At 46.6% G+C, this 287,204-nt stretch overlaps 5 protein-coding genes across 15 annotated transcripts; 2 read left to right on the top strand and 3 right to left on the bottom strand.

Moving 5' to 3' along the window:
* Positions 1–81,953: 81,953 nt before the first annotated feature.
* Positions 81,954–89,013, bottom strand: PAX1 (paired box 1). Its single transcript, XM_052785654.1, has 5 exons — positions 88,701–89,013; positions 86,973–87,602; positions 85,687–85,829; positions 85,201–85,420; positions 81,954–82,671 (listed from the first exon to the last, which is right to left on the bottom strand). The coding sequence occupies exons 1-5, from the start codon at positions 88,702–88,704 to the stop codon at positions 82,580–82,582; spliced, it is 1,089 nt and encodes a 362-aa protein (XP_052641614.1). The 5' UTR covers positions 88,705–89,013; the 3' UTR covers positions 81,954–82,579.
* A 47,257-nt stretch (positions 89,014–136,270) lies between these two features.
* Positions 136,271–138,398, top strand: NKX2-2 (NK2 homeobox 2). The gene is made up of 2 exons (XM_052785653.1): positions 136,271–137,343; positions 137,614–138,398. Exons 1-2 carry the CDS (start codon positions 137,085–137,087, stop codon positions 138,171–138,173), a joined length of 819 nt encoding a protein of 272 aa, XP_052641613.1. The 5' UTR covers positions 136,271–137,084; the 3' UTR covers positions 138,174–138,398.
* A 32,853-nt stretch (positions 138,399–171,251) lies between these two features.
* On the top strand, positions 171,252–172,428 carry NKX2-4 (NK2 homeobox 4). Its single transcript, XM_052785891.1, has 3 exons — positions 171,252–171,630; positions 171,754–172,211; positions 172,288–172,428. The coding sequence occupies exons 1-3, from the start codon at positions 171,252–171,254 to the stop codon at positions 172,426–172,428; spliced, it is 978 nt and encodes a 325-aa protein (XP_052641851.1).
* A 3,037-nt stretch (positions 172,429–175,465) lies between these two features.
* XRN2 (5'-3' exoribonuclease 2) lies at positions 175,466–229,532 on the bottom strand. 3 transcript variants are annotated; one of them, XM_052783875.1, is made up of 30 exons: positions 229,381–229,532; positions 222,358–222,485; positions 222,166–222,277; positions 220,569–220,680; positions 219,375–219,433; positions 219,206–219,295; positions 218,056–218,128; positions 217,899–217,949; positions 217,379–217,536; positions 216,890–216,964; positions 216,654–216,787; positions 216,504–216,561; positions 216,305–216,412; positions 215,191–215,235; positions 213,840–213,971; positions 212,400–212,518; positions 209,150–209,285; positions 205,425–205,532; positions 205,256–205,345; positions 203,518–203,590; positions 199,942–200,025; positions 199,111–199,208; positions 198,941–199,020; positions 197,028–197,084; positions 194,907–194,975; positions 194,674–194,808; positions 193,134–193,261; positions 186,863–186,923; positions 181,085–181,226; positions 175,466–176,291 (listed from the first exon to the last, which is right to left on the bottom strand). In XM_052783875.1, the coding sequence occupies exons 1-30, from the start codon at positions 229,453–229,455 to the stop codon at positions 176,229–176,231; spliced, it is 2,853 nt and encodes a 950-aa protein (XP_052639835.1). In that variant the 5' UTR covers positions 229,456–229,532; the 3' UTR covers positions 175,466–176,228. The 3 variants fall into 3 exon arrangements, with proteins under 3 accessions (XP_052639835.1, XP_052639837.1, XP_052639836.1); XM_052783876.1 differs by lacking the exons at positions 175,466–176,291; positions 181,085–181,226 and adding an exon at positions 182,010–182,651; XM_052783877.1 differs by lacking the exons at positions 220,569–220,680; positions 222,166–222,277; positions 222,358–222,485; positions 229,381–229,532 and adding an exon at positions 219,778–219,871.
* Positions 229,533–234,411: 4,879 nt separating this feature from the next.
* KIZ (kizuna centrosomal protein) lies at positions 234,412–286,592 on the bottom strand. Of its 9 annotated transcripts, none has more exons than XM_052783870.1 (15): positions 286,448–286,555; positions 283,586–283,686; positions 280,866–280,928; positions 279,169–279,325; positions 273,722–273,814; positions 268,874–269,249; positions 266,055–266,304; positions 261,574–261,708; positions 260,247–260,411; positions 258,778–258,928; positions 255,061–255,220; positions 253,975–254,055; positions 244,472–244,571; positions 236,437–236,480; positions 234,412–234,652 (listed from the first exon to the last, which is right to left on the bottom strand). In XM_052783870.1, the coding sequence occupies exons 3-15, from the start codon at positions 280,892–280,894 to the stop codon at positions 234,549–234,551; spliced, it is 1,845 nt and encodes a 614-aa protein (XP_052639830.1). In that variant the 5' UTR covers positions 280,895–280,928; positions 283,586–283,686; positions 286,448–286,555; the 3' UTR covers positions 234,412–234,548. The 9 variants fall into 9 exon arrangements, 8 of the variants coding, with proteins under 8 accessions (XP_052639830.1, XP_052639829.1, XP_052639826.1 ...); XM_052783869.1 differs by having other exon boundaries at positions 283,586–283,673; positions 286,448–286,546; XR_008234691.1 differs by lacking the exon at positions 283,586–283,686 and adding an exon at positions 235,319–235,451 and having other exon boundaries at positions 234,562–234,652; positions 286,448–286,592.
* Positions 286,593–287,204: the final 612 nt, after the last annotated feature.

Here is a 287,204-nt window from a genome sequence, read left to right as displayed (position 1 = left end):
CTGTACACGTTAACAGGACTTATTCCACAGACTCATAATAAATCTTTATAACCACATGTGGCTGAGTTATAAATATCTGCAAAGAGCAGGAGAAAAAAAAACCATAACCAGCATACAGAAAGATATCTTCATGGCTTTAAGGGTTTGATACTATTTTTAAGCATTTGATATTATTTTTGAGATGGTATACCTTTTTTTTTAGTGGGAATGTTATATTTCAGAAAGCTAAGGGGGATTACCTCGGCAACCTAACGAACCAGGAATACTGACTAGCAGCCTAAAGAAACAACAAAACACAATCTGTAAGACTTCAGAAACAAACTCCTTTAATTCTAGTTACATGAGGAAATCTCTCTAATACTTCTAGCCTGAAAGTCACAAAAACCAGAAGTTTAAAACCTTGGTGAAGCACAAGTTTGACAGCCCCAGAGCCTTGTCCTTCTCTAGCCTGGGTTTTTCTGCATCCAGCAACAGGTTGCTGCCACAAGCCCTTGTCCCAGCTTCATCGCTGCAAGAGCAGCTTCTTGAGTCTTTAAATGCTTTGCTTCTAGACAGGGGGAGAGGAACCACCAAAAGCTCAGGGATGTCTAAGCACTTAAAAAAAAAATTAGAATAAAATAAGGAAATACTGAATTTTTTTTTTTGAGGGACTAGCTTTTAGGCTTCCTTTTGCTGGGTTGGGTGACCCTGAGTGTGTGTTGCATTGCAGCTGCATCAGGACTGACAGGGGCAGGCGTGCGGCAGCACCCACCTGCAGAGGAGAAGCAGAGCTAAGTGTTTGAGTGAGCACAAATATGATGCTCTTCACCTTGCAGGAGTCTCCCATCCAGGGGAGATGTCTGACCAAAAGGTTTTGTAGAAGCCTGCCTGGACCCGGACCCTTTCATGGTACAAAACTCACGTAGCTCTGATTATTTTTTTCCTGGTTAAAAATATGCCCCGTTTGCTTTCAGGAGATAGGCTGTCCTTGCAGACACTCTCCTGGATGTGCTGCATCTCCGCTGCTGGATGGCCAGATTGTTGTTTTTCCAGTGACAGCTCATAGTTAATAATAATGAAATGAATGCAACAAAGAGCTCTCCTATGAGAAAAAAGAAACAGTGCAGGCAAATGCTAGACAGGCTAGACAGCTATTCATCTGATGTTCATAATTCATAAAATATAGATCATTTGCAAAGTAAATGATTTATCATAGAAAAATAAAGCATGGTTTCCTATAGGCTCCTTTTCAGAAACCTTGCATTTATTTACCTTCACAGCATGGCTGTTTGGAAAATGTGTATCTCATGAAATATTAAACACACTTTCTATTTTTGAAGAACTGTCAACATTTTGGGGAAATAGAAATAGAATTAACTAAAAAGAAATCTGGAAAACTGCAACTGAGAGAAAAGCTGCAGGTTTTTTCTGTCTTTTAGACGGGGCAAATTTTGCAAGTGTCAGTAAAATGGTTTTGGTTTGGTTTTGTTTTGGTTTTTTGTTGGTGTTCCCTGATCACCCACAGTTTAATAGATGGAAATATGTTTGTGCAGGAAAGCTTCCTCGAGGTCAGATATTAGCACCTTATGCTGGAATACTGTTGTACCAAATTGCCCCTTTTTCTCCCGATATGGCCGGTGGGTCCGCGGGGCAGTTGGGAATGTGCCGTGGGAGGATTTATGGCATGCGCTGCCTGCCAAGACTCAGCTGAGAGTAGCTCTTATTTTAAATGATAGCTGGATTTATTTTATCCGGAGTATTACAATAACAGAACTACAGCGGCGCGTGATATTTTTCATTTTGCAATGGAGGTAATCGGGGCTTTTAAAAGGCAGAAAAAAGTTTTGTTTTGGTGAGTTGGGTATTCCTTTCCAGGTGAACAAAATGCTCTTTTCCAAGGGCCATTTTCAGCAAAACTGCAATTATTTAATTACTGAGAAAAGCAGCACTGCAAGCAGAATACGGTTTAATTTGGGCAAAGACATATATGGTTTATTCCTATTTTTTTCCACGAAGATGTTTCCCTGCACACACTGAGTTTGTATTTGCACAGTGTTACATACCTAATTGACAAGCCGTAAGAAGCTCAGCAGTGTGAAATAAATATCACACGCTATTAATGTTTGCTTTCATGTATGATCTAAAATATCCTTTCTGGGCTGTTCAGATAAGCCCCTCCGATCAGAGCTTAAGACCTCCCCGTCCTTAATAAATGCTTATTATTTTTATAATTTTTTAAGTAACTCTTTTATGTTATGACATCTGGAAATGGCACCTTTTACTACACAAGGCAGTCACCCTCTTTCTGGAGCGTGGGGTCTCTGCCTCACCAAGGCACGAGCAAAGCTGGTGGAGGCAGGAATTTCTTCCAGAACCGGGAATTTCCTGGCAGTGGCTGGTTTAAGCTGTTTTATTCGGTGTATAAATATCGTGGATTTACATAGTAGAGTACAAATTTTTTTCAGTCTCGCAGATACTTGAAAACAGTATCTGATTGCCAAAAGCCTCTGGAAATGTATGGGAGGCTGCTTTTGTCTGAATGGGGTTTGCATTGAGCAATGCAATGCCAGGCTGGTAAAGCAGTTTTAGGACTTCCAGCATAGCCGTTAGCTCCTCTTGTACCCCGTTATATTAAAGTGATGCTAATTGCTGTCAGTGTACCTTTGTTCTGCCAATTGCAGGCTTTCCATGGCAACTGATTTCAGGTTTTTTAAAGACCTTTGACACCCAACTGAATTCAGAATTTCTCAGGGCAATATTTTCCAAAGCACTTACCTGCAGGTCACTGTGCCTGTTTGCCTATGTAGTATTTCTCATGAGCGTTGTAACAGTAGTCTTCTGAAGCCCCAGGTCTTGCAGTCATGTTATTTGAGATTTTTTTCCTTAAAGTAATTTTCTAGTAATTTTGGTTAATAGAAATATGAAAAGTGGGGAGCTCGTTGAAGCTGAGCCTCTTCTATTTGAAGTTGAGCTGAACCTTTTGGGGGATGATGGATGTGCTGCTGTGGCTGGGAGAGTAACACAACTGTGCTGCTCTGCCTGCTTGTCTGAAAAAGGGGGAAAGAAGGGCGTTGGAAGCAGCTGTACCAGCACCCTGGGCGATGGGAACACGTGGAGAAGTTGCACTGGGACAGGAGAGTGGATCTCTCCTGGAGGAAGGCTTGTCCTGTGTAGTTTTTAATGACTTTGTATTGGGAATGCACATCTCCAGTAAGCAAGGGAGTTCAGGCTGGTATTAGGAGCCTGGGTGCCTCTGTCCCCTCAGAAATGGACGTGGGCTCTGAAATTTGGCAGTGGGCTTCTAGATGAAGCTGACGAAATAAGTCTACGGTCTCCCAGTGAATATAACTCCCCGTCAGCCCAGGAATCCCTTGTGCTCTGTGTGTTATCCCCCAGGACATAACTCAAAAGACCAATGTCACATTACACAGTAATCAGTGCTGCCAGTTTATTCCCAGCTGTAACTCTATGTAGGTTTGTGTTTCTAAGAGCGATTAAGGCAGCAGAGACTTTTTTTTTTTCTACTCTATGTTGTTGTATGCTGAGGAAGAAGAGGGACTGCTAACCCACTTTAGGAGGGACCGTTGTTGATATTTTTCCTGTGCTAATCTTGGATCTGGCTTTGCACAGTTTAAAATCTTCAGAATTAGGAAGGGGAAAGATTGACAAGAAAATTAAGTCACTGAAAAGCATTTTTCCCCCTGAATTGCAGAGAGAATGGTCTGTTCCCAGGACCTCAGCTCTGCAGTTTCCTCAGTAGAACATGAATTTTTGCCCAGGTCCTCCGTGGGCTGGTCAGCTGCCTGATGGGTTGGTCTGTACTGCTTGTCTGTGACTTCTCTGTTAATAAATAAAGTCTGCTCCTCGGAGCAAAGCTTCCCTTAAAGCCGCCAGGAGTTTTTCGGTAGCCCGCCCCGCACACCTCCTTGGGGCGAAGCCGTTTCTGAGCTGTCGCAGCTTATAGCTGGTGCATTAAAGTAAACTGGCTCTGATTTCAGTGTATTTTAAAACTCCAGGCTGTAAACCAAAGCAGTTAGTTTAATCTACTAACTGTAGATGTGAATCAACACCCTGGAAGGCTGGGCTCTGCGCTGGGGCAGCTGAGGTACCAGCTCCCCACTTGCAGGACATCCCCTCTGCCCACAGCTGTGAAGGAGCCACCACCCTCCATGCCCTACCGAGCACTGGGCTGCCAAAAGATGTTCTGCTGCCAAATCCTCCCCACAGGCAGGGAAACCTCCCCAGGGGAGCAAGAAGGGCTGATGAGCCTTTAGCCACCCCCATTTATTAGACCTGAATCCCATTGCTCCTGGGATGTGGCTGCTCGAGCCCTGAGTTTTCCATTACTGCACAGGTGGAGGGCTCTTTTTTTTTTTCTTTTTTTAAATTCTGTTATTTGTTGGATATTGATGAGCTCTGAACTGATGCTTTGGAGAGAAGCTGGCTTCTGTAGGAGCAGGCTTAAGTCAAAGCAGTATGCCAGCAGATTCAGTATTGAATGCACCCCCTGGCCCTTCGACATGCAGGTGACTTGCTTACAGTCTGTTATTTACAGACATTGCCATGCGTGTCTTCCTACATAAATTGATTCGCAGTATGAAAAAGCAGAGTCATATGTTTAGCCTTAGAGAGTTACTTGTGTACTTTGTTCAAAGGGATTTGCCGGGTGAGCTTAGACATGCGTTTTGTGCACCTTGCAGTCTTTAGCTGGTTAAAAAAATTAAATGTAATGTTATTGGAAAATAACAAAAAGTATTCCCCCTCTTCTACCAGCAAGCATTCAATCTGGAAGGTTTCAAGTGCGTGCATGTGTGTATGTTTCAGTCACCCTTATTTCATTTGTCAGGCAAAGGCATGAGGAGCGTTTCACAGTCTAGCTACGCCTGGAAAAAGGCACTGCTCGGCAGCCGTTAACACGTGTAAAGCGGAGGAGATGACACATTTATCTGCACACATTTGGATATTTCACGTGTCCATGGAGATAAGCATCAAATGGCTAAATCTCAACTCCGTCGGGTAAAGGCAAGGGGAGCGTGGAGGTTTCTCGGCTGCTGCTGGTTGCACGGGCTGCATCCACGGCTTCGTCTTCACGCCTGGAACGCCAGCACGAGCCAAGGCTTGGGCAGTGTGCCTCTTCGGCTCCCCACTCTGGCAAGTAAGAAAGGGAGCTGTGCTTTATGCAATCTGGAAAGCTGTGCTAATGAAGATCTCTCCGGGCATATGGATCCCATTTGTAAGCAGCGGTGAGAATATCCAGGTCAGCCTGTATATGCTGGGGTGTCTGTCTGTCCATCTGTTTTCACATGACTGGCGAATGATGGAACCCTCCAGACCCGAAGGATCGTAAATCTCCGCGACGAGCGTGGCCGCTTTTCCCATCTGTCATAAAACAATGAATTAAATTCATGCCTGTCAAAATACGCTGCTGTGAGCTCGCCTTCTCCTGCGGCCGGAGGAATACAAAGCCCCATCTCATTGCCGTAATTTATGGCCTCCCGGGGAGATTTGGGTGATTAGGGCTTGGCCCACCAACACGCAGAAAAACAGTAGGAACTCCAATAACTCCAAATGGAAATCTTGGGTCAAATTTATCAAACAAATCAGAGAGAAATCTATTTCTGTTTGGAGAAGGGGGAGATATATTACATGTTTAGTAGACGAGTACAGCTCTGGAACATTTGGCTATTCGGTATTTGTGAGTTTTGGAATTTCTAGCTTAAATAGTATCACCAGAGGACATGTGATGTATTAGACATGAGCACATTTTTAGCCAAATAAAATATACAACTGCAAGCAAAGAGGTTTTTCAATGTTAACAACAACATATTTGTGCAAATGATGTAACCGAAAATTTTCTAGGTAGGACTTAAAAAAAGCAGAGTTTTTTAGTACTGGAAAAATACACTGGGGGGGGAGACAAAATATGTTAGAAGTGGATGACAACAAAATCGGAGCTGGGGGGAGGAGAAGGTGATAAGGTGCTGTTATTTCAGAGATTTATACTGCCAGTTAATATTTGATATTTGGACAGACTCTTTTAGATCAATCTTTTTTTTTTTTCCCCTGAACGAGACCATTAATCCAAAACATGCACCAGCCATCCTGTTTCCTATCAAAAATACTATTTGCTGTTAGAGATGTGGTGAAAAACAAACACAGATAAGTGAGGGCATGTGATGAAAGGCACACGCGCTCCTGCTCCGCTGGGCTGCCTTGGCACCCACCCTGGTGCCAGGGCTCCTTTGCGACTGCCTGGGGCTGTTCCTGGCATGTCGAAGCCCCCCATTTCCCCTCAGATGGGCAGGGCAGTGATGCTCCTGGCTGATAAACTGGTGTGATAGTTGCTGTGCTGCAACCCCGCTTCTCTGCCAGATGGGATGCTGGTTATACGTGTTTTAATAGTGATGGGCATGTGTGTGCTGGCAGCTGGAAGGGTGAAATCTGTTGGTTCCTTCCATGGCAGGAATAAATTATGGGGGAAACAGTGGGGGAAGAGGGAACCGGGGTGCACTGGGGGATACCCCATGTGCATGCACGTATGCTTGCATATTTGCCTTAAAAAATTATTTAGCTGGTGGACCTGCCGGCCACGAGGTGCAAGGTTTTATTGAGGATTTGGTATTCAAACAGGCTGCGAGGACATCCATATCACAAAAAAAGTTAAAAGGGTTCTGGAAAGATGTTTGTTAGAGATTTATTGCTCTCTATTGCCATGTATGTGTGCTGGTCTCTCTGATCTATAATCTGTTAAAAAAGCCCGAGTGGGTTTCTCTTTGAGGTCGATGGGCTTTAGACAGGCTCTGTCGCTTCTGTGCCACCCAGCATCCCCGTTAATGGATTCACTGGAATAGCCCCTTGGTAATGGGAGACAGGGCTTTTCCAGCATCTGCATATATTGCAGGCACATTAAAATAACACTTGAGGACTGGGGTGGGGCGGGTGGAATCTATGTCCTAATTGCACTCCATTAGCCTCTGTAGGAGAAGTAACCCATGTAATCTAAAGGCACTGGTTTACTGGTTCGCACTTCATAAAATAAGTTGCTGTTAGTTTTATTGCAGCCTTGGTTTTTCTGTTTAATGGGGGGAAAAGGTAGTTCTTTACATGATGGCCTCCATTACCTGTCCAAACTGCGCACAGGCGCTGCACTGCAGCCTGCTCAGCTGCTTGCAAGGGTCTGTTAAATAGGAACACATGTTTGGAGGGGGGAAGGCTGCTTTTGCCATTTCTGCAAGGCTGCTGCTTTGCCAAGGCAGGGGTTATACAAGCTACTGTGCTTGCACCTCACCAAAACCACAACAGGGAACCTGGGCAGGGCCCTGGGACTTAAGAAACAGCAGGAAAAAAGCTGGATGCATCACGCAACACTGCCCTAAGGCAGGTGGGAGCGTGGGGTTAGACTATGAACAGTGCAGAAGATGTGCAGGCTCCTACTGAGTTGCTGGGGCTCAGCCCTTTGGGAATATAAGCTGCTTATTTATATTTTATTTATGTAAGGCACAAAATGCATTTTTCACTGTAGAAATAATATTTGACTATTAAAAAGTTATTATTTTCCCAAATGGGATAAAAAGTTGGTGTCAAAATAGCTTGCACACCCAAAAGTTTTGGAGAGTAATGGTTCTGGGTAACTTAAACTGTTCTATTTTGATCAGTTTAAAATGTCTTCTTTTGCCCACCCCACGTTATCATTTTTAGCGTATATAATTACCTTACATCTAAAAAGGAAAATCCTTTGAAAACCAAATTATGTTTTTGGAAAGTAATGAAATAAATAAGGTCAACATTTTTATTTTCAGAAGTTGTTTGGGGGGGGAAGTGTTGAAACTAACTCTTTACCCTGAAAAACGTGGGTTTCAACAAATTGCGGATTCCTTTTGAAATTGTGTCCTGTTCTTTGACTTTCCTCATTCAGGAAGGTGTAACAAAAACTCTCGGGAAGGGAGCAGAAAATCCTACTGAAGAGATGTTGGTAACCCAGGAAGCATCAATCAGCTCTTGGCTGAGATGCTCCAAGTATGTGTGTGTCTGCCAGTCTGTAAAACTCGCCCCAAATTAGATACTGAACCCATCAGTGAAACGTGAGAGAGGCGAGGCTGGGGTATTGTTGAGCAGATGTCAGCAGGTTCTTTCAGGGCCTTTATATACTCCAGAAAAGCTTCCCTGGACCACCCCCCTGCCCCGAGCCCCTGGGTACCACTTCCCAGTGGGGGTGTGTTCCATCACCGGGCTTCTGGCTAGGCTGCGAGGCATCGTTCTGTGCAGCTCGGGGCTCAGTCGGTAAAGTCATCACAAACCAGCTTCGTAGCCGTCATGTCTGCACGTGCACGCTCCCACCTTGTTCTCTCCCTCCCCTCAGGAGAGGAAAAAAGTGTGGGATTTTTTTCTTACAGTGAGATGGAGCTTCACAAGCAAACAGGAGTGATGAAATGCAGTCCTGTATAGTTTCGGGTTATCTGGGAAGGAGTATTTACCTAGGGAGTGCTCCCAGTGCCAGCAAGAAAGTGTACTGAGAGGTGGTTGGGGAGAGAGGTTGCTGCAGAAGACCAATGTAATTAATTTATATGGCAAAAGGAATTATTTGCAGCACTGAGGAGAGGGAGGAACTGATGGAGAGCCGTGCTCCTGACAAAACTGTAGGTATTAATACAGAAAACAATTACAAGCATCATCAGGAAAGCAAACATACCTCTGCACGGCTTGAATTCCTGCTTTGTCTCTCTTGTTTACCCATGAACCAGCGCATCTTGCAGGTCTGCGGCGCACGGGAGCACCTGGCAGGTAACCTGTGAATTACGTTGTAGAAGACATCAGTTATTTACGACAGCCATCTCGGAAAACGAAGGCAAGGGTCCCATGCCTGGCAGTAATTTCAGTATTTCGGAAATAGTTTAAGTGTATGGTAGCCACGTGGAATCAAAGCTGCCACAAATCATTTCCAGCCGCCCGGAGCAGCAGCCTGTGCCGACACCTCCAGCAAAGGTGTCCTGCTGCCGGTGGGTCGGGGAGAGAGTGAGCAGCACTGAGTGCAGTCCCAGGGGCTTCAAGGTTTGGGTGAAACCAAATTCATTTTGATCAAACTCGAAATTTGGTGTGCTTTGATTATCTCCTTGCTTCCCCCCCCCCCCCCCTCAACTAAAGTTCAAGCTGGTGGGAATTGTAGAAGACAATGTTTTGGGACTGTGCAAAATGCCACATGTTCCCTATTTCTACAGAGGAGTTTGGTGTAAATGCCTCTTATTCTTCACAAGAGCCCACATGAGGGAACCAAAAAGCCCTCTTTAAATAGGTGCAGATTTGTTTGTGACCTTTAAGTTAATCCTTTAAGGATTTGGTGGAGTCAAATAAGGAAAAAGAGGTTCACAGCCTTTGAGTACGTTGAGGCAGGTTGTTAGGTGCACATTGGCACGGATCTATAGGAGGCAGTGCTCAGCAAACCACCCTGGTTTATCTCAGTTCAGTGCCTCATCTCCCAATGAGTGAGAGGGGAAAAACATGATTTGAAAATCTTTGTCCTGGATGACAGCTTACAGTATTGTAGTGACTTTGCTTTGCATTCCCTTTGTGTGTAGGTGGTGCAAAATAGGCAAATATTTGCTCGGTACGTGGATGTCTGGAGCTCCCAGGTCCTCCTGGGGTGTGCAAAACCTCCAAGAGGAAGTGCAGGACCCAGTGGTGAAACCTCAGCTTTTGCAGAGTTCGTTTCTTTACCGAGCAGACCGTGTAGTCAGAGGGGCACTGGTGAACCTCTTACCCAACAGACCTCAGGGCATCTTTGCATTCATGTTTTAGATGATTTTGTCTTTTTTCTGCTAATGGTGTGATTTTAGTATTGCTCGTGCTACCACAACACTTGCTAATTGTCCCACAGGCTAATGAAGCCATGGTTGTAAATGGGTTTCTGAGCCTGCCTCCCATTTGATTTTCAGATCCTCACCTGGGAGAAAGAAGCAGCTTTGCATGGCTTCCCTTCATGCTTTTTCTATAAATTCAAATGCATGTATTTAAGGTCTCCCTTGGCAAGGGGTGCAATGTGTGCCTGTGCCTCCTGGACCTTCCCTGCCCACATGGACAACATAGATGCTCTGGAGTATCGAGGATGCTTTATGTTCGGGGTGAAGCCCTCTGAAGTCAAGAGAGATAAAAACAAGGGAGTAAGGCTCCCAGAGTTCATTCCGACAGTTATTTTAAAAAATAACTCTTTATATTTACCTTTCTTATGTTAAACCACAGCAGAAAACACTTGTAACTCAATGTAAGACACTTACACTGTTCAGCTTCAGTCATGCAGCTCAGGCATACAAACGAGCTCCAGGTTTTATATGCAGTTCATTCTTCATACTGCCTTTCTTGGCTTGTTTATGTTAGCTTAGCCTCCATCAAAATGATGTCTTAATTAAATCTGAAAAATGGACATTTGACTTTATTTTAAGTGATGATTTCATTCTGCCATGGGTATAAATTTAAGTTATACATAACAGACATGCACTCTGCACAGCTCATTCCTGGATTATATATATTATTTAAACGATAGCATTTTTTCTCTCCATGTTTTTCAACTATATGTTTAAAAAAAAATGAACAAAACACAACAACAAAATCCAAGCGAACCACTGCACATTCAGCTCACATTGAAATGAAAATCTGTACAAGATTTCCAGCCCTATATCTGAACAATGGGTCTGTAATGTGTGGTGTAAATCAGTATTTCTTTGGGTGAGTAAATCCTGGGAGTCGCAGTACGTGTTCAAGCTGCCTCTGCTTGTGAACCTTGAGTTATCTCATGTGCAGAGCATCTGCACCAAGGTGTCAGGTCTCACAGGTAACGGGGAGCCCCAAAAAACCGAGCCTGAGCTGCCCATTTGGCTGTTGGTCACCGTTACACCCCCCCAGCCATAAGGTTAATCCTGATATTAGGGTATCTTTTGTGTCCTGTAGTGAAGGAGATGTCCATGGACCTCGATGGGTGGCTTGTGGGAGGAGGCATAGCATGGTGCTCAGTCCCAAGCACCCTTACTGAGGGCTACCTTTTAGCCCTGGATTTTGTTTAAAGACCATGCTTTACTGTTCACAGAATTTGGGCATTTATGAGAAAATAAATGACCCAGCTACAAAGTGCCTTCTCTTTCCCCCTGCAACTATCCAAGTCCTGTTTGCGGCCATTCTGGTTTTTACATTTCCAGCAGCTGTGTCTGCCGTGCCTCTTGAATGATCCCTCCTCCACCAAATAGAGAACAGAGGCCTTTAAAATGTGGAAAATTAAGAAAATGCAGAACACATCATTAAATCATATACTCAGGAAGCTGTGGCAATCTTTCCTTCCACTCACAGAAGGTCCACTATAACTGAAATCTATATTTTAATGATTTCCAGTTTGGATGCCCCCAATGTGCAATAGAGAACCTCCACTGTTTGCTGTAGAATAAAAGGGAAAATTGGGTGGTAAAAAGAAGAATGCCGCAGCTAATGCGGAACAGTTGCACGTTTATATTCCACATTGCCCTGAGCAAAACTCTTCCTTTTATTTTGGAGAAAAAGCAATTGCTTTCCTTCCCGGGTACAGCGGCTGTGCTCACGTTGTTTACTCATCGGCTCTGACAGGTTTACCCAGAGCAGCTTTTTGAAGCAGCTGCTCTCCCGGCATCCGCTGGCCTTGTAACTCTCTTGTATCGCGGGGCCACCGCATATAAAGCTCCTCTGGCCTTTCAAGATGCTAGGCAGGCAGGGGGGACTGCTGACATTTTTTGCATAGCATTTCCAATTGCAGAGGGCTGGAATAACTCCAGAGTCGTTTTTGGTGAGGTTCCCCTCTGCCCTGCATCCACTGTGGCATGCAGCAACCCTTAAACCCCGCCAGCCACTCCTCGGGCCAGCTGGGGGCAAAGCTGCCAGCTTATTTCAAGTAAAATATTGGCACATCCTGTGCTGTGTGCTCGGGTTGAGATGTGGGCTACTGCTTCAGTGTATTTGCTTGTCAAGTACAGCAGGTCTGTATTATGGGCTTATTTCTGTCAATACTCCTTTTTTTTTTATGGCTCACTAATAGACTATTTTATTTTCTTCTGGAACTGTTGGAGCTCATCAAAGATTTCCCTTAGAAAATTAAGAGCATAAAAAGCTAATTTTTCTTCTGTTTTCAGACAAAATTTATTAGTCACATAACTATATATTTGTGTATGTATGCATGTACGTACGTGCATTTCTATGCTCCCTTTTCCCAAACAACTGAGCTCACAAACATTCATTTTTTCCTAACTGGAAATTATCAGATATACAAGCATTGCATCTGACAAGGAATGGGTGTCACATTGACACGTGCCACATGCTGAGGAAAGGCTGTCAGCAGGGAAAGAATGTAAATTGGAAAACTGAGCATTAAATACTCTTTCACTAAGTTTTAACACTAAGGTATATTTAATACAAAGAGTAAAAATCAAACTGTGGGCATAGGAGCATGGTTTGTTCTATTTTTCTCACTATTTCAGTGCAAACTGATCTTGATTTGGTGAAATGGCACTTCTGGGATTTAAGAATTAGCCACGCTAAGACTGGAAATGGGGCTCGGGGGCTCGTAGCCTGGGGAACACCTGGTGCATCCATCCCAAAGGGGAATGACCTCTCCTTGTCCCTCGCCTGCTGGCTGGCTGGTGGCAGGAGCCAGAGCTCAGGGTGTTTGTCATCCGCCATGCCGGGCAGGAGCCAGGCTTCCCTGGCTTTGCTCTTTCCTGGGAGAAACGCGCGTAGATGGGACTTGGCCGGTTGTGTCTGCAGAGGCAAGTTTTTGTAACTCCCCTCTTATGGGAGATGCAGTTGCAGTTTTTCTCCGCTGGTTCGGTGCTGACAGGGAAAGGATGTGGAGAGCAGCGGGGCTCCAGCAGTGCTGCCCATGGGGATCTCTGTTGCATCTCAGTGTTCCCAGTGTCTTTGGGGCAAATCCTTCCATTTGGGAAAGTACTGTTAGATTTACGGCTTCCTCATTGCTTTGTGCTCTCCCGGCATCAAGGATGTAGTCTGAATTTCCAGCCGGTTCCATAGAAACAAAATACTCAAAAAAAAAAAAAAAGAAAAAAAAAAAAAAAGGTAATCACATTCTTTTTCTGGTGGCTGTTGTGTCTAAGTTCTTCTCATATAACCATGCTGTGTAATGTGTTTCCAAAGCTTTTGTGGGCATGCACACATCAAATCGTTCTCGGGAAAGTACAATTAGCTATCCTCGTCGCTAGTTCCCTTACTGGAAACCACCATGATTTAACCTCGTCTTTCTGAGCCCATTTCTTTCCAGCCTCTGGTTTGTGATGGAATTGCTCACTTTCATACAACTGCATCATCCTTACGCTCAACCCCTTGGGATTATTCCACACGAGAAGGGGGTGTAAATGCTGCTGCTGTTGTAGGCTGCATGGCACGTTCCTGCCATATTTCTGCAGCTCTGAGCCAGGCTTAGGCATACAGCTTTGTGGGGAAGATGGTCTCGGGCTTTTCCCTGTTAACTGGTCTTGCAAGCAAAATACAGGACTGTGTTGCCGCCCTCCGACAGGGATCCAAGGGGACGGATCCCACCCCGGGGAAGTTACTCCCAGTATTTATTATTTGCATTGCAGTAATGCCTAGAAGCCTCCGTCATGGCACATCGGGCTTTGTTTTTCATTCCAGACAGCTTGGCAAGGGCGAGCACGCTCTGCTGAAAAAGTAAGGGGGGGGGACACACCAAACAATTCAGTGGTTGGATTCTTGACTGGTGGAACTCAGAATAAACTGATTTATATCAGCTGAAGGGCCAGCCCCATGCTTCTGGCACTCAGATGACGGCTTTGGCTTTTTTCTGGGCTTTGGAAATCTCAGGTGCTAGACTGAAACGGGTAAACACACCGCGCTTTGCCTTGCCTTAGGCTGCTGATTTACCGTTCTTCCTGGCCCTTGCTGGCTTTCCTGGCTGCTTGCTGGCACTCAGCAGCAGAGCAGGGAAGATGGGCAGGGAGTATTTTTCTTCACTCTGTGGTTAAGTGCATTGCTTCGGGTCCTGGGTGGGTGTAAATCGGCCCCGTGCCAGCGTCCCCCCTTCTGAAGGCACAGCATGCTCTGTGTTGCATGCGATGGGTCTTTGCCGAGCCCTTGGCTTTCTTCCTTCTCCCTATTTCTGCTCCGTCTGCTCACACGTAAAATCCGGTGGGAAGCTGAAATGTTCAGACTCCAGAAATGTTCAGGAGTAACCTCTTGACGAGCAAAGTACTCCTTAACTCCGTAAAGGAAGAAAAAAAAGTTGGATTTGGGGGATGAGAAGTTACTAAATGGGAAGGAGCATGGATGTCTTCTCAATTCAGAGTTTTGGATTTTTTAATAGTGTTCCTGCTAAAAACCAGTCAAGAAATCCAAGTTCTGTCTCACTGTTTGAAACTTGTTTTCTGTTTTCAGGTCAATTGAATTCTTTCTTGTTGAGTCCCTAACCTTCCTCTAAAGGCCAGATGGAATAAAGACTCTCTCTTCTGCCCGGTGGAAAATTACACAAAACCCAGAAAATTGATTTTCCGGGGTTTGTGCAGTTTTGTGTAAAAGCCAGACAGTTTTCATTTAGCCTGGCCCTGGGCGACTGGAATTTGGTCCTGAACAATGTGATTTAATGATGATTGCTCAGTAGCGTCTCTTACCTGGCCAGTGTAAATCAGCAGTTCCCCACTGGAGTTGATGGGGGTGGGCCAGTTCCCACCAGCTGAAATTTGGCCCTTGGAGGTTTCTGTATGATGTGGGAAAAGACATTGTAGGTGGTGGGTTACGTGTTTGGAGCAGAGGAGAAGACCTTGGCGCTCTCCTGTGATGAACAGTAGTGGTGGCCCATGGTGGGAGCAAAGCTCCTGTGATGATGCTGAGCCCCTCTGGGGTGGTGTGTCCCGCTGATGCTGCTGGTGATCATAATTAGAAGGCTGTATTACTTTATAACAGTAATAAGAAAGAAACTGGGGAAAGCATATAGCTTAAGATCTAGACTCCTACGGTATTTTTCAGCATGTTTTTGGAATTCCACCAAATACTGAAAATTTGTTCTCACACAAGGTGTTTGAGGTAGGGACCTGAATTTGCTAGCGATTCTGAAAGTTGGGCTAGTTATTTCAGCAAATAGCAGGTGTTGCAACAGACAGTGGTTAGGCCAACACTCATTTTTAGACCTAGATTAAAAGCAAAGTGTCAGTTGTCCTAACCCAGAGTCAACAGAATTAGGTTGGATTTTTGGTGTTGGGTTTCTGCATTCAGTTGCAAACAAAAATAGAGATGGCAGCAATGTCTGTACACAAAGATGCTACACTTTGTTCTGTTTAAGGTCTATAAGAGTCATTGTAGGATAAAATAGGGCATAACTTTTTGATCGAGGCAGAGCGTCCTACCTACTGCTTTTTGGCCAGGTAAGATGCTGGACTGTGGTTTAGCTCTGCATGCTAGCATCTGCTTTTTACCAGGTAGCATCTGCTTTTTACCAGGCTTGACCTTGAAAGTTCGTTCCAAAAGCCAGAGAGTTGTGGCTCTAGAAAAAAGTTTGGGATCTTGGCCTGGATGTGATTGAAAAAATTGTGATTATTTTTTTTTTTTAAATGAATTTTAAAAGTGTAAAGACAAAATTATATCAGTGACTTAAACAAGCTTGATATGTTAGACTTATTTGAGTGGTTGCTAGAAAACTTTGGATTTGAAACCAAAACGTTCTCCGTTTAGTGTCATTTCCTCTGCCTTTTTATGACCAAAAAGGGAAACGTTCAAGGGAAAGAGGGACAGGAGGCAACGCAATATAAAAATGATGTAGCTGGTGTCCATAAGAAAACAGATATTTTTTTTTCTTTTAACCCGCTTTTTTTGTAGCTTAAAGACTCCTTGAGCTGTGCTGAAAAGACACTCGCAGTTGTAGTGGTGCACAGCTCCCTTTTCTGCGGCCGCTCGCAGGCGAATCCCCTTAACAGAAAACACAGCAACTAGGCAATAATGGAGAACAGAGCCAAAAATTACCCAATGACAAAATATTTAGTAGCAGATAAAAAAACCCCAAGGAATGGCTCAAAGGAACGCCTCATCTTAAACTTATTTTGGCCCAAATGTCCTCCACTTCACAAAGTCTTTTATGTCGCAGTTGTTTTTTCATGTCGTTCCTTCTGGCAGATGTAAGAATTTCTCTGTTCCATCTCGAACACGTTATCTAGCTGGCAAGCACCGTCTGCAGTCTCTGACACATCCGCCTCTGCCATGAAACTTCATTGGAGTTGAGTGATGCATTAATTTGTTGGCCAGATTTTGTTCTTTCCCTTGTAAACCCACCTCCTCCCGCGTTCGGCACGCGGCACGGTACCTGCTGAATATCTGAGATGCCAGGGATAAATCTAGCCTTTGATCTTTAACTTGTTGGAGGGGTATGGTGTGGTTTCTCTAGATTCAAGACAGATCCCCTTGCTTGGCAAACTGCTGTCCTGCACAGGGTTAAAAAGATTATGGCACAAATGCACAGGCTCGGAAGGAGAGGGAGGGCTGAGTGTTTGCATAACCAGAAGGACAAAATGTTCATGGGAATTAAAAAAGAAAACTAAGTAGTTTATGACTTGAATTTCACAGTGTCTCTAGGATCTGTTCCCAACTTACAGTTTTAATGCAGGAAAAAGCCTCTGCGCCCTGGCTGTGACACAGGGTCTCCCAGATTTGCCTGGGGCAGCTTAATAAGTTCTTTTCCACAGTGCTCAGGGGCTCCTCGGCTGCATGGACTGCTTTCCCTCTGCTCCTGGGGTGCATGGTTCGGCCACGCTGCCTTCAGCAGGAGGAGCTGGTGAGATGCAGAGCAGGGCTGTCCAAGGAGGTGCTGAATTAGCCCGACCTAAACGTGTCCAGATTTGGGTAAAGCAAAGCTGCATGTTTGCCTTACATGAGGATTTTCAAGAGGTTTCATAAGGCAGGGAGTTTACTCCAGCTGATGCCATGGCTGGAGCCGGTGCACATTGCGGTGATGGGGAAAACAGCAACGCCCCTCAGGTGGCAGCTTTGGCTGGGATGCTCCTGTCCTGGCATCCCCCCCCCAAAACTTCAGGATGCTGTTATCATTCTGGATCTGTATGGAGATGGGGGGGTTGTCCCATAGGAGTATCCCACTCCAGTGCTATGACATGGGAGCAGCTGGCAGCAAACTCAGTCCTAGCCTTTTCCACCCACGATGTCTGACTCTCAATGCATGAGGCATCTTCCAGTGCAGGGGGCTGCAGCTGCATCCCCCTTTTTTTGCTAAGAATTAATCTTGGAGCACACAGGCTTGTAAGTGAACCACTGTACGTTGGAGTCTGTAGGAAGCAGAGAAGAGGGAAACCTCTGAATCTCCACCCTGGACTTTTCAGAGCTTGGTGGCATGCTAAAAAGGCATAGGCTAGCATGGGCTAGAGGCAAACTGCTCCCTAATCCAGCCCTGGAAAAGACACTTGGAGTAGGGGTGAGGAAGATGGTGACAAATAAGACTGATGCTCTTGTAGAGATGGTGTAATTTATGCATTGTCCCCGAGGATCTGGTTATCTTGGAGGCATGCAGGATGGTTTATATCCTGCCTCCTGAAGTCCATGGCAGGGCGAAGGGCTCTGGGAGCATCGCTGTTCTGGAAACTTTTCAGCACGACAGCTCGGACAGCGTGGGTGCCGGGAGACACGAGGTGAGCAACTGCTGGAGTTTTTACCTCCCTGCATTTTGCTCCCCAAAGTCCTGTCATCATTTGCAACTCTGCTGCCTCTCCAAGTCATTAAGGGTCTTTTAATGGCATTAAGCCTGAGCTGGAAAGACGTAACCCGGTCCAACAGTAACGCGGTCGGATGAAACCTGGGTGGAAAGCTGCCACCGAGCGCGCAGCTGTGGAATACGAGTGCCAAATGGTACAGAAGGTTTTCACTGGCTACCAGGAGAGCAGCTCTCTGCCTTGATGAATATCTGCTCCAAAACACTGTCGGGAAGGTACGTGCCAAGATATATGCACGTTACTGGGAAGCAGGTGTTGCTTAGAGGAAAGGTGAAACTTCAGAGCCAAGAGCAACAGCAGAGGCAGAGAAGAGCCTGTCCTTCCTTGACGTGTGCCAGTGTGTCAGCGGCAGACGTGGCAGTGTCCCCGCACAGCCCACCAGCACCACCTCACCCCCCGGTGCTCTGCGAGGTCCGGGCACAGACAGACATGGTGCCAAAGAGCTACGTAACAAAAGACGCTCGCAGGGCAATAACTCATTTTCACATTCCTTCCACCTTATTTTTTCGCACCGTCGTGACCAAGAAGTGTGTGATGTGCCACAACACGTGTTTCAAAGGCTCAGGTTTCCGTTTGGTGCTGCAGGTGTAGAAACCAAAGCACTGAAGGGGCTTAAGTTGCTTGTCCCAGAGCAAGCCCGGAGGCGAGAACTGACCCCATGTTTGCTGGGTCCCTGCCTGATGCACCATCCGCGAGACCCCACTGTCACTGCCGTGGAACAGAGACACGAGGACATATTGTAGTGCCCCGTGGAGACACGTAGCCCGTGCCTGCAGTAGCAACGGTAACGCTAGCGGTGCTATTTCAGGCGAGCGGGCTTAACCAAAACAGCGCAAACCATTGCGCTGACCCTATAAAAGTAACCCACGATAAAATACATGCACATAACCATTCCTGTGCCCGAGCACGCTCAGGAATGCTGCAGTCCAAGCTTTTGCAATGGTAGCAAGTGCCTTGACAAAGCTGGGTGTATTCTTTTTAAAGCCCTGGCTTTTGAGTTATGTTATTACACACAACTGTGTTTTTAACAAATGAAAGCCTCTAGGCTTCGTAGCTGTAGAGGAAAGCTTGAAGAGACCCCCAGTCAAAAATGGGAAGGAAAATGAAAAGAGCCCAGGACTTATTATTTTTCTTATTATTATTTGCCTGGATTCTGAGCTTGTCTTCTATTTTCTTTGGATCTAACTCATGATTTTTGAACTCCTGGGGCTGACAGTACTAGAGCTGGGCTCCAGCAAAAGTGCCTGACTGCTGCATTTCTGCTCAAGCAGCTTTTACAGCCTGTAAGCAGGACAAAACAAACACATTTGTATTATTTCTGTTTTACTAGAGGCTATACAAGGGAGTGAGTTTGTTTCCTCAGGGCTTTCTTTCCTGGTTGTAACACCCAGCTTCCATCCCAGTTCCTCCACGTTAAATGCAAGACTTCTCATCCCACTATGACTGAAGTGAGTAAATCCCTTTATAAGCTTTTAACCTTTTTCCTGCAAGGCACTGAACATCAGCAGGTAATGCTCCCAGAGCTGAGAATTAAACTGACAGCCCTTAACCCCAAAAGTGAGCCAGCAAGGCATCTTCTTGGGCTGTCGCTGTGGAACGGAGGGAGCTGTAGCCCAAAGCCCTTCCTGGGGGTACCCAAGCACCCAGTAGCTGGGACATGCCCAGCTTTGCGTCGGCTGGGCAGGGTCCCATGGCATGAGTTGGTAGATGAATCTCATGGCACAGTTCCTTCCCGAGTGGGGACCTGGCTTGCTCCTCTGCCCATCCACACATCTTGAGATGAACCTATATTTTCCTACACTTAAACATGGTTAATCTGGACCTAAGCCCAAAAGTACATAATGTTACAAAACCTGCCAGTAACGTGGGGGAGAAATAAGCAAATTGAGTACTTTCCTCTGGTATTTTTGCTATGAATCATGTTCATTACAGGACTGCTCACTGGAAAGCTTCAGGCTTTTCTTTTTTTTTTTTTTGGCCACTTTGTAGGTTTGGCAAACATCTGTGTCTTTCGGGAGGGTGGAAGGGTCAGAGAGAAGACCAGCTGCTGTCCCTGGAGCTGTGGGAGATAAGACGTGATGGAGAAGTGCAGTGAGAGCTCAGCTCAGAATTGACAAAAGTCTTAAAATCCTAGTTTGTTACCAAAATGACTTTTTGAAGGTCACCTCCCAGCAAGCTGGGAACTGGATGCATTGATTTTCCGGAGGCTGGATAATGGCACCTGGAAATGCAGGGACTTGGCTTGGTTCGAAGACACATTTCTTTTGCAGTTACAGGGCTCAGGCAGTTGGTGCTTTCACAAGGACACCAAATAGTTCGAGACGTTCTGCAGAATTATTTAGTGTTGGATGTGTTCATTTTGGTGCCCTGACTCATGTATTTAGCGTGCGATGCAGGAGACATCGTGGTGTGAGAGCTGGTCTGCAGAGGGGTGCCTGCGCTATAGGTCCAGTGAAGTACTGTGGGGTTTAGAGCAATATTTGGTTTGGCAGCCTCTAGATCCATGTGATCTCCTGGATCCACTTAAGAAACTATTTTAGCTGGCTTCTTGGACCTGTGAGGGGCTGACCCGGGTGAAAGGATCTTCCCTTTTCACGGCAACTGCTTTTGGAGTAGCAAAACCCATCTCTAGTTCAACTTTGTATTATTTCCCTTGTGTGTCGGTATGACAGCTGGCATTTAAATGGGGGAAAAGAACCCAAGTAAAGACTAAATGAGAAGTTCATTGATTTTTCACTTAAATTCTCCAAGAAAAAGCCTGGAGCTCCAGGAGCACTCTGGAGCATTGTGCCAGAATTTCCTATGTCTTTTTACCACCTCCAGACCTAGACACATGCTTGGCCCAGAAAAAGACATATTAAGTGTAATAAAGTTGTCGTCCTCTACGAAAGGCCATTGGAGGTACAGAAGAGGACATGCCCAAGGCAGTTGTACAGGGAGACATAGCAGTGTGGTTTTTTGTGATAGTTTATACTACATGCATGCATTTAAGTGTTAGTGGAGTCTGTAGGAGGCAATTCTGTGCCTATGGATCATATGGTTTGGAGAGTGAACCGAAGCACATGCCGTGGTGGCTTTCTGCGTTGAAGAAGGAATGAAAATTGTTCTTTTCTTAGGAAATTAAGGAAAGAAATTCACTTAAATGTGAGTCGCTAATAGGAGAAAAACAGTGAGCATGTAAGCAGAACTGAGAACAGGAATTTAGATCCCAATAGGTAAACTGGCAAGAGTATAAAAACAGCGCCCACTTGCAAAGCTTGCAACCCGCTTACTCCAGTGCCCGGCTCTCGGATGCATTGGGCTAATTGAGGCATCACGGTTGACAGTGGCACATATGGAATCAGTTCTTGCAGATGCTAAAAATCAATTATTGGGTGTTTTTGCAGCCCTGAGCCAGGCTCGGTGTTGGGATCCTTTCTGTGGACTTTGTCTGCACTAATCATTTTTATTGTCACAGCGAGGGAGGAGGAGGAAGAAAAATGACTCCTTTACTACTGGTGGTGGGGATTTCTTAAAATATTAAGCTGATGCAAAAATGCCAAGCATCACAGCAGTAAAAATGTAAGCCACTAATAAAATAGAGTTAATGTTTCACAGTGCATACGTTTCTCAGGGTTTCCTGCTGATTTCAAGTGACTTTGTTTTGGCCCATAAATTTAGCCTTAAAGCAACATTCAGTGATTGCGTTGTGAGGAAGGTATTGGTCTATAACAATAAGCGATATAATTGCGATAGTAGCTAATATTGATTATTTTATCGATGCCAGGAGCTTTGCCAAAAAACCCAAAACCCATTGCAGAAGACCCTGATCCCAGGTTGGTTTGGGTTGACCTCAGGTGTTGTGAATAGCCCCAGGGAAATCCGCAGGCACTGGCACAGGAGTGGGTCTGCTTGCAATGAGTAGAGGCAAGCTGGCAAAAGACAGAGAAATACAGAAAAAATGAGATATTTGTTTATTTTAGCCATATGGGTACCTTAATCTGCCCCTATTTCAGTATTAAGTGTGACCCTCTCCTTAAGATCATGAGCTGTGTTCTTTTGACAGGTCTTGAGGTGAATAGTTACCTTCAACATCTATTTTTGCTTCCATTACCAAGATCTTTACCCATCACTTCATTTGCAGTAGGCTGCAACCTGGCAGTCCAGATGTATTTCTTCTAATAGGGCAGAAAGTTTCTTTAAAAAAAATTAATCTTAAGCATGTTTCCTTGGACTTCCCACTTCTAATGTTTCTTTTAAGGATTAACAAAACAAGAAACAACAACAAAAAAAGCCTGGTGCCCCTTTCTCATGCAGTAACTGGCTAATTTAATAAATGTGATCCTCCCTTGAGAGGATTATAATTCTGTATTAATTTTAACCAGGCTCTCTGTGCTGCAGCTACTTTTAATAATAGTATTCTGTGAGATGTGCCAGCCCTGTTCATTATGAGCCCTCACTGCTGGGCGGGCAACATCTGAGGAAGTGGGGGGCTGGGTTTGGGCAGCCTGGATGAAAGAGCAACCTGAAATATTATCAAGGGCAGAAAGATGGAGCATCACCGGCCAGGCGTGATGGTGGGTCTCCATGCTGCTCCCTGCCCTGTGGCAGGGGCTGCTCGGAGCATGGAACTTCAAGGCTGAAAGTGATGTCTCCATCTAAGCTAAGAGAGTTGATGGCTTGGGGAGGAGCAGAGTGAAAAATGGAGTTTCCAGCTGATGGGAAATACCAATTTCTTTCTGGTTTTCTTTTTATGTTTGTTTTTTTTGTTGTTTTTCTTCTTGGGGACAAGAAGTCAAACCATCATACCCATTTGCCAAATGGAAAGTCTCTTCCTCCCTAAAAGCAGAATTAATTTCGGAAAGACTGAAATGTTTTACTTCGGCGTTTCTGATCGCTGTAAAACACTCTGACGTTTCCCCGCAGGAGGGGTTTTCTCTCGGATTTTTCCCTGATGGAGTTGGGTGGAATTTTCCATCCAATTCCACAGGAAAACAAATCAACTTTGGAAAAAAGCAAGACTGGCCCCAGGAGCAGCATCTGGCCGAGGTTGGAGACCCACTCCCCTGGGGGGGTCCTGGAGAAGAAGCTGTCCCCGGGAGAGCAGAAAGGTCCCTGAGCCCCACGGGGACCCCTCAGCCTGAGGGAAGCTGTGGTAGCTACCTGCTGTTTTCCAAGCATCCCTTTTGTGTGCGTATCTGGACATGCTTCCTTAAAGTTTTTTGAAGCATCAGGTTTTTTGCAGTGAGCACTGCCAGGCTCTTCCCCTTCTCCCTGGCCTGTCTCTGGGATGGGAGGTGTGAACTGGCACAGCTTCATTTCTCTTTCAGAGACCTTTTTGGTCATCTTGTGAATAAGTATATATGCATCTACGAAACGACTTCATTAAAATCATTGCTAGTCCAACTCATTTGTCGGAAGTAATGTGAACATGTGCTTTGTTTACTAAGGTAAAATTGCAGAGTACTCTTCTCAAAAGGAAAAATAGCTTTTTAAATTTTTCTTAAAAGAATGCATTCAGCAAAGATCATCTGGTAATAAGTTGGGGTTTTTTTCCACTAAGATTGTATTTTCATTTTGTTTTGTGACCAAATGGTTTAGGAATCTCAATCAGCCTGTTTCAAAGCCCTTTCTGCCTCCTTCAGCTGCCCTGGCATATTAATGAACTTGGAGGAAATTGCTAGAGGCTGAGCTTTGTGTATTATTCCTCTAGATCAGTTATGTTTTTGCTTTATTTGCTACCAGCAGAAGAAATAGAAATGCCAAATCATGATCAGACTGTAGTTTTAAAACATAGCAGGGAGGTGAGAAGGTGTTTAGCTTCTCAGTGCAATGCCAAAGTCCATTCATTTTCTTTCCATTGCAGGCCCCGATGGTGAACTCGGGATGCTTTAAAGCAGCAAGAAGTAAACTGTGATGAATTATCTTTGCAAAAAAGCCTGTTGGTGTTGTGAGGGCCACAGGCAGCCTTTCAGCTGTATCAGTCATGCACAGATGGCAGCTGGTGCGTGGAGAGGTCAAGCTGAGGGTCCCTGTCCCATTTAACTGTGCTGGTGTGCCTCTGGAGCTGCTCTCGCCCAGCTCCATGAGCCTCTCGGCAGGTCCAAAGCTGATCTCTCCAGAGCTATTTGCACCACGGGTGCTTCTCCTTCTCCTGCTGGACATTTTCTCTTGAAACACTGGGCTCTTCAAGAGCTGGCTGTGTTCTCGTGAATGCAGCCATTATTTCATATTACTTGGCATCTGATTAAGACAAGCAAAAAAAGTAGGGGAAAAAATTCCCGTTAAGATGCAGGAGAAATGAAAAGGAGAAATATCCTGAGCACATAACTTTATCTGAAATAATGATATGGAGCCTCTTCTGTGAAATCTCAGCTCCTTCTGGACAGGGTTCAGAGAAGAGAGATGAAAATTATTAAAGAACTAGGAAAATGGTCCTCTGCAGAGAGCATGAGACACTTGGCTTTGTTAATCTGCAAAGGGAGGTGAAATGGAAACAAAAGCATGTGAAGAGGATTGGTCAGGAGGAAGCATCTCTCATACTTTTCATGTGCTCTTTCTCCTTCTGGAGCATTGGTCCATCTGCCGTGATAGGGTTTGCATTGGGAGAGGGATATGAAGGAGTACGCAGAGGCTTTGGGAAATATGTACGTGCTCCCAGCATCAGACCCCTCTGCGCTATGCTCTGGTAGCTTCAGCAGCACCATCCCTTCACCTTTGTCATCCCAACCCTACCCCTGGTACACGAGTAAATATGTTCGGTGGTAAACAGGAGGGAATGAAGCCCACGAATGCATGCCTCTGCTTTCTCTGGGTTTAGCTGAAATGGGGAATTTCCAGATAAAAGCATCAGGTTTAGGCTTGTATTACTGGGTAAAAGACCGCATACCTTGGTGGAAATCAGAAAAAGTCCATCATCAGGGCTGGATTTAAACCAGCTGAGAATCTCACCCCCCTCCACCCAAAATCACACTCTCGTGTTCTCCTGTTGCTGCTGCTCTAGCTGCAAAAATTCTAATTATTTGGGGGTTGTGGACCAAATCCGCTAACCTCGAGAGCTGATGTCAAGTCCCAGTTGTCCAAAATGTGCATTACTGGGTTGAGCAACACCTAAAGGCACGTTCTGCTATTCCTTTATCCCTTCTGGCATCTCACATATTTACTTTCCTTTGCCGCTGGGAGGTAGGGAAGCCTCTGGCTGCAGCGAGGAGCAATGAAGTGGAGGAATAGCATGTCTGCGAGCGGTGCATTGCAGCTGGTACCACAGGGTACGGATGTCCAGCACAAACCACTGTTGGCCTGGCCTTTCCCCAGCTGTGCTCCTGTTCCCAATATTGTCTTCTGCACTGGTCAGGCACTGCGGCTCTTTTGTACCTGGAAGGGCTTTGGGAAACACTCTGAGCTTCTGGATGTAAAACTCACGTCACAAATCTGAGCACAACATCACTGTGGTCATGCGTCCATTCATATTATGGTCAAGCTTCATCTAAAAGCTACTCGGAGATAATTTATTTTTTTTCCCTGCAAAATGTTTAAGTGTGCGTTGGCATTTTTAGATAAAATCTTGGCTATGTACTATTTGAAGACATGGGAAAATTCTGCTCGGATACAGTGGTATCACTCTGGAGCGACCTGTCTTTAGCTGAGGACAAAGTTTGGGTGCTCTCTGTAGGTACAAGTTACTATTCTGCACCTTGAAAATGCCCAGCTAGGGCTCACCCCATAGCCTGTGGAATTAGATGAGAAACACAGTCTCAATTTCAACAGAGTTTGGATCAGCCCCCAAAACAGCACATTTCTTGTTTGCATTTCACTTCCTCGTTTAAGATTAATCGATATGGTTCTCTACTCAGCACAGGAATGAGGGTGGAAGGGAGAACTCAACTCAGCTTAACCCCCAGTGTTGAAATCCATGTGAGGAATGCCTCGTTTTATTTTCCTAGCCTTTCTTATCCTGCTTTGCTCCTCCTGGGAGCTGTTTGCATGAGTGTTTTGGTGTCGTTCTATTTTTGCTAGCCTTCTCCTAATCCACCCTGCTCTGTGGGGTATATGAACATTTAACATAGTTTTGTGTCATTTCCGTGTTGATCTTGCACACTGGAATTTTATTTTAATGAATTACATGTATATTTTACTCATGAAAGCAGGCAAAATGCAGCTTAAAAGTGAGAGGAAAAAACCTATCAAAAACTTTAGATAGGCAAAGTGGGCAAAGTTTGAATGTTTTTGAACACACCACCATTGCCATCTATATTTTATCACTTGCGTTATGGTTACGGTTAAAGGCATCTGCTGAGATCAACCTTTGAATGCATTTAATATGTAGTAATTCCCACACCAAAGAAAAGAAAACTACAGAGGGAACTTACTCATACCATGGTATGTGCTGCAGAAGTGTAGGCGTTTTGAGGCGCAGACCAAGACCGGGGCCGATTTATAAGACATTGTAAGAATATGATAGAGAGTCGATAAAGGAAGGAGAAGAATATACATTTTTGTAGTCCCAAATCTGTTTGAATAGTGGAAGTCCTTATGCCGACTCCAAGCTGGCTGTGAATCAGACATACTTGCCGACATCGTCAGGGCATCATTTACTCGCAAGGTTCTCCTGTCCTCATGATGAGCAGAACCTCTTAGCAATTGCCCCTGCGTTTGGCGGTCTATGACTGCATCGGGATCCTACAGTCAGCAGAATGGTCCCCTGGGGTGAGCTGTTTTGAGTGCATTCATCTTCTCTTTCCCTCAGATGAGGAAGAGGAGGCATATGGAAGCGTGGATAATGTAAGCTGCTTGTTTTTATCTCTTGAGTTGAACATGATAGCAAGCCATCTATGCTGCTAGCGGGTTTAGAGAGAACAGTCCCACTCCACGTGGATTTTGAGGTACCATGACAGCGTCCTTTCTTGTGATGCACAGCACCCTTCCTCTGTGACTGAGTGCCCACAATGCCTTGTGGGACTTGCAGATTATAACATGGATAAAAATATTTGGTGGTGGTTTTTATTGGTCATTTTGACTTTTATGGCAAATGCAGGTCCCCCAATGTATTCGAGTCTCCTTAGCCTCTCCTCGCTTTTGCATTGTTCAGAAGGGAGATGGCAATGACAGTGCAGTGATCTGTATTAATCTTAAGTTAATGAGAAAACATCTCCTGTCAAAACTGTTCGCATCCTGTTGTGAAAATCAATTCAACGAGATCACTTAAAGATTTTTTTCAAGCTTGATTGGGGTTTGTCATTCTGCATTCATGCCTCATTTCCTAATAGAAGTCACTGTAAAGACAATTTTCAGGAGCTTGTGCATAGTTTGAGCCAATAAATGCAACTGGCATGAGCAGAATGGGGAAGTGAAATGCAAATCAAATAGGGATCTATGGGAAAGACCATTGTTCTGTCTGCTGGAGAGATGGAAGAGCTACGACGTTCATTAGGAGAGAGGAATGTTTGTAATGATGTTTGATCCTTGCCTGCTTCCCCTTCTCTGAATTTTGAAGTTTTAGCACTCTGTCTTATTCAAATCAGTAACACAGGAGGGGTACGTGGTGCTGTAGCACCCACCGGATGGCATCTGTCGTACATTTGAAGTTATTTCACACATGGCAGCTCTGAGTCTGTGCCCTCTTCATGGCTGATGGCCCCAGGCACCTTTGTCTTTCACACATTTTCCCTCCCAAAATTCTTGTGAGAGGGGGACGTGCTGCCACTCATCTCACAGGCGGGTTGGTACCCAAGCGTAGTACTCCACCCGTGGCACCCCCTTCCCTCCTCCACATGTAAGCAGCAAGCCAGCTGACTAGGCTTATCCCAAATTTCTGCCCTAGAGTCCCTTTTCTGGCCTTAGTAAGAACTCTCTGAACTTGCCTGCTCTGTCACCTTGGCAGTGTTGGAGATGCTCACATTTATCCTTTGCTGCCCTCTTTTGCTTCCCAATAACCTGATACTTCAGCAGATTTATTTGACATGGCTCCTGAAGCACACTTTTCTGGCAGGGTAATAAACAGAATTTTTAAAAAAGACAGATGGACACTGGCAGTGCTTTTAATTTAAAATGGCCTAATTACCTTAATGGAGCTGCCTGGGATACCTGCATTACGTTAAGACCTGGAATAAGAGTATTTTCATTTAGAAATCTGCCCAAACCAATTTAATGCACTGGTGATACCAATATTGAGGCGTTGCAATTTCTGTGACCAAAATTACCCATGGAGCCGGACTGTGTCCGCTCCCTAGTCTCCAGGTACCAAATGCATCCAGGGCTCAGGCTCCTTTGCAAGCTTGAAGCCGCTCGCTTGCCCTGCCGCTGTGCCTTGCCAACACACACAGTGCGGAGATGTTCAGCTGCTTTGCTGGGGAGGCTTTGAAAAGCGTTGCCGGTCCAATTTTTTTTGCAAATCATGAATGGAGATGACATTTTTGGCTTGCAACTTAACTGTAGCCGGGGGAATTTTGGAGGAGACCTCACCCAGCATCTTGCTTGTACTGAGGTGGCTTGCGTGCCTTGGTGTCAAACAGGAAATGTGTTTGAAGTCTTCTAAACCTGCTTCATTTAGTTTCATTTTTTTTAAACAAATTTGATACTTGTACCTCATTGCTTTGTTCTCGGAAATGGTTTGTCCCTTGATTGAACTGTGAAAAAACAAAGTAATCTCAAGAGAAACACAAACAGCCCCAGCGAGGAGAGCTGGGGTTGAAAATTGAGGCGTACGGCAAGGCATTTTCATTGGGTGTAATTACAGTTTCCCCTGGAGCTCTGGAGGGTTGGGTTTGCTGCCAGCCCCTTTGGGTGACCTGGCTCCCAAATTCTCCCTCTGCCACATGGGGACAGCAAGGCTGGAGCACGTAATGACCTCCTGGGTGGCAGCTTCTCATGTTGTACAACCCCAGTGAGGTAACTTTGGGTACCGTCCTGCAGGGATGTAGGCATTTGCTGAAATATCGAAGAAATACTAAAATTATTGTGATTTGGGCCTCCCTCCTGTAGGAAGTTTTGTCTAATGATTGAAAAAAATCATTAAGTGAAATCAAAATGCTGTTCTGATGCTTAAGTGGGCAAGCTGTCGCTTACCCAGTAAGTCGCTGTTATGTTTGCTGCTCCCTGTTTTGCAGGCTGGATGAAGACATTTGGTACCTGTTGGGGTAATTTACTGTCACTGTGTTTGTTTTGGGTTCAGGCTGAAGTGACCCATGAAAGGCTGTGGCTCTCTTGGGGCAGTGCAGTAATAAAGTACAGCCCTTCCTAAAGGTTTTTTTCCCCTGCTTTTTTTTTATCATCCAGTTATTTCTCATCATCCAGCACCATGTTAGAGAAGGCAACGAGCTCTCCTGCATGACATATTGTGTTTCTTTTCCTTTTTTCCATTTTTCCTCCTTTTTTCCCATTTGCCAGATGAGATGGTTCTTCCTCAGGTTTCTCTGACTTTTATTTGCATTTTTGTCCTCCACAGGCCATGCTTTTTCTTTGCAATGTTAAAGGGGGCTTTGCAACATTGAAGATTTGGGCTGGTCTCTTAGTCCTGCAGAAATACACCTGTGCTAAACATAAGTGTATGCTTAACTTTGTGAGTACAGGTGGTTTGCTCTGAGGTTACGGATAAGCAGGTGGGTACGTTTTTGCAGCATAAATGCTCAAAAGTGCAAAACAGAATAAGCAATGCTCATTCTGTTGGTATTTGCTGATGTTGGAGGACATAACAGTGGCTTCTACAGAGCTTTCCAGGGGTTGCAGCCCCAAGGTTGTTAGAAAGCACACTGGGGAGAGGCCAATCTCCCCTTCCAGAGACAGAGTCAAGCCTGTGGCATCCATTTCTGAAAGGCAGCAACACTCCCAGGTGGAATAAAATACTTAAGGGGTTTAAAAAACCCCATTCACCATCCTGGCTGAAAATAAATCAGATTTAAGGAAGAGCCTTTTTTAACCTTGGTCCTCTCCACATTATGGCCCCATGAGCAGCTTTGGAAAAAAAATCAGGGAAGCTGTACCTTCACGTGGATGCAGGTGTCAGGAGAGTCTTCATGGCACTGAATGATGAGATAAGTTGCTTCACAGCACCTGGAAATCGTACAGTTATTTTACCTGTGACCTCATAGAGATAACTGCAAAATGGGTCTGTGACTGGCTTGCAAAGACACGTGCTTGAGTTCTCCCCATAAAGCAAAGAGGGATGTTTCTGTTCCTGGACATAAGACATGAGGTTTTGTCCATTGGTGCTCCAGGGAGAGGGATTTTATGGTGTGAAACACTAAGCAGGGCACAAATAGTATTTTTAAACACTTCCTTATATTTATCGGAACTCCCTTTCCATATATTTCCAAGATTTCCAACAGTAGTTGTGCCTCTGTAGCAGGAAGCATGTCTTCATTTGGCCTTTGCAACTTCTTTTCTCGATGGGGCAGGTTGGATGCTTGTGGGATTTTTGTTGGTTTTGTTTGGTGGGTTTTGTTTTGTTTGTTTGGGTTTTTTTGAAAGATCAGCTAGGGCGATTCAACAAAGTCAGTAAAGTTGCAACAGCATCTGAAAATTATGCATCCATCTTACCAAGAAGACATGGAATAAGCTGCTCTTCTGTTAGCAAGAGAAAATAAAGCTCTTTCTGCACACTTCTGTTATATTTGCGCAGAGTGAAATATAATTTTTTACCCATGTTTAAAAGCATCGTGGTAACAAAGGGTGGAACAAGTTTTGAGGTCATCGTGCAATGCTGCAGACCTTGCAACGGGAGCTAACTGTAACATCTTTCAAAGTGTTCTCCTGGGGTCCATATGTGTAGACTGGTAAAGCTGTTAACGCTCCCAATTAGGTTTTAATTTATCTTAGTTTCCTCAGCGTTGCCATTAAAAGTCACACCATACAGCCATTAAACCTTAACATTACAGTCGCAGAGTTTTGTCAGGTGCTGGCCAGCAAATCTAACTATAGACGAGCGGCAGAAACTGGACTTTAATTCCAGCTTTTAAAAAAAAATACGTTTAAATGGGTCAGGAGAATTTACCCTGGACATCTGTTTGACGTATAACGTGAGGATATTTAAAAGTCTTTTAAGAAAAACAAATAAAGGCTTCCACATTCCCAAGGACAGAAACCATTTAATCTACTTGTACAGTTCTTTCAAGAATTTACCATTTTGGCAGGAGATATATGTCATTAAAGAAACAACCAATAAGATTTATTACGGCTAATTTATGTCTGTAACAGCTAAGACATGTTTTTGGGTAGTAGAGCTCACCACAGGCAGTATTTTCCTTCCTGCACATTCTTATTGTTTTAGTTTATTACAGCAGCACGTCTTGTGAGATCATTTATTGCTTAGCACGATGGTACGATGAAGCCATTTATTACTGGGAGACATCAACACATTGAGTGAGATCACTCCTTTTCCTTGGGGTCAGTGTACTGGAGGTGATGAAATCATGTATTTATCTACAACGTATTAGATGCATTTGATTGACTGGGGATCAATTTTTGTTTAACCAACTGTGCTGATGAGGAAGTTTCTCGGTGTACCACCGCAATGTTTCAAAACAGCCGCTAAAATAATTATCATAATATGGGACCATGGGGCAGCCCTGTAACACGTTTGCCGCAAGAAGAGGACAGTTCTAGCAACTAAAAATATAAGCCAGATGGAAAACTCATCCAGCTCCAAGGGGGAAAAAAGCTCAACCTGTTGTAGGTTTTTTTATAAATTCGGAATGGTACAGTAAATGTTTGGGATAACCCAAGTCACCAGTAGGTCTTTCCTGCCATTGGTGAACTTCTGACCTTATTTCCTTGGAGGGCTGTTAAAATGAAGTCAGAGGGCAAGCAGAGTTATTTGCCAGCACCGTTTTCACTTGTGTGGTCTAGAAAGTTAACAGATTTTTTTTTGCCCGCCCCCCCCCCCCCCCCCCCCCATGAGACAGACACGGTGATGAGGGGAAAGAAGAGATAGCTTAATTAACCTTCCCAAGTTATTCAGGGAATCGGGGGCTGGCTGGGTGACATACATTACTGGAGCGATGCTTCCCAAATGGTGTTTTTGTCCTACTGAGGAAGACCTGTTTACTTTGTTGAGGGTTGGGGACAGCTTTTTATGAGATTTCTGGTCTCCCTAGTGGTGTGATGGTAAATAGTGACAGAGGGAGAGATTTGCTGCTCTGGTGTTTCAAATAGATTGGAAGAAGCCTCTGGTCAGGAGAGAGTTAATTCCCTTTGTGCTCACCCTCAACTTGCAGACTGGCCAGGAGGGTGGTTTGCAGGATGCTGAGCATCTCGAGGCAGGAAAAGAGCATCACGGTGGACGGGGTTCTCAATTCTGGAGTAAGACTAGGGCTGGCAGTATTTTTGACAACTTGGCATTAAAGTGACAGTTTACTTGGTAGCTGGACGACGAGTCAAAGTAGAGCGGAATGAGCAAAAATAAGAAGCTGGAGTACATCTCATAATGATGTCAGAAGATCATCTGAGGGCAAGGTCCTGTGGGCTGGAGCTGGCCTGCAGGCTGTACCAGATGTTGGTGTCTTCATCCCCTTGACCACAGACTGCAGCCTTTCCTTACGTCTCCTTCCTGCTGATGGCATTGCAAAGTCTTTTGTACGATCCTGGAGTTCCTGGAACCTTGTCCTGAAATGAGCCTTGAGTGTTTCCAGAGTGCCACGTTAATAATGATGTCTATCAAACCCTAGCTGATGCTGTTGATGACTCTGCTGGAAGATGACACAGCATGGAGATGGTGTTTCTGCATGGTCCTCTGCAAGGTGACACCTCAATCAAATTCATGACCATCCTGCTCCTTTGCAGGTTGGTGTCTCTGACTCGGCTTTTGGGAAAAATGCAGCCAGCTGCCTTTTTTGCCTTGTTAGTGTTACATGGGGCCTCCCTAGGAAAAGAGAGACCAAAGAGCAAGTGTCTGTAGTTCTTCTGTTTTGCAAGTACTCATTTCTCCAGGCTTCTCTGGAAATAGAGCGCTGTTGATGGCCAAAGGTGAGCTGTGATAATCAGTACTTGGGTATTGTTCAGCGCATCTGCTGCTGGAGAAGGAACGGGACTTTGTTTCTGGAGGCCAGAGACATGGGCAGAAGGAAATGAGGCTGAGCGGGGGGAGATTATCCCACGCTGGGGTAAGCGGATACATTTCCTAGGGGAGACTCGGGCAAAGCAATAAAAGGAAAGCAGATACCTACCAATGTCTCCATTCCCATGGCCAAATCAGTTAAGGAGGACACTTAGTGAAGAAATCATTAGCCATTAGCTTTCCTTATTCCCTTCCTTCTGCCCTCAAAGCCGTGCTCTGGGAACCAGCTTGGGCTTTTATGTCACTTTGAGGGAACCTGCTGGAAATCCTAACCACTGTATGCCACGCCTGGTGTCAGGTTCACCTGAGCTTTTTTTCCTCTTAATTTTCTGACACAGTAGGTTTCCCTGTTACTACTCTGATAGCCTAAATAAACATTATTAGCCTCTCTTACATGTGCATCCTGCAGCTGCGTGGACCTCTCTGCTTAAACCTTTTATAACAGGAAGGCATTGCTTTTCCTTTTTAAGAGGCTTTTTCTTTCCTACTAAAATCGGATCATAATTAAAGAATCCACATATGCATACTATTCTGCTGATTGATTCATGAACTGCTACATTAATTGCTTCCTACTAACATCCGAGTTCATTGTCTTTTCGCTGCATCCCAAGCTTGCTCTGAGCTCGTTCCCCAGGTTACAAGCTTGGGACGACAACATTCCCAGGGCCGAAATTACCATGCCGGCAACATCAGGCATCCAATGCTGGGAGGATGCTCACATCCAGCCAGCCCTTGTGCAGGCTAATATACTGCTCATCTACATCTAATCGCACGCGATGGTGATGAATTAGCATGAAAAGCAGTGGCAGCAGGCAATCTGAAACGGAGCTGAAGGGTAAATAACAAGCAGCATGTTTCATTTTATCGCTGCACTCTGGCAAACAGCAGACATATGTTCCCTGGCATGATACAACTCCACAGCCTGAGGTAGATCATACGAAACACCAACTACTTTCAGCTGTGCCGGTGCGATGAAATGTTTCAGACATATGGTCCCAGGGCTAATCCGTACATAGACAATGCCTGGAAATGGGGAGAAGGCGTTCAGGAATGAGTGGTACATGTAAATGGATTCCCAGAGGCTGTGGCACGTGGGGGGCTCTGGATATTGGATGGAGAGGGAAACCCTGCTGCTAAGATCATGGTTCAGCAATTTGGGGATTTGGTGGCAAGCTTGAGTATTTCCCACAAACAAACAAACAAAAAACCAAACCAAAAAAAACCCCAAAACTAAACCCCTTCCAAAGGATGAATTTTCTTCCCCCCTCCTAATGCTTCAGCTCTGGGTCAATTCCCTTTGGAGCAAAGCAATCGAGTGACAGCTCGATAGGACGTGCAAGAGGTCCAAAGGTATCCCAGTGCCTTGCCTCTGGGTGTCACCAAAACATTGCAGTCCCAGTACCGACACTGTGTATTGCACCTTCTTCATTATGCATCGTTTGCTATCAGTTTGGGGGAAATCCTAATAGTTTGGTGATCCATTGTATAAAAGAGACAGCTTTTCCAAGGATTTGCAGAATTATAATACAAAGTTCTCTCTCTCCATCTGTAGCAAGTGGTGTTTGGGTGATTTGATGCTGCAGGGAAATGAAGCAGAGCCAAGGAGTTGGTCTGGAGCGTGAGCCAGTCCCTGTTGCTTCCTACTGCCCTCCAGTTGGCTTAGGCGGGAGTGGAAGGACCCACAGGAGCAACGTCCAACAGTGTGAAGGCTTAGGGAAGAGTGTGAAAACTGAGCAAGTAAATGGGATTTTTTTCCTCTTATGTTTTTGCAACCTCTAATATGCTAGTGTACCTGTACTTTCTCAGCTGCGTTAGACAGAAGGTCCTACTGTAATGCCCTAACGGTCCCTTATGACCTTAAAGATCATTGAAATTACCTGGTGTGGGGTGGATAGTTACAAACTTGTCTGTGTGCAGACATCTCCTCTTAGCTTTGTAAATCCAAGAGTTTTGTGGCTGAAGGTCTCAGCCATGCTTTGATTAATCTAATTTCTCATCCAGACGCAGTGATGCTCACTGGTCTGAAGGCAAGTTCTTAAATCAGGGTAGCTACATATTCCTGGGGCACACTTAAATCAGCTTTAAGTGACTTAATTCAACTCAGGCTGATTCCTTATCGATTTAAATGACTCATTTAATCTAAACTTTAATGTCAATCAATCTTTCTACCTTGCCGCTCTCATCTTCTGAGGCTGGAGAAATGGGATCCAGCTGTTTGTGTTTAGGTCTGTGAATGGCTGCCAAGGCAGAGAAATGTGGTTTTTTCGGTGTGCAGTTATCCAAACATTCCAGAAGGTTAACTTCCCGCGTGGGGAGACACATGGCGTGGTATCCCTGACAAATAGGACTGGAAGGGGTGTGGAGAGGTCTTCTCATCCAGCCCCACCGCAGAGCGGGCTCAGCCACACCGAGCCCCTTCCTGGCAGTTGCACCCAGGGTCTTCTCCTGTCACAAGTGATGGAGATCGCACTGCCTACCTAGGTGAGCTCTTGCTGAGTTTCTCTAACCATTACAGAAGGTAACTGAGTATGGAATCCATATCTTCCTTGCTACATCTTAAAACCATGACTTCTTTTCTTGTCCACAGTGACATGCAGAACCTTCTTCCTTTCCATTTTGCAGTAGCATTTAATACATAACTGTTATCCTGTCTTATCTTGGTTTTCTCTAAGCTGAACAATACTATTTGCTCCTTCCTTCCTTGGGGGTCGTGTTTTCCAGACTTCTGATCATTCCTGGTGCTCTTCACCAGCTCTCTCCAATGGGTCCCTATCTTTCTTGAAGCACAGGACCTTTGCAAAGCATGCAGTACTAGCCTCGCTTTGTTGATTTGAAAACTGAGCTGTGTCAAAGGGTAAGGACAAAACCACCACAAATACAAATGCAAAGTGAAGCGTTAGGATTTTTAGTGAAGTATGAAAACATATATCTCCAGAAACTCTTCCCTGTGCAGATTCAGCAGGTTCACAATGCTTCACCTCCAAAGCATTGATGTCCATCACTAGACACCCACATCTCAAATGCTTTGGATACATGGACGATGACAGTGGAGTCCCTGGCCGGAGGACGTCAGCGCTCAGCCTAGCAGACTGTACTCCTTTCTTGCTGCCAAAGATCACGGGACAGACAGCGACTCGTTAATTGGGCATAGACAATAGGAAACTTGTTGAGTATTCCCACTGGCATCTTGAATAGCATTACCCACTGGCACAGGTGGGAACTGTTGGAGAATATCCAGAACCCTTCAGGGAAACAGCTGATAAACCCATCCCAAAATGGGGAGTCAGCTATGTATTTCAAATTCCAAGGAAAACAGCAAATGAGGAAATTACCTCCATAACCCATGTAAAGAAAAGCGGCCATATGTATCACAACTCAAAAAAAAACCCCTAGGGATGAATTCATCTAGGGTGTCAGATCAGCCAAGGGCTGAGCCACGATGTTAACCTTGTTCCCGCGAGGGTCTGAGAGTGCGTGCTGAAGACCATGGGATGGCACACATGCCTCCAGCTCTGCACCAGCCTATGTACCTCCCTGAACGGGGCTGTCCCAAAACCTGAGAGCCCCCTTTCTGTTTCTAGGACTTGTGGCAGACCTCCCAAAGCCAGTTTCAATTGTGGTTGCAGCAAGAAGCCCGCCTGAGTTACAGTGCCCTGCCAGCCCGGCTCAGATACTTCTGAGATGGCACTTCTACTATAAATCTTCAACTCCCATCCTCTTTCTCCGGCATCCAAAAATTCCTTCTGAGCTGAAAATTGGCACATATGGTCTTGGCCGGGTAAGAACGTTTTTCCACCAAATTTGAAAGGGAAAAAAAAGTTAGGCTCAGCTGGTTTTAATTTAGGAAATTGGTGGAGGGGGGTCTATGTGGGTATTGAAATATTTGAAATCTCTTGCACACAGACCCCTTTTTGTTTGTTTGTTTGTTTTTGGTTTGCTCTGAGCCATTGAAACATGAAATATTCCTTCATTCAGCCTAAGAAAAGAGCCTGGTAAGGTGAATCCACACCATCTCTCTGCACTGTGACTTTGGCGTAAAGTAAATCCTCCTGCTGCCTATACAGTTGCTGAAGAATCTCAGTGTATTATTTCGTCTTTATTCCAGCAAGGCTGTACAGTTCTCCTTAATGATTATGGGGCATTTGTCTGTTAGTGCTGGCTGACGATGTATTTCTTGGGAAAAAGGACTGAATTTTAGTTTCTTGTGCCCTGTAAGAGCACTTGACTGTGGTATCAACCACTGACCTGGTCTTGGGGTTTGTGGCCTCTTGGAAATTTAATTTTGGCTAAAAACCAGGCTGTGGGAGAGTCATCAAAGCACCCCTGTGAGCCAGGATGGTTGGCATGCTCGCGCAGGATGAGCGATTCCTGGGTTTAGGACTTCGGGTTAAATCAACCACGTCCTGGAGCAATGATCTGGGGGCTATTTCAGGGAATCGGGGCCCTAAGGAGAGGACTGGTGGGTTTTACTGGGGTCAAAGCCCCTTCTTCCCACAGGCTGGATTCCTTCTGGCTGTTCCCAACAGCCTGCTGCTTTCCCAGTCCCGTCTCCTGCTCATTAAACCATGGAGGCTCACCACTTTCCCCAGCCCATGTCTTCCATTGCTTCTCCATCCTTCGCCTGCAGTCTTATCCATGATTTATTGTCCTATCAGCCACGGACCTAAAAATGGAAGGTTGCCTTCCTGTTTGCATCCACCATTCTCATCTCTGAAGGTTTATTGCCATGGTCACACTCAGGCTGCTCTGAAAGAAGCTGGATTCATTTCTTCCGTCAAGCAGGTCAGGGTTTCATGGGCTCGGACTGTTCTCCAGTCCCTTCCTCTTGTTCTCAGTACCATATCTCAGACAGCTCCAGTCTTGGGCAGAGCCACGTGTCTTGTGGCAATGCTCCCAGTGAGGGATGCAAATATGATTGCCTATTTTTTGTGGGGTTTTTTGCTGTTTGTTTTGCTTTGTTTTTAAGCAGTAGCAAGGTATATTCTACCTAGGTTCCATCAGGTCTTGCTTTTGGTTCTTCTGCAGACCTACTGCTCTGCCAGATGCTTCCCCTACTAAACTTCTGCAGATGATCTTGAAAAATTGGAGTAATGGCCTTAGAAAAAATGGCCCTTGGTTGGGTCCTTCAGGCCCAGCTGCTGGGTAACGATGCAGCGTGCAAGCCTGGCCAGCGGCAGGAGTTTGGCCAAGCTGGAGCACAGCCAGCGCAGAGGAGTCTCAGCAATTTTATTTTTGGCAGGGGCAATTAAAATACTCTGTTTAATTCTAATAGTTCTCCAAGCTATATCGTATTTTATTTGTGAGGTCTTAAAATTTTAGACTCTTTTGTCTTCAGTCCATGTGAAAAGTGGACAGTGCTGTATTTTAAGTATAATTATGTGGATTTGAAAGTTTCCTTTTTCATTCTTTTTACTGTCGGAGCCTTAAACGCTGCATGGGCTATAATCAGCTGCAAAACGGATCCATGTGCAATGCACATGGCAAGAGTATTTCTAACTGCATCTCTGTCCTAGCAGCACTGCTGCACTCTGGAGAAGCCGGAACTTGAATTTCCGCTGCAGAAGAAATTCTTGCCTTTCACATGTTGTTTTCATGATCAATCAGAAAACAGCAGAATTTTGTTGATTTCCCCCCCCCCATGAAACAACATTATAAAAATTATCTTGGGTCAGCTAGAGTGTTGTTTAGACAAAAAGTAAATCTTTCACTTTTTGATGTTGGGTTTATTTTATTTAGATATTTCAAAATGGTTTCCAAAGAGACCATCAGGGCATCCTGCTCCGATACGTCCCCTTTGTTTCGGGGTTTTATAACAAACTTTTCAAAGGCAGGCCATTCTAGCAAGTTTCATTTTTAATGGAATGGCAGTCACTAATGGAAAACACTCCATCAAAATCATCTTGACAAACTTCAGCTATATTCTCCCCAATTGCTGCTTCTGGTTTTAGATTACCACTGGTATCATAACTGGTATTTATTTAATACAGTGCTGTGTTTCTGAATAACTAGTGGAAGAAAATGTCTGTTTGGGAGAAGACCATATTAAAATAAGAGGAATATTTGCTTTAAAAAAAAATGAGTTAAAATACAGGCATTGGGGGTATGTCACTCAGGGAATCCTTATGTTCCAGGCACTCATGTATGTGCGCTCGGTCTCCCTTGGAAAGAAGGAAGTTCCCAAACTATTTAAAACCTTCCCAACAGACCTCCCACAAATGATAACTTCTTGAAAGCCCAAACGTCTCCAAAGATGTACGTGGCTTCAAAAGGGAATCCCCTCCAATGATTAGAACCGTACAGCCTCCCATCTGGATTTGAGCTCCAATAATAAGGGTCAGGACCTTGTCCATACGTAGTAAAAAAAAATACTGTAAGAAAGCACTTTTTTAGTATTTCCAGATGTAGGGAGAACATTTTTCTTTTTGAAATACAATGAGAAAGCTTTGTCAAGCTTTTTTGGAAACAAATATATAGGCAAGCCCAGCGAAGAAAAACATTTTGCCAAATAGTAAAGACACGTTAGGGCAGGTGAGTTTAGGAGTTGGCAGCATGACGAGTTACCAAAGGCCAGCATATTTTTGAACTGTACTGTAAATGGGATTTATTTAAATCAAATGGGGAATCACATTTTAAATAGATTCATAGATGTTTCAGGCCAGAAGGGATCATTAAATTTTCTAGGCTTTTCTCCAGTATAACCTAACCCATTGAATTTCCCCCTCAGTTACTCCTGAAGAAAAAATAGATTAAAAAAAAAAAAAAGAAAGAAAAACCCCAATAACTTGCATTTGGATGACATTTTGGAAGACCTGCTTCAATCAAACTTGGTATCACAACTTCAAAAGCTGTAAGGTCCACCACTCCAGCCAGTCGTTCAGATGGACAGTCCCCATGTGCTTTGTTTCACGTTTGGGTTTGCCTGGCTTTAGCCTTCAGCCATTACTTCTTTTTATCCCTTTTTCTTCATGACTTAAAAAAAACAAACAAACCAACAAACTTTGGGCACATGGCATTTTTTATTTCACAAAGGTATTTATGCACCATAATCAAATCGCCTCTTGACCTTCTTTTTGATAAGTGAAGCAGCTTATGCTCCATGAATCCCTCTCTGTTTTAACTCAAGCCCTTGAACAGTTCTTCTGGCTGTCCCCTGAACGACACCATTCAAGCGTGATCTGAAGCTTGGGTATGACTTCCTTTCAAAATGTGCTGTGAGGAACAAAATTAAAAGAAAAGGGTGCTTCCCTAGGAAAAAGGAAGGTATCTGCCTATCTGCAGACAAGATAATATTGCACACATTTGCCAGTTTCAGACATGGATAACTGGATGCATATGGAAAATAATTCAATTTCCCTGAAAAATTAAAATAAGCAAAATATTTTTCAACACATTTGGAATTTGTCCTTGATTTTTTTTTAAAGCAGCTGAAGTCAAAGCATTTTCTTAGTTTCATTTTATAGGGGTTTATATTTCATTATATACCACATGTTTTGCTTGGATTTTTTGGTTCATGGGGTTTCCCTCTGCCTTTTTTTCCTTTATTTCCATTTAAAGAATAGGAAAAAGAAAGGAAAGAAGAGAAATGAAAGATTTTGTGCATTTTTAAGGGGAAGGAAAAGGACTTAATGCCTCTCTCAAAAAAACCCCAAAAGCATTGTTTTCTTTAAAAGCTACTTTGGTTGGTGGAGAAAGAGCATCTTAAGGGATTTTTTTTAATTTCCCCTGTTCTGGCTGCCCTAATTGTGCTGTGAAGCCCAGCAGTAGGACTGTGGGCTTGCCCGGGGTTTGATTATCACACCAGGAGGACAAGAAGACTGCGTCCATATGGAGTTCATCCTTCTCCTTTGGTCACCTTGCCTGGAGCATCTTCTTGCCCTTAATACCAAGCTTGAGCCAGAATACAGGAGATCTTGTCTGATGTGGGCTGGTTAAGGTCTTGGAAAATTTTGTGTGAGCTTAGTTCTACCACTTTTGCTCCCCTGAAGCATAGCTCCGGGGTCGGTCCCTGGGGCTGGTCTGTGTTTGCAGAGTTGGGGTGGGACCAGAATGGCATATCACCAGGAGCACATCCCAGCAGCATCACCCATCTCCTTCCCCTGCTTCATGGGAGGAAACAAGGCTGGGATGCTGCAGCAGCTGGAGCCAGGCAAGCACTATGTTTTGTGCTAATCACACGGTTGGACAGAAGTTATAGGTAGAACTGCGGCAGGTTGAAATATCCCCAGATTTATCCAATTTTGGGGCCTGGGAATTAGGATAGAGGCTTTATGAATGTGATTATGAGTTTATGCATGTCCAGTGCAGTAGTCATTCCTGAAGCAGGGCTATTGGAAAACTCCAATATATACATAACGCAAGGGCACCGAAGCAACCTGGTCTTGTGGAAGGTGTCCCTGCCCATGGCGGGGGGGTGTTGGAACGAGATGATCTTTAAGGTCCCTTCTAACCCAAAACATTCTATGATTCTATGATGACATGTACTCTACAGGCAGATTGAGCACAATTTGCTTAGCTTGGCAATTCATTTGCTTACTTGGATGTCATTGATATGATCAGCTCTGCCTGCTGGCTCTGGCAGTTTTGCACCGTATTGCTGTAGGTGGAGATTTATCGTGATAGCTGATGGGGTGCAGTCGTCAAGGTGAGACAAGAAACTGTTGCTGCGACTGCTGAAGGCAGGTTAAAAATGCTTATTTCACATGAGTCTAGATAGGCTCTCTCTATTTTTAAGGCAAAAGCAACAGGAGTGAAAGGGCCTGCCAGGTCATGGTGTGTTTATGAAAGCTCAATTTCCTGGAAGCGTGGGACCTTATGAGACTTTTGGTTTTCATTTTTAAAAACACCGTCTTGCTAGCCCATGTGACTGCCGAGAAAAACTCGACAATATCATCTCTGTGGGTTGGTGAGGCTCAAAAAGCTTTGGAGAGTGAAAAGAGGAGCCTTTCAAGTGCCTTCACTCTGCAGTTGATTCCATGAATGTTTGGGTCCTGACTCACCATTTTGAACGCGTTTAGACTTGGCAGTGCATGTCTAGCAAAGGCTTTGTGGGATCCAACTCTTTCAGAGAGGGTCTAGATTTTGCTGGTGTTTTGCTTGAGTTTGGGATTTTGTTGGTTGAATTCCCCCCCACCCTTTTTTTTTTTAATTTGAAAGATCCTTGAAGGTTTCATGCTGTCGTCAGCTAAATACTGTCTTGATTACTGACAAGTACTAGCAGAATATCTAAAGGAATATCAAAACTGATGGGTGCCTTTTGCAACCTAGAACGAGTAGTAGTAACCTGTCGTTGATAGTCCAAGAGTTTATTGCGAATGGTTCATTTCTCTTGTCTCTGTCACATTGAATGGTATTCAGGAAAAAACTTTAATTAGTAGTGTATAACTACTTGCATTTAACAGAAAACATGTCTGAAAAATTAATGTGCTGCTTAAAGATACAGTTCCCCTTACCTGAGATCTTCTCTGCCTCCACCCACCCTGGGCTGGGAGAAGAGATGTATTAATTAATCCTGTGGTGTTAATAGCACTGATTCTGCAGCCCCTTCGCTATCCCACATGTCTCCAGCAGGAAGGCAGATGGGGCAGGATGGAGCTGAGCAGTTCTCCGAGCAGCATGTGGAGTCCAGTTTCATCCATCATGTTCTGTGCAGCTGCTAAGTGGAAGCACATTGCAGGACCCCGAGGCTCCCCGCCTGCACCAGGGTGCTGCAGTGACACAAACCCTGCAGCCGCTCGCCGTACAGGGAATTTAAAAAAAAAAAGATATCTGTGCAATATCCTGGCCTTTTTGTTTGTCACAGTCTCACCGATTCTGGTATAATCCGAATGCTACCTTGCTTAGTTTTGCTGTATGTTAGTTATTTGGAACAATTTTGTGCTGATAAAGATAATTAGTTTTTTAATAATTAGCTTCTTTTGAATGTAAGGGGATTACCTTTTCTTAAGTTTTCCATTAACTTGAAGAGGAATTCCGAACTACCAATTCTACAAATATTTTTAAATTTATACCCAGGTGTTGCATATGGTCTATAAAGTCTTTAAAATTTGTACCTTATCCCAGCTCTTAAAATCAATTTTAGTTTAGTTTCCAGAAGGAAAGAAATGCAACCATGTTAACACCATACCAACTCATAATACAAACTATTGCACACCGATTATGTGCGTGCATATGTGTACACGTACGACCATTTAGATCGTACCTCAAAAATGTGATTCGGTGTAGGACCTGGCCCGCGCAAGCAATGCCCCTGGGAGAGGGTGGGATACCGCATCCCCTCAGCCACCCTTTCCATGAGGTAGGGTTCCTTCCACAGTAAGCAGACCCCGAGGAGAGCTCACCCCGCTGTTGGGCTGCAGATGGTAACACAGGCAATGCCATGAGTGCAACAGCCAGTTGCCCCAGTTTGCATCCCTGCCCAGAGCAGCAGAGCTGGGGCCGAGGCAGCCACAGCGCGTAGCCTGGACCACCACCGGCCGTGAAGGGGCAAGAGTCACAGCCCAGGACTTTCCCCACCTTGCGGGGGGGCGCAGCCATTGTCCTTCTCTGTTCTTCTGACATAAAAGGCTCAGGGTGTGAGCCACCACATCTGCCAGAGCTGCAGCTGCTTCGGGCAATGCCCGCTTCTCTCTAGGTCTCCTTAGCTGTGGCTAAACCTTGCATGCCCTGCCCGCGCTGAAGCCAGCCCTTCTTGCTCACCCAGGGAATTCAACCTTCCATCCCAGCTATCCCCACCGTGCATGCCGGTGACTGCAGCATCCTTCCATCTCTGATGAGCATGGGCTTCCCTGCCTGCATCCCTTTCCCAGCCCCATCACTCTGTGCTCCAGCGGCTCCCTTCTCCCTCGCATCCAAGATAGTGGGGGTGGTGAGACTCCCTTTCTGCCCTTTCCTCACCAGCTCCCTCATCTCCCGTTCAGTGTCGGTTCGATTCATGCACCATCACTTCCCAATTACCTTTTGTGCTTTCTCCTCACCCTTGGAGGGGTTGGTCCCTCTAAACGTGCACCAAGCTACCCTGCTACGACCTTCCGAGACCCTCCTTAAAACACACCGTGATACCTGCAGGAGACTTAACCTCTAGCTTTTTAAAATGCAATTAGAGCTAGTCTCAGATGCTCCTTTCTTTCTTTTTATGTTATTTAAGGAGAGGGAAAAAAGGAAACAAAGACCTAGCTGTGTAGATTCTCATTTCACTTGCAGCGCGGCTTGCGAGCTGGGAATTTGGTCTGCTGAGTCCAAAAGGTTAAATACCACACAGAAATAGTTTATAACCGTGTCGATGTATCTAATATTTAATTACAGAGTAGTTATGTTTGCTAAAAGCTCAAACCGTGCATCAGACAAGACCGCAGAGGCTAAGAAATGGAAAGGTATGCTGTCTAGTGATAAATCCACTGAAGAGGCAGCATTTGCCCACCCAGCTGTGGTGGCAACCACCCTGGGAAGAGGTCACCAGTGCCATGGCCCCCACCACTGGCCAGGGAGGGTATCTGCTGCTCTGGTCCGGCACCACAACTGCTTTTTATGAGTATTTGGAGACTGGATTAGTTCAACAGCTCCAGGTTGCCCTAAGACCTCCATGAGTTATGCCTTTGCCAACGAGATCTGCTGGGAGTAACCAGAAGGAGCTACGGTGGTGGATCTCAGGAGGCAGCAGCTAGGTTAGCCATGGATTAGCTTTGACAAAACCACCACAACCCCCCTGATGTAAGTCGACCTAACTTTGCCCTTGTAGGCACAGCCCATCTCCAGCAAGTACTCTTCAAATATACTTCAGTGTATGTCACTCTGTGCAAGGAGTTTCCATCACATTTGCCCCTTCTAGCAGCAGTACCAGCTGCGAGCGTTTGAAATGGTCCTTACCCCGACTCCTTCCAGACTTAAACCAAACACATTCGGTTCAGTGGGAAGCACTCGCCTCTTCTCTTCATGCTTTCTGACCTTTATTGCTGTCGGTCCCTATTACTGGAAATGTCCTTGTCTCTCCAGAAGAAGCTAATTTGACTCAAACTCCTCATCTCAGAGGTAGCTGTAAAGGAGTAGAGGTTTTTTAGCATAGCCATTCACCATGAATACCACAGCTTATTTTTCTCCATGAATCAGCATCTTCGTGGTGCAGAGGGCAAATAATTGCAAAGGAAGCGTGGTTTTTCTGTACACGTGTTGCAGTGTGCATTGAGCTGAGTTTTTAAAGCGAGTAGTGGAGACACAGTTGTTTCATTAACAATGAGTAGCTCGATTCTGCGAGAGTTAAAAGAAGTACCCAGATTTTCTGCATTCCACTTCTTCAACTCGATTTCAGCCTGTCTGGTTGCCTAATCATGGATGCATTTCAAACTTCTGATTGAAATATGGACAGTATGTGATTTAATCGGTACTTGTTTTATCTGCAATGCTCTGTTTGAACTCTTTGTAGCATGCTGTATCTTGGCATGTTCAGACATGCTTCAAATTTGCCATCTGGTTTTGGAACTGAGTACCTGTTTCTTTTACGGTTGCACTCCATATCCCTTGGGGGGTCTGTTTGTTTGCTTTACCGTTTTTTGATTTGGGATTCCGCTAAGGACAGAGCCCTCCTATATCGCACCCAGGGAAGCAGCACAAGGGCAGCAAAGAGCTGCATACAGACTGATGGGCAAACCTCAAAACCTTTTTGAAGCATGGTTCGGATCTGTGTCCAAAAGTTGGGATGCTTTTCTGAAACTCATCCAAACATATCTGAGACTCTTTGGGCTAGGAATTGGGTTAAAACCCAGGAGAATAGTTATTTCTTATTTTTTAATCCCCTCTCCAGCGTTTTCTGTACTTACCAGTTCTTGCAAAGCCCAGACTCCAGTGAAAAATCATAATTCATGGGGGAACTCAATAATTCTCTCTCTGCTCTTGGAAGAGGTTAAGATGACCAGATGTGTGCCATCACTGGGGATGGAAAAATAGGATGAAGTTAGCCCAACACTTTCCCCTGTTGTGTGGACTGTAACTGAGACCTAAAGCACGGCTGTAGGATGCAGAGATGCCCCAGGCATAAGCCCTCATCTCCTCTTTCTCTGCAAGCTCTGTGGGTTTTTTTGGCATTTTATCACCAATAAATCACTCTCCTCTAGTTACTTCATGTACATGCATGTACATGGGCCCTAGGTCTACCCTGATATCTGCAGATCATCCAATCTGGTGATCTGGGGGTCCTTCACCCCCGGGATTGCTCCACCAGACCTTGTTGGAGGAACATGTTTAACAAACACAAGTAGCATCATGCTCCATGGAGGAAACCTGCTGGCCTGCCCCAAGGTCCCTGGTGCCACCGGCAGCCTCAGAGCTCAGCAGGACTGGCACCATCCAATGTGCAAACCTCAAAACCCTTGCCTGCCCTGGCTAAAAAAATGTAACTTGGAGCTGAACCACACAGTCAAACCCAGAAATTAAATCAGGTAGAAAAAACACCATCATTTTCTCTGAGACCATGGCCCAAAGAGCATCTGTGCAATGCTAAAATTTTATACTAAATCCTATGGTACTGATATATTAGCCTACAGTACTGAAATATTAGCCCCAGGCAGTGTAAATCAGAGCTGCGTTGCCAAAGCTCGCGGAGCCCTGCTGATTTACCCCGTTATTGCCCGGCGCGCTGACCTGCCCCAGGGTTTTAATCAGGTCTGAAGCAACTGAAGTATATAGCCAATAAATTACTGTGCGCTCTTTGATAGCACGGCAAAGGTTTCCCGGTTGAAGAGGTAGAATATCTGAAATCAAACCATCAAAATATGGCCTCGACGGTATTTTACCCCTTCAGCCTCAGTTCATCAAAAAGCCAGTAAAAGCCTCTGCGGATACCGCCTGGCTGCTACTTATTCTCCTCCTAATGAATGTGGAAATATCCATGGCAAGTGGAATTTATGGATGAAGGAATTCCAGTTACCATCATTTCATCTCCGCTGTAATAAGGCGGGCTGCGGCTGACAGCCCTGTAAAATACTGCCAGCTCACCAAAAAAAACTCTGAAAAAGGGTCGTCGGAGCCTGTCCAGCCTGCATCCACGGGGGGAAAACCACCTTTAAACCTCCAGAAGATGTTTATAACATAGTGCAGCTCCTGTTCCTTCACAGGCCTCTTCTCGAAGCCAAATGAAGTCGAACCAAATACTTTATTGAGTGGGCTCTGATGACCTTCGCTTATTATTTTTTTTTTAAATGAGCAGATCTGTTTAAGGGGAAAAAGAATCTATATGAAAAACACAAACTAACTTCAGATGGCGAGTTTAACCTCCAGTGGTCTTGTAGATTAAAAAACATTAAATCTTTTTATCTAAATTCTAATAAAAATCATGTCTCCCATGGTTTTAGTGACTGCTCCCAACTCACTTAAAAGCTTATTATTTTCAGGTCAGGTAGTGTGCACTGCAAAAATTTTTGTATTCTTTTTTTTATATTTTAAACTATTAATTTAAGATTTGCTCTTACTATGAAAAAATACTTTGTTAAATATTCTCGCCTGTCACAATTTCACCCAGTATAAGCTTCATGTTTAAAATGAAGCAATATCAAGATTTAACTAATAGAGGAGAGAATTTTAATGGCAAAACAAGTCCATTGCACATTTACTGATCTCCTTTGTACAGTGTTATAAATATACCGTATTTTAATGTATTAGCTGAGAAAAATATGATTTTCTTTTTTTTTTTTTTAATCGTCTAGAATTAATAAAGTATGGAAAGGGTCGAGGCAGCTTGACTTCATCCTCAGGTAGAAGCGTCCCCAGGGCCGATGCTGAGTTGTTGATTTCACTGGCTGGAAAAGCCTCCGGAGCCAAAGGAAAACACACATGTTCTCCAATAAAGGGAAGTTCTGAAGGTTTTAGGGGAATTAATTGCAGATCCTGGCAAAGCTGAGATGGGCACATCTTGCTGGCTGAGTAGGCTATTTGTTGAAAACACTGAAAGTTTCAGGTGACCACAGCTATTCATTAATTTGTCTGGAGTCAGCACTGCCTGCTGGCAGGGGGGTCAAATGAGGAAGGCAGGCAGCTTCGAATTGTCAGTTTGGGGTTGGGGGTGTTGCTATTTTTTGGAATATATTTTGAAATACCTATTGGTATCTTGAATTGTAATCCCAAAATGATGTTTTGGGTGAAAATGTAGTTAAAGTGCATGTTTTTGCTTGCTTGCTTGTTTGCTTTTAGCATGCAAAATGGGGAAAAACAACCCCCAAGACAAAATGACCTTGTTTCATTTGGGGTGAAACAAGGCATTTAGTTCAACCCCAACTCAAACATTGCTTTTCTCCTGTTTTTTTTTTTTCTTTGCTTCTGGTTGATCAAAAATAATATGGGATATGCCAGAGGTTTCATTTGTTATTGCTCTCCTGGTTTACCCATTCGACTGAAAATGCAATTATTCCTGTGGCTTTGCCCAGCACAGGCGGGAGGGAGCAGAGACGAGCAGGGAGCAAGTTTGGTGGGACGAGCACTGCGCTTGAGCCTGCCAGGGTGGGAGTTTGGTGGGGTAAAAAGACCCTAATGCTGCTGGATGGGGGAGAAAATCAACCCAGCTCTCCGTGCCAGCAAAACCAGACACACACACACCCCCCAGCCAGGGTCTCTGATGGGTCCACTTACCCCTTTTGACCTTGTCCTTTCCTCCCCTCAGCTAGAAGCGATGCCCTGGCACTAGGTGGAAATCATCATTAGGAGTTCGCGTGGCTCTTCAGCCGGCTCCTTTCAAACCATTGCACCCCAGTTAGTCTACTGGTTGTGCAACGCTTCATCAGAGCAGCTCCTTTTCAGCATCCCATGCTGGAATGGGAAGCCTTCCATCGCCATCCCATGCTCTGACCGTATTTTCTGGCTATTGCAAAAAGGCAAAAAGAAATGTCTCTTTTCAGCCTCTCCCAGTTCTGCATTATTATTGACAGTTTTCAACTGAATGGACTAGCCCAACCGCTGGAGTCAGGTTCATTCCCCACCTACTTAAAAAAAGCCTTTTTAATGGGCTTATCCTTGCCAGACAGGGAATTTTCCTTGTGTCCTTCTGCTTTCCAGTTTGATTTTGTGCAGTACTGAGATTGCTGATGTACCTTGCTTCCATATATTGCTTCTCCTTTTTTTTTGTGGTAGCTAAAACTGGAACCTAATGAGGGACAGCAACAGTGCAATGCACCAAGCTGTGGTTTTCTTCCATCAAATGTAAGTATGTGATCCCAGTGTGGTTTATATGGAAAATATAGTATTGGATCTGTAATACTAGTGAGTACCATACATTCAGCTGATAAATCTGAAGATATCTTAACATCCCCAGTGTTGTTAATGTAAAAATATTGGGCTATGCCATTCTAAGACGGTGTGGTGCCTCTCAGAGCAGCTGCTGGTCAGGGCAGGAGCAGGACCAGGTCACGGTGACACGGACACCTCCCTTCACAACAGGGTATCCCCAGACCTTTTGAAATATTCTCGGCTGCAGCAAATCTGTGAACCGAGAGCTACATCAGGATGTTTGGAGTCTCCCTTTACTCAAAAGGAAGCAAAAGTTAGCGGGAATAATGAAAATCTTAAAATAATGGGCTAAAACAACCAGCTGATGTCTGGACCCCCTCTTCAGTGCAACTTCTGACCATTTCAGAAACCCATATTTCCCTTTTTAAATGTTGCTATTCCAACAACTAAACAACCCTTGCACTTGATGGAGGCATTTTGCTGCCAGAAATATTGGGGAAAAAATTCTGACTTTCCATTCATGAGAGCATTTAAACAACACTTTACATCAAAGCCCTTTCATTCCCCGGCCAGAAGAGTTATAAATGGGGCTCGGAGCAATCGGTACGGCTCCTGCCTCGGGACGGAGCACTTCAAATGCCTCGTGCTTTCAAATGCCACAACATTAATATCCACCATCCTGGAAGTTAAAAGAATATTTATACACGTACACATCACATTAATAATGCATCGATTGACTGCTCTTATATTTAGAAACTAATATATTAAAACAAATTACCAAGTGACAAAACTTTCTTGACAGGGGATGAAATATGTTGGCCTGCTTTATTGTATGTTATATATATTATTAGAAATCAAGTAAATTCTTCCCATACTGTGACTTTTTAAAATAAAGTCTTCGTGTCTGATTCTCATTTATGCTCCAAGCTCTATATACTCCCTGGCTCGTGTGAAGTGGCAACAGGGTAGATAAGAATGAAGTCTTTCAAAACTGAAGACTTTAAATCTCCTTATTTAGGATGTACTTGATGGGAGAAAATAACCTTCTGCCCTGCCTGTGGCTACGGTGAGGGTTGGATATCAAACGCTAAGATTTCAGGACCCCAATACTAAAATTTTGAAAGGTCTTTAGCGTAATCCTTTAATCTGTTTACCGTTAGATACAAGAGAAAATGCTTATTTACAAGAGTAAACATCTACTTCCATTTCAAATAGGAGTTTAATCTGTTTAGAGAAAGGTTTGGGAGGAAATAATTCAAACTACTTTAAAGATTAAGGTTATCAACTTTTTTTTATTTTCCTTCAAAGGAGATGGCAGGCAACCTTCAGAGGAAGCTGTATTCATTAAAATTAGCCTGAAAGTGTTTAAAATGCTCAATTATTTGACCTTGTGGCAGTAAACCTGAATACAAGATGGGCCAATTTTTGCCTATTTTGGAGTGACTGTGATGGAGGCTGTAAAGCGTGTGGCCCCGCATCGGGTGGGGTTTCCATTCTGCAAATGTCTGCACAGTTCCAGCTGTTCAATTAAGCTTTATGGGTGGCTCTAACAGCCTAATTTTCAGGAGATGGCATGATTATGATATTATATTCCATTTTTACTCCTGTACTTCAGTCATTAGTATGTTCTGCAGCAAACATTAGCGATACTTTCGAAAGGGCTTAGTCCTTAAATGCTTGGTTTTCTTTTGAGTCTTTATTTAAATATACTTTTGATTAAAACCATCCGTCCTACAAGACAGCCGTTCCTCGCGCTGTGCATCGATTTCCATGCAATACCTTCTCCCGAGGACAGAACAAATTGACTCCCCTTTATTGTAAATCTGCTTACCCTGGTGAAAACTGGGTAAAACCTATTTTTAGAAGCAAACGTGGATGCTGACCTCCCAGCAGCTCAGCAGGGGATCAGAATGGGACAAAACGGAGCTTCAGTGCTGGCTGGGTGGAAAGGATCTGGGTTTAACCTACCAGCTTTGCTGCCCAGCCTCCCTCAAAGAGGCAGAGGCAATAAGTGGCCAGCTCCAGAAATTTACCTCCAGTACTCAGACAAGGCTTGGTCTTGCCAGATGTGCCAGCACCTCCTGCCCTTGAGCTGCTGGAGCACTTGAGCATGTGCTTAACGTTTGACTTTGGTGGGTCAGCTCGCATACCTACAGCCAAGCGTGTGCTTTCACCACCTCTGCAAGACCGAATCCTTGCAGAGCCAAACTCAGGCTCTCAAACTACAGGTTGGTGCTTTCTCCTTTCCATCCCCACCAAAGGGAATTTTAACTTCTACTGAAAGGTCCTCCAGACACGATAATTCAAGGCTTAAGGGACGTTGTCCCTTAGGCAGCAGGGCTTGGGCTGGGTGCCGAAGGCCACCCTCTGCATATGACAGGGCTTTTCACTACCCAGCACGGTCTCTGAAATTTTGCAGGAAGAAGGCTTAGCAGCTCTGCGGGACTAAAACACAAACCCTGCTCCTCTTCTCCAAAACACCACCTCGGTAGCATGAAACATCGGCAGTGGGAATGTCACCATCTCCCATAAGAAAGGGTATGGCATCAAGTCGCAAGGATCATGGTTAAATTACCCGTGATGAAGAGTTTAGAGGCTGATATAACATGACTTGTCTCCTGTATTGGCCAGAGTTGCGAACATATTCCAAGAAATTCCCTTTAACCCTACTTGCCGTGGGAGACACAGCAGTTGCGGATGAGTGCCTGTCCACTGAGGTTCCCCAACCTTTTGTTCCTGACCCTTTTTGCATGCAGTTCAGACAACCTCAGACTTCTTAACCCTCTTGAGTCAACAGCAAAACTGCCGGGAGTCTCAACAGAGCCAAGTTTTTTACAGGATCTCAGCAGAAGTAGCCATGTTATGAGCTCACGGACTTACCTTCAGTAGAAGCAGTCATGTCCCTTTACATTATGTCTGAATTTATCCCTCAATTTGTAGTCCTTGAAGAGCAAGTAGTGCTCTCCTGTCTCTTGGGTAGCTCCCTGCCCTCCTTGCTTCACAGAAGTGCCTTGTCCCACAGCAGATCTCAGAGACCTTTAAAGAGGAAATCGCTTTTTTTTTTCCCCACCTCCTTTAGGTCAAAAAATTGATGGTTATAAAAATGAACAGGGAGCGCTGATGCCAACACATCCCAGATATATCGGATATCTCCCAGCTGGCTTCTCTTGGCAAATCCAAAGGTCAGGGCAGTCTTCCTCCAAGAGCCTTCAGGAGGAGGACATCGACAGTTATGCAGATGTGGTGTTCACCGTTAATTCAGAGAGGCTCACCCCGTGTGTTAGTTTTCAGGCTTTTGTGATGGGTGAATACCTGTGTTTTTCTGGGGCAGTCATAAAGCAGAAAGAATCAAACCCAATTTGATCTCCATCCTTTAAAAAGTGATTTCCTTTTCTTTTTTCTTCAGGGGAGGTAAGATAAGCATGGGAAGGCACCAGGAAACATACTTAATAAAACATTCAATAAAGAATGTTTTGATTTGTTTGATTGAGTTTTTATAGGTATGGGAAGTACTAGCTTTGTTTTATTAGGAGTGTGAAATGCCTTTGGATTTCTGCTCTGAATGGACTGTTCTTCTTCCCCCCGCAGAGAGAGTCCATCGAGCACCACCAATGCATAACCACAGCAGAGGATGGGACCATCAGATGGACTTCCCCCCATTCAGGTACACGTGACTTTCTTCTCGATACCTATGTTTCTAGATGTATACGTTGCACCTAAGGATGGCTCACTGGGTGTTTACTTTCCCATGAGCCTTGGATGCGGTAATCCTATGGCTTTCATTATTTTATTCCTGTTGCAGTTACAGTATGCTTGTAACAAGAGTCAGCACCACGCAGAAACGGGAAACCCTGAGGAACGGCGGTAAGTTCTTGGTAGGGGTCAGGCAGTTTTATCTATTCCCACCCTGAAAGTGGCCAACAAAAATAACCAGAGGTAGCAACGTCAAACATAAAAAATGAATCAAACTGACAAAGCTTGAAATTAGTTCTACAAGTTCAAGATTCAAGATACTGCTATCTATAAGGCTGAAATTATAAAAGCATTTTGAAATGCTTTCCCGCTGGTCTGGGCTAAGGAGGTAATTTGGGCTGAGCAGGTAGAGCAGAGGTGTGCCAGATCCAGCAGCTCTGCAGATGCTTCACCCGGGTACTTGTTCCAGCTTCCCCGTATGCCCCGTAACTCTCCCTCAGCTTTTACAAACAAGGCAAAGAAGCATGGTATTTTTAAGCAAGAAATTTTCATTTCATTAAGTTGAAACATCAGAATTAGGTGACCAGTGGAGCAATATCTGAAAAATCCGTCTGGAGTGTAAGAGTTGAGATTTTTCACCATACAAACTTGGGAAATTCAAACAGTACGTGGAAAAAACTTGTGAGATTTTGATGGTAGCATTTTGCAAAAAGCCCTCAATTTTGCTTTCCTTTTTGATGGAAATTTCAATAATTCATGTCCATCTCAAACGAGTGCAGTCCTCACTTTCCAGCTGTGAAGAATTCCCCTGCTGAAGTGTGGTCTAGCTCTTCCAGAATAAGTGATAGAGTCAGCAAGGTGAAAGTTAATTTCTTTGTAACGAGGGTTTAATTTAAAATAATTATTGCTATGTTAAAGAAGCAGCGTCCTCCATTATTTATTTACAACATGCACATTAAAATGCTTAACTACAGCTCAACCCTATTAAACCAATCTGCAGCATCAGCATATTATTCAGTAAGTTTTGCAGCCTCCTCAGAGAGGCTGCAATGATCCTCCTTATATTTTTTTAAATGCAGACCCCAAAGTCACGCTGGTATCAGTAAGGGATTTCTTACAAGGCAACGAGTGAAGCCGTTATTCACACTCTTATCTGGGCCTAAAATCAGAGCAGAGCAGCAACGCACTTTTAAAATGTGCAAATATGGAATATTTGCATGTAAGCAAGCACAGTTAGGATCATGTGCAAGGTTTCTTTTTGGTTTTGGAGTCAAATAAGAGCAATTACAGGGTGTGTGGTATTGTGGAACCTGTCCAGATTTTTTTAAGAGGGACTGCTGATGCTTTTTTAAGACACGATCCTGCCGTGTGAAACGAGTGCCTTTCTTCACCACCTCTCCTGTAAAGCAAAAGGCTTCGTCTCTGAAGACAGAAGCAAAGGAGTGGGTCTGGACTCAGCTCCCTTTATCAGAAGAAATGCAACGTGAGTCTTCATAAGACTTTAAAATCTGGTGGTGGTCTGAATGAACATTAAACATTTGAGATTATAACTTCATGTTGAAGAGCATCCTCATTTTTATGTGGGAAAGTAAAACACCCTGGAACAACCTAACAGTCCCAAAACACAGGATCCTGAAAGAGTGTTCAGCATGCTATTTTTGGCTGATTTGTCCTTTCTGCCCATCACAAACCATGGTCTGTCATATTTATCCCTCCCAGCCTCACGGCAAAAAAATTATGAGATCATGAAACTCATCCTGTGCCCATCCCTAAGCGAGTTCACATGGCTCAGGGTGGGACAAGGTCCCCCCTGTAGGAATCATTGCAGAAAACAGGCCAGGTTTTGTCTTGGAGTTTGGCTTTAATCTCATCGCTCCAAACACAGGGGTTACTTCTAGGCACCCATTTCCCAACATCGCAATGAACGCTACAGGCTAAAGCAGGCAGGCACGTCTCTTATCTGCCTGGGGCATGGATACGCAGGTTTCTATCGCACTTACCCTCCTTTTGCGGTAGCTTAATTAACGTGCAAGGCAAAAAACCTGTACGTCTACTCTGCAGAAATGATTTTTCAGTGAGTGTAAATCGATGGCTGGTGACAACCACGAAGGACAGGTGACTTTGCAGGCAACGAGAAGGGGCACAGGCTGGTTTGTGCATGGTGGGGTATGGGGTCAGCGGTATCCTCAACGTATGGAAAAGTCCATATGGAGCGAGGTCCAGCACTCCTTATTGCAGCTTCCAAACAAAGTCGGGCTGGTGCTGCAGCTTGTCTGGCAGCTGGGCAGAAGCAGGCAGGAGGTGCTGATGCGCAGAAGCCTAACGGCACCCATCCTGCCTGCAGGGACAGGGCTGCCTGGCAGGTACGGGAGTAAGTTTTCCGCAGTGGACAGAAAGAGGAGAAACTGTCTTAAATTACAGCAAGAACAGTTCCTACTGGAAATGGGTAACAGCTTGCCAAGAGCAGCGGAGAGGAGTATGTATGGAAGCGGTGACGTATCCACCTAAACATTTGGTTAGTCCTTAAGAGTTATGAAGCCCTGTCAGGAACAACGAAGGGTAGAGCTAGTCCTGGTTTGCAGCTGAGGGATGAACCCCCTGGTTTCTGGAAGGCCAGCACACCTCGCTCAGTGGCATGTCGCCACTAGACACCCCTGCACGGTGCAGGCAGGGCAGAGCCACCCTGGTCAACATCGACACAAAGGTGGAGCTCAAGCGGTGCGCCTCTTCACTCCTGCAGCTCCTTCTGGTCATGCCTAGGATACTTTGTGATTCTGCATAATATAATGACTCTGTAAAACGTCAGATTCTGCAGAGAGTCCACCTGTCCTGATGGGAACAAGGCATACTGTAAAACAGCAAAATTATCATGAGCCTGCTGCTGTCACTCCAGCTGAGGGGTTAATTTTCTGCGCCCCTTAGACCTTTGTTCCTTCTGCCCAGGCTCACCGCCTGCTTACCAAGGACTAACTCAGAATTTCAGACCTTGCTATCTCAAAAGCGTTTCTTCAGCGGTGGCTGGAACACAGGAAACCCGGGCTTGGTCCACCTGGGCTTTTCCCCAACGTTTGACAAAGTGCATTTGTGGCCTTGCATTAGTCGCAGAATTAATCACGCCTGACAGACCAAGTGCAGCCCCGTGCGAAAGGGCAGAGCTCCAGTGAGGCCAGCAGCTCCTGCCAGCTCTGCCCCGGCCTCGTCCATCTGAAGCCATTCTTTGCAAACACTAATTTATTTTCTAGACGAAGGGGGGGGACTCATTTTTGGTGTGTCCCCTGGGCAGGTTTTCATTTTTTAATGTGGCTGGCAGGGTCAAGTGACAGAAATGCTTTTCTTTGGTGATGGACAGCAGAGAAAGGAAGCCTTTGTCAGCATGGAGCTGCCACTCTTTTTTGGTGACACCTTTCTTCCAGGCCTGCCAGTGAGGGTGAAAATGGCAGTGATTTGTTTGGTAACTCCTTATGGACATGCCTCTACTTCCACCAGGCAGGTCTATTTATAACCTGAATTTGTAACCCTAAGTTTGCCCCCAGCTGTACATAGCCTACCTATGTCATTAGTCTTGGAAAAGGTTGCAGCAATAGTTGTTGGATTTCTTTTTAATTTGGCTGAAATTTTAACAGTGTATGTGTAATGTTGTTATTCTTTCTCTTGTTATTTGAATTGCTTAACTCCCATTCTGTGTGTGTCTGTATCCTGTTGCACTAAGAACCTGTGCAGAAGCCTGCAAGGTGGTCAGACTTCGCTGCAACAACGTCCTGCAGCAAGAGCGACTTGGACTGCACTCTTCTTTCTTCCCTGCTCCCTGAAATGGAGCAGGCTGGTTAGTTCAGACTGCGACTCGTGCAGTCCTGGAGCCTGCGTCCTGCAAAAGCCGTGGCTTCCACAAGCCCCAGCATCCACAAGCCCCAGCATCCACCGGCTGTGTCAGCCTGCGTGCCATCAGTCCTGTCCTCTCGGCTTGACTCTCCAGGGAACCCCTGCATCGAATGCGGGATATCCAAAGACCTAAAACCCTAGCTATAAGCATTACTTCTTACGAGCTTGGTCTTTGATTAGAGCTGGGATGGTGGGGCTGGTGGGTTGGGTTTGCTGAGGAGACATGGAGGACTTCTGCAGGAGCTGGCTTTGGAGTGGTCTACCACACCAGCTCTCCTGGCCACCAGGAACGGCCAGAGGTGTCAGTCCTCAAGTCTAAAGGCTCAGTACACAGTTCTTGTGTTTAACTTGAAATGACAGGGATTTCAGTGCGCACCCCCAGCAAAGCATGTGTTAAGGCTGAGAGGAGCGTGACAGAAGCAATGCCTCGAGTGCATAACCTGTTTCTTCAGCCGAATTTTCCCTGAAATAAAACCTTCTTCAAGAAAAAAAAGGAACCTCTCTCACCTTCTGTGCAACAGGGAGCATGATTTTCTCACATGCCAGACATCAATAAAAACAAAAAGTCCTAGGAAAAACATCCTCCGAGTTCTCTCTCTGTAAATGTCCTCCCTTCAAGCATGCCTTCCTTTTTTAAATGCCTGCTAAACCCACCTCCCTGCTTTTCTTCATCATACTCCCAGTCCCTTTCCTTCTCCAGAAATAAATCTGAATGTCTCTTGAACTCATTTATACTGCTCAGTTGCCTTCCCCAGCCTAACTCGTTCCATATGGCTATTGCTCTTTGCGTAGAGCAGTTCTGCCTGGGTTCCCTCATTTACTTCCAAGATTCTTAATTTTATGAACAATTTCCTAACAATCAGATCAATTAGAATGTGGAAAAGTCCTCCAAGGGAAGCGGTAGGATCCCTGTCACTGGTATAATGCAAATTTGGGCCAGACAAAGCAATTCCGCCCATCCTCTGCGGAACAATTCCTTGGATGGGCTGATCTAATAAAGCAGATATTTTCCGCCTTTGCATTCCTGGGGCCTGATCCTCCTCCCAGTGACACCAGTGGCCACGGTCTCCCGGCTTTCTGGGGGAGAGGCTGGGTTCCCTCTGCCCATCACGCCAGGGTTTTGCCTTCTGCGTGCAGCTCTGCCTTTTTCCAGTGCGAGGGCCACGTGACGTGAAATCACTTTGGGTTGTTTAGGCTTGCTTTCGCAATTAGAGCTGCTGCTGCTTTGCTATTCTTTTTTTTTTTCCCCCTTATTTATTCTGAGTAATGCCTGACACATGCTTATTTCATGCTTCATACTGATATATTTCAACGAAAGGCAAACATAAAGAACAAAACCAATACAGTTTTAATGGATCAAATACCATCCTACTAAAAACCACAATTTTCAAATCAACATTTTTATTGAAACAGACTTTCATTCAGAACAAAGCATCCTACTGAAACCCAACATTTTTTCAAACTCTTGTCCAACAGTCTCTTTTATTTTCCCATCTCAAACAGGTAATTTTCCAATCAGACCTATTATACCAAATCAATTTACGTTTACCAAAAATATATAATTACAAGAATTAGCCCAAACCAACGTATTTTTTTAATCCTTCGCCTGTTAACTCAAACCACATATATCTGCAAGTAAGAATTCTTTTGGAGACCGATGGAAATGTATTCCAAACAATGCATTCTTATTCAAATTCTTATACATTTTAATCAAAAAAATCTTGTATTATCTGCAACCAATATCTTCGAAGTCAGCCCATTTTATTTTGTTTAAGTCAGACCACTTTTACTAACCCCCTCATTTATATGGAATTAATATAGTATGTGTATTGAATGCGATGCCTAATGACTTTGATATAATAACACAAGCAAGTTATTTTCAGTATATATATAACGAATGGCTATATTGCTGATATTTACCAAGCCAAAACATATTTTTATTGAAAACAGGAGGGATACCCAGCAAGGACTAGCTTTTTCCTTGGCCTTGCACGGCTAAAGGGGTTTGGGGTGGAAGGATGGAGGACCAAAGGGCAGTGCTCAGGGGATAGTATTCCCACCCTCTGAACTTCTGCTGCCTCAAGTAGCACACAAGAGCACAGGACGGTGATAGCATCTCCGCACTGGGGACTCCCACGTGGTATTCTACCTTCCATAACCTCCAAAAAACCCACAAATGTGGGAGTTTTTATGGCCACAGCTTGTATGGGAAACTTCTTCGGGACCTTCTCCATGGATGGTTGGGAACCTTCTTCCAGCTGCAGGCCAGCAGAGATCCACCTGCCTGGAGCTGGCACTGGCCTCGCTGGATCTTCTCCATCGCTGGGATGTGGATCTGCTCTTGGCTGTCACTTCTCTTGGCTAAAAGACAGGCTCTCCTTTCTCCAGGGTATCTTGGAGCTCTTCTCTGTGCTGGCGCTAGCTGAACTTCCTTGCATGTGGATGACCGAATTCTTGAATTCACTATTAAAGAAGGTCTCAACAGTCTTATAAAGCGGCAATAAAATTTTCCTGTCCTGGGTAGATTCACACCACATGATATGTCCCCTCAGCTGTCTACCTTTTCCTGCCTGTTGCTGAAATTCCAGCTGTTAGTTCTCATGACCATACTGATCTCTCCTAGCTTTGGAAGCCACGTCAAAGTGAAATATTTGGTCTGAGCTAGCATGGGAAAGAAAGATGCCTCCACGGGGCAGGTCCTCTGATCTTACCATAGCTTGGGTCACCCTTGGGAGATGCTGGTCTTCTTCCAGGACTGCGAGAGGGAGCAGGTAGCAAGAGACGACCTGCAGTTGGGTGGACAACTGTGGACAACAGCACCTGGGGGTGTGCCGGTCCCCGGCTAGCTGGCACACGGGTGGTCCCACCAACGCGGTGCCTGGGAAGGGGGAGAGGGGCAGGTGGGCTTCGCAGCACCTGCAAGTCCCAGTCTCCATCCCTGCCGTGGCTTTTCCCAGTGGCTGATGAGAGGGTTGAGACGGGGCTGGCGTTTCGGTCCCTGCCAGGCAGCAGGAAGGCTGGGAAGCTGGCCTGGCTAAATTCATTTATTCCTCTGCTTGCTCCTTTATTTATTGAGGGGCTGAGCACGCTTGGCAGTATTCTGGTATTTCAGCAAAATTAGATATTAATTTTCTCCTAAATGCTCTATAATTTTATTTTATTAAAACTTTTACAACGGGAGAGAGAGGGTTTTCTTGCACCATCCCAAATGGGTGCCAATAAAATCTTTATACCCTACCGCAGTCTCAGGTACTCCACATTTGCAAAGAAAAATACATTATGTAGAGAAATTATTTTTTTAAAAATATATATTAGAGAAAGGATATAAAACTTTATTGGAACTGTATTTCCTACCCCTCTACTTCAGAAAGCCAACTTTCTCAAGTATTATACGCCAAGCGTACAGTCCTGAAAGGGAGGAAAGAGGGATATAAACCTTTAGGCAAACGTGGGGATCTCTGAAAGCACTTCCAATAATTTTTGCTGTGAAAGTAATACCCTGATTTTAAGGTCTGGTGCCTTAGGAACTGAGATGGGTTTGCAGGAGAGCAGCCCTGGCATCTGCCCCTGGTTGGAGGGGCTGGGAAGATCATGCTGAGAAGGCAGCATCCCTTGGAAGGTGATGGGACTTTCCAAAGTACCCATGCAAGCAGAGGGGTTTTCCTCCTGCTTTTTAATCCCAGAGCTTTTAAAACTGCTTAGGACAAACCGTCCCTTTCCCATCGCCTCTTTCAGACCACGGGGTTTTTGCCACAAAAAGGTTAATCCACGGCTTGGATAAACCAGGGTAGCCCCGCTAGAGCCAGATGATTGCTCTTGATTGAAACTAGCCAAGAATCTGCTCCAGCTTTCTAGTCTTTATTGGGAAAATTTGTTTACAGCTGTATACTGGGCAAAGGAAGCTTGTGCAGCCCTTCTACAGCACTTATTCACACAAAGCTTTAATATTTGATAATGTTATTTAATAAAATCTGTTACAAGGTTCTTAAATAACTCTTTATGACCCTTTTATGATTTATGTCATGACACATAACCTCGGGTGTATATATTTTATGTTATTACAGATGTGTAAACTGATATTAATTGTACACATTTTCCCCTGAAGTATAAGAACTTATTTTTTTCTCTTTTTCCCTTGGCTATATAACTAGACATATAATAATTTCTACAGAAGGTAAAACCAGCACATATAGTAAAAAATGGATGAAAAATGTTTGTGCAGCTCTGCCTTTCATTTTAAATGAATATAAATGTTCGTATATGTCATAAATTTAAGCTGCAAGTAAATTACTGCCAAGTTCTGAGCCCATCTCATGTTTGAATCCTGGAGTGAAATAGAAAACATTTGTTGAATCAGTCTGCTGAAAGCAGCAAGGAAATGATGTAATGTTTATGAAATATGCAGTTTTGATACAATCCAATTAGCACTCTCAGTTGCTCTCTAGCAGGCTTGCAGCAGGTTTTCGGGGCGGGGGGGGACTGGCTGCGGAAAGCAGGGATGTCCCCCACAGCAGCAGGGAGGGATGCCTTTCCTCAGGAGGGTGCCCAGGCAGGTCCCTGCAGCCTTCACATTATTGCTCACGTCCCTGCTAATGATGGCCCCGAATGCTCTTCAAGACCGCCAGCCTAGGACGCGCTACCCAAAGGCTTCCTGGCAGGTCAGGGCAAACGGGTGAGAAACCCCCGGAGCAAATCTGTGTTTCCAAGGGGGCCTTTCAGTGAGAACTGCTAAATCTTCCTTTTTTCTTGAGTAAAACACCCATCAGCAGCCGCCGCGTTCCTGCGCGATAGGGACGGTGAAGCATCCCCTCTCTCCAGGGGCTTTTACGGAGTGGAAGCTCACCTGGTGTGGCCGTGCCCAACAAAACAGGGTCGGGACACGCAATAATGTCCCAAAGTAGAACTACGGCACCAGGAACTGCATCCTGGCTTTCTGAACCTGGAGGATTTTCCACCCCGAAATCCATCTCTGCAAATGATAACTCCAGCTGAGGAAGTCACAGCATCAAAAAGAAGGAAAATAAAGCCAAGATACCTTTCTCTTCAAATGCGATTTACAAAACATTTCAGCATCTGGAACAAGGGACATTAGTTTTGATTATTTCCTTATGATATTTATTCAATTTGTTATACTTAAAACTATTATTGTTTTCTATTCTCTCTCTCCCTCACTCTGTTATTCTCTTTCATCCCAGTATTTCTGTTCATTTGTCAAGCACAGCTAAAGGAAAAAAAAAATCAGTGGCAGGAAAAAAAATTGAAATATGTCATCAATGTGGCCTTTTTTATTTTATGGCATTAAATGAACTGCCTGCCCAGGCAGAAAAAATAAAGCAAGTATTTGAAGTTTGACATTATAATGACCAAAAGCAAAGCATGAAAGTGAGCCAGTAATCAAATACTTGGGTAGCGTATTTACCCAAACCTCTGCTAATGGTGGTGTAATGCCACTGATGGATGCACACACGTCTGCTGTGTCATGGGCTGCAAGCTGACATGAAATTAACTTGAAGTCATGTTAAACATTATATTAAAAGTAGCCATGCTGGGATGACACAGGGACACAAGCCTCACTTGAAGCTTTATAAACCAGTCAAAGCTGTAGACATCAGCCAGGAGATGTTGGCAGATGTTCCCAGCAGCTGGGTCCGGTGGCCCAAAAGTCTTGTTCTCCATCCTGCATGAGGACAACTGTGTTGTCCCATTGGCCAAGAGGGCTCCTCTCGCCCTTCAACATGCCCATCCCAAGAAAGGAGCAGCAGGGATCAATCCCCACCAGGGAGTCTGCGGAGGAGCTCCTCAGCAAACTGGGCCGGTAATGGATTTTCTGGCTCCCTGGCCAAACCAGAAAAAAAAAAAAAAAACAAAAAAACCAGCACATGTTGACTCTCAGCTTTTGGGGGAAAAATATAAAACCCCAAACATGTCATGTTGGGTCAACCTGAAACATCATGTTTGATTCAAATCTGAAGTACTTTGTTTTGCTTTGCTGAGTTATTTAACTCTTTTGTTCTAACTTTTGTCTTTTAATTTAGCTCAATTTAGAAATAAACAAATGCTGTTTGGAAACAAAAGGCTTAAAGGTTTTGCTTGGGAAATGTCAAATGTTTTAGCAAGTCTAAAGTGAAATGTTTTGACATTTTCAAAAAAAAATAAAGAAAAATCTGTGCTTTCTTCTAGCTGAAATCAATAGCTGAATTTGACCTGAAAGTGTGAAGAGTTTCTCTTTTCTTCTAAAACTCCATTTTTAAATGAAATTACTTAAAGTGGCAAAAAAAATCCCTATGCCCAAGTGTAGTTCTTTTCTCCTGTTCCAAGGGAAGCCTCCAGAAACCCTCTGCTCTCCTGCTCAGGTGCCTGAGCTGGACACATGCTTCCCGCAGGACCGGGACACTTACAGATCTTCCTTTTCCAACCAACAGCTATTCGGACGTAATAAAAATACATCTGTGAATAACCACGCGGGAGATGGCTCTTCTTTTTAGAGTAAGGACCTTGGCCAATACATCATCTGCAAATGGCTTCAAATCCCTTCTTTCTCCTCCCGCGTGCCCCTGTTAAGCCCTGCCCTTGTTAGATGGCCAGGGAATAGTCACGGTCTACTAAGGTCGATGCTGATTTTGGTGCTGTTTGCTACTTAAATGGATTTCTGAATGTGGTACTCTCTTTGCTGTTTGCTCCTCTTCAATGCCTGCATTTATGACAAGTTGGCCAATTGCTCCATCCTGAGCGAGGAGAGTTTATTTAAGTGGGTTTACAGTGGCATGGGATACAGCTGGGTGTTACAGCACACACTTAAGAAATTACCAGCTGGTAAGAAATGTGTTTGGACAATGGGTAGAGACAATAGCTGAGATAAAAAAGAGTAAAAGTCATGACTGCTTTGAAGAAAGCAAACACAATGCTGCCAGCAGCCATCCCACGGGGCTCTGAGCTTGCGTTTTCCACATCTCCCACGCCTGGTCCAACCAACCCTTTCTCTGGGCATGACCACGGCAGATCAGGCTGAGAGCATGCGAGAAACCCCCCTCAGGGTCAGGCCAGTCCCTTTTGCTATACAAATGCAGAAGAAAAGTCCAGCCGGGCTGGCACGGGTGGCCATCAGCCTACCTGGTCCCGTGGGACCACACATCTCCTCTCCAACCTCACCTGGTGCAATGCAGCGACCTTTGATTTTATGGGATTTGTAATGAAAGAGCAGCAAAACTGTTGCAAGTTAACCCTGGCACCACGAAATGCAGGTGCCGGTGCTGTGTCTCATCCCCGTCCCCCGGGGTCAGCCTGGGCACTACAGGGGGCTCGGGACCTCCTTCAGCTGCCTGCTGAAGCCATTCACGAGGCTGCTTTGCTCCCCACCCAGGCAGAAGTGCAATTCCTCAGCTCTCGGCCGCTGGGAAAGTTTGCTGTGGAAACCGATACCCTCCTAAAAGTCCTCCTTCGAGCCGGTGTCACTGCAGGTAGGGCTAGGTCAGAGGATTACTCTGAGGCTGCCCGCCGCGCTCATTGTCCTCTGAAGCATGAATGAATGGGGTAATTTAACCCCGAGGAGATAAGGAACCGCCGTCTGTACGGACAGTTGTTATTAGCATTTCCCATGAAGCTGTCGGGTGTTGGTTTAAAGGGTCTTTTAACAAATTATCAGGATATCTGGCTCCTTCCAGGTGCTGAGTGTCTCGTGACTCAGCTGCTCTCTGGTCATCAACTAAGAACAGTCAGGAAAGCTTTAATTACCTCCAACGCTCGTTACACCCCTGTTGGGAATTTGAAGCAGGGCTGGTGGGTGGGGGGGTGCCACATCTTACACTCCAACGCACACGGTCCAGCCCGCAGCAGACATTTTCCTCCTTGGCCAATACCTGCACTCAGGGAGCTTTATGAAGCATTTCTCCACTTTTCTAGTTATGCACCCATATTTTTCCTTCAAAGTGGGAGGTAAACAGGTAATAATTGCACTGGTTTAGACTAATACTGATAATGCTTATACCAACCAATACCAAAAATTATGAAAAATACATCAATTTCCACAGAAATGACAGCCTCTCCTTTTCTGCCTTAATTGCTGTGTCATTTTTGCGTGTGTCCAAGAGAGTCTGGGTGCAACTGGTGGGGTGAAAAGTGCAGGCTGTGACTGCTCTATACGGCCCTGTACCCTAAAGGGCAGCTTCACCTACATCCCAGGGTCCGTGCCCAGGCAAGACACCTGGTAGCAGGCACTGAGCTTTGGATACTTCATTTATGTGCAGGCAGAGGATTCAGCATTTCAGTACCTATCTTCACGAAAGGCTGCAGACCTTAGATCAAAATTTTAATTTCGCTTTGCGTCAGATTCTCCAGCAGATTAAATGCATTCTGCTCTGGGAAGCCATCTACCATTGCAAATGTCCAGCATAAAACAGCGTATCAGTTTTATTAAGCAGGATGTTAGGCAATTTAATAGCCTGGTTTAATTCGGTAGAATTCATCCAGCTTAAGTATTTTTCCATCTTCTACTCAACCTGTTTTATGATTTATCAATTACCTATTTCACATATATCATGGGTTTAACTTTTTCACTCTGTAAATCATATTCCTGGCTGAAGAAATGGGGTTTTTTTACAATTGAAAAAAACCCACAACTCGTCTCTCTGTGTAAGAGTCATAATACTTTCTGTGAAATATTTAAAACATCATTTACAATAGATGCAATTCAGCGATGAGTCAGAAGATTTGAAGGACGTTCACGAGGTTATAGTGACCTTTTGAGGATAAACTGTATTAAGTATTAGTCTTTCCTGCAAATAAACTTGATTTCCATCAATAGGCGGTTCTTTCTTTTTTTTCCGTTGTTAAGTATACCACCCCTTTTGGAGAAAGCCTATTCCCGTAGCATTGCTGGCATCTCAGATGGTTTGAGAGGAGCTGCCCTCCAGTTCAAACGCGGAGATGACTTTTCATTGACAATGGGAGGTTTGTGGGTGTCTCCCCCAGAGCCTTATTTTGTAAAGCACTTACTGAAACGCTGCCTGAAAAAACAAACACGAAGCTGAAGTCCCTCACCCACATCCCGAGGGGACAACTCCATTCACTCCAGCGGGCGCTGGCCCAGACTCCAGCTGTGCAAAGGCACGGCAATATAATTGCAATAGGCCCTGCAACGGCCCTGCCAAATTAAAATTAAAATTTTGTAATTCTTTTCTTTTAATCGTCCATTGTATCTGATCCTGATCAACTCCCAAAGACTTTAAAAAACCAGACCACTGGGTAAAATCCTGGCTTCACTGAGGTCAACGGCAGAAACTTCCAGTGGCTTAATGAGCTCATGGGCTCTCCCCATGTCTGTTACGACTTTATTTATGTTGTGGTTTAATGAATGATTGTCTAACGCGGATGCGTAAATGACTCCAAACGAGACCGAGATCCCTGCGGTGGTTGGTGCTGCATGGAAATGTGATATTAGACTGTCTCTGTCCCAAAGACCAGGCTGTTAAGAGAAAAGATAGGGAGAAAAAACCACTCACCTATGAATTTTAAGCCGGGTGGTAAATTTTGCTGTTTTGCGGTGCCGCTCCTCCAGCTCGAACCCACAATGTCGGCAGGCAAAAGGGAATTATAACTTTGCGAAAATACCCCCAAAAAGCAACAAAGTCATGCAGGAAACCGGCACCAGAAGAGAGTAAAGGCTGAAGCCCACCACAGAACCCTTCTACTTGGTGATTACAGCTCCTTTTTATGGTCAGTAGTGTTATTGATCCATCAGCATCTAATCAATAGGGATCAATTTAATGAACTGATGTGATAATTAAGTGGGGTTTTGCGGATTCAGTCTGGAACATGACCACTGGTGAAAATTGTTTTAATTTGAGGTTTTAACATGGAAAAGAAACCTTTCACAAAAACAGAATCGCCCATTCAAGTTGATGATATTGTGAACAACATTGATCTCATCCTCAGAAATACTCGTCCTTTACATTTTCAAGAAGTATAACAGAAAACATTATCAAGAGCATTAGAGGGTTTTTTCTCTGCCAGAAACCAGCCCGTTGCAAACGCTTTCAAATGGAAACAACTCAGAAATTTCAAAAATGTTTGCAAAAAAGACATTTTCACTTTTCAACCAACTCTGTTATTGATTTTCCAGGCTGAATAAGGAATGCTTGTTGAATTTTATGGAAACTGATAGTGGGACTATATGAAACTGGCCATAAAAGATAACAGATTTTGTTTTAAAGTCAGATAAAAGTTATAGTCCCGTGTTATTTGGCATATGAATTTCCTATGATACCAATAAAAATGTTAGTTATAAAGCATTTCCTGAGGAATGGTTGTAACCCCAAATGATCATGGTTATTTGCTGAGGAAAATAGGTTTTATTCCGAACAATAAACCTATGCAGATTTATTAACCTGGGAAACACACAGCCATTTCATGTACCAATCCGGTTCGAGCTGATGGAATTAATAACACTGATATAATGAAAAATATCTTTTACACTCCAAAACCATTGCCTGCATAATGTCACACATAAAAGAGTTTACTTAGCAGCCCTTTAGCTCTATTTTTCCCATTCTTCGCAGAAGTCTTCATTCACAATGGATTGGTTCTGTTTAAATGGTGATATTTGCTATGTATCATGTTACTGCGGCGCTATTCCCTGTAGATGAATGAAAGCCGAGCATGAACTAACAAGAAAAATACTCGGAAGATGAAAATTCAAAACAACCGAAAAGGCCTTTCGTGCTTTCAAGGTGATGGCAAGCGAGCCCGATGGGTGCTCGTGGTACCTCCAAACCCTCCCCTGGCTCGCTTGGCAGCAAGAGAGCACCTTAGCTCACCTTTGCTGCGCGCGTAAATAGCCTGAGCCCCCCTTGGAAGTCAACTCAGAAAATAAGTGGGGAGAAGAATCAATGAAGAGTTAAGCGGTGGTTGTTCCACAGCCCTCTGAGCTCACCTGGGAACCCGCTGCCTCGGTGGAGGGCTGGGTCAGGGCTGCGATGAGTGTATGGAGGCTGAGCCCTGATGGTAGGTGTCAGGAGCAGCGCAGTGGGTCTCTCCTGCTGAGATCAGTATTTTCTCTCCCCTTTGAGACTGCAGCCCTAACTGCAAAGCATAACTCTATTAATAAAGCGGCATCAGAGGATGCACAGCCATAAAAGCTTCAGTCATCAGCTTTTTCTCTTCTGCTTAGCTGGCAGCAGGACAGTACAGCTCCTGTCCTCTCGTGGCTTTGGGTGGCTGTGCTATGAAGTGCTCCAAAAGTACCTATAAAAGCTTGCCTTGGCCTGCCACCAGCCTGGCTGCCTCCGGCCAGGGGAGCCCAGCATTGCCAGTCCTGGCACAGCCAGCTCCTTTCTCCACAGCAACTTGCAGGTCCCAGGAAGTGGCCAAGCAAACTTCCCGCTATGGCGGGGACGGAGCTCCACGAGTTGTTCTCCTGAGCCAGTGAAGTTTTTCACATTATTGTGCAGTTCTATATTTTTTTTGATGTAGGAATAGCTGTCTTTTTTCTTAAACTAAGAGACACTGCAAATAGGCTCACTTGCTCACCAGATATCAGCTGCTGGGGGGAGCAGATATTTTTGAAGGGCAAAAGTTAAAGCTAGGATGAGGACTCACCTTTGGGAAAGAGACAACAGAGGTAAGTCCTGAAACGGCCAGGTGAACGTAAGGCTTACTTCAATTAGGTATTAAAGCCAGTGCAAAGATAAGATTCAGTTAGAAGAATAAGGCTTTTTTTTCCCCTAACATTGCTTCTTTTAATTTTTTTCTTCATTTTACCCTGAAACCAGCTACCACTGTTTAATTGATTCCACGTTTCCGAAGGTCGAAGACCACCATCTCAAGCAGCAGTGTGCTCCACAAATGTTGATTCTTTTGGAGCACAGAACTATGAGTGTTTTATCCCATCCACTGCCTTCGCATCCTCAAGATGGTTGGAAGTGGTGTTGGTGGGAGAGCAGAGAGCTGTCAGAGAAGACATCCTCTCCGCAGCCTCCTGAGGGCCATAAGACCGGGACAGCCGACTCCTCTCTGTGGGCTCTGCCTTTTCCCATGCAGAGTTTGCTCCCCTGGTAATCTGTCTTTTCAGAATAACTGACCGTAAAAACACCTCTGAAACCATCACTGGAAAATCAGGCGGGAAACTCTATTTTACCCAACTTTGGTACCTCCTTGCAGAAACCATCAACTCTATTGATGGCTGTATTTATAGCCATCATATATTTAGCTGAGCAGCCTTTAAAGCAGGGGTGCCCTGTGTGCAGGCAGAGCCCTGATGCTCTCATCCCATGGACCTGGGATGGGTAGGAGGATGCATGGGGCACAGCTGCCATCTGGTCCCATGGCCCAGCCCGGCTAAGGTCTGGCTGGGCACCTTCGCAGCCCAAAAAAGCACATAGAGTCACGTAATGCCTCCCCCCAACATATTATAGACTCACCTGACACATGAGGCTTGCAAACGGGAGCGAGAGGGTTAACAGAGGAATTTGGGTTTTGTACAAATCAGCACATTCTGCTTTTATAAATGTATGTATCTATATATAGAGAGAGGTGTGGACATGCTGGCTAAATTTTGCATTTTTATAAAGCAGAACCTTAGTCTACAGGCCACGTATTAAGCCAAACAGCATGTTTTCAGGTAATTAGTGTTTATAATCAGTTTGTAAAGCTAAAGTGACTCCAGATCGCAATGCACTCAAGAAAAAAACATGTAGAAAAGATTTTTTTTTCCTTGCATATGCATGCAAATGCCAAATTAACATCTGCATACAATATATGCTCTGGTCAGACCCAAAATATTGTTGTGGTTATGGCCAATTCACTTAAAAGCCTATATGTTTAAAACCTCGCATTAGTATGGATGAAATGTTTTCTGTTTCTTTAACTTTTTTTAGGGTTGGGGTTTTTTTTAAGTTAAAGTTTCACATTAATGGTACTTATAAACCACAGCTGTTTCACTGTACTATATAACAATAGTGTTTTGTATCTGAGCAAGTTTGGAAATCTTCGTGCTTACTCAATTCTTCCAAAACCAAAAGCAACCCCACTTGTTCCTTGAAATGGAAGAGGTATCTGTAGTATTTGCAAAACAATTAGATTCTTGACAACTTTTCATAAAGATGAAGTTTTGTTATTGCTTTGGAGATGAGATGAAATTCAATCTCGGAGTCAGATGAAATTTGACAATTTTGGCTCTGGGACCTTTTTCTGTTATTGCAGCAGAGAAGGGAACACTGAGCGCGCTACTTCACTTGCACTGCTGGCTCTGTCCAGGGATGGAGGCACACCTCGGGTGCTGCGGCAAGGCGAGCGGTACCCCTTTCCTTGCCAGGCAGTGCAGCTGAGCCACAGCCCGTTGGCTCATTATATATTGATTATAGCACCTATGCATGCTTTCACAGTGAAAACATGAGTCCCAGGAGCTCAAGCCAGTTGTGCAGCCTCTGGGTGAAGCCATCGGGTGAAGCGCCTGCAGGTCCCCTCTGAGGAGCTTCAGCAGCAGGAACCAAAGGTCTGCAAACATGCAGTGACTAATGGCTTCATAATGCAAGGCTTTTTCCCACGCGGTCATCCTCACGAACATGGTTTTCAGCTGAGGGCTTGGAAGAGCTCTTTGCCCTCCCAGGCTGTTTCAATTATGCCGTGTTTACTCTTCCTTGTCCTTTTCTGTCCCTGGCTGGCCTGATTGCGTTGCCCAAGCTGGCACGGCAGGGTCTGCACAGTTACCCTGCGTCCCGTGAGGCTGCTGTGCTGCTGCCCTTCTCTGGCAGCTGGAGATGTGCGTGCACACCCACCTGTGACCCTGACCCATCCATCTACTGCATTTATCCTGCAGGTAACCTCCAGCTTGGCTAGTCACCATGGGTAGCCCTCAGTAGAGGCAGGTGGTCCAGCTTTGGCCAGTGAAGGTGGCTCATTCTTCCCTTGCGGTGGCATGTTCATGCTAGGAGCAGAGAAGGGGACATTAGTGAGGTGGGGACGTTGCTGGTGGTGCAAAAACAAATGCCTGGACAAAGGGCCGCAGAAGGATATTGGGAACACCCCAGCAATAAAGTGGCAGATGAAATTCAACAAACCTACAGTAACACCACACTTACACGGACACACAGGTGGCTGCTGTTAGCACAGCAGTTTCCTACCTTCATGTTCAGACTTGCTGGTGATCTCTAGGCCATCCTGTAAGACCCACCCAGGACCCAGGCTGGGAAGCCCTCGTGTACACATTGCTAAACCCTAAGTGCCTTTGCAAGCCCATGCAGCCACGGGACTCTTTGCTGCAGACTCCGAGTGTCGAGCTTGGCTTTGAGAGACGTGGCTTGTGCTCTGTGGTTCGGAGGTCACGGGTCGACTCCGCTGGTGACCACGGAAAGTGAGAGGCATGCGTGAGGATGCACGCAGGCAGGATACGTGCCGCTTTCCTGCCAAAAGCAAGAAGATCGAGTTCCTGACAGAGGGTATTTTATTCTCACTTTCAAGCAGATTATGAAGCAGTTTGTTGGGTTGTTTGAGTGGGTTTTTTTCTCAGCACATTTCATCTCTTTCTTCAAACCTCCAGTTTTCCGGGAGAGGTTTTGAAGTGGCCTCATTTGTAATCTGACCTCGCTTCTTGTCATATTTGCGTCACCAGCTCTGGGGGCCATGCTAGGATGCTGACAAGTATTTTTAACTTTAAAATACAACTCTTTGGCAACCCAAAGAAGAAAAAAGACAAATACCCCGCTGTCTTCAGAGTGTTTCTGCAGAAAAGGGATGAGGGTTCATGGCACAACACAATTGCGACCAAGATTGCCCAAAGTTGCCTGGATCCCACCCTGTTTTACTCTCGCTGGTTATTGTGAGCCCAGTTATTTTCTCCCATGGGCGAGCCCCGAGGGGCCAGCAGAAACTGCAGCCCAAGAAATGTGAGGAGCTGGCGTTGCTGCTTGCTGCGCCAGGAGCTGTGGATCTCCACAAGCCTCCTGTCTTCTTCTGGGGGTCAAGTGGGATCAGAAAAAGGCTACGGCAAACAGTGGTCCTCTCCTGGCGGGTACCACCCCGCAGGGCATGGACACGATCTGACCCTCTGCGTGGCCCCACAGTCCTGCTGGGCTGTGGCTGGCCCTTGGGTGTTGCACAGCCCAGGAGCAGCCCTAGGGCTTTATGTAAATGCATGAGGTTTGGCAGGTCCAGCCAAGGCCACCGCAGCTGGGATCAGCTGGCCAGAACTCCTTTTTGGCAAAGGGAGGTCTTCCCTGTGGGAAGGGGCACAGAAACAGCACTGGGTCAGAGAGGAGGCAATTACAGCTCCTAAGAAATAAGCAGGGACTATTTTAAGGCCACTTCCCAAGGCTTACAAAACCAACCCTGCCCATCAATCCCTCCCACCTCCCCTTCCTCGTGCAAATACCTTCTGGCTATCGCAGCCCCGTGAACCTAAACGAGTGGTCTCAGAGAGGTCTCCTTTTTTACATCTCTCATGAAAACCGACTGCCTGATGGCTGAGACTGACCCGAATTAGCATCACCAAGGACACAGGCAGGCAGGGCTCGGCCACAGCATGCTGCGCTTGGCAATAGCACGCAGCCACGTATCCCTGCCTTGGCTTTACGGGGGGACAGCAGGCAGGGAACAGCACAGCTCCTACAGGCATTTAATAGCAATATCTGATGTACAGGCTAGTCCTTCAACCTTCTCACGCGCTCGTCTGTGAGGACTGCCCAGGCAGAGCTGCTTTCTGACTCGCCAAAGCCATCCTTGGGCTCATAGCAGACCTGCCTTGTCACTTACAGCAACTGTGCAGCCATGTGTTTATCTTCCCCTCAAGACTATATGACATTTTATGTAAGTAACGCTTCCTTGCTGTTTTCCCAAGACCAGCTTTTACCAACTATGAAGGGAAATCTCTTAGAGCTTTGTCAGAAACATTCTTTATAATAAAATTAAAACACTTGACATTAGATCTTGTGCTCGTGAGAAGAGATGCATCCTCACTGACTCAGTGGAGCTACATGGATTTCTGTAATCCTGATGTTTAAAATAAAATCTAGGCCTATGTAGATGTAGAAGTAAACTCTATTAATCCCTCAGTTCTTCAAGAAACTCTTCAAGAGTTTAGGACTTTACATGCGTGTAAGCATCTGCAAGGTTGAAACCAAAAGATGTTTCAGCCAGCCCCAAAATGAAAAACGTAAATATGAAATATTAAAAACAGATATGCTCTAGAGAAGAACTTTGACATTGCGACAAATCTGAAGAAGAAAGGGAAAACTCTGGCATATAAATTCAGGATGACATCACTTTCAGAGAACCTGATGCCAAAACAGTGCTATCTCTGGGAGAGCTTCAGTGAAAGCTTTTGTCATCTTTGCCAGGTTAATATAACTTTGAGATAAAAAGTACTTTCATATTTATGCTGCAGGATGGGGGGGCAGGAGGGAGGGGGTATGTTTTCCCCAAGGGAAATATTACATTCATATCTGTAGTATCAAGTCAAGAAACAGAAGACTTGCCATCTTTGCGCAAGTCATTGATCTCCCTTCCCTAACTTGCTCCAAAATCCATTGACACACGATGCTTCTGAATGGAGACCGAAAACCACAGTGCTCCTCGGTGGCCGAGTAACGCTATACTTTGGGTTCAGGAGTTTTCTTCCTTCAATTTATCGTCACCAGCTGTTTACAGATTATTGAGGGGAGCCTTTGTCAAAACTCTGACACTACTGCTCTCCTTGAGTTCTTCTCCTGCATCAATCAATTTGGGGAGGCCGTAACCAAAAAGAGAGAATGAAATGCAAAATTGGAAACTAACACTTTTCTGGAAAACACCTTCTTATCCAGTGCAATCTTTGCAACTCAATTCCTGCAGCAGTCCTGTCTCAGCCTCGAGGTTGTTCCCTTGCAGCACTCTCCATCCTCAGGAGCAAGTGAGCTGTGTTTCATCAGGAGTCACTGCAGCTCTTTACAGCGCTGCTCAGAGAGCTGGCAGGGCAAGGCAGCCCCGGCTCACCTCTGTGAGCACTTCACTGCTGCAACAACGTCTGAGGCTTACATGTTCGGGGACTCATGAAGGAAAGAGCAGTTGACATCTTTACCCTGGCATCCAGGGAGGAAATCGGGTTTTCTCTAGTTGTCCACAGTGGACAGAGCTCACACGCATGCATGGTCTGTACGTGGTCCCAGAGAACCTGCAGCAAAGGAAAGAGAAGCATCAAAAAGCTTTCCGATCCTGTCACCGCAGCATACAGATAAAGGCTAACACACGTGGCAGGTTCGCAGCCATGCTTGGTTCAAGCCCAGGTGACTGCTGAACTCCACACACCACAGACTGACTCTTGATGCAAGTAGTTGCTTTCCCTTTAAAGCTTCAGATTATAAAAGTCTCTCAGCACCTCCAGGAAATAAAAGCCTGTTCTCCAGCCTCTCACTCTCGGAGCGGACGTCTTGGATACCAAGCAAGCAACATAAATATTGCAGCTGTACTAGGTGCCGGTGTTAGCAGGGGCTTACACAAGCAGAATTACAACTGTGGAGATTATCGTGGTCACCTTTGGGACTCTCTGGGTAACACATCTGGTCCAGCAATACGCTGTGTCTCTCCGTATCGGGGCTATATCAGCAGGGCTGCAGGCTCTGGGGATTTCTGCCCTAGTGCTGTCCCACAGGGAAGGGAAGGGCAGAGCTCAGTAAGCAGACACCAGGCAAAGGCTTTCCTTGGGGTAACCTGCAGTACCATCGTCATCTCTTTCTTGGGAAAACTCTGGTTTTGCTCAAGCTGCCGCCAGTATTCCCATTGGCATCCAAAGGGGCTAGGTTTTCACTCAGAGCTCTCTTCTCTTCTGAGAGCTTGCTCAGGAGTGGTGAGGAGTCTGGGTTTTGGCTGCTCCAGGGAGATGAGGTGATAGGGTGTCGGCCAGCGTATTGCTGCTGTGCAAAGCTCCAGAGGTTCTGGTCCTGCTGCCAAGACCTGGGGTGGCAGGAGCAATGGTAGCAGGGGACAGATGGGAGGTTAAATCCAGTGCACACAGCAGCAGATGCTGCTCCACAGCCAGCCTCTACGTGCACGTGTGGTTGGGGCTTCAAGGGCCAGCAGCAAAACCAGAGAGGACTTTGTAGAGTGGCATTTAAGGGAAGTGCTAAGGAAGCTATAAAGCTTCAGATGGAAAAGCCATCCAAGATATCTGCCCAAGACAAATCCCCCATCAAAAAGAACTACCTTGGGAATGCTGAAGCAGGATGCCAAAGGTGGATTGCCTGAAGTGAGGCAGAGATCCTGCTTGCTATGCGAATGCGTTAGCTTTCTGGCAGAGAGCAGCCGGCACAGGCACGCGGGAGGTGGGTTTGTAACCAGAGCTGCCAGGGAGATAGACAGCCTGAGGAAGAGGGACCCAACAGCGGGGGCCAGGTTTCAGAGGTGTGAGATTTTTACGGGCTGTAACCCAGCCTGGGTAGTGTAAAGCTCATCCCTGACTATCAACGGCTTTAGCAATGCTTGTCTGAGGCACATTTAGGTTTCATCACCTCACAAGTTTGGGTTCTCCCCCATCAAATATATTTGCTGTTAATTAAGGCAGTTCGAATGAGGCCGGGTGACTGTCGGGGTTGGCATAGCCCCTGGTGTGGAAGACGCATCTGCTGAGCCCTGTTACTGTGCAGGGAGATAAAGAAGTGAAAAACCTGACGAGTGGAAAACTCTGGAGGCTGCGAGGCATGGCTACACGTGCCAGCGGGGCTTTACCTGTGGTCTGGCTGCAGTCTAGCTGAGCTCACAAATTACAGGGGTGGGAGAGAGAACTGCCTGGGAGGAGGATGAAAATTGCAGGCACACAGGTTTCTTGGAGAGGAAAAACTGATTTAGTCATTTGGTTCAGGTCTGGAGTGCAGGCTGCCCATGATGCAATACCTTTAGTGTCCATATTATTTTATTTACCCTGCTGAGCTCCCACTCTGGAGCTCCTAGGCCCTGCCCAGGGACCTACCAGATCTGGATGCTTCCCCAGAAAGTGTTGGCAATGTAAGAATTAACCATTACACCAGTGACTCCTAACCTCAGTACCCTCTCAATATATCAATGGCTCTTCTAGAAGACTCATTTATTGGGCATCTCAAGCTGTGAAATAAGGAGCTGAGCTGGGATTTTCTCCTTTGGCCATGGGCTGTGAGCGGCAAGGAAGGGTTACAGGGCAGGTCTCCACAGCAGTCGGCACCAGTGGAAACCTGCTGGTGGGAAAGGCTGGGTCCAGTCCCCTCCTAAACCAAGCGAGCTGAGTGCCCCAAAAGCTATTTATTAAGAGGAAATGTTATGAAGTGCCTGAGTGATTTGGGAATCAAATTCCCATTTTCAAAAGCGACTTAAGCAATTGTGGGCAGGTTTATAAATTCGCAAATGATGGTTTGGTTTGCAGCTTCTCTTGAGAGCCAGTGAGAGCTGGGCACGTATTCTTGCGTGTTCACCTGCAAATGCTCCTCTAGGAGGATGAGGATTTAGTTACAAAGAACCCAAAACATTTGAACCAATCCAATTTTTTTAAATTGTATGTAGGCTGTTTTCAAACTGAACTACCGTTTCCTGAAAACTGACCCCTGCCCGAGGGACCGATCTGTGGCCAGCGTGATCTCCAATGGCACTGCTCAGCCAGGTACCCACGGCCCTCCAAGGTGCGCGATAAACACGGACGGCCACACGAAAAAAAACAGGCTGCTGCAGGGAAGGTGCCTAACAAAACCTCTCGTAAGGAGAAAAGGTTACAGTCTAGAAAAGAACAGTTCTAGCAAATATACATCATCAGTCTAAAGTTTCTCTCCTTCGGTTATTTTCCAAGACCATCTATATTTTCCCACTGGTGCAATAGGAAGACCCTAACTGCATGGAGTCAAACGCAGGGATTGTCACAAGCTAGCATAGGCAGGGCCTGGATCTGTGTGCATATGTGTGTGTATATGTGAGTATACACACACACACACACACATATATATGTATATGTATTTGTAGGTGTATGTGTATGCATATATGTGTGTGTGTATGTATCTATCTATGTATGTCTGCATAAATATTCTTTATACACTTCCCTAAGTACCCACCACTGCTGCAGTCGGAGCCAGAGCAGGGAGGCAGCTGGATCTTTGAGCACATCAGTTCTTGGCTCTTAACAAGGAGCAGAAGTCCGACTGTCACCCGCTGCTGGTGACCTGCACTCCCCAGCCCAGACGTGGGACACCTGGGGTTACGTGGGACGAAGGGGGTCTGTTCTTTCCTGGGCTAACATCAGCATTGCTTGATCTCTGAGGCCACCACCTCTCCTCCAGCCAGTTCCTGTTCTGAGCTGCTCCTTGCACTGACAAATAAACCAGAGCAAGGTGAGACGCGCAGGGACCTTGTCCAGAGCCGGGTGTGCTCGGCATGCTGCATGGCTGCAGAGGACAGCTCGAAGCACCGGGCGATGGGGAGGCAGACCTTGTGAGAGCAGCCACAGCCTGTACTTATGCCAAACATCTGCAAGCCCCACTTCCACAGCATGGTTTGTTTCTAACCAGAGCGATGTTTTTAAATCTTTATGATTCTTAACATGTTAAAAGGAAAATAAATATGTGGTCCACCAGCGAGTCTCCAGTAACAAAGTGCAGGTCTTTGAACGAGGTCTGTAACGTTCTCCATCCTGCTCCGTGGTCTCGAAAGAAACAGTGCTAAAGATATATGGGGCAGGTAGAGCTGATGGAAACAGTTTCAACCTCATTTTTTTCTGTCAGAAAATGCCATTTCATCAAAATTGACATGTTCTGAGGGATGGTATCGATTTTGACAAAACCGTTGCTGAAAAAGTGTCAGAGCGGATTGCTTCCACCCTCTTGCTTTGTTCCGATAAATTCAAAAAGTTCCGCTCCGATCAGGTCCAATTTTCTCTGGATTATGTCAGCCTGCCTGCGCAGAGAGGAATTTGCTGTGAGTCTGGATCACGGAGAGGCAGAGCAGCACTTCACGTCGCCCTGATTAAGAGATGGATTTTAGTTTGGGATTCATTTGGGGTCTTTGCTCCCAGCATTTTTCTGTGATAGGGAATGAATTAGTTGAGGTGCGTGGGGCAGACACTGAGTTCGCTCAGTTCCCCAGGGGATTCTCCACGTGGCCGCTGGCCTCAAGGCAGGATTCCACGAAAAGGCAGAATAACACTTGCTGTTGGCAATCTTGCAGCCAAACTCTGCAGATTAGCTGATAGAGGAGTGATTGCCCTTCGACGCTGGCTCCGGGAGCCAGGCAGCAGCTGGCCAGCAGCAGGCTGCGTGTGTGGCATGTACGCACCAAGTCCAGCATGTCTATGATGCATTAGGCAAGTTGGAGGTTGCGCTTTCACTGGAGAACTGACCCACGTATGCGCAGTAGCTGGTTTCCAGCCTGAAGCCAGGCAGAACTGCTGCAAACGAGTGGCCACAGCCTTCCTTTGCCATTCAAAAATGCCATCTTCTTCCCTTTTCTTTTGATGGAGCAAGTGAGGCATTCTTTCAACTTCAGCAGGTCTTAGTCCTTGCAGGAGGCAAGAAAATCCTTTGTTAGTTACAGTCCTGGGGAGGTATCAAGGTGCGAATTATCCACCTCCCAGCAACTTCCAGTCCCTCCACGCCTCAGATCCCCTGTAAGTTCTGACCAGCCCCTCTAAGTTCCCCTTTCATGCCATCTGCGTTCGGATCAGCCACATTTGCCTCTAGACACAAGAAGGAAAGGCTGAGCACTGGGCAGGGGTGGCTCCTCAGTTCGGATGTTCACACCAGGGTTTGCACCCTGAACATCCTGGACTTCCAACTGGAGAGAGCCATTTCTTGCCCAGCTCCAAGAAATCTTCCATGACAATAATTATTATCATTGCCATTATCAACGTGGGCAAAACAAGGCATTTTTCCTCATTTTCTCAGAACTGAGTGACCTACTGCAGCTGGAGCTCATTTTCCTTCCTCTTCATGCTACTTTTTTCTCTGCTGCTAAAATGTCAGCCTTAGGAAAGTGCTTGTTGTGGCAAATTTCACCCCAAATAATATATCATCCATTACCTTTCCAACTGGAAATGGCTAATTTCTAACTGGGAGTGCCTGGCAGTCTCAGTAGTACCTCTTGCTGCCGGGGCCATCTGCATTTGTGTCCTGCTGCCAGCACCAGCACCAGGACCCCCATTTTGCTCTCATAAATGCATCAGTTATTCAGACCCCTCTGCTCAGACCAAGTCCAGTTGTCCCCTCGGCTGGGCTGGGCTGAGCTGGGTGCCACTGTTTCTATAGCTGACAAGATGCAGCCTGTGCCACAAGGCTCGCCTTCCTGCGGCAGCGCGAGGGGGGAGCATGGGGCTTGCTCCCAGGGGGACACAGGTACCAAGAGTGTTTTCCCACCCAGCAAGGTTTCTCCTTAACCCTCTTCACTGGCGACACCCAGCCGTGGTGTCCTCGCCCTGGCGGGGCGAGGCGACAGCGGATCTGCATGGGGACAGGTCACCGGGTTTTGCTTTTCAGTTGCTCTGCCTGCACCAGAAACGCTGCCGGGCAGGGAAATGGAGGGGACAGGCTTCGAGGGGAGCGGCTGCGGGTCTGTGCGTGTGCATGGGCAGCTGGTCACAGATGGAGCCCATCCAGCAATGGCTCTGCAATAGCATCGGTCAGGATGGATAACTGACCCTCAGCTTCCTTGTGAAAGTTCCTCTCTCACAGCAAAGCACGGGGGGGGGGGGGGGGGGGGCAGGGGGAAAGGAAGCCAGCTACCAGCTTTCAAAGGCCTGAGTTCAATTCAATGGCTGAAACAATCCCCCCAAAAGTGTTTTTTTTTAATGAGAAAGTCCCTTCCCTAATCCTAATTGTTAAAATTGCATTTTTAATAAAGGCTACCGACAGTCAGTCAAGAAAAGAACAGAAACCAGAAGCTTGACTGCACAAAAACCACTACGCTGTTACCCGGCGTGCTTCCCTCTGCTCCTGGTGCCTGCCTGCCTTTGAGCATCATCCCATGGCTTGGCACGTCACCTCTTCATGGCACCTCAGCCCTAAATACCTGCAGAAAAGCAGGTTTCTGCTGTGGCTGGGAATACGCTCTGCATGTCCATCTGTTCCCGGCTGGGAAAGTGGAGGTTTCCTTGCGGGCTGCAGCAGGCTGCTGTTGCGTGTTTGTGGAACAATAGGGTCCCTCTGGTGGCAAATTCCGCCCGAGGTGTGCTGACATCGCGGGCAGGGATGGAGGGGGCTGCAGGACAGCAGAGCTGGCTTCCAGCCGGCTGGCTGCTCATCGCACGGCTGGGCAGCCCCGGCTGTCTGGCTGTGGGGATGAAGGGCTCATGGCCCCACTGACTCTGGCCTCTGCCTTGGCTGGTGGGGGGGGTACCCAGGATGTCCCAGGCAGCACCACTGGCAGAGCTGCAGAAGCTTCTGGAGGACCGGGCACACTATGCACCCCATCACACGATGCACCCCATCACACGATGCGCCCCATCATCACATGGACGGAGCCCAAACGGTCTCAGCCCCGAGGCCGGGTCCCCAGGCTCGTGATGCAGCGCCTTGCCCACGTGCAGCACTCCTCCGGCTGCCTCCACCCAGCAAGCGCTTGCAAAGGGATGTCTTTGCCTTGGGGCTGTGGCAGATGCTAAGCATCGAGTTGTTGTTCGGGGTTTTTGGCAGGTTCATGACAGTCTTGGAAGGGAATAACTCAGGCACTCGCGCACCATCCCAGCAGGACACTAATTAAAAGGATCGGACTCTGTGCTATGTCTCCGTCCGACCCCAGCACTTGTGTCTCGCTCATCCCAGACGTCCGTCAGAGCCCCCAGTCCCATCTCCACGGGGTGCAGGAGCTCTGCCCCACCCTGCATGGGATGGGGGAGATGAGGGCTAACAGCTGGGTCCCCACACAGCAGGGTGCTGTGAACCCAGCTAACAGCAAATACCAACGTGAGCTTGGGGTGCTGGGAGGTGGGGAGTTTGGGGTGCATCCAGCCCTGAAGCACCCCAAGGGCCCAGGCTTTAGGAACCAGAAGGTGCTGCAGGGATAGATGTGGCTAGCAGAACAGAACAGCCACCTATGGGACACAGCATGGCTTTTTCAGGCTATTTCAGCCTTTTTACGATGGGCTGCCATGATGGTGGTGGGCATTCCTACTCACCCAGACCCCTCCACAGCACGGGAGCTCGGCACGGGTAACCGGCTTCTCCCAGCTGCCCAGCAGAAGGGCTTTTTGGCAGCCCTATACAGAGGATAGACAAGTTTCTTCAGGCTCGTGAGCAGTAAGGTTTCAGCATTGTGGATGTGAAGGGCTGCCCTGACCTCCCAGACCAGCAGAGTTCAAGAGAGATGGGGCTTGGGCTGTCCCCATGCTCCCCTCTTCCCTGGGAGGGGTTGTATTTCCCCAGCTGCTGTGGTGTCAGGGTGGACAGAAAGGCCGTGCATCCTGAGGTCCAGCTTTAAGGGTGTTGCTGTCAGTCATCTTTTCCAAAGTTGCTCTGCCACATACTCAAACGTAGCTTTAAATGTATAAATGTGGCAGGGGACTAGCCAGAGCTCTTAGCCATCTGTTTCAGGTGACTCGTCCATCCTCGCATCCTTTAAAATGTAGTCAGTGACAGTTTGGCAGCAGATCTTGCCCTGGGACAGTACCCTCGCCTACTTAAAATTCCCTCCTTTCCCTCCCGTGCTTTGTAGTCAGTTGCAAAGACCAGCTCTAGCTGGAGGCTTTGCAGCAGCAGAGGCAAAACTGAACTTTGCCACCCCGAGGTTGAAGGCAAAATAATTTCCTGGGGTGGGATGTCAAATCTGGCATCCTTCTCGCTCCCTCTCTCCCTCCCTCCCTCCCACAAAGACACACTCTCCGCAAAAAGCCAGGCGTGTATTCTCCTGCCAGGATATTTCCTCCCTGCCCCGCTGTAGGACCTTCCCCTTCTCCAGACAATGAAGGGACCGAAGCCAATGGCAGCGGCTGATGGAGCCAGGGAATGCAAAAGCCCAGTGGAGCCCATCCTGAACGCGTCCCAGCCAGCTGGACAGGAGGGGGATAACGAAGCCCAGTGGGTGGGCTGTGAGGGGCAGCCCTGCCACCGGCCCCCTGTTTGCTTGCGGCCAGGTGAGGGCAGGTGGGAGCCAGGCTGGGGCTGGGGGGGCAGCCACCCACCTCCCTGCTTGTGACCAGAGTTGGCCTGTAGCCCCACAGCATCAGGAGTCACCCAGCGGGGCCATGGCCCCCCACACCGATGCAGGAGAACCCCAAATCTGCACATGCAATTAGACATGGGCAGCAGGGCTGTAATGTGCTCACAGCAACACAGGGCCCCCAGGCAGGTGGGTGCATAAATCCAGACCTGGCACAGAGCGATTCCTCCCAGCCAAGTGCCCCCAAGATCCCACCGGGTCTCTGCCGCTCACAGGCAACCCACAGATGCTGTCTGAGGCTGAGGGACACCGGGAGAGAGGATGGTGCTCAGCCAGACCCTGAAGGAAGAAGGTCAGCGGCATGTGCCCATGGTAGATCACTTTTTATTAAGGTTTGTTACTATAAAAATATATCATAAAACATTGTGGCACGTTTGTCCATTTCCACTCCGGGGCAGAGGCACTGGAAGGCGTGGGCAGAGAGGGCTCCATCCATCGCACCACTGCTCTGGCTGCGGCATGGGGAAGCCAGAAACCGCTCCCTGGAGGAAAAGTCCTCCCTTGCGCTGGGACGGAGCCAGGGACACACCGAGCAATGGCTGGGGACGGAGGCGTTCGCTGCCCTGCATCCAATGGTCTTCAGAGACATGGGAAGGAGAAAGAAAAACTGAAAGCAAGACCAAAAAAAAAAAAAAAGGAAAAAAAAAAGACAAAATAAAGAGGGAAGACTGAGTCTCTTCTGTCACTCCTTTCCAATCCGATGGAGGTAAAGTGTCCCTCCAGGCAGCGTGAGTGAACGTCCTGACCGCGCCGCCCTGCACAGGGATTTGCCGTGGGAGGATGTCACCTCTCATTGCCCGGCTGTCTCCTTGTCCCCACAGGCACCTGCCAGAAGCAGCGGCACTTTGGGTATGGTTTGGTGGCACTTTGGGCTTCAGTTACAGTTTGCAGGTGCTTATTCCAAGAGTCACCGTCCCTAGGCTGCTGCTGCACAGCTCTAGGAAGAGGAGGCTGGGATAGAGAGTCCATGGATGGTATTTAGAGGGTCTGGAGATTTCCCCACAGGTCTGGCAGGTTTTCTGTCCACAACTGCAAGAAGGGTAGAGGGGGAAAAAAAAAATAGACAACAAGGCAGTGGATTGATGGACTCCAAGCACGTCGCTGCAGCCGGGCACATCCCACATCTGCACGCATGCGGACCCTCCTCCCGTAGTCCCCCAAGAGCGGCTCTGCCCCTCTGGGCCCCCCATCCGCCTGCCCCCAGGAAAGCCACCCCTTCAGAAAGGGGCTGCCAGGCTCTGTGTATCAGACCTCTCCCGGGTAAACGGAGAGGAAAGGGGGGACGGACCCCCTGAGTGATAGGGACTGTGATGATGACAGCCACCCCCTGCCATTGCTGGGGATCTGGATCTGCCCGAGGAGGTGACCCAGATCCATCTCAGCCACACAGAGAACACGTCCCACGTACTTTCTTAAAGCCTGAGGTTGGGGTGCCGTGGGAGGGGACTGTGCCACCAGTGCCGGGAAAGGGAAGGGGAAACGCTCTGCCAGTTGTAGGAAAACTCCTCTTGAGCTTGTCCCCAGCCCCAGCTCATCCCAGGCACAGCCCAGCCCCAGGACGCATCACGGTGCAGGGCCCAAGGCTGGACCAGGCCCCCTGTATCCCCCCGCACTGGCCCCGCAGGGGCCTTCGGGGGGGCGGGGGGAGCGGGATACGAAGCATCCCGGGGCTGCTGCGGACATTGGGATAAGCAGGGAGGTTTTTCTGGGAAAATACCGTCTGTGACATCGGAAAAGGTCTGAACTGGAGGGTGAAATTGCCGGGCTGAGATTGTCATTAATTTCCCTCTCTCCTTATTTATTTCTTTCCTTCTCTCCTTCTTTCTTTCCTTCTCTCTCTGTCCCTTTCCCCTCCCACTGCCTCTCCCCCTCACCCCCCCTCGACGCGGGTACCGGGGGCCGCGGGGCCCCGGCCGGCCGCCTTGGGAGCGGTGCGGGGCCGCCAGCCCACCCCGCCGCTCCCCCCCCCCCCGCCGGGCGACCGACCTTCCTCCTCCAGCCCCCCCCCCGCTCGGGGCTGGGGGCGGGGGGGCGTTTTGCCGGATATTTCGATATTTGGGTTGTCCCAGGTACGTAGCGGAACCAGAAAACCGATCGCGATGGAATTAAAAGAGAAAAAAAGCTTTTAAAAGAAAAGGGGGGGGGGGGAAGGAAAGAAAGTAAAAGGAAAGGAAAAATATGTAAAACCAAAAAACCACAAACGTTTCAAGAAAGCCTGTAGGCCTTTCGGCAGAGACAGCTTGAAGATTGGCAAGGCAGAAAACTCAAGCTCCAAGTCACTTACAATACCTCGAAAAATATACTAAATACGCGCAGGTCACCTTTCCTCCTTCGTTCGTTCATTTTCTTTCCTTCCTTTTTTCTTTCCTTCTTTCTCTCTATCTCCTTTTCTTTCTTTTTCTTTCTTTTCCTTTCCTCCCTCTCCCTCGTTTTCTCGCGCTCCGTTTCTCTAATTTTTCAAATAATTGGTTTACAGTCATCTATTTTCACCCATTGATACTCGCAATAACTCATCCCCGGGACAGCTGATGTTATAACTCGCAGCAGGTTGCCATAGTTAGAAGCGGTAAAGGATCGTATAAAAAAAAAAATTAAAAAAAAATTAAAACCCCAGAAAACCAACAATAAAGAAATGGACTAATAAGTGGGAAATTAATTGCAAATGTGAAAAAGAATCGAAAGTCCAATACCACGAAGAAGGAGAAAGATATCGACGGGGTTTTTATACCCAGAACAGATGAGTCGGGATTTTTAAAACGAAACCGCCTACCGAGGAAATAAAGCTTCCATCAATGAACCGAAATAATTAGCGGGAGATAAAAGAAACGTCCCAATTAACCGCCTCGAGTATATACGTTCAGCTCAAGCCCATGTGAGTCTCGGGGGGGTTATCTTTAAATGCTCCCCGCGGCGGGGCATTTATAACGTTAATAATTCCTAGTCGAGATCTCTGCCTTCCGCACTACCTGCACGGCTCCGCGGGAAGAGGGATGCCCTTAGTACCTCTTTTTATCCTCCTTTTCTCCTCTTTTTCTCGTTGTTAATACGCGGAGGAACTGGGGAAAGGCCTCCGACGTGCGGAGGGGCCGCGGGTCCTGACCTGCCCCGCCGCACCCCGCAAATTCCCGGGGCGAGGGGGGGGTTGAAAGCGGAGGATTCGCCCTAAATCCTCCCGCTTCCCGGGCGATTTCCAGCGCAAATGACGAGGAAAACGGATTCCCGGTTTACAATCCCGATGTTCGGGCTGAGGGCGGGCGGGAAGGCGCTGGGCAGGGAGGTGGGGGGGGGCTGGACCGGGACCCATCGAATACTGCGGCGGGGGGCACCGGGGGGGCTCACACCGGCGGGCGGCAGCCGGCGGCCCGGCGGAGCCGGGTTGGGGGGGGGGGGGGGGGAGAAATATTATGGATATTTAAAATACTCAGCGAGGTAACCTCAGCCTGAAGGTGGGGGGACCCGCATCGAGTCCCTTAGCCCCCGCCGTTCCTCTCCCGCCGAGGCCCCGGAGGGGTCCGCCGCCGCGCACCCGCCATTCCCCCCCCCCCGCCCCCGGCTCACCTTCCCTCCCGGGCTGCTTGAACGCCATCGCCGTGGCCAGGTCGCCGCCGTGCACCGCCACGCCGGGCCCGTGGTGGGCCAAGGGGCTACCCTGCGGCTGCCAGGGGTGGCCCGGGGGGATGTAGCCGCCGGCCGGCCCGCCGTAGACGCCGTGCTGGTTGGAGGGGGGGTAGGCGCAGGCCGGGAGGAAGCTGCCCACCGAGGAGAGCCCCGGGGCGGGCTGGGGACAGGCACAAAGAGACACGTAGGGTACGCGGGGAAGCGTGGCTGTGCGGGGAGTGGGCACCGCCGAACGCCAGCGGGGGCTCAAAACAACCCGCCCGGCTCTGGGGGTCGGGGCTGCCCCTTCGGGGACGGGGAGGGGGGGAGCTGGCCGCGGCGGTGCGGAGCCCGGGCGGAGGGGGCATGGGAGCAACGGGAAATCGCCGTCGCCCCCCCCCACCCCCCCGCCTTGTCCCGTCCTGCCCCCCCCCCCCCAGCAGTTACCTGCGGGTATTTGATATCTCCTTCCATGGCAGCCTTGTCGATGCCGTTCACTGCCTGGGCCGGGGGGAAGGCCGTCCTGTTGACGCTGGGCCAGTCTTCCATTTTGGGGGGGTAGGCAGACCCCTCTGTGCCAGCCAGAGCCCCTGGGGAGGAGAGCGCGGCGGCTCCGTTAGCGTTAGCATTCGCCCCTCCATTCCCCCCCTCCCCGGACCCGGCCGCGGCCCGAGCAGGTTTTGTCCCCTGGAGCAGGGATTGGGGTGAAACGGGGGGGAAAGCGCGGGTTTGCAAGTGCCTCTTCTTATAAACCGATGCGGGGGGGGGGGGGGGGCACAGATCAGCCTCGCCTCCCCCTCTCCGCCGGCATCCCGGGGACACAGGGCGGCCCGGGAAAGGCTCGGTCCTGACAGCCGAAATTAGGTGTACCCTGGTTTGGTACCCCACCGCGGGGAGAGGCTGCGCCCCCCCAAAACCCTGTCCCTCGGCTCTTCCCCACCCCCCGTCACTTCCATGCTCCCGATAATTTAGGAGGCCCAATTTCTCTTCTGACGAAGGAGATTTATAAAAGTGACATCGGAATTTTAAAGATAAATGATTGCACGGAGGCAAACGCATGCGGTTGATTTACTCGGGCTTTTGGAAGGATAAAAGGACTCGTACCCCCGCGCCAACACCCCCCCCCCCGCCACGTCCCCGTCCCCCCCAGCCCGGGGCTCGGGGCCAGGCGCTGCCGGCGCTCCCCTCGCCTCCCGCGGCCGCCCGGAGCCCCGGCCACAGCCGCCCCGCCACGCTCCTCGATTCCTCCTCCCCGGCTTGATTTTTAAGAAAACCGGGGCAATTTCTCGGAGGGATCCCCGGGACCGCCGTGCCTCTTTTCCGAGGTTGCTTGCCTTCTTCTTCTCCCCCTTTTTCCTCTCCCCCGGTTTGTTTTCTCCCCTTTTTTACCCCCCTTCCATATATTTTTTTTTTCCTTTGCAAAGGGAAATTCAGGGCTCCGAATTTGCGGTCGGCAATCTATCATCCCTACGAAAATATTTTCCACATTTTTCATAAAAAGTTCAAGATGTCTGAGCCTCGCCGCATCTGGCCCCGCCGCCCCGTCCTGCCGGAACGGGGTGCGGCGATCAAAAAAACACATCCCCCCCCCACCCCCCCAAAAAAAACCCCAAAACCCCACCCCGGGGCGGGGGGGGGACACACACGAAAGAGCTGCTCGCCGGGAGGGGAGGGGGCCGTCCCCCCTGCCCGGGGGCCGGGGTGTCGGCGCGGGGCCGGGGCGCGCTACCCACCCGTCTGCTCCACGAAGGTGCGGATGCCCAGGATGTTGGTGACGGAGTGGGCCGAGGGCCAGGAGCGGGGCAGGCTGACGTGGGCCGCCGCCACGGGGGCGCCGGGGTGACCCCCCATCTTGGCGGCCGGCGATGCCATGGGGCCGGGGTAGGGGTACTGGTAGATGTGGTTGTAGGGCAGGGCGGGCTGCGCGGGGGGCTGCTTGCCGCCGTCGTAGGGGCCGGGCTGGGAGAGGCTGCCGATTTTGTTGCGCAGGATCCTGCTGATGGAGCTGACCGAGGGCACGTTGTACTTGTCGCAGACGCCGTCCGCCAGCAGCCGGTCGCGGATCTCCCAGGCGAAGATGCCGGGGTCGCCCTGCTTGTAGTCTCGGATGTGCTTGACCACGTTGGGGGTGGTGACCCGCGGCTTGCTGCCGCCGATGGCCCCGGGCAGGATGGAGCCGGTCTCGTTGTACCGGGCCAGGATCTTGCTGACGCAGCCGTGCGAGACGCGGAGCTGGCGGCTGATGTCGCAGGGCCGGATGCCGAGCTGCGCCAGCTCCACGATCCGCAGCCGGATGGCGTTGGGCAGCGGCCGCCCGTTCACGAAGACGCCGCCCAGCTGGTTCACCTCCCCGTACGTGTGCTCTGCAGCGGCGGAGCCCGTTACCGGCGGGCACGGTGGCGGAGGGACGGGACGGGACGGGACGGGACGGGACGGGACGGGAGGGTCGCGCCGCCGCCGCCGCCCGGGTTGCGGCCCCCGCCGGCTGCCCAGCCGGAGCACGTCTAGGCGGCAAAGCGGGCGTGGGATGGGGCTGCGGTGGGGAGGGGAAAGGGAAGGGGGGAAGAAAATGGGGTGGCGGGGATGGGGGGGGGGGGAGGAGAAGGGGGGGAAGGGGGAAAAGAGGAGAGGGAGGGAAGGGGAAAAAGGAACCGGGAGCAAAAGGAACCGGGGGAAAGGAAAAGGGGGAAAAGAAGGGAGGGAGGGAAGAAAAGGGGAAGGAGGGGGAAAGGGGGGAAAGGAAAGGAGGGGAAAGAAAAGGGGGGGAAAGAAAAGGGGGAAAGGAAGGAAGGGGGGAAGGGGAAAAGGAAAAGGCGGAAAGGGAAAGGGGGAAAAGGAGAAGGCGGAAAGGGAAAGGGTGAGAAAGAAATGGGGAAAAAGAAGGGAGAAGGGGAAAAAGGAAAGGAAAGGAAAGGAAAGGAAAGGAAAGGAAAGGAAAGGAAAGGAAAGGAAAGGAAAGGAAAGGAAAGGAAAGGAAAGGAAAGGAAAGGAAAGGAAAGGAAAGGAAAGGAAAGGAAAGGAAAGGAAAATGAGAACGAGAGAGAAAGGGAGAAAGAAAGAGAGAAACGGAAAGAAAGGCAAGGAGGAACAAAGAGAGAAAAAGGAGAAATAAAGACACACAAAAAAAGGAGGGAAAAAAAGACAGAAAAAAGGAGAAAAAAAAAAGGAAAAAGGAGAAGCGAGGAGGACGGGAGAAAGAACCGAAAGAAGGGAGCAGAGCGAACGAGAAGGAAGCGGGCAGCCGAGAGCCTTCCCGGCCGGGCACGTCGTGCCGGACCCCCGCCCGCCGCCACGACGGACCGGAGGGCCGCTCCGCAGCCCGGGCCGCAGCGACGGACCCCCTCCCGCCGCCCCCCCCTCCCGCCCGGTGCACCCACCCCCACCCCCGCCCCCGCCCCCCCTCCGCCAAGCGATACGGCGGAGCCCGTCCCGGAGCCCTCCCCGCCGCCGCCCGCGCTTACCCATCGCCCGGCGCCGTGGGAGCTCCGCTCCGCCCGGGGAGGGGGCACCGCCTGCCTGCCGAGCCGCAGCCGCAGCCGCAGCCCCGGCCCCGGCCGCCGCCGCCGGCCCGGCATAGAGGGCCCGGGGAGCGGCGGAGGGCGGGCCGGCTGGGCGGGAGCCGGCGGCGGGGCGGCGGGGGTGTCCTGGCGGCGCCGGGCCGGTTCCCCGCTCGCGGGGAGCCCCCGCCGCTACTTGGGATCAATTTGACGTGGGAAACACGTCAATCTCGGCCGTCACGGTGGAGGCGCCGCCGCCGGCCGCCCATTGGCTCCCGCGCCGCTCCTAAATGGCCGCGGCCGCCGCTCCCCGCCGCGGAGGGGGGGGACGACGGGGGACGGGGGGCGGGGGGGGGGGACGACGACGGGGGGCAGGCACCCTCCGCCCGCCCCCCGCGGGGCCAGCGCCCCGCCACGGCCGGGGCTGCCCGCCCCATCCCCACGGGACGCCCCCCCCCCCCGGGACCGTTTTAGGGCTGCGGGAAGGCGGAGCGGGGTCGACCGTGGGGGTCCCCACGCCCCCCCCCCTTCTTCCTTGAGGCGGCAAGGTCCCCCGCCGGCCCTCTCCCCGCCCTCGTTCCCACGCGCGACGCGGACACGCAGGCCGGGGCGCAGCACCGGCACCTGCCCGGCCTCCAGCCCCGACGGCCGCCGCGGGGCCGGGACCCACGGGCGGGGACATCGCCGGGGGCTCCGGGCGTGGGGGTGGAGGGGGAGGCTTGTGGTTTCGGGGGGAGCCGCCGGTGCCGGTGCGGCCCGGGGGCGAGGGGCTGCGCTCGGCAGCGGGGGGGGAGGCGGTGTTTGCTGCGGGCCGGGGCCGTACACCTTTCCCGCCTGGCTTCCACTGCCACCCACCCCGCATCGAAATCCGCCTTTTTCTTACCCGAATAGTAACGCCCAAAAGCAGCCTCGTACAACGTGGATGGGGCGAGCGTTTGGGGGATTTCCGTGGATTCCCCCCACCCCACTCCAGGAAAGGTCTATCGTGAGTGTTTCCCCGCAAACGACTGAAAGGGCGGGGGGGGGGGGAGTGAGCGGGGAAAGCCGCCTCGCAGCCAGCCGCGGGTATCGCCTTCGCAACCGCATCGAAAATCCGCTCCTCTTCGGGATTTAACGGGGGGGGCGTCGGGGGAAGAGGCGGGCAGCGGCGCCGGGCAGCGGCGGGCGGGCAGCCCCCACCGCCCCGGGGTCCGGCCTCGCCGCCGGCAGCGCGGGCAGCGGCGGGCAGGAGAGGCAAACGGCGTCTCCTGCCAGGGGCACGACATCCGTGGCGGGGGGGGGGTCGGGCGGGCAGGGGGAGAAGCCCCCCGGCGATGCCCACCCGGCCGCCCCCTCCTCCGCCCCGCGCCGGATTAAACCCCTGCGCTCTCGCCGGCGTCGGGGCAGACGGTGCCGCCCGGGCGTTGGAAATCGGTCGTGGGGAAAAGAGAGCGGATCGATTAAACAGCGGCTGAGAATCGCACAGGGCCGGGTGCCCCCTGTTTGCCTTCCCTCTCCCCTCCGCCCCCGGCTACGGCCCCCGGGGGAGCGCCGTGGCGATGAGTTTGCCGTTCTCGGAGCGGGGCCGGAGCGGCTGCCGGCACCCTGCGGGAAGGAGACAATCGAAAGGCGGCCGAGGAAACCAGGTCTCTCTCTCCCTGTCCCGGTAATCCAACGGAACGATTTTTTCGCGGCATGCGGGGGTCCCCTCCCACCCCACGAAGAACCTTTTCCCCCGGGGGACCGTGCCCAGCCCGCAGCCGGGCCCGCGGTGAGGGGCAGAGGGGAGGGGGCAGGAGCCGGGGGGCCGGGGGAGCCGGGGGCCGGGGAAGCTGGGCAGGGACCCCTCGGGAAAAGCCGCGGAGCAGCAGCCTGGGCCGTGCGGGCTCCGGCGCGGAGCTCCCCACCGCGCCCGCGGTAGGAAAGGGAGGCCGGCGGGCTCGGCCCGGCGCGCAGGCGGTGTACGAGCGGGCCCGCGGATTCTGCGCGCTCCTCCTCCTCCCGGAGCTGGGGGGGGGCTCTTACCGTGATGCACACACCCGCGCACACGCGTGACCGCAGCCAGCTTGCAGCCCTGCTCCGCGGGGATGGGGTGCTGGGGGAGGCTTTCAGCAGGTGTTTAAAGAAAAAGAAAAAACAAAATACGCCTGCCCCACAGCAGAAACACACCCCCCCCGGCCCCAGCCAGCCCCTCCGCCGGGCACCTGCTGCGGGAGACCCCCGCGCACGGCCTGCGGCTCCCCGCCGCATCCCCCCGTGGCTCTTCCCCGCTCCCGCCGGGCGCCCGGTGTCCTCTGCCTCCACAGGCTTTGAGCCAGAAAGGACAAGGGGTTGGCATCACTAGAGGGGTCGGACGAGGTGTCCGCGGGGCTGCGCGGCTGCCTTGTACCGGCGGGAGAGGGTCCTCCCAGGCCCGGGCGGGTGCAGGCGTGCGAGTGGGGAAGGAAAGGCAGGAGAAGAAAAGCAGAAGAAAACGAAGAGGGAGAAGGAGAAGAAAACGAAGAGAGAGAAGGAGAAGAAAAAGAAGAAGGAGAAAAAGAATAATAAAAAGAAAACGAAGGAAACAAAGAAGAAGGAGAAAAAGAATAATAAAAAGAAAACGAAGGAAACAAAGAAGAGGGAGAAGGAGAAGAAAAAGAAGAAGGAGGAAAAGAATAATAAAAAGAAAACGAAGAAAGAAAAGAAGGAGGAGGAAAACAAGAATAAAAAGAAAATGAAGAAGTAGAAGGAAAAGAAGTAGAAAGTGAAGAGGGAAAAGAAAGGAAAAAAGAAAAAAGGGAAAAGAAAAATAAAAAAGAAAGAGAGGAAAAGAAAAAGAAAAGAGGAAAATAAAAAGAAGAAAAAGAAAACTAAGAAAAAGAGACGAGGAAAGGCCAGGGGGCTGCGGGGAGCCGGGCAGGGCGGGGACGGCAGGGCAGCCGGCAGGCCGGCGCAGGTAGGGGTGCGGGCGGGAGGGGGGGGGTCTCTTCTCTCCCCCCCCCCCCCCCCCCCCGCCCCGCAGAGGCCGCTAAGAGGGAAGGGCAACGAGCCCCCGGTGCAGCCGGCCCGGGCGAGCCGACCCCAGCCGCGCCGGGCCCGGTGGCAGGGCCCGCAGCCCCGGGGAACCGCTCTCCCGCTGCTGATGCCAACCCGGATCCCTAAACGCTGGATAAAGCGATTAATCACACCACCACCACCACCCCCAATACTCTCCGTGGTGCTCAGCGCCCTACGGACAGCTGGGGACAGCTCCTAGGGGCTGCCCGGCACTCCCAAACCTGCTGCCCCCCCCTGGGCCGAGCCCCTCCCGCCCATTCCCCCCCCCCCGCCCTTGCTCTGAGATGGTTTTAATTTGCTCCGGCTCTCTTTTTCCCTGCCACCCCCCTCTTCCTCCACTCCTCTCTCGGCTTATCCCTGCTCCCTTCCTCCTCCACTTTTGATTTAGTGTCCTGAGCTCATGGTCCGGCATGGAAAATATTAGGCTGGGGCTAAAGCTTTGGGGTGGGGGGGGTCCCTGTGACTCCCCGGAGTGAGGGACAGGCTGGAAAACTCACCCCCGGAGCGGGGGCAGTAGCCCCCCGGGAGCCCTCTGCTCCGGAGGGTGCCCTGCTGCTACCCCTCCACCAGCACTTCACTCCTCGGCCCACAAAGTGATAAATACTTTTTTTTAAATTATTTTTTAAATATTCTTTTCTTTCTACTGCTGTGACGGAAAGCTCAGAAAAATCCCCTTATTCTAACCATATTGGCAAAAGCTGCTGGACATTTGTGGATATTTTTACACCGTGCCTTCCAAGGAGCTGAGCTTCTCGTGAGAGACGCACGATTTTGCATTGTTAGTTTTGCTGAATAAAAATATATATCGGCTGTGAAGCAGGTAGCTCTGAAAGCTTTTTTTTTTTTTAAATAGAAAGATCAAGAATATTGCTCTACTGCGGCAGCCATCAACTAGTATAGTTAAAGGTAGGGGTTCCCTTGTGTTTCCTCATTATTTACTCTATACTCATTAATGATTCAGAAATGCTGGGGCTCTTAGGGGGGATATTTAGTTTAGTCATGGTTATGGAGCTCATTTTCTGTCATGATCAATCAAAATTGGAAAATCCTATTGCAGCGGGTTCAAAACGAGTGCCTGTTCACAAAAGGCACGCTGCAAAGCATAATGTTTCTCCCTTGCAAAGTGGCGTGCAATATTATCTGGGTGCCTGTGCATGTGCTTTTTGTGTCAGAAGGATCACAAAATTACTTCTGACAATTTTTTTTCTTGAGCATTTTGACACTGGCTAAATATAGAGCGTTGAACTATCCCGCTGTCACGACAAAAAAAAATGCTTTCTGTTTTCTGAAGAAAAGGCTTTGAGAGCTCAGAAAATAAAATCATTCTTCAAAGCTTCATGTACTGCCTGAGCCATTTTGTTTAATCATATATTTCAGCTTACTAAAGGCCACAGGTTGAGTAATTAACAATAACTTGGTTTCATTTGTCAAAAGCAATTTAGCTGTATAAAATATACTTCACTGCAAGCCAGCAGGCTCCTCAATTCCACATGGAGAGGAAAAAAAAAATACCAAAACCCCCGGATTTGTAGGTTTGGAATTTTTTTCTAAAGACTGAATTTTGATCACAGTGCTAGTCAGCTTCTTAAAGTGAAAATGATAGCAGGATCCTCGATCCTGAATAAAGTCAGCCCAGTTCTTGTGTAAAACATTGCTGATCTGAGGCCAATGCAGATCATTTAAAATTATTGCCTTTGCTTAAATAAATAGCAGTGGATATATCCTACCTGTCTTTTTACTGACAGTATCATTATTTTCTTCTCCTTTCCTGCCTGTAAACCATTTCAGATGACTTGTAAGTCACGGCGGCTGGATTTGAAATCTCTTTTAATGCCCTGAGAAGCACGTAGGCAGTGGGAGGTTTTTTTTGCTACCGTCTGCATCCATCACCTGCAGAGGTGCACCGTTGCAGGCCGTCACCTTAGCTTACTAGGCACTGAAATTTTAAAAATACAAAGCAGTTTGAGAACAATATTCAACAAGTCTCAATGTTAACAGCACGCAGAGGTCTCGCTGGAGGGGAGGCTTGCGGGCTGTCAGTAGAAGCGGGCGAGCGGGACAGGGACTGCCTGCTCTGGCTGGCTGTGTCTCAAAGGAGGGGGCAAACCGAAGCCTCTTCCCTGCAAAGGCTTAATACTGTGAAAAAGACATCTGTCAGGCGTATGCGAGGGGGACCGGCTCGCAGGAACAGCTTCATTAAACGGCAGGGTCGGTATTGAAATTCAGTTCAGCTGCCTGGGCATGGACGGGGATGGACTGCCCCGCTCCTCGCTGCCGGTGAGGAGGCTGCAGCAGTGGGGGTCTCCGAGGACAGGAGCCTTGGGGAAACACCACCCCACCACAGCATTGCAGCTCCAGGCTCTCTTCCCAGCGGGGGAGTTTGGGGAGGATGAAGGGCATGCACCCATCCTTTAAAAAGCAGGTATGGAACCCTAATTCTGCACAGGACAGCACTGCTCTCCCCACGCTCATGCAGAGTCTCACACCGCTGGCCACAGTGGCATGGCATCAGGAGCAAAAATCCCGAGACCACCAGCTGAGCATCTCTTTTTCTGGCTTTGTTAGGGCTTAGATTCAAACCATGGTGGAAGCCACACTCCGGCATGTAATGTTGTTGCACGGGCTCTGTGCAGGTGCTGTACGGTTTGCAGGCAGTGCGTTTGTCCCTGGGGCGTATGGCAGCGCCTGGTCTGCTTCCACGGGTAGGAAACGAGGTCTTGCGCCACAGCCACACTGGCTGCAGGCCAGGAGGCAGATACCTGTGTCCTTTTGTGTTATACAGCCTTCACGGGGGAAATCAGAGCCAAGAGCTTTTCAATTTCCTCAGTTTGCCAAGCCCATTGCAAAAAGACACCTTTCAGCTTCTGCATTCAGGTCCTTCCTTTCCGTCCTGCCTTTACGACATTGAAGACATCGCCTGCACGGCCCCCTCCCGCGCTCTTCCCAGGGCAAGAGCAAACAGCCATCCCTCTCCTGCAAATGCTCATCCAGCCCCAGTGCCATACCGTGCTGAGAACTGACAATCCTTGTGACTTTGGTGGGAGCTGTAGGTGCCATGAGAGATGGCCAACACCTTCTCAGATTAAGTCCTTGTCTCCTGCCTGGCCAGCTGCCCCAGAGACCACTGGAGTCAGCGTCTGTCTGTTCACTTCGGTGAATATTTCATTGGTCCTGCAGTGCACTGAAAGAGAAACAAAAAAAAAAATCCAGATATTTTCCTTTAGATTAAGGTCTTGCTTAATGTTAAGCCCATATGGAAATCTTTGCCTGAGTGTAAATCTCTGCAAGATCAGCTTATTAGCTTATGCCCAACTTTGCAAACAAACGCCGCACGTGCTCGCCGACAGAAGGGATGAAGGGCTGCTAAACCTATTCCTTTGTTTTCTTATTGAAATGGTTTTCTCATGACCATAATGAAGTGGGAAGGCCGCACACTTGGCAAAGAAACGGATGTTAAGTTGTGCTGGTGGAAAAACACATCGCGTAGGCTGAAATAGCACCGGGTCGGCTTGTTGCATTTGGCACTGCGTGTACGGAGAGCGGCTGCACACTGAACGGCGTGCACACGGCCCCAGGGGAAGAGTGGGGAATCTCCTCCTCGTGGAAAATATTTCGGATGAGGTTCGGATACCTTTACCCATGCTTACAGTCAGCTAGTCTTTATGGCACAGATCCATCCGGCACAGCACCCACCGGCTCTCAGAGATGGTCCTCCATCGGTTTCGTGCGGGATCTTCTCATCCCTGGCGAGTCCTGGAGAAGGACCACAGGGCAAAAGGAGGGGACATGCATCAGGGTGACCTGAGCCAATGGTTTGGAAGAAAGGCCAGATAAATAATCCGCTCAGATCTTACAGAGGAATAACCTGCCCTGCCTATCAGACAGCGATGGGCTCCACAAACCTGAAGACGAGGTCTCACCTGAGGCTGGGCTCTCCTCCTGGTGCGAGAGTCTGCTGCCAGCAGAGGGGCAGCTGATGCAAACACCAGCCGGGGCAGCTTCGGGGGACAAGCCTGGCCCCCACCTCCCATGTCACCTGCTCCGCCGGCTGCAAAAACGTGCCTCACAGGCCGCTTGCTGGCAGCTGTGGCAAAAGAAGGGACCTTCCCCATTAGTTTGCCTCATGCGTTTTGGTCAGTGTCTGGCTTGGCGTTAGGGGTGGGGAAGGATGCAACAGGTTAAATTTTATAGAGCTGGGCTATGAATATAAGGGATCTTCTGCAGCTCTTTACGACCTGGTGCCACACTTCATAGCTCTTAACAAGGGCACTGTATGAGGCATGCGCTCAGCGTGTTGTTCCAGCAAGCCAAGAGCTGTGTTTCACGGTGTTGTACCAAAGCATTTCACAGAGTTCAGAGCCATTTAGTGGCAGGTAAACTCCTTTCAGGGATCATTTCACAGCAGAAACTTGTATCAATATGAAAATGCACTGAAGTAGCAAGGCAAGAGAGAGGTGAGCGGCAGAGAACATTATAACCATCATAAAGACTCTGAATAATCATTGCAAAACTCTGTTTATTTCTCCCTGTATGTGGCACAGGGGATATAAAATAGGATTTACAGCACGTAAAGCTGTGAAGAGCTGCCTTGTCCATTCTAGCCGGCTCCTTTGGCCCTGAAGCATCTCTCCGGGGACCGCCCCGGTGATGCTCCCTTTGCTTCTCATTCCTGCCCACACATGCTGGCAGTGTGCTCCTCTCACAAGGCCCTTAAAATTAAAGATGAGGGGGGAAAAAATATACCTTACCTTCACTGCCCTGGAAACTGAGCAAAGACTGAGAGCAGGCATTGTGAGCAGCAGCCTGCCTTGCATGAAGGCACAGCCCTTCCTCCTTCGCCACCTCCACCTCCTCCTCCTCCTCCTCCTCCCATGAGTGCAGCAGCTAAACCCTGCAGTTCCCCCCACAGAGCTGCGGTGCCAATACGCTCACAGTCCTGTAGTATTTGCTTCATGCATCCCTAATTAAATATTGCCAGCTTCCAGAGCTGATTTGCCAGGTTTGCCCGTATTCTCCCTCCCCGCCTCCTGGCTACAGCAATGTACCGTGACCTGGGCACGAAGCTCTCCGGGCCAGCAGGATTTTTCTCAAGACTTCATCTCAGCCAGGAGTTCTCCATTGGGTCGTTCAGTGCAGCTCTGACACCAAAACAACAGCATGGCCGGAGGGATGAGCTGCAGGTGATGGGAGGGAAACCCAAACCTTCTGATGGGAGGAAGGACCATCAACTCCTCCCATCCCCTTTGCTCGGAGGGATGTGCTGTATATCGTGGTCCTTGGCCAGGCAAAGATGGGGCTGATGGTACAAACGCAGTCCTTTTCCCCTGCCGTAGAAAAAAGGGAAAGCCTGTAACGTGGCTGGCAATGCTGCTTTGGAGGAACTACTTCAAATGTGACTGGCAACAGCTGGAGCCCAATATTAGAAGTGAGCCTGTGTAAGACACTTTCCCATCCTTCTTGGTGAAGGCAGTGTTTGCCCCAGGCTGATACTGGCTTTATGCCCTGCTCCCTTAATAAAAGCACCCATAGATAGTGACGGGTGCTGCACAGCATCAGTACCAAATGGGGTCATGCTTGGGCATGAATTATTTTGGAATGGAAGCTATTGCTCAGTTCCCCTTCTCTCCCTGAATCTACAGGGCTAGCAAGAATGATAAAAATAAACCAAAAAATAGTTATTTATGTCCCTACAAATTGTTTTCATTGAAGTCTTTCTCCAGGGAAAAAAAAGTCTGAGCAAAATGGGTCGGTTTTTTGCAGGGGTGTGAGGTTAAGTAGAAATGTTCTGAGGTGCAAAAGACGGTTTTCTGACTGTTTTTTTTGCCAGATGAGATAAGAGAAAATGACTAGTCCTGTATGGCTGGAAAAGTTTTATTTTCATTTCAGGGGAAAGCCAAAATATTTTTTGATCTCTCTGGTTTGGGTTTGATGGGAAGTGCTCTGTTAGTTTGCTTTGAAAGAGGGGAAAAAACCTCCTAGCTTGTCTAATTTCAATTTTTTCCTGGAAAGCAGACGCAACATTTTGCAGTAAGCTCTTGTAAAAAATATATTCATGGCACTGGTCTGCAGCTGTGAGGGCATATGGAATGGGAGAAGAGCTGCTGAATATCATGATAGTGTTTTCACAGCCACTTCTTCAAACCAGGACCTCACTTTCAATCCTGCCCTGAAACCTTCCATCTCCTCCTGGCCCCTCTTCACCTCTGCCTCAGCGTTCGTCCCTGCTGGGCAGAACCCAAGCCCAGATCTGGTTTCACCGGCATGTGTTGGGATATAGTTCATACAGACATTGTTTGAAATCAGGTGTTGTGTGAGACTTGTTGCAGCAAGTCAGATGAAAGATGCATAGCCCTCTGTCCCCAGAAATGGGCATAGAAAGACCCTTTCTTGCTCTATACCCTCCCAAGCAAGTTCCAGAACAGAGGGACTTGCTGATTTTTTTGCATAACACACCAATGGGTTTAACCTATGTAAATTTGTCTAATCCTATGAACATCGGTGGGCAGGGGGGGAACTGGGAGATGAAAGCAGACCCGACCTGGAGCTGATTGGGACTTGCAGTAATTTCATCGTGCAGGAAGCCAGGCATCCTCCAGGGAGCCTGCACAGACCTGGCAGCTCCTTCTTTCTGTTGAACCTGCGCCCACGATATCAGCTCCTAAAGATTTTAAATAACAAATGAAACGTTGTGCGTTATGTGAATGCTGCCGCTGCTTTCTGGTAGTTTTCCTGGAACAGCAGCAGCGGGAAGGAGCGGCAAGTGTTGGAACAGGAACATCTGCATCGCTGGCTGCCATCGTCGGGATGGGGACCACAGACTGCAAACAAAGAGCGGCTCCTTTCTGGAATTCCCCCTCTAAAACAAATGCCGCTCCTGGAGGGAAAGTGTACAGGTTATTTGAGTTATTGTGTGTTATTGGACATACGCAATGCCAGAAGCAACAGCAGTGTAGCCATTTGCTGTTCCTGAATCTAACCTGAACAGCTCTGCTCTCGATATTAAGATTTATTTGTGCAGTACGTACGGTTCCGTCTTCTGGTACTAACCTTATTTCCCTTTGTGCTCCCTTTGCCTTTGTTCGTTCCTCCTTCTCCAGAAAGGATTTGGGGGGGGGGGGGTAGCAGTGCCCCAGCCTCGCTGCCCTCATCGCCGTTGGGACCGAGAGCCGCTGGCTCGGGGATGGGCAAAGCCAGCACTGGCCCCCATGATGTGCGCCGAGTGCCAAATCCTGCCCTCTCCTCTGCACCCTGAAGAAATTCAGCATTGCCATTACAGAACGGGGTTCCCCCTCAGCCCAAGACCGGGCGAGCAAGATCCTTGTGGATGGACGGGCCAGTAATTCGGATAAAATGTGAAGGAAACAATGTAAGAGGAAAATGGAAGTCCAATTTGTAAAGGCTGCACACAAACAATGCTTCCTGCTATTAATTCAAAGGCATCAATAGCTGAGTGCTTTCAGGGCACAGTATCTATTCTGTTTTCCATTTATATGCTAGAATTGTGGTAGATGTCAGGAGAATTTAATACACATGATGTAGGCATATGAATAAGCTGGATCCTTTTCTGGGAACAAGTATTCATAAGTCTCCATGTGGTTCCACATCTACAAAGACATGGGTATTTATTTCATGAGATCTGGACTCCATTTCAGGCAAGAAAAATCCCACTAAAGCCAATGGGGAATCTTTCTGTTCACGTCAATGGATCTCAGAGCCCCGATTCAGGAATGCACTTAAAACACATGCTTAACTTTAAAGCCAGGCTTAAGTCTCACTGAAGTCCATTAGATATAAGTGTATGCTTTTGCTGAAAGATGAGGAATTTAAGCAAGCATTTATGTGCTTACCTGAATCAGAGCTTGGCTCACACTCACAGCAGAGCAAAGCTGAGGCTCGTAAAAGAAATACTACAGAAATAGCACACATTTGAAGTTTTACAGGTCCAGGTTGTCGGTCTGCGTTGTCCGGCCAGTGCAGCGGGAAAGGTTCTTTCGCAGACGAAGGCAGGGCTCTGATTTCCCACAGTTGTCTGGGTAAACCCCTCCAGTTTGCACAGCCAGCCTCTCGGTGCATGGCCCCATGTGCTAGCCAGCACCCCAGCCGTTTTTTGGGGAAGCTGCCCTTCCCCTCCCGGCCATCATGTCCCCCCATGTAAGTGAAGCTTGGGAGGGTCATTTTCAGCACTCTCGCCACAGCCCCCCGCTGCCCTTCTCTTGCCTTCGGGGTTGGTTTGTGGTTTTTCATCAGAAAAAAGCATTTTGTCCAAATGGGTGCACTCCCCCCCAAAATGACAGGGTGTTTTGGGGGGAAAAGGGCCCGCTGACCCACAGCTGCCTGCCTCCCTGCCGTACGGCCAAGCACCGGCCCACTCCTTGTGCCAGCGCTGCCCCACCACTTCAAGGAGAAAGACATCTCTGTCTTCCCCCAACAAGCACTCGGGTGTCACGGGGTCACCCCTCACCAGCATGAAAGCACCGTTTCCTCCCCAAAAGCCTTCCTCTGAAGCAGCCTGGTTTTGCCTGGGGGGCCAGAGGAAGCCCCAGCAGGTGTCACAGGCCCCCCGGCCCTGGGAAACAGTCTGCACCCGGTTATTGCCCCTGTGTAAGCCATATATTTCTGAGCGAGCAAATCCAAGTCCTACAGGAGCCCAACGGCTTTGCATCCCCCCTAGGGTACAAGCTGCTGCCAGCCAGGTTGCAAGGAAAGGCTGCATTATCGCTGGTAAATAACACTTGCAGGTTAAAAAACGCATCTCCAGCTCAGGCAGGGAGAGGAGGAGGTTCCCTGGGCTGGCTGCGGGGTGGGACGGAGGGACCGGGAGAGCACAGGAGCAGTAAATCCTCCAGAGAGACGGACATCCCCTTGTCCACTTCTGCCGTTTATTTATTTTCCCTCTTCCAAGCCCTCGCTCTGGCTTTTAGCAACCCGCAGCTGAATGAGTGACCTGCTCCAGGCTCCAAGATTCAACATCTGCAGTGATTAATTTCCTCAGGATTAAGTTCCTCTGATTTAAAACAACAGATAATGGCTAATAAGGGGAAACATCCCTATCATAAACACTGCTTTGGCATTTACCATTTGAAATAATTTACATTCTCTGGTCTAGTGGGTTTGTATCACCAGACTTAATGACTGTTTCTGTTTAATTTTCAGATGCTTAATTGCAGTAGAACACTTCAACACCATTAAATTAAAACAAGCTACCAGCTTTTCCTTGCCTATGCTGCTGGCCTGGCTCCAAGTGACATTTAAAGCGATCTCAGATGTTTTATTTCTGCCACACAGGCTGCTCGCTTACGAACAAAAAGCGTGTGTGCATGTCGGGGCAGGGGGGGTACCTAAATCCACTAACATGGGAGCATTAAAGACAACTTCCAGGCAGAAGAGAATTGGGATGAGGCTCGGGATCTGCAACTGCTTTCCCTCCTCCGGAGCAGGTCTGCGGTACCTGGCCATGCCGATGGGCAAGCTGCCACTGGGTGAAGGGTTTTGGGGGCACAGAAGGACCCCAAAATGGGAGCAGAGCCCAGAAAGGAGCTGTCAGCCCCCAGCCTTGGCAAAGCCCCCCTCTTCGGCCCAACACAAGCTCTGCTGGGACTTTGCTGGAAAAGATTCTGTTAAGGGGCTTTATCTTGGGCAATTTCACATCTTTGAGCGAATTTTTCAATGTGGAAGTACTTTGGGTATCAGGTACCTATTAAAAAGGAGTAAGAGGAAATGGAGTTCCTCTATAAGTTAATATTCTTTGGTAATGGATGTTTAGAGTTAGTATGTGTCTTTACAACATCATTCATAGGGGTATTGTTTGCTTCTGACAGTTTTTCTTTTAAGATTAATGTGCTTATGAAAACCTTGTGCACTGCTCTATGAGGCAAGCTTGAAATCCATCAGCAATACCATCGCCATGACACAATGCTGGGAGAGCAAAGCAAATGACAAACAGAATCTGGTTTTTCAGAGACCAGTGTGTGTTGAAGAGAAATGATCTGAAGCGAAATTTGGCCTCTGTCCAGCCACCCTTCCTGTTCTGCTGTTGGCACTACCAGAGAAGAGGGAGAGAGTAAAAATACATGCGAGGGAGTGAAAGAAAACAAAATTAAATGGGGGGAAAAAATAACTCAAACCTGCTAGTGTTTGGTCTCTTTTTAGCAAACAAGCATATGGAAAATTCATATAAAGTTTAAAGACTATTTCAGCCAAACATGCTTGTTATAGATATAAATAATTTCATCAGAGATCAGCGGAAACAATGCAATTAGAGGCGAGTTGCATTTAGCATATTGGGATTGCATCCAGTTGACGTGCATCCTTGTGAAAATTCAAACATCATGGACCAGACCCTGAGCTACACTCAACTGCCAAAACTGTGTTGATTTTTTTTTTTCTCATGGGTTTTTTACTGTTTGCTCGCCCAACCCTGATTAGACGAGACAAGGGTCTGGCCTCACTGCTGCAGGAGACAAACCAGTATGCAGCACGAACACGCCGGGTTAAGTGGTACATGCTGTAGTTGGACGCAGGGGAGCCGAGAGCCTCGCAGGAGGTACGAAACCATTGCTGCTAGGCGGTGGTGGGACTCAGCCTGCCCTAGCAGGGAGCTGCAGAAGGAGGGGGTGCTGATGAGCTGCTCCAGGGGGACCGTGCCCTTCCTGGGGCCACCCAGACCATTCAGAGGCTTTGCAGAAAATTGGGTGACATTTGGTGGAAAAAAAGAAAGTTAAATGTTACTCTTACTTGGGCAAAAGTGGCCTTGTCCTGTGTCCCGGTCTTCTGTAGGAAGCAGGAGACTGTCCGTGTCCCAGACGACCCAGGGGCTGTGGGAAGGCAGCACCCTCCGCTTGCCCTGCTTGGGGCTAGGAGAGACCAAAAAAGCCTTAAAACAACATTTGTGCTGGGTTACCTGATCCCAGCACTGGGATGAATGCAAGAACAGCCTGGATTCAGTCTCTCACACTCCTGTTTTGATCATTATCTCAAGAGGAGACACAATGCCCTATTTTTCTTTCTATTATGGCTATCTGAAAAATAACACTTAAAATTAATTTTGTTCTCCCAAGCTCTTTCACAGAGCAACAAGCAAACACAGGAGGCACAGACCTAGTCCTTTGCATCTCCTTGCAATGAATCTGCTTTCCTGATGAAAACTTGTGATGTTGTATTTAATAAAGCCTCTAATAAACCTGAAAGTGATTCATTTTCCACAGAGACCCCGACAGTTGAGGACACCTGGGATTGCCTTCCCATCTCCTCTCAGAGCCTGAGCAGCTTTTCCAGCTTTCTGAGGGAAGGAGACTGGCAAGGGCCATCCATCCATCCATCCATCCTTTTGACCCCTATTGCCCAGTGCCCACCCACGCACTTTGCAAACATCAACTGCAGCCTCCCTGGCAAACAAAAATATTAATTTTCTACCAGTGAGATGTAGGGATGGGAGGAGAGCCCAAGCTGTGCCCCTACCCCAAGGAAGGGGCTCCCCTGAGCAGCCATGAGGACACAGAAAAAGGGCCCAGAATGGCTTCTTATTACTCTGTCTATAGTAATTTTCATCAGACCAGTTCAGACAACCTCCTGACTGTGGGTACCATCCACAGACCTACCAAAGAGGCCGCTCCATGCCCAAGAGCTTGCCCCAGTCAGCGAAAGAGGGAAGATGAGCAGAGAGCCAGAAGCCCGGGAAGGGTGAGCAAGTGCCTCAGGATAATTTATTAGAGAAAACAAAAAAGACAGAGAGAACACATGTCCCCTCACACAGACAACTCCCTTTCCACCAGCCCATTTTATTTCTCCATGGTCAGCTGTGACTGCCTTGCACGGCACAAACACCATTGTCTCTTATTTAGGATGCTTGAGTCCCAAAATACGATTTGGTGAAGCCACAATGCCCATTTTCCTGGACTGCTTTCCAGGGTGGATCAGGTGCGTGAGGGCTCTGGTTTCTGCTCTTCATCAAATGCTCCGTCGCTTCTCACTGTCACCATCGTCACTTCTAGGATGGATGTTCACAAAGCTGGGCTGGCGCAGGCAGCGGAAGCATGAGGAGATGAGAGCCACCACGTCCACACCTCCAGCTTCTGCCAAAAAATAACAGCAAGCAAATGCCGATTTGGTAGGAAAGGGACTTCTGAAGGGGATATCTTTCACCTCTTTGTGACTTCTTCCACAAATACATCGTCCTTCAACACCTTTTTGTTGACAAAATCTCTGTCAATATAGCCTGAACTTCAAACTTGATACCATCTCTGTACTAAGGGGAACCGGTTGCACCAGAAGTGCTGCTGTAAGAGATGACTGTGTGGAAACCCAGCCTCCTGTCCCCAGCCCCAGCCCCAAGAGTGGGGCTGGGAATGCCTTTGCTTTCTGGAAGGGCATTTCTCATTGCATACCTGCACAAATTCAATCAGCCTGCATGCAGGGTGGCCAAGGCTCTCAGAAGCAGCAGATGATGTTGTGCTGCTCCATGAGGGTATTTCTAACACAAAATGCCTTTAAAGTACCCTGTATCTTTGATACAGCAGAACACAGAGAATAAGCCCACAGCTTTGAAAATCCTGCTGCCATGGAGGTGCTTTGCAGGGCCCTGGGACAGATGCTCAACCTGCCAACAGCACCTGTAGCCTTCCTTTCAAAAAAGCAGAAGCCAGGAGCAAGTTCAAATGCATCCATGTAAAGATAGAGATAGCAGAAATCTTATCAAAGGAAGAGCAGCCCTCAGTACACATTGCAATACACTAAAAAACAGTCTCTAACATGCTGCTTGAGACCGTTCTGGCACAAAGATACCCATACATTACAGCACCTTCATTCTTTGGACAGATCTGGGTAGTTTTAAAGGGAGCCACAACCCAGATGGTACCTACAGGAGCTTGGGAAAGCCACGGCTGACAACACCTATGTACTATGCATCTGAAGTCTTGCGCTGACCTCAGTGTGCACCATGGCCACAAACCCATGGAGAAGGGCTTTTGCCCAGCAAAGCATATCTCTTTGCTGGATCCCAGCCTATTTAGTCCAGTGGTACAGGGGAAACCTCACTAACCACCTAGTGACAAGGTCAGAGTGAAAGAGCCATAGCTTGGTGCCTGGAGCCAAGAAGGAATTTTATGGACTGTCATACCCCAAGTTTCCCATCAAGATTTGCCCAGGAAGCATCTCCAAAGAGCCACGGGTGGTGTAAGAGGGGCTTGCTCTCAGCCTGCCTGAATTTTGTTACAGGCAATCTCAGAGGCAGAGCACAGACTGGAGGCAGCCCCGTGTCAGGGGAACCAGTTCGCAGCGGCTGAACACCACAGCTAGCCCTCGGGGGACAGGAGCAATGCCAAGGGAAAAGTCCACATGAGCAGAAAAAAAATGTTGTTCATGTCTTTAAACACTGACTCACTCAAAAAGTCACTGAAAAAAGTATATATATTTACATTGAAGTTTTTTTCTTTTTGGCAATGTTACCGGATTTAAGGGGAAATGAAAAAGCGGAGATGAAGGAGGTACCTTTATCTTGTCAGCCATCATTTTTAGAAACACAAAGGTCTGAGATAAAGTTCAGCAGGGTTTCTTCAGCAAAAATTAGAAACATGTATGGATTGTCAACACTAGCCCCCACACATGCATTTCCGGCAAAGCTTTAATTTTTTTAAAATAAGGGGGGGAAAGTAATTTTTCTCAAAAAATAATTTCTCAGATGAAAAAAAGCTTGGGGCTGGGGTAGCGGGGTTTGGGGTTTTTTTTTGTTCAGGGGAGAGTCACTGGGCTCTGCGAGCCCGGTTGTCTCCCCACACACACCTCTGGAGCAGGTCAAGGCACGCCGAGCCTGTTGTCAGAATCGACCAGAAAGTCTTCTGAACTGGAAAAAGGGGGTGTGTGGAAGGAATAGGACAAAAAAGTCCGAAGGGGGCTCAGCCCAGCCCCGGGCTGTGCCGGCGGCGGGGCCGGGGCAGCTCCCTCTAGTGCCGCTCCCGAGAGGGGAGGGCCGGACCCGGGGGACCGGGGATGCTCTGACCTGGTACCTTGGAGCAGGAAAACTTTCTTGGGCCGGGGACAGTAAGTGGAGGTCACCCCAAGGTGCGTGTGGACACATTTGCTATTCCCTGCTGCTAACCTGCTTCATCCCTCGAGGCACCGTTTTGATGACCCGTTTGCAAGCCAGTGCAACAAGATCACCTGGACTAGAGTCTGCAGGGCAGCAACTCCTGGCAAGCTCGAGAAGCGATGAGCAGCACGTCTCTTGTCTGGCACATAGTGCCTGCCATGAACTTTCTGTCGTGATTCCAAGAAAGTGTTAAAAACCATAGGAAATGGTCCAAGCCTGGGGTTACATACTTTGTTATATACCTGTGTACTTGCCAACACACACAGAAGGACTATATATCAAATATTTGCCCAGGGAATCCGATTCAGTTCATCTGCAGAGAGGAACTGAAATAAATGAGGGGCTCATGTGTGCAGTCAATATGAACCGAAATCAACGCCTGCACCAAAACGAACGCAGCTCAGCTGATTTACTTCTACGACACTCAAACCCAGCACCCTGCAAAAACAATCCAGGCTGCTTTGCCCTGCTCCACATGCAGCCTCTTCAGTCCCAAGGGAGAATTTTACACCCACCGAGACCATCATCTTGGAGCAAGGGATGGCGTGAGGTACTAAAGCACAAGCCCCCCAGGCCATGGGCATAGCATTCGGCCAGCAGGTCGGAGGCTGCCCCGGACTCTAAATCTCCTTCCCAGTGAGAAGCAGCCTCAGCCCACTGTGCCCTGGCTGATGCTCACGTGCCAAGGGCTGCCCAAAGCCCAGAGCTCCTGGAACATGTGGAGCTGCCTCGTTATGGGGTCGATCTCCCTACACAGTGCCATGTCTACCCTCTCTCTGCGCACACCCCGACAACACGGCTCTCCAGGAGCTGGTCGCAGGTTTAAGTGAGGGATGCCACACTGAAATAGAGAGGTTGCTGTCACGAGCCACCACCCTTTCCTGCTGCAAAAAGCGCTCCTGACCTCTCCTGCTGAGCCCGGGTGGCATTCGTATACACAGGAGCAGAAAAGCTCACGGGCAGAAGATGAAGCCAAGGTGAGAAATGATGGGCATCAAAAGAGCTCCTCGCACCACAGAGAGGAGCCGAGATAAACACAGCTGCAGGTAACGGGTGGCATAAAAAACCCAAAACCACAGGAGAGGGACACCGAGGTGTCCCCAGAGCATGGGGTGGGGAAGGTGGGTGCCCCGGTGGGACCTGGGCCCTGCAAGGGGGCTTTGCCCACCAGCGACGCTGCAGCAGGACCGTGCAGCTTCGCAGCGTGCCGGAAGATGGCAATCTTCATCTTCCCTCTCACTCCGCCTGGGAAGGGAGCTGCAGGCCTGCTACCCAAACACACAGGGAATAAAGCTATTAAACTCAACAGCCTCGCAGATAAGTCCTGCACAGGGAAACCCCTCTTAAACATTTTTAAATGAATAGGGATTTATTTTTGTATTTAAAGCAATAACGTGTATTTGCCCTACAGCGCATTATCTCTCTCTATATTCTCGAATAAACTACAGAAAATTAGAGTGTCTCTGTTATCTGTTTGCTATCTGTGGTAGGATTAGAGGCATCATGAACTAAGCTTTGAATCAACAATGTTTTATTGGTTCATGTCACTGAAGGCTGGTTATGACCGAGCTAAATGAGACATCAAGCCTCCCCCGCTTCCCCCTGCAGCCCAGACTGAAGCACTGCAGATGCTCCCACGGCCGACCACGGCTCCTTGTTTTGGGGAGGGGAGAGGAGAAAGGGGATTGCACCACAATTTCTAGCATTCCCTCCCTTCCCCAGGGGCCAAAAGAGTGAATGGCACTTCGCTTCCTGGGAAAGGAGAAGGGGATGGCAGTGGCACGCTTGCAAATGCCACGGCAGGGCTGGAAAAGCTTTAGTTTAATCACTGCTCCTCTCTCATGTTTCTAGAGATAGACTTAAATACAAAAAAAAAAAAAAAAGCAACCTGGGAATCTGCACCCCACCTTTCAGTGGTCCCCCATCACGCTGGGTCCCTCTAGCCTCTGGAAGATAGAGAGGGATACATTGCAGACACAACCACTCCGCAAGTAAATGCTCAAACCACAGAAAATCAAGAAGGCAAAGGGATGGTGTTTGCAACCTCTGGAGATCTCTGACTGTTGGCAGCCATCAGGACCAGCAGCAGTGGGTCTGCCAAAGCCCAGGGCCACGTGGCAAGCTGGTCTCTTCACCCTGCTCAATTCAGAGCAAGCTTTGGCCATTTTTTAAAAAAGATGGCGAAAGGGTCAACCCTGGGGAGGCACCAGCCCTGACCTACCTTCAGCAAGCACAACTCCTAGGCAGGCTCCTTCTCTCCAAGTAACAGAGTCATGTTTGGTTTTAAATGACCATTTCTAACTGCCCAGAAACACGGAGATGGCCCAAAAAGGGCAGCTAGGTCTGAGGCCAAGATTAATGTCTCAGGCATCGTGGCCCTACTGGTGCCGCACAGACCTCACGGCATGTTTGCTTTATTCAGCCCTGCTTGAGCAGCAGGGAGGCTTGGCTGCCTCTCCCAAGTTTCTAAGGAGAAGAGAAATTTGGAGATTTGATTTTCCATAATTATAAAGCAAAACCACAAGTTTTTAAAAAAGGAAACAACATCTCTACAAGGGAGCCCCAAATTCCACCCCCAGCAGCCCCCAGCTGGGCTGCCGGACGATGCTGATTCCTATGATGCTCTAAAAGAATTCGGATTTGCAGCTGCAACAGACACAGCCCACCTTTACATATGAGAAAACCCAATGACGTGGTTGGTACCAGTTTTACTTTTCAATTCCATTTTTCCTAGTGGCTCCCAGAGCTGATGGCTGCAGCCCAGAGGGAAAAGGGACCAAGGACATTTGGGAAAGGATAATGAATGGATCACAACAAAAAGAAGGGGAAGAGGCAAAATGAAGCATGAGTAAGGAGACATGCCTGACTACCCCAGTAACCTGGCAGAGCTGCCGTCATTTTAGTGCTGATGCCGGCCGGAGGTGCCCTTCCTCCCTCCTGTGTCATGCTGGTCCCGTTTTCAGGCCCAGAGAGGACAAACGATGCTTCATTCACAGCCCAACACCTACCTCGGCGAGACCCCAGCTCTTCCCTGCCCGTCCCCATGTCCAGCCAGGGCAGCCCCTCGCTTTTTCCATGTCCAAGCCCCAGGAGGAGTTTGGTGACCCATTGCCTTGCAGCCAGAGTATCTCCCTCCCGGCAAAGTAAGACTTAGGGTGGTTGCAAATACAAGTTACATCTTTCTTACCTGGCTGGTGAGGGGAAAGGGGACACTTATTCCAAAAACCTGGTCCCAAACATGTTGGTGTGATTCTCCTTTCCTCCCTCCTACTTTTTTTTTTTTTTCTTTTAATTGTATAAATGCCATTTTGTGACCCCATAAGCCACCTGGAGAACAATCAGGCATGAGAACCACAGTATTACTGTTTGGGTATTTGTGCTCAGTGCGCCGCACTAGATGGAGTAGTGAGTTCTACTTCGCACTAAATAACCTTTGGTTCTGTGCATATAAGAAATGCAGCCGGGCTGTTTCCTCAATAAGATGTCCTTACTTAGTTTTTCTATTACTGTTATCAGAGAGGATCAAAACAGGCAGATGCATTTACTGTTTTCCATCAAAAGATAATAAAAAGAAACAGTTTATAAAATCAGATTATATGAAAAATTGCCTAATGATTATAATTTCTAAACCCATTGCTGAATAATGATGTATTCAAGAGTTGTCATCGAATGATGAAAGAACCTAATATGAAAGATTTTCTCCATGAAGAATGACTACAGATGAATTGCACAGAGATACAATCCTCTGATAAAGGACAATAAGAGCCTCTAGAACACTTAATAATAGACTACTCAGGATGAATTGAGTATTGCAATAAAAGCCCATAAATTAAAAAGTTTCAAAATGATTTCTGATAAAAGACATACCAAGGTGAAATAAAAAAAAAAAAAAAATCCTTGAAATCAACAGATATACTGGCTACAGCACATTAGGTAATAGAAAATGCACTCTGTAAACTCAAAATAATTGATTTTAAAAAGAATGTTATCACACCTTATACACGGCAAGCTTTTCCTTGGAAAATCTTTTACATAAGTCAAATCAGTGTATGGACGCACATGCGCTGGCTGCCCGGGGGGGGGTTCGACCACTCCCTGGGTGGGAGCGGATGCATTTCTGCTATGCTGCCAAGTCCCCGGCCCGAGCTGGGAGCTCTGGGGCTCTGCGAGGAAAAGCCCGAGGGTGAAGGTTAGATCTGCAAGCAAGGAGGAAAGTGTGGTTTAGGCATCTACCAGCCCCTTCTCAGCCCAGGACCCCCAACAACCCCTCCCCTCCCCCCCCAGCTCTAACCTACCCTCAAATCACTGAAACCCATTAGGCTTCCCAGGCTTTCAACATCAAAGAGCTTCCCAGCTCCCAAAAGCTTTCCAGCATCATCTCAGGCTGCAGCTGGGCAGGTGGGCACGGCAGGGCTCCCATGGCAGCACCGGGGTGCTCCCAGGCCACGGGGTGCCCCAGCACAGGGAAAAAGCCAAACACAGCCGCATCCGTGACCCCCCCACCAGTGATGGACCCTCCTGGCTGTGACAGCCGGGGAAAGGCCAGCACCGGCGAGTGGGCAGAGCCGGGAAGCCGGGCTCTTCGGTCTCGAAAGCAAAGAAACCCAAAGAATGGGACTGAAGATTTACCCTTCCCTTGGGCATCTCCTGCCAGGCTGATGGGCTGACCCCAGCATGGCGGGTCTGGAGGCACCCGGCTGCAACCTGACTGATGCACCGTGTTCAGAGCCAGTGGGCCTGCTGGGAGGAAGGTAGAAAATGGTTTTACGATGTTAGACGTGGTCTGTAATGCAGATGGCTGTACTTAAAATAGCCCTGCTCACTCGCTGTTGTACAGGGAACCGAGATGATTTATTATAAGCTGTGCCAGCATATATTATTCATGTTGGAAGCAAGGAAAGGGTTTTGATATGTATCTGAAAAAGCTTCAAATCCATAAAAGAGATAAACTTGTATGAATAGTGTCACCCAGCGTATAGATGAAACTCTCAGACACATCTTCATATCATATAATGTAGTGTAGGACTACTATACTTATACAATCTGTGCATTAATTTCACTTAAAAGAGAAATTCATTACCATATCTCTACAGAAGGAAAACTGGCTCAGCCGGGGCTTTCCAGGCACATTAAGGCTTTGTTTGCTTTTGATGCACGCTACAGCCCGTGTTGGTGTGCACACCCTGGGAGCCTTGCTTAGTGCAAACTTCCCTTTCAAACCCACCATTTTTGGCTCAAAATGACATCAATCCACCCCAAAATCCCACGTCATTTAGGCAGCGAGTGAGGGAATGACAGGATCTGCCAAGGAGCCCCTTGCTCCAGACTGAGTAGTTATGTCCCTGCAGGTCTCCTGCCAGCACTGGGATTAGACTGTGACTAATTACGGCTTTATTTCCTTTAATAAAGAGACACCCAAGTGTTCGGCACAATTGCGGCAGAAAACAATAATCATAAAGTCTCCCACTAAATGTCTGCAATTAGAGCATTCACTATTAATTGCGCTAATTAACCTCGCACACAGAGCAGCTGCTGGAGCAGGCTCAGGGAGAAGCGGCTCCAGGGAGTTTCCCCAGCCAGCAGCAACACAGGGGCTGGCGGCACTGCGGAGCAAAGCTCCCTGAAGCATCCTGCTGCCACGCAGGACCATCCCAGCCCACAGAGAGTGATGGCAGCATCTTCCCCAGATTGCACAAACAATAAAGCTGGGGAGAGGGGCAAGGTGAGTGAGGTGGATTTTGATGCTTATTAGAGCCAGGTGATTTTGCCATCACTGAAAAATGATCTCTTGCCCATGACTGTTTGATTAAAAGCAATTATTTGTGGAAACAAACTCAGGCCTATGATACCTGAAAATGGGCCAGAGTCCTTACAGAAACTAAGCCCCAGAGGAAGCAGAGCAGGGCAGTGCATCCCCATCCAGCACACCACACCCCCCATAAGACACCCTACATCTCCAGCTCTCCCTTCCTAGCTTTGCTCTTGTTCAATTTTGGTTGGCTTGGGGTTTGTTTTTTTTTTTTAATTTCTCTGGAACTATTTCTATTTTTAACTTCCTAAACTCCAGGAAAATCCTTTAACTTTCCTGCAGGCTCTCCAACTCTCACAGCTCATTCCCAGAGTATACAACACAATAAAAGGAAGACAAACGAAAGTCAGGGAGCCCAAGAGCCCAAGCATCTCTCTCAGTAAAGTACCCACTGTGCTTCAAGTGAGAGCACAGCCCTGTTTCATCTGGCAGCCAGGGTCAGAATTAGAGAAGAAGGAAGCATTTTCTAATTTTTCCTGTCCCCAGAAGAATCTGTCTTTATGTCACCACACCGCTCCTGCACAAAACTGCTACCAAAACACACCACACTGAGTTGTAGGCAGGCAGCGGAACACCACAGAAAGGGAACAAGAGAGCCTAAAACATTTTCATCTGAAACTTTCTGCCCTTGCTACCAGCCTCGATTCACTCACAGCCACAAGACTTGCTCCAGCCAAACGCTCTTGATCCAGGGGTGCCTGAGACACAGATACCCCCACACCCCCCAGCCCCTAGGGCAAGGCACTCTGCAAACAGTGCTGGGCACAGATTCCAGCTTTCCAGCCTGCGCCAACCCCACCATGTCCCTCCCGAGCCCCTGGTGCTCTACGAGAGGAGCTGTCCCGGTGCTCCAGCTTCAGACCAGTCTCAGAGTCTGGGAGAGGTTCAGTCCCTTTCTGCTTGGCTTTCTTAGCCCAAATATTCATATTTTCCCATCAGTGTCTTATTTTAAAGCCCTGTCTCTCCCTTCCTTCCTTTTTGACAGCTAATGTGATGCTTTTGTTCCCATTCTTTCTCTGGCCCTGATCCTGTGAAGAAAAAAAAAAAAAAAAAAAAAAGAGCCACAGCATCTGAAGTAGCTGCACAGTGGGTAAAATCCTGGCTCCCTTGAAACACCCATTCATTCCTCTCCACTGTGGCGCTCACCCCGTGACTTCAATGGGACAAACTCACAGGGCATAAAGTTGTTTGTTGTCCCCTAAATGGCTCCATTGTCTATTGTTGGGGCTCTTTCCTGAGCTCTAAATCTTCCTTTAGCTCTGCTCTCTGCCTGTCCAAGGGCCCTAAGAGGAGAGACACCCTCCAAACACTGCAAGTGCCTTCACAGGGTCCTGGCGTTGCTCTGAGCAAGAGGATATTTGTCCTCCTAAATACATTTTCTGTCCCGGCTGTGAGGGCCATATGAAGGTCTCCTTCCATTTATCAATGGTTTTGTCTCACAGCAATAATGAGAAACTTCATTTTTTTTTTCCCCCCAGGAAGAATAAGGAGCCTATTTTGGCAGCAGGCTTGGTGACTCTCTACCTGCCTTGCTGCCCCCCAGCCCTGCCATCCACCTGCAAGCCAAGGCAGGCTGGCTGCAGCAGGGCTGGCAGGCAATTGCTCTGCTCCTCAGGCCCCAAACCAGGCAGAGCTGAGCTTTACAGTGCCAAATCCTTGTGACTGGAAGGGGCTAAGGAGAAAGAGCTTTTGCTAAGAATACATGTAGTTGAATACATAAGGCAGGGTTCCTCTCCAGAGCCTCATGCCTGCCGAAATCAGAAATAAAAGGTCCCTGTCCTTCAGAAATCAGCTCGCTTTCAAGAACATGGCACTTGGCGATCGCTGCAAGAAAGAGGAAATAAAAATATCTCGGATCAGATGAGATGATCCAGGCAGGCCTTTCTGGGAAATGCCGGAATCCGCTTCCTTTCGAGGGTCTCGGGCAGCTGGTAGAGCCGTTTTCAGCGCAGCTGCAAGGGGAGCGGGGAGAAAGAGGTCTGCAGCCTGCACCCAGCACCGCACCCTCTGTCCCTCGGCCGAACGGCATTCCTCTGTGCTCCGAAGGCATTTGGAGAGGATTCGGGAGGGGGGTTAAAGCCCCCACCGCCGGGCGGAGATGCGGGGACCCGCCACACGGTGTCAGCGGAGATCGCCGCATCCGCCGGTCCCGCACCGGCTGCCGGCGGAGCCCCGGGGACACGGTCGGCGGGTGCCGGAGGGTTTCGCTTTGTTGCCCTGGTCCCGGTGAGCCTCCCGGCCTTACCTGGCCTGTCCCTTCTCTGGGGGGGTGTCCCTTCGGCTTTGCTCCACCCGCGCTGAAACATCCAGGGGTGCCACCGATGTCCCTTTGCCGGTGTCCGGAGGCAGGTGCTGCCGGCAGCTTCCCGGTGCCTGGTCCTGCCCCGGGCAGTGCCCTGTCCCAGGGACCCCCGAAACAGAAAGGGTGAGGGACCAGCGAGGCTGTCCCAGACAGAGCTTTTCAGCCTCAGCCTGGGCCACCCCAGTGACACAGACAGGGGCCAGCTGGCCCCAAATCAGGTAACAGGCACTTAGCAATGCACAGATAACCTCTGCCAGTATTGCCTCCTCTCTGGTGGGTTCCCCCCCCCCGCCTTTTTCTGCCCTCTTCTTTCTACCCATTTCTTCTCCTCCGTACTCCTTGTTCCACCCATCTTCCGCTGCCAGCATCCCCAGAACATCCCCAGCCCCGGCCTTGCCTTCGTGCACCAAAAGGCCCCTGAGCACGGGGACACAGCCCAGATGGCACAGCACAGCATGGGCTGTGTCCTTGCTGGGCAGTCTTACTTCAGCATTTATATTGTAATTCTTGGGTACTTACATTTTAAACTGGTCGGTTAGATTATTGAGCCTGTTTTAATGGTGCTACACCAGCATGGTCAGTGCTGAAGATGTAGCCCTCCTCTGTTTATATCATTACTGATTTGCTCCAGGACTGCATGGAAATATAGGCTTGAAATATATCTTCCCAGTATTTATCCTTGCCAACCCCACACTGAGAAACCATAAGAGATACCACCAAACGGAGAGAAATTTTCAAGCAAAGTGTTGCTTTATACACTGGCTTTATTCTGGCACCACCAAAGTAGCATTAAGAGAAGAGGTCAAATGGTACGATGATACTTTTTTCTAGGCAGAAGAGACTACAGAGCTGGCAAGGTGGGTTCCAGTGGATATTTTCCTTAAATAAGATTTTTAGTAGCACTGAGCGTTGACTACCACAAGTGCTGACTCACAGCAGCCCATAGGAAAACTCTCCCAATGCCAACATCTGAAAAATCATACCCAAGTTAAGCCTGGCTGTCCTGCCAGCGTGGTCAGACTCCTGCGGTCCAGCAGTGAGGTGGGTCATGCTCACTGCCAAGCACTGGGAACATCCATCTCAGCCAAGGAGATGGTCCTGCTTATGCCAGCGAGGGATTTCCCCTTGGCAGCAAGAAAGGGCTCGTCCCCAGGCTCCTGCTTTGTAACCCACACCATGACTGGGACCACATCGAGGATCAGCCCCACGTATTTCCCTGACCCGCTGAAGTGAACAGAGCCGTTCCCCGTGCGTGGAGAGAGGGAGGCTGGGTGCTGACCCACGCGAGCACCTGGACCTGCCTGTGCTTTCACACCACTCCATCTTCATCCCTCACGAGACACCTAATCCTGCACTGGCCTCCAGTGAGCAGTGACAGCCAGCTCCCCTCCTTCCACGCTCCTCTGCTGTCAGGGGGAGATGTTCAGAGGAACCCCACGCCAGCCTAGGCTGGGCTGCGTTTGCAGCTTCCTTTGGCTTTACACAGCCAGCGCTTGCCATGAGCCAGACAGCGGCTGCCTTTTCCATCCCAGTCCTGTCCAAACAAGTAATAGAAAGCCCTGAAAAATAATGATTTCTGCTTCAAACATAACACAATTTTTAAAATGCAGCAGGTTTCTCTACACTCATCTTCAGGTGTCCATGCCCTTTGAACGCACCTACTTCAGTTTTTCCACTACAGGCAGCAGAGCTAGCAATTTTTCTCCGCCTTTAAATCAGAGCAGAGATCACACAAGAATGTAATAGCAAGAATCCAACAAATGAGGCTCTAAAACTAGATGTGTATTCTGGGGTTTCCAATAAAAGGGATCAATAAGCCCCAAATATGGTTTTATGACCTTCTGGAATATGAAACTGGCTCAGCTGGGGCATCTGAGCAGATGCTTTGCAATCATAGAGAGACAATTACCAAGAATAATTTCAGAGATTAAGTAAAGGCAATCGCTCCCTTTGGCCGGAACAGCACCACTTCCAGCACAGCAAGGTCCCAGTTCATACCTGGGTTCCCAAGTATTGACAAATACAAAAGCCATTAGGGCAAACACGGTGACAAATGGCTACCAGCAGCATAACCCTACACTTTGCTATAGAGAAGCAGCACACATTTACACTAGGTGGGAGTGTTTTGTGAAGTTTTCTTGGTAATTTGGAGTTTTCCTTCCACCCTAACTTCCCTTTCCCTGCCAGCTGCCTTCCCCTGCGCTCCAGTCATTTTTGGAGCCTGGTATTAGCCAAAACACTGTTTTCCTGCAAAAGGGACCTGAACTGCTCCATGGAGGAGCGAAACACTGAGATTTCAGCCCACCCTTCATCATCCTGGAAGAGGCCAGGACACTAAAGGCACTTAAAGAGTGCTGGGCACAAAATGTGCTGTATCACATCAGACTCCATCAGCCATCCCCCTGCACTATTGCTGTCCTAACCATCCCCCGGGGAATGCTGTTACGGACCGAGACCCATCATACAACCGCCAAACACAGAGATGGGCTGTGCCAGGATTTCCCTCCTGCCTATGTTACTGCCAGCTGCTCCACTCTGAGCAGCATTTTAAGGGGATGGCTCCAAGCGGAGGTGGGTTATACAGCACTCCTCCTGCCTCGCCAGTGGGGATGGGACAGCATGGCGACACAGGGCCCAGGGGAGTCACACGGGGCAGCAGCTCCATCCTCCGAGGGCTCCCCACCTAAGGGCAGAAGAAGAGGGGATGAGTTTGCTTTGAAACTTTCGCTAGAAACTGAAAGGAAAAGGTCTGTACATCTTCCCAGAACAAAGAGCAGGTGTTTTGCGGAAAACCAATTCTGTTTCAACAACAACAACAAAAAAAATATATATGTTTTGGTCAGAAAGTTCTCACCACACAAAAATTCAACAGGCTAAATTGGAATTTTCACCTTGGGGCAGACGAGCAGTTGGGACGGTGTGAAATGCTGCAAAGGCAGAGGAGTGGAAAACCAGGCTAAGCCACAGCAGAATAATCTTTTGGTCTATCCACTGGGACTCTCTCCTCCCTGACACCAGCATAAACACACTTCACATAATGCTATTCTCAGCCACAAGATTATCGGTGCACTCGCGCAGGCATAAAGAGGAGGTCTGCTCCACAATGAGACACCTTGAACAAACAGCACCCTGAACCCTAACCTCCGCCGGCGCAGCACGCCGAGGATTGCTGAACACAGGTCAGCGCCACTCCTGCTGTCACCGGTGCTGCTTCAACACAAAAGTTACAGATCTGGCTTACTGCTGAGCCAACCAGGAGGAAAGCATTTACACCAGTGAGCATGAAAACAAGCTGGACCCATACAAGGCAGGCTGGTGTGATTGCAGTTATGTTATTGTGGCCATTTTGGTCCAAAAAAAAAAAAAAAGTGTTCTCCAAATCAAAGTTGTTATAGCACTACAAAAGCAACATCAGAACATATACTTGTTTATAGGGGGCAAGAATTAAATCAAAGTGTGCTGCCTTCACCTTGCAGAAAGCTGTTGAGGTCCTAGAATCAAACCCAATCTCCCAAACAGTAAAAGAGTATCTTTAGTTATTAAGGAAGAATACAGCTTTATAAAGCCTATATAGTACGACAGGGCACTGGGGCTAGAAGATGGTCGGAGCTGATGGCAGGAGATTCATGCCATCTTCATGGACCCTGTACAGCTACTTACAGCGCAGTTACACATGTACTAGAGGGAAAAATTTAAATGTGCAGTAATTAACAGGCAGCAGGACTACTATCGGTTTCCTTCCATCTAAACTAAGGGGTTCCTGGTTGCATGCCATTGGTCCTCTTTCTCCCACCCCCAGCCCAGGTCTGACTCCCCCCCCGGACCCCCCCTCCTTTCCCCACCACCTTTCCAGCGGCTGGGACTTACAGGGAATGTGTCAAAGCACATTTCAGAGTAATATGGCTGGAGAGCCACACTCAGATCGGCGTGTTGTAATGTGTCTGACAACATTATATTCTGATCCAGCTCTTCACGTAACCTTCAATTTATTTCTAAGCCCCTGTGTTTATTTAACCGAATCTGTCTTCCGTCGTTTGGAGCAGTAGCACTCAACCTTTAAACAGCCCAAGAGCCACTTCAGCCTCGAACAGATGCAGAGAGCTCCCGAGTCAGGGAGTCACAAAAGAGCCGGCGCATTGTGCCGCAGGCGCTGAGGCACACCGAGCCCCGTATTATTCATCGTGCCAGCGCCAGCACCTCGGCAGAGGTTGCGAACCGCACGGCTTTGCTCGGCACTTGGGAAGGGAGTGGGTATTTCAAGGCTGGGCCATGCCAGCGGAGCAGCAGGTGAGGAAGGGCTCCAGCACAGCGGGAGCTGGGCAGGGAGGTGCAGGACCTCCGCAGCTGCAGGGCCACAAGACTGGGGCTTTGATGCAGTGCCATGGATCTCTCCTGCAGCCTTGAAGAGCCCAGCCTTAGCGTTTCAGCACGCTAACCCATCTTTCACATGGTTACAGCTCCGGTCCCACCAAGGCACATGTATGGGTGACCATCAGCAGGTGCCAGCCCCGGTGCGGCAGCACCAACCCACAGGCAGCTTTCGCAGAGGTGGGTTGCAGTATCTAACAGCAGTGATCACTGCTTGCTTAATTATTTGTGAGCTTCATTACATCCTTGCGATACACTCATCTCAAGAAAGGCCCCCTTTCCCCAAGCCTCTCCTTCTACTACCCAATACTTCCCAGCTACAAGAGGGAGCGAAGTCACACGCCAGACTGGTCCCAGGTGGGAGCAGCCCCAGCGTGATGCCATGGCCTCAGCGATGCCCCGGCATTGAGCAGTTCCCCCCATCCCACGGAGGCGGCTGGCATGGCACACAGCCTGCCGGCAGCTACCCCCTTGGCAGCAGCAGTGCCCATGTCAGCACCCGGGCCAAATCCATCAGGATTTTGGTCATTTGCTGCTACATCCCCCGAGAGCACAGAGTCACTAAGAGGCCCCAAAAAGCTGGGAACTCTCCCCAGGGGCTTTAGGCACCAGGATCAGCCCTTCCTTTGGCAGGGCCTGGGGAGGGGACAGGAAAACTTTGGCCGTGACAAATCCATCTGCCCGTGTCCACGCACTTGTCACCCAGAGAACAAAACCCCAGTGATTTCCTATTGCTTTCTCTTTCAGTTCACCAGAGTTTTGTGCTGGCTGTGGGTTCACCACGTATCGTTTAGAAACCTGACACAATTTATAGGAAAAAAACCTTGGCTTGCTTTTCTGTTTACTGTTCCCAAGCATAATGAAAATGTTAAAATGCTAAGTCACTTGACACCTGCCACCCCAGTAATGCACTTGCTTTACTTTTTTTGTAGTTACAAGAGTTAGTGAATATATTTAAAGCTCTTCAATTCACTTAAGTCGAGAAAGACATGCTGCATATTCAATGAAATGCCACAGTTGTGACATGTTCCATATCCTCCACTGTGTTAAGTCTCTTCATTTATTCTTTTACAGACAGTCGCGGAATTTATTCTGTTATGAATAAAATTATCTCTGATGTCCTTCAGAAAATAATGCAGGGCTTTTGACTGAATGCAGAAAGTTCAAGGAAAATATTCCAGGTGTCCAGGACATGAAGAACAAGTCATTGAACCTCTTTCATTGAGCTGTCATCTCTTCCTCCAGCTTGCGCGCTGCACCCCCAGTTCCAGACAGGCTTCTGCCTTAGTGAATAATGATTAACAGCACGAAAGCCTTTAGTCTGCTGAATGCCAGCCCCGTGCACTGGAGTGATGTGGGCTGCTGCTTAAAAAGCTAGAACAATGCCTGTGGCCCAAATTCTCCTCTGGTACTGCTGAAGCAAGTTGCTCAGTGAAACCACAGGGATTTGTAACAACGAAGAAACCATCTCTGTTTGTTACCCCACCGCACACGACAGCTAGTGTTTTGTGTGGGTTGGCTCATTTCTTCTTAATCTTTTCAAGAGGAGCCTGAGCTTCCTGGCCACAGGTGGGAGTCAGCCATGTTCCAGCTTTACCCAATGTAGTGTTTACCTTTAGCTTTGGTTTGGTTTTAGCGCTGGTGCAAAATGAAGCACCCCAGAAACCAGAGATGGGAGGGGGGGCATCCTGAGGCTGGGAGCAAACCACCCGGGAAGAAGAGGGAGCAGGGTAGCAAGGGGAAGGCTGCCAGCTCAGCACGCTAATTACTGTTCAGTTGGTCAGGTAGCACACATCAGGCGAGCAATTTGCCATGGACTTGTGCAAGCCTATTTCTCCTGAGGAGGAGAGACAGCACCACATAATGAGGTACCTATCCAGGGAGGCTGGGATGCAGGGATGGGCTGGGAAGCAAACATCCAGGCTTCCCAAGGACTACAGCCCCTGAGCTGTGAGCATGGTCACACAGAATGTAGGTATTGCAAGAGGGAGGAGGCCGATTTTGGGTAGCTGTGCTTCAGTCAGCAGCTCTGAGCCCTGCAAACACAAGCACAAGTGACTCGAGGCAAGCGTTGACTGGTGACTCTGCAGAGGGCAAGGGAAGTGATGCCTTTCCTTGGGTTCCTTGGGGGTTAGGTGGGGGGGTTTGTTTGGCTTTGGGGTTTGGGATTCTTTTTTTAAAGTAAGGATCCTGATCCTCTTTATGAGTTTGGTGACAGCCAGGAGGGTAGAGAAACCCCCCGAACAAGCACCTACACCCCCTAGGGTGTCCCCACCAGAGATGTGCTGGATGAAACAGTGCCTAAATGTCTAAGCTTGGACTAGCTTTATAACCAAGAAAAGCGATGCTTCCAAGTACATTCATGCCAATGCCTACAGACTTCCCTCCACTCACAGCTTCAGTTGAAGCCACCAGCAGCTCCAGCCTCATGGAAGCTGAAGCAAGAGTGACTGGAGAAATGGGAACCAAAAAGCCTGATTTTCAGTCCCAGGCTTTAGAAACACTGACTATTTTTTTTGCTACTGCCTGAAGCATCCCCTTTCCCAGAGAGCCTCTGCTTTATACGCTTGAAATCATGTGCTTTCCTACCTGAGGTCACAAGTCCCACCGTGCTTCCAGTTATTCAATGTGACCATATACTTCTGTCTTCTGTAAAAATCCAAGCAAAAGTAGCCCAAGCGAAAGTTGATCATTGTATTAATTTGGAATACGGATACATAAATGCTCTCTGAACAGCAGAATAAAGATGGGGAAATGGACTCATTTTTCTGTGCCTCACAGTGTAGTTTTTTCCTCTATTGTCTGCATCATTGTTGATCCTGAAATTATAGTGTCTGAGGAGTTATTCAACAGGAGCTGTTCAACATGAAAAAAGAGTCTCAGAAAATAACTGCAACGAGAGCATTTAAATAAACCCAGAGATTACAGAGGCGAAAGACAAAAATGACTCCAAGAAGCTCATTTGGTTTCATTCCACTACATTTGAGTGTTATCTGAGAGTGGGAGAAAAAACTCCCAAGTTGGTTAGGTACGATGAGAAAAAGCCCAGGCGTCTCTCTACCTACATCACAGCCTATTAATTACCCTCAGATTATAATGTGGGTCGGGCATTCGGCATTCAACTAAACCACTAGTCAAAAGCTTTATCGGCTTGCCTGCATCTCTGCTCCATGGAAGAGCTTGGCTTTTGTAGAGGACTAGAGTAGAATCGCTCTTGTATAGCTCTCAGAATGGGGGGGGGGGGTCTCCCCCCTTTTTCAGTTCATCTCCTCATTTTTAAGGCTTGCTTGCTGATTTTCTTTGCACACTTAGCAGTAGAAGTAGGACAAAATTCCCGGTTTCCCCCTACACCCCCAAATGGTTGCAGCAAATGGATTTGGTAAGCACTGGAGATGATGCCAGGCTTGCCAATGCTGCTCTCCTCCCAGCAAAGCCAAGCGACCAGCACCTCTACACACCCAGCAAGGAGCATTTTGAAGGTACTCAATTTTCTGAAGAACCCCCTGAACCAAAGTCCCCAGTCTGGCCAATTTCTACCCAACAGCAGTTTGACTCCTCTCTGCCTCTCACTTGAATCAGGGTTTTTTCTGAGACGGCAGAATACCTTCCAGTCTACCGGAGGGGAGGAAATCAGACTGCTGCTATTGGTGTGAATAATAGTTTGTGATAAGTAAATCTTTTAGGTTTACTTCTAAGTATGTTTTTTAAACATCAGGCTTTTATCTTAAAAAGAATCAACACTCATCTGCAGTAGAACCCTCCTGATATTCGTTACTTGACTCAGCTGTTCACTCAGGTCTTTTCCTTTGATGAAAAACTTTGGTTTACAGACAGTATTTAGCATCCTGATTAATACATAATGTGACCTACTAGTGCTACATACCCCATTTATTCCAATATCTCATAAGCAAGAGAGTTTACTTAGTTGTACTAAGAGGAAAAAAAAACCCCAAACCCTTGAGAATCATTATCTAACATAACTACTTATTTAAAAGAAAGAGGTGGGAAAAATGACTGAAATGGACACTTTCTCCTTCCCATCTTGCTTCAGAGAAAAGGAGGATCACATCACAACTAATCACCTGCTCAAGACCTGCCAGCCAGTGGCTTGTCCTACTTCTTCCTGGGCTTGAACTCCCAGATACTTAAGTCTTAGGGAGGAAAAAGTGCAAATCAATAAAGGCATCTCTACAGCATGAAAAGTCAGAGTTACACCAAGGAGAAGGACCAATCAACATATTTTTTAATTATTACCGTGGCAAGGCTATGATTAGCAATAGCTACAGCAATACTTTTAGTTTCAATGTGCATATAAGCAATAATCACACAGCACCTTAAGCCTGAGCATCCCCAGGAAGCAGCACAAGTTCACCACGCCACTCAACTTCAGCAGCTCAATGTTTGCAGTTGCCCCCCCAAACGTGACCCCACAGACCAGACAGCAGCAACCACAATGTCTAAGGCATCCCAGCCAAGCAAGCAGGGGAAACACTAGTGTCTTATTAGCCAGGTTTTAGCAGGGAAACCAACTCAGTGTAAGCCGACTCTGGTGCAAGAGCTCCCCATGGTTGCTTTATGCCCACAAGGCAGCATTTAGGGGCACTAGAAAAATATTTCTCCATAAAGATCAAGAACATCAAATACTGTCCCTAGAGTACACCATGGGCACAGCCCCCACCTCCCTGAGCCACCTTAGCTACTGGGACATCCTCATGGAAGGGAGCAGCAAATATCTGGGATTACACATTAGCCAGAGCAGCCGCACCAAGGTCCCCGGTAATAGGAACGGTTACGAGACAGAAGGAAAAAGCAGTCGGTCACACTGTTAATGTGTAACATTCATGCCACTTTTACCTTGCCTTCTGCTTGCCTGCTTTTTGGGTGTCAGCATCTGCCAGAAACCCCAGGGAGAGAGCAGCCCAGGCAGCAAGACCTGAGGAAACCCGCAGGGCTTATGTACCGCAGGGGGGGGGGGGGGGGGGGGGCAGAGGGCAGGGCAGGTGGTGAGGGAGGGGTGGGCAGCCTCGTTTGGCACCTGGCCATGCCCCTGCAAGCAAGGAGGACACTTTCCCTGGGCTCAGGAGGGGCCTTGATGAGGGAAACCTGGTGAAGTTTGCTCTCAGGAAAGGTCCCTCCGATGCTCTTCTCCAGATGGTCCTGACTGTGCAAACTCCTGCTGGGGCTGTCATAGACCTCAGAGCCCCCTCTCTCCCCCTTCCCCCTGTTTGCAGACCCTCCTGCTCCCTATCCCCTCCCCAGATCACCCTTCTTCCCCACAAACTCATGTCCGGTTCCCATTCACACTTCCTCACCAGCAGGGATGGCTGTTCTCCTCATCATCATCATCTTCGCATCCCCCTTTTCCTGGCAGAAAGGCTGTGGCAGGTATGTCCACTGTGGCCCCCAGAGCACAGGCGTTAATGTTGGGCTTCAGGTGCAGAGCTGTAGGGAACAGGGTTAGTCGGTCCCCCGGTCGGGGCAGCCCCCACAAGAGCGACACTGTTCCGCTCGACTTTTCTTATCACTAGATTTGTATCCTGTTTCCATGGAAATGAAAGAAACTGGGCAGTAAGCCCCCTCCCAACTCAACTTTGAACAACCCTTACAGTATTCTCTGTCATGCTGTCACTTTGAATGTGTCGCGTTTTTCCCAGGGAAGTCCTTGGAGCACGTGGCACTGTTGACCTGCTCCGGCTGGAGTTTTGCTGCGGCATGCCAGTGTGCCGAATGCCGGACATACCTGGGAAGGTCGGCAGCCGGTGCTTCCACTGTCACTGAGGTTTTGTGCAGGGAAGCCCAGGTAACATCATTAGTGATGGGCAAGTTCAGCTGAAAAGTGGTGAAAACAGTTGAAAAATGAGCTAAGCAGCACTTTATTTCAGCTCCCAGATCTCCTGGAGCAGCCCTGTAGCCAGTGAGTCCCATCTCCATCAGCGTATTGGGGTTGATATTAGGTCAAATCCTCCCTGGGCACTTCCCAAGAAGCCCCTGAAATGGGTGATGCCACCCCCACCTTACCAGCCACTCCCGCAACTTCTCCTTTGATGCCAGCCAGCACCGCAACCTGTGTCAGCAGCATCCCCACCAACAGCCTCGCTGATCCCTACTGACAGTGATGCCGCAGCCACGCTCCCATCCGCTCCTGCCTTGCTGGGGCCTGGGCGCCTGGAGATGGACGAGTGATTGATGGGGCGCCCGCGATACGCCATGATACGCTCCTTATCTGTGGTTTCCCAGTTGGTTCCCATGTCGCTCGCGGGGTTTACAGCATCAATGTCACTTTCTTTCCCTTGGTTTTCTGTTTTTTTTAAACCTGCTTTGGTTCTTTCACACCTATGCGTGTACCCCAGTGAATCTGTTTCATCTTCAGGATTAGTAAAATTGGACAAACAGTCCTGGGCAGACTCATCTTTCCCAGCTGTGCATGGGCGAGACGTGCAATTGAACAGATCGGTCCCTATTTTTCATGGCAGGTCCGCTGAGAGCCAAATCCATCTAAAGCAACTTGCATAGGAATTCTTAGTCAAACGTCGCTATTGCAAATACCATACAAAAACTTGGGTGCACATAGAAAGACCAAGGTTAGCTATGGAGAAAGAGAAGTGGATGGACAGGCTTCATTAAGAAGGGAGAAGAAAATCAGTCTGAGCATCATTGGTACCATCGGGAGATTCCTCCCTTTCCCCCTTCCTGGGCGGACAGCTCCTCTTCCCAAGGACATGGACCTTCACTTGAAAACACTGGGAAACTTCCCCCCCGTATGAACAGCGCTGGCTTTGTCAGGTGGGTGAGAGCAGGACAAGCCCACAGCATCCCCACAGAGTCCCCAGAGCTTGTGTCAAACTGCCAACCTTATGAGACCACTCTGCTCCCCACCAGCCCCCCAGCACACAATCTCCCATGGGCAAGGGCTGGTGTCTGAGCACAGACATCGTGACTGGAGGCTGTTGTTTCCCCATCAGCCCCCCCCCCCAGCACCAGCCTCTGTACCGTGCCAGCTCCCACTGACACTTGCTCCTGCTCCTCCCCATTGCAGTCCCCAGGAAAAAATAAAATAAAATAAAATCACGAAGAGTGGATGCCTACTTCCAAATCAAACCTGGCCAAAAGGGGCAATTCACATCTACCTCTCCATAGGCTTCATCTTTCCCCTCCCCTCTTCCAGCCAGCCAAGACACTATGAACAAGAGCCAGAGCGAACCCCTTTCCCAGCAAGTGGGCTTTGCTGCTGCCAGATTGTGCTGTGTGCTCAAACCCGCAGAGACAACCTGTGGCCATCTGTTAATCCCAGGTGTGTACACGCCACGGCTCTGCTGGCAGAGATAGGCTTCTCCTGGCTCCTCAAACACACCAGTCACCCGACTCAGTGTGCGTGGGGGTTGTTAAAGTGACGTGTGGGTGTGCTCCCCCATCCCCTCTCTCACCTCTTCCATCACTGTCCCCGGCATCAAAGGCTTAGGTGGTCAACAGGTTGTCTTTTTTATTCACTATAAAAAACAGGCTGGAACAAGGGACAACTCAGTCCAGACTTCACGGAAACTGTTCCTGCTCTTCACTGAAACCTGACAGACATGTCTTGACACACAGTGCTGTATGAGCACCTTCCCCGAGCTCTCATCCTCTCCAGGGGAGAAGGTCCTTCTGGTCATTTTGAATTCCTTCACATTTGTGAATGGATTGGGCGTGTGTATATGAAAAGTGGAATTATATGCCTTCGGCCAGGGAAATCTCGGGTTTATTTCACCCTACCTGATCAACTCTGAGCATCCCAAGGCCAGGCACCAGCCCTTAGCATTTCCCTCTGATTTGCAAGAAAAGACTTGTCCCAGGATTTAGGAACTTCTCAGGAATGCTTGGGCTCATGTCTGCCCCAACTTGTGCAGCCAGCCCAGGTTCTGGATCTGGTCTTAACTGGCACAGATGCCCACACTCTCTGGGGACCGCAGCCCAAAGCTCAGCTCCTGAGAAGGGGTCTCCCTGGAGCCCGTGGTTGTATGCCAGCGGTCCATGTGTCTTCAGGTCCCCTTGGCCATACCCAAGGCTTCCCCTCTGTGCACCATTGGGCCAGCCTTTGGACAGGCCAAAGCAGCATGGGCTGGCTCAGAAACACTGGCAACGGGCCCGCAGGAGCACAAGCCCATCCCGCATGTTGTGCCGGTGCCGTGGCCTGACTGCTTCAACCCAGCCTCCAGGCACTGCTTCCCAGGGGCACTGGGGGTGGTGCACGTGAAATGCTGGAAGGGGGCTATTAACGGGACCAAGGCAGCCTGAACTGGCTCAAAATCAGCACCAGCAGTAGCCAAGGGTTGTCACCTTACCCTTGGAGCAATGAGCAGGACGAGGGCAGGCAGCTCCACGACCCCATGCAGCTGGAAGAGCCTGCTGAGAAGCTGGCTAAGCCTTGAAATGGGAAAAGCCCCTTCCCCTCCTCTGGGGCACACGGAGACTCGTAACTCACAGGCCCAGGGCCAGGGGCACAAATCGGTGCCAGTGGATGACTCTGCACAAGAGAAGTTGTGACTGTAGATAATAACCATCCTGTACCAAGGTGGAGCCCACCCCAACCTCTCCAAACTGGGGTCCGGACTGTCCACCTTGCACACCCACTTCTCCGAGAAGCTCTGCGCAGGGTTTTCCACTCTTGCCTGTTTGAGATGGGCAGCGTATGGGGTACTGGGATGGAGTGGGGAAGCAGACATCTGCTGTCCCACAGAGCTGCTGAAGGAGGAGGAGATGGGGAGGGCACTGGACCATGGGGGAGGGCTGAGCAGCAGCTTATCACTGGCTCAGTGTCATTTATTCTCTCCCTGGAGCTGGAAAGGATCTGGCAGCTCTTCCCAATGTATCCTCATGGTTTGAGGGTCCAGCCTTCTCCAACAAAACCATTACAATTATTGGGGTTGTTTAAGGAAGAGAGAACAAACCCGCATAGAAGAAGTATCCTGACCTCTGCTCTTCTGCCTTTTTTCCTGAAGCAACATTTCCCGACGATCCTACAAACAAACAAATATCTGAAAAGCCTCCCCCACCTGTGAAATATACCCTCTGATAAAACCTCCTGGCCTGTTTTCACTCACCAATAAAGACTTAATTTCCATGATTGAGCGAAATGAGGCCGCATGGGGTTGGTGTGGAAATCCACATCGTCAGCTTTACAGTTTGGCTTTCGGCAGTTCTAGGGGATGGTGGGACACCTGCATCAGGTGCCAAAAAGCCCTCCAAAAAGGTTTCCTTTCAGTAATAAATACAAAATGGTTTTATTAATAAAATAGTAACTGCTTGTTTTACAATACAGTCTGAGACACAGCTTGTCACCGTCATGGGGGACATCTGCAGGGCCCAGACCCCTGCGGTCCATCAGGCGCTGCTTTGCCACTGGAACACCGTCAGTAGGCAGGGCCCATGTCACCCAGCATCGGGCTGGGGCTGAGCACCATACCTTGCCCGGAGGTTTGCTGTCAGTGACCGGGCAGGGGCAGCAGCCTGGAGTCCAGGCTCGAATCAGCCCCCTGAAGGCACAGCTTGCTGCTCCGGTAGCTATGGACCATCCTTCTCCTCTCCCCACCTCCAGCCCCATCTCCTCATCCAGCTGCTCCCAGCCTCATTCACCCTCTCTCCTCAGGTCCCGGTTCACTGCCCTCTGACCCTCCCTCACCTGCCCCAAATCCAGCTGTTGCACCCTTGCCTTCCTCCCACGCTCCTCCTCCTCCTCCTGCTGTGCTGTGTGGATGCCGGGGAGGCAGGAGCCACAGCTGAGGAGGTGGTGAGACCCGCTCCCGCAGTCTGGGGCACAGCAGCCTCTGCTGCAGGGGGACCTGCATGCATGGGGCGTCAGCAAGCTCGCACCTCTTATATGGGTTTATAACCAAATGTATAGAAGTGCAAGCTCAGATCCCTCTGCGCAGCTTTACCTGGGGATGTAATAAGACACGTCCTGGACATCCAGACTGAATTTCTTGTTATGAAAGCTGCAGACTTTACAGGTATGTAAATAAAGAGCTAACTATTTACATTTGTATTTTTATGTGGGCAACAGGATATTTTTTTTCCCTCATTTCACTCCCTCAGTCAGCAACCTGGCCACTTCTTTATCCAAACAAAACAAGCTTGGCAAAGTTATTAATTGCTTAGAACAAGATCTTTATTGATTAGCATAAGGATCAATCACTTTATCTGCAGGCAGCTCTATTAGAGCTGCCTGTGACCAGAGTATTTAGCTAAAAGATATCTGTCCTGGTCCCTGGGGAGTTTCACAGAGGAGTCCAAGGTCTCTCCAGTGCTTTTAAAAATACGGCAGGTGGTGGAGAGAATTCAGATGAGGTGAGATGGAGAAGGGCCCCTGTGACCTTCCCTCTAGCCCCAGCAGTCACCAGCGACCCCCTCTTCAAGAGGACTTTGTGCTTCTTCCGGGGGGGCTTTCCTGAAAATGTCTGAACCATGCCTCAAGGGTTACACCGTTTGCAGACCCCTGGGGTTCAAATGAGGCAGCGCAACCTTTGGCTGCGTGGGGCTTGACGCTTCGGCCGGGCCTGGCATCGTGGCCGGCTCCCCGGGGTGGCCAGTAGCCGCAGGGCTCACCTCGCAGCGGGGCTGCGCTGGTGGTGCTTACCTAAGCCACAGCCTTTGGAAGGGAGATGGACTATCAGGCTCGGATGCCCAGAAAGCCCTTCTGGCCAGCTGTAACCTCTTCATACTTCTGCCTGCATTCACAGGGGGTCGTACCTTTTGCAGGAGCCTCTTGCAACCAGGTACCACTTTCCATCCCCAGCTTCAGGAAAGTCGGACAGCACCGCTCCCCACCCCCCTCCCCCCAACGCCATCACCTTTTCTTTGCCTCCCCTTTCAAAAGAAGAAAAAAAAACCCCAACACATAAATAAATAAAATTACCATAAAAAAAAAAAAAAGAAAAGAAAAGACGACCAAAAAGAGGCAGGGGAGGGGGGCTGCAGCTGGAGCCGTCTCTGGCAACCCAGCTCTAATCTCCCGCAAACCCCCGCTATCAAAGCTTGGATCAGCATATCTAATGTAAACGAGCTTTCACACATAAATAACGTGCCACATCTGGCTATTTGGTTTTTATAGCGCCTTAGCTACCGAGCGATTTATAGAGGGCGAGCTTGTTAAAGAGCAGCCCGGGCTCGGCCGGGGGAAGTTGCGGGCTGCCCCGCGGCGGGAGGTGTGAAGAAGCAGCGAGGTGGGAGCGGTGGGCGAGGGAGGGTTTTTTGGGGGGGGGGGCCGGAGTCCCCGCGCCGGCAAGAAAGCAGCTTCTCCGCATCTTTGGGGAAGGGGGGGCCGGGGAGGAGGGCTCTGCCCCCCGGGGGAAGAGGGGCCGGCTCAGCGGCAGGGCCGGGGCAGGCTTAAAAGAGCCATCCAGGAACCGGCGTGTTTGCGCTTATAACCAATTTATTACCGCCGAACATATGGCCAGTATTTCGCCTGGCGTCACCCGCCGGGGAGGAAAGCAAACAGACCGCGCGATGTAAAGCCGGAGGAAGGAGCGCCCGCCCTGCACACGGCGGAGACAATGCGAGAGGCGCGGAGCCGCCGCCGCCGCGCTCAGACCCCCCCCCGCGCCTAGGGACACCCCCACACACACACCACCAGCACCAGCCCCCCCGGCCCCTCAGGTGAGCCCCGTCGCGGTGGGCAGGGGGGCGGCGGGGGCTTACCGACGTGTCCGCGCAGCGGCAGGGATGCGCGCCGGTGACAGCGGGGGGGTGGGGGGGCGGGGAACACCAAAAAAAACCCAAACCGGCGGAGAGCCGGCGCTGGGGCGCAGCAGGTGGGAAGGGGTTGGGGCGGGGGGGGCGCGGCGCAGGTAGAAGTTGATGCTAAGAGGCCGCCGGAGGAGCGGGGGGGGGGGGGGGCGCGTCCCCCTGCCCCGACGGCGGCCCGGCCCGCCCACGCCCCCGCTCCCGGGTGGGCGCCCGGCCGCCCTCCCCCGTGCGCGGCGGGGCCGGGGGTGGAGGGGAAGCGCGGCCCCACCGGGGCGCTCCGCCCGCCTGGCCCGGGGAGGGGGGAGCCGGGGGCGCTTCCCCCCCCAGCCCCGGCGACGGGACACTTCTCGGCTGCGACGGCAGAGTACGCCAGAGGACCGGGAATGGACCCGGCCCCCGCCCGGCCCGCCGGCCCCGGCTCTGCCCGCCGCCCCCCCCCCCGCCCTTCCTTCACTTCTTCCCTTCGTTTCCCCGGTGTTGCCCCCACGCCGCGCGTGTGCGCCCCGACTCGGGCCTGACTACTTGGGTCGGATCCCCTCGCGTGGACCCTTCCCCGCCCTTCTCCCGAAAAGAGCCCGACACACCCCCCCCTTCTTGTGCAGGACGTGCGGGCACCGGAGTCTTCCTCGGAGGCTCAATGTGGATCCCCAGCACCCCCACTCGCGACGCACACCCACCGGCTACCTGCGCGCACAGGCGGGCTCCCCGCCGAGCCCTCCATGTTGTGCTGTGCGGGTGGGAGAAGTAAATTCAGATAAGAAAGTGCTCTCAGCCGTAAATCCCCCGCATTCCCATCGCCCTCGGCCAGACGGGTCGGGTTTTCCTTCCCGAGGAGAAATATTTCTGACAAAGCTTAATCTCATTGGGACACGTTTAATCATTAGAGAGACGGGAACGAATACGGCCGGAGGGCTCGCTGGGGGGGGGCGTGAAACGTTTGCCCGGCAAATAAAACAGTTTATAATAGAGTGGAAGGGGAAGGGAGGCCCCGGGCTGGGCTTACAGCTTTCGCCGGGGCGGGGGAATTAAATAAGACAAACAAATATCTAGGCCGGGCGGCTGCGGGATGCGGGGGGCTGCGGGCTCCCGGCTTTGTGCTCGCACGCATGGCCTTCACGAACTGCCTTCGCCACTATTGGCAATATTTTCAAAGATCTCATTAAAGTGCATTTATCAAAGCCCTAACATGTGCCCTCCGGCTCTGACATAACCCCGTTAGCCCCCAGGGAGGAGGGGGAAAAATCCCAATTTCTATTACAATTCACCGCCTCGGGAGGTTGGTTGGGGGGCAGGCTAGATCTAGATCTACACATTTATAAGTAATATGGGGGAATTGGAAGGATTTCTCCGTCTTTGAAGCTTCGGGGGGAAGGAGATAGAGTAATCGTGAGAATAGGAAAGCTCATTTAGATTCCTATGTCCTGGAGAAGATTTGTCTGCGGGAGAAAGGCAGACCGGCGCCGGGATTTTTGGGAGGCGGCAGGGGCTTTCTCTTGAGCCTCGATAGGGAAGGCCGGTGCCGGCTCCCTTTCTGTGTGCAGGGCAATCTTTCCCCTTCCCCCCCCCCTTTTTTTTCTTTTTTCTTTTCCCCCAAAACGTCCTTAACGCCTGTGCTAATGCCGTTTTTCCAGCCGTGAAAAGCGACGGGAATTTCACCCCGCAGAAACTCCGACCCCCGCACGTTACAATTAAGTTCTTGAAAGCGACGGCGGATTCGGAGGGCTCTGGTTTCCCCTGATGTCAGGAAATACGATTTTTTTACGCTCCCTCCGTCCCCCGGCCAGGGTGCCGGTGCTCAAGGCAATCCGGTGGCGTGGGTTCCCCGTCCCCGCTCCCTTTCCCACGGCCTGGCGTGGCGCGTCCCCTCCGAGCCGGCAGCATCTCCGCAGAGCTGCCGCTTCGCCGCTGGAAAATGCCATTTAAAACCCTCTGTGCGGGGCTCTCGGAGGGTGTATTTAGCAGCGACAGTTTTATTTTTAATTTGGGGGGGTTGGGGTTGGTTTTTTTTATCGCCGACAAAAGATGTCGTCTTTAATGATGCGGCTCTCCTTTCCCCCGCCACACTTTAAAACAAAGAGGGTGTTGCTTACAGGGGATGCTCCTGAGGTGAAGCTCCTAATAACAATTATCAGGAGCGACACGGGCTGCGCTTCCCTCTCTCTATTTATTTCAAGTGTAGCTCGTTCTAAGAGATAAAATAAACCTGTCCCCCCTAACAAAGGCTTTGTGTGGGCTTCGCTAATCCGTACCGAGAGGCAAGGTGCAGTCCTTTTTGTTTGTTTATTTGTGGTCTGGAGTGAAGGAAAACAATAGCTCGCACCTTCGGTCTAATCAAACAATAAACTAATCCACTTGACGGCTGTTGTCGGAGATGCGATGCGGGGATGGGTTAGAGGTCGGTGCGAGCGAACCGCACAGGGAGGGGAGGAATAGCGGCAGACTCCTGCCAAACCCCCTTTCATTCATTTTTTTATATATATATAATATTATTATATATAGTGTACGTATGTGATGTCGCTCGGCAGAGAAGGGAACGAAGTCAGGGGCGTCGGTGGCTTAAAACAGCGGGAGAGAGCCGGCGCTTCGCGGGGAGCGGGAGCCCTCCGGCCGCCGGCGGGAGGAGACACCCGATGCAGCAAGGGAAGGCGCCTCGCCGCTTCGGAACACGACCCACGGGCCGCCCGTGGCGTGGCGTGGCGTGGCGAGACCCGGCTCCGCCGGCCCGCGGCGGGGGGGGCTGCCCTCCGCTGCCCGGGCGGTCTGCTGGCTTTGCGGGTCCAGGGCGGCGGGGTCGGGGCCGGGGCCCGCGGAGATGCTGCCGGTTCGGAGGGGACGCGCCACGCCAGGCCGTGGGAAAGGGAGCGGGGACGGGGAACCCTCCCCCCCGCCTCCCACGCGTGACCGCCCCGCACACACCGCTGCCGCCGAGAACCGCTCAGAAGGGGTCTTTCCCTCTCTTATCCCCCACCCAGTGCCTCTTCCCCTGTCTTAAAAAAAAAACAACAACCAAAAACCAGCTTCAATGCCGCTAAAACCAACACCCGCCGCCCGTGGGGTGGGGGGGCCGCTCCCCACGCAGCTCGGGGCGGGGGGACAAAGAGCGGAGAGGGAGGGGAGGCGAATGGCGGGTGTTTGAGCTACCTGTGAAAGTAAACAGGTAAATATTCCCCCACTTGTCCTGAAGTGCAGCCACTCAGCCTGTGTACACGCACCGCGCCGCCGGCCTCCGCCGGGCTTCTGCAAAGAGCCCTCCCCGGGGCGAGCCCCTCCAGGGCAGCGGGGTGGGAGGGCAGCCCCCCTGGCCCCGGTAGGCTCTGCGGACTCCCCCCCGTCGCCCCCTCACCCTAAGGCTGGAGCATCCCCCCTCCCCACCCGGCTGGTCCCGCCCGCGGGGTGCTGGGAGGGGGACACAGCGGGGAGAAGGGCGTGAAGGGTGGCGGGGAGAGCCTCCCTCCCCCCCCGGCTCTGTCGTGATAGCCGCCGGGCTGCCGTCGGGTTCCCCCCCCGCTCAGCGCAGCGCGGCTCCGGGCACGGGGGCTGCGTCCCGGCCCCGCGACCCCTCCTGACGTCAAAGGGCCCGAGCGGCTCTCACGTCACCTCCCGCTGGTGACGTCACGGTGTCCCGGGCCGCTCGCTCGGTGCGGAGGGAGAGCGGCCTCGGCCCGCAGCGTTGCCTGCTCGTGGGAGCCCCTCCGACCCCCCACCCCCGCTGCCGGGCCGCGGGACTTTGTGTGCCCACGAGGGACCATTGTTCCCCGCGGGTGGACGGGCCGCCGGCGCCGGTCCTCCCTTTACCTCTCAGGCGGTGCCGGGGCCCGGCCAAACACCCCCCACCTTCGGGGGGCTGCGTGGGGGGGCCGGGCCGGGCCGGGCCGGGCCGGGCCAGCCCGCAGCGACCCCCGGGGCCGTGTCCGCCCTCCCGCGGCGGAAGGGCCCGCTCTCCTCCCGTGGGCATCCCCCGCTCCCGCCGCCGTCGGGCCCCACGTCGCGGGGGCTTTGCGGGATGCTCTGCCCGTGTTGTGGCATTTGCGCGTGTGTTTGGGGGTTGGGGGATATTATTATTATTTATTATTATTATTATTAATTATTTAAAGCCCCCCCCGAGGAGCGGAGCTGCCCAAGGAACGGGCCGCCCGCCCCGCTGCCCCGGGAGGACACGGCCCCGGCGATGCTCTGCCCGTCCCTCCCCCGGTTCGCCGGCTTGGCTTCTGCCGGGCTTCTTGAATTCGAGACGTTGTATCGTGGTCCCGTCGCTGTCGCGATTGTCACTGTTATTCCGGCTTTTTTAATTTTTATTATTATTATTATTATTATTTATTCCCCCCCCCCAACTTTGCCGCGGCGGGAAGTAATTCAAACCCCATCCTGCCCCATCCGACCCAAACGCCAACGCCGCCTCCCCCCGCGCCGGGCAGGTCGAGCCGGGAGCGGGGTGGGGGTGGGGGGGAATAAATCAATCGATAAACCCGAGATTTGCTGGAAATTAAAGCGCTCTGCCTGGTGCGTGTCCCAAGCCCCTCCCCCCCGGGGAAAGGGAAGCGGAGCGGGGGAGCGCCCGCCCGAAGGGGTTCCCTCGATATCGAGGAAGGACTCCGAAATGGATGAAGAGATAGCCATTGAGCGCGGTTGAATACCATGACAACTAGGAACAACCTCAGATTTATTCCCAACAGTTAGGACACATTGAAAGAGGGCGTCAATCACGTATTATTTCGCCACTGAAATAAATGCAAAAACTGCGCCGAGACAAAGGGTTCCAACAGAAGCCGGACATTTGTCTACATTGCGGACATTGTTTCCAGCTTAGCCATAGGGTTGTATTTGTGTTTGCGCGGGTCCGACCACCCAGGATGTGCTCAGGGGCTCGCTTAAAAAAAAAAAGGGGGGGGGGGAAATCCCTGGGCATTGTCAGCCACATCACATACTTTATGGGAGGCAGGCTGGGGGCTGGGGGAGGAAAGATGGGGGGAGCGGGGAGGGAGAGGAGGGGAAGGTGAGAATACATTGATCGGCAAATAGGAGGATCGTCGTCTTCCTCTTCCCACCACCGGCAGCCCCATTCCCGCTCCCTCCTCCGGGAAGAGAAACTCGGTCAACTTTTCTTTCCCAGAAATAAAGGTGGTGGTGAGAAGCCCCTTCCCACATTCTAGCCCCCACGCCGCACACCACCATCCTCCCCGCGCACAAACCCGTCCCGGGCCGGGGTCCGGCTGCGGGGCGCTTCGGGGAAGGGAAAAGGGAAAAGGGAAAAGGGAAAAGGGAAAAGGGAAAAGGGAAAAGGGAAGGGAAAGGGGAAGGGAAAGGTCCGGGCCGTGCCCGGCGAGGGTGCGCACGGCCAAGGGTCCTCGGCGGGTGCAGGAAAGGGGAGGAAGAAGGAAAGTGAAAATAAAAGTTGGTGGCAGACAGATAGAGAGGGGAGAAGTTGGGGAGGGGGGCGGTCTGCAGCCCCGCGCCGGGCGCGGGGAGCTTCCGCGGCCGCGCAGCGCTGCTCGGCTCCGCGCCACTCCGCCGGGACCCGCGCCCGGGGACGCTGCGGGGCTCGGCGGCTGCCGGCGCCCCGGGTGTGCGTGTGTGACACCTGGAGGTCCGGCCTTCCAACACGCCCTTTTGGAAAGGAACCCCTTCTTTACCGCCCCACCCCTCCTTCCCCAGATCCTGAAAAAGAAAGAAAAAAAAAGAAAAAGAAAGAAAAAAATGAATTCCAGTCGTATTTGAAAGTCCATTGGCCTCCAGCCCATTAAATTAACCAAACCGGCTGGGTTTTATTCCCCTGGAAGAAGGAGGCAAAATCAATGAGACCTCTTCAAATAAAGCCCCCCCCCCCCCCCCAAGTAATCACCTCCCGGATCTCCCCGGGTCGTGACTGACGATCGCATTTTGCCAGTTCGGTTAATTTCGGAGCAAACTAGAATCAATTACTTGCTGTTTAATTTCCAGCGTTCATCCCTAAGCCTCAACCAAAATATTGACCTAGGCGGTTTAGATAAGTTGGTCTCTTGCCATCTGAGCCGCCTCTCGTTTCGGTCCCGCGCGGAGCTTTGAGCGCGTCCCCGCGCAAAAGAGCTGCCCCCCCCCCGGGGGTGCGTGGGCGCGCAGGCTGCGCGGGAGGGGTGGGAAACCGCGCACGCAGCCTCCCTCGCTCCTTATCACACCCCCCCCCCCAGTCTTTTTTTAATTTTTTTTTCCCCTCTCTGCTTTTCAAGGCAATCGGTGGAAAACACACTTTGGAGTGTGCGGAATATCGGGCTGGTGCGAGGCTCTTTGTATGTAAATACCGTGTTTAAAAAAAAAGGAAAAAATCACACCCTCCCTCTCTCGCTGACACACACGCACACACACGCGGAAGGGCCCTCCCCACGCCGGTAATTAACTGACACGTTATACCACTCATCACCAATGGTGGAAGCTCGGAGCTCGCCCAAAACCCGCAATTTCACATCTGCAAACACTGTCTTCATCCACTTGACTTCCAAGACCCGCCCACACGTGGCCAACCTTTCCCGGGTTTAATGTGTTTTTTTTCTCCCTCCTCTCGGCAGGTTCATGTGTGGGGACCAGCCTTATATGGACTGTTCGCTCCAGCAATGGCTCGTTTTTTTCAAGCGGCAGGCACGGGTTCGGGGTGTTTAAGCAAGATCCAGAAGTGATTTTTTTTTTCTTTTTTTTTCCTTTTTTTTGGCGTGTCTTTTCCCCCTTTCCCCTGGAGTTACAAACTATTTCCGAAGCCAGCTGCTGCTCCCGCTGTCTGAATTTCCCCCGTGGCAGAACAAGCCCGTAGAAACCACCACCGCAGAGATCCACCGCTGCGGCCGGGGCTCCGCTTCTTCTTTTGCACAAAACCCTTCGGTTATTTTTCTATAAATCTAGATTATTCTATCCCCCCCCACGCCCCCCTAACACCCTCCACGCGTGCCGCCGCCCCGCAGCCTCCTCCCCCGGATCCCGCGTGCGGGGCTCTTCGCCGCCGCTCCCCCGTGTTGTGCGTGGGCTCCCGTGACGCGGCGGATCGGCGGAGCTGCTCCACCAACTTTCCTGCCTCGAATTGGCCGGAACATGTCTCTGACCAACACAAAGACGGGCTTTTCGGTGAAGGACATTTTGGACCTCCCCGACACCAACGATGAGGACGGCTCCGCCGCGGAGGGCGGCGAGGAAGAGAGCGAGGCGCCGGAGCCGCCCAAGAAAGCGGGAGTTTTGGGACAAACCCCCTTGGACACTGTTCAGACGCTGCCTTTGAAGAACCCTTTCTATGATAATAGCGATAATCCCTACACGCGCTGGCTGGCGAGCGCCGAGGGCATCCAATACTCCCGTGAGTACCGACCGCGCAGTGCCGCGGGGACCGGGGCAGCGCCCGCGCCCGCGGGGGCATCCCCCGGCGGTGGGGCGGCTGGTGGGGGGGGAACGGGAAGGGGGGGGTTACCGCTCGCCACGGCCGGCTGACCCCCCCCCCCGCCCCTCTCCCCCGGGCGGGGGAGAGCCGCGCTGCCCCGGGGCGGCGGGAGGGATGCGGGGGGGGGGGGCGCGGCGCGGAGCCCCCTGCCCCGGGCTGACGGAGGGCTCTCGGCCGGACTCTCCGCAGTGCACGGGCTGACGGCCGGCGGCGGCGGCCAGGACCCCTCCGCCAAATCGCCGGAGCCGTCGGCCGACGAATCGCCCGACAACGAGAAGGAGGCGGCGGGCGGCGGGGACGCGGGGAAGAAGAGGAAGAGGAGGGTGCTCTTCTCCAAGGCGCAGACCTACGAGCTGGAGCGGCGGTTCCGGCAGCAGCGGTACCTGTCGGCGCCGGAGCGGGAGCACCTGGCCAGCCTGATCCGCCTCACCCCCACCCAGGTGAAGATCTGGTTCCAGAACCACCGCTACAAGATGAAGCGGGCCCGGGCCGAGAAAGGTATGGAAGTGACTCCTCTTCCCTCCCCGCGGCGGGTGGCCGTGCCGGTCTTAGTCAGGGACGGCAAGCCCTGCCACACGCTCAAAGCTCAGGACTTGGCAGCCGCGACTTTCCAGACGGGAATCCCCTTCTCCGCCTATAGCGCCCAGTCTCTACAGCATATGCAATACAACGCCCAGTACAGCGCTACCAGCAACCCCCAGTACCCCACAGCACACCATTTGGTACAAGCTCAGCAATGGACTTGGTGAAGGCTGGAGGGGAGCGCGCCCACACGCACACACTAGCCCCACACACACACAGAAAAAGGAGGAAAAACAAAAATAATAAAGAGAGAGAGAGAGAGAGACTGATGCTCCAAAATTAAAATCAGAACTGCGGGGGAAGGAATGGAGAGGGAAACGCTATTATTATTATTATTATTATCGCTATTATTATTATTATTATTATGGGTTTTTTTTCCCTCTCCCGTTTCTTTTCCCCTCCATTTTTTTGGGGGGGGCTCGGTTTCATTTCTGGGGGAGGCGGGGGGGAAGGGAGGGGAGGTGTTTTTGTGCGTCATTGTTTACAGAAATTTTTGCGCCATTCAGAGTGGTCCTGTCTACCTACAACTAAAATAAAAAAAAAAAAGGGGAGGGGGGGGAAATCGTCAGAATTAAAAAAAAAAATAAAGAATAAAACCCCCCCCGGCTGCTCCTGTGGTTTTGTGCGTGCGCCCGGAGCGCGGCCGCCGTACCGGGGTGCGGGGGACCCCGACAGGGAGATCTCGCTTGCTCCCCCTCCTAGGACAATTTTCGGCAGCGTCTAACCCCCGACAACTGTTAGCGGGCGTATTTTGACATCTCCTTGCGATCACCGCTGCCGTGAGTAGCAGCCAAGGGGTTCATTTTGTTTTATTTTGTTTGGGGTCTGCGCACAACTCTTCCCGAGCAGAGGGAAAAGAACCGCAGCTGAAACCCTGTCTGCTCACCGCCGCGGGAAAGCGGGCTCGTTGTGTACAAACCCGGGCTTTCGATATTTTAATAAGAATTTTAATTTAAAAAAAAAAGGCAAAAAAAAAAGCTGTGTTTCGAGAGAAAAAAAAAAATAAGAGAAGGAACGGATAACAACGACGAACCTGTTTTGTTCGACTTCCCGGTGCGGCCGGCGCCCGCCGCCGCCTCCCCGCATCCCCCGGCGGCGGGCGGCCTTTCGGCCGGGCTCAGCGGGGCCGGGGGGGGGCCCACGGGGAGACACGGCCGAACAGGGCACCCCGGCCCCCCCACCCCGCCCGTCGCCCCCGCAACTTCTTTTTTTTGGGGGGGAAAGCGGCTTTTTTCGGGGCAGTCGTCTCCAGCCCGGCTCCTCCGCAACGCCCGGAGCTGGCGACAACCCGGGCGGGGGCGGGGCGGGGGGAGAATAATTTTATATCTGTGACTGTGCTTTGATACACCCCAGTGCCCCCCGTGGTGCTGGGGCCCTCCGGCTGCGGAGTTGCGGATACCAGCATCACCCCACCGCCCCCCTGCCCGGGCTGGGGGCCGTTTGCACGGGGCGGGTGGGGGTGGAAAACTTCGGGTTCAGCCCTCGGGGATGTGCCGGCGGCTCAGGCAGGTCGGGGGAAAGGGTTAACACCTGGGGCACCCCCCCCCCCAAAAAAAAAAACGGGGGAGGGGGGGTAGTGGGGAAGAGAGAGGCGAGGCGGAGCGGGGGCAGGCCGGGCGGCTCAGCCGGGCCGGAACGGGGACCGAGCCCGGCCCGGGGGAAGCGGCGGTCGGTTTCGGGCAGGGCAGCCCCGGCTCGGAGAGGGTTTAGGCAGTGCCGGGCCAGCTGCGGTTTTTAGGCTGGTAAAGATGCTTAAAAAAAAAAAAAAAATCAAAACCCAAACAAACGGTGGCTTGTCCGGTGTGATGGGGCCGGGGCAGCGCCCGCCCCGTCCTGCCGGGGCCGAGCCGAGCCGGTTCGGTTCAACGCCCGAAGCTGGGTACCGATCGCTACCGGTACCGCAGCACCCCGGCCCCGCCGTGCCCCTGCGCGCCTGTCCGCCCCAGCGCAGCGTCCGCAATTTTTCCTTTTCCTCTCTCTTTTTTTTTTTTCTTTTTCTCTCCCCCCCTCTTTTCTTGTTCCTCCTTCCCGCTCCTCCCCGCCGGGCCAGCCTTTATCCTAAACCACCCGAGGCCGGGCTGCTGCTCGGCTTCGCGGCGGGGACGCAGCCGGCAACCTGCCTGCGCACCGGCGGAGCAGCCCCGCCGGAATCACCGGGGGAGAGCCGGCCGAGCAAGCGGCGGAGCCTGCTTTGCAGCCCGGGGAGGGTCCGCCGGGGTCCCGGACCCCTGCCCCAGCGTACACGGTGGGGGGGGTTACGTGGACACGGGCAGTTTTTCCCCTCGCCAGTCCCAGCGTGCGGGCCAGGAGCGGGAGAGAAGGAAAATTGTCACTTTTTTCTTCTTTTTTTTTTTTTCTTTTTTTTTTTTTTTCCCCCCAGGCTCTGCTAAGTCTATAAAACCAGTTGTGTGGCCCTAACCTCCGTGGCCTTATATCTCCTATGCTGCCGGGCCAGCTCCGGGCAGTCTATCTTTGCACAATATACAGTAGACTTCACAAAACAGCACAATGGGGGAGGCAGGGAGGTGAGCATGTTAGAGGCGTGCATATTAAAGAGATGGAGGCAAAGGCAGGCAGGGCTGGGCCGGGGGGGGAGAAAAAAAGGAGAGACAGTTTGGGGGGGTGGGCCCCCTCCCTGTGCCTTCCCTCCCTTCTTCTCCTCCCCCCCCCCTTCTTTTTTAGGGCCATTCAATTCATTTATGGGAGGCAGTCCATCTCGGAGTCAGGGAGCAGTGTCCTTTGCGTTTTGTTAGGGCTGTCACTCGTGCTCATTGTTAGGCATGTTCTACATGTTGTATCCCATATGGCCAGCTGGGCCGGGGGACCCCTCACAAAACCCAAATTGTGCCCAGCTTTCAAAACCAGCATTGTTGTCTGTGAAAGGAAGACGAATTAAAAATTCGTGCTATATCTATTCTGGACAAAAAAAAAGGGGGGGGGCAAGGAAAAAGAATCCCTCTCTCTTTCTCTCCCTCTCTCTCCCTCTCTCTTTGAAGACTAACAGAGGCCCTCCTCTTCTCCCAGTTCCCGCTGACAAGTTTCTCCCTCATTTCACAGGAAATTAGGCTTCCCCCCCCGCCCAAAGACCCAAGCGCATCTCCCCCGTAAAACACAAGGCGATGCCCGCTCCTGCGCCTCCAGCCCGCCAGCGGAGCTCCGCTGCCCGCGCTGCCCGCACTGCGCGGAGGCTGCGGCGGGCAGCAGAACAAGGCTGCATTCAGGGCCGGTAATGTTATGCAGGCTGCCTCCCTGCCCGGCCCGGCCGTACCGCCCGGCCGGCTGGCACGTCCCGCTTCTCCCCCGGAGAAACGGCTCTTTCTTGTCGTAGCTCCTCGTTGTGCAAGGCAGGCGATCAGAGAGAGAGAGAGAGAGGGAGGGAGGCCAAAATTTAAAAAAAAAAGAAGAAAAAATAATGAAAAAGGAAAAAAAGAAAAAAGAAATAATGAAAAAGAAAAAATAAGAAAAAGAAAAAAGAAAAAAATTAAAAAGAAAGAACGAAAATGAAATAACGAAAAAGAAAAAAGAAAAAAGAAAAGAAAAAGAAAAGAAAAAAAGAAAAGAAAAAAAAGGGGGGACCCCCCCAACCATCCTTGCCAATTTCAGCACCCCCGGCAGAGGCAGGGGGGGCTGCACGGCGCTGCGCGGGGGCGTTGCTGTGCCCCGGAGTTGATCTGCCCTCGGAGCGGGCCCGTGGCGCAGAGACGGGGCTTCACCTGGGGGGGACCGGCACCTCTGCCCCCCCGCCGACACCCCTCCTGCCTGCAGTTTTGGCAGCAGCCCCCCAATTTTCCCCGCTGTCCCCCCCCAACCCGGGTGCACCCCTCTCCTCCGCCCCGGGAGCTGCGTAGGAAGCCACAAGCCTCCAGAGTTGCCCGTCGGGTTTAGATCGCGACACGCTCCGCGGATCGCGATTTGGGGCACAAGCGGGCTGAGCCCGGACTTCAGGCCCCGCTTCGCCCCGCTCCTGCGGCTCCGCTCCCTTTCCTTCCCCCGCCTTTTCTCCTTCCTCCACCCTCTTGTAGGGAAGAAACTATTTAGGCGCCTCCGATAACCTGGTAATGAGCTGGAAGCCCCCTTAAGCCCTGGAAATAACTTACTTTCGTCACCTATTGACTGTTTGGCTTAGTTTGGAACCGGTGTGGATTTTTCGGGTCTTTTCAAGAGAGCCGGTCAATGAAAAGCTAATCCAATATTTACAAAGTATAAGGGCAATTCTCGGCGGTGGTGAGGAAGGGGCCGGTGGGGAAGGGCTGTGGGGGGACACGGGGGGGGGGGAGGTCCGCCCCCCCCCCGCGACGTGCCCGCTGCGGCTGGAGGAGCGAGCTCCGGCCCGGGGCGGCGGGTCAGGAAACCTGCGCTCCTGGCTGCGGGAGCGCCATGCCCCCCCGCCTCCCCTCCTCCCCGCACCTGCAAATAAACCCCCGAAGCCCCCCCCAGCCCAGCGACCCCCCCCCATCTCCCCGAAAAGGGAACAATTTAGGGGTTTATTGCTTTTCTGCAGCGGCGGGGATGGAGTGGATAGTATATATCCCCCCCCGCCCCCCCACCGCAGTGCGGCCGCAGGGAGGCAGCAGAGCCCCGCGCAGCCCCGCTACCCCTCCGCGCTCCCCCGGGGCTGGGGGAACCGGCGGGGGGAAGCGAGGCGGTGGGCACCGGCCTCCGACAGCCCCCCCTCGGGGCGGGACCGCGGGCGGCCGCACGGCGGCGCTGCCGGATAAGGGACGCGCCGTCGGGGCCGCCCCCCCAAAGGGTCCCGATGGCGGCCAGGAGCCTCCTCACGGCGTCATCCCGGAGAGGTGGGAAAGGGACCCTCACAGCCCCCCGCCCAGGGGCAGGGATGGACCAGGGGGATGGGCGGGGAGCACTCCGGGGGGGAATGGGAGGGAGCAGCTTTGGGCCTACACCCGTCTCTTTGAAATACAGCACGGAGCTCAAGGTGTGAAAATATCTGCCCCGTAATCCTTATGTGGGGCAAGACACCATAGGAGGGGGGAGTCCTGCTACCCCTGCCGGTGGTGCGGCTGCCTCTTCTGCCCCCGGCAGCCCCAGGGGTCTGGCAGACCCTCAAGAGCCGGGCACCTGTCTTTTGGGCAAACAGCACACCTCCAAATCCTAGGTGGGGTTTGGTGCGAAGCATTCACCTGTTTCATATCATTATGAGGATCAACCACCCCAGAAGAGCAAACAAAGCAAAGCGGTGAGGTTATCACAGCATTTCGGAGAGCTGACGATGAAGTGACAGCACATAGATGGTCTCTTCCCAGCACTCCGTCTCTTCTCACCCCGGCATGAAGTCGGAGTGTCGGCAGCCACGGGGATGGCTACAGCTGCCTTACTGCTCTCAGAGGTGCTGGGGGCACTTACAGCTCACACGCTCAAAGGTAATGAGGCATCTAAGCAGGGCAGGTAAGTGCTTAAGGACATCCCTTTTTTGAATGATCCAACTCAGAAGCGCTTTGGGAAAGGCCAAATAAATGGCAGCCTCCGGCTGCCCTTGCTGTGCCTTTAGCAAGACTCCCCACCACCCACACCGCAGATAGCCCACTGCACTGTGCCATTGCCACAGGAGCTTTTTTCCTCCCTGTGCTATCTGGCTTCTTGTATTAGCCAAAACAAGCTCTAAAAGAATGTCAGTACTCACGTTTTGCATCAAAAACAAGAGTCCAAGCTGTGGTTTTGTCCCCACTTCTGACATTTGAAAGTATCTGAGCAGCAGGTTAAAGCTCATAGCAAGCAAGTTAGGACACCTTTAACAAAAAAAATTCAATTCTGGGCAAGCATCAGCTCTCATTCCCAAGGGCAGCGTTGCATACTCACCCCTTCTTACAGTGACCTCCCCAGGCTGACCCCATTAGGAAATGCTTCAGGAGAAACAGATACAGCCCTCCCTTAAGTAAACTGTGAGAATAAAGGCCTGGCACTGCTCACCTCCACACTACGGCCCCGCTGGGGCATGGCCAGCATCGGTCTGCCTTTCTCTCTGGGGTACAGCACAACGAGCACACTCCAAACCAGAGATCTCCCTTTCTTCCCCAGGGGACAACCCCTTTCCAACCCCAGAAAAATTTGTTTTTCTTCACAGGCTTATCCATCCTGTGCTTATTTCTCACCAGGTGATGCATCGCTAAATTTTGCATTTAATTCAGTAAACAGCAAGACTTTCATTCAGCAGATTCACCATCCAGTGATGGCGAATGTGCTGGTTCTTGCACAGTGTCATTAATTAACAATACTTTATACATAAAGAGCCAACAATTCTGTCTTTTTTCATTTTTTTTTTGTATGTACATACACACAGACACATATATAAGAGCACCTAGAAACAAACACAATAGTGCCGGATGGCTGGGGTCATGGGGGTGAAGAACTGACTGCCCAGTCCCCCATTGGAGGTGCACCCACCCATGCTCCCTCCCCACACAGCGCTGCTCCCACCTTGTACAGCCGGTGCTGTGGCTTTGCAGACAAGCTGGCCTGGCAGCCGTCACTCACCTGGGGTGACACTCGAGCATTTGTTCTTCTGCCGCTCCTGGGTGCTCAGTCCTTACCTGAGGGGTGCCTGTCACCCCACTTCCCAACACAAAAGGCTTCGGCATCAGCTTCCAACACCAGCTGACCGCCCCAGGTTTCTTTGTGCTGCCCACAGCGGCTGGCCCAAGGGGGTGGGCAGGAGGGACCTCCCCTTCGGCTCCCCCATGGCCCTTTCAGGCAGCAGCCCCCCTCCTCCCTCCCTGGCCATACCCTTGGCTGGGACAGGTTGGTCCCCTGCAAAACATTTGAAAGACCAGCAGGTTCAGAGCACCTGGGATGCTCCAAGGGCAAAGGACAAGCATTTGGTTGGAAAACAAAAGGATTTAAGCCTGAAGAGTGGGTTATACAGTTTGGGTGCAGCATCCTTCCCTCCTGCAGGCTCCCAGGCTGACCACGTGCTCCACGGCACTCTGCAAGTCTGGCCAACTGCAAAAATCAACGTCTGTCCCATGGTTAAGAAAAATGGACAGCAACGTGCAGTTCCCTCGAGGCACCGCAAGAACATACTGGCATGCAAATCTGACAAGTTCTTTAAAACAAGTTTTATGCATCGGGCAAAAATAATTTAAAACATGAGTTATCACATCTCCATTTTAATGTTTAACATATTTTATTGTTTTACACAAATCAGGTTTGAGCACTTCGAGGTAAGTGGGGTGCACATAGTAGGCCCTAGCTCCACTTACATATTTGGGATTTAGCGGCTAGAAATCACGTCAATGCTATCAATAGAAAACATTCAAAATGCAATGTAAAAAGCCGAGAGCTCAGAGAAACTTGCCTTGAATTGTTGCAGATTCACTTAAACAGAGTCCCTTGATTCTGCATAGAGATCTGCTATATTTCATAGGGTTTAGCACCATTTCAGGGAGAAAGTTATCTGTGAGATAAACACTGCAAGCAAAGCTGCTCAGAATAAATTGTGTAAAATCATATTATCACCACCACAGCTTGGGTCTGGTTGAACAGGCTGAACTATTTCAACTATTTAAGGAAAGAACAGTTTTTGAAAGTGTATGTGTGTTCTGATTATTTTTTTTTTTAGTGCAAAGAACACACACAAAAGTATACCAATCTAACTCTTGAGAAACAAACACACAAAGAATTCAAGCATCTTAACGTACCACACCCTACTCTGACCACATGGAGTATATAGGATGGGGGAGGACTTACAGCATAGGATCCTTTTAGCATATGTGGTCATATCTATACTAGTAAACTAAATGGTACTGGTGATCATTCCTGGGAACAGTGTGCCCTACAGCACCACACTGCCAAGAGAGTCCCTGCCTCTTCCCCAGGTTACCGGAGCATAGTTTCAGTGCCACCCCTGAGGCTGTGGCAGGGGCTGTGTCCCCCCAGACCCCTGCCCTGCAGTCACACTACCGACGTGAGCGCTCACCGAGGCTGATGGAGAGGTGTGGGTTGCAAACAGCACATAGGAGAGCTTCTCTCTCCCCATGGCCTGTGGGGTGTGTTGTACACATCTTGCAGGAAAGAGAGACCTTTGCAAGGAAAAGAGTTCATCTCCTGTTGCCCAAGACTGTAAAAAAAAAAAAAAAAAAAAAAATCATCCCTGGAAAACTTCCCCAGTCGTGGATCTTCCCAGCTATTTTCTTATTCAGACATTTTTTCCCCACTCTCCTCAGTTAAATTTGTCCCACAAAAGCCTGAAAGTCACTGACTCCTAAAAAAAGATAAAAACCACACAATTTGTTAGCCAAGATCAGACCAAGTATTTCAGCTTCAAGCTATTTTTGATAAAGGTGGCCTTAAATCCCTCATATTCTCTATCCAAGGCTCATCCTCTGCCACACCATGAAGAAGGACTTGGCACCATATCTCGCAAGGTAAAACAAGTTCCTGATCCTCTCTGGCACCATTAGGACCTGCCCTGCTCCACGTTCAGCAAACCAAAGGGGTACGGTGCGGTGCTGCTCCCAGGGGAGCGCAGAGCCAGATCATGCTGCAAACGAGGGGGTGCGACAGCAATGGTGTGGGACAGGAGAGGCACCTGCAATGTGCGCAACGGGAGAGACGTGTTCTTTAACAATGTCTCACTGCTGCCTGGGCACAGACCTGACCCACTCCCAACAGAACCGTGGTGTCCGGCTGCGTGGTTCCCCACTGCACCTGCAGTGACAACTCCCCCCACCTGTCAGATAAGGAAGCTCATGTCATGCAGCAGCTGTTGGGTTTGCTTATTCCTCTTCCTCCCCTTTACGCTTCTGCTTCCGTAATCGCTGCAGCAGTTGAGAAAGTCCGGTCCATGGTGCAGATTTCTGTCCACAGTCTATGCACAAGCAGAAATATACTTAGTTCAGAACATATGGCGGGAATCAGCCTGAAACATGTGGTTTCGAATAAAGCTGCAGCAAAGCAACCCTTGAGGTTTTTTTCCCTGAGGGATAGCCACAAAAGCCAGCCACAAGAACCTAGTTAAAAGTATATTGTAGCCCCCTTGTCTGAACTGGGTGTAAATCACAGCCCAGGGAGTGATCCTAGAAGACCCATTTACATAAAATACAAGTGACTTCTAACCTGACCTTACTTTGCCCTAGAAGCAAGATGAGACCTTGCGTTTGCCAAGATGTATGCAGAGCTCAGCATGCACCATGTATATCCAAAGGTTTTTGGAATTCCCACACTGCCTTCCTCCCAGGTGGAGGGAGGCAACGGCTACGTGTCAGACCCATCGCTTTCACACTCAGGTACCATGATGATAGGTGAGGAGGGAAAGGGAATTACTGGTGATTTTAGAGGTTACCACAGAGCCCAGATCAAGGGAATATCACCTCAGCCCTTCCCTCTGGTACACTGCTTACACATGCATGCCAGGTAACCACATCTTCAGCATCTTCCAGTAAACCGTTAGAGATGTTTGAGGGAAACCCTGGCTCTGCCAGAAACCAGCCCAAGTTTTGCAGAGCTGAGGTCTCCTCCTTCCTTCAACCCATCTCCCAGGTGCGCGTAACAGCCAGTGGAAAGAGGACGCTGGCTAGCACCGTCACCTCACCCAACTCACATCACCAGCAGTAGCCTGAAGCCCCTGGAGAGCCAAGCACACCTTCCCAGGCAGGAGGTGGGAAAGGGGGTTCTCAAACCCACCAAAAGGGGCTGAGAAAGGGGAAAATGGTGTTGTGCATTCATTGCCATCCATTCCACCCTCACAGGTCCTTTGCTCCACTGATGCTGCCTTCACACGCTCATCCATTGTGACCACCAATAATCAAAATCTATATGCTCTTACATGTGTGACATGCGTGAATTTACATACACGCATAAGAAAGGCAAGGAAAGTGGTGCTGGCAGTGCTAGGCATCTCGTTAATTTACTCCTGCCATAGCAGCATTTTGGCCAGGATGAAAATAAGTTAGGTTCGTGCAATTCTTACCGCTGATTTCCAAAGACAAAGGCTTTAAAGGTTAAAAGAAAAGCTCACTCATGGCTTATGGGATGCTTTTTGAAGTAATGGGTAAATGTGGAACTTGCCTTGACGGTCCCTTTCAGAGTTAGGTAACAGCTGGATGAAAATCCACTACAAAAGAGAATTCAGTGTTATCATTAGCAGTGACTTTGGATAGCAGCTGTTTGCTGCGTTTTTCAGAAGACCACTTGATTTGTCCCTCTCAGGTGAGGCCACTTAAAACTCTGTATTATGGAAAAAACAACAACTGAAACATCCCCAGCTCTTTTGTATTTCAGTTCTCTTAAGGTAAGTGTTTCAGAATGAGGCAAAAATAAAACTCAACCCAGAGTCAACAAAGAACAAATCAAGCTGATTAAGATGAGGAGGGAAGGAGAAGCAAAGAAAGTATGGTCACCCAGTCAGTACATGCAGGCACCTGACCACTCTTTGTGCATTTTGTGCTGGGTACTGCCCATATACAGTAACTATGACACACCCCACCCACCCCCCAGTATAAAGATTTGGGAAAATAGGTCAATGAAGATAGATGGATTACAAAATTAATCTGAAACAACAGAGGAATGGTAATATTGAAAGTAATTTTGCCTTTTTTGCAGCCCAGGACATTCAGGATTATTTTTTTAGTTCTTCTCCATTCTTCCTGAACCAAATACTTTTGTGTTTACAACCTGTAAATAACAACCACCTGATTATTAAACCACAGCCTCAGTGCTGTGTGGTCCAATTTGACAGAAACCTGGTCAAAATTTGGTCTGTCCAATCTCACTCTGGAACAAATTAGTAGCAAATTAGTGACTGCCAGCTAGTACACGTGATCACAAAATCATGACAGTATTGTCTTCAGTGCGAGCATAAATTTTCAGAAGGGATTTAAAGAAGCAAAGGATTATGGCAGCAGCATCTGGGAAAATGTTTCAGCAAAAAGTATATGAACATCAAGCTCCATCTGTACTGATAGGTATGGGTCCATCTCCTGCTGATCCCAAGCACACCAAAGTCTGAAGACACCTATTAACCTCATTAAAGAACGCTTTTGCCTTTGGAAGACTTAGACTTTGGAAAATATTTTTTCTGGACACCCCAGCATCTGTAAAGGAATAAATCAACTCAATGGCATGTTTTAAGCCATCTGGCCTAACATACCATCAGTTTTTTACCACTGTCATAAAAAGCCTGAGTTAGTCTAGACTTTCAGCTAAAACCATTGTGCAAGTATTCAAATAGGAACTTAAAAGTAATCACTGTTAAACTTTATCTCGCTTTCAGCTCAAATGTAAAGCTGAAGCTTGGCCATAAACAAGATAAGACTGTTTTTCCATAACCAAATTTGTTTGGCTTAAACTAAAATTCTAGGGCTGCCTTTTCATTTATAGCCATGCTTTGCCCCTGGGTTAAGGACTTTAAAGTATGCTAAAGATAAGCTTTTGTTCTCCATCTACTTGCTTTTACCTCTCTGTTCCTACCGAGGTCAGGTCTTCAGCTAGTGGAAACCAGCCTCTCTCCATCAGAGCCCATGGGGTGTAACACTTGCTTCAGCTGAGAGCAAACTGCTACGCACATGCTCTCTTCTTCACAAATCACCACAGGTCACAGCTCCGGAGGAGCTCCTGGACAACTTTCTGTGTAATTCATGATTGCTTCCTGCAGTAAATAATGCTTTCTACCCTCCCCATGGTTATTGTGCTCCTTCAAAGGCCCAGACAAATAAAAGTTTGATGTTTATTTTATTTTAAGAATGACTGTTTACCCATCTTCCCTATTCTACCTTTACCTTGTTTACTACCTCTTACAATAGCAAGAAGTCACTGCTAGGTAGCCCCTTGCATTTCAGCCCTCTCCTTGGTAAGTAAGGATGCGTAGCCTTTGGTCGCACTGTTTGATCTGCAGCTGAGCAACACAGTTTCACTGTGAGGTAAATACACCACGCTTTCTTCAATTCTTCAGGTAAAGTGCTGACATCTGACCCTTGTCATGTCTCCAGCTTTCCATTGGGGTTGGTCTGCCTTCTTACCCTTCAATCGTATTCACCGCATACACCAGTCAGGACTCGTTATTAGCCACACACCCTTTGTCAGACAGGGGGAACATGCCTGGCCAGGGGCCAGCTTTGTGCTGGTGGTGGAGGTGGCAACCCCCTGGGACACAGGGCTGGTGGCAGGTGCTGGCTAAGGATCTGGGACCAGCTCAGGCTAAGAACAGTTCATCGGGTGAGTGCAGCTCCACCGTGGCAGCTCTCGCTCACGTGGTCGTTATTTGGGCACGTTTCACACGAGATAAATATTAATATAATTCAGAAACTGAAGCAAGTGGGTCTTTGCATATGTTTGAAACAAAGGTTTTGGAAACGTGGTTTTCAGTAGCACCACCAATAATGTTTAGGTCATTGCATTTTCTGAAGAGGCACTTGGTTATGCAAAGCATGAGAAGTAGTTTAGTCCCAATGCCATCCTCTGCTCACACTCTGGTGACATCAGGTAAATGCAGAAAGCAGCAACTACCTGGGTTTTGGGAGGTTCCTGTTCCACCTCAGCCAAAGAGAAGCTGAAGAACTTTGTTGTTCCTCCTCCAGAGCAATGGCAAAGCAGAGCAGGGCTTGGGTTCACCCTCAAGAGCCGATTTCTTGGCTGTCGCTGTGGTGATGCGGCTGTGGCTCTCACCATGTCTCTTAGCATCACAAGAACAGGATGAGCAGCCATCTCAGGATAAAGGTTATCTGTGTATATTTACCACCCACACCCATATCCACCTTTAAAACATTTTTCTCAAAGCCTGTAGAACATGTTGAAAAGCAATCAGCAAAACCAGCCTTTTCCTTAACAAGAAACATCTTAGTCAATCCCACTGCAGAGCAGAATGGCACTATACAGTAACCCCTTGCCAGAAACGTGAACAAAGCTGGCTTTCCTCCCCCTCTCCAAGAACTGGTAGGGGAAGGGGCTAACCAACTCTGTCAAGTGCCTTTTGTTTGCATTAAATGACTATTCCGAGTTTGCTGGATAGGATGCAAGAGTGCAGCAGTGTTTTGGCACAATGCAGCCCTCCGTGGCTTCCAGACAGGTAACGCTGCAGATGTCAGAGCTGTCGCATCTCCTTAGCTTGACTGCTTACAGCCTACATGAGGGGATGGAGGATCTGGTCAGCGGTCTGTACTGTCTTCTAAAACAGAGGTACTGGGGCTTCATGAGTTACTCAACCTGCAGACATATCCCCACGAGTGTGAGAGGGTCACACAACTTGGCTAGACTGAGTGCAAGTATCCTTACTTAATTTACAATAAACCATTAATGGAGCCAGGCTGGGGGAGATCCCACATATGCTCTTCCATCAGCTCCTGCTACTGGTCACCATCAGGCACAGCGGTAGGCTGTGGGGACCTCTCACATGACCTGTGCGAACAGTAATTATGTTCCTAAATATTCAGTTTCTACTTTCTTCAGCTTGATTTTAAAGGCAAACAACAGCTTTTCTAGTTTTCATCAATTATTCATGGGCCACTTCAGATAGCCATCAAATATATAATCAAATTAAATTAACATATCTTGAGTTTTGTAACCCAAGATTTCCTGCTTCAGCCCACAGGACGCCTGCTTCTGTTTGGGTTGCCACTTAATCATTGCATAATATTTGTTTTGGCTTCGTTGTGTGTAAGAAGAGATTTATACCATTCCATCTGGCTGCAGCATGTTAGTCATCAGAGGATAAAAGCTACCCTTAACTCCTCTATAGGCTGTGTTAGTGTAACACTGTGCTGCTTTATGAAGCTTTGGAAATGAACACCAGAACGGAGTAACTAATAATACATACGACTATCTAGTTTGCCACACTGCTTATCAACCTTATCAGTGTCTACTAAATAATACATGCCACTTGAGTCTTCTCCCACCTCCTAAATTGCCTACACAAAAATACACATGCAGGCACACACTCTAGACAGCTCTCAAAGAGATAACTTGTAGTCATAGTAGTCCTAGTTTTGTCTATGCCCCTCCAAAAACAAAATACAAGATGTGGTGTGATACAAAGGTTTAATCTGAATTTATTTAGGATGATTTCCCTGTCATTGTTAGAATAGCTCTTAGGGGCCCCAAGATGAACAAGGGTCCCATCGTACTAGGTGTACAACACTCAAAGCCGATTCAAAGACAGTGCCTGCCATCTCAGTCTAAAGAAGAGCTTAACATGACATCCACTGGAATCAATGGAAAGACTCACATTGACTTCAGGAGACACTGAATCAGGCTCTCAAAGGAAGATACGCTACAAGAAGTGACTGATGGATATAGGCTTCACATTTATTGGCACTTGGAGATGTAACAAGGAGTTCTGACAAGTCACAGATGTTAAAAAAAAAACAAAACAAAACCAAACCAACAATAAAACTCTACAACATCATCTATAATCAAGTGTAAAGTAAGTGGAAATAGCAGCAGTTGCAACACAAAGTACTTCCAGTGGTACTTGTTGCAGATCTGCTATCAACACATTGGGGTTACAGACGGTAAGAGCAGAGACACTCACACAACAGAGCTGGGTTTGCAATGATTCAGTCATTGCAACAACTCTTCTGGGAGGGGAAAAATAATTAGCCCAGAGGGAACGTGCCTTCCCAGTAAACCTATGTGCCACTCCTGACCAATGCCCTGCAGCCAGCTCCGTGGGTCCCCAGTGTGACTTGCTACCAACACCCAGATGGCCAGCTGGCACTTGTGTTGCAAAACAGAGGCTCTTCCAAAACCATCCTCACAAGGTCCTTCAAACTCAGCGTGACCTGAGGGCGAGGGGTACATGTCCCTGTTTTTAGCAGAGCCATTTTTCCCCGTGTACCCATCATTAGCAGATTCCAGCCATGGCTGTGACACAAGGGAAAGGACAGACACCCAGAAGCCATTTTAGCACGGTGTCCCTTGGTGCCAGTTCTCTTCTGACCGGTGGCAGCACTTACCACATCTCTGATGTTAGCACAGTGCACATGCAGGATGCTTTTCTCCACCACCGTAACACACAGGTGACTGCGACCAACCTACCTGTGACAGCACGCTGGTGCCACTGGAAGGCATCATGTCATCCTCTCCTGTTGTTGGCCAGAGAACCATGGTGTTTGCCATCAGGTCTGGTGCAGCATGAATTCATCTTCTCTCCAACTCCTGCCAAGGTGGGTTTGTAGGCAGGCTCCTCCTGCTGACACCTGCTAGCAGCACGGTTGTGGAGTACTTTGGATAGTATCTTCTTCTGGCATCGGCTCTGCCTTCCACCAAAGAGGCTCCTCAAAGGTGAAGTTGAGCCTGGGACTTGGACTGCAGCCACCCGTAGAGGCTCAGACCCCTCCCCTTCTAGCAGATCTCTGGCAGACTCCTGCAACATAAACGTTTTAGCTTTCCGTGCAGCAAGTCAACACCCTCACATGCCAGAGCAGTGCAACCTTTTCAAAACCACAGGCTGGGAGACACTGTGCACATCTCCACGGGCCACACACAGGCTCCCCTTCCTTTATCATGTTATCTGGGGTGATCTGCAGGGGGTTCAAGGATTGCTGGGCTCCAGTGGTGGGCAATAGCGACCACCCTCCTTTACCTGCACTCCCAGCAGGGGACCATGGGTCAGGAGGCTGCACCCACCCAAGCTTCCCCTCCAACCTCTTAGCACCATACAAATGGGGATTTGGCTTCTTCACGCACCCATGTCACTGGCTTGGACAACTGCATTGGCCATTGCATTGCATGGATGTACACCTGATAAGAGGGGGACAAAGTCAACCCACATCCACCTGTTGGGTGAAGTACAGAGCATGAACCAGCCTCCAAACAGTAAGCGCACAGAAACAGTGGGGCAGGTACCCCAGTACTTTCTCCTGTGGGACCGCCAACACCTTCCTCAGGGGCTTTGCACATCGGCTCTGGGGTAGGCATTGCATCCACATGCAGAGAGGAAAGTTCCTGGAACACCTCTTACACTTGGTATGCTTGCATGGGTCCTTCCAATCAGCAGTTTATTTCCTGGGGGAGGAAAAAGAGTCAATTCAAAATGTTATTTTAAAGAAAGGAGATTAGATACCATCAGAAGCCAATTCGCTGAGCTCTGTAACAGCTGAACAGGAGAAGCTGTTTTACTCATTGAGTTGCATTTTAGGCACAATGGTTTACATTTTAGATAATTCAGTGTATCAACTGTGCAACAAAAGTAATTCAATGATACCATTTTCAGCCTTTGAGCAGAATGGATCTTAATTGCCAAAGAGACATTTTCCTTCATATCTCTGGATCTGTACTTCATGATTTTTGTACTCTGAGCCTCAGAAAATTGCAGCTCTCTCCTGATTAAGTGCTTAATTGTGGTCACTGCTTTTCAAAGTATTTTCAGCAGTTAGCTTAAGTTCCACTTCAGACACACACCGTTATCGACTTCTTTATCAACTCGCACAATTTCCCTGCATCAAATGCTTTCTGAAGTATACTTGGTGGGCCTTGATCACATCCCTGTTTCGCAGGGACTCAAGTGGAGAGCCAGATGCCCAGAGAGCTGGACAGCTCTTGCTAGCTCGGGCTCCAGCAAGATGTTTTCCTACCTTCCTTCAAGGCCCTTTCTCATCTGAAGCAGCAGAGTTGCACTTCACCCTGGGAAGCACGGGCAGAATTGGCAGGCAGCTGCCTGAAATGCTGCCACCTGCCCAGCACCCGGCATTGCACCGTGCACTGACCCCTCGCCTGCCCTCTGCCCTTGGAGGGGCAGCAGCTGAATCCCAACTATTTAAGCTGGATTTGCCACGAAACCAAAGGAATTTAACCATGATTTTAAACCAGGAAATAACAGGCTAGCAGGGGATGTACTGGACAGCAGCTAAAGTCTATGGATGCAGTGCTGAAAGCATTCCCCCTAGTTTTAAGACCTCGCTCTAAATTAGGAAGTATAAGGGCTAAACCCCTTTTTTCCTCTATTCTGAAGCAGGTGACCAGTTAACACTGTCAGTTCCTCGCAGTGTGGGAGCTTTTGCAGATGCCCAGCGCGTCCAGTCACCAGCTGCATGCTCCAGAAAGTCTACGTGGGCTCAGAGTCCCCTTTGGACAAGGGTCCACCCAAGAGCCCCTCCCAAGGTAAGTGGTCATGGTTTTTTTTAGGGATTTCAGTTTCAGACTAAAGGAAGAGAACGGGGAAGGTGGCATTTGCCTCAGTATAAAAAGGTACCTACCCCTTTGGACAGGGTGCTGCTCCCAGGGCCATTTGCCCCCTGCAATACCTAAAAGTCCTGTGGTCCCACCTTTGGTGTGAGGGTCCAGCTGCAGCCGAGAATGATCTAGATCAAACATGCAGGAGAGCTGCCCAAACAGCAAAGCCTGGTTAGCACCAGCCTTTTAGGATGATATCCTAAACACCAGCTGGACCACAATGGACTGGTCACCACTGGGTTGCGGTGATATCGTTCATATGTTTTGGCACTGTGGATGTCCTCCTCCATGGCAAAACCAAGTCACAGCCACTTACCGCACAGCATCCGCTACATGCCAGGCTGCATCAATAAGCACTAACACAGAATCCCTTCGACAGGACCTAATCACTGCTGTGCATCAGCAGGAAGCAACAAGGACTCACAACTTTATCCCTGCCTCTTACAAGGCTGTGGGAACATGCTGATGGAGGGTTTGAATTTCTAAGTTCACAGCTCTAGGAAATCAAACGTGATGTTTGAAGTCTTTACTGGAAATATTGCAATAGGTCTCCACGGATCACTGTCACATTTTAAAACTTCAGTTGTGTATTGTACCACTGTGAACTCTCACATGTAGATTACTGTTGGGGGTGAAACCCTTAAAAGACTTCCACTCTTGTAGTTTTCACAGCTATGTGGTAAAAAAAAAAAAAAAAAACAAAACACAAACACATTAGTTGAAACATGCCAGACCTTAGAAACAAAGAATATTTCAGCACAGTTCAGAAATACTCATGTCTGGGCAAGTGTATTACAAAGCAGCCCAGATCCTTGCCTCCGGACATTACAGTAATCCGCTTGCAACAGAGAAGTGAAAACAGCCGCTCACCTCCCAGTAATTCACAGGCAATGGGACCTCTTGGGCAAGAAATGGTTCAGGTTATTTATCCACCTTGAAAGCCAGTACTTGCATCCATTCCAAACACAGTATAAAGTCTGTCAGCTTTTTGCTTTCAAGCAGCATGAACGCCATCAATGCACAGGAGCGCTCAGGAACACACGACAGGGTCAAGCCTCACATGCCAGAACTTAAACCCTTGTTTAAGCTCAGTCCGGTGCCTCTGGTTTGCACAAGTAACAGCTATGATTGCCAAGGTAAATCAAACTCTTGCCCATGGGAGTGGCCAGCAAGGACCAGTGACAGATTTTCTGCTCATTTAGATGGGCTTTGGCTCAGGAACTAAAATGCTATTAATTTGTGGAAATACAGCCATTACTCACAGCCTGGAGTGAGACACTGGATCTCTGCAGCATAGGGCTCACTCTGTAGCAATGGCCGGACATACCTACCTGAGCTCCACCTTGGCCATGGACAGGCTGCTCCTCGCGTCATCGCGTGAGCAATGCTGTGCAGACAAGCACGCGCTGGGAACAGCTCCAGCCTCGCCACACAATTAATTGCCTTCTCTCCATTTTATGTGAATTTGCAAGCAGCTCTTGAAAGGTTTAATGGCTTCTCTGCATTGTGGTTTTGAATTTAGTGGGTCAAGAAGCAGCCCCAGCTAAGATCAAGTCTCACTCTGGGCACCCTGGGGTGTCTCCAAGAGGCTCAGTTCAGCTGCACAGCGCTGAAAAGTTTTCCATAAATTAGGTGTCAGGAATGGAGCTAACTGGACCTCAGCTACAGGTTCAGCCATGAAGTCTTGAAGAGCCTCTTCATGAACACTTCATTATACTTGAGCCAATTATCACCTGCTAGGAAGAGCTGTGCCTCTCTCATGTCGTGGTTCCTGAACGAGGATCACCCACAGCTCCCAAAAAGTTTCCAGCTGTGGGAAAACTTGTGAGGTTTACGTCTACAGAAGCAGGGGATGGCATTGCAAGTGGTGCCACCAGCCGACATTCAGACAATGGAGCTGCTAATGGTTAATATAATAATATTTTCACTTCGTTGTACACGAGAAAAGATAATTACTTTCAGGATTTAAGAACTGAATGTGTTGATCCAAATGTAATCTCTGTGTTTTGGCATTTGATTATTACATTAGAAATACAAATGTCAATGGGCTGTAGTAACCTAAGTAATCAGAAGAAAAAAAAAAAGAGATGTGTTACTTAAATTACAGTACAGAGGGAAGAGCAGAAGCCAACAAGGGACTTGTAACTTCTGTTAATTAAAAAGATACTACTTCTGAAAAGCATTTCAGGAGCTGAGAGCTTTTGTTTTTCCCAAATCATCCTTTCGCTACACCCGGAACAAGCGAAGGCCAGGGGGATGCAACCAGAAGGGGGAACTGCAGATCATTTCCATTGACATATGAAGACCTGAACGGCTCATCTGCCACAGCAAGAAAGATCCATGTTTTATAGCTATTTAGTGACAGTGTAGCTGTAGCCACCTACTTGGTTGTCATGAGTTAATATGGGAATCCCAAAAGACATGCGGAGATTGAGCTCTGAGCAATGCTTCATCAACACTTCTCCTGGACTCAATGACTGAAGATGCTTTTGTGTTTCCATTCCTTATCTTTTTTTTTGCAATCCAGTTGGCATCCTACTCTGACATCTTCTTTCATCTTTGTAAGCCCAGATGAGCTTGTTTGTCCCTCTTGTCCTAAACCCACTGTAATGAATCTGGCCTGCAAAGAATTTTCTTTCCACTCCAGCCCAATTCAATGCAAAACCGATGCAGAGTCTAACCAACAGCCCAAACAGAGCAAAGCCCATCTATTAACTAGTCTAGAAATGAAGCATTTTCCTCCAGGGAGAGATCCCTATTCTGAACTTCTTGCTAAAAGCATCTAACACAAACTGGAAGCCAAGACTGTGTGTAATAGTTAATAACAAGAGTGTGCTGCCAAGAATTGATTCAAATTGTTATGATTTGCTGTTGAACAAGCTATTGCCTTGATTTCTCAGCAAAGTTCAAGTTTACAGCAGACTGATTAGTCCTGCTAACATTCCTGAAGCACCTACTGTTGTATGAAATTTTATTAAATTGCCAGCATCAACGGCTGTTCAAAGTTTGTGTGCCTTATTGCAATTGATGACAGCAAAATAAGGAAATAAAGAAAGGGGGAGGGAGGGGAACTCTGTTTGTTAAGGTTTTTTCTTTTTCCTTTTCAATAAAATGTCAACTCCATTATATAGATGTCAACTCCATTACTGTAATGCTCCTTCTGTAACCTCAACATGTAACTATCTGCTAATAAAACAAGTTTCTCAAAGGGACTGCTGAGGGCAAGCATACCTGCCGTAGGTTTCAATCTGCTTAAGAAAATGCCTGTTTATCCCTGTAGACACAAATACCATTTTCATTATTCTGTCTTCCTGGTTGTCTTTGTCGCCCCAAAATAGAAACCTGCTCCTTATCCCAAGGAGCCTGCAGTGGTCACAGACCTGTTCTTGTTATAGGAGAAGCCAGAAAATATGAAGAGCAATGCCTGGCATGCCAGTGGGGCCATAAAAACAGCTGCATTAGACAGCAGCGAAGATGGGAGAAATAGAAGAGCACTGCCCCAGGGTCCTGCTCCAGGTAGGAGACCCGCAATGTGCTGCCAGACCCTCTGAGGGTTTTCTGGGGGGCAAATGCCCCTGAAAGCAGCAACATCTGAAAGCCTGGGCAACCCTACAGGCAGGACGCACCGTAACCATCAGCCCACGAGCACTCCCAGCAACGTCACTGAAGCCCTCGATGGGCTTAGACAAGTTTCTGTGTTTGTGAGGTCTGGATACCTGAACTTTGGGAAGAGGAGATGGCTGTATGAAACCAGGGGCTGTTTGTAAGCACCATTCCCCCCCAGCACCTTTTCAAAAAAATTCTATTTGTAAATAAATAAAAACATGACAGGGAAGACCCTCACCCTTTCCCAGGCAATAGCTGCGAGAAGCCTGGAGAAGGACAGATCACCTCCTGCAATCTCAGGTTTGTGGGCTGTACACATCAATACAAAGACAAAGATGAGTACATATTTAGAAAAGAATAAAGAAATCCATTCCAGAACGGGAATTGTTTAGATAATTGATTTCCCTTGGACTTACAAGCACTAAATAACACCCACTGAGCCACATCTCTGCGATAACCTTTTCCTTCAAATCTCTCTTCCAAAGGATTGGCCTTTGACAGAGACATCTTTCAAAGTGCAAATCTAGCAAGCTTTAAGCCAGCTCATAGGTAAGACCTTTCTGAAAGAACACGATGATGATTCCTCAAGCAATTATTTTTCCTTAGTATCCTTTGCATAGAGAGAGCTAATTAACTGCCTGCCAGGTTCTGCAGATTCACAGTGAAAAATGAAGTAGTACAAATGTCATAATTAATTAGCAGTTTAATGCTAGAATGAACATAGCAAAGGTGCTATAAATATTCAAGCGACGGGACCCTCCACACCAGCGCATGCTCGCTGTGCAAGCTGGCCCCGGTGGGGATGTTGTTGGGGATTTCGTATGCCAGGGACCACACAACGGGGCCCCATATCGCCATCCCTTAGCATCGAGCTCAACTGGAATCACAGAGGAATGAGGAATAATCTGTCATCTCCCACCTTCGTGCTGTTGGCCGTCTTCCCCCGAGGAGCTGTGCAGGGAAAGCTCACACCAGGCAGTGTTCTCTGCTGCTTGGACCCCCTACACCACCTCAGGCTCTACCCCGGGGGTTCCCAGGGCTCAGCCTGGTTTGCACAGCCCCAAATCCCGCTGCTTTCCAGAGAGGTAAGGTCAGTCCTACCTTACCCCCCCACCCATCCGGACATTTTGTTTCTGTATTTTTAGTGAGCACAACCACGACAGTGGACATCGGCCAGCTTCCCAGCACCTCTTGCAACACACCTTGCATGGGGTAGATATGAAGACACAGCCATCTTTTGCACATAGACCTGAAGCCTTCAAAAACCTCACATGGGTAGCAATCCCATTCCACAGATAGAAAAGGAGCACATCAGCACGCAGAGTTTCCAGCTTCCCCATGGACCAGTGCAGACCGGGGGTTTTAGACCTGGGTGAAACTCAGTGCCTTACACCAGACATGCAATGTGAATGAAAAAAAAATTAAAAATCATCAAGATTGGCTCTTGGCAAGAGCAAAAACCCAAGAAAAACCCCAAGAAGACACTCAGCCCTACCCTTGCGCCTTGAGCAGATATGCCCAGCGCTTGCAGGCACTGGGCAGCGTACTCACCCCTGCTTGGAGCCCAGCACGGGACAGCTCTGCATGGAACACCTCACACCCTGCTGTGGGCCCTGGACCAGCCCTCATAAGCCTACAAGGGCCCAGGCACAGATCCCACCCTAAAAATAAATGACCCTGGGGCTCAGGCATGGTTCCCACCCTGAATGGCCCAAGGGCTCTGGAGCAGAGCAGGCTCCTGCAGGAAAAAAATAGAAGGGGGAAACTTACAGGTGTCCATGGCTCCTTTCACACGTGGTACCCAGGCACCCACGGCTCCCTCAGCTCCGCTTTCTTCCACATCCACCTGCGGGAGATGTTCAGGGGTAAAGATTAAACAAATAAATGAAGCCACTCTGTCAGGCACCCATTTCCAGAGCATCCCGGTCAGCGGTGCCATCATTGTGGTTATGGAAGGCAATGCTGCTTTTTAATTTTTTTTTTTTTTTTTTTAAATGCCACTATTGCTTTGCAAACTGTAACTCCATGGTGACAAGCACTACCGGGAAACCTGTGACACTCACGGGTCAGAGCCTGCACAGCACGTGCAGCAGCAAGGGAAGAAAACAATGAACTGTAGCAGTAACCCAGGGTATGAAAAAGAGGATAGCCTTGAGGATGAGAAAACACACAGCAGAGAAGAGAAGGTGCTTAACTTAAGTTTCCTCTTTTTTTAACCTAATGAAATCTTTTATTAACACAATCTGGAAGAGGTCAGCACCTCTTAAACATCCGCTTGGATGCTTTGTTCAAGTATCAAACTTCTCTTTCCTTTGCCTCCACTGTTTTAACATGCCTGGCCCATCAATGGCATATTTCAGCACTCAAAAGTGTGACGTTTCCAGGTTTTTTCCCCAAAGTGCTGCCTTCTGCAGGTGAGAGCAGTGAAATAATGGCCAGGTTACGTTCATTGGTCATTAGGGTACCATGCACCGTGGAGCTCAGCCTGTGGACACCGCTGCTTGGGATGCAGCAGCGTATTCCAGTAGCTGGGAAGGCATCAGCAGGGCACTCACCCCTCTACAGCCTTCCATACCCCAAAGGTAATCTCCCTGTGCAACAGCTTTGGATTTAGGCAAAGGTGGCTGGAGCGACAGGGATTTATATGGAGGGAATCTGGGAGATGTCTTTCCAGAATGCCTTTTAATACCACTTCCTCATTTGAGAGCAGAACTAGTCTCCTCTAGGTTCACATCATTCATAAAACCAGTTTAACCAACTCCTCCTGACTCAGTCTTGACCTGGCCTGTTATTTCCAGCTCCAACTGTTCACTGCACTGCTCTGCTCTCCTGGATTCAGATCGCATCCATACCAGGCTGTCCCACAAACTTTCATATGCATTGAGAGCCCTAAGATGCTGAACTACAGACTCGCTGGATATACAAATCAGATTTAAAGAACATCCGTGTGGCCTTTGCCAGCCCCGTGCAAGAGGCTGAGCCTTTACAGGAACACCACGGTGTTGGAATTGAGCTACTAATCCTGGCGGAGCCAGGCAGGGCAGCGCAGCAGAGAACAGTGGGATGGTAACATAGCTGCCCATACCTCGAGCCAGAGCTGGCTTCACCCCTGTGGGCTTTATAAAGTTTTTTCAGTACCTGGAGATGCTGACAGGCACCCGACAAGACAAATATGAGTCGGTGCCCAACTGCAGAGCACACGGATGCTCTGGGTGTTTTGGAGTGGTCCAGCAGCACGAGATGGCAGCCTGAAGTGCCCGATGCCCTTGCAGAATGAATTCCATCGACTTTTTTTCACTAGGTTTTATGGTCCTTCATGAAGTCTGAAAAACCCCACTCACATTGCACAAAGTGCGGGACAGCCTGGACACCCCTGAGCAGGCATGGGGTAACCTAAAGGGAAACCTCCCTCTGCACAAAAGGGCAGAGAAGTGAGGCAACCAGGGCACAGGGACTCCAAAGACTACCTTGCACCCCACCACCAGCCACCCCCTCCCATGCCAGCCCAGCTCTGCTCAGTCCCTGTGCCAGCATTCAGACCCAAGCTTGGTTCAGTTAATTAATTTCAGGTGTTGCCTCTTGATTCCTGATAGCCAATACTGTAAGTTATCTCACATGCACTGACTTCCCTCAGTGTAATTTAATTAAAAGAAAAAGCTCAGACACAATTTCTTCTTTAGAAAACTGTCTTTCTGGTGGCTCCACTATCCTATTCTGATTTCTTGAGAATATTCATTCTTTTATTCTGCATATTGCAGTCCTCACATCACAGGGAGCACCGCCGCTGGTAATTGCCCAACAGCAGCAGCCCCAGGGACCTGCACACAGAAGACACAGGCAGCCGAGTCATAAAAGCTGCCTGGGGTGCCGGGACACCACATGCAAGCTCAGGTGCCCTTTGCAAGGTCCTGACTTGAGGTGATCCAGCAGCAGAGCTAGCTGTTGCATCACAGCTCCAGCAGGTCTACACCAGTGAGAAAGCTCTGCCACCTCTGGTCCCTGCCTTCTTCCACACCAGGGGACAGGGGACCAAGCCCTGATGCTGCCATGGCAGGGGGGGAGGTGTGTCCTGCTCTACTGCATGCAAACCCCACCACCTCCCCCCTCCAGGGTAAAGATGGGCTGAGGGAGAGAAGAGAGAGGACAATATTTCTACCCTTTTACCCACTGCACTTGGCAGCCCCTGATGACCCTATTATAATCCTCATCTCCCAAACCAGCCACATCCCCATTGCCACCAGGCAGACAGCCTCACCTCACGCACCCACGCTACCCCGTGGAAACGGCCATGTCCTCCTCTCCCTCTCCTAGGTGGGATGAGCAGGAGCCACTCCTCAGCTCCCCTCTGCTTCATCCAGCCAGACGAGGTGAGCCCTCCTCCCTTCACAGGCAATTGGCAGGGGGATAAAAGCCCTTAAAGTCCAGCTTCACAGCTGAGTGCCATTTAACACCAGCACCCACACCTGCACAGCTGATGAACAAAGCCCCATGGACCAGCTTCCCTCACTCTCCACATCACTGGGAAACGAATCATTTCCCCATGGCCCAGCCTGCGCCAGGTCTCGCACCCACGCTGCCCATTGGACATGCTCCTACTCCACAGGGCTTGCACAGAAACTCTTCCTCCAAAAGAGGTGTTTTCTCCCCACTCCAGTTGCCACCTTGCTCTGCTCAGCCTCCCGGAGCCAGGGCTCTGAGTAACTATGGTTACTTCTAATTGTACAAGGAATATTATTCTGACTTCAAAGGTAATGGAGAGGATCCTTCAGGAAGTCTCTACTTTGTGATTTCATCACGCTGTATCTAAATCTAACCCAAAGAGTCACCTTGACCATGCACCGACATAAGGATGCCAACAAAAGGAATCGGGAGATGTCACCTTCCCTGTGAGGGTGGTGAGGCACTGGAACAGGTTGCCCAGAGAAGTTGTGGATGCCCCTATGCTGGGAAGTGTTCAAGGCCAGGTTGGATGGGGCTGGGAGCAACCTGGTCCAGTGGAAGGTGTCCCTGCCCTTGGCAGGGGGTTTGGAACTACATGATCTTTAAGGTCCCTTCCAACCCAAACCATTCTGTGATTCTATGATCAAATGAGTATGGAGATTTTTTCACCTTTTTTTTTTTTTACCTTTCCAAAGAAAACCCATGTGTTGCTAAACGCCTGTCTGGGGTTTTACATAGAGCCAACTCTGTGTCTGAAGACTAACTTCTCAACCTACTACCCAGGCTGGATACGGGCAGCCTTTGACTCTTTAATCATCCCTGTTAACATAGAACATTTTGTACAGTTTTCTAAAGAAACTGTTTGCAACATGGACTCCTGAACATGCATAGCGACCAGTGTCTGAGGGTCTTCCTGCAGTCCAGAAGAGTTTGGCTTCCCAAAGGGAAGGCAGCACACAGCCATGAAACCCTCAGGCAGATGAGGACCCAGCAGGTACAGCAAACACCAGTACAAACGGGGGGTCAGAGTTTCGCAAACCAGCAATGATGTCAGACCTGACAAAGAGCTCAGCTCTCTTACCTGGGCACAGGAGAGGATGGATACAGGGAGACAAAAAATTAGTGTTAAATTAGTAAAATACTTGAGTAGGGGGGCTTAGGGGAAACACTGAGCCTTCTTTGACAGAAGGAAGAAGCTACATGGATTTGGATAGCCTCCACATCAGCAGAAAGATCTTTCCTGGATGACAGAGCAAGACAGGAGAAGCATCATTAAAATTCACCCCAGTGCCACAGAAGTGTAACAGAGCCTCCAGCATCCTGCACACACATCTAATCCAGCTGCCAAGGAGCACGAAGAGGTTTGATAATCCCTCTGCCAGCCCTAAGCGCAGCCCAGGCCAGCTACAACGTGTGGACAAACAGGCATGTCCTATGTGAAAGGGCTCCTCTTCCAAAGCCAGAAGCAGTTATGAGCAACATGTATCAGGAGGAAATTTTAAACAGTGACAGAAAATAACCAGAGCGGTAACTCAGGAGCCCAGATTTTACTGGCGTTCCCTCACAGAGAAATCATCGAGCCCCACACCGTGCAGTGACAAGGAAAGCCAGCACCGTTATTCAACCCTACTAGTTAATAAGGAAAGGAAAACAATATGGAATAAAAGAACACTATATCAACAAAGAGAGAAGGGGAAGTTGGCCAGGAGGCTGCGGCACAGCACAAAGGAGCCAACAGCAGCATAAGCCTGCTGCTAGCCAGAAGTGGTGCAGGGTTCAGTGAACCTTGCAGAAAAGGCTGGGATGCCAAATAAATATTTACATTCTGTTATTTGAGGAAAAGCTGGATGAGATGCCACTGTCACACAACATTGGCATATTTTCTACTGCATCAATAATTAGGAAAACATTAAAAGCAACTCTTGGATATTTCACTTAACCAGGAAGACCAACATTCCCTGCATCTGAGAGCCCCCCAGGAGACAGCTCTGTTCACATCACCACACACCACCGCATTTCTCTTGCCAGAAACTTTTCCCAGCCAAATCTGAGAGCACGAGACATTTACCTGGGATCTCGATAGCTGGAAACATCCCCTTCCACAGGCAGGAGGAAAACTGGCTTGTACTCCCACAGCCCGCAGAAGCTGCCACCCAAGCCCTGCTCCAGGCAGGGCAGAAGTAGGGGGGCAGAGCCCACAGCAGCTCCTGGGGAACACCTCGCCTGCCCATGGACCTTCATAAACTTGTGTGTGTCCATGCAAGAGTGAGTCAATCAAGGGTCCCAATAACAGCCCACATCTGTGCGAGCCGCAAGCAGCCGCCTGCCCTGACTGATCGCTGCAGGCTGCCAGCCCAACGGTGCTCCACTGCAGGGCAGGAATGAGCGCCAAGAAATGCAAGGATCGGGAGCTGGCAGCATGGTCAGTGCCTGTTAATGTTCAAAATGCATTGGGGTGAACAATCTTGTCATTATTTCAACGAGAGGAAAACATGCTCAGCGGAGGTAACTGCCGATACCATCTAACCCAGGCCCAAGGGATTCACTGAATACAGAATCAGCACCAGATGAAATCAATATAACCCTCGTTAACAGGATCAGCAGCTGATCTCAGGGGATAGTTGCACCCACTGGCAACCTGCAGGGTGTTTCTAGAGGGGGTCTTGTGCTGCTTAGCATTTTCTGCAGCAGTTCGGAAGAAAATCTGAAAGGACTGCTAGTGTTTTCAGCCACTCCCCAAATTAACAGCACAGTAAATGGCTACAGAACAGTTTACTTCCAAAAGGTGATCGAAGCCACGCAGCACCTAGCTGTGGTCACACAGCGTGGGTTTAATGCACCCAAACGTGGCGTCCATGTGCCTGGGCATCGAGGGCAGAGGAGGGATGAACCCTGGTGGGCTCTCTCAAGGGCACAGCCAGCACCCAGCCCAGGTGATGGGCTAGGCACTGCCCCAAGCCTTCAGCAAGGATGGGGCAGGCACAGATGGCCAGACAAACCTGTCCTTGCTCTGCAAAGCTGCGATTCCCGGGAGCAGCAGGGGATGGGATGGATAGCCGGGGGATCCGGAGGTGATTTCAGCCCAACATGCAGCATCTGTGGGGCACTGCAGACACCCTGCCTGCTGCGGGTGCTGGGCAAAGGGGGGGAAAGGCTCCTCAGGAAAAAAGCCCCAAGGAAAAAAATCCATCTAGCAAGCAGGACTTTCAGGGAGGGAAAAGTCCAATATGTTTAGTGTTGGGGGGGGGGGTTCCCAAAAAATAGCATAAGGAAAACCTACAGTCACAAGGAAAAAAATTGTAAAGGGTAACTCTGATGGTACTCATCATCGCGTAAAGAGAGGCAGGATGAAGGGAACCCTAAGGGTGGATAGATGTCAGGTGCAGTGAGATTAACACCCCCCCCGCCATAAGTCTGCTACTGACTTTAGTATAAGCAAAACCCCCAAATCTGCGACACCGTCTCCTGCAGCACCCATGCCCCCTGTGGTGGCACTGGCAGGTGTTCCCCTGAGCAAACACGCTGGCCATTAATTCCTGCCGACGATGACTCTCTAAGTGCTTGATTTCCCCTGGAAAGAGAGATGCGAACCCATCCAGACGCAGGCGGCGAGACCAACGTCTGCAAGAGGAGCAGAGATCTCTTTATGCCGTATAAATATCTTCCTTTCCCTTTGAACCGACCATTTAGTGACACTCAAAACTACTAAATCTGGGGTTTATGTGGAAATGATTTTAGAGTGCATTGGAAACCCCAGGTTCCTTTTTCAATCTAACAATGTCTTTAGAAAGCAATTCTTTAAGCCTCCATTTCCAAGACCCTTTTAATCTCTGCAAATTATTGGTAAGAGCTGAATCAAGGCAAACTGCCATCAACTGTGATCACAACACTGTAACTGGGCAATGAGCGACTATCGCTGATTATTTAGAAGAAACTATTGCTTTTAGGCAAGCTGCAACAGAAATAAATTAGCATTTATACTGGATTATTGAAAAACACAAAAAAAAAATCAGCCTCTATCTATATGTCAATTGTGTCTTGCCAAGGTCAATATCTTTACGGTAATAGGCACAGTCTCAAATAGCAAGAACAACTTATGTGTGGAAATGAGCACCGGATGGCCAAAATATGTCATTATTATCAGAAAGACAAACTGATCTCTGAAATAACATCTGCACTCCCACAGCTTTAAATAAAGGTGACCTTCTGTGGAAGGTGTGTAATCAAGAAGCTAGGAAAATAATTCAAAAAAATTAAAACCTAATGGTTTGACTTCTCAGTAGGTTCTTTCCTATCACTGTCAGCCTTATTGCATTTGTTATGTCTTTTCTGAAAATCTGCTTTTGAAACTACTTTGCTTGAAATCTGCAGTTTGATCTTCCCAGGCTATAGGAGGACACAGTCCATTTTTCCACGGCACTTCCAGGTAATGACTGATTAAGTTAGAAAAATATACATTCTGTAAATGAGGATGATTTTAAAGGGTTTTTTTTGTGAAACATTTGCCGTATCAATAGGATTTTCTTTACCACCACCAGTCCAGCACATTCTAATGAAATGAAACATTTTCCTCCCCATCAGAAAATCCAGTCACTGAAGTTGAACTGGAACAAAGGATTGTATCGGGTTTCTGCTAAAGTAAAACAGCAAAGGGAAAAAAATCACCTCGATACTTCATTTCAACAAGGACCAAATATTTGATACTGACCCTGCCAAAAGGCTCCATTTCAGGAGGGCTACAATGCCCAGATTAAGAAATTATGAAAGCCTCTGTTGCAATGTTATGCTTTTTATAAAAAAAATCATGCTACTGATGTGGGAAAAATTCTGGGGTGTTTTCAGTGCCAAATAAACGTGAGGAATTTTGTTGCCTGCATTTCTTTCAGGCCCCCCCAGGCTGTGCTTCCCCTTTGGCTTTGTAAGGGGATGCAAGGGGGAGCAGCCTCTGCCCCCAGGGAATCGGGGCAAGGGGTGTTCCCCGGGTCTCTGGGCAGGAGACCTGGGTCAGTCCCTGGGACTGACACCCCGCCCCCCCCCCGGGACCCGCCACAGACCTCGAGAGCCCGTCCCAGCCCCATCACTGGTGAAACACCCTGCATCGCTCCTCATCCCAGCTCCTCTAACAGGAGTTTGGCCGTGGCTGTTGTGTCCAGGGTCATTTTCCTACCGGCTCGCCCTTCCTGGGCTGCTCTCCTGCTAGGCAGACCCGTTGGATTTACAGTCCTTGTGCACAAGGTCCCTGGTTAAACACCTCTGTGCATAAGTGGAGGCCGCAGGGGTTGGAACCATGCCCATTGCTCCAGTCCTTACAGACCACCTCGCTTGTGCCAGATCCCAAAAACCCGGGTCACGCCGGCCAGGCTCACGTCCTGTTCATCCCTTTGCCTTATTTCTGTCTGGTTTGTTACCAAAGCAGCACCGAGGCCTCAGTGAGATCCCAAACCTCTTCCCTGCCCCAGTGGCTTGCAAGTATTCATCCCCAGGGCACCAGGAGCAGCCTCTCCCCTCCCTGGAGAGGAGTAGGACCACTGCTCGCCGCCTCTCCCGGCCGATCTCCATCCATCCACCTCCCGGAGGTCTCACCTGCACAGAGCCGGGGCTCCTGCGGGTGCTCTGTTTGCCAAGCTGCAGGTTAACCCCAGGGCCGTCTCCCCCCAAGGGCTGACCAGTGTCCCCCTCCCTCCTTCCGCCTGGCTGGGGGGGCTCAGGCCCCTGACCCCCCCATCCGCCAGGGTGGTGCCACCTGCTCTGACAACAACAGGGCACCTCTGAATCCGGGGAGGATGGAGTTTTCAGCAGCCCCTTCCTGGAGTGTGACTCTCAGAAAGGAGGGGACGTGCTCCAAAAGGGACAGAAAACACTTTGGGGAAAAAATAAAATACAATATAACTGTCAGCCTTTTGAGGAAGACTCTGGCACACCAAGAGCTGAGCTCAGATGATGCTCAGCAGCACGGAGTGCAGCACAGCTGTACCGCCGGTGACTGGAAATGCACAGGCTGGTGGGCACAGGCACCGGGGGCTCTGCTGCAGGGCCCCGTCCCTCAGGGCCAGTGGGCAGAGCTGTCCCCCCCTCTCCCGGGGCTGCCCTGATGGGCAGGAGGGTCTCACTGGTGGGTCACCTCCAGTCGCAGGGGCAGAGTGCTGCGAGAGGGGTGGCAGCAGGCCCTCGGTGCTGCTCCCATCGGAGGGAGCGATGGAGGAGTTTTTAAAACGGGGTTCTTTTGAAGCAGGGAGGTGGAAAACAGGCACAGGAAAAAATAATGCAGGTGCCAGGAATCCTGCCTGAACTGTGGGAAAATTGCAACTGAGTAAAGTGTTGCAGGTAAAATTGGCGGGGAATGGGAGTTTCGGACAGGTGAGCAGCAAGAGCAGTAGCCCATGCAGAGATCTGAACGCATTTAACTAACTGCCCTGCACCGAGGGTCTTCCGAGTTCAAGGCGGGGAGTCCAAACTTTAAGCAGCAGACCTGTCCTCTCTCTGATTATCTTTTCTTTTTTCTTTGACAATCACCCCAGGGCTGGAGGTGCTTTGCCCAGCACTTCTCACCAAAGGGATCAGGGAAAGGATGGGGTGTGGGAGGGGAAGGATCCGGTCCCGAGGTGCGGGACATCCCCAGCACCCCAAAATGGGGCTCAGCCCCTCCGGGAGAGCGGCCAGTGCCTCCGGGGCCGACAAACACCGGGAGCGGAGGGATGCGCACCCGGGGGGGTGCAGTTCAGGTGCTGCTTCTCGCACCCACCGAGTTTTATCTATTTGTATGGACATCGCAGCTGGGCACCCCGCGGCACCCCGGCCCGCACCCTGCGTGGAGCGGGCAGCGCCAGGGAGTGCAGGCAGCGGGTGCGGGCAGGTCAGGAGCAGCGTGCGGCTCTTGGAGAGGGTGCACCTACCGGCGAGCCAAACCCGCGGGCTCCCGCGGCGCTTGTGCGGGACCAGCCCGCTGCTGCTCCGGCCCGCCCCCGCCCCGCACGGCCCCGAGGCGCGGAGCCCCGGTGCCCCGGCCCCGGGTCGGGGTGGGGAGGCAGGGGGAAAGTTTGGCCGCGGGGTCCGGGTGCGCCCCGTCCTCTCGGCCCGCAAAGGGCCGTCTAGGAGCCCCCTCGGTTCCCTCCTGCCCGCCGGGAGCGGCCAGGAACGGGCAGGAGGCAGCCCCCCCGCCGCTGTCCCCCCGACAAGCGCCGGGCCCCAGCCCGGGGCGGGGGGGGCGCGTCCCGCGTCCGCCTCGGCCCCCAGCCGGGGGCACGGGCAGCCCCGAGGGAGCATTTCGTTGTCGCAAAACCAACGAACGAACGAGCAACGAGCAAAACAAAACCCCCAAACCAAACCGCGAACGAAGGATCATCCCTGGAGGGGCAGCCGGCGCCGCGGGGGTCCCCGCCCGGGCCCGTACCCCGGCGGGAGCGGCTCCGGGGAGCGGCGGCCCGGGGGCTCCGTCCCGCCGCCCCGAGGGGCCGATGCCAGCCCGCTGCTTTGCTGGGGCTCGGAGCCGCGCGCCCCCGGGGAACCGGGCCGGGAGAGGGGTTTCCCCCGCTCCTGCCGTCGGGTCCGCGCCGTCGGGTCCGGATCCGCGCCGCAGCCGTCGCGCTGCCCCCGGGGCGGTTTCGTTTCGGGGACACACACGCACAGAGACAGACGGACAGACGGAGGTGCGGTCCGCGCCCCCCGCCCCTGCCGCGCAGCGCGCCGCGGGGGGAGCGGGCCGGTACTTACGGGCGAGGGCCGCGGGGCTCGGCCCGGGCCGGGGCCGCTCGGAGCCGCTCCGGCGCTGCCCCGGGGCGGCCGGGCTTAAGAGCCGTCCGGCGGGCGCAGGACAATGGCCGGGAGGAGGGGGCCGGGGAGGGCGGCGGGAGGCGGGGAGGGGACGGGGCCGCCCGCCGCCGCTCTCCCCCGCCGGGCTCGCTCGCTCCGCCCCCCCGCGTCTGGCGTAAACCCGGCGCCGGGCTAAAAGAAACGGCGAGCTACCGGCGCCCGGGGCTGGTGGCCGCCGCGCCGCGCCTCGCCCGCGCACGGCTCGCCGGTGCCGGCGGCAGCGCCCGGCCCGGCCCATCCCGTCCCGTCCCGTCCCGTCCCGTCCCGCCATGTCGCTGAGCCCCAAGCACACGACGCCCTTCTCGGTCACCGACATCCTCAGCCCGATGGAGGAGAGCTACAAGAAGTTCGGCGGCATGGACGGGGCGGGCGGGCTGGGCGCGCCCCTCGGGCCCTACCGCCAGCCGCCGGTGCCGGCCGCCGCCGCCGCCGCCGTGCCGCAGCACGTCGTGGCCGGTCCCACCGGGGCCACCGCCTACCACATGCCCCACGGCGTCTCCCAGTTCCCGCACGGCGCCGTCGGGGGCTACTGCAACGGCGGGCTGGGCAACATGGGCGAGCTGCCCGCCTACCCCGAGGGGATGCGGAGCGGCGCGGCGGCGGGCGGCGGCTGGTACGGGGCCGGCGGCGACCCCCGCTACTCCAGCAGTAAGTGCGGGCGCGGGGCGGCGGGGGCGGCGGGCGAGGGGCGGCCGGCGGGCGGGCGGGCGGGGGAGAGCCGCTGCCCCCGACGGGGCGGCCGCCGGCGCTGAGCCGCCTATCCCCGCTCAGTCTCCAGGTTCATGGGCCCGTCGGCGGGGATGAACGTGACCGGGATGGGCGGCCTGAGCGGCATCGCCGAGGGCGCCAAGGCCATCGTGCCGCTCCACGCGGCCCCGCGGAGGAAGAGGAGGGTGCTCTTCTCCCAGGCACAGGTCTACGAGCTGGAGCGGCGCTTCAAGCAGCAGAAGTATCTGTCGGCGCCGGAGCGGGAGCACCTGGCCAGCCTGATCCACCTCACCCCCACCCAGGTGAAGATCTGGTTCCAGAACCACCGCTACAAGATGAAGCGCCAGGCCAAGGACAAGGCGGCCGCCCAGCAGCTGCACCCCGACGGCGGCGGCGGAGGCGGCCTCTGCCAGCAGCACTCGCCCCGCCGCGTCGCCGTGCCCGTGCTGGTGAAGGACGGCAAGCCCTGCCCGCCGCCGGGCAGCGGCACCCCGGCCCCCGGGCAGCCCGCCCCCCCCCCCGCCCCCCGCCGCCTCCGCCGGGGCGCTGCCCGCCGCCGCCCCCGCCGCCCACCCGCACCCCGGCTCGCTGGGGCAGGCGGCCGACCTGGAGGAGCTGTCGTCCAGCCCGCCGGCGCTGCACGGCCAGGTGCCCCCCCTGGCCCCCATGGACTCGGCCGGCGTCGACTACAACGGCGGTATGGTCAGCCCCAACCTGCTCTACGGCAGGACGTGGTAATCCGTGTGTGCGTGTGTGTGCGTGTGCGTGTGTCCCGCCCCGGCGTCGCCCCCGCGCTCCGGCCCCGACGGCCGCCCCGGCCCGGCGAGGCACCTGCGGGGACCCCCCCCGACGGCCGCCCGTCGGCCCCGTCCGGCCCCCTCCCCACCCCGACTCCCCGGCCCTGCGGCCTCGCTTCGGCTTTTTTAGACTCTCCCCGGTTTTGGAAACCTGGACCCGACGGCAGAGCCGCAGTGGTTTGAGGGGGGTGTGTGGGGAGGTTGCGGCCGCGTGCGCGCCCACGCGTGGGCGCAGGGCCGGGGGCTCCCTGCGTGTGGGCGCGCGTTCGCGGGTCCGCGTCCCCTCCGCCTTCGTGCCGGTGTGCGCGGCCGCCGCGGGCCCGCCCGGGAGAACCGCCCCGACGGGGCGCACGGCCGGCGGCGGCGGGGAACGGGCACGGGGGGGCCGCGGGGCTCCGCTCCCGGCCCGGCCCCGTTCTCCTGCGACCGGGCACCGGCAGCCAAACCCGAGCGCAGCCGGGAGCCCGCGCCGGTGCGCGTATACCTTACAGACCCATTGAAGGCGAACAATAAATCTTCTGAAGTGCAACTTATCTCAGCAGAATTAATTTTATAGGGGTGCCCCTGAAGTGCAATTTCATTATTATTTGATTGAAGGTAAATTGAATTGTAACTCAAGGTCGAGGAGGCGGCGAGCGGGGTGAGCGGTGGGCGGCCGCTGCCTTTCGGAGGACGGGGTGCGCCGGATCAAGAAAATAAAACAAAATCCAAGCCCGGCAGCGGCGGAGGGTGTTTTGGCGGAAGAGCTCTCGAACGCCGGTGCTCAGATTTAAGGGGGAAAACCGTTTTTATCGTTGTTGTTATTAAATATGGCTTAGGAAATGAATGTACGCCAGCGGAGACGCTGCTCCGCAGACGGCACCGCAAACCCCGGCCCTTCGCTAAGCTTCCGACGAGCTGCGGAGATCACGGAGACTCCCGGTCATTCCCGGGGCTGGACACCGCCTCCCCGCCGGGAGAGGCGGGGATCGGGCCCCCGCAGCGGCCGGGGCCGCCGGGCTGGAGGAGGAAGGACGGAGAGCGGTGGGACGGATCGGGGCGGCGGGGTTTGTCCCCTCGCCTCTTCCCCGAGGAAATCCAGCACACCGGGAAGCGCTTCTCGGAAGTTTCCGGCAATTTTTCTTTCTTTTATTTTTTTAATTTTTAAATTTTTTTTTTTTTTACAATAAAAGGAAACGTTGTTCTCAAGAGTTGCCTGCTTCGTTCTCGGGCTACCTACGGATGCGGTTTGACCGCCCCTGGACAATCCCCAAAACCCCCGTTTTTCCACCTCCCTCCCAGCCGCTAAGAGGATTTCGTTCCACCACCCCCCCGCCCCGGCTCCGCCATCCTCGGCGGGGGTGTCCGCTGAACCCCAGCCCCTCCGGGGGCTCCCCAGCTTCGGGGACCGCCGCGGCTCCGCGCCGCTCCCGGCTGCGCCGTGAAGGAACGATTCTGGGGTGAAAAAGAGGGATTTCGGCTTCTGCGAGCCCACGGACCGGCTCCCGGCCCCCTTCTCAAGGGCCATCCCGGGGGCCGGGAGGGGAAGGGGGGGACGCCCTGCCCTTCCCCTCCCGGCGGCCGCCGCACCGGGAGCGCTCCCTCGGGGGACAGGGGGACGCGCAAGGACACCCGCGGCTCCCCCCCCCCCCCCCAACGTTTCTCCCCGCCGGCTCCCACGCGGGACGGGGTTGCAGGATGCAGCTCGGAGCGCCCGGCATGGCCCTTTAGGGAAGGGGATGGGTCTGAGCCCTCCAACCCTGCTAAAGCAAAAGGGACAGCACCAGGCTCAGCTCCAGCTTAGAAAACGTAAGGTAGAGCAGCATCAGGAGTGCCACGGGGATCCTGTCCCCACGGGCCAGCCCCGGATACCCCCCAGCAGCTCCGGGTCCCGGAGAGCGCTGGGATGCAGCAGGACCGCACGCCTTGGGCAGAGGGGATGCCCGGGCAGCTGAAGCAAAACAGCCAGAGGAGGGGTGATGCTCCACGCTCAGGCCCTGCATCCCATCCTTGGGTGACAGAGCAGAGGAACCGAAGCCCCCCCCCGGCCAAGCGCGTTGCTCCAAGCCCCGCTCCGAGGGTCTGGGTGGGCACTGCATCTCCCAGCGCCGAGGGCAGGCTCCGGTCGGGAACGCCAGCCAGCTGTCAGCCAACAGCGTGAAGAGCTGGGCAAGGGGGAACCTGAAGGGACAAGCCCTTCCCAGAGAAGCCCCCCAGAATGTTTCTCCAGCCCCATTTTCATACCACCCCCCACCCCTAAACACAGGGAGTGAGGAGCAAAAGCCCACTGGCACCCCGGGTTCATCCTCGGGAGGAGGGGGCACCTTTGGCGGTGCGAGGATGAGCTACCCAGCTCCTTCCTCCAGCCTTGCACTCAACCACCGCATTTGCATGAAAATTCACATTCACTGCTGGTTTTGTTCTGCTCGAAAAGCAAAATTACTTTTTTGAGACCCAAATATTTTCCCGGCAGAGGGAGAAGGCCATTGGTGAGGGCTGATGACGGTTCTCGGCTCCAGGCCGGATAGCAACTCTTTGCATTACAATGAAGGATTCTGCTCCAACCTCAATCACTTGAAAATAATGAATCCAGTTTCATGATTTCTTCCTCCCAAGGTTACACTGGTCTGGTCTTTCTCCTCGTTGCTGGTGATTAACATCTGGGCCCTCAAAGGAAGGGGCTGAAAAACTACTCGCGCCTTGCAACCGTGCGTAGGGGCAACAGCAAAGCTTTGAAGTTTACTGATGTATATGATACATGTGTTTAATGGAAAAGTCCACGCGTGGCACAGCCGAAAGATGGTATATTAGCATTAACGCTACTCATTTAACTGGATGCTCTCGTCATTTCTTTTTGATTAAACAAGGCTTTTAAACACTACGGTAGAGGCCGTGTGGAATTATTTTCCGAGAAATTAATATAAATGTGTGCATGCAGGTATAGATAAAAGATACAAACACATGCCGGAGGGGGTTGGAAATAAACCACTCGATACTGCTCAGAATTTCAAAAGCCACTTTATAAAGCAAATAAAAATATTTACTGATTTGGTACACTCACATGGAAAATCCCTAGAAAGAGTGCTAAAAATGAATGGAAAGTCTGTACTTTGCAGCTATTTTAAATTATATATCAAAACAGACAAATATACCTTCCGTGCTTGTTTATGTTACAATAACAAAGTCAAAACAGGCACAAGTTGTAAAAGTTGAAATGTTTTAATTCAAAGTCCAAAAAAATCTCCTTTCTTTGTGAGAAATTCAAGGAAGCATCTGACAAGGGATACTGACAGACGTGTCTTTAAACACCATGCTCCGCAGGCTGCCTGCTGCGTCTTCCCCAAGAGTTAATAAAATCCGATTTCTATGCATTCTTTAAAACTCCGTGTCTGTTTTCAGGCTCTTATGTGTGAAGTAAAGGATGTTTGGAGTTCAGATTGACAGGCACAGCTAAGCACAGCTTGTATATGTAATAAAGACAAAACAGCACTCCTACCTCATCAAATGTCTCACAGGCAAATTAGCAAGTCTAGTTTACTCGTATTTTACAATACGCTATTTCCAAGCGACATAGCTGCCCACAAAAAAAAAAAAAAATCAGTTTGGTAAGAAATATGCACATTTAAAACAAATACCGTAGTTTAAAAACTACAGGGATGTTTCTTAAGGATTCAGTTTTTTTCCCCCCAAATAATAAAAGAACAAAAACAAAAAAACCCAGACATTTTCTATACGTAAAAAAAAAAAAAAAAAAGTCAAAAGCTAATTCCAGCTGTATCTTCCTGAGGAAGGTGGTAGTGGGTAGGGCCTCCCGGGGCCATATGCCTACAAACAAACAAAAGCAAGCATTTATTTTTTGGATTAACATCACAGTAAACAAGTTAGGCGAGCTTCAGGCGCCACACAAAAATGAAACAATACATCCTTCGCACAGAAAGGTACCGCAGGCAGAGCTGAACGTCTCTTAACCACGTTTACAGATGCTTTCCTGAAAACACAAGCTTTAACTTCCACCAGCGGAGAGTGGTTCTTTGCACAGCACCGGCCTCAGCTTCCAGCTGTACCACAGGAAGAGTCACGCTTCTAAATCAGAAATAAATTTGCCAAAAGACAGCACCAAGGACAAGTTACCTCCAAGCTGTCACACCTCCGCATGTTCTTTGCTTTCAGCAATGCTGGAAGCAAAGGGGTACAAAATGTTAAAGCCACATACACACACACATATTCATTCACACACACACCTGAAGGGCAGATTTGAAATGCAAATTTTTAATTCCTACCAAAAGGCGGGCTTTGCAGTCTGTACGCTTAGGCTTTACACAGAGTAATGATGTAAATGTCCTTTTTGTGGACTAACTAAAGTATCAATTTGAGATGTGCGATGCCTGTATGCTGTTAGTAAGATTAGTCAGGTTTATTTTACTGAGAGGGAAAAAAAAATTTTCCTCAACTATCAGCTTTCTGTTTTAGTTGTAAGCAATCTTATGTTAAAAGCAAGGCAGACATTTTTACAGATAGGTATTTTAAGGGGGTGGTGGTGGTGGTAGAATTTTATTTGTTACAGAAGCAGCCCTTTTCAGCACTCATTCCTTTTAAATAATGGGTGAAAGATGCCTAAATCCCACCTTGGAAATAACTCCAAATTAGATAGATTTTTGTATTTAAATTTAGATGAGGCATTCTGTACATCAACTATCCAGTGAAAAATCTGTCAGAAAATTTCATAAAAAGTCCCTTTGAAACATTTAAAATTATTTCAAAGCCTGATACACTGCAGAGACCAAAAAGTTAATTAAATGTGATGCACTAACGACAGCTATAGGCTTTGTTTGTTTCTTACTTGGAGTTTTTTTTTGGTGGGTAGGGGAAGAGAGGTTTCCTTTCATTTCCTTAAAAGAGAAATCCATCTTTACCCTGTCCTGCAGGGGCTCAGAGATAACAGCTGAAACTGAAGAGACAGTGAGCAAACCTGTGACAGGGGAGGCTCTCCTCAGCCTGCTTGTGTCAGGCAATCAAAAACAACTTTCTGAGCAGAAACCGATTTGTTACACCCTGTTTTTAAAGGGCTCTGAAAGAGACCTGCAGAATACACTGTTTCTACTGTCAGGAACGTTTTACATTTGTTTTTGGTTTTGATTGTAATCAATTAAAAAAGGAAACAAGTTGTCTACATCCCTTGAAAAATCCTTCCAGTTACCTAAATAGCAGCAATCCCTGTACAGAACTACAGTTCAGAGGCCTTGTAAGAGCTGCACAAGACATTTATCTGGACATTCAGTTGTGTATTACTACAGACTAAAAGAAAAATGTCAAACACCTGCACAACACGATCAAGTTTATTCTTTAGTTTTCTGGAACAGCTGGAAGATGCCAACAAATACCCAGTACCACAGAGCAACCCATATCCATGGCAGTTGCATTAATTTTGTAAGTACTTTGTATCAGCGCGTTTATTAACCTCTTCAGACCATGTTCTGTATGCTGTAAAAAAAGAATTCAGAGGTGAAAGGGACCAAAGATAATTATTTATGCTGCTATGTGTCACCACTTCCACTTGTATCCCTTTTCAAGGCTTTAAAGCTTTGAAATTTACAGGCAGCAACGCTAGATTCCATTATTGGTTTTGCACCCTAAACTCTTTAAGGTTCTAATTTTACTCCAGTGCTGTCAGCCCTGAGGAAATAACAACATCTGAAGGTTCATTTAAAAATAACGACCCCCCCCCCCCCAAAAAAAAGAAAAAAAGGCAACCAAAATTTAAAAGGAGCTAAAAACCAGTTGGAAAGCAACACAACTGCCAAGAAAATTTTTTAAGGAAGCAAATTTACTTGAGCTGAAAGATTTGTCCTTAATAACCATCACGTAAGTCAATACAAATAAAACCATAGTCACCACCCAGTTTTAACTTCCTTTCATGATCCAGCAGACACATCCCATGCTAGTGACAGGTGAATTACGTTTTGGGCAAGACTGCAATATTACCAAACAGCAATATGCCTCCTATTTAATCATTCAGGTGGCAAACAGCTGGAAAGCTGTGAGGGCAGAGGTTTTCTGTCACTGCCAGGCTGTAGATGTCCATGGTGCTCTGAGAGCCCACAGTTACAAGACAGCTTTCCAAATGTGAACTAACAGGGGATGCCCTCCCTGAGCCCACACTGCAACCACTTCTGGAAGACAATTCCTGTTCACCTTTGTGATTCCAGCTGCAGCTGTTACACATGAAGATTTAAGGTCAGGAATGAACTAGTTTAAGCACTGATTCCTTTTGCAAATATATGCACCTACGCTACCCAGGATAAAGGGTAGCACAGAGTATGGTGTAACAGACAGACTTTTTTCAAGTATCTGTTTTCCAGGCCTAATTAAATACCACCCAGACTCTACCAGCATCAAAATCCTCCACTGATTTTTCTACGTTATTACAGCAGCCCGTTACAGAGTAGTGCAATTATGCATTTATTTCTTTGTCTCCAGTGTTTTGGGTAAACCTGTGTAACAAAAAATGAAAGATTTTTGAAAACTGATCTTATCAATACACCTCATCCAAATTTGAAATATACTTAAAAAAACTGGGGACTAGCTGGGCAGCACAGCCAGGATTCAAACCCCACTGTTTCCCCATCAAGCCTAATGTGATCATAACCCACGCTGTCTAGTTTTGCTTCTAGCCAAAACCAGTCCTGAAAGGATCTGTACTGGCAATGCCTCCCCACTATAATTGGAGCAAGAGTGTGTGGTGGTATACTTGCCTCTTCTTCCGCTGTTTCTTCCTGCAACACCAATATGACAACTGAATGAGCTAAAGACAATTCTTACAAGCCTCCTCTGCACTAAAAATGCTTCAGGGTAGGAGTCGGGGGGGGGCAGGGAGAAGAGAATCTCACTGCTGCTAACAAGGGTTCAGTCGAACAAGAGTTTTAAGAGTTGGGAGCACTGGGGCAGACTCCTTGCTGGCTATAGATCTTTTCAGCAGCACCATGTAATCCTGCAGTCGGCAGACAATGCTGAGAACGGTAATAGCAGCTCACAGGCTGTTTCTGCTGGGCTTCGGTCCTGACAAGCTGAACCAGACACAGAAGCACGCGGCACTCTGCAAAAAGCCTCCCCAGCAAAGGCCAAAGGCTCTTCTCTTACAAACTTGGTTTGACAGTACATGCTTTTATCGTATTAGCTGCCTCAAAACCCCACACCATAACAATGTCATGGTGCAAAAGTGATTGTGATAGCGCTGCCTGAGTCTCCCAACCAGAATAGAGAAGGAAAACATAAAGCAGACAAAGAATCAGAGAAGTGGTAGAAATGCTATGAGAAGGCTTTCACATATGCTGTATGACATTACAATTTAAATGGATTGTACTTGCAGTCCCTGCTGTTTAAGCAAAGGAGACTGGGATGTTATCCAATACACACACCGCAGGACAGAATTTATACCTACATGAAAATGACTATATGCTGCCAATAGCATGGAGAAACAGTCCCTGAAACTAAACACCAAATTTGACTGTATTGGTGCTGTACTGTGTAACACAAATGTTTGGATACTCGGGAGATGAGCAGACTGGGAAGAAGAAAAGAAAAACTAAGAGCATCCACTAAAAAGTGACTTGTCTTGAGCACATTTATGAGAGGTAGCTGAACCAGGTCCCAACAGAAGGCAAGTTTCAAACAGTTTGTGCCTTAGTTTCCATACAAAGGATTGGGAAATAGTGTTGTTACCAGGCAGCTGAGCGCTCTTCCTCCTCTTTCCCCATTACTGGTCAGTAATCTTCCCACAGCTGAGTAATAGTTCTGACTTACCAAAACCGCAGCGGAACTTGAATTTTAATATAGACACCTGAAATTTATTTTAAACTAGTACATAGCATTGTAAATACTCAAATTTCTAGTACAAGAGTATATGCACTTTACGTTTTTACTGGGAATACACACAGGAAAAAAAAAAATCACATAAGCAAAATCACCTGCTGCTTTCAAGAAGCATTTTCATTTTGTGGCATTTTCATAAACTGATGACAAAGTCACCTATAATTTTGGATGAGGTTCTCCTATCACGTTCACTTGTTTTCATTTAACCACACAAAGCTATTTTCACATGTACCTTCACAGATGTGTTTACTTCTCTGGCTACTAGAATCTAACATTTGCATTTAAGTAGTTTTTCAGCTACGAAAAAGCCAATAAACATTCGAGGGGAAAAATTAATGAAGTCCTAAGAATCTACATTTTAAACACACCGGGGAGAAACCTTTCCATCCCCAGAATGTATAGCTGATAGATTTCCTTACACAAGACAAAGACTCTGGTTGAAACACTTGCCTTCAGATTACGTTTTCTCAGGCTTCAAGTGTGTGACTTGGTAGCATGTTTGATCTACTTTTAATGAAAAGCAGTGTCGGCATAGTCATGGCATAGGCCTCTTGCCCAGGGGACACACAGAGGGGCTGGACAAGGCTGGGAAGCTTACCTGTCAGTGCTTTCACTGGTGACACAGCTACTGGGCTAAAACCAGCTCAGGAATGCCAGCCTATGCTGCATTCACTCTCCACAGGCACACATGAAGGAAGCCTTACTCAGGACGAGAAGAAAACGTGCAAAACGGGGCAACATCTTCATACCTGCCTTCCCCTGTCCAGCCGATCTTCAGGTCTCTGTGGGTAACTCATTGGTCCGCCCAGCCCCTGGTACTGACTTGGCTGGTACTGGTTTTGGGATTGCAGCATGCGGTTCCAGGCAAGAAGAGGAGCAGCCCCAGCAGTTCTGTGTAAAGAAGAAACACACTGCAACATGAACTTAGCTCCTAGAGTTTCACACCACAAAATCCGAATTTCTATAGTCTCGTATGATAAATGATCCCATTTGTCTCAGAGTTAAACACTGTCACATCCAGCTATGCCTGCTGTGGTACTTCAGATGGCCAAGTTGTTAGAGATAAATCGGGGAAGGGGGAATATCTTCCAAGATTCTCCTACCAAAAGGCCGCATTTGCTTACTGCTTCCTTCATCACAGCCTGAAAGCTACAGAACCAGGTACTACCACAAGCAGCAAATTCAATTTTACAAATCAGAGACTTTTCAAATTCCTTGGAAGGATTCTGCCCATCTTTTATTTTAGCGGCAAATTTGCCAATTCATCCACACTGATCTTGAATGTAGATTAAACCCCAGATATCACCAAGTTAGCTAAATGTAACACACCATCCAAAGAGTAAACATGTGCAATACAGGAGAATGAGGCTTTCTTTTCTAAATGTCCAGACTCTTTCTGGGAGTCCATTCTTTCTAGTTAATTGCAGGTTGCAAATGAATTCTTACTGCGAGTATTCTGAATCTAGGGTAGGGGCCTTGGCTGCTTTTTCCCATCCATTATTCTGCTCAATATGTCAGAAGGTCTGATCGGGAAGAAACCTTTTCAAGTTCTATTGATGCCGTTTTCAATTGACCACGGTGACCTAGCAACATAAGCACTAATTGGCATGGACTGACTGACATTTGGTGTACAGTTTATATGGGAACGCAAATTCAACATCCATTATAACCTAGTTTGCCATCCTAGATTACTAACAGCAAGAAATGTTTTAATTGCCTTCAAGTGCCTATTCTAACATTACAATTATAAAGCAACAGGTATTACACATCAAATAATTGTTTGAATAAAAATATTTAGAAAAATGATACAGCCATGATACAGCCTTTAAAGCTGAGCGTAAGGTAAGGGTACAATTCCTTACAGAATTCATAGCAGTTATGTTTTGCAGTACAATGTATTGTTGTAAAGGAAAAACATTGGATAGTCGAGACAGTTAATCTTTTCTGACCCCTGTTTAAGAGAGTCAGCTGAACAGTGTGCGGCCAGCCTGCCGAGAGACAGGAATAGCAGAGAGCATGAGCACTGCATTTCCCATTTACCTGCTGCACTGCTGAACTGAAAGTTACTTTGTGTGTCTTCAAAGAGCCTCTGCCTAGATTTGCTGGATTAAATTGGTGGGACCTCAGCCTCGGAGGAGTAACCCTACCCAGAGGCTGATAGATTCTTTCAAGCGCCCATGCAGTTCAGGGAGGAGGTATGACTTGTGACCAAGGGAGGACTCACAGCCAGCTGTACAATGTTGGGCACACTCTGCTTTGAGCAACTGAGGAAGCGATGCTGAGAGAGGAAGGACTTTTAAACACACATTTCACCAGCTGGAACAGAGGCAAAGTTGGAATCAAGACAGGTAAACATAAGATTAAAATCAATGAAAACAGGCATTTTGGACATGAACGCTTTCTGCTTTTGGATGCAAATTGCTTTTGGTTTCACACTAAAGCCTACAGGAGAGCTGCTCTACCTGGTCAGATTAAGACCTGCCTGAACTTTAGTAAGGCAAGAGAAACTCCTGCCATCTCCAGAAATTAAATAACTTGATTCCTCTTTATAAAAAGTATGAGTCTTACCTGATAAATACACAATTGGTAAATACGATGTGCAATACATGTAGTAAAAACGAGCATGCACAAAAGCAAAGTGGTAACACTGAACTGTGTGGTTTTATTTTTAACTTAAGAAGTATGTCTAGCAATGCACAATGTTATCTGAATCATTCATTAGGAATAGCAATACTGTATTTAAAGTTAACAGTACATTACACTTTCAGGGCATAACACTCAAAATCAGTATTCTGATGTTCCTTTTGATTAAGTGTTGCAAGTACTCACTTTTTTTTCCCCATTATTCCTAAAAAACAGCAGACTCTCCAGGAAAAAATACACTGCTCAGCCTTAAGGAAAACTACCAGGAATTACCTATATAGCCCCAGCACTATGACTTTCATCAACAGTCAGTCTGTCTCTACAACTTTGCTAACCTGCTGGTGATAAATACCCTCAGCAACTGATGATCACAGGCCAACACTTGCTACATGCCTGGAATGGAAAAAGTTTGACACAAATTTCATTTGATGTGAATGTGTATTTGGCACAGAGTTTAAACTTTTTATTTTAATAAAGTGCTGCTTAGTGAAAAGTTGTGATATTTAACAAATGAAACACATTAACACTAATATCATTATTACATTGAGGCATTTTTGCTTTGAGGCCATCTGAAAGAGTGAAATTGGTGATTTTCAGTTAGAACCACTACATGTTCTAAGGATAAACCTAGTAGGAAAAGAAGAAAAAAAAAAAAAAAAAAGCTGCAATGTGTTTTCTGATCTTAAAGTTAGAAAAGCAGCTTACACCTTTTTGCTGCTCTTAACTCACAGAATTATGTAGTATTTTTAAAAACCAAAATTTTAGATTTTCATCTGGTAAACAGAAATCAGGAAGTTATAGTCCCCACAGCACTTGACTTCATGTTCATCTAATGGATGTATTAATTGGTGATTCAAATTACCTGAGGGTGGAGATTTGTATGCAGCAAAGCTGTGCCTCACGGGTAACAAAAAAAGAATTGTGCCACTTGGAATATCACATGAGTTCACATTGGCAGAGTTACTCAAATGCGCAATCCAGAGTTACGTCAACTTACGATTAAACTAAAGCATATACATACAGGATAGCAAAAATACAACTTCAGGAAACTTTATACAGTAAAACATTTCTGTGTTCCAACCTCAGCCTCTTTGGAAATCTATTCTACAAGCAGGTTAAGCAAAAGGATCTACTTAACCAGATTACAAATTTCCATCAGCCAGGAAACCAGGCAGCAAATATATCTATAACCTCTGAAACATATCGGATCACCAGCACTGAAGGCAAGAGCACGAAAACAATTGTCTGCCATCTCCAGTAACGCAGCCCAGTCAGACCAGGGCCTGAACAGGACATGCTGAAAGGTGTCCTGTTCAATGGCAACTCACCAATTTTGTTTTACTTGCTGCACATTGAATTCATCACTAAATTTAAAAGTAAGAAATCTTACACAGGAGACAAGATCATCTGGACTATGAAGAAGCAGCTTTACACTATTGGGTTTTCTTCCACCCAGGCCTGTGAAGCAGGAGCGTGTTTAGCCCCTGCTGCAGTACTCTATCCCTGAAATAGCACAAAGGCTCAAAGCTTTCCTGGCAGGGATAGGGCTCCTTGCTTATCCCTTGCTTGATGTCGCAAATCAAGGATATCGTAGCCTCCTGCCAACCCACTTCATCTGAAAAGGCTGGAGCAGGGGCAGGCCTCCCTCAATTACTTTCTTCCCAGGAGCAGAGGTGATGGAGAACAGAAATTCCTCGCTGCTCTCCCCAGCGGCACCTTGTTGCTCCTGGAACACCTGAAGCTGCAGCAGCAAGCTGGGACAGCCTTGGGGCTAGTGGTACAGGAAACTGGCAGCTCCCGGGGAATTAACTGGGAAACAGAAAAGCTCTGGGCTGGGGGGTGGGGGTGTTCAGTTCAACAGGTTCAGCCACTTTTTCCTACACTAAGCCTACCTATCTTTATGTTTCTGTTTAAACTTTTGCTTAAGTCTCCTTCCTTATCTCTGTATGGCAACTAACTCAACATCAGCCCTAAGCATCTGTTTGACTTGTTTCCCAAATCAAACACCTTCCAAGAACATGGCAAAATTACTTATCCTCAGCACCAAAACTGGCAAGTTAGTGATTTTCATAAATCATCAGAGGTATAACAAAGCACCACCAGAGAGGGAAAGCATTGTAAATACACTGTTGTCACTCAAAAGCTAGCACGGCATTCTCCAAGCTTCTCTAAAGCTTATTTTCTAGGTGAAGATGATACATCTTCAATTTAAAGTCACCTCAGGGGACACCAGTTTCCTCAAGTCTGGGAACTGAACAGTGAAGTCAATACCACAACACTAGAAGCATGCTGGACAGGTTAACAGATTGAATCATGAACACCGTCTATCTGCAAAAATGCTCTGAAGTACCTGGACAGTGTGCAGTCACTTCTAAAAATATTAGCGCAAACCAAGCACAGTAACCTTATGATAGGATTCTGATTAGAAAGACAGTCAATTATTACAATTGCAATAAAAATATGTATTTCAAGTGAGAAACAAACAATTTCTGGCTGAAAGAAGTTATTTATAGGTGAATTAATAAACTCTTGCACTTGGGAAAAAAAAAAAAACCAAAACCAAACACCCCCCCCCCCCCCCCAAAAACCCAATCCACCCAAAAAAACCCCACAGCCTGGTAAAATGATAGGAGTATAGCATTGTAAAAGTAATGACAAGTTACAGACCTGTAGCAATATTTCACAAAATGGTACTATATAAATTGGATTTAATTAAGATGTAGGAATACCAACTCCCATGGACAAAGTAATATTAAAGTTTGTAATGCAAGATTCATTTATAATGCAATATTCCACATTGACGTGGCACAGGACAAGGGAGCTGGACTTATTTCAATAGGGATCAAAATGGTTGCCATGGAAAGCGTGATTGCGGAGAGCTCAATAAATTTTCCCGAAGCTCCTATTTCCAATGGTTAACATTTGCAAATAAAACCATAAAAAAAAAAAAGCGTGCCCCAGAGCAGAAGCTTCAAAGATCTCACATACACTCTCATTCCTCCATAAATATAAATAAATGTCATTTTTCATAGCTTTCACAGGTACGCTGGAGTTTATAAAGTCCATCTGACTTAAGAACATACAACCTATCCATGAAGGAACGCATGTAAAACATCCCTTATTATCAAACCATGTCACATTCCTTCTATTCGATGGCACTTATTGGACTGCAGATTCCATAATCCTTCCCTGAGTCCCTTCTGCATTTAATTCAGTTCAGTCTTAAGTAGTTAAAGAAACTGTTTTCAGTGGCAACTAATAACTACTGACCTACAGTGACACTGCCCTACAATAGGCTTGTCAGGCCTGAAAAACTTGTACCAAAGAAGCTGATTAGGACTTCAAGAGGTTTGTAGCAAGAATCAATGGCTAGTCTGTACTAATGCTGCGGTTGCGGCACAGAAATGATAAAAGTGGAACACCATTAGTTATGCCTCATTAAGCTCCACAGCCCTCCTAAAAAGAAATTTGTTTAGCCTGTCCAAAATCTAATGCAGTTTTAAGCTCTCTGTGTTCAATTTCATAGTATCTCAAAAGCTTCAATAAGATAAAGGCCAAAGAACCAAGAACGGTACCAAAGCACCAACAGTAAAGTTAATTTTGAAGTCTGAGTTTTAACGGAAAGTGGTTTTGCCTTCTTTTTTTTTTTAATACAAAGTACTCAAGCCTTTTAAAGGATGAACACCACATAGTGCACTCACAAAATATAAATAAATCATGGACATTAATTAACTTTAAAAATCCTGCTGTACAGCATGATTTCAACAAATTTAAACAACAAAGTTCAAAACAAAGAGGGGAAAAAAAACCAGTTGTGAAGCCTGGCAGAACCAAGCACATCCTCCTGGCCACATTTTACAAAACTTCAATCCCTCCCGCCTTACCTTTGTGGTGTCTGTTGAAACAAGGGCGTAGGACCTCGCCAAGACTCCTGGGGTCTAAGATCTAGAGGGTAAAATAAAACGTTAAAATAAAAAAGAGCAAGTATACTTAAAGAACTGTGCTCCATTTATTCTTACACATGCTCAAGAATTTGTTTTAAGAAGTCAAACAGAAAAGCTCAAACTGGATATACTACCAAATCTATTTCACCAAGTCGTTGGTTAGTATTGCTGATTTTAATAGAGCCCTTATGTCCATCAGTGGCAAGCTTAGTATTAATTAAGAAAAGGCAACTTTTTTTTTTTATTATGTCCAATAATCTTCAAGTTATGGGAAGACTGAATTTTAATTGCTAGAACTAGCATTGGTTAGTGCTTGGACACTTCACAGGTATCTTCTCTTGAACTTTAAAAAATGCAAAACCATGTCTGTTACCATAACTGAAGACTTAATTTAATGTTTACATTACTTACAAGTATATTCATCACTACACTATCTGAAGAAAAAACTATAGATACACATACACACACACACCGCTGTGCCATCATCATAACACACCATGTTTGTGAGCAACACATATTTAATACTCAAAATATGTGCAAGTTTCCCTCTGATTAGGCTAAGTTATTCTATAAAGCAAACTAGAAGAATGACCAGAGCACGTAATAGAGTGAACAGTTCCACTTTATTCACATTTACATATATATATATAAAAAAAAAATATAGTTATATTTAGGATATATTTAAAGATAGTAAAAATATATAACCTAGACAATGATAATATAATAATAAAAATCTATTAATGATCTCTCAGGTAATGTAATCAGACTGAATTAAAGCTTTTGGGGTAAAAACTTGGCCCGAGACCTAGCACTGCAGTTATAAGAAACTGCAGTGAAAAAGACCACCCACTTCTCAATTGTTTCTTCTACCCAAACTAACTCTTTACAATGACATCGCAGTAACAACATTGCTTTAACAGGACATGCAATTAAACGGTTGTTGTTCTTCTACATAAACTGGTCAGTAAACAGGATAAAAGAAACGGCTAATCAATAGCTCCCTGGTCAGTCCACAACACTCAAATTGTGCATCAATCAAAAACTTCAGTTTCAGTGACACCTTTGATTATTTTCAATAGTGTTTAAGCGTGACCTAATTTCAACAGCTGGTTCCAAAAGCTGTCTAATGGTCGTACTGCGAAGGGACAGTAACACCCTATCAAACTGCCAATATTCAAGTACACTAATGCTTCGCGATAATTTGAAAGAAAAGGGGAAAAAAACCCCAAAAAACAGACAGAGGAAAAATCTGCACTTCTCTCCTAACTCTGGCTGGATTGTCTGCAGGCTGTAATGGTCTGACCCAGACAGAAACCTTTCACGGCAGCACTCGAGCGTGCAGGGGAGAGTGCAGGCAGCCCCCCTTGAAGATAACACCGTTTCATCAGGGGAAATAAATTCTGATCCCCAGCAGCATTGCCCTTCTTGCCTGGGCCTCCTCTGGGCAGAGCTAATCCAGCCCAGCAATGGCCTGAGCTGCACAGGGATACACGCTGTATTTATTTATTAAACATTACATGTATACACACACGCGCGCGCCAAAATATACACCTCTCTCTACATATACACACAGAGACATATATACTGTTACCAACTGATGCTCATAATCAGGTACAATGGACCAAAGATGGATAGTGGCACTTTATACTGATCAGCCTGTGAATTACAAGGAATTTTACATGCATAAACAGCCTGTACCAACACGATGCTTTAGTGATGCTGTGTTTGCTTTTGAATACAAGATTAGCGCAACACAGGAAAACCCAGGTCCATAATGCTGTCTTCAGCTACTTTGGGGGAAATGAGCAATTAAGACTCAACGTTAAACTGAAGCTTAAAAAACCAAAATTACAAAGATGAAATTGCTAAAAAAACCCTGTAAAAAAAAAAAAATTTGGTAAAGCCCAAGAGCATCACTATTTTCAATCAGAAAATATTGTAAGATGACTTTAGTTCTAATAATTTCAAAGTTTCACAGACACCAGCACCACAGAAATACATGCAACACAAAAGAACTGAGTTCTGCTAAAAATGCTTTCAGATGCCCCAAACCCCTCTATCTGCAGTTACTAATACCTGTTGTTCTTCACCCGCAGCCACGAGGATGAGGGCTAGGTTTTGACTCTGTCACCACAACCAGACCTGCAAGTCTCCTAGGCCTGGCTCAGTTTTCCTTTTGCTTGCTCCGAGACACAAACTTCCAGAAACCGCCCCCGCTATATTCCAGGAAGAACAATGGCCATGTTTCCCCCACCTTTCTCCTCTGTGCAGGCTGAGCTAGGCAAGACCCCAAAGTATCTGGACAATTATACAGACTAATAAAGTCTCTCCCTCCCTGACCCTCCCTGGTCAGAACTTCACATTTTAATTGAAGTTTATGAACACATTTTCCATTCCACTGCCAGGGTCAAATGGTGCTGTAGTGAGAAACCCAGTGAGATGATGCTGGTCTCACCCCGGTACAGTACTTCCCATTCATACAGACCTCTGCTTCAGGGCTAGTCAAAAACATCTGTCCTAGTTAATCACTTTCTTCCCATCTGAAAAAGAAAGGACCCAGCTCTCCTGCTGTAACCAGATGTTTTTGCAGCTCTAGGGAACAGTTTAAGGAAGAGTTTAATGAAATCATCATAAAAACATTGAAAGCTACCTTATTACTATTCATTTGTATGGCTCTGACAGAGAACAATCTTTGAGGGAAAAAGCTTGGAGCAGTGAATTGCACTTCAAAAAGGTACAAAATAGGAGAAGAAATGACAATTAATATTTTCTTTAGTCTTCAAAACTTAGGCATTTCCTAGAGCTATAAGGCCAGATAAACTGCCTTCTCTAGCAGCTCCTCAAGTAACAATTTATCTAATCAGTGTGGCAATCAAAGACGAGATTTTGTGTTTACTGATTGCACTAATCAAAATCACTTTTCAAATGCAGCTAATTGACAAGTTTACTGACTGAAATGAAAGTCATAAATCAGGTATCCTGTGCTGCAGAAACCAAATATGCCATTCACAGAGTAGTGCCATACTGCACTTGACTCCCCAAGTTATCAGTACAGACAATTATTCATCAACTGAAAATTGGCACATCAAAGTCAAATCAGAGAACAACAGTAAGAAACACCCACAGCAGGCTCTTGAGGAAGAGATGGCACTTTGGTTGACCGCATTGCCCTTCTAGAGTCTAATTTTACTTCGTCATACATATAAAAACATAATACATAAAATGAAAAGTTATCTGCATCAATCCCACAAAATGTGGGAATTTTAACCACATCAGCTCTAGTTTTTCAGGAACATGTGGGTTCCGGATGCTTCCCAATACAATTATGCCACAGCATACAGCTGTTCTCTCACAATTATATAGCTGATGAACACAATTTTGACACAAGAGATAACCTGCCCCATTAAAAACTCAGCATACGCCTTCCTGTTCCTTCTAATTTGATTTTCTAGTTGAAGGTATCTGTGCCTTGACAGAGACATTTGTGCTTGAACTGAAGGGGCTGACTGCAAAAGGAAGAAGATAGCTGTGCTGTCAGATCTAGGAACACCTTTGGGTACTCCTAGACAGAACACTGTCTGGGTGAAATTGGCCCGCGTGCTCCATTCTGACCACAAATTTCCATCGGAGCAAACGCACTGTCCGTGCAGCCTGTTCCTGTTCAATAAGATGACCACCACCTACTGCAGTGAGGTTCAGAGAGTTGTTGACACACTCGCATCTTGACAGGTTTGCTTCACACTCAGCCCACACAATCCATAATCCAGTATGTGTTATGGTGTCCGGGTGTGGTCCCATTTGCAAAAGCATCCTTCAGTGTGAATGTCAGAAAGACTGATTTCAGCAGAAATTTTGGGCTATGACACTTGGAGGTATTCTTCTAACAAGGGTTTAAGAAAGGGTTTAACCCTTTTACCAGGGTCTCTAACTGGTAAAAGAGGAGTTAAGACACATGCAGCCACTTGGCATCGATTAAGTCAACCGCCACTGTAGTTGGTTGTAAAGAATTCACATTGCAGTCAGTTTAAATCAGAAGTTAATTAGAGTTTAAGACTAATCTCCTGCAACAGCTTGGTATCCTTAGTAGAAGAGGAGGAGAAATACAACAAAATTAACTGACAAAGAATATATTTGCAGCATGTTGCACTGCAGTCTCCCATGAAAACAGAGTGTGCCAGGAACCAGCTTCTCAACTCTGGGATGAAGAGCTCTGGAGAGCAATGGCAGGCGCACAACCCCTGCTTTGTGAAAAAGCCTTTGGACGACAATTGCCGGTGGCGTGCGAAGCAGTGCGCTGCAACGGTGGCTGGAGGGACCAGCAGGTTGACCTGGCACCTCTTTTTGCTGCATGAACAGGAAAGCACGAGATCAACCTCTGCCTAATGGAAAAAGCAGCATTAAGGAAAGTGGCACAACAAGAGGAAGAAAGAAAAAAAAAAAAAGCTCAGCCTTGCCTTCAGATTTGCCAGGCACACCTGCAGAACAGCAACTGGGGCTGCCAGAGGCAATTTGGGGGTGATGCAAGGGCAGGAAATGAGGAGAGGAAGGGACACATGAAAGAAAGCCACCAGACAGTTTTTCTGAGGCCAACAGATGGACTGGGATTTCATATCGATCAGTGGATTCAAGCCTCCTCAATTTGAAAGAATGATGGCATTGGGGCATATTTGCATGTGGAGTGCTTCCTATACAACACAAGGTGCTCAGATGCCATGAGGATGAGAGCTTTCTAAGTACCTAATTGGCAAGATCAGCTCCATGTACGTAAGGCAGAGAAAACTGCTTTGAAATAAGTATTTCCCACAAAGTGTCAAGAGTCAAGCTTCAGAAGACTTGAACAGCAGTATAGGGACTGATGGGCTCACAAATACTTTCTCTCTCCCCCAAACCACACAGACTTTCTCTTTTTGAAGATTAATACAAAAATGTGATGCCTGTCTGGTAATTCTGCTTTCCCATCCCCCACACTCTTCTCTTTAGACTGTATTTCTTGTTTGTTTAAAAAAACCACTCATTTTCCTTTAATCAAAGTTAATAGCTCCAGGCTCTCATATTCAATCTGTCTCTCCACTTAAATTGATCTGATTCCTCACACAAGAAAGCTTCTGCACCCGCTACTCAACTACACTTCATCTACTTTGGGACTGGACGATAAGCTTAGTTCAGAGTGGCCATCAATATTATTTATTCACTGTTTCATACACAGCAAAAATGTAAATCAAGTATAAAAAGGCTGACAGCTTCACTATGCAGTAATCTGGTCTTCTATATGTGACAAAATGTTGGGAGTTCAAACTTCATCTGTGCCAGATGTTTAAACTTCATACACCTGCATAATTTAATATTGCAAGAATTCAGCTTGAACAGTGAGAACTTCTTACTTTAAAGCACCTTTTTAGGCAGTTTAGCCAAGTTTCCTCCTGTCTCAATCCCACCATTACAGAAATGCAGCTCCTAATCACAGGCGAAGAGAAAGGACTCTTAACTAGCACCCTTTTTGGGAGCCGTTTGCACAAGCAATTCCTTCCCAGGATGAAGTAGTCCACTTTAGGTCACACAGGATTTGTCTTAGCACTTCCAGTGACCGACCCACTTGTTCACCAAGCCAACAGCAGTGGCATCCCTGACCTCCTGACCAACTCCTACCACCTCTTTGCCAGAAGTTGCAACACCTACCGCAGGCAGAAGCAGCCAATACAGGACTGTGAATTAGCGATTTTGGTTCCGTCTGGCATCTCAGCACCAACCACAGCTCCTCTGTCAGTCCTACAATCTCTCCTGACCTGCCACCGTGCCTTGTGCATTAATTATTTTCTGTGGCCAGCATCCTCCTCTTGCTGTTCTCTTCAGACACAGAGCACCAAGCTTCTACTAAGTCTGCTGATGCTGGTGATGTTGAGATTCAGCCACATACTGAATATGTTCCAGATAATAGACACTAGGAACCCTTAGGAGACAAAATGCTAGTTTACCTACTGCATTTGAATACTGAGCGCAGTATTCAAAATGGGATCCCGCTTACAGGCACATAATTACATTTTAGTACATTTCACTACAGCATTCCAATAAAGGAAGAACAATAGAGAAGAGCAACACAGGATTAATGAAGATGGATGCCTGAATCCACTTTTTATTTGTAATAGTGTAACAGACCAAAACAAAACGGAAATATTTTTCAAACTCGGAAATGTAGAAAGCAGAATCCACTTACTTGACAACAATTTAGGAATCTGCTGCTGCCCACTCAGAAGTGGCCTGGTGTATGGGCTCCCGTAAGCTCCAAGAGGTACTGCATTGGCATACATTCCTGGCATCCCTCTTTCCCTTGGCATCGTATGGCTATTATGTGTAGGAAATGGAAAGGAAAAAGAATAGGATGTTTTTTTGAACGCCATCTTACAATACAGCTGCTACCCAGCCCATGAAATGCCCCAGCTCTCTTCAGTGGGTCAGTGGAGATCGGCTCAAGCATGATGCAGTGACTTCCTTACAGACCAGGGTCCCAGGCACACCACCAACAAAGCACGTGCTTTGTGAGCTGGTCCCAGCAAAAAATTCTGAAGTTTCTATAGCAAGCCACAATAAGCAGAAGAACATGTATTCCCTGCAGACTGTGTAAGAGTTCAGTAAAACTGAACTGCTGTCACATTTCCTAAGAAGTAAGAGTTGATAGAGGTGCGGGATCTGCAAACATTGGTGTGTCAGTGTTTGCCAGGCCTTTGCTGTTTTTCCTGTACAGAACTACATTCGCATTAAGACTTTGATGCTTGTGGTGTCTGCCACCCTGGACAGCAATTTAATGAGACATCATATGTGATCAATAACACAGCTATACTTTTTTTTTTTTTTTTTTTTTTTATAACTACGACATGGAAGAACAGAAGATGGTTTACAAGCGTAGCACTGGAACGATTATGCTTTCCAACACACGAATGGAGGGAAGGGTGTTGCTTTTTCTTCTTCCAGCTCCTCCAGAGCCATAAGATGAAGAAGAAAGTATTTTCTCTTTCTAAATGGACACTCATGTTCAGCTGCTCACAGAGTTTACTTTTATTTGCTAATAATACAATCTCCTTTAAAACATTATCTTTTCTGGCTCGGATAAATGTATGGCTCCTTGCACTCCCCAGTAAGGAAAAACATTTCATTTTATCTGTAATTCATAACCCCAACTCATTCTCTCATCCTGCGCTCAGAAGCATTCTCGTACTCCACTGAGCACCTGGAAAAGTTACTTGGACTTTGGGAGAACTAATAAAAACTGACTGTGGCAATGCCTTGAAAAGTGACAATCAAACAGAGTGTATAGTGTAACGCACACTTCATACAAGGGTTCTCAAAACTCCTTAATTTTTAAAAGCATAAAAGACATTCCTGTCTTCATAATAGTCTTAATTATCACTTGTGTGCAATATTCTCACTGTACCTTCTGTACTTCAAGCAAGTAACCACCAAACAAGTTGAAAAAAACCAACAGTGGGAAATCTAGTTAGAAATATTTAGTAGAACCTCCCCCCAAATCAAGATGAATGCAAGGCATTACTGCAAAATTATAGTAATATACAGTTTTCATCAATACTTAGTTTAAGTATCACATGCCAAAGTTTCCAGCATGGAATACCAGTACCTAATCTCCGACAGTCCATTCCCACCCCCTTTGCTGCTGCTTTTTTTTTTTTTAATTAAAAAAAAGCAATAAACGAGTACAGTCATCTCAGCAAGGCAGCCAGTAACAATGCCACCACTCTTACCCTAAAGTTCTGAACGCTGACTGGTCCAAATGGACTGGTTTTCTGTCTCTGTTAAAACTAAGCTGCGGTCTCCAAGGCCTGCCATCATTGTTGGTTTTTTCCCAGTCTCCTGGCTTCAGAACTGGAGCAGGTTTCCTTAATATTAAAAATAGTTCCATAAATACTTATCAGAGCAAATACTCAGATTAATGAAAGAAAATGGAATTATTTGAAAACTGACAACTGATACTTACTTTGCACCAGGTAACACTATAGCCTTGAAAACAAAGTCTTCATCAAATTGCGGATCTTTGAAAGAGATACTAGGAGAAAGTATTTGAGGATTAGGTTTACCTGATAATTAAGACAAGCAAGATTAAACAGTAATTGCTGCTTTATTAACAGTGACGTACACAGTAGAAAATATAAGATTCAAGAACCCATGACTTAAACTGCAAAGTGCATTTCTTGCACATGGATATACTGACTGATTGGACTTGGACATCTCAATTATTTTCCACGGGGTGACCTTTTTCCTCCCCTGTATCAATAGCCAGTCCAAAAGAAAGTTTAATGTCTAGAAAACAGTTAGTCCTATGTATGGTAACGAAAGTATCTTCTGTAGACCCTCAAGTACAAATCCTCTAGTCAAAGCACTGATTGTACTTATTAAGTTCAAATGCTGCCACAGTATAGACAGGAAGGATAGCAGCTTGCTATGCAGTCTAGTCAAAAGCGTACAAAACTTAGAAGTGGGATTTCCTTGGCCAGGGATTTTTTATCCCGAAAGGCGGCTTTGCAGTTGCATGCAGTTCCCTTGGAGGGATATACACCTACTTTCAGTGACACCTCTCAGACCCTGCATTTTGAGCTGTCTAGTATTACACAAACTAAATAGTAATAGAGCAAAATGTGGCTGAAAGCTTAACTTCTGCTGGTACAATGCATTATATAGCAGGTTGGGTTTTCTCTAGGAAAATTCATCCACAATCCTAGCAATTCCAATCTCCTGGTGTAAGTATCCGGGTCTCAGGTAGGTCCCACGAGGCACATGTTTGAAGTACATGGCACCAACCTGCTTCCTGTTCTCTCACTACCTACCATTTGATATAGAAGAATGCTTGGGATGCCAAGAAAGATAAAAGGAAACAGCTAAGCAGAATAATCTCACTCTTCCAGGTGAAATACATCTGTTTTCCAGCACAGAGAATGAATGAGACTTGAAGGAAAGAGAATAATGGTCCCTTGGAAAATTCAGCCAAAGTCACAAGAACTGAAGAGCAGAATCATGACTGCTCATACTATCTCAAAAGACAGGAAGAAAAATCCTTGCAACGGAGAAATGGACAGAAGCGTAAAACAATTCAAACCTCCTGACAGTGGCAGATGGAAAGGCAAAAACTACCTTTAACTCATCACTCAAAGTAACTAAATCCCCATTTCAGAACATCCTTTCTACAATATCCTGACAAGCCACAACTTAACATTTCTTACTGCCTGTAGATAGTTGTTCTAGCTGAACCAAGTTATACCTCCTTGGAAGAAAAAATGATGCAGACTGATCACAAGTGATTTTCAGTGTCTCAGGTATCTTATGTGGCTCAAGAAGTGAAAGGTTATAGGCTCAAGCATTACATAGCTATTATACTGTGCCAAATTAAGTGAGAATGACACTAGATCTACAGAAATTTGCTGTCAAGTGCAAGAGTAATTAAAATCTTCTGTGACCACAAAATTTACTCTTGGAAACTCTGCATTGTTTTTTATTCATTATGAAGTCTCTTATTCTCCCAAACATCACATTCAGGCAAAGCTAGTATTATTACTCTTTTACTTCTTAAAGACGTGAAGCTTATATTCTCAGGCATCCTCTGGGAATCGCTAGGAATAAAAATGGATAAAAATCCAAGAGGCAAAAATCAAGAGGTGGAGGGCTTTCAATCAATACCCAATTCTGTCTCAGAGGTTTAAAAGGCTTGATACAGACTATCAAGTTCTGTAGGTGTTGCTCCTTGCTTGCCAAAGACCCAGAAGTCCCAACAGAGAGCAAGCAGAAAAGCAACAGCAGGAAAGATGAGGTGTTTCTGAAGGGATGAAACACACTGGGTTTGATGCACTGAGAAATGACTATTTTGGACATCCCTGTGGGACATGCCACTATGCACACTCTGCTTAACCACCCTAACCCAAGCCCATTGTATTACGTCATCTTGGATTCAATTCTCACAGAAAACCAGAAACGTTTGAAGTAAAAGCTTCAATTTTATTAAGAGATGGGTTCTGTTGCAAACTCAACAACACAAAACACCAGAACAAAATGAGTTTTGATTGCTGTATTTTGTACGCCATTACATTAAAACCCACAGTTTACTTACCTGACTGCAGAATTTTGTGCAAGATCACGCAGCATTGGAACAGGAGACTCCACTGTCCTAGTAAAGAGAAAAACCTCTGTCAAAATGTTGTAACATATTTCTCATCATTTGCTCCACTTTCTCTGTTGTTACCACTCCTGTTCTTCTGTTAACTAAGCCTGTGACACATAAAAGCGATTTCAAAATTAACTCGCCTTTCCCCTAAATCAAATACTTCTATAACCAATGGAATTACTGAATCCTTATTTCTTAATATCATTACTTTTGCAGCTCGTCTGTGTGGATTCTTTAGTGTCTAACAGTGGGTTCACACACTTCCCACTACCCAGCAGCCTGTTTACAAACCTTAGTACTACTCTGCACCTTGGAAATCTCCCTGTACTGCTAGGGTTTGACTATAAGCAGACAACAGGTCCTAAGAGGGCAGGAGAAGACCAGAGAGACAGACACACATGCAGACACCAGGAAGACACAAACCTGCTTCTCTAAGAAGAAGGCAGCTTTGAAGTAAAAAAAAAAAAAAAAAAAAAATTTAGCAGCTGTTTTACACAGCACTTAGAGTCTCCATTCTGAGATTTAATAGCCTGACATGCAGTTGCATCTTAACCCTTTCCTTCTTTCCTCCAGAAAACTTTACCCCTTCAATTCAAGCAGACAAACAACACGCTCGAGAAAATTACTCTTAGCAATCAGACACCAGATTGCTTTGTCCACTCTACTGTGCACAACTGTCACAGACCCATGTTACACATAGAGGTCACAAACTGTACACATGCTGGCTGAATTTGATCCAAATCTTTTTAGCAAAGTAAGACTTACTTTGAAGCGGCAATATAAATGCTTGCTCATCTTCACAGAATTCCTAGCAAAATACTTCTCTAGGTAAAAAAATACCCATTTCTCACACCCTATCTAGTGAAGACAATGCCAGAAGAGTTTTCTTTTTCCTCCATTGCTATTCCCTCCAAGAACAGCTCTGACTTGCTCATATTCTTCACAAGCCATGACAAGAATAGAGAAATGTATATTAGTGAGTGTGACCTAGGATACATTATCTGTCCAACAAAATCAGAGTGTTTGTGCATTTAATGCAAATGAGTTACTAAACACCTGCTTATGCCTCTAAGCAAAGTTAGATAAACGAATGCACATCCTACAATGCGAAGATTACACTGATAATTTCTCAAACTAAATACATTATCTAGAAAACAAAAAATATTAGCATTTCTTGTATGCATAGCTGGTAACAGTCCTGAATTTAGTGCTATAGCCTAAATGGAAAACAGCAAAATATATCTAATATATCTCTATCTGGATTTTTCTTTAATGTAATTAAGATTAGCATATAAAAAGCAGAGTTGTTGGGTTGGTTTTCTTTAAATAGCATGCACTATTGGAAATTACATCAGACTGCACTAAATTAACATTCATACAAAAGCAAAGAGGCCAAAACAACATGACTTTACTGAATAAGGCCACTGATCACTACTACTTTTATTATATAGGCCCTGTTTACCTATTAAAGTTCGAACATCACTAAATACATAAAAAATAGTCTTCCATAGACGAAATGACAAACAAAAAAAGATTCATCAGCAATTAAACACACACATTAGAGTGCTTTAAAGATTTCTGATGCTGCCTTAAAAGCCTTAGTTCTGAAATAAACAAACATAAAATAGGATCGTAGAATGAAAGTTTTACTTGCTTGGTTTTTTACATACGCTGATGATAATTCACACCTACTATGAAACCTAGTGGAAAGCATGTTTAGCCTCAGAACTAAATGCGTTGCCTTGTCAGAGGTTTTAGGTTTCTCATTGTGGGCACAAAGATATTTTTATTTAAATGCAGACATAACTGAAGGAAATGTCCTTTAGCATCAAACAACCCATACTAAAAGACATACTCACTGATCTGGAAGAACAGCATTTTCATTCAGTGTAAGCTTTCCCTGGATTCCATGGCACAGCTCTGGGGGTATATCCACTGGCTATGGGAAAAATAATTTTTCAGCTGAAGCGCTTTATTAGACCTCCATCCTCAACATTTACACAATCCCTTAAGAACAACTACAACCTACCTCCGTATTTTTGGTCTTGTACTGTTCTACAATAAAGTCACAAAGTGGATGGTGTTTTCCAACAAAGAGAACATCACCACCAAGGCTATTTCTTCTGCCTAGAAAAGATAAAGAGAATGGGATAAGAGTTCAGAGCAAATAGGGAAGGAAGGAATACAGCAGACCAGCACACCGCGCTGTTGACATCTCCACAAAAGGAAAGCTTCACTGTGATTTAGGAGAAAGCTTTGAACATTCCTTGAGAGTGTTGGAAAGACAGTGTCTCTGCCCAGAACAGGATGTCTTTGGTCACAAGGGTGGTTGGCAGACAGTAAAACAACGGGAATCTTGTGTTCAATGCAGTTTACCTACGAGAACCAGCTATTATTTTTGTACAGTGGAGAAAATAACATGTACATTTGCCTATATAAGCTGAACATGAAGCTTCACATATCATAACTAGACACAGCCAGCCTACTGGTCAGAACAGCCAATACACCTATGAAGTTTTACCATCAACTCTAACCTTGGAAACAGAGTTTATTCTTTTGATTACAACATAGTCATCTAACAAATACTTTGACAGTGTATACTGGTAGAAGCTTTTCATACAGTTAAGCTACCATCTAATTTTCAGGTTAAGTCTTCTGCAGGTCTACTTGAGTAAAAGAAAAGTAAGTGAAAGCTACAAAAACAAACTCATTGAGGATCATTCTAATTACCAGCACCATCCATGAAGAAGAGGCTATAGCCTGCCATAATTCAATCCAACCAAACGTCTATTATACCTTGGTTATTTAGGGTGAAACACAGTAGTAATAACAAGTTATAACAAAATATCATAATTCTTACTTTCTTCAGGAGTGAGGTCAGGGTAGACTTCTTCCAGGGCAGCTCTAAGGCGTCGCTCATCAACAAATGGCAGTAACGCAACACCTAGTAAAACCAAAACATTATTTTTTCCACACTTGTTGGGGATAAAAACAAACAAACAAAACGAACAACAACAAAAAAAAGACACTAGCATGGAAAGCGCCAATAGATTCTCTATCCAAGAAACAACTGTTGTTTCAGTCACAGAAAAGAAAACCCTACATTTTCAGGAGTTGTGACCCTGCAGGCTGTTTAGAGAAAAATAGTTCAGTGGTAGTGCAGGTTGAAAAGGGAAGTTAATCTCCAAGCACCCCTTCATCCTCCTCCTCCCCTCCAGTCCTGGGTAGGCACTGGGAAGCAGTAACCTCTACCAACACCTGCCTCATTTAGGAGCAAGATGAGCTCAGTAACAGTCATTATTTGTCTCATTTGCTACAGATACTCCCCTGACAGAACTCAAAGCTACTTTATTCAAATTAATTTATTAAGAGACAACAATGGAAGAAATCACTCCAAGTTCAGAGATCAGGTGATACAGATATTATCCATTAGGGACTATTCACACCAGCTATTAATTTTACTCCGAGATAACATGGAGGCTCCTCTCAGGATCAAAATCCCTCACTAAGGAGCACATCTCAGAGCCCACTCAATCACATTGGATGAAACTGGAGAATAGCCTTCCCTGGTGTGCTTCTGTATATGTTTTCTTCTATTACAAAATCAAAAAAAGCACTAAGAAATTTACTATGAAGATTCTTCAAAGATTTACTTCTGTTAACCTTATTATTGGTTGGAATCTAGAGTAATTATTTTAGTTTTTATTTTACTTCCCTTAGCATGAACACTAGAGCTTTTTCTGAACAAGATGACAGCAAAGGTTTTCTACTAAACTGATATTCATAGTTTCATATTTGTGCCCGTACCAGTTCTACTGGTGGGCAGATCTCAAGACATATTTGTCATCACTCCAAGGTACAACATTCACAGAGACTTTGGACTTCCACAGACTTAGATTCCCAATCTAAAACTTGGTCTGCCTGAAACACTTTTGCTTCAGAAGTTAGATCTTTATGTGGCTTTATTAAAACAAATACTATTGTCCTGGAGCTGAAGGAAAGGGGACAACCTAAAAGTGTAATTTCACCAGAAGCTCATACCCTCTCCTAACAAAGCCAGTTTGGAACAAACCATAAATGAAGTGTTAAATATGTTAGAAGTTTAACTGAATCAGAATTTTATTTAGCGTACTGTAAAATAACGAGGAGCAGAGCTGTACAGCCTGCTGTTGCCAACCTCACCAAACAAGAAATCCGCACTGTCCCTACTTATGAAGTATGAGGATAATTTTCATGCAGACTGACTACTGCTTTATCAAAGACAGCACCAGACCTCAGCCAAGTTCCAATTTCAGCTGGAACATAACTACTTGTGAAGGGAAACAGTGATAGGCCTACCCTAGAAAACAAACAATTTATTTTCACCTTCACAACACGCTGGTGGAATGACAACAAAATAGGAAGTGTTCATAACCCAGGATATCACAAAAAGGATCAATGCTGAGCTTTCAGAAGCATAATAACATCTCTAAGAGGAAGATCTTCAAACATTTCATTAAGAGGACAAGGTATACCAGATGCTTTTTAACCAAGATAGTCTGTATTTCCAGCTTGCAAAATATTTCTTGTTTCACAACTGCCTCTTAAACATGAGAATTCTAGATGTTAATCCAGAACAAAGAGTTTACAATGCAATTAAGCATTAAATGAATCAAAAGTAATGTTACAGCCTGCAGAAAGCATGTGGGAGCTACTTAAAACATTACTGCTTTAGACTGTAGATTTGATAACTGGACAAACGGACTAAGGAAAGCTGCCAGAATTACAACAGGGGTAAGAAAGGGCTTCACGTTATAGAGGGAAAACCTGCTATGCAACACATCTCTCAATACCTCGGAATATTCTCTTTGATTTTGGAACACTGTCCCAAGTAAGATACTCGTAGGTCTAACGGCGGCTATTTCAAAACATAGGTGAGCTGCCTTGGGGGAAGATCACAGAACTGTTGATGTCAGCAGGAACCCCTGGACTTCAGGGTATTAGCGGATGAAAAACCGAATGTGAACCAGCAATGTGCGCTTGCAGCCCAGAAAGCCAATGGCATTCTGGGCTGCATCCAAAGAAGCGTGACCAGCAGGTCGAGGGAGGTGATTCTCCCCCTCTGCTCCGCTCTGGTGAGACCCCACCTGCAGTACTGCGTCCAGCTTTGGGGTCCCCAACAAAAGAAGGACATGGACCTGTTGGAGCAAGTCCAGAGGAGGGCCACGAAGATGATCAGAGGGCTGGAGCACCTCCCCTGTGAGGGAAGATAGGCTGAGAGAGTTGGGGTTGTTCAGTCTGGAGAAGAGAAGGCTCTGGGGAGACCTTCTAGCAGCCTTCCAGTACTTAAGGGGGGCCTACAGGAAAGATGGGGAGGGACTCTTTATCAGGGAATGTAGCGATAGGACAAGGGGGAATGTTTTTTTAACTGAAAGAGGGTAGATTTAGATTAGATATTAGGAAAAAAATTCTTTACTGTGAGGGTGGTGAGACACTGGGGCAGGTTGCCCAGAGAAGTTGTGGATGCCCCTATCCTTGGAAATGTTCAAGGTCAGGCTGGATGGGGCTTGGAGCAACCTGGTCTAGTGGAAGGTGTTCCTGCCCATGGCAGGGGGGTTGGAGCTAGATGATCTTTAAGGTCCCTTCCAACCCAAACCATTCTGTGGTCACCTAGTCCACCCCCTCTGCTCCAGCACGGTCATGGGCTGCTCATGTTGCCCCGGACCACGTCTAGCTGGCTTTGGAGTATCTCCAAGGATGGAGACTCCACAACCTCTCTGGGCAACATGTTCCAGTGTCTGACTACCCTCAGAGTAAAAATGTGCTTTCTTATGCTCAGATGGAATTTCGTGTGTTTCATTTTATGCCCAAATAATTATTTATACCTATAATTGAGATGTTACACTATTAGCTGCATAGTGTAACCAGCCACAAAATTTGATGGACCTTTAAAATGAATATTCTCTAAAGAAAGAAGAAGCTGCATTAAACACTGTAGCTGTTTCTTCATTCTTTCTAGGCATCCAAATATTTCTATATTCCCCAAAGCATTTTTTGCAAGGTACTAATGAGCCACTGATTGAACAGAACAACATCCATTAATTAAATGCAAACGAGACAAAAGACAATTACACATTAAGGCTGATAAAAATAGAAAAATGATTAATCTAGTTCAGGACAAATTAACAAATTTAGAATGACTGCTGAAATTAATAATAATCATTGCCAATCCTAAATCAGTTACTGAGCCATAATTTGTTCTTCATACTAATTTCTTTTCAAAAATATACCTGCTGCAAAATACTTCTCCCCCACAAGAAGTAACACAAGTTACGTGTGTGACTTGGTGCATCATTATCTCACTAAGATAATTTTCCATTTTCTTCATATTTTTACATAGATTCTTAAGACTAAGGTCAGTATGCTACGGCTCAAAAAAAGAAAGTTGAAATTTCACCTTGCCAAGCGTATTTCTTCCCATTTAAATCAATAGCAAAATCTTCAGGGTAGAAGTCAATTATGCTTGATTCCTGTATTTGAGGGGAAAAAAAAAAATCATTAAAGCCAATGTATTGGTTTTGTGTGGCAAGGTTTTGGTAGCGGGTAGGGTTACAGGGGTGGCTTCTGTAAGAAGCTGCTGGAAGCTTCCCCTGTGTTCGACAGAGCCCATACCAGCCGGCTCTAAGACAGACCCGCCGCCGGCCAAGGCCGAGCCAATCAGCGATAGTGGTAGCGCCTCTGTGATAACATTTTTAAGAAGGAAAAAAAGTTGGGACGGCGGTATTCGGCAGCCGGAGAGAGGAGTGAGAACATGTAAGAGAAACAACCCTGCGGACACCAAGGTCAGTGAAGAAGGAGGGGGAGGAGATGCTCCAGGTGCCGGAGCAGAGATTCCCCTGCAGCCCGTGGTGAAGACCATGGTGAGGCAGGCTGTCCCCCTGCAGTCCATGGAGGTCCACGGTGGAGCAGATATCCACCTGCAGCCCGTGGAGGACCCCACGCCGGAGCAGGTGGGTTCCCGAAGGAGGCTGTGACCCCGTGGGAACCCCGCGCTGGAGCAGGCTCCTGGCAGGACCTGCGGATCTGTGGAGAGAGGAGCCCACGGAGCAGGTTTTCTGGCAGGACTTGTGACCCCGTGGGGGGCTCACGCTGGAGCAGTCTGTGCCTGAAGGACTGCACACCGTGGAAAGGACCCATGCTGGAGCAGTTCGTGAAGAACTGCAGCCCGTGGGAAGGACCCACGTTGGAGAAGTTCGTGGAGGACTGTCTCCCGTGGGTGGGACCCCACGCTGGAGCAGGGGAAGAGTGTGAGGAGTCCTCCCCCTGAGGAGGATGAAGCGGCAGAAAATAACGTGTGATGAACTGACCGTAAACCCCATCCCCGTCCCCCTGTGCCGCTGGGGGGGTGGTAGAGAATCCGGGAGTGAAGTTGTGCCCGGGAAGAAGGGAGGGGTGGAGGGAAGGTGTTCTGAGATTTGGTTTTATTTCTCATTACCCTACTCCGGTTGATTTGTAATAAATCAAGTTAATTTTTCCCCAAACTGAGTCTGTTTTGCCCGTGACGGTAATTGGTGAGTGATCTCTCCTATCCTTATCTCGACCCACAAGCTCTTTGTTATATTTTCTCTCCCCTGTCCAGTTGAGAAGGAGGGGGAGTGATAGAACAGCTCTGGTGGGCACCTGGCATCCAGCCAGGGTTAACCCATCACAGCCAATTAATTGATTCAGAATGCCATGTAGTACTGTACTTTGCAGAGGGCGAGCAAACACAAAGCTAAGGAGGATGCAAAGAACTTTGACTAATAGAAACATCTTTTACTAAATGCTGTTTAAACATGAAGTGTGGTAGGGCTCTTCCATTACTTAGAGTATCAAAACAAGAAATTAAGCAGGACAGAATAATTCCAGATAACTGAGTTAAGGTATCTGCTCCCCAATTAAGTTCTGCAAGGTTTCTATAAGAAAGTAAAGAATCTTACTAAAGCGTAAGAGAGTCAGGAAATATTTTTTCTCACTGAAACATCTGAATTCAAAGAATCACTTTTAAGGATCTTTGAAGAATCTCTGCAATATACCAAAAACATTCCCTCCTGGCCTCCATTACTTTTCTGCCTGAAGTAAGAAGGAGCAAATCACGCTTACACAACTGCAAGACAACATAACCTTACAGAGAGGAATACAACAAGGATTCTTACCGGATCTGTCATGAGCTTCCTCCACGTTGGCGGCAGAAAATTTCCACTTGCAGCTGGAAATACTCCCATAAGTTGTTCAAGAGGCTTAAACTGTTGAAATTAAACAAGCAGATGTAGGACATTTCTAATGAGCTGTTAAATCATAAATAAATAAATAAAGATGCCCTACCGGTTTTGAGCCTTTCTCAAAATCTGAAGGCATGTCTGTAATACCCTCAAAGTCAGAAGCAAATGGAGCATAGTGAAAAGGGTAATACCAGTTCCAGGATGCACAGCCCTAGGATAAAGAAACAAGAGAAAAAATCAGACAAATCAGAAAAGTAAAATAAAAAAAAATAAAAATCATGGAGCCCAGTCACTAAAGATGACAAAATTTAGCCCAGCATCAACCAGGAGAAAGAGGAGTCCCCATGATTAGAAAAGAAAGAGCTCTTGCCTCTAAAGGTACTCTGGACTTCAGGTTGGGACTTAACTTTTCATAGCCAGACTAGAGCGAGTGAGTTCACTGGACAGTGAATGGAGACCTCGGGCATTTCCTCGGCAGCACAGAACAGCAGATAGACTTCTATGCCAAAGTACTCTTGCTATGTGCTAGGTTTGAGTCACTAAGGGAGACAGCCAAAGAGACAGGACCTAGCACCAGAACGACACAAAAGACCTTACAGCAGAATCTTAACCTTAGCTTCAGGACACTGTAATGTACCTCATGCCTTTTTCCTCCCCCTCGAGAAAAAACACACGAGCATGTGCACAAAGTCCAATAAAACCAAGCACAAAAATTTCTTGCAAAGAGTAGGAAATCACAGTCTATCCATACAGTTAACCAGTCTCTGGGGCTAAGCTGAGGAGCCTGTAACAACTGGACACATTTTCAACTTGTGTAGAGTTGCTACCACATCTCGAACAGGGAAATACACACGGATGACACAGAGGAGGAATTTCCAAGTTCTCTGTAATTGTATAAATGGCAGAATCGTGCCAGTCAGAAAGCCATTACAGAGGTCTCAATAAGAACAGAAGTAGTATTTTTCTGGCAGCACACAGTTTGCGCTACTGTTTATCAGTGCAAAATCCCACCGCTAACTTAGGAATATGGGGGACCAGAGAACCCCGATACTATACACTCTACAAGGTATGAAAATGTGAACAATATTTGTTGCAGGTTGAAAAGTATTCTTAACTGTTACTTTTCTATTCAGTACAAGCACTAATACACACTTCAAGTAACATTTTGCTTTTCCCCTCTTATTCTTTTGTCTTGAATATTGGGAAATATAAAGTGCATTCACTTCAAAGAGGCAAAATAATCCTCAAAAAGGAGAAAAAGTAAACTCAAAACATAGCAGAACACGATGCACTCTGCAAAGGAAATGTGGCTTTAGAAGGTCTAAGTCAAGTTTTCACCTCCTCAGCTATTTTTCTTAGCAGTACCACTTGAAACAAAAGCCTACTATTTTGACTTCCAATTCTGAATAAGTAAATGTCAATGAGACTCCTCCAGTGTTATTTTTGGTATAAAATTACAGAGACTGTAATTATTAGATGTAATTCTTCAGATGGTCTCAGTATGTTTCAAAAGCCAGGTGGATTGTTTCTTTCTTTTTTTATTTTTTCTTTTTTTTTTTTCCCTTTCGGGTTTTTTTTTTTTTCCCTCTCCAAACAGATGTTCCCACTAGTGGAACATGATCTGCATTATTAGCTTTTTATAAGAATAGAAAAGCACATAATATATTCTGTCAGAAGTTTTATGGACAATGAGCAGTAGTTACTGGAAGCAATTCTTATTATGGTAAAAAGAAAAAAAACCAAACAAAAACCATCAAGTGAAGCTGTTTTGAAATTCCCCCAGTCCAACAGCTTCCTAATCTAACTTCCGTATGGGCAGAAAGTGATTTGATTGCTGCTCCATACCGATCCAACAGACTGCCCACGTGTAGCAGGTTACAGTATCTTGCCTACACACAGTTCTGTTATGCAAGTACAAACAGCAGCACATGCAAGTATTTCATTGCTGCACTATTTGAAGTCTGCAATGGAATTTTTATAAGGTCTAGAGAGAGACTTGCCTTCTTTTCGAGTAATCTGAATATGAAGCAAAACGGCAAAAACAAAGCCCTAAACATTTGTGTACTTTCATCAAGTTTTCCTTTGGAACATTTCTAAACCAGAAAATATTTTCTGTACAGTCACTTTTCCTTGATGTCTTATTAGCAATCCTTCTCAATTTTCGTGAGAGCACTATGGTCCTGCCTGAAGTTGCTGTCAACGTCACAGATTTATTTTCTTTGCAACTATAATCATCTGTCACTTCTATATGCATCACTCACTTCAGCCACCACATCTACAAACTCAGAAGGACAAGAAGTCACCTACATAGATCTCAATAACTAAATTCGTTTTACAAGCTAAACTAGCAAGTGTTGCATAGGGACTTGCCCATATTGTTTTAAGTTTGGTATATGTCTGTCTTCCAGCTCCTATACATTTAAAGCCACAAATTTCTCAACTGTGCACATGCAAATGCAACCCTGGTTTGAACAGTTACAAAAGCACACAATGATGTCTGCACAAGGCCATGGCCACTGATCACAAAGCAATGAACGCACACCCCATGCACACTTCTTTGCATAAAACAAACTTAATTTTACAACAAACTGAATTTTACAATCTTCAGATGAGTATAAATATTTTGGTCACCTTGTAAATATTATCTCAGTTTTGCCATATATTCCCTTCCTCTAAGCCCTTCAGTTTCCCTTAAAATCCAGACTTTTGCAGTGGTTTTGTACTACTGCATCACTGAAGGTCACACTGACAGTTTTCCAGCAAGTAGACACCTACAGCTAATCTGAAGATTCATTTATACACTCTGAAGACATACGGACATGTATAGAGTTCTAGGAATATATCTTGCCACGGTTAACAGGAACACTGTTTGCTTTCAGCAGACCTTAACTGTACACAGGATCATGGGAATTTCCACCTATAGGTGGAAACAGGTGTCCAGGTGACATTTGTCCCTTGCAAAAGGAGCTACTCAAGGACATGGAGAGCTCAGCTCCCCTGCAGATCAACTGCAGCAGACTTGCAAACCTTAAACCCTGTGATTTTCACCTACCATAACATGCAAGTCAGAGCCCAAACTCAACTAATGAATACAGTGGAAGGGAAGGGAACATACTCCCGTTTTGTTCTCAAGGGGGGCGGGGGAGGAGTGGGGAAAGGAGTACACATTAAAATAAACTAACTTTAAGACTGCATAGTTTTTTGCAGGCATGCGAGGTATTTGCCCTGCCTGTGCTCTAAGTTGGGCAGGTGTGAGCCACCTATGAAAAATGTGCAGTTTTATCAACATGGCACTGCGCTCAAGCTACAAAGCCCTGCTGAGACAGATAAAACTTCATCGGTTCAAGCACACTGTGTTCCCAGGTCACACACAAAATAGAACTTACTTTGTCTTCAGGGCACGAAGCTAGTTATTAACCATCAGTGCAACAAACCCCAATATGTCTAACTAATCTCTTGCCAATCTGACATCTCAATTATCAAAAGATTTAAATCAGATACAGATTACTTCAATCACAATACACTTCATAGGACATCATTACAATCTACGGAGGAGACTGACAACTCTGTTCCTTTTGAATTCTTACTAGCATTTCACAGGCTTTGTCCTTTGTTCACTCATTTAGTCATCTGCAATTTCACTATGCATGGCTATGCATTGCAAAGGAAAAATATGCATCAGTCCTTAATAAACTAACAAGCGCTGTTACTGTGAGAAACAAAAACAGCATTCAAATCTTGAGTGTCAAATAGATTGGGCACCCTGAAAAGAAATAGGGTGCAGACACAAAAGAAAACTGAAGTTTCAGAGATGAAATTTTTAAGTACCTGATAATAATATCTGAGAACCCAGCAAAGCCCTTCCACATAGGACTGTACAACTTTACGACGGAATTTCTCATCAGATGCATCAACATCAAATTTGTTCTTATAGTAGCGCTGTTTCCAACCAGTTTCCCATAACCTGCATAACAAACACCAAAAGATGTCAATACATGTTAATATATGCACATTTACATATCTGAATTAAAGTATAAGCCAAAGTCACTCGCTACTTCAATTCCCATTTTTATACGATTTAAATGAAAGCATAAAAACTGATACTCAACAGCAAGAGAATAAAACTTGATGGTTGACATCATAGAAAATCCAGATGAAATTCTGAAGCTACCATCCTGATAAACATGTCTTCAAAGTACTTATTAGAAGCAGGGTAGATTTTCAAACATGTGCCTGCTGCTGTCACGATTTTTCAGAACAATATTGTTCCTAGTCAGCAATTTCATCCTTCTTGTCAGGAATCTACTATCAGAACTGCCATTTGAACTTTGTTCTTTAACTCTTCCAACCACTAGAAAGAGAACAAACTCTTCCCCTTCCTTATTTTGTTTAAGCTACCGTAGGCCAAATTTTTATCTTACTGGAATATCTTCTCACATCAAGTTCATTCCTCTATTCTTAATGGCCCTCTCAAGCAGAAAAGTGATATAGTTTCTGTGCTACTCAAAATATAAAGTAAGCAAATAGATAATAAGCAGCAGCAGCTTGATTTCTATATTATATTGCTGTTCAGACAAGCTATGATTACCAGCAGAATTATATGCAACTCAGGAATCCTGTGCTTGCTGGCTCACATCAGACAAGTTCCCTTTTACACAGGGATTTTCAATCTTTCACGCCAGTGATGGATGCTGGAGTCAAAAGAGCCATCTCAGACACCATTTATCCTTACTTCACACAGCTCCCCCTTATGTCTGTCTACAGATGGGGCAGGGGAAAACAACGACTTGCTCATCTTTGACAAGCATCTGAATCCGACAGCTCTACTGTATAACGTTAGGAACAAAGTGAATAATGTGCTATATTGTGCCACATTTCAAGCAAGAACGTTCTGTGAAGATTAACAGTAAGCACAGACCATAGGCTCCTTGCAAAACTGAAAAGGCAGAGGGAATGCAGCTGTGGTGGGCATGGGCAGCAACAGGAATGACTGCCTACAGACTCCAGAACTTTTCCTCCTTGGACATTTTGCCCGCTCACTACATCTGCTGTGCTCCCTGTCATTCAATAGGTGACGTCAATTTTGAGAGAACAGTTGTGCCACAAGCAAGCCATATATTTAAATGCACATGAAACTTCAAGTTGTTAGTCCTAACATACATGACATAATCTTGGGGGAAATTCCAGTCCAATTCAGAGACTGCCATCTAAAAAGGTAGTTTAAGTAATGGAAAGATTAAGATCTACTTAACACTTGTTTCAATCATGACGTCATGCTTCAGAACTGGCCTCCCTCGTAAAACTATATGGGTTGTTTGTTTTGTTAGTCTGTTGGGGTTTTTTTTAAATTTAAACCTATTATTCACCATAGTGCATGCATTTTACACACACATATCTCAAAGTTCACATGAAATTTGGTATTCAAGTGAACTAGAGTAAAGCAAATTACAACTCTGATTTAGAAACTGTTAAATCAGATAATCCCTTAACAATGATTTTTTTTTAAATATAATTTTATTCTCATCAATTCAAAACTTGGCATTAATTATCACATCTGAAAACCACTATGCAAGATCCCTTTCCACAAAGGCTGTGACCACTTTAAATTACATACAGAATCTGAAGCACACAAGTAACCTGCAAGGTCAACTCAAACTTACACTTGTCAGAATCTCATAGAGCAATAAATATAGCATATGAAGCCTTTAAGAGAGAGTAAAGATCGATTTATGCTTTTTTACATGATGCATATCCTTTTGGTTTTGCAAAAAAGATCTTCCCTTGCTTCTGTTTCTGTTGCCCAGTACAGAGATACATTTTAAAATCTGACCTGAACTAGTTCAAAGATGATTCAAACTGATGAGGAGGTAGGGAAACCAAGAGATGTTTTCAAGACTTTAAGAAAGCCAGGTGAGCAAGGACAGAGCTACTTGTGCTGAAGTCTTGAAGGACAGAGTGAAGAATAGCTGCAGTCTATGAGCATCTGACCCTAGGAGCTCCCTGCAGCTAGACACTTGCATAAATTTCAAAAACCTTTCCATAAGATAACAAAAAACAATCTGCTACCTGACTAGAACTATTTGTTCTAGTTTTAAAGTCAATCTAAATACAAAATATATTTTTGCAAACAGCTTTGTTGCATCTAGTACATTTATGCAGTTGTTTAAACATTAAAATTTAGCCTGATTTTAGATAAAAATTCTACTTGATTGAATAAAAAAAAAAAATCAATCAATTCAGATCTGCACATACAGGAAAGAAAATAAGAATGAGAGCTAGAATATCCAATATTGGAAGATCCGATGAGCTAGATATCACAAATATGTCACAACAGTAGTCCCGGACACTAGTGATCAGTACTTCACAATGAAGTAACACTTACTGTTTTCCCATGTCCACCTATGTTCCCTGACTCTACAGAAAACAAAAACCTACTGGTTGCATTTATGAGGGCAGAACCTTTAACAAAAAATTATAAGGCCTTCACCCTCAACTTAAAGGGCAATAGGTTGATTTAAACCTTTGATAAATGCAGACTCACTGGTAATTCACTGTCAGTTAATTCTCATAAAATTCCTATCCCTTAATCATCTAGGGATCAGCTGTCCTAAGACATTTAAAGAACTCATCGTAAAACAAAACAAGGCCTGCTACAAATCAAAGAGAGAGAAAAACTTATTGTGAAAATCAAGATAAATAATGCTGCACACGTGAATATAACTGAATTTTATGGGTTAAATAGCTCAAAAATTCAACTGCAAAACAGCAGCATTCAGCTCACATAATCAAAGCTGAACAGTGAATATCTAGCCAATCTAGTGCTTGGTCTCAAAGGGAGTAGTGGCTTGGAGGACGAAAACCTGCACGCATACTAATCTAGATACTTAGATTTAACAGCTATAGCTTACATATCTCACTGGAATTTACTGAATATTCTAACCCTCCACATTAATTACTGGTGGATAAAAAGATCATAGAAAAGCATCTGAAGGCACTGCTGCACTAAGCTAAATGGCATTAATTAGACTGCATCTATTTCAGCAATTTGCTAACAAAGTGCTACAAAAAATGGCTTCACCTGATATTATCCTCTGGCTCAGGTTCACTGTCACTATCTTCAGCTTTTCGCTTAATTCCTCCTGCCAGGGATGGGCTACCATCAGAAGTGAGGCTGGTATTTGGAGATGATGAAGTTGTCTAGGGTCAGAATTATGAGAGAAAATAGGGGGGGATTTATTAGGCATTTTAAATTCAAGTTAAAATTAACAGCTTTGTGATAATCACATGCATTATTTTTAGTTCCCCAAAAACTCAAGGCAAAAGCCACACAATGCTTAAGCTATTAAGTCAAGTAGCAAAAGAAAAGAACACATCTTTGCATTAAAAGGCTGGCATTGATACACACAGGCAAAAAGTTAATTGTATTTGAGAAAGAAAAAGATGCAATAAACAAGACAGTATAAACTGATAAAACATGCCATTTTTTATATATTCCAATTTTGGAATACAGCTGTTTTCTCTAGTCCTACAGCTTATGGTACAACTTCATTTTACAGCAACAGTGAAAAATGCATATGCAAACTACTGTAAAAATGCTGCTTGTAAGTTTCTTCACAACAGATCTTTTAAACTCCTTTCAAATGTATCTATTTTAATACTACAGAGTCTAAAAGAAACTTCTCCCATTCCATAAAGGAACTGATTTGTTTAACCCATATGCAAAAATTTCAAGATTAAAAGGGAAGAATAGCAGAAATTGTACTTTGAAAAAAGCATATTGTATTTATTCAGACTTAAGAGACAGAACACACATCTTTATGAGGAAAAGGACCTTTAATTTGTTCACTGTTTGGATGAAAACTTATGCTCGGAAAGAAAAAAATTGTCATAATTATTATTTGAAGTTAATAATCAAAACTTCTAACAGAGCACTCAACTTATTTCCACTTTTCCCTCACTTTCTAATACCTTTCCAAAAACCTCATCGAAGTTTCTCCTCTTCCCAGTGAAAAGCAATGCTTTGGAAAGTAAAAGCAGCTGACAAGCACATAGCTATGCAAATCACAAATTTCCAAAATACAGATATTTATGTCTATGTGTGTATACAAATTCCAAAAAGAACATTAAAAGACCTCCAGCTCAGGTATTCAGTTTGTCTCTCTCACAAACCTACTGAGGAAGTTCCTAAACCTGTACTCACAAGGAGGTTTGACTCCACAAGTACTAAACAAGTTTGGGGAGAAGAGCCACCGTATTTGACTCAGATGCATTCACCTCACGCTTGCCCTTCCAGAGCTATTTAACAAGCGGTATCATACCAAACATTAATATGAAGAACACAATTTTATTCAAGTAGTCTCACAAAAATTGGTTATTAAAAGCCGCTTCCTTGAAAAATAAATTTTTTGGTGTCTGCTTTTCAAGAAAGCTTGATAGGGTAGAGAAGAACGTGTCCATAGTAACATAGGATGCAATTATTTCCCCTTCTATGTGTAAATACCTTTGAACATCTACTTACAGAATTCTGTCTGTCATGCATTCTCATCTCAAAGGCGGCTTGTCTAGGGTTACTGATTGCCTGAGGACTAGATCGATTTCCCAGAGCTTGAGGGGAGAACTGTCCACTAGGAATAAAAGAAGGCTGATCCCTCTAAAAGATAAATATATACAAGTGTACTGAAAAAGCTGTGTAATCTCCACAGCAGCATGATGATGCTCTCTCACAATTTTCAGATTAACATGTTATATAAAACAAGCATAATTTACTCACTCACTCAGTTCAGCTTAAATTAGTTAACAATCTCAATCATACATAAGATGACGAAAGTGAGACCCTTATATTCCTATAATTTCTTAAGCTCTTTAAAAAAAAAAACCAAAACAAACAACCAAACCCACAAACACTGCATTTTGTGCCCATGTTCTTTCTAGGTAGGCTGAAAGGCAGTTTTTTGGGGAAGTGAGACTTCATCTAACTTTCTGGGAAGAACATATTCTTTGTAAGGAAAGTGAATAACCTCTTCCACTCTAACAGGGATAGTCAGAAAATATGTAATTTAAAAAATAAACAAAAGATCTAGGTAGTACTCAGAGTGGGGATATCACATGCCCTGAAAGTTTTGGAAGCTACGCTTATCTGAACGTCCTAACCAAGAACAAAGCTATGTTGAAAGGAACATACAAGAGCCCATTTTTAAAACATCACAATATTTTGTGAATAGAAGAAAATTCAACATTGTCCCAATAACATAATTTTAAAGAATTCAGCTTACATGGGTCAGAAAGGGCAAACACGTTCCCACAACAGCTAATGCTTCTCTATTACATTTGAGAGATATTTGGCAACACTGACTTGCTTGCAGGCAGAATGCGAGATAACTATAGTTTGGGGTAAGCCTTCCTTGCTTTTTTAGAAACATGCCTCTAATCAAGCAAATCCATTTAATGCAAACGGGTACACATATTTAAACCTAAACTCTTATGCTAAACTTCATTGCCCTCGGCAATACAATTGCTGAGAAAACTTGTGTCAATGCATGGAAAAGCAATTCCTGTACAGTGACCATGCTGAAGCATCACTAAATAGTCATGAAAGTGCAGATTTGTGTAGATTTGAGGGATACATACGGCTATCATCCAGCACATTCAATACTCTCCCTCCTTTCCCTTTTAAGAAACCTTTAATATGCAATACCTTCTTTCAAAGCTCCAGTCTACAAAGAGCCATGAAAAAACCCTTTAAAATAGTTTAATCACAGGCCAGAAAATACCATGATTACAACTGCAGTTTCAACCAACACATCTGCTGAAAGCTATAGGATACATTTTAATTCTTGCTAGTTTTTGCATTGTGAAAGGAATTAATTTACCTTCATTCTTTTTCTTTTTTCTTTCTGCCGTCTTTTAAAGTTATCCTAAAACGAATAAAAAGAAATAAAGTCAGTCAAGCATACGGATTTCTTGGAAAAATATTTCACTGTAATCCTCTACTGACCAGAAGGCTATAGGGGTTTTAAGGTAATGTTCTGAATAAAACATAGGTCAATTCTTGTGTCTGTAAATCCAATGGAAACGGGATACAATTTTCTACCCTACCCTGAAAACCTATGCGTGAAAAAGTAGCTGTGTATTCAAAGCCCCACAATTTCAGTAATGGCTTATATCATCTAGTAAGTTTAGTTAGAGCCTTACTTCAAGGTCACAGCAGGGTCAAAGGACACAAGCTCCTTGCCTGCACTGGAACAGCCACCCAAAAAAAAAAAAAAAAAAAAAAAAGTAGGAGACACATTAAAGTCCTAGAAACAGGAAAAGAAGAGGCTCAAGGAAAGATATTTCTTATTCTTGGGCCGTGGAAACTGAAAACTTGAACTTCAAATTGGCATTTCCACTTCAAGAGAGGTGCAGGCTGCGGCAATTATAAACAAAACATTTTGCCAGCACCAGCACAGTATTTTTTGAGTGGAAAGTAAAAAGTGTTTTATCCCCTGTACTTAATGAATAAACTGGAATATTTCTGCAAAAAACTGCACAAACGGCAGAGACAGACCAGAAGAACAACAATTTATGGACACATTTCAAATGGCAGGAGGTACTACACAGCAAGAATGCACTTGGAATTCAAATTTAGTATTTCACCCCTGGTCACAGCTTGCACTTCCACAAGTTGCAGCAAATTACAAAACAATTCCTCCTTCAGTTTTCATAGCGGCTATTCAAAAAGCTGCAGGCAGTAACAGAACTCACATACAGTTTTCATTTTGCTGTCACTTGGGATAACAATCAGAAAAACAGGCCTTGCAGTCCAGGAAAAGAAAATCAACTGGAAGCACGCAATTCTTTTTTGAGTATGGAGGAATTCACTAGAGATTATAACAAAAAAATAGAAAGTTTGGTTTTTTCCTTATTCTGTTAAAGGAGTGTCACAGTCTAGCAGTAACGCATGTGATTAAAACCAAACACCAAGAATGTAACAAAAAAAATTACATCATCATCTTTCCTCTTTTTGAAAATACTATCTTCAACTTCTCCAACAGCTAACATGATCATCTGGACCCGCTGTAGGTTGACAAAACCACTTTCTGTGAGGTACCCCTGCAAATCAGAAAATAATATAGTTGAAAAACAAGCCTATTTTTGTAGCAAACACCCAGATATTTTTAAAGAAAAAGCAAAAAAAATTTACCCCAGTTTTGTGCACCACATTTTTATATATGTTAACCAAGCGATCAATTGCTCCCTCCCTAAAAACAAACAAACAAAAGCATGAGATTCTTATCATTTAAAACCACCGTAGGTATACTTGCAGGAAAAAACCCCATATATTCTCATCTACCTGATCTCCAAAGATGGCAGATGAGGAAGAAAGTCATTTCCCACAAAGAAGCACATAAAGACCCAGTCATCAACACTTCTTTCAAAATCAAAAGTGAAAGGCAAACTGGCCATAGTGAGTTCTCTTTCCAAATACTGCAACACACACACAAAAGAAAAAGGACATTAGAAAACACCGTGTATGGAGTTTAAAAGTATTATTTATATAAAGCAGACATAGTCACTGCTTCAACATACCTCTCGCAAAACACATAATCGGATGAAGATAAATTCTTCTTCAGCGATAGGAAGACTGTCTGCAAACTGATCATGCTAAAATAAAAGGAAAGAGTTGCATGACATCCAAGCTCACCTTAAAGTTTCTCAGCTCAATTTTAAAGGCTTACTTTGAGAGGAGTTAAGAGGTATACAAGTACAGTTTGTCAAGTTCTTATGCCAAGCATGCATTTTACTACTTTGCATGTCTTAAGTTACTGATCATTTTCACTCGCCAGTGAAAAAACAAAACAAAACGCCACAAGTGAGGATGTTAGTTTGGCATAATATTTTGGTGCTACAGAAGTACAATTTTTACTCATTAATTTGAGAGGAAAGCTAGGTAATTCCAATAATATAATTTGCATTCTGTTTCAGCCAAAACCAACAGCAAGAACAATTTAAGGATCTCATTAAAACATAAATTAGCTTACAGACAAAAAGAATTTCTAGAAATAGCAAAATTCTTACCTTGCCTTGTTTTTCTCTGGGCAAACCTTGGCAATCCTTAACCTCATGACCCATCTGGTTACAAAGAGCACATGGCTTGGGTTTATTTGGTTTAAACTCTTCCCTAATTATAGTGAAGTTTGGTTCATGTGTAGCTAACCCAAGCATGATCAGATCAGCTACCAATCAAAAGACAATAATAAAATATAATGAAGGACAGATACTATTAAGCTTTTTAAAAAAAAAAAAAAAAGAAAAGAAAAAAGTTTAAAAGCAAAGTACATTCTACCTTAACCAAGTGTGAACACACAGATGTGCTTACCCACAAACTACCCAAACAGCACAACTAAGTGAAAGTTAGCCCTTCAGCTATGGACAGTGCTAGATCTTTCCCCATATATTACACAGAGCTTTCAAAAACTAACAAACACACTGGATTATTTACACAAATACAAGTGAAACCCTAAAAACTACAGCCCAACTCAAACAAAACAGCACAAGAAAGCTTAATAGGACATATTGCTAGCAAAAGAGAACTCACCATCAGCCCCACACAGACAATGATGAGTGTTTGGGTCGTGGTTTGGTTGAGCTATACGAAAGAAAATTACATTTAGTCAACCAAAGTAACGTAAAATAAATTACTACTGACCATACCTTAATTTAAAACAAAATGTTCACATTTATTTGAATTTTACCTCTTTGTCTTCTAATGTAATCCATGATTTTATGTTCACCTTCACCAGGAGCACTAGCATCAGACAAAATAACCTGTGAAACATTTAAATTATGTAAACAATTTATGCCACCATAGTAAAAAACCAACTTATGTAGTTCATATACTGAATCTGACTTATGAATGCTTGAAATTTTAATCTGTAGTTTTAACTAAAATATTATGATTCAAAATGAAATTAATTAATGAGTTTGGAACCAATGAATAGACCTTCATTTCTTCTACTAATTCTAGGATGAAGCTGACATAGTGATTCAAATACCACTGAAATTATCACATCATTAAGTAACGTAATTTATCAGGAAACTTCAAATATCAGGGCAATCGAAATATGCACTAGAGAACTAACAGATAAAGCAGACATATGCCTGCTTCCCTTTAGGTCTTCTAAACGCATAGATACACTGATACATTATCACATTATACACTTCCTTACACTGATGTCCAGATGAGCATTAGCGTTTATAATTCCCTCCATCAGACATGAGTTGTAAGCAGAGTCAACTGCCCTCTAATTAGACCACTCTAACAGTCAACTTATGGAAAATAAAACAGACAGCTGCATCTGAGAAGACTGACTATTCTGCCCTCTTGTACAGAGCAAACACACAGCGTTGTCAGAAACAAAACTCAGTGGGAGTAAAGTGGTTGAGGAACCTGAGGAGAGAATTTCAAAGTCCAGAAAGCTGCCTGTTATCTATTGCCATCCATCATTAGAATAACAGAGAAAATGCAGCCTACCTGAGGTAGCAAATGAGTTAAAAAAGAAACAGTGAAAAGAATACATATACAATGTATCTTGACACTTTTCTCCAAAAGAAGAAAAACTATTCCTAAAACCCTGTCTCCCATTATATCAAATTGTGGCTTCTACTATCAAAGCTTTTCATTGCTCTTAAATGAAATCAAAACAAATGGTGCTGTTAGATTGAGTTATTAGGATGAAATGTATAGCTGAAGTCCCAGCAGAATGTGCAAGTTGGTCCACTATTAGTAACCACACAATGCCAGAAGATGAGACAAATCTTTTAAATTTATATTTTTCAATCATATCTCAACCCAGCCTAATAGATCACCTTAATTTTCCTGAAGTATGAAACTGTGAAACTTACTGTCAAATTCTTCCACCCTGGGTCACTGTTCAAACGGTCAGCAATGTAATAGCGGAGACATTTAGCAAGATTGTCCATAAACTCAGTTCCCTAAAAAGTGACAGAAGAAGATAAATTAAACCTTCATTCAGACACTGGCAATTGCTGGTTAAAGTGCAAGATTACTTACCGGGGTAATACAGTTGCTGTCAAACCTCTCTTTCACTTCTTCTGGAGGAAGAATGCCACCTAGAGCAATAAAAACATTTAACAGAAGTAAAATACATTAGAACATTAAAAACATTTTTGCATGACATAAACCCAGATGGCTCCCCTGATAACAACTAGCACTTATTGAAAATTAGTTTGTTAAAAACAAAACAAAACAAAAAAACAAACCCCAAACCAACAAAACTAAAACAGCTCTTACCATTATATTATCTCCATCTTAATATAAGGTGTTAGTACATTTACAAACATTACTTCAGGAAAGTGATTTCACTACCTATTCTGTCAAAAGACTGTGAAAGAAATCTCAAAGAAACTAAGCTTGCTAAATGAGATAAAACATTAGGAAATAATTATTTTCTTACATATTCTCCCCTATGTTTCCACTATCTATTCACTTGGGCTCAAACACAGGGTTACACCAACTTCTCTCATCTCTGAGCTTCATAAAGGGTCTTCGTAGTCTAGAAATGCTACAGGAAGAAATGTTAAAAAAGTCTTTGTCCTCCCTTTTTAATCCCTAACTAGGTTACACAATGGCTCTCTCACTTGGGCTACAGTATTCATTCCTCCTACACAGTCACCTGAATTAATTGCTCCAGCCCAGACAGCATGCTTCAGCTACACACACTCCTTTCACTTGAGTCATGTCACTGTCACCCTTAGGAAGTTGCACTGACTTTGTGTCCTCACTGAGTTTAGAGTTTCCACTGTCAAGTAACTACCCTTGCTTGCAGTTCATTATTCCTCTGCAGCGTTATTTTCATTTGATCCCTGCTTTTAAGACTCAACTCTTCTTTCAACAAGCCCTACAAATTTGTACTTCCTTCCATAAGAGTTTTGGTTAGTTTCCCAGTACTACATTTATCTCTGCTCTTCTGTTCAATTTTTTTCCCCAAAGGAATTAAGAGTATTCAATACAAATCCATTTCAGGCAGGAGACAGAAGAAGAAAAGAGTGACATTTTGTTTTATCTTAGTTCTTAACTTTGGAAAACACAGATCCATCCTTCTGTAGGCTTGCTATCCGCCTCCTTCTCCTAGTAACACACAGACAAATACCCACTAAGCAAGACATCTCTTTTCTAAACCTCACTGAAGTATTCAAAACAAGTTGACTCTCACTTGAGAAACCTGAGACATGGTCACAGTTCTACCTTTTGCCAGAATTTCTCGTCTTATTTTTTGCTTCTCTTCAGCAGCTTCCATGCCCTCCTTTGATGCTCTGAATCTTCTTGACCGCTGTTGATTCATTTTTGCACGTGGAGCCTAAAAAAGGTATCATAATGCTTGGTTCAGTAATTGCATCTGGACAATCGCTTCCTTTCTGCTAGTTGTTTTTGGTAGCCAAGACAAGTCTTTTGAAATTGGTCAGTCTGTAGTTATCCAAGCATTTAACAAGACATCAGTCTAAACTGTAACTGAAACAAGGATTTGTGGTCCCTCCCTCGTGTCACCACTAGCTCTCATATAGCAGCACTGGGAGCTGGACACGTTTCTGAATAGGTCTCTTAAGCTTCTCCGTGCAGTAGGCCAGCAGCATGCACAGCTGTACCCCCATCTCAGAAATCCACAATGCTCGAGGATTCAAAGTTTCCCTTGCAATATAAATGAAACTTACAGAGACATGTATCTGAAACCATTATTTATTACATACCCTTTCTCCAACAAGAAACTCCTACAATTGTATTTATAACTCTCTTGAAAACAAAAAGACTACAGCAGACAGTAGTTAGCTATTACTTATGGCAGGTATGTTGGGGTTTTTAAAAGGCTACGTCAACATTTAGTTGCAATTGCTTCTATATAAAGTGCTTCTCTCACAATGTAGAATGACTGGCATTGAATCTTGTCCCTCTCTATTCTGTCACGTTCCTCTCTATTCTATTGCATTTTGGGCCATACATATGCTGCATTCACTGAATATTCCCATATTCAGCCTCACCAACTTTTGTTTAGGTGCATGGCTAGGGATACTGGGGGAGGAGTGCGGTGGACAGAGAATTACATCTCTGATATTTATCCATTCAAAAACAACACAATACACACAGAGGTTAGGAATTCCTGCGCTTGAATTCAGGTTAAAAATCTTGTTACTTAATGACACTCATTTTACCTTTGAGAAACTGAAAAGCCTAGAAAAACAGCCAAAGCTTAAGAGACCTACCAGCAGTCTCTGCTAGGCTATTTTGGCATCTCTCAGTGAGACTATGCAATCTGGATAGAAAAATACTCAGTAAAGCAAAGTTATTGAGAAAAGGTGGTATCTTTCACTAGACCAAATGATGTACCAAGGGGAGATGAGGATCAGGTGTGGAGAAAGACAAGCTTTCAGCCTCAAATATCCCTTAAGACTAGCCTGTGAAATATTCTGCAGCACAACTAAGTCATTGCCCATTTTAAGTGCACCTGCTTAAATGGTTTTCTGGTCTTTCCCTGCCTGCGGCATAAATTATTACTGAAGTCACAACACAGAGGAACGTAAGTAGTTTCAGAGTGTTACTGTCTTGCAGAAGCAAAGTTCAGACTGCAGTAGACTACATTAGCCAGCTCATACAACCCTGTGGACAACAAAACCCACGAATACTTTTAATTACCCTCACCAAAACTAAATTAACAGTTTATTTTACCTGTAGTTTCTCATGTTAGAAAACTATTTCCCAAAGGATCTTACGAGAGCAGATGGCATCTACCCTAATTTTACAAACAGCCATTACTGGCTGCATATCAATAAATAAGTATATTAGTACTTACTACTCCGTCTATAGCCATGTAAAGAAGTCGCCTTGGTCTTACAATGTTGAAGATCCTGTCAATATACTCAAAAATTGCAACCATCATTTCATCTTCATTTTTGGGTGCTGGCCTAAAACGCAGAGCATTCAATTTAACATCTGAAATGCTATCAATAAATCCTATTTGTAAAGAGATAAAAAACCACCTTACTTGTCTTCTGGATGCGTACAGGGGTGAATTATACCATTCATATCCAAATATAGGTTATCAAACTCCACCTCGTTAGGGTTAGGTTTGCTTGTATCAATTGGAGCCTTGATGCCATTGCACTCTTTAGCCTGTGAATACAGTTGAAAAATATTTCAGTACTTGATTAGAGAATTATCACAAATAACCAAGAGGTATTAATGTACAGACTCATAAAGTTTTTTTTTTTCAAGGGCAGTAGGAAAAAAAGATAGCAACGAGCTACCCACAGAATTACCTGAAGATGCGTGCTTACACTATTAAAATAGCACTGCCTTTTTTTTTTTTTGAAGGTGTTTATAAACTAGCACAACTAGAAGATATTACGATGCGTTATGGCAGAGTTGGTTCATTTCTGTTGATCAGCATGTATTATAAACAAGATGTTTCCGTATCTCATATTATTCAAGAAAGCAATTCCTTTTACTGCCAAGACTATACTGACTCCCTCAAAATCTAGCAAAGGGACTTCAAAGTTTATAATATGATGCTATAACTTTAGCATGATAACCATGAAGAATCAAAATCTTTCTACTTTAAACACTTAGTGCCCCAGATTAACACATCCAAACAAACTTGCACCTCTGCCTTTTCTCACTGCAATCTGGTATTTAAGTCACACACACAGCTGGGGGAGGCAGGACAGTAAAAGTGATTCACCTATGGCTGATGACATATTGGAGCACGGCTGATGATGTGACAAGCCTCCCCAAAGTATATCAGCACATCCTGCTGAGCAAAGGACAATGAGATTTAACTAGAAAGAGGACTTTTCCCAGATTCCTCTACACAAAGAAAGGAGATCCTTTCAGATCCTACCAGCTGAATCTCCACTTTGGGTACGTCTTACTTTTCCTCATGACTATCAAAATGCACCGAGATGCTCAAACCCCTGAACTTTTCAACTCCTACCTCTGAGTTTGTCTGTGGATATATTTGAAATTCTAAATAAAACCCAGTCCTTACCCTTCCACTTCCAAAAATTAGTAAACTTTTGACCCTAATGCTTCAGTTCTTCTACATCAGTGCTGCTTCTACTGCCAGGCTGCTGCCTAATGAACATGAAACTCAGGCCGTAGTTCAGATGGTAAACTTGAAGCGAATTTATAATCGCCCTAAACCACCTATAGCCATCTGTACTACTACGAGATGCTTGAACACTTACAGCAGGCTATACAAGGTAAACCCAGAAGTACAAAGAAAAAAAAAAATCTCAGCTGAATTAGAAGTAATAAATAATCCCACATTATTTTGCATATGCTGTCACGTCAGTGGCAAGCAACCATCTAGGTGAGGAGAACAGTCCCTCTAATCAGCCCCAGAGCAGACTGGAGTTGGCACTATAACACCTACATGAAAAACCTCAGCCCCTTTTCCCAAGCCGTCAAAGCAAGCCGTTTTGAAACACTCGTGAGTGTTTCAGAGACTGGCTCCTCTGCAAGGTGGATTAGCAACCATGTTCAATTTTGTCTCCTCACCTTATGTTTAGGGTTTGGTTTTTTTGTTTTATTTGGGGTTTTGTTGCTGTTGGTTTTTTGTTTGTTTGGGTTTTTTTTAGTTTGGTCAAAAGGCTATTAGCAACACTCTTACTGCGATTGTGAGCAACTGAGCATTCTTTCTCAGCATTATTTCTCCCTTTAAAAGCAATATCATCAGCCAAACATGTAAACCACTGAATTAAACACCAATAGCATCAGTGATGAAGAGACGTGAGCTGATCAAGAAAAAGTCAAATGATTTTCAGAGAAACTATGACTGGAAAGAGTTATATCGCAAAGTTGGAATGAAGTGTACTCTTGAATAGCTTGGCATAAAGTGAAATTAAACAAATGAATGTCACGTTATTATGTAAAGCTATGATCACAGTATTGCATGAGACATGGGAAAAACGTGATACTGCTGGTTCTCTCATTCACATGAAACTTATCGGCAGCTGATGAACCAACATCAAGCACTTACTCTGAACTTCTATTTGCAGACTTGCTGCCCACTACTCATTTAATGAGTTCCCCACACCTCTCATACAGAGCTCAAACTATCAGATTCAAAAGTTAAAAAAAAAACAACCCTTACAGATTGTACCATCAACATTCTTACAATTTTCCTGCTTAGAGTAGCAGCAGAACTAGCTGAACTTATCCCAGTTTTAAAAGGCAAAAATTAAAACTTCTCAGCAAAATAAGTCTTTATTCAGTATTTACATTTTCCACAGTTATAGGTATATGAAATTCTTTCAGGGCAATTTTGTGAAGTCATTTTGAAATAATTAACATTAAGTCCCTCTATTTCACTTCTTTAAAAGGGGTGAAATTTCTGCTAATTCACATCTATCTTATACTATTCATCCAAACGAGTCAAATCCTGACAGATGAAATCTTGACCACTGTTTGCTTCCTTTACTGAACTTTCTAGAAGACAAGCACAAAAATCACATGGTTTTAGCAGAAACTAATTGTCAGGTGCAAACACTGCACCGTACCTTACAGTTCTAATAAAGTTATTCTGGGCAACCAAGACCTACAATTGTAAAAGAAGAGTATTTATTCTGGTTTACATCAGATAATGGGACGAGAAGCTTGCCTTGTGTTCTACTTGATCTTTCATCAAACCTCTTGCCAGAGCTAACTGTGACTCAGAAGATATCAAAGGCTTACAACTCTGTGATATGGAAAATAAAATTGCCCGTCACAGATCTTATTTTCTGCCTTGAAGGTAAAGCAAAATAAGTATGATCTTTTTCCAGTGGCTTCGAAAGCCATTCAGTTTTCATCTGCATACCACTATGTCAGCAACTTCACCATTACATCCTCATAAACCAAACAGATTTTTAATGTAACAGCCTTGTAAAAGGTTTAAGTATCTGGGAGTGATATCTCTTTTGATATAACTAAACTGTTCACTTTTAATCTACAGCCTCTTTTGAAACCATTGAAAATAGATCTTCAAATATGATACTTTAGGTGCAGCTTTATTAATTCGTAAGAATTTGATTAAGAATATTCTCTCCTGGATTTTATATTATCTTCAAGATCTTCCTCTTATTCTTCCTGCTCAGCTTAAGAAGAAGATTAATCAGATTTAAGGAAAAGAAATAATCTAGCAAGGTAAGAGAACAAGGATCAACTTTTTAATATTTCAAAGAGACAAGCTACCGGGAGATACAAAATTTCTGATTAGAGAGATTTATAGCAATCCTAAAATACACATAGAGCTGATTACATCGTGAGAGAAGTTTAAATTCATCTACAGTAAGACAAACTACAGCTTGTCACTACTGTCCTAGTCCGCTCTCAAATTTATAACCAGATTTGAATATAAAAAATTTTAATGAATATGATTTATCCATGTGCTGTCCTTACTGTAATTGCAACGTGCTCTTAAGCTGGAACAAAGCAATGTGGATGAGGACATCAGGATCTGGCACTTCAGTTATGGTAAGTCTAACTTGGCCCAATGGAATTTGTCATATCTTTCCATTTCTTTTAATAAAGAACATTTGCTGTTATAAGCTCAATTATTAAAGAAAAAAAAAAAGACAATCATAAACTCAGTAAAACCAAGACTATACAAACCTTTACCCAAATATTAGAGCAGTTTTGATTACATAAAGATTAATCTAAATGTTTACAAATGTGATGAAAAAGACAAGTTGTCTGCTCTGAGAGAAAACTGTACTTAATTGTTACAGATTGCAGATATATTTTCTGTTTAAATTGTGACTGCTTTTAAATAGACAGATCTTAAAGCATTATCCAGAAGCAGCTGGACAAGCTTGTAAGACAAAAATGTAAAATACCCATTCATAGTAAAGACAAACCTGTAAAAGAATCTACTTTATGCTGTCAAAACTCTACCTGCATCCTTCTGATCAGAAGAACACTGCTTCAAAACATCACAACTAAACGTCACCTCATAGTTACTGAGCACTGAGGCTATCTTGCCAGCATGGTTACAAATACGACAGGTAACTATTAAAGCTGCTGTCTAAACCGTCTAACTTTACTGCTGAAATGGATGTTCCTTCATGCAAGTGAACTTTTGACGTAATGAAGGAAAGGGGGATTTGGTGAATGAAAGGCTTGGACTGTACAGCCAGCTATGATGCTGACTGGAAGCAAAAAAACAAACTGTTCCTCTTTGTGAGTTCCCCGCTTTGGTGAAAAGGGGATAAAGCAAACCAACCAGCATGAGTTGAGGACAACTAGTAGGATACACACACACATTCAGGTGTTAGTACTCTGAAGACCCACAGCCCCAGCTGGGAGAGAGAGAACGCCACATCAACAGTCATATGCTCAATAGGTGTAGCTGGTAGAGAGACATTCTGTTCTCCAATTCCCACCAAATACCCTTGCCACCCTCTTTTCTCCAGCGGATGCGAACATGACACATGTACCTGACAGCCCTCTAAACTCAGGGTTACCCAGATCCTCAGAATACATCACATCAGAGATGACACAAAACCCAAGAGTTTGGTAGTGACCAGAACAATCCCTGCTAGCTGTCAACAGCTTATTCCAGAGTAAACACTCATACGAGCGGCTATTAAGCTACACTTGTAAACCCACAAACCACCTTTTTCTACAACAGTTCCCCCAGGCAGACAAATCCTCAAAGCTTACCTATTCACTGGAATAAAAAACTCACTTCTTGCAGCTACGGGTAAAATGAACTTTGTGCTGACAGGCTAACTGAAACCACAATTGCAATAAAAACAAAAGAGTAACTCACAGTTTTAACTGTGCAACATTTGATTAATCCAAACCTATGATTCTGTTTCACTGTCTGAATCTGAAACGCAAAAACACTCTGACCGTAACAAGAACTGAACACCAAAGCTGATCTGTCTGCCATTCGCATACACTGAAATCTTGCTGAAGGCGGGCAGGTAATACAAGCAGTCAAAAAACGCCAGTGTCAATACATAATTCAACCACTTTACTCTCTTTTCCCTTATCGTCTCTACCTTGCCCACACATTTCTGTGTCCTTCACAGTAGAGTGTTTCCCAAATGTAAGGCACATCTCTCCCAGGGAAGGACAGGAGGTAGCAAAAAGGCGGCAGCCACAGCACATGCTCAGCTGTAGGGACATGAACTTTCAAAAACAGTACTACAAAGAGCAGCAGAATGCAGCTGGTACAACTTGACAAAAGATGATAAAAATTACTTGGAAAAGCGTACAGGAAAAACAGTTTGGGAACCATGAACTCAAGAGTTCATCTTCTCAGAAAAACTTTGGCTAAGTTAGCCCTGAAGAGAGTAACATGCCATGCTCACTACACTGTAAACCTACCACAGTGCAGTTATTCAAATCCAATGCAAGTCTGTGCTGTCACTGAAGGGAGACAGCCCCATCCTCCTTGTCATCTTCCACCTCCTACCATGTCCCTTAGGACGGCACAAGCATTCACGTAGCTGCAGTGACGCGCGCAAAGGACCCAGCCTATCTAAGAACCTGCCTAGCAAAAACATATAAACAAACATTATTTCAGCTGCGTTACTTCCCAGAAAGGGCTCCCCAGATAACCATACAGACCTCCGCGCTGATGCAAGGGAGAGGATAAATATAAGCCATCAGCCGAAGGCAGTGACCAGCCAGCATAAAGCAATCAACAAACCATACCTACTATGAGTTGCAGGTTAGTGAAAACCACCTGTGGGTCCAGCAGCTAGGTTGGGACTAAGTCTTCACCAAAAAGCATCTTCTGTTGCTATGAAAAGCCAGATTTTAGAGGATGTCTTTGGAAAAATCAGCTCCCTGTTTGGGCAGGAGATATTTCTCCTACACTAGAAAATACCAGCAATGAGACAAAAAAAAGCTGAAGCTGCTCAAGTTTAAAGAGTACAACTACAGACTTGTTTTAAGTCTCGGACGCAAGTGTGACATCCTGTGTTGGTGGACACGTTAAAAAAAATTTAAAAATCAGAGTAAAGTAGGAAGCTGTAGAAAGATGTGAATACGTGAAAGAAAAGACTAACAAAAATAATTAATAAGATCTGAAAATGATACAACTGTAAACTATTCAAATGCTAGGGGAATGTGAGCCCAAGGAAGCATATGACCATATGCACACCCAGATATCGTTTTAATCTTACATAAAACCCGTGCAGCTATAAAGGACAGCCCAGTTCTCAAATGTCTCACTCCTGCACTCACTCTTGTGCTGGCACCAGCTTTCCTGAGCCCACATCACAATCAGGATCATGGAACTGATCCGCTTCACGGAGACAGACGAGTTTCCAGACACACAAGATATTTTTAACCATTTACGCTTGCACTTCCTTACTCTTTTCAATACAAGCAGCTTCACTTTTGTTTTCAACAAGTCCTAAAGCTTGCTGCAGCTTGTAATTTACACAGAAGTTGCTGACAAGCAGGGGCTATGAAGAACGTACACAGAAACAAAACAAGAAACAGCAAAAAGCATCCCCACTAGTCCCTATTCACCATAAGTTTTGACAAACACTTTCATAAAGCCTACTTTTTTTTGCCCGAACCAATACAAAGGCAGAGGCCACCTCGCCGGGCAGGGCTCGCATTTCAATCAACCGGCTGAAAACTAGAAAATCGTAGAAGAAACCCGATTCCCTGACCCCAAACCCCATTCCTCCCAAGCCGCTGAACTGCTCACGCACCCGAGTGAAAATCAAGCAGGTACGTTAACTTCTCCTCGACACCCGCCACTTTCACCGAGATTAAAACTGCCAAGTCCAAAAAAACCCGGCAAACCCTACCCCCCCAATCCCCCGACCCCCCCCCGAAAAGGCACCCGGAGCGCCCGAGACAGCGAAGACGGGGCTGGAGGCAGCACAGTACGGGCAGGCCCTAAGTACCGGCAGGTGACGCTTCCCAAACTGCCCGCCCCCCCCCCCCCCCCGACCCACAGCCCCACGCAGTCACGGGGCGGCCGTCAGAGGGCCCGGCCCCGTCCCGGGACAGGAGGCCGGGGAGGGACGGGACGGGGCGGGGCGGCGGCCCGCCTCACCTTCTCCTCCACGCAGTTGACGATGATGGAGGGGTACTTGCGACTGAGCCAGCGGAAGAAGGCCGGGACTCCCATGGCGGAGCGGGGAACGGGGGCGGCCGGACCGCGGCTCGCGGCGGCGGTGCCGGGCGAGGCAGGGAGCAGCGCTTCCGGGGGCAAAGGGCAGCGCGGGGTACCATGGGGGAGCGCGCGCGCCCGCGGCGGCGCAGGCGGCGCCGGCGGCGGGAGGAGGAGGTGGTCACGTGAGGCGCACGCGGCGGGGCCGCCATCTTAGGGGCGGGCGCGCCCCAGTGCGCAGGCGCGGGGCCGAGGGTGCCATGGCGGCTTGAGGGGAGAGGCGGAGGGGCGTTGTCTGGGCTTGCCCCTGACCTGCCGTGAGGGGCCCGCGGCGTCATCTCGGCCCGGAATCTGTAGGGGAGCTCCTTAGGCACAAAGATGACAGTCGGAAGGGAAAAGCCTGAGGCTAGACTGACGTCTGAGGCAGCACCACATGCCGTCCTTGCTCTCAGACGGGGCTCTGTGTGAAAACTTCCCTCCATTAGCTGCCCTGTTAAACAAAAAAGGTAGCTTGCCGTCGTGGGATGGTTTGAGCAGAAGACACATGACAAAAGTGATTCAGGGCATGGCTGCTTTGTCAGAGCTAAAGCTCTGAGGCTGCTTTCAGTTTCCGTGAGCCTCCCTCCACAGTAAGGAACTCAGACCGAAGGGTGAGGCTCTGGAAGAGGCCTTTTCACCTTCGAAGGAGGGAGGGAGCTGTTGGCAGCGCTGGCAGGGAGGTGGAAGAGCAGCAGAAGCGGAGGGGACGTGGCCAGAAGCAGCGAGCATAAAATCACTTGGTGCGATTCGTGACAGTGGCAAGAGGCAGCGTAAAGAAACCCTGTCCTATTGCTTTGCCTGTTGCATAAGCAAATACTATTAAGTTAGCCGTTTGACGATGTTGAAATGGAATTAAACCTTCAGGCATTAAATGGGATTAACATGAGGAAGATTTTGTGCTCTGCTGTGGCCTGTCGCTATATATCACCTTCATTAGGAGGGCAGTGACGGGGGCGAGGACATGAAAAAGCAGCCTGGGAATCATTAACAAAAATAACAAAATCTCAGCAGTGCTTGTTGAGTCAATGCTGCTGATTTGGGGAGGGGAGAGGAACCTTGCTACCTTGCTAATTTGCTGTAGAACAAATTAACCCAATATTGTATTTCTCATTATTTTTAGCCTCACTTAGCTGTTGTTAAGCCATTTTCTGGTGTCACTCCTCTTAATAAAATCTGTGACTTGAATAAATTTCCCCAGCAACTTTGTATTGGCACCACATCTGTGGTATCAGCTAAAGATTGTCCTTTATCTGTTCCTTACAAAGTGTACCCTGATTGAAGTTTCCTATTGTAGTGCTTCTCCTCCTGGAATTTAGTATCGAGCACGACAGCTTAGTATTAACATTTTGTTTGTATTGATGGGCAATCAGTTGTTTTTCTGATAATGCTAAAGAAAACAGAAGACAGCAGCAGTAGCAAATGCAAATGAAATGTGATCATCTTATCTTATAATTACTTGAGTAAACAAGTGCTGAAAAAATTAATACTGCAACAAACATTTCCTTGAAAAGTCAATCTGCATTTTGCTAAACCCCCCCCCCACCAAACAAAACAAAACCCAAACCCTTACAAATATCCTAAAGCAAAACTCATGCTGCAGGAACTTGTGACCTGGAATCCTCGGTGAAGGAATATGCCCAGTACTTGCTAGATGAAGGCACAGTTTTTTAAGGACAAGATAGGCAAGGCAGAGGCAGCTGAGTGGGAGGGCTGCTGTTGTGCCAGGTGTGCACCAGCGAACTGAAAAAGACGGAGTCTTCTCTTGTGCAAGAAGCAGTAGCAGAGGTCTGCCACTAGAGAAAAACAATCTCGTTCACAAACAGCAGTATCAGTTTCTGCCAAATGTCTGATTTGAAGTGGGGATGAGCTCCTTTCCCAGGGCGACCTTCTTTCCCGGGAAGCGACTGCCAGCTCCGTCGGCTTCCCCATCAGCAACCCAAGGCCCTGCTTCTCTCTGCAAGGTCTCGGAGTCCGGGCTGCATGCCCACACAAGACTCCATTTTGGCTCACCAGGCAACGGCATTCATCTAGCATTTTTTTGTCAGCCCCTATGTGCTAACTTGTTTTTGTCAGCGGATGTACAGGGGCATGAGCCAAAGTTTCACCTAGCAGCTGTGTGCGTGGGACACGTGAAAAAAGACCATAGCACCAAGTCGCTGCACATACACAGCAGGAATACGGGAAGACTTTTCGTTACAGTATTTTCCATAGATGAGTGGCATGCTGATTTAAATCTGTTAAGGCTGTATTGATTACAGTCCCCCTGTCCATCACCATCATCTGTCATCATCTTTGGGCTGCCAGTATGACAGCTGTGAAGGAGCAGAATAAAGTTGACTGGCAGAATGTTTTGCATCTAATGAGTCTGTGCACAATAAGAGTATAATAAATAATGCTCTGGAGGAACTCGGCTATCGCTTGAACACCGAAAAAGAGATATTGCCTTAGCAGAAGCTCCCAAAGCCATCTGTCATCTGTCACGAGTTGCATGTCTGTGGCTGAGCTGGACTGAGGGAATGGAAAGCACCAAAGACTGGTGATGGGCGCCTTGTATCATGCAAGGAGATATAAAGTGGGCTGACATCAAGAACCCGGAATCACTCAGGAAGAGCTTAAAACTACAAAGGTGCTGTGGATTTGATGCAATGTTACTTAGCAGCGCAGGCTGCTAGAGAGACTTTTTCCAGATGAACCTTGGTCTGACATTCACTGAAAAAATCACATAGCAATAGTCTGTCTGTGGTGTGGCATGCTGGTGAGCTTACATTTAGCAGATGGCTAGGACCATCAGGAATGAATTACCACGGCTTAGGGATGATCAGAAAAAAGCAGCAAGGAGTGATGACCCAGCGAGGTACCAGCCCTCGGGATGGTGGGTTCAGACAGTGGTTCTGATACAGGTCTCCTGGGTGACATTGAGCATGCAGTACACGAAGAACAATAAGCCTCCAACACGCTGCTAGGAGAAGCCCCTAAACCTACCTGGTGGTCCACCAAGAGCAGCAGCATGACAACGTGCCAGCCCTTCTGGTCACATTGCCATCACATTGCGGAACTTGTTTTCCAGTGTCACAATTTGCAGGACAGTCCTGCGATTCCCATCCCTTGCACCCCCGAGGCTTTGATAGCCAGGTGTTGACTGAGGCTGGCCATAGCAATGAAGAGCTGGGAGCTGCGCCACCCTCTCCAGCAGCCTGGCACAGCCCACACCATCGCCTGGCACATGGGAATTGCTGCTTTGGGAAGCAGGAGACCTCCTGTGGTCCCCATGGGCTGCCTTCTCCTCCCAGCACACCTCCAATCCCTTGACTAACTTGCCCATCACACAACACAGGGGCTTCTCTGTGGGACAGTGGTCCCACAGGACATGGGGAGCTGGTGTGGCAAAAATTGGGAAGGGCAGAGGGATCTTTGCTGTTTTTGTGGCTGAGGCTGTATCAGCTAGCCAGCCTTTGAAGGGAGGGATCACAGAAGCCTTAATCCAAAATAGCCTGTGGTCAAACAGGCACAGAAACCCCAGCACAGTGGGGGAGGACATTAAAGCCTTCAGTAAAGTCCAGCTTCAGTCCTTTAGTCAAGTCCAGCTGTCCCACATGACATCAGCCCCGGTCATACACCCACCCAGCTCCGTCCTTCGTGCAGCTGATTTTCCCATTGTTGGAACATACAGCACTGCACCATTGCCAATGTTAGACTGAAAACCACGAGATTAGGCAAGCCAGCAGACATCTGTACTAAGGGTTTCTTCTCATTTTCAAGCCTTCTGCAAGCCTTTATTTCATATTCTCAAGCTTGTCTCGGACCACACACTTTTTTTATTAAATTGAATATTGTTACCATTTTAAAATTGTTTTTGATGGACTGGGTCCAGAGATTGGTGCCTGTATTCAAAGATGCAGTACTGCTTTGCAGTGGAGTTTAATTGGGGTGCTGTTTTTTGCTTTTGAACTTATCGTAATTATGAACAGATTTTTTTTTTAATGTGTCCCCTGGTTTCTCCCTTCGAAAGAAAATCTCATGTTTAATGAACTTAATTTTAGATAAAAGGAATTAAAAGGAGAAAATTAAAAATGCATGAAGCTCCTAGAGTCATCCAATTACTGTGATGTCCATACAGCAATGCCAGCACAGATTTTACAAAGCAAGTAAAAGCAGAAAATCACTGGGGCTTGCCACATGTAAATGCCGCTCTATTCCAAAACATGCCGAATTAGAAATGTACATTTTATGCATTTCTTCTTCTTGATCTGTTGCAGAAGATGATAAAGATCAAACATGCCAGCCTGCCCTGAGTAGCATATGTATGCATACCCAGAATGCTCGCTCGCTTTCTTCAAAACCACATCTAGCTCTGTAGTCGAAATACCAGAATACATACAAGCAGCAGCAGAGGATAGTCTTTGCATTCAGAGTGCAACAAAAGTTGGAGGAAGTGGCACTACTGAGCAGTTTCCAGCAAGAGAGGGGCAAGCTGGATTTGGCCAAATAGCACTGTCAATTCCAGATCACTAGCAATTGACTCCTCACCTGACAGCCACCTCACCTCTGCCACACACAGAAGAGTTACCTGTCACACAACTGCATCCTGCACCTGTCCTGCTGGCACCGGGCAGGAGATGCTCACAGTGAGCAGGGGACTGCGGACAAGCAGCGCCCAGCCCCAGCAACGAAGAAACAGGACACTACACAGAGGGACCCTGCTGCCTACCTGAGGAGGAGGTTGTTTTATAGACAGCCCCCACCCTCCGAGGTGATAACGCTCAGAGGTGAGCACTGTGCAAGCATCTCCGAGAAAGCGGGCATCTCAGGACAGATCTTCACTCATCCCCAAAACCAAATACATCACGCAAAGGCTCAGTCTCACAGGGCAGGATTGCCGTCGGATCAGGAAAACACTTAGCAGTTAAGAGAAAGCACGCATACAGGAAGGCCATGTACAGTACCAACTAATATTTATTTTGTATTTAAATTTTATTTGAATATAAAGCAATAAGCTGCACTTTAGACAGTGGCACTCTCAATATGCACAAGACTATATTGCTTATTTCTTCCCAAAAGTGAGCGGGGGAATCTTAATCATAGAAGTCATCAAATTCGTCTGCTTCTGTGGTGTGAGTTTGTGGGCGCAAAGCAGCCTCAATCTCGGAGCTGCTGTCTTCAGATTCGCCCCAGAAGGCTGAGGGTGAGGAGAAAATAAAAAAAAATTATAAGATCTTTTCCATGTTTATGTCATTTATGTCACAGACATGATCATTTTACAGCTCTCCAGGGGCAGCTAGACACCATGGCTTATAGAGAAGGTCAGAGTTTTGAAGACCGCAAGATCTCGGCGTGCATTTCCGATACAGCATGCTGTCAATACGTCGTGGTCTCCAATACCGGAGCTGCTGTGGCCAAACAGTGGGCTCATTCAGAGGTCCCACTTCATTGTTCCTCAAGGTAGCTTGAGAGAACATTTCCACTCCAAGCAATTTACTTGACCAGCTGCTGCCTGAATTACAGCTTTGTCTATTATGTTCCACTTTCTCCCTCTACTTGACCCTGCAGTGAAGTCACAATCGGAGCATGACATCACAGAGTTGGCATAAAAATGGCAATGATGTCACACATGAAAAATGACCACTTTGAGATAGGATCAAATACAGGCAAGATTGACTTCAAAGAACTGCATGGCTTTAACAAATAGCTCTGGGAATTAGCAAACAATTTCACTGAAATAAACAGAACCACATTTAAATTCAGAGCGCTTGGGAGATTCCTCAATACATAAATTCATTTGACCCAAAAAAAAGTAAAAAGCAGGGCACATGGGGAAGCACAAGTCAAGCCCACAGTCACTTACAGAGCTGTGCTGTCTGCTTTCAGAGGGCTGCTGTTTGTCCAAAGTCAGTGCAGTAACCACGATATCCCAAATGAGGCGTAAGACTCAGAAACAGGGATTCAGGCAGCAGGAGGGAGGAAGGCTGTCATACCTCCTACAGAAATTTCAGCTCATGTTTGGTTGAGGCACCGTTAATGCGTTCAGTGCTTTTGATGGCACAAGCTATATAAACATCTTATCTACAAATGGAGCAGCTGCATCTTTCATCCTATATCCCTGGCCCCCTGGTCTGCACTCAGCTGGGAACATCAGAGCGGCGCCGGCTGCACCCTGCGCTTGCTCCCACACTTGACACCTGGGCAGAGGCTGAACATGGCTGAAAGGCTCCAAAAAATGAAACTCCTCAGCAGAGAAGGAAATGGGCTGGGGACGTGAGGGCACCTTTCAAATGGCGCCACAGCAGCCGTCATTTATGGCATCCTTAAACCAGCCCAGACACCACACCTCTAAAATATGTTCTGTACCACTTGGGACTGCATAGTGCCTAAAGCTGGGCTCCAGGCGAAGAGCTGCCTGCTCCCAGCACTGACTTCACTTACAGAAGGCTCCATTAGAGGTGACTTCAGACACCAGTGGTCCTTATGGTGGTTAAAAGAGAAAAATGAAATGCAGGGGAGAATGAAAATGTGCAGGGCCCAAACACCAACTAAAAAAGAAAGCCTGCTTGCTCGTGGAAAACAACTGTTCCAGATTTTTTGTTCCAGGTGCATGGGCACCTTTGTGCGCCTACCTATTGTAACTGTGCAGACAGTCGGGCTGCTGCCCATCCACTTCTGCAACCCATATTTCAAAGGGAAGATCAAGAAAACATCAGGTTTTTCCTTCTCTAGGCTTTCTCCCACCTGCTATTCACTACCATTTGATTTGATTTGAACCCCAAAGCAAAGATCACTAACTCCTTCCACACCACTGACAACTATTTGCTGGCTCCTGTATTGAGACAGGGCCATTCCATGCTTTCCCATCTCCTTATGCCCATATTTTATTCGGTTCCATGATGTTGTCCTTAAAGGTTTTCTACAATATAAATTACACTTAGAAAGACATCTATTTTAAAGGGCGTAATATTGGTTTCTTACCTTTGGATTTTATAGCAGCTACCATTCCCTTCCTGGTTTCAGTCCTGTAAAAGAGAAAGATTTCAAATAATCAGCACAATGTGACAAAATTAAAAGAATGTAAGTCAACTTTTTTTTTAAATACTGTGAGGTAGTTTAAAAAAAAAAATCAGTAACTTCTGTAACTACTTTTTCTTTAAAAATAACTATTTTGTCAAGGGTTTCTTCACCTTTATGTCTTCTAAAAGGTGGAGAAATTAACATGCAGCAGGGAGACTGGTCCAGATGTTCAGGCAGCGTGAACTGGAGTCATTCCTTGGTAACAGCGCCAATTTACACCAATAGTGAATTAAGGGTACAAAGGATCAGAGCTCCGTCTATCTTTTGCGGCCTTTCAGATAATGCAAAGAAAGTAAAGAAAAAATCCAAACAAAAATAAAAGCACCCCCCACCGATGCTCACTGAACTTCCTTAGTCCCCTTCCTGCCAGTGTCCTCCTCCAGCCCAGCTACTGGGTTCCCACAGCATCATCCACATCCCTATGTAAATGTGCAATCTCCCGGCTGCCTTTGATCTACCTTGATGTATATGCAGTTGTGACTCTGTTCTGTTAAATGACTGCTCTTGTGTCTAGAGCATCACAGGCCCTTTTGAATCTCTCAAACAAGCTGGAATCATTTTGATCTTTTGTGTGTAGCGTGTGTATTGTGTTGGGGCTGTGAAATAATCACATAGGGGCAATGATGTAGGAGAATTAACTGTTATATTAACAGTCCTGCAATAAGCTCTAAAAATAAAGCTTCAGCTGATTTTAATAAGGAAGATCAAATAGGAGATATTTGTGACATTGCTGTGCGAACTAGTAAAATATAAGCAAATGTCAAGCTGCAATTTGAAGCTGTTGTCACAGTCAAAACAGGACTCAATCAGCTGTCAAAAATTTCATACAATTTGCTGCATTTCATTTAAAGACATGGCAGCTAATGCATAGTTGTTTAAAGTGGGGAGTTAAAAATATTCTAACTACTATTATGGAGGCATTTATGAAGGAGATACAAAAAAAAAAAAAAGATGATTCACTGCTTGTCTTGTACCACTGTATTCAGTAAGAATTTGGGATTGCAGCTGGAAAGCTAAACTTAAAGCAGAGGGAAGTTTCATTACGTTACAGCTACCTATGTTACAAGAACTTTTCCTTCTAAATAAGAGAAAGCTCATACTGTTTAAATCACATTCCTTTTCTACAAGCTGTGAATGCCATTAGCACACAGCCTCCCTCTTTGCAGATACACAAAAAATCCCTGAAAAAGAATATTAAATGTAGCCAAAGTTCAACCAAGACACCAAACTGAGGCTTAAGTACTAGTAACAGTAACAATACTAGTAAAGTATTAACAGTGATATAGCTAATTATTAGCTTACTATTTAAGTAAAAAACTTCAAAATGTTAGCCTTCAGATGTTTGTCTGACATTTTAGCATTAGCAAACCATGCAAATGCCTTTCTGTTTCATTCAGAGTCAAACCCTACGCTGCATTACACTTCAACTTCTCGTTCAAATACATTTACTCAACAGTTATTTCCAGCAAGTATTTTAAGTCGGAGCCTCTGGGCTGAGTCCTGCAATATGAACACCCTTAACTCTTGTTCACTTTGGTGAGATTCCATGACCCTCAGCATTTCCCAGGAGGTGCTCCACGTATCCCAGGCTTAGCCAATAAAAATGTGCTCAAGAGGCTGTAACTCTGGCAGCTGGATCGTTTTTCCCCTGGGTGTAGAGAGAGAAACCACTTGTTGCTGAGCTACAAATTGAGAGGTGACTTCTGTGGCAGACTGCACAAGAACCATTTTATCTTCAAGTAGTTCAGTAAAACAAGATCAGGCAGCTGGCAGCTACCGCTTCCACTGCCTGCTGCTTCATCTCCCATTATCAAGAAGGGAGGCGTGTAGGGTTTTGTTATTCAGCCATGCTAGCAGGTCCCTAGGAGTGATTTTTTTGCTCCACCTCTCTCCATGGTTCAAGCCCAGATCAAACACGAGAGGGTTGGTCATTTGGGCCCAGAGCCCCTGCTGTGCTGAAGACCACTGCGCACAACATGGAGCGTGGGACCACCACTGCAGGACTTCCCAGGTCTCAGGCGGCTTGGTCCTCTGGACAACTCGAAGCACTGTGAGGTGCTCCAGGCCTGGCTGAAGGCCAGTGATCTCATGGAGAAGTTGCAGCAGATAAGGACCACCATGGCTGTAGGAAGGTCTGGAAACCTTCCTCCTTCTGCCCTGGCTTCCCATGAAGAAGGTGGTCAATGCTGACAGGAGAGGGAGAGAGACAGATGTTTGTATTCTACCAAAACCCATCTATTTGCTGGGGTTCATCCTCCCGGGGCTTATCCCACCGCACGTAGAATGGGATTCACTCCCAGAACAGCACAGAGCTGTAGCACTGCACCCCAGGAGCTGGGCGTTAGCGTGGCACAGCAATCCATAAAGAGAAAGACGGGGAACAGGGCGTCAGCAAAGGCTTGGCACGAAAGCTGTCGGCACACAGAGAAACGCCTGGGGAGATAGGGAAAAATGGAGCTAGGACTTCAGAAGGGCCAGATTGGAAATCGCAGCTCCACCAAACCAAGCCTGGAAAATGCTGCAAGATAGCTTTGTAACAAGGAATAAAATTATTGAATTATGTCTGAAGTGTTGGTCACCACTGATAAGATGCAAGATCTCTACGTTGCAAAACATTTGTATTTGCAAATCAGCAAATTCAATCATGAAAGTTATCATCTGGTATACTGAGCACACAATAACGACACAGACCTCCGCAAAGAAATTTTAGGAGTATAAATGAAGTAAGGCCAGTTTCACTGCTTCGACTAATCCCCTGTCGTGACCCTTCAATATCCATTTACACATTTGCTTCTTCCCTAAAATAATTCCAAACTGAACCCAGGCTCTAACAATGAAAAAACCCCAAACTAGTTTAACTTCAAAGGGCCTTTTAATCTCTCCTTTACTGTGATGAAACAGGCTTTTTGTATTGAAGATGCTGCAACAATAAGAAATGAAAAAGCTCCAAGAAAATATTTTTCCCTCTCTAAAGAAAATTAATATTAAGAGGAAAATACCAGACCAACAAGAACCAAGTTAATAGAGGTGGCTCACAGAAAAACAGCAGAAAATGTTTACTTTACTCTGAGTATCTTTTTGCTATAGCACCTGTTGAACCTCTATGTTTTAGTGTCAAGTGAAAAAAGACACCCAAATGCCAAGGGGGGCAGACACCCAATTGCAAAAAAAAGAAAAAAAAACCAAAACCAAAACCAAACACCACAAAGAAAACTACCCAAACATCAAGGGGAAAGAAAAAAAAAAACCAAACCAACAAAAACCACCCAAGCACCAAGAGAAAAAACCACCACCCAAATGCCAAGTTTTATCAGAAAAACAAACAAAACACAAAGTGTAGCAGTGTCAGGAACACTGATACTCCAGCTAATCTTGTCAGAGGCTCGAAGCCTGCGCACCTCCATCCTGCACAAGCGCTGCTGAGGCAGCATGGAAAACAAATCGAGCACTTCTTTTTCACAGGGTGGTGCTTATTAACCCTCAGCGAGAGAAGCGATGAAGCTTCTCCCCAGCAATATGCGAGGATGCGGAGTCGTAGATCCGTCTTTAAAAAGCATTTTTCAAGACCATCTAAAAGCCTCTTGGTAGTAAGCAGGCCAGGCTGCTTAGTGGCAGTGCCTCCGATGTGACAGTCTCAGCTGGGTATCCCCCGTGATCATACGCTTTCCTGCCAGTTCCTGCAGAACCCCGAGGGCTCTATCATTTTCTGCTGATCATTTACTAGAAACTGGGCATCACAAGTATTCCCCACCCTGGAAAGTCAGTATAAACTAAAAAATCCATTCATCATGCCAGAACTGGAGTAATACTATTGAATTTAAGTAATTACACTGCAAGCAGGATGACCTTTTTTTAAGGATACAAAGACCTACACCGAGCTACATTTAAGACTGTTCTCTGTTTAGATATACCACGCTGAAGAAAAAACCCTACCATTCTTGCCTAGAGAGACTGCTAACACAAAGACTGCATCACAGGGCTGTGATGAAGCTGTGTCGGAAAAGCGTAAGGCATCGCCGCAAAAATAAACTATTTCCTCTGTACTACAAAGGCAACGTATTTTGATAGATGTTCTTGCCTCTCCCCACAAACCATTCCCCACAAATATCCGTAGAGCATCCCCACTACAACATTACGATTTCTGCAACAGCTGGATGCTACGATTTAGGAAACTAAGCTCACAGAAATATCTGTAACGTCAGAAAAACGTGCTTGAATTTACAGTCGGCTTCTTACAGAAGTGATGTGACAACTGAAAGTACAGCAGGAGGATACAACAACCAGATACGGGCTGGTTTCTAGGTGCATCTCTCAGGAGCCCGGAAACACGCTATGCCACTTTCCCTGGATTTTCTGGTAAACGCATCTCCCGCACGCTCCCAGCCCCAAACCTCTGGAGACTCTCCCCAGAGCCCCGGCCAAGGCGGGCTGTTTCCCCCCCCCAGCCAGTCAAGGGATGTCGGGCCGGTTTTGCAGGGGGATGCACAGAGCCGGAGTGCCCCCCGATGGCCAGCCTCGGTGTTAAACATCACCCCCGAGGATAATTGAGAGGATGAATTATAATCTGCCAACTTTTATTTGCATGTCATTACATCTGTGTTTGGTAAAGGCGGCTTTCGACTAAAAAGCTGCCTTCAGAGACCAGACCGGATTACTTCCAGAAGACAGATTAATCAAAGTTTAAAATACTTTACACCATGTTTATGTCCTGACAAATTAAAATTGTTCGTTGGTTCTCAGTCGATAATGCATCTCTAATCTCCAGATTATTTCGAAACGAGACAGCGCAAACAAGTCAAAGAAAAATAAACTGTTTGCATCAAAAATTTGGAATTACCCAGAAAGCTAGTGACCTCCACTGGCTGCATCCATCTCTACAGGACCACGAAATGCCACACACATCGCCTGCTGCCCGCTCTCGCTGAGAGATTCAGTCCTGACTTCTGATACCTTTTCCCCCAAGTAATTGTACAATTTAACGTGCTCTTTTCTGCTGCAAAACGCTAACTCCTCAAACGAAAGCTGCGTCTCCGTGCACGTAAATATTCCCTCAGTAAAGTAAATGAAGCCAGGAGAAAGTAGTTTTATAGCTAAGCGAAGAGCGGGATGATATTTGCGGGAAAAGAGGAAGCTCTGGCATGCACCTCCGAACAAAAGGGAACAAGTGGTCTTTACTCGGAGAGCAGCTTCCTATTAAGACTCACTCCTTCGTACATTATGCCTTTCATCCCCACTCAACCACAAAATGATTTTGCTGTAGGAAATACAATGGCAGAAAAAGATTTACATTGAAAGAATCTTTAATAATAAACTGTTGCAGATCTGCCTACTTCCCCATGATTTATAATACAATAAACATCGGATTCTATTAAGTCTCATGCACTGAAGACACGCACTGAAAAACCGAATATGAAAGCCCTCAATTCTTCCCATCTCCAGTACCATAATAGTGAAATGAGCATGTATAAATGTGCTAAGAGTATCTCTTTGCATCTTTTATAGCTTGTGTGTATTAATCTGTAAAGCTTATTAAGAAAGTCATTGCTATGCAAAGCAGCACCCAATCTCTTTCTCTTGCTTTTCAACAGAGCGCAGTGTTTAGCCAATAGGACTGGTCCCCTGCCCCTCATTCAGCATTCATAACATGCAACATTTGCACAATGTATCTCTCAAAGGCTGCTGAATAGAAAGCCTTAATACTCATGTAAACAACTGCAAACCAATTACTTAATGAATCAGGCCCACACATAATGAGGTGCCAGACAAAGAGCTATAAATGCATTTTTGCGCCCGAGCCTCTGCTTTAAAGTAAAATCCCTCAGCTGTAGTTTGGGCTTAACTGGCACATCATAATTATTGTCTGGAGGACATCAGAGGAAGCCATTTTTTTTATTTAGGTCCAGCAGGGTCTTTTGCGAGGTCACTCATCAGCTCAGTGACAAAACGGAGCAAAGAAGAATTTATAAAAAGTACCACAGCAGTGCTACACAGTTATGTTTATTCTCAAGTAGTGGGTTTCAAGACCACTTGTAAAAGCAATAAAGCCCGAGAAGTGACTGCAGTAAGTGGAGCGCTTAAATGCGAGCGGCAAAGAAATTGCACTGCGTCCTGGCCGCAAACAAGCGGCTGGCCGCCCTTTCCATTTCTCTGTCTTTCTCACTACTTTTGCCGCTCTCCGTCTCCGCAGAGCGGACGCCAAGTGTCCAAAAGCAAGGGTTGTTAACAAACTTCATGTTTAGAAGGCTGTGTTATTTTTGACTCATTTAGAAAAACTAACTTTAAGCCGCTATGAGAGATTTCTTTTTTTTAGAGCAGCATCATCATGTATCAGCACATGAAGCGCACTTGCTTCTCAGCACTGAAAGGCATGAAATTATAAGGCAGAGAAAATTATTTTAAAATCTATCGCAAACAAGAATTTGAAAAAAACCAGCAAAAAAAGTACGCTGTATGAACAGCATCTGAAAAATGCAGAAGTTGTCAAACGCATTATTAGCAAGCAGTGCAACATCCAAGGGGGAAAAACCTTGGAGACTTTTTTTTTTTAATTAAAAAAAATAGTTCATTTTAAATTATACATATTTTATTCAGGTGCTTAGCAGTGATGCTGTGAGTTCTTCAGGGCCTGATCCTTTTCTTCCTGCTGCCTGGGCTTCAGTAAATGATTAAAATTTAACATTTAAAAATTCATCTATAGGACCACCCTTACATTTCACAGCATTAGGTAGTATGATTTGGAACATCATTCTTGAAGTTTCAGAAAATTTAAAAAGAGAAAAAAAAGAAAAAATTAAAAAAGAGTTTGAGCATAAGACTATAAGAATTAATCTTAAAGAAAAGCATGAATGCCATTCATCAATAGTGTATTACAGCTTGTATTTACTGTACTTGAAGAATTACAGAAATACTGTGATTTTAACACAAAATGCAGAACAACACTTGCAAAATTGGAACTGACCTCATCAATAACAGCATAAGAAAGCTACAGAAAGATAGCGATGCCGTGTAAGCAGAAGGAGTTAAACATTTACCAAAATGCTTTAAAGTCCCTTCCTGAGTGCTATTGATGGCAGTTTTCAGACCAGGAGCCGCGTAGCAGCAGCACCCACTTGCTGGGCTGTTCTAATAAGAGCAGATAAGGATCTAAAGCCCAGCCAATATTTCATGAGATGGCTGTGTTATATCCTATTTTCTGCTGCTTCTTGACCACTAATTTGATTGCTGCTGTTTGATTACCGTTACATGCCAATGAAGAATACAAGGAACATCCAACAGAACTGCTCAGGGACCCAAAGGGAACTGCTGTAGTTAAAAACAACCCCCACACAAAAATCCCCCCAAAAACCCACAAACCAACTTTTTTTCTTAAAAAAAAAAAAAAAAAAAAAAAAGAAAAAAGAAAAACTGCACCCTTTAGGTATATTTGAGGCCATTAATTAAACCTACTCAGTTGGAAAGCAAGAAAGGCAAGTTATAAATACCCCAGTAAATATTAAAAAAAAACACCCCAAACCCTGAGCCCATGAAAAGCGTTATCCAGTTACAGCTAGTTTACATCTCGGATACATGGAGAAGAAACCCACCACTTTATTTCTTGAAGACTTTATGTTTTATGTCTGCCCCTCTCCTGACAACTCCTATTGTCTGGCCCCTGAGTAGCCCTACTGAGAGCAGCTGTACACGCTAATTTGTGGTTCACTGAGATGTCAATTGAGTCTTAAAATGAGAAAACAACAGCTGCAAAACAATACTTGGCTGTGGCACAAATATTTTCTAAGGTGTACCAAAGTTCAAGATGTTTTATTAGATAAACATAAATACAAACCTTAACCCTAGATCAAGTAAAAAATAAATTAATTGGAGCTTCAGTGATTTTCTGTCAGCACTTCTCATTCTACAGAAGCATTTCAAATGTTACAAGATTTAACAACTTTACCTTGAGAAGGGAGGACTTCTTTCATTTGGTGAAGAACTAGTTTCCGAATGCATTTCTTGGCCTGCTTTTGCTTTGGAACTATTATCACCACTATCCCGACCTGTTAAGTGAAAACGTGAAATGTAAATTTTCAAATAATGATGGCTGGACCTTACGACAGCATGCAGTGCCTAACAGCAACACACTCTTATTTTCAAATAGATGCACATAATGGCCACACTCTTGGTTTGATGACAAAGTCCAGAGAAGAGCACACAGTTATGGTATCTGCCTCAGGATTGCTTGCTCATGATTAAGTGGAAATCAGTTACACAAAACCCAAGAGTCCCTCACTATCAGTTTTATGATGATGATTTCTTGTGAATAGTGAAATTTCTGCATGTTTTACCTCATTTTAGAAAAAAGAGCAAACACTGAGATTCTTTTAAGAGCTGTATTGCATCATGGCAACTTCACGCAAAACTTAAAAGGATTTCTGAGGTCTTTCTACTCTTTTTTTTAAATTCCTGAGTTCTCATTTCTTTAGTTAATCAGGAAGCAAAGTTATTTTTATTCCCCTTCCCCTTAAATGTAGATTATTTTTTGTATAGGATAGTTACAGTTCTCTTCATATTATTTGATACATCAGTATTTTCAACCATTCTCTTGAAATAGAGCTGCATTTGGGAGACACAAATCTTGGGATTTTTGACTTAAATAGCCAAACACCCAGCTACTTCAAAATCTTTTATCCATGCTGTCCTTTCTGTCCTTTCACCCCCCCGCTCTGTGTATCTCATTTCCATTCTGTAGAGATTGATTTAAAAAAAAAAAAAAAAAAAAAAAAAAGAGAGGTAAATGAATTCATTCACTGGAATTGTACATTTGCTCATCTTTGTACTCGTTCCCAAAGAACACGATGCTCAAGTACAAATCCCACTTTAAAAGGCTACTTTGCATATATATTAAAAAAAAAAAATATATAAAAGTACTGAAATTATAAACAAGCCCTGATTGTTTCCAACTTCATTCCAACCCAGGATAATTTAGTATTTCTGTACATATTGGACACTCTACTTTCTAACTGGCTGTGCATGTCACCAGTCTGCTCCAGCAGCTCACACGACTCTGTGCTTGGATTTCAGCAGCACAAATCTTGCTCAGTCTCAGCAACAAAGAGGTGCGAGACGCCTGACCGGCACAGGGGATGGCAGAGCTCAGGCACAGGTGCTGCACTGGCAGCAGCATGCTGCTTGCAAACAAAGTCTGACCACTTCCCAGAGAATGCATGAAGAAAAAAGAAATCAAGAATGGGAGGGGGAAAAAAAAAGAGAAAAGGAGAAAAAAAGAAAAGGAAAAAAGGGGGACCCCTCCCTTTCCCGTGATGTACACGCGCAGAGGAGCAGAGACCTGCGGAGATCACAGAGGACGTCCTGGATACAAGACTGACGGCAGCTCAGACCCGCAGACTGAGCAGTGTGGGCATGCACTGAGAAACCCCTGACCACAAAGGAATGAATAGTCACACTTGTTTGTACATTACTTTGCGAAAGTAAAAAAGCTAATTTAATCTAATCGAGTCAGAACTCCCAGAAACTGCTTTTCACTCCAGCAATAAAGCACTTAATATGGGGCTGTTTTTCAGGGCACTTCATGCACAGATTCAAACTACAACACACAACACAGCCGAGATTACGTGCTCACTTCTTGCCTGGGGATAGAGCAGGCTTTGCTTCAGGAGAGCATCCCTCTGCCTCGAAAAAGCCTTGCACAAGCAAGCTGTGCCCAGCTAACAGAACACAACAGGCCATAGACTCTGCCAACATTCAAAATCCTGTTACATGTGCTCTCAGACATGGCTCCGGCGCGTGGCTCGCTCCTTGTGTGAAGGAGAATGTGAACCAAGTGGGCTCCACACAAATCATCAGTTCTAACCACCCTTCCCATTTCAGCCCTGCACCTGCAGAGGGACATATGCACCTCATTACAGTCTGTTAATGAACTGCACGCTTTTCCTCTTTCCCAACTGTAACAGGTAGAGAGTTTCCAGAGCGGATGGCAGCTTCAGAGGGTGTTAGCACACCGGTTAAGTGGCTGCATGCGGTGCGTGCTTCTCAAAGCCTTCCATGTTTAAGGCTAAGCCTGGGAACCCAACCCTGAGCAGGGACCCGATACGTAGCTTTCTGTCGATGGGGTCCCCTGCAGCAGGAACGTATCTGCAAACTCAGGGAAGTGCTTCTACCTGTGCATGAGTAACTTTCTCGGCTGCTGTTGAATGCTCTTCCCATCCCTCAGGGCAGTGACATGGAGCCCGTCTTTGATCCAGGCATACCTGCCACACCTTCCCAGTTGGCACTTAAAAGTCCAGGTCTTTGCCAGCTTTACCAAAACTCAAACTGGGCCCTGTTGTCATGCAGCTCTCCTTACAGCTTTTGCACACACACCAGCCTCAAAAGACCATTCTCCCAAGCTTTCTGTACCTGCACTGGCTCCCCTTCCTTTGCAACATCAAACAGTAACACAAACTACTTGTTCTTCACCTTTAAGACACTTCAGAGCCCAGCTTTGCCTTATCTGTCAATGGTAATACAATGCTGGGCTGTCAGTCCCCACTTCTGCCTTAGTTACATCAGACTGCCTTGCCAATTAGTCCAGTCGCTCCCCTTGAGCATCTTTGTGCTGACTTACACCCTACACACCCTACAGAAATGGGAGATCCTTCTAGGAACTCCTAAGCCCACCAGCTCACCTCCCTGGAAAGCCTGCTGCAGTGATTCATCTGGGCTGTGGCACCCACAAAGTCTCTGACAACACGTAACCAGTGCGCAGCGACCGCTGCTTTGTGTGCTGAGCAATCACCTGGCTCTTACCTCTTCTTACCCCACTCATCCGCTTAATCTCTATGCCTTCCACAACGTGTCCGCATTGTGAGGTGGCAGAAAGGAAGAGTCTCGGCTATGGACGTGCAGCGCTAACAAAACCAGCCCAACCTGGGCGCACAGCAATACTTGCTTCACCATTGCGAGAAAGCACAAGCGATTGGTGCAACGTACAGGGCAGAGAAGATACAAGAAATACGCTGCTAGGAGAGAAAACCCTTAAGCACTTCACTCCTGATAGAACTGCATCATGCCATAAAACCCTTACGCAGATCAGTGTATTTCCTTCATAAAAGCGACCGTCATGCTTAAGGTTAAATGCAACTTAGTTCAAAAAGACACTTTTATTTTGGGTTGTGTGCGTGTTTTTGTTGTTTGTTTTGCCAGAAACATCTAACTTGCCGTGCTATAACAGCCAAGAACACCCTTCCTGTCACAGGCTGGGGACAGCGAGAGGCATGCTATGCTGAAACACAAATACACATTTATCCCTGAGCACACAGCAGAATACGACAGCACTGGCAAGAAAGATGCACCAAGTGGAGAAGAGGCAAAAAAAGAAAAAAGAGAAGAAAAAAAAGCTAGGTTGAGAGGGCATCAGCAGCGTGCAGACTGAAACCCTTGGATAAAAGAATTGCCAGTGCCATAGAAGTCATTCAGCAGGGAGCAGTGGCACTGGGAAGCAGAAGCAGAGCCGAGAGGGTGGCTGCAGGCTGTGACAGCGCTGCTGGAGAGCAGCGGCTCCCAACGGCCATCTCATAATGCCTCCTGGGCCATACACAGGCTTGGTAAAAAGCACCTCTCCCTTCCCATCCGGATTTGGTAAATTCAGACAGATGCCATCTGCTTCTGCTTGATGTTCTCTGCCTAAGCGGTCTGCAGAAGGAGCGGCCTCACCACACCACCAGCTCTCACGTTCCAGAGCCACCCCAGAAGCAACGCAGGCACACAGGGGTGAAGCTGTCTGGATGGGGTGCTTTGAGCATTTAGTCAGTCTGAGGGACCAGCCTGTACTGCACAGACACAACTGAACAAGCTTGATAAAACTCAGTCTTTAAATCCAAACTGGGATGTTAATAATGGAAAGTTCTTAATCCAATCAGTTGAGCAATACTGCAGCAGAATGGGAGCTGGTGTGTCCCAGACAGACAACACAGCTCTCCTTGCACCTTTTTCCCTATGCATTGTTCCTTCCACTCAGAACTAGCAAAGGATCTGCAATACCACTATTAATTAAAAACACTCCACACTCTTCAACTTTGAATTAATTGTGCAGTCAGCATGGGTCAAAGCAGCTTTTATGTCAGCTTTTACAATTTTGTTCTGAACAAAATGGGTATAGTTTTCTTCATTAGTCAACAATTCCAGGAAAAAACCACTGTTGTTGCATAATGAACTACTATTATTTTGTTCTGCCAAACCGTTAAAGTGATTTTAACCCAGAACACACTGTACCAGCCCAGAACTGAAAAGGAGGTATTTTCTCCATGTGTTCCTCCCTCTATGGCCTAGGCTGCAGCATCTATCAATTTATAGCCAAACATCTCAGCGGCTAAAAAAGTGATGTCATGTAATTTTCTGCAAATGAAGATATAAGAAAGCTCTTGGCCTCACACTTGCAACATTTATATCTTGCTAATTGTATTACCTGTCCCACAGAGGAAGAAGCCCACACTTTTTAAACATCAAAACCAGCATTAAAGCCCTTCACTGCAGCTAGAGTCCCACCATAGAAAAGTCATCTGCAGACACCAAATTGTCTTTCTACAAACAATCTCCAAGTGCTTGACTCTGCCTGTCTGGAAATGGAAAAGCTAAATCACAAGGTTGATGGTTTTTAAAATGCACACTGGGAAAACAGAAATACCACTGTGTTCATGTGTAGCCCGTACAGTTTGTGAGCAAAACCTGAAGTCTTCGACCTAAGCAACAAAGCACGTAAGCAAGCTGTAGAAGCAGAATAGTAGGTGCTGTTCTACCGGGAGCGTAACAAGAGCAGATTGTATGCCACTCAAAAGCTATAAAGAGCTATCATCCATTATTTCCAATAACAATCAATAATCCTGTATGCAAACAGAGGTAGTTGGAGGCCAAAAGACCCCAGTGCTTTCACAGACTCAACCCAGACACGTGTCTGCATCTTCCTCCCATATGCAAGTGAGAACCTACACCAAAAGGAACTTAGCTTTTTCTGTGTGCTTTTATCACCAATAAAATAGTTAGCAGCTTGGGTATTTCAGCTGTCACTAGACTTCAAAGTCAACAATGCCTTGAAAGGAATATTATCAGGATCAGCTGAGCCTGCAAGCTGTGTAGCTTTACAGTTACCTTGGCAATAGTTACTGCATCCACACTCAGAAGTCCTGGTAGGTCTGGGCTGCCATACTGCTAGGTCCTGTACCAAAATAGAAAACTAACAATAGTTCCTGCCCAGAACAATTTTAAATCTAAACAAGCTCCTCCACCACAATAACACTAATTACTGCGCTTGCTGACATTCTACAAAGAGCTACGCAGGATTAAAGGTGGGCTGTCAGCTGCCATGCCACTGCCACGGCCACCAATGGCCGCTGTGCACGCCTCTCCCTTGGGACCAGAGGTGTGAGTCCTGGCTGTATGCGGGCTCTTATGTGCACTGATTGCCCTTGCAATAAAGCAAAAAACTTGCATACAGAGAGAAGATAAAGGCTACCTGCAAATCTGATAAAAGGATGTGCTCTTTGGAGAGCAAACAGACAGAAAAAAAATCTCCAAATTAAAACCTGAGCAGAACAATGCAGTAACTAGTATCCAGAAGTAGGTCAAATACCAACAAATATCTCCCCTCTTCCTTTAAATGAAAAAAAGGATAAATCCTCTTATCATAATAATATACCAACATACAATGCTATCCTTTCAAGAGCAGACACTTGGATGACCAGTGAACTCGGGAAATATCAGTGGAGCAAGCCATCCAGTGAGAATACTTCTAGAAGCTGCTGCCTCTGTTTAAAGATAGAAGAAGAATTTTCACCCAGAATTCATAACTATAAAAAGACTCTGAGGTCTTTCAGGAACTTAAGTTGAGCAGCATAAAATATCACCTACTGGAGTATGTAATCCAAACTAATTTAAGCAAAACGTACAATCTTACGCTGTCCCAAGGTAGTTCTGTCAGACCACAACAGCAGCAGCAATTAATCACGTACAAATGAACTTTTTTCATAACAGCAGTTGTGAATGGGTTGATATCAAATGAAGCAAAAAGTTGGGTAGACTTATTAACGCCTTCATTAGTGCACTCCAAGTAGAAGCTCGGGAACCTTTTAACTTGAAGCTCAAAGGAGGACCTGTGAGGAAGGATGCGTGGGCGTGGGAAAAGTGTTGGCAGGATTATTGGCTCATTAAAGGTGACCTAAAAAGGAAAGGAGAATTTCATTTGTGCCCTTTCATGTTCTCTTATCATATATAAAGAAGGACTAATTTTTTTTTTCTTAAGAGGGTTTTCCCTCCTTATTTCTACATTAGAGATTTTATACCTGGAGAGTAGCTGGAAGGTGACATTCAAGATGTTGTGAAAGTAAAGCCTGATGAATGGAGAAGTAACGCCTTTTTTATTCAAATGCTTTATAGCTTTAATGTCTATTTAAATCAAAGACATAAATGAAGGGTAGAGAGAATCTGGTTTTGGTAAAGATTTAACAAACCTGCCCCTTCAATAAAAATCAGCAGTTTCCTGCTCATAAATGAGACTCTTAAACAGTCATCCAGCAAAACAAGAAATAATGGGTTTTATCCTTTCTTTTTAATCTCGCATTATTCACATACCTCAGGAACAGCAAAAAAGCTGAACAATTTATTTTACATGTCTTCCCACAACAAAAAAACAAAGCATCCATGAAGAAAATGAGAATGAATCCACATATCCTCCTCTATCCTCATATAACCTGGTATAAAATGAGATTGCTATTAATAGCTAACTCCTCGCTGGGCGAGACTATACACAAAATACAATCCTTTTAAAGTCAATTATCACAACACAGCCTTCCACAAGCTTAGGAAAGAAACCATCTTTATGCTACGAGCTACATTGCCCCCATGCCCCCAGCTGACTATGGATTTGCAAAGCTCATGTGGCCTGCCAGGGATGGGAACAGCTCAGCAGATGTTTCAGTCCAAGCCTCTCTTTAGAAGAGCTCTGGGTGAAATCTCACGAGCAGTTTCAGGCTGTCCCTAAGGGACATCCAACACCATGCCAGCTCTGACTCTAAAGCCCTTTTCCCAAAGCCACACAGCTATCTCCTTCCTCCCCTACAGGCATTAAAAAAAAAAAAAATAAATAAATTTCCAGAATATTTAAAGAATATTAAAACAAATAAATATTTTGGTTCTTTTTTCCTGTAACAGAAGAAAAATAAACCCAAACCATAGAAGTATTTGTAAAATGCCATCACAGAAGACTGCTTGGAAGCATGTCCACCCAGCTCTCACAATGAAGTCCATCAAAACTCGGAAGCCTTAGGGCTTTTAGTGTTTCAAACCAACACTTAAAGCCCTTAAAGAATTCAGCAAGTACTGAAAAAAACAAAATTTGTATCCCTTAAGCTTAGAAAAAGTTGTACAGCAAAAGGATCACGTACAGAATAGACATTAAATATCAGGCCATCTAAAAACACAGAGAACACAGAGCCAAACCCTCAAACAAGTCATTTGAACCCAAGAGACAACGCACAGAAATGCTGTCTCTGTTTTAGGCACAGAACAATTTCAGAGCTCCAGGGCCACAATCTACAGCAAATAATGATGAGCAAAAATGAAAAAAGCGACAGGCTGGAAGGGCAAGGAGCCAGAAGAGAACAAGAAGCCCAGAGAAGATCACGGGCTGAAGATGAATCGCATCTGAAAGGAGCAACTTTGCTTTCAAGTGAGATATGAAAAGCCTCACTCCTAGAGACAATGCAACCGCTGGCTACTGGAAACACGCTGTAACAAAACAGTAAATAAAGCAGACTCAGAAAGAACAGATTTTAAACTGAAGTTACCAGTTTCAGTGTTTAGGTTACGGAGAGTTTCTCAGCAGTTTTACAAATAGAAAGGATTAGTATTTGCATGCCCGTTCAGTGAGAAAGCTATGGGAGAAGTAGGAAAGGGGGATGTCCATCGTGGCTTAGCTTTTGACTAACTGACATCTAACACAGCAACCAGCCGCACACACCATCAGGGTCCCAAGCAGGAAAAACTGCAATAGAGAATTCCCTGACAAATTTGTATGCAAAATCATAGCTAAAACTAGTACTGGTAAGTCATAAAATTCAGGGTGGGGAGAAGCAAACCAAAACCATTGGCAGCTACGGAGATCCAAACTCAAGAGCCGGTATTCTCTTAAAAAAAAAAAAAGAAGTATCAGTGATGGCATTAGTTGGAGGGAGTCACTGTTCCTGACATTGTTCTTGCTGGCACTCTCTGCAGTTTAGGGAACTTAAACCCCAACCCTCAAATTTGAATCCTCTTAAGTTAAACAAAATCGAACCAATCCCAATATTTGCAAAATTTTAGATTAATTTTCAAATGAGAAGTGTGTTTTGTTTCATGAAAAAGATTTAAGTGGCTTTTAATTCCTCTGAAAATTAATGCAATTCATGTTTTAAAATACGCTGCCATGTGTGACTGAAGGACAGTTTAAGCAGCAGGAAAATGGAAAGCATTCTACTCTAGAAAAAAAATAAAATCTAAGTTTTATTGGGCTAACATAGGAATATTACTGCTGCAGTATAATTCAGGAGTACAAGTAGCACATTTTTATATTTCAGCTGCAAATTAGGCTCAAAAAGCAGCAGAGGAAAACCTCTATAGAGAAATGAATTGCCCTCCGAAAGACAGGCTATTTTGAAGCCGTAAAAGAGCAGAAAAGCAACAGCGAGTGTTGCATAAGCAGATGCCCTCGCACCTTTCTGTCGGAGTACACACCTGCATAAATAAATATTTAGCCAAACATCAAAATTTATAAGGAAGTAGCCCACAACTTCACAAAATCAGGCAAAAGCAAATTGAGACTCATTGCAAAGAGCCCTGCCCTGAATACTAATGTGTTATTGATACCCCAGGACCAAAAAGCAGCAACATCTCAGGATCCTAAGCAAGCCTCACACATCTACTGCGGGAGGATCTGAACACGTCTTGATAAAACCTTATTGCTAAAAATTTTGTGTTATCAGTCAGCTTTTGTAACAGAGACGAAGGCAAGGCTTCCTGGCTAGCAGGGTTTTTCCCTGCGCTTATTCTAATGATACACACTCAATTACTCCAGAAAAGAAAAGAATCAAATCAGAAACATCTGTAGTTTGCCATATAATTACTGGATCTTCCCCATGGAGACTGACCTTTGTAACACTGATACTGGGACCTGAAAGGCTAAATGACAGGATATTCACATGGTTTAAATGTATAACATGATTACAAGGAATTAAATAGACGCTGTTATTTTCCATCTTGGTTTATGTTAACATGAGCGTGGACTTTATGATCTTACGTTTAATCTTTGCGCTCAGTATGTAGTAGCTGAATTTACTCACTATTAGTGGACCCAAACCACTAAAATGCCATGTTTTGATTATATAATAAAGTTGAATACTGGATTTGAGGTTAATATGCAGCCATTACTTTTACCTGTAATAGGAATCTTTTCAACTGTGCTTTCTTCCTTGCTCTCATCTTCACACCAGCTTGTGACTTCTGGATGTGAACACACTATAATGAAACACATTTCAAAGTCGCAGTGATCAGACTGGTTTGTTTGCTTTTAAGCCCTACTCCCTTTAATTTCTCACTTTTGTTATCTCTTGTTTATTGATCTAAACTATCCATTACCGTTCTTAAAAGAGGCGCCTACTGTGAACTTTCCTCGCATACGATGCTACCCTGCCTCTCTGTAGCTTCCAGAGAAAAGGACAAGCTAACCAAATGTCTTAAATAATTTAAGACCCAATGGGATTTAGGAAACAAACAATCCACAGTAACTCTGCGATCTTGTCCAGCAGCCCGACAGCAGCAGCATATATCATACCGACCACGGAAAATTAGTTTAAATCAAAGTCTCCGTCTCCTCAGCAGATAAAAGTCGCATGAATTTAGGAGGCCTAAAGCAGTTTGTTTACATTTGTTGCGTAAAGAGCATTGCAACCTAATTGCCTGTCTCTTCCAGACTTTGATGTAAGGGATGCTCTGAGAGCAGACCGAGCAAGTTGCCGTTGCCGGTTATTACACCGGACTAATATATTACTTCCTTATCTAAAGAAATTAACTGGGTTTTCACAAACATATTCACCTTCTAAGCTCTCAAATGGCACCACACACCTTTCTCAGCATGAACCCTTTTATTTTTGAAAATTTATTCTGCCGTCTGGCTTTATAATCAAAGGCAACAAATATATGCCACAATTTCTAAATGGCAGATATTTTTTAAATACATGCACACCTATAGATCCATTTTTAATAACTGCCACAAGGCTTGCTTTTCTCCTCCTGCAGAAAAAAAAAGTCACAATAGGCATCACTCATTTTAAGAAGTAACAAGAATGACAAACGATACTGAGATATTTAGGAAAATCCTCCAAAGTTCATGACAAATATACATTAATTTGCCAGTCACTGTAATACAGTCCCCTGCAGATTTGGATAGAAAATACATACATACAGAGAAGGACACTAACTTCAAGCACACAGCCAGACCTTGTAACACTTAACACTTGTTACCTTGTCCTCCTGTGCCAGCGAGCCGGGTAGCATGTTTCGCCTGCTTTATTTCCCTGCCGTCATTTGGGATCGATGGCAAGCTGTAAGATGATTCATTACTCTGAATAGATGACCTATCCCCACACTCTTCTGGAAGGGCCTCTCTCAACACCGGTAGAGCCTGCAGCATTAAAAAAATAAAAATAGCTGCAGCCCTATTATCCTTCGTCTGGAGCGTTTTCCAACATACATTTAGGCTAATCTATACTTCATGGTGTAATCTGTTTCTAGGGTGTTTTTGTTAGATGTTAAATTACCTCTGAGTTAAATTGGCGCTAGCTCAGGAATTGCATTCTGCCTTGAAGTAACACAAACTTTGAATTATTCTTTTAATTACTACGTTTTCTGGACATTCTCAGTATTCCCTGCCTCACGCATTCAGGGTAAGCAAAACAGGAGGGTGTATCAAATACGCTGCAACAGCAACAGACTGAAAAGAAATCTCTCCATTTCAGGCACACAGCAGTAAGGCAAGTTAACCCACCGTGTTGGCAAAAGCCTGCAGCTTAAAACACCACCGAGACTGATGAACCCAAAGGCAGAGAACCTGATCTACAGTTTGCCCAAGCTAGCCTCAGCCAGGCACAGTTCTGATTTTAATCCGTACTACTGCTGCACGTTCATGAAGTTTGTTCTCTCCTGCCTGTGTGTGCAGCCCTCTGCAGCAGCACTATTCAGACCTCCACAGTTAAACGTATTTTTGATGCAAAAAATTAAGCTGGAAGCCAGTACCTTTATAGGGAGCTGAACATACCATAAATATGGCTGAGTTAAAAGCAGGCTGAAAATAAAGCAAGTTCTTCTTAGGTTATCATCCACCTGTGTTAAAAGTGCTGCATGTGGCTTTTTATAAAGCTCTTTCTGAGAGCAGGAGAAATCATCCTTCCTGGTGCTTATTATTTCACACAGAGCAGCAAAGGCTTTTTGGGCATCCTTCCTATCTCTTCTTGACTTGTAGGGTGTTCCTCTTGGTTTTATTTTGTAACACAAAATATGGACTCGAGTCTTTAAAATCGACTAGATTTTCTGCTCTAATTATCTAATTATTTAATAAAACAATAAGCCTTCAGCGATGAGGGCCAACGTCTCAGAGAGAACTCCAGGTTTTGTAACTTGTATGTACTGACCTGAGAGTATGGAATGGCTTCAAGCCCAAGCATTTTGGACTCATGATAAAATTTTGTTCTCCTGTATCTACCCCCTCCTCATTAATCCGTATTTACTCAGGAGCCCAGAACGGCAACTTTTCAGTCTTAAGCAAATGGCTCACCAAATTTTTCTCTGTTTATTAAACTTATATATGGGAAGTCTCCATACAAAACCAATGCAAGCAAGCGGATTTTAAGTCTTGTTTTCTTAATGTAAAGAATGCCTTAAATTACAGGCAGGATCAGGAAATCTTTACTATTGAAATAAATTAATTCCCATGTAGCAGTTTATCTCAGTGTGGATTTCTCATACCACAAGTACTTCATTTACCTTTCTGCAGTATCATTTAACATCCAAATAAGCATGAACCATCACCACCAAATATAAGCAATCAATGTAAACTCTAAAACCATAATTAATCCAGGCAGAAGGAAGGGTCCCACCAGAGCTCAGCGTTCAGAGTCACGGGGACTAAGGCAACTCCAGGGTGGCCAACATCTCCATCAGGGTGTGAAGGCATCTAACACACTGCATGAGCCACATGGGTCTTACTCTTACAGGAGCATAACTTGTTTGAAAAAGGCACTCAAGTCCCCAGCCTTCACAGCCAAGAGACTATCCCACTGCCCAGAAAAGGTGTTCCTACCACACTAGCTCCTTATGGCTGTCCCATGTCCACAGGAACAATACCCAGTTTTCTTAACACGGGTAATGGGAGAGATCCATGAGAGAAGAGAAAAATTGATACTAAGACGTAAGAGAATAGAAGACAGATGTAATTTAGTGATAAGAGATGAGGAGAAGACAGGCAGGTGGTCATACAGACTCTGTGGACCACTGGAATGGGTGAGATGCTGAAAGCACTGGAGGAGAAGGTGGACCTGCTGCTGGTCATCGCCAAACCTCCATGGACCACAAGTGCTGATGGGGATGGAGCTGGAGCTGGCAGACTTGACAGGTCTCTTTGTACGGTCAAGAGCTCAAAGCTCCCTCCTGTGCCTCCACCCTGCTGCCTGGCTGTACACTACCATCATCCAGTGGGGTTCTTGACAGATCTTTAAGCCCTCAGAGAAAGAAGTTGTCAACATGGGCAAAAAATTCAAACTTTGGAGGCATAAATATTTAAGATCCTTAGGTGCAGATTGCTTATGAGTTCACTACTACATTATATACATCTTCATCGTAAAGCAACTGTTCCCTGTACATGCATGTTGTGTAATTTATATTGATCCTGTTCTGTGCAACCTGCTTGGAAATAAGGTGTTTCAAAGTAGGGGATGCATCTTGGCATTACATTTAATTGACTAGATCCACTTAATAGGTAATATAAATGCTAAATGCATATGTGTGGGCCACAGTAATACGTCGCAATAAATAGATTATTACTGCCTATATTCACCCACAAAGCTTGTGTTATTGAGCTTTGACTTTGTAAAAGTTTTTACATGGAATTATAAATTTATGTACGGTATTTGTTTATCTCTCACCAACGCATTCCTTGCTCATCTCTTCTACTTGACTGAATGTTTTAAGGACAGAATACAAATTACTTACCCAAATATAGAAAAAGAAGTTATCCTGGCTATAACTGAAAGTGTACAACTGACTAAAATATTGCATCTTCATTATTTGTTTCAAATGCTATTAAAACTAGAATATAGCAAAGCAGTTCAAACTGCTTTTTAATTTCTCATTAAAAATTAGAGGAAAAATATTTTTTGCAAATATTTTTTGGAGCAGGGCACTGGGCCAATTTGTTACTGGCAGGCTGCCTGGCAGACCTCCCGCTTCCCACCCCAGGGGCAGTGCAGAAGCAGCTGGGACGTCACCTCAGTGCCAGAGTCCCAGTGCTCCTGGCACGGCTGCAGCCCCAGTGCTGGAGGCCGCAGGGATCAAAGCCCTGCCCTCCCTGGGCAGCTGGCTGCTCTGGGTTTGCAGCAAAAGAGGTCGGGGCACTCACAGGTCTACCAAACACCAACTCTTTTTTTTTTTTTTTTTTTAAAAGAAAAAAGAGTTAGTTCATAACCTTTTACATTAATGTTTAAAAAAATGAGCACACTACTGTTTGTAAAATGCACTGCGTATTCAGTGTACTAAACATAACTCTGTTTTTAAAAAAAAAAATTAAAATACATAATTCACGATAAAAAGCTACTAAGCCACAGAGAAAGACAGATGATATAAGCCTTGTGATAAATTTGCACCACAGCAAATGGTGAGCTTGTTTAAATAAATAACTGGTTTGAAGGATGGAAAACAGACACCCTCCTGGAGACCTTAAAGAGACTGTTTTCTTCAAGGGATGAAGTGCTGTATGTGTTTGCACTGAGACAACTGAAGAACCTGTATTCTCTCCTTACCTACCTCCTAACCGTCTCCAAGGCTGATTAATGAATGCAGACTGCTTGTCGTTCCGTTTAAAGCCCACACACCGGATCGCGTTAGCAGCACAGGGCCCGTCTCGCCTTAACAGTGCAAATTAGTCTCTCGGTGTCATTGATTTAGATATTATTAGATGCAAGTGCCAACCTGGCTGTCCTGCGCCTTCTTGCTGGAAACCAGCAGTCTTTCAAACATCTCTGCCACTTCTTCCGTGAGCTGAACCTGGTGCTTTTTCAAGAACAAGGCATGGTTGCTCAAGCAAGTCCACAGCATGTCCATGTCCCACTGCTGGTCTGGGCTGAGAAACAAACCCAAGCACCATTAGTAGGACACCCTGCATACATGAGACTCACACAGGTGCGATGCTACTCATTTATCTGGACAAGTGGGTCAACATACAGCGGGAAAAGCATCACACATTTTGTCCTTAATCCCCACTTTTTCTTTTAAAAATGTCTAAGTGGAAAATGCAGGAAGTCACTTGTGAGTTCTGCAAACGTGGGGAGGACAGGCAGGGGTGATCACTGTCTTGTCTGTCCCCGGGTCCGTCCTGAGACTCGGGATCAGGAGACATTAAACCTTTTCTGCAGCCCCTAGTCTCAGCCTTGGGCAGACCTCACTTACTCCATCAGGCACTCTGCTGGGCACCCGCTTCCCCAGGCTTGTCTTTTGTTTTTTCCCCAGAATTCTTTTTATTATTTTTGAGCAAAAGTGCCTTTTCTTTTTACGCACTAAATATAAATACTGCAATCTTGTTTGCCAAAGATGTTTGTTTTTCCAGTTGCTCCAATGAAGTTCCACAGAGGAGTGAATTCCAATTAACTCTACAAGTGTTTGTCCCTAAGAAACCATTCAGGAAATACAACAACATATTAGTGCTTGCAGGCATATCAGCCTCGAAAGGAGAACCAGGTATAGTTAAATAGACCATTCTTCAGTGCTCACAAGTGCCCCGATCCTGCTAACACTTGAGCATTGCTGAGCCTGTAACAGGGAAGAAGGTCTAGACAGAAGCTAAGTAAGAAAGAATGGAAATTGTTTTCATTACTGTACTAAAGAGACCTTAAAAAAAAAAATCAATTCTCACTTGTCCTTGTGGCATACGCACAGGAAAGAAAAAAACCCATTTTGAATAACTGTGGTTTATTGTTTTTAAAGGCTCTATGCATCTTCTGCTTCACAGAAAAATAATTTGCTTCTCAAAATTACATTCCCCATCCTTACGTGCCTGAGACTTGCGTTGAAGATCACAGAAATTACTGGCTAAGAGGTCTCTGAAGTTAATACGTTTCCTTCCCTGCCGGAGCAGCCTGGGGTAGGAGATGCTATGGACTGGGCAAGACGGTGGGACCTGGCCCAAGAGCTGCCCCATGGTGTAAGATTCACCGTCAGTGAACGAAAAAGAAAATAAATGAATTTGCTTAATGTTCTCATTTCAATTCACATGCCTGCTGCAAAGATGCGTTAAGATCAGCACTTGGATGTCTTTATTTTCCAGTGCGATCAGAGGTCTGGCCCCAGGTCTGCTTTCTCTGCGCCAGAGAGGCAGAGCAGACTTGGGGAGGAAAGAAAAGAATGTTAATCACACCCACACGCAAGTTTTCTGTCTGCGATACCTGGTTTGCTTTTCATCCACCGCTCTACCTTCAGCGTCGAGTGTCTTCTCAGGTAGGAGGCATCCATTCAGCATGCTCTGTAATAAAGCCTGAAGCTGATGAAGGACGACTGCTTCGCATGCTTCAAGGTCGTCTTCTTTCAGACTGCTGGTCCAATTACAAAAGCTACAAAATAAAGCAGGTATCACATGCAATGTTTATTTAAAGCCCAGAGAACCAGCATTGATTTGAAGGCAGAATCTGTAACACTTCTCCTGGCTAATGGGATAACCGGTGGGACAGCCCAGAGGGACAAACACCCGTGATGCTCTCTGCAAAAGATGTGGAACAGGACAGGAAGCTCAAACCCAGCGCTTAGAAAATGCCAGGTTTCATCTCACACCTTTGCTTTTTGACAGGAAGGGAGGGACCTGCACATGTCCACTCAGTGAAACTGCTTCTTGGCCAGGCAGCCTCAGCCATGCCGTGGCCAAAGCAGTCATGTCGCAGGAACCCATCTCCAGTGGTAGGCTGCAGGGGCCAGGTTGGTTTGGCAACCCTTCCCCTTAACTCCCTAGAAATCATCTAACCATCAAGTGCTTGGAAGAATCCTAGTTTATGGAGGCTAATGTGTAATTTTAAGTAAAATTCCAAAGCCATTCCCAGTTCTTGTAATTAAGAGCCTGTGCTGCGGAGGGACAGTGAGGGCTCTGTGAACCCGGTTTTGTTAACACATGGGTTTTGGTGATTCTCTTTGCTGTTTTACCTCGAAGAATAAATTATTTTTCTGGTTATTGTTGTCTACCTCAATAAATCATATCAGCATTACTAGCTAAGGGGATGCTGTCACTCTTGGAAATAAGTATTTACTTCACCTAAGGGATGTGCGGAGCAAGGCTGCAAAAAGTGCTACATTTAGGAAAGAGTATTTGTTGGGAATAATTTGCCTATGTGATGCTGAGTGCCATATTTCAGCTCTCCGATGACATTAAAACAGCAGAAGAGGAGGGCGGCCTCTTGGCAACTGGCAACGTTTGTTTGCAGGAGCCCACTTGTTCTTTGCACTGGCCATTTGTCACCGCAAGAGCGAGGACCCCAGCTCAAATCTCAACAGGCTCCTCCAAAGCTGCTCGGTAACAGCCTCTCGCCATTGCTCACCTGAATTCAATTAGAAGCATGTGAGCAATCAACAACAAAATTATTACAAGCATTACACTGGATGTACAGCAGCAAGCAAACAAGAATACAGGGGATGGGGTTAAGGCATAGGCAGCACTGCCCGCCTCCCTGGTTCCTGCCTGCGAGGGCAGTGGAGAGGGGAAGCAGCTCGCAGGGAAATGGCATTAACCTGAGCAGCTCCGCTGTCCCCATCGTCCTCACGCACTTGCCCTGGTACAGCGCCCGGTGCTGGGGGCTCGTCCTCACCACCACATCTTCTATCCGCTGCAGTGCACGGGAGAGTCCCGCCAGCATCCCGCAGTGCCTGCAGACAGACAGCAAACAGGGCTTGAAATGACCCAAGTTGTGACAGGTATTTTAAATGCATTCCCATCACACCAGCTGGAAAAATAAACACCCTCATTTTAGTTTTTCAAAGCAAACAACAGCAAAAATCATGTTGCTTGAGCTCTGCAGGAAGACAAAAAAAGCACATGAGCAAACAAACCATCCAAAAATCAGCCAGGGCCTGAAACACTGCATTGAAATTACCCCTGCGCTGAGTAGTTCAATTCCTTCACCTCCACAATTGAAATAAATCTGATGACCACCTACAGGTATGGGGACATAACTGGGACCTCAGAGGGGTTTTGATGAAGCTGCACCTCTATAATGATGCAAATTAGGACTTAAACATTGAAACAATACAGCAGGCTAATCCTTGAACAGAGGTGTAAATGGCTATTCAGGTCCAGGCCGGCTGCCTGCTTTGTTGGGGACTTTCCAGGCCAGGTCTCCACCAGCAATGCCCCAGCTGGTCCTGCGCCTGCAGAACCCCACAGGCAAAATACAGACTTTTTAAAAATACTTTTTTTCCCATATGTAGAAGCTGACATATTTATACAGTTAACCTTAGTTTATGCTCCCTCAAGTGAAAAGCTCTGTGCACAAAAACTTGCATCATTTTTGCAATCATGTTAAGCTGTACCAAAAGTTGTGTTTTCCATTGGACTGTTGGGCAACAGTGAACAATTAAGTGGGAGCTGCCGTGCATTTAGTCGAGTTTCCTAGACATTTAATAAGCAAAACAATACCAGGGAGATCACATATGCAGTTAAACAGTGCTTTTTCTTTTGCCCCAGTCTTACAAACCCTGTATTTTAGCGGCCGGCTCGTTTCCCATTGTTTTCGTCCCGCTGGGTGGTCCTTCCAGGGTGCCACTCGAGAGGGATACAATAATAAAAAGGGAAGGGGAAGGAAGGGACACCAACATAAAGAAAAACAAAATGTATGACAATCTGCAGCAGGCTACGGATCAGAGGTCAGCAAACAAGAGGTCCTTCTCTTTTACAGGTTGCTTCCTGGAAACAGTCTGATTAAGCTGACAGCTTGAATTATGTGTTACATTTTGTAATGCACAATCCATCTGTGCTAAGTCCTCTTCAATGCAGCTGAAGCAGCACAGGCATAAGCTCTGCCTTTTTCCACCCCCTCAGCACAGCCCTTAAAATAGTCATCATCTTTCTCTGCGCTAATTCTCAGAGATCCTCCCCCCCCCGCACTGCCAGTCCCCGGGTTTAAGTCCTTAAAGAAAGGGCCGGGTGCTGTAAGGAATGGTAAGAGGATACGGAGCCTTTCAGCTCCGGTTCAGCAGCTCAGACCGGCAACAAGCAGCCGAGGACCAGAGCTATCGGGTGGCTTCACCTGGCAGGAGGGGAGATTGGGTGCTTCTAAGGTGCTGCTCAAACAAGCCAGGCAACCCCCACTGACCAGTGGGCTCCTGGGCTGCAAGACGGAAAATACACAGCCCAGGCTGTCATGTGGGTCTGAGCTGGCAGGATGAGCCTGAAAACACATATTTACAGCCTCTGATCAATGCACCCACCCAGCAGTGCTCAGAAACACAGAAGTTATTTGCCAAAAATCATAATTTTTAATAACTGAGGTAGCAAAATTCCAGCACCCTACTGTGAACTGCAAGGAAGGTGCAAGCCTTATGCTAAATAACCTTTTGTAGCAACATCACCTTTATTTAACAACTCGATGTTATCATGATAACCATTCTTCTAGCTGGAGAAGGCAGTTTGAAACTAGGCTGAACTCACCCAAAGGTAAAATACAACCTGTAAAACACTTACTGCGGGGGAAAAAAAAACCCAAAACTTTTAAAAAAGGGAATGGTATCCCTGCAGTAAGGTGGGAAAGGCATTTTCTCCAAAAATGTAAACTTGTGACTTCCTGACAGGCAACAATGATTTTGTTTTGCCTCTCGAATAAGCTGTGGTCTCTGCACACGAGAGCTCCTTTCAACTCCATCTCCTGTACTAATTTCAAATAATACACCAAAAGCGTATGAATGGCCCAAGGACGACAGGTGAGAGAATGGTACTTCGTTCGGATGCCACAGCAGCGACACTGCTGCACTGGGAAAGTCCAAGCTACAGGTATCTCAATTTAAAATGATAAATATGCACAGTTTTGCATAATTTCAGCGTATTTCTTCAGCCAGCATAGGAATTTCATTGGAGAAAAACACACGGACTGAAGGGACATCACAAGACCTGTGACATTATGCATTTTGTGAATCTGTGGCATGATATATTCAGACCAAAAAAAGTTGCATTCTCATAGTTTGTGTAATTTCTATAATTTAAATTCATGCACTAATTAACTTGGAAATTTTTTCCCAAGATTTTCAGCTCATGAATTATTTTGCAAGACTTGCGCATGCACACTACATTTCACATGCATTGGAAAGATGGACTTGGAAAGCCCACCTGGTTATAAGCCCAACAGAAAGGCTACTTATCCCTCCATGAGATCTTCCATGCCTGCCGGTTTTGAAATTTTATCTGCGTTTTAATTTTCAGGTAAAACAAATTAAGATTTGTATCTTTTCTGCAGAAACAGCTAGCAGTGGCAATCCCACTTCCATGGCCTTGAGAAACAGAGGTATTCAGCTTGGCATAATGCAAGAGGAAACCTCCACATTCTGGTTTCAGTTGTGCTCCGCAGATAATGCGAGCAGTGAAACCTTTCGTATAATTTAGCTGGGCTTCAAGAGCATTGCACAATATTTTCATCAGTTCATGAACAGCTAGGCATCACTAGCATCGACGGGGAGAGAACAAAAGGTTAAATTACCATCGCTCAGCTATGACTTCTCTAGCAAAGGCAGGCACTCTATGCAACTTCCCTACAAAGTGTTATGATTAACAGGTGTTATACAAAAGAAAAACTGGGTAAAAGCTATTTAGATGTAAATTAGATGATGTTTCCATAGCAAGCAACAGTCTGATGCAAGTGTGAAATGATAAAGTTACAGAAGTGTATATTGATGGCCACTAGTTTCTGCTTAACTGCCATCTATTAAAATACAAACTAATATTGAAATCAGTACCTAAGACAATGTGACCATGAAAGTAGGAAGAATAGATGCGTTAAGCAGATTAAAAAGCTGCAAATGACCAAAAAAAGAAAAAAATAAACAAAAAAACCAACCAGCAAAAGAGTACTCACTCTCCAGGGGTAGAAATGCTGGTTTCTTTCGTACGTGGCCTCTCCCCAACGTACAGCCACCACCTAACCACCCTGTATCTAGTTAACCACTCCAGCTAGGAGCATTTTGCATGTGAACAGCGCCCACACAAGGTAGGGAGACCCAAGGGGAGCAGCACCCACTGGAATACAGCACATGCCTGCACAAAAGGCTTTTTTCAATTTTTCTGTTGTGACTGGGGGCACGAAAACGCCGGTGAGGAGGGAGAAGGGTGTTGAGGATACAGAGGACAAGGAAACAGAAGCATGTCACTAAGGGACAGCAGGCAGGAGAAAGGCAGCAAGCAGTCATAGGTCACAAAAATGTGGGGCCAGGCAGTGGTAGGATGGCCAGGGTGAAGGGGGATGTGGACATGAAGCACTGCAGAGGGAACTGGTGGCAAATGGACTTTCAGAAGAACTAAGAGATGGGATAAAAGTGGGAGACATGCTCCTGCAGCCATGGGGCATGACAAGGTGAGGACCAGGAAGGGATGACAGCAGTTGGCATGGGGCTGTTCACATACGGCAAGGGAGCAAAGCCAGCCCTCCCATGCGACCTGGCCAAACCCCATGGACTATCTTGTAGTGGGTATTGCCCCCCGGGATGGGGATGTGCTTCCCTGTCTTACGAGGGCATTGCAAGGCTGAAAACTCAGCTGTGATTGATATTACAGCTGACATTCCAGTATTGCAGTTGTTGGCAGTAAAACTCCACCACTTTTGTATGGTTGCAAAGGACAAGCCGTGCATCTCTGTGTTGCACTTTCCTCTCTCTGCTATTTCCAGATAAAAAGCTCAAGAAACTTATCCGACTGGAAATGTTAATCCACGCAAAATATGCTGTTTTGTAAGTTATAGGTACTATTAAATGCGTTGAAATAAGATTTACTTACATTTAAAGAATGTCTATTGCATTTTAATAAAAACATAAATTACCTTCTCCAAGTCTCACCTGAATGAATTACCTGAAGCCATCTAACCACTAGCACAGAGGTAGCGAGATACTAAATAAGAAGCCTGCCTACTTGTATACAAGCTTTAGTGCCACGCATCAGCCAAGCTGTGAAAATGGCCTCCAGGGCATACACTAACGAATGAGTACCAGGAGAGAGAAAATCCATAAGGACATACCTGTCTGGTGCTGAGCTGACCAAGGGCTCCTCCTGTGCTGCAGGAGGGTTTGGTGGTTGCAGCGGAGAGCCCTCCACAGCACTGGCATCCATGCCCCGCTGCCAGCTGGCCGCTGGCGAGGACGTTCCCTGTGGCACACTGGGAGTGCTCGGCATCACCTCCTCGGCACTTGCAGGGCCTGGGAGCTCAATGCTGCTCTTCCAGCTTGCCTCCTTACAAGTCCACCAGTTACTCAGGCAAGGCTTTGGTCCTGTTAAAAAAAAAAAAAAATTACCAAGGAGTACATCATAGCATAGGGAATGAAAATAAGATTACCTACACTGTTTGTTCACCTCTTTCACTTAACAGGCATGAACAAGCATCCCTCTGTTCTCCCTTCACTTTGGGTTTCCCTGCCCACGGCCCTGTGTCCTTCTGCGCTCCTCTCGCAAGGGGGAGTCTGGGGAGGCTCCAGCCTCCACACTCGCGCCGGGGTTTGCAGCTCCCAGTGGGTGGGAGACAAATCTGGCACTCCTCAAAAACCATCACCGGCATGAAGACCAACTACTTCACTAAATCATCTCTGGAGGCACGATAAAATGGAAAAGCTGGAAAAAAAGCTTTTCTTTGGGAAAAAAGTGCACCTGAAGAGGCTACTATCATAAACATTTTTTTTTAAACCTTGCAGAAGAAATACATGCCTGGAGGCTTTTAAACTCTGCACGTTAATTGCCTTCTCTAAAAGAGGAGAGTATGGGGCTGAATCATGCTTCTAAGATGACAGATACATGCTACTTATCTTTTTATACAATGCCAAAAGTTAATGGACCAGTTAGTGCTGTAACAAATTAGTATTGCTACAGAAATTCCCAGTTTTCCACAAAATTCACCATGGGTTTAAATTAACCAGCATTCGCACACCTGCTAACACTACAGCACCCAGCATTTCTGCATGTCTTGGTCATGGAGTTGCACTGGAACTGAATCACTTAAGGTTTATGCCAAACAGTAGCTTGTGCCAGGATGGGCTCTCTTAGCCTTGTTTCCAAATTTGTGAAGCAAGTATGTGCAACAGGAACGTCACTCCTTCACCTGCTGAGAAATGAGGAGAGAGAGGAACAGAGTTTTTTCCCCCAGTTTTGGGGGTGGGGAAGGGGCCATTTTCTTGCTTCGTTAACCTGGGGGAAATGGGATTTGTTCCCTCCTACATTTTTGTGCTGTTGCTGCCAAGCAGTGGCCAGGGAGCAGCAGGAGAGTCTGGCAGTTGCTGCTCTGCACCGAGCCGGCAGCAGAGCCCAGTGCGTGCTCGCTCCTGGTATGGCACAGCCAAGCATCTTCATCAGCTCCCATCATTTGCAGCATGGAAGGTCAAGCTTAGGAGAGCTGGAACAAGCCAGTCCCCTCCACACATTCAAACCTGGACCGCATTAGCCTGTTCACTTTGCAACACACATTTGGCAGCAGACACACATAAAAAGCCCCCTGGGCGGTCTGAGGTGATTACTGCACTGTTTGACAAAAAGCTCATTTTGATTTTGAACCCAACTGTACAGTTTCTCTGAAGGCAGAGATACTGCATTCCAGAAATTAAATGGGTATTTCTTTCCCAGACATGATGCTGGCCACCTCAGCCTTCTCCCCAGGGAGGAACCGTCGCTCTGCAGAGCTGCAGGCAGAGCCCAGGGCTAATGTAAGCCAGGCAGGACTGGTCTCCTTCCAGCACCAGTGAGGACAAGCTTTCATTAAAACAGAGAAATGGCAAATACATCAGATGAAAGAAAATTAGAGGCAAATAAATTCCTTAGAGAAAGAAAAAGGAATGGAAAAAAAACCTCAAGAAAGAGGATGCCAGAAAAACCCCAAGAAGGAATACAGAAGAGCATCTGATGGGGATGCCAGCTTTCCTCTGTAAAGAAACCCACAATCGTTACAGGAGATCAGGAGTCTCTGCATCACTAGGGTTGCCACCAGTTTCCATTATAAATAGCTCCATTTTAGCAATTGTTGTGGGACTTGGAAAACTAGTTTAAGTTGAAAATTGCGATGTTAACTGGCAAGGTTTGGGGAGAGTATTTCTGCAAGGTCTTAAAAAAGGAATAAACTGTTACTTAGCGACAAATCTTTGTCACTGTGACTTCAAAAACAAGTCTATTAGTTTACTTCAAAGTAACCGACCAAGCAAGTAAAACGGGAGAGAACATATTTTGCCAAGGGGGGGGGGGGGGGGGGGGGGGGCAGAAATGAGAAGTTGGAATGCAGCCTTTGAGGGCAGCACATCTCATCCCAGAGCAAGAGCATCTCGGCTGGGAGGGTCTGCACCACCTTTCTCAGGAAAGTCCAGAACAAGGCAGAGAACCACCACCAAGTAGGAGTTAATCCAGCCACATACGGGGACATACTGATCCTCAGTCTCCATTGCCAAATCCTGTTTAGGGAAATGGATGAACTATTGTGCACAAGCACAAGGGAGAAGGAAATCAGCCTGAAACAGAACTGACGTACTCTTCCAGTGAAGTAGGTTCATATTAAACCTCTTAAAATGAGGCTCAGACTACTTCAAGACAACTGTGGGCACAGCAGTGAAGAAATCTTCACTTTCTAATAGTGAACCTGAACAGGATCAGCCCCCCAGCAAGCCCTTGCCTGTCCAGATGAGTGGCCTGGGAGGAAACAGAGTCAAAAGAAAAAAAAGGCGGGTGGGGGGGTGGGGAAGAGTGCCACCATGCTTCAACCACAGTGCAACAGGCGTAGGGGAAACCAGCAGCCGTGAGCATCACTCTGGTTGGGATGAGCACGCCCCAGCACCGGGCAGAGGTAGACAGGCACGTGTCCCGACGTACCTGGGACACTTCCCTGCGGCTGTTCCTCCTCAGGGGTAGCTGGTTTGGGATCAGATGTTGAGGAGAAGAGTTGCTCAGAGTCTTCTTCACTGGCAGCCAGGTCCCTGCATTTCGCTGCTCCCTCCACTGATGCATCACTCTCTAAATCAGCGCTTCTGCTCTCTGGACTGAGTCCTTCAAGTGATGGAGAGCATGAAGGCGGGTCAGGCGCTGAGCGGCTCTCTGTGGGCTGTGGGGGTTTCTGCCACGTGCCCAAACCTCCTGCAGACGAGACGGCTGATGTGTGGCAGCCCATAAATACTGTTGCTGGATGATACAGTCCTCTTGGCATGGCTCTCTTGGTGCTGATTCCTGCCTGTCGTCCAACCCACGGCATCTGAAAAACACAGGTGGGAGATGGCTTAAGGAAACAAACAGGCAGTGCGTTGCAAATTGAGCTTCTACGGGATGTCATGTTGGTTTCTGGAGAGAGAACAGAACAGAGTTCAAGTATTTTCTATAGTAGTAGTAGTATTATTACACAAACACTTGGCATGCATTTCTTGCATTCTAGCGTGAAAATGAGGGCCTGGACCTCAACTGGAGCTCTGTGAGCCAAAGCAACCGGTGGCAAAAGCACACTGCACCCCCAACCCGACTAAAAGGGACTGAAATACATGAAGGACTCAAACTAATCTAAACAGTAATTGGTTTTTACAAACAGGCAAACCTTTAAGATTAGATTCCTGTAAAGGCTTTTAAGACCCTGGACCAAAGCACAACATTTAGAGCTACCCAAAGTCACTGAAAATGCCGTGAAGTTACTGACTAGAGGAACCATTGTGCTCTACTTGTGCGTGACTCTGTGCAGACGCAGGTAGCCTGTGGTTTAGGTACCACAGCATCTCGAAGCCAAGACATGCCCATTAGGACCCCGTTGCAGTGTCCGTGGCACAGCTGGCCTTTCTGGAGCCACCCACAGCAGCTGCTCTGATCAGCCTCCTCCTGCCGCTCTTCTCATGGTCTTCTCTAGAAGGCAACAGGATGAGGAAGGGTCCCCAGAGAGTCTGAAACACACATCTGCCATTGCTTACTTGCCTATATCCAGCTTTGCTCACAGCATGTCAACAAAGCAAATAAGAATGAGGCAAAAATCACTGTATTCATTATCTTTCTTCTGCTCTTTCCTGTCTGTTAAATCACACCAAAGAGGTAGACTACTCGGCTAATACCACATAGATGAAATCGCATTTTCCACAAGGCAACTTCGGGCACTGAGCAGAAACATTTTAAATGGCACTTTCCTTCAAGAACTGTTGAACTTGCATAAAAATAGTTCCAACAGTATAACCACTCTGCTTCTAAATGCCAGTGTTTTAATACTTGTCTTTTTTTCTTTGTAAACCTACTCAATCAGAACAATTTAGGAGGAGTGGCTACTGCCACCACTACTACTAAAAGGTCACCGCCAGTTTATGCAAAGCCAAAATTAGCTATCGTAATACCATTGTTCATACTAAGCAGGGCTTACTTTTCAGCCCCAAATCACAGCAGGACAATTTACAGTCACCTCCACTCCTCTCTCCTCTCTTTCACTGCCTGACCTCTTCCTACCATACAAAGTCAGCTGCCAAGCCCAGCTTAAAGGAAACAAAGGCATCTTGTCTAGTCTGTGACCAAGTTTCATTAAAAAAGCTCAAATTGCACGTAACAAGAAGCAGAACAAAAAGCCATGAAGTTATTTTAAGAAGAAGTAAAGGTTTGCTACTCAGATTAATTTCACAGCTTATTCCATCACCACTGCTCTCGGGTTCCTCCTAATTACTTTTCGGGTCTTGGATTTGCTGCTTTAAAATGCATCTAGCAAGTACTTTATGGATTTAGCAACTCCCGGATGTAGCGTTCCAAAACAAATGCAATTCAAACAGGTACAAGTGCTTGGCAGAGTCATAGCAGACGCACATCTCTAACAAGCTCCTCTCTGATTGCAGGGCCGGGGGGGGGGAATCTCTTCACCACCTTTGCATTCTCAAAGCAAAAGTATGACAGATAACATTGGTCTATGTACTGTTTTTGCCACCAAACCAAAACAGTAAAAACATGTAGACGAATAACCTAGAACAGTCAACAAAATTACTGAACTTCACGTCACTCCAGCTGGCAGTTAAATGAAGTCTCTGCACAAAGCACCCTTACAATCCTCTTTTTGATTGTGGAGTGCAGGCTCCCCACTTCTTCCTCCAGTAACAAATACAATCTTTTTTTATTATCATTAAAGTGTTTTGAAGGGAACAAAGATAAGAAAAAAATCCCTTCCATTAGGACTTAACAAAAGGGCCCGGTCTCCCCCAACAGTAGACGACCATGTGAAAGCTAGGGAGGTGAAGATGAGCCAGAGGCTTGTCTCTTCCAGGCGCCAGGCGTTACTCTCACCTGGGGACACCCGCTTTCTAGGGAAGGATGCTCTGCCACCCACAGGTGTCCCTGGGAGGTGGCCTGTGCCCTACGTCCAACAGACACTGTGCTGCCAAGATGCACAAGTCCAAAATCTTTGAAAGACTTCAAGAAAGTGCTTCAAAATTGAAGAAGCCAGACTTCATGGCACAAAGGTGTCAGTGCCCAGGTTACACAGCTCTGCCAGCTGAGAAGGACCTCTTCAGTACAGGACCTCTCCTCCAACTTCCAACACTGGATTGCCATTACACTGGGCTTCAAAAGACTGGTGCTCAAGTCCTTTCCATGGAGAATCATGGTTTTGTAGACAAACACCATTTGGGTATATGATTTCTGAACTGAAGAACTCCATAAAAATTGAGAGTCCAAGAAGGTGCATATCCCACAGCTCAGAGAAGTACCAGATATTCACACTGGTGTTTTAGGGGATGGGATACTGACCATCTCTAGAAGATTGGTTCTGTGATTGTCCTTCTTGGTCTCTAAAACGCGTCACTGCCGAGGTTAGCACATGACCACTGGCATCCTGACTAGCCTGAAGGAAACCATTACGATACCAGTGCTGGTAAATAAAACCAGTTCCTAGCTGTGTTGATTTGCATCCTGGATATACCACCTGCTAACCGCATGTGCTCGCTATGACTGACTCGGTGCCACATCACCGAGAACAAACTCTCTTATTTTGGATGTAAGAATAAGCAGATTTTAAAGTGAGGTGAAGGTGGTGGGAAACGGGCACAATCAGTCTCGGAAAAAAAATGGAGCTACAGAGTAAGATCTGAGACACAGCACACAGACAAGGCAAAAGGATGCACAATTTAGTTGGTTACCTTTGTATTTAAGGAGGGAGATGGGAAGAAGAAAGAAGGCGACAGGGGATGAAAGAGTCTGCAGTCAAGCTATTAACTGTAATTCAACATAAAGTGACATTTGGGTACGCACCAAGTTCTTGTACTGTCCAAAACCTGCTAACAGTTTTTAAAAAGCTAAGTCACACCACAAGCCTTTGATGTTCTAGTACTTATGTAAACTTTTCCATAGGTTAGAAATCACGTCTCCTACACTGACTGCTTTTAATTGAAGAATCTAGCATTCAAAAATCAACTTACCTTTTCACGTACGTCTGAATTAAAAACGTAATTCGCAAACTGCTGGAGGCCTGCTTATATAGGTCAAGGTTGCTCAGGTTCATTGCTTTGTATATTACAGTTTAAAGAATGCTCTAAATTCAAGGTTTTTAACTTTTTAATCTATGGGGAAAACTTCCTATAAACTCAGATTAACGACTGCTAATGCACTGAAGAAAGAAAACTGAAAACCTTCCTCCTACTATAAAAACAAAATAGTGTGGCCTCTGTTTCTTTTCTGATAAGAGTCTTAAATACCAAACATTTAACTGCATAATAACATTTACTGGCAGCCTGGCAGCCAGGCAGCCTGCTTAGCAGATATATAAAGCAGGTAAAAGGAGAAAAAGTTAATTTCTTGGCTGAATGATTCCATCGGTAGCTATAGGGCAAACTAGAAAGTCTTTTAGTAAAGTAGCAGTTGATTCTTCTATCAATCTGCAGCACACATACTCTTCCAAGGAATGCATTAAATATGAAAATCATATCCCGTTATCATCTGTTTCCAGCTTTCAGCCCAGTAAGCTTTTCTTAATGAATGCTGTAGCCTAAGGGACAAGCATGCTGCTGGCTTTTCTGAATAATGGAGTGATGCTACCGTTTTTGCTTATTACAATATCGACTAGCTGAGGGGGTTTCACACATAGTCACAAGTGACTACTCTTGCCAGCATGCTCCAAGTTATTACAAGATGTTTTTAGACATTTCATCTAAAAGAGCTTTACTGCTTTTAGTGAAGAAAACAGCTATGGTCTTGAACTGTATCATTTATATGGAGATAGGAGGAGGGATTAGAAGCCTGCATTACTGCAGATATATAGCAGAATATATTTAAGTATTCCTTGTCAGTCTTTTTGTCTGTTACTTAGATATGCAATCTCTTTTTGCTTCCTCTGAGAAAAGGTCAAAACGCACAAAATTATAAATATACCATATGAATCGACTGCTGCATTTTTAAAAATATCATTCATTAAGAATACTTCCTCCTCAGTCAAGACCATTTTCACACTATTCGGCATAGGAATTATAAAAACCAACAAGAAGATGAATATAAACAGTTAGAGTTCTCCCCCCTTTTATAATTCTAGTTCTTTGGTTGAAATAATTGCACTTTTTACCCAGGTTATTCTACTTCACTCAGGCACTAAACAATATTTCACACTACAAATGCCACAACAAAAATCCCCATGCAAAGACTGCTTAGCAATGCCTGCCTCTTCATGCAGCAGCTGAGAGGAAAGCACATCAATGTAATAAAACACGTTTCCCTCCACTTCTTTCACATTACCTGCTCGTTGGATTCTTCTTCCATGTCACCTTCTGCTGACAAGTTACCCTCTTGAAGTGATAACACGCTTTTAATTTCTCTTCCATACCATGCCTAAATGTGAACAAATCCATTACATAAAATTGAAGGCCAAAAACCCCAAACCACAACTCAACAAATATTACTTTGCAAATTGTGCACTTTTAAATGTAATGTCCCAGCAGCATTTTTTTTCTGGACTATATTTGAAGAGCCAGAGATCCCATTTTCTCCTAATTTTTCCGCCCCCATGAACAAATGACATGGCCTGTACACAATCTTCTGCAGGTTTTTAATACACATTTATTCATTCATGTAATTTAGAATCCTACAAAATAGTAGTAACTTGTTGACTCAAATTTATTTCATCCCAACTAGTATTTGTAACGCCAAATTATTTCTGCTGTAACCAGACAATGACTCTGCGGCTTTGGGATGAAATGAGCTTTAGAATTTGTTTTACATACATCATCTTACAACTCATTGAGCTATTATAAGGAAAAATATATGGCAGATGTTACAAAGAGCAACCCAGCATGAAAGGCAACTTGCTGTAGTGTTACTAACAAACAACTGCATAAACCGTCTTCACCTCCACTACATTGTTTAATTGACCAAATGTAATGCATTCATAGGAGGACTACTGCTTAAAAGCCAAGCACATGCAGCACCTATAATTAATCCTGTTTGTTAGTAATTGTAAACCCCAATAACAAGTTACATCGGCCCTGAATGAAAGCACTTCAGTACCTATTCTGCATCAGGTAATATGCATGAAAATAAATCTTTAAAACAATTAACTTAACCAGCTCTGCACTTCACTCCAATGGTACATTCAGCAAGTCTGCTATTTCCCAGGTAATAGAAGCTGTTCATAAAATTGTAAACATGAAATTTTAAGAAACAAAAAACTAACCACATGAGAATTAAAGATGCTTAAAATAAACTCAAATGTAACTACTGGATTTTCCTGAAATATTAAGTGAATGTACTTATACTCCCAAAAATTACTAAACAAACTGCAGACACACACAGGGAAAAAAAGTGAATCTTTCAGAAACAAAAGAAGTTTTGTCAGCTACAGCCATATAATAAACTGTGGACATAGTTATGATAAAGCACCCCTAAAGGGCATTCTCTCTCTATGAAAAAAAAGAGAAAATAGTAATAATTTCTTTCTGTGTACTTCCATGATAGATTAAATGATTACATGCTCCATAATTCTTGTGCAATCCACAACAAGGGGGCTTTCCATAACTGTAGCATAGGGGATGTGTAATCTGTGCTTTGTTCGACAGCTCAGAAAAAAATAAGTCTAACTGGGCAAAAATAAAATGGATGGCATAGAAACATCAAAATGGAAGCAATGAACGAAAACCCTGCATGCAGATCAACTCATGGCACAACTGACTCACACCAGTGTAACAACCTACCAATAGTCAGACTGACGTGCATTAGGGTTGCTCAGAAAAAAATAATCCTTAAAAACAACAGGGGAAACCTAGCATCACAACATACCCCCAGTCCTGTTCTGCTTTAAATAAAAATGAAAAAAAAAAAATTAAAAAAGGAAAAAAAGAAGGGGGGGGGGGCAAAAATCACACACACACACCCAGGAACAGTCTCTTAGCTGTATGTTACTAAGCTGAAGCAAGGAAAAGATGCTCTGTGAACGTCACCAGACCCAACAGGCTTAAAAGAATTACCAGGCACTAGCTGGGCTATAGCTGTGCGAGGAATTTATTAATGTGGGTATGCAACAATGGGATGTTAGCCAGCCCATCAGTTTATTAGAGTGGAAATCAATTGCCACCATAAGAGATAGCTGCATCTTTTCCAGAGAGCTTCCTTACTTCCAAAGGCAGGGAGATCAGCTAACACCCCCCCAAATCACCCGCTCTGTACACTGAAGTCACGGACAGCACCTCCCAAATAGGAAACAGACCTGGAAACCTACTAGCCTTTCAGAGGGAGCATTCATCAACACAAAACCGGCCTCATCACCCCATCTCAAATCCCATACATAAAAATCTTCCACATGAGCAGAGAAAAGCAGAGATTGGGACTGTTTACTCTCATATGAACAACAGAATGCAGGGTTAATATGTTGCAAGTTACAGCAAACATGGGGAGAGTTGTCTGAGGCCAGCTAGTTGTTGTTGTTCTTAATAAAAAAAGCAAGTAGATCTTCAGTGAAATCAAAGACAACTAATTTTAAAATAATAAAGTTTGGGGTTTTTTTCTTCTTTGGTTGGTTTTTTTTTAGCCACAGTACAAAATTACTGTATAGGGCTTGTTGTCACATAATACTGATCTGACAAAAGGCTTATGAGGATTCAAAAAGGACTAGACACTGCATTAACATTAACATCCATAGTTAAAAGGACCAAAGATTTTTAGAAAGGACAAAGGTTCACACTTCAGGTCATATATTTATCTGCTGAAAGAAAGGAACTTTTCTAACATAAGAACTGCATACTGTGCAGTTTACTGTGATGCAGCTAGTGAAAGCCAAACCAGACAGTAGAAAAAAAAAAACCCCAAACCCAAAAAACATTACTGCTTCTACATCCTTATTTCAGGCTAAGCTCTAATAACACTTCCTAGTGCAGTGTTTCCAGAGCATATTAAGAGAAAAGTTTCCAAAACTATTTTACAGTAAGGTTTGCTTGTTTGTTTTCAAACTTCTACATCATTTTATGCTTTTTCCCCTTCCGCTCCCCCTATTTTTATGTTGCAGTCTGATTCTTTCCTCCTCTTAGCTTTTTTCAGAAGTACTTACGTATTTCTTTTCATATACTTGCTGCATCTGAGCACCTCAGCTACTCCACATTTTTCTTTCAGTCCTGTACCACACCCAAGGGTGCTGCTGCAAGTTCATGTTTTCTGGAAACTGGACCCTGGCTTTTTAGACACCTCCTTTTGAGAGGACCCCAGTCTAAGTTTTACTGTCTCAGATCAAGCTCTATGTGCCCCTGAACAGAAAAGAGAGGGGGGAACAGTACACTCTGTAGAACACTGTTCCTGTTTGAATTCAAACTGCATTTCAGAGAAATAAAAAACAATCACAACTGAGTTCTAGATAGCCACACAAAAGTGTTGTGTCAGTACCACATCACAGGGGCTTAAAATGCCTCAACTAATTTGTTTCCTTCCCTCCTTTCTTCCAGCAAGTTAAAAACAGGAGTGGCAGAGGGACAGAAATAGCCCCTGCCAAATATTTCTGAAGAATGCTACTGCTCTTGGAAAACAGGTATAAACACATTTCCTTCCCAGATTTTACCTCCCCCAAAATCTGACTCCATATATTAGTGGCACGAGCACATCTGAGATCATTACCAAACTACATAATTTTGCAACATCCCAAATTGTTCTTCAGTGAAGAGCAAGACAACATATTAATAACATGATTCAAAAATCCTCAAAGCTTGGCTTTTTCTTATAGTAGCCTATTAAACTGAAAGTACTTCAGTCATGAGTTAAGATAAAAAAATCCTATTATATAACCTTAAATATGGATTTAAGAATCTATTTACTAGTATGAGTTTCATCTTATTTCTGCACTAATTATAAAAAAACCAATACAAATGCAACTCTTAAACCTACAAATAGCATTACTGATACACAACCATAAGGAAAAGACTGAAGCCATTTACCCCAATAGGGCTAAACAGGAAAAGCAAAAAGTCTGTTCGCATTTGCAAATGAGGGTTTGAAAGACTGGAAAATTAAGAGAATCATCAAATTTTACTTCAGCATGGGGAAAAAAAAAATCATAGCATTTCAGGCCTAGCGGTAACTGATCTTTTTATCTCAACAGAAATGGAACTACTATAAATGTTTTTTTTTTTTACTTCCACAACTTTTTTCTCCCATACTATTTTAAGATATTAAGGTAGATTGACTACTTACTGGAGGTACAGAAATCCCCATTTAGTTATCAGTTCTAATCATCACAGGGAGAGATATTCTAGTAGGGGCTTGCCAGAAGACAAATACTTTTCTCCAGAAGGAAAACACTGCAGAGTCAAGCTGACTTTTGACAACTGTTTCTACAATGAGAATTACAGACCAAAACAACAGAAACAGGCAGAACAAATAGCAGAGGATGGCTAATGTAGTTGTTGAATGGTCACTTTCATTTGTCCTCATGAGAGCTTTTATTCTTTGTTTTAAAATGTAGTGACCATGCATGTTTTCTACCTGTTGTGGTAATTTTTAAGAAATTAGTCATTTAAAACCAGAACAGGCATGTATTAGTTCAACAGCCTCTTTCGTAAGGCTAATTCATCCCAGCACAAGCTCTCAAATTGATGACATTCAGTGAAGTCAGTAATAAGACCCCTTTTGCAAATGTAGACCTTTGAGCTGACACCAGTCAAGGCTATGAGGAAGAGCAGCATGCTTGCAGTCATCTTTGATAACAAAGATGCTACAAAGACGACAACAAGAAGTATATTCTATGGGGTATTGGCTCTTTTAAAAGTGGTTATTTGGTACTACCACACTCCTACCATGTCAGTTATGACACACAGCTCAAGCATACATGGTAATGAAACACTCCTTGGGCTTGGCTTTACCAGCCCAGAAGGAAAGTTCACAACTTCCCCAACTCCGAAGGCAGATGAATCAAACCTCTCTGAGTACATGCAAAAACATTACCAACAGCAAAGTTAGGAGTGATGCAATAGGATACTGGAGGAAGTAAGGTTTTTTCTCTTAGCACTGTTCAAGTATTGCTAGTTGATTGTTTAGTAATAGAACTGTGACCTCATTTGAGCTCAGATTTAGTCCCGATAGTTCAAACGCAATAATCTGTTTTAACAGAAGTTATTTACTCTTACACTTCCTCTGCTGATGAAGGAGCAATAAGCAGGGGCAAGACTAACTATGGCTATTTAGGGTGTTCACACCAGCAACATGAAAAATATGTCCTGAAATGACTTCCACAAAATATATGTGGGTACTTTTAAGTAATAAAAGCCTAACTGAAATACTGTTTTATAACAAAGTCTCTATGAACATTTTACAACTCAAGCCGCCTTTTCATCCTAACCTAGATATCACTGGTTTATTATCTTATCACTAACACCCCAAACACATGATCCATTTCCACATTTTTTGATCTCAGCTCTCCCTTGCTTCCAAGAGACTCAGAAGCACAGGGCACTTCACTGTGGACCAAATGTAGAGTTCTGTGAAGTGTCGCTGACTACCCCTGCAGCTACAGTAGGGTCTATTACATCATATATTAGCAGAGTTTGGGTTCATTTCAAATTCCCAAACATTACCACTTTAAGCACTCCAAAACATATAATGAGGTTTCACTAACATCTGAAGTCTTCATGTGCATAATACTCAAACAAAGCCAATTTAGCAACCCTGTAATAACAGTAAACACTAACGTATTACGTCTTATAGAAAGTTACTTCCATCTTCTGAATCATCTCTGAACTTGAAGCTTTCATATGAGCTTCAAATTGGTTGAATTCCTTTAGAAAGGCCTGGTTTCGCAGTAGAGCTCCTTTTTGTCGTTCATCTATTTCTTTCAGGTATTTTTTCAGCTTCATGTATTTTAGTTTTATTCTACAGGGGAAAAAGAAACTGTACTTAGGGTATGAAAATAAAACAAATGCATCTATTGCAATCACTTTTCCTCAGACACATCGACATACTAACTCTTACATAGGAGTTGCCCCCCCAGCCCCCCAAAAAGGAGTAGACACATTCTTCTGCACAACTGTCCAAAGCTACATTATACAACTGACAGGATGTCTGCTATATAACTTCAGATTTAAACAGGGGTTTGGGTGTTCAAAAGGATAAGTCTATTAAAAAACACTTGTAAATTTGTTTTAAATGGATTATGTTTTAGTCACTTATATCACATTAAATCAAAATGAAAATTGCATTTAGAAGAACGTGCTCTGAAAGTCATACAAATTGTCACATTAACGCTGCGGTTTCACAACTGCTTTAAGCCAACCTAAATCCATGCTGCCAACAAAAGGGGCATCTCACTCCAAGCCTTTCTTTTTTGTGCCAATACTATCTGCTATGTGGCCACGTGGCAAATTAGGCCAAGAGTAATCCAGCTAAACCAGTTCTCACCCACCCAAAAAACATATTCACTTTCAGCCTGACCTATTTTCTTCTCTGATTACAGTGCAGCCACACAAGTGTTAGTACCAACAAAGGGAAAATGTGAACCAGGGGCAGTCAAGAGCATATTTTGGTCTCAATCTGCCTACAGGTCTGCTTAAATCAGTAGTGAAATTGCAACCTAAATCCCCCAAGCTGCCAATATTTTCAGAGAAACTTCAGTTCAAAACCTGTTGGATTAAAAAACATCAAATAAAAACAAAAAACAAAGTACATGTGATGTTTCCCTACCCGTTCAGGCATCTTTTTTCTTTAATTTACACCTTTTTCTAATCTAAAGGCCCTCTTTCAGAAGAGGAGTTCCTAAGGGATTGGCCATTACTGCACCTAGCCCTCAGTCGCTTGAGCCAAGACAGAAAAGTCACCTCTATGAGCTTTACAAAACACATCTGGGGAAAGGAACAGAACATTGGATGAGACACACTTCAGCCCTCTTTTGTTGTTGTTGTTTGGTTTTTGGTTTTGGGTTTTTTTTGCTTCGGTTTGTTGTTTAGGGTTGGGGGGTTTTTTTGTTTGTTTGTTTGTTTTTAAAACAGACTGTATATGTAATTTGCATTAAACAGATAATGCAGAAACAATCCAAGAAGCAGGCCCAGAACCTAGAATATCCTCTAGGACTTCCTAAAACTTTCAGACTTTATAAGACCCTAGGACTTTCTAGCACAAACTATGCTACAGTGATTTTGTAAAAGTTGCACAAAACCAACCTGCATGTTAGTTATTACCAAGATAATAACACTTCCGTATTAATAGAATAAGGTAGTTATGTTACTGCTGAAGTTATTTCATCAATAACTTGGGAGACATGAATCTTACATTACATTTAACATACGAATATAAATTTGTTATCAAAAACCCTTCAAGATAACATTCTAAAAACATTCCATGATACCTAAGTCTTTGTAACTAAAATAACCTCTAAGAAGTTTTTAAATAGGCTTATAAAGTTTTTAAATAGGCTTACAGGTATGCATCAGACTTCCTGTATTCCATCAGTTTTCTTTCTAATTCCAGCCTTTTGGCTTCACTGGAAGAAAGCAAACAACATACAGTAAGGCAAAACTATTTCACAATTTAAATTCTCAAAATGCAAGAAAACAAGCATTTTACAGAGCATAACCTTTTCAGAGCAGAGAGCACATTTTTGCTAGATCGGTAGTCTTACAGATTGATCTGCCAGCCAAGCTTATCACAAAAAAAAAAAAACCCTCAAAGCTTTTACTTTTCTCTTTGTTCCTCATTGGAACAAGAGCTAGGTTGTTTTAAAGGGAAGAGATGCCTGAACATGTATACACCCACACAAGACCACCAAAGAGCCAGAGACTTCTGCCCAGCTTAAGTTGCTGTTTCAAGTCCCTTCTCCAGCAGCTCCAGGAAGGGCTCTAAACCCTGGGACTGGCAGTTCATGAGTTCATCTCCCCCTTTCTTCCCACTCCAAGTCCAACAGCAGTCCACTTTCAATGCAGGAAATACTTTGCTGAACTTGTTCAAAAGGACAGCTCCCCAGAACTTCTCATAGGATGTATCAACACATAAAAATAGATTTCGAAAAAATCCCAACTCTTCTCCGGCTTACAGACCCAATGTGCTATTCAAGTATTTTATTTAACAATTTGAACTTAAAAATCAAGTACATATTTCACACTTATGCATTAAAGGCAAGTACATCTAGAGATATGCTACCACTACTGGCCAGAACTTACTAAAGGGTAACAAATACAAGTAACCATCAAAAATATTTATGGTTGTGAAAATGCTATGGGGCCATACATATCTGCCAAAAGCAATGCAAGGCTATAGGCCCATGGGGATGATCAGATTGCTTAAGAATGAACTTCATACCTCACCTACAATCTATTTCAAAGAGAATCTATTTTCAGGAAGAGCAAAGAGTAAAGCTGATGTTATTTAATGATTACAAATTGCATTTGAAGATGAGCAACCATCCCATGAGCAAAAAAAATAGAATAATCAATTGATAAGACAGAGGCTTCCAGTAGATTCACATTACAAACCCTGCAACAATCAAAGCAAGTACCCCAAGTTGCTTATTAAAAAATAATCTCAAATTCTTATTAGCCAGGAAGGCTGTACATGTGCAAGTGATACGGGCAGATATGTGAGACTGCATGCACCCATGTGGCTAGGCACGCTTATCTATGGATTTGTGCACTCCCCTACAAACACGTCCATGTCATAGCCACACACGTTTGCCTCCTCCCAGTTGCCCTGCACAGAAGAAAGCAAGGAAAAAAAAAAAAACCTTTCTGCTTCTTAGTCTGAGAGATCAAGGCATCCATTTTACCCATCTGATCCTGCCACTGTCTGAAACAAGATTAGGTTTTCATGTCATGTATGCAATTTAAAAGCCACGCTTCATCTGGGATCTCATCCTTTCAATTTCCTTTTACATGATGGACAGCTAAGCAAAAGCAGATTTCGAGATCTTGTTTTTACACTTCTAGAAGTAATTTTCACGACTCAATAAAGAACACCGATATCCTGATGGATGTAAAAGCCGATGGATGCGAACAGCCATTGGCTCCAATCCTATTCCTCATTCTCTGATACCACAGGTAGAACATCACATTCCTTAGCTCCTGAAAGATTGTTTCCTTTCTACCAGCGTGGTTTTTCAGTATCCCATTCGTTAGTCTGCTACAGCTATTTAGACAGCACATGAATATATAAGTAAGGTCTTCTCAAGGTAAAACAAAGCAGTATAGAAAACATCAGGTAAGAACCTCTCAGCATTTGAGCATTGTCATTATGGATGCCTGGAATGGTTACCACACAGCTTGTGCTGTTTTGCAACACAGCCCCATCCAAGCACTGAATTAGAGGCAATCAAGACTTGACTTGTAAATTTGCTTGCCCAGGTTCTGCCAAGGTTCCAGCACAGTTTCTTTGTGTCAGTGACAGAAATGAAGCTTGAAGCAGTACAGGGATCATTCTGGCCACTCCATTGCACCACCACCTCCTTTTTTACACGAAAAACCAAAGAATTTTATTTCTTCACACAGTTTTGCATTAGGTTAAAATCGTGCAAACAGTCAGTTATCAACTTTTTTCTTAAATGGGCAAAAATAGCACACTTCAGAACTTTTTAAGGACCCAGGCAGCTCATTTTCAAACAACCCTGAACCTTCAGTCTACAGAGAAAGAGTGTTAGTCTGGGATTTGAGAGCAGAATTAAATTCCCTGGTCAGCCACAAGCTCTCTCTAATCTCTGGCATTTCACCAGGCATCGATCTGTAGTGATATTTGATCCCTCACCTCCCATTTAAACCAGCAGGACTAAGATGCCTCAGTATTTTTTGAGATACCGGGCCTTAGTCTCTTTGTGCTTCAGTTCTGCATCCATAATGTAGGAATAACAGTACTCCTGTCATAATACCCTGTTGAGATAAGTACATAGAAAATTGTGCAACACTTGGACACAATGCAATTTTCCCATAAAAGTAAGAAATGTTATTTTTACAGTTGTTTTTCTACACCAGCCTGACATTAAATCAACTGTTGAGCACTGAGCTGCATCCACCTTACTAGCCTGGAGCCTAGCCAGAGCCTGCTCAAGCCTTAGCAACTGCGCTGGTCCCCTGGGCGGGTTAGAGGGGGCCTGTTTAGAACCATCGTCTACATACAACTGATACCAGCAGATATTTCTGAAACTAATAATCCTACCTGGTTTACATCCTCTGCTCAGGACATCTCAGTATTTGTACAGGTTTACTGCAAATCACCCTTAGCGTGAAGCATCTGGCCTCACTGTCTGAAAAGCAAAGCTAATTGCAACATTAGTCACAGTGTTAAGTACAGCACTTAACTATATAATTTATTTACTTCCTTGCCCACACCGCTGAAACACTGCCTTTCTCACCAGCAACCACTGAAGATTAAGTGCTGAGTAATCACAATATGGTCAGGTCTGTATAAAACACAGAAGGTAAACTCTCTGCCCCATCTCACTTATTATCTTAGACACCTCAAACCTAATTCTTTATAATTTTGCCCACAACACAGATACCACTGACCAGCATACAAGGACCTACGCATGCAGTAATTTTTATATTCAGACTGGACAAAGTACCAGCATTAAGAAATAAAGCACATCCAATAAAGTCTAACGTGGAATTTAAGGTATGGTTACGGGGTTTTTGCACAAGTGTTAAGGCAGTCCATGCTGACTGTTTACCAGAAGCTTAATATCTGGTGGCTAATTTCTCAAGCACTTCAGAACTCAAGTACTTAAGGAAAAAACAGATTTATGAGAACAGGTGGAAAAGAAATATTCATGAGAACTCCCTTCTAGTTCACCAAGAGTCAGATGGGGGACATAACCAAGCAGCAGCTTCCTCCACCATATTCAAGCCCTTGCGCATACGGCTGCTTAGTAGTGGCTCATTGTTTGCTTAAGCACAACTGCAAACTGAAAGCAGGACTGCAGTCAGGAGTGAAACAGCTGTCGGGGACTTCAGGTCCAGGAACAGGCAACTTGGAATTAGATCAGTGCAGAATTCCAAAGCGGGGCTTAAAAAGCTCCACTGATTTAACAAAAGGTTTTATATTTTTCACTTTAAAAAGTTGTTTAGATAAAAGGTATCACTTCGAGAAATTCTGAAGAGGCAACTGCCTCTCCAGCACCATTCCCAGAGGCAACAGCAGCATACAACTTGCACTCTGGCATAAAAATTACTCCTTGTGTGTCAACACCACCAAGTGCAAATACATCTTTTATTTTGTATTTTAAAGTACACACAACAGAAGCGTGCCAGGTAGAAAAGATCTATTTATTATCACAAGACCTGTTAAGCTGGGTCTCCAAAGGAAGCACAGCTTATACAATCATGCTGTCTGTCTGTCTGTAATGCCCCTTCCCCAAATAACTCCTGAATCTTTTTGTGCAACTGAATTAGAGGAGCTGATGTCTGAAATGTATGATGTTCCCAGAGGTTTCAGAGGAGCTGAAGAAGGGAAGTCCATTCCTGCAGCGTGACCTCAGCCCTAGCTCAGACAACAGAGAGGCTATAAAAGAGGTGACCAAACTTCACGCAGACCGGGCTCTTGGGAAGCGCAAGACATCTCTACTCCTAACATGGGGGACATCTGCACGTAAAGACATAGTTTAAAGCAGCACACCATCTAGAACACTCAGATTTTAATCTGCCCTCTCCCCGCACTTTCTAACACCACAATTTAGATAAAGTGTCTTCCATATGTAGGGCCCACAACTTTAATAATTTCTATACAATAAAAATATACTGTGTATATTCTTATCCAGTCTTTTAAACAGCAAATTATTCCTGTTTTGTTTGCCAGCGGTCTTCCAGACCAGAACAGGATATTAGTGAAGATATACACAGCGTTTTCATCAAAGCAGTATCTAAATGCAAGTTTAGATTATCACGGCCATGGTGGTGTTATTTCTGCTAACTGTGTGTATTAGCTAATGTATACAGCTAATACAGTACTGTAGCTAGCATGAGACCCAGAAAATCAAAGTCTTCTGTATTAGACAGAAAACAGGTACTGCTTAGAAAACAACTTCATAACAGTATACCACAAATGATCTCGAGAGACTTCCTCTGGCCAGAAAAAAAAACGCTAATTGACACCAATTACTGTGGTTATTGCAGTGAGTAACAGGCAGGGAGCATCACTAATTGTGCACAGCTTCAGAGGAACTGACCGGTGATTGAGATCCCTCAGGCCAAAGCCCCTTCAGAAAGCTTGCATCACCACCTACACTTGCTTTTCTCCTGAAGTCAGATCCCTCTGAAACACCCACAAACTGAAACACCTACAGTAACTTTTCTTAAAGATTAAAAAGATGCCTGTAGGGGAAACATCTGTACACACCCGTTCATCAACTAGCCAGCTCTGAAATACCAGCATCCATATTATTTGCTTGAAGTAACAAGTAATTTTGTAAATGCTGCCAGAAGCGCTGCAGGAGAACTTCTCAGACAAGGGGTAAGAGGTCCTCGGCGCTTTCAGAAGTCACCCAACAGGCTAATACGGAGGTCGTACAGCACAACGAGGAAAAATATTGAAATCGGGCCAATAAGCTAGCTTTCAGTACACACGCCTCTGCCAGCACGTAATCGGCCGAAGGAAGATGATAAGGCAGAAGGAGGTGACAGAAGTGCCCCTCTGAGACGCTGCTGGGGACCTCAGACCACTCCCCCCTCCCCGGAGAAAGCCCCCTGCTGTAAAGATCCCCACAAACCACCCCATTTCGTTTCTCCCGGGGCGCAGCACTGTTGCGTTCCCGTGAAGGCGAGAGCCCACCTCCCCCCGCCCCGGGGCAAAGACCCGGGAGCCGGCCCACGCCGGCCGCTCCCCTCAGGAGAGCGGCCTGCGGGCGCTCCGGGGAGAGGCTGACAGGAACCCGCGGGTGCCGCCCTCCCCTCCCGGCCCCTTCCCGACGGCAGAGCCCCGCCGGGGAAGGGGGGCGAGGCCTCACCGGAGGCCCGCAGCGGTCCGGCCCGACGCCGCCGCTCCCGGGCAGCGGGACGCAGCGGAGGGGGCGTGGGGTCCCCTCACCTGTCGCGGAGGCGCCGCAGGAGGCCGCCGAGCCCCTCGCAGCAGGCCCGGGGGGAACCGGCGACGGCCGCCGGGCCGAGCCCGCTCATGCCGCCCTGTTTACGCCGGTGGCCAAAGCGACGGCTCCCGCCGTGCACCGCGCCGGCCCCGCCCCGGAAGCCCCCCTCCCCGCGCGCGTTGCCGTGGGGACGGGGTCTTCCGCCGCCGTGAGGCGCGGGCGGGGCCGGGGCGGGACGTCCCGCCGTCCTTCTTCCCGCTTTCCCGCCTTCTTTCCCGCCCGGCGGGGCAGGCGCCCCGCTGCGTGCCTGTACGTACAGAGACACGCACCGGCAGCCATGGCAGGGAGGCATGTTACTAAACCTGTTAATTTAGGTATTACTACAGTAGTTGCAATGGCTGCGGCGCCCAGCCGAGGCACCGAGCGGGCGTTGAGGAGAACTGGGGCCCAGCCTGTTCGGTAGCCCTGGGCGAGGCAGCGATCTCCGTGTCCCCGGAAAAGGGGGGGAAATAGGGACTTTGCAAGGTGCCAGGACATTAATTCCAAAAATAATGGGGAGCTGCTGAACAGCTTCGGTAACAGGGCCCCCCCTTTAATAGTTGGTTTTACTGAGTTGGTTGCACACCGTGTTTCTCAGGAAAAAACTAACCGGAAAATGCAAATGGCCTCTTTCCATTTGTACAGCAATCAAACATCAGACCAGAAGTCCCCGATTTCTCCTCCTCTGAATCGCTCCTTTGTCTAGCTGGCAGAGCACGT

Source organism: Harpia harpyja, chromosome 4 (assembly GCF_026419915.1).
Source record: "Harpia harpyja isolate bHarHar1 chromosome 4, bHarHar1 primary haplotype, whole genome shotgun sequence".
Taxonomy (NCBI): domain Eukaryota; kingdom Metazoa; phylum Chordata; class Aves; order Accipitriformes; family Accipitridae; genus Harpia; species Harpia harpyja.
The sequence above is the reverse complement of the archived record's forward strand: the minus strand, read 5'-3'. Positions and strand labels throughout refer to the sequence as shown.

What these genes read in the sequence shown, in the direction of transcription:
- XRN2 (XM_052783875.1), bottom strand. Translation starts at nt 229,455, where the DNA reads ATGGGAGTCCCGGCCTTCTTCCGCTGGCTCAGTCGCAAGTACCCCTCC. An exon ending in GATTCCTAAATTGTTGTCAA is followed by an intron (nt 186,924 to 193,133) that starts GTAAGTGGATTC and finishes TTTACCCTCTAG; the next exon opens with ATCTTAGACCCCAGGAGTCT. An exon ending in TTTCAACAGACACCACAAAG is followed by an intron (nt 181,227 to 186,862) that starts GTAAGGCGGGAG and finishes TTCTTTACACAG; the next exon opens with AACTGCTGGGGCTGCTCCTC.
- PAX1 (XM_052785654.1), bottom strand. An exon ending in CACCTTCGTGGAGCAGACGG is followed by an intron (nt 85,830 to 86,972) that starts GTGGGTAGCGCG and finishes TCTCCTCCCCAG; the next exon opens with GGGCTCTGGCTGGCACAGAG. An exon ending in CAAGCAGCCCGGGAGGGAAG is followed by an intron (nt 82,672 to 85,200) that starts GTGAGCCGGGGG and finishes CCCTTCTTGCAG; the next exon opens with TTGTGGACAGAAAACCTGCC.
- KIZ (XM_052783866.1), bottom strand. Translation starts at nt 286,536, where the DNA reads ATGAGCGGGCTCGGCCCGGCGGCCGTCGCCGGTTCCCCCCGGGCCTGC. An exon ending in AAGAAGAATCCAACGAGCAG is followed by an intron (nt 269,250 to 273,721) that starts GTAATGTGAAAG and finishes TGTGTTTTTCAG; the next exon opens with ATGCCGTGGGTTGGACGACA. An exon ending in AGAAGGCGCAGGACAGCCAG is followed by an intron (nt 255,221 to 258,777) that starts GTTGGCACTTGC and finishes TTAATGCTGCAG; the next exon opens with GCTCTACCGGTGTTGAGAGA.
- NKX2-2 (XM_052785653.1), top strand. Translation starts at nt 137,085, where the DNA reads ATGTCTCTGACCAACACAAAGACGGGCTTTTCGGTGAAGGACATTTTG. An exon ending in CGAGGGCATCCAATACTCCC is followed by an intron (nt 137,344 to 137,613) that starts GTGAGTACCGAC and finishes GACTCTCCGCAG; the next exon opens with TGCACGGGCTGACGGCCGGC.
- NKX2-4 (XM_052785891.1), top strand. Translation starts at nt 171,252, where the DNA reads ATGTCGCTGAGCCCCAAGCACACGACGCCCTTCTCGGTCACCGACATC. An exon ending in CGACCCCCGCTACTCCAGCA is followed by an intron (nt 171,631 to 171,753) that starts GTAAGTGCGGGC and finishes ATCCCCGCTCAG; the next exon opens with TCTCCAGGTTCATGGGCCCG. An exon ending in GGCAGCCCGCCCCCCCCCCC is followed by an intron (nt 172,212 to 172,287) that starts GCCCCCCGCCGC and finishes TCGCTGGGGCAG; the next exon opens with GCGGCCGACCTGGAGGAGCT.